Source organism: Bubalus bubalis, chromosome 23, assembly GCF_019923935.1.
Source record: "Bubalus bubalis isolate 160015118507 breed Murrah chromosome 23, NDDB_SH_1, whole genome shotgun sequence".
In the NCBI taxonomy this organism is placed as follows: Eukaryota; Metazoa; Chordata; class Mammalia; order Artiodactyla; family Bovidae; genus Bubalus; species Bubalus bubalis.
In genome coordinates this window covers 39,304,316-39,582,030 of record NC_059179.1, presented here as the reverse complement: position 1 = coordinate 39,582,030, position 277,715 = coordinate 39,304,316, and the positions used below count along the sequence as shown (strand labels likewise).

At 50.2% G+C, this 277,715-nt stretch overlaps 1 protein-coding gene across 3 annotated transcripts; it reads right to left on the bottom strand.

The window, feature by feature from the left end:
- Window positions 1-43,919: 43,919 nt before the first annotated feature.
- On the bottom strand, window positions 43,920-268,434 carry GRK5 (G protein-coupled receptor kinase 5). Of its 3 annotated transcripts, XM_006048446.4 has the most exons (16): window positions 268,139-268,434; window positions 164,391-164,486; window positions 110,474-110,586; window positions 94,734-94,811; window positions 70,752-70,852; window positions 69,001-69,093; window positions 62,475-62,538; window positions 61,384-61,524; window positions 59,642-59,832; window positions 57,113-57,150; window positions 55,109-55,198; window positions 52,835-53,043; window positions 48,393-48,530; window positions 47,468-47,605; window positions 46,631-46,762; window positions 43,920-44,369 (listed from the first exon to the last, which is right to left on the bottom strand). In XM_006048446.4, the coding sequence occupies exons 1-16, from the start codon at window positions 268,188-268,190 to the stop codon at window positions 44,271-44,273; spliced, it is 1,773 nt and encodes a 590-aa protein (XP_006048508.1). In that variant the 5' UTR covers window positions 268,191-268,434; the 3' UTR covers window positions 43,920-44,270. The 3 variants fall into 3 exon arrangements, with proteins under 3 accessions (XP_006048508.1, XP_025129778.1, XP_044791145.1); XM_025273993.3 differs by lacking the exon at window positions 69,001-69,093; XM_044935210.2 differs by lacking the exons at window positions 110,474-110,586; window positions 164,391-164,486; window positions 268,139-268,434 and adding an exon at window positions 96,547-97,223.
- Between the last annotated feature and the right edge of the window lie 9,281 nt (window positions 268,435-277,715).

Here is a 277,715-nt window from a genome sequence, read left to right as displayed (position 1 = left end):
AGGAATAAAAGAAAAAAGAAATAGGTTCTCTAGCTCAACTTACAGTTTACTAGCCAAAAACGTGCAGAGATACAGACCGCTCCCCCCAACCCCGGCCCTGCACTGTCACAGACAGGATAATTTCAAGGCCCCGTGGAGCTGAGTGAGTGGCTTGTGTGTTATTGCCTCAGTTGCATCCGACTCTTTGTGACGCCATGGACTGTAGCCCATGGCTTCTCTATCCATGGACTGTAGCCCATGGCTTCTCTATCCATGGACTGTAGCCCATGGCTTCTCTATCCATGGACTGTAGCCCATGGCTTCTCTATCCATGGACTTTCCCTGGCAAGAATACTGGAGTGAGTTGCCATTTCCTCCTCCAGGGGATCTTCTCGGCCCAGGGATCAAACCCATGTCTCCTGCATTGCAGGCAAATTCTTTACCCACTGAGCCACCTGGGAAACCCTGATCCTCCTATTTGAGAACCTGTTCCGGGCAGGTCCCAGAGACTGCAGATGGCTGGGAACCCTCTTTCCGGCTTTCACATTTTTACCCCTGGGTTCAGAGACCCTTTGAGGTGGTAATCTCTTCAGAAACACATAAAGGAAACAGCTAGAGTTAGCCGGAAGGCTGTCTGCCAAGAGAAGAGCCTCTTGCCTAAGAGCTGCCTGAAAAGCTCCCCAGTGGGAGGGGGAGCTGCTTACGTTTAACCACAGCTTACTCCCACCAGCATGTACTCACACCACCTCCCCCAGCTTGCTGCTGCCTGGCTGCCTACATCCCTTCCAAGTGCAGAACCAGGCGGGTACAGAATGCAGCTTCCTAGAGCTGTTGCAACAGTGAGATGGAAGTGTAGGGCATCTGCGTCCCCTTCCACACTCAGCTTTTCACTTTTCCCTTATCCATTTATTGATTAGTACCTTAATTGCATCTGGGGCCTCCCTGGTGGCTCAATGGTAAAAAAAAAAAAAATCCTCCTACTGAGGCAGGAGACATAGGTTCGATCTCTGATCTAGGAAGATCGCACATGCTGTGGAGCAACTAAGCCCGCGAGCCACAACTATTGAGTTTGTGCTCCAGAGCCCGAGAGCCTCAGCTACTGAAGCCTATGCACCCTAGACCCCATGCTCCCCAACAGGAGAAGCCACTGCAATGAGAAATCTGTGCACCACAGCTAGAGAGTAGCCCCCACTTGTCACAACTGGAGAAAAGCCAGCTCAGCAACAAAGACCCAGCACAGCCAAAAATAAATAAGTAAATACAATTATTTTGAAAGAATAAATAGTGTCTTCTATGGGGTAGAGATTGTGTCTGGTTGTTGTTGTTGAGTCGCTAAGCCGTGTCTGACTCATTGTGACACCATGGACTGCAGCACGCCAGGCTTCCCTGTCTTTCACTATCTCTTGGAGTTTGCTCAGACTCACGTCCAACTCATGTCCACTGTGTTGGGTGCCCAGATTCAATGGGGGCCGCGTAGCTGCCATGATGATTCAAGCTCCAGTGGGGTTCACAGGTGTGTTAAAATGTAGGTGTTATTATTATTCAGGTATGGTTAGCCCAGGATATCAGGAGATGCCTATCATTGATAGGAGAGTTTGTTACCGTTTTTAAGAGAAGGGAGCAGGTCCCGCCATGCAGGGCTGATGGGAAATCACCAGGGTGGGTCAGGAGGTGGATAGAATGAGGGGGAAATGTTGGCAAAATCCTTTATTGTGGTTTTCTTGGAAAGGGCGGGGCAAAGAGTAGGACTGGCTAGCTTGGATCGTTTCCGTGGGCTCTGGGGCTTAGGGGGTGTCCCTAATGGTCTGGTGTCTGGGCTGAATGAGTAGGGCAGGTGGCCCAGAGTGCAAGCACCCCATCAAGAAGGGTCTAGGGTGCAAGCTCTGGGTTGCTCAGTTGTTTTCTATCTCTAGGAATTGGCTGGTGCTGTGACGAGCAGTGGTTCCAGGGCCAGCCAGGATCCGAGGTCAAAGTTCAGTCACTCAGTTGGTTCCAACTCTTTGCAGCCCCATGGACTGCAGCACGCCAGGCCTCCCTGTCCATCAGTAACTCCCAGAGTTTACTCATACTCATGTCTATTGAGTTGGTGATGCCATCCAACCACCTCATCCTCTGTCGTCCCCTTCTCCCACCTTTAATCTTTCCCAGCATCGGAGTCTTTTCCAGTAAGTTCTTCGTATCACGTGGCCAAAGGATTGGAGTTTTAGCTTCAGCATCAGTCCTTCGAATGAATATTCAGGACTGATTTCCTTTAGGATATATTGGTTGGATCTCCTTGCTGTCCAAGGGATTCTCAAAGAGGTCAAAGCATCAGAATAAAACATACATTTAAATCAACAGGCTGCAGGGTCTCAAAACATAGATGCTGTGTTTGACCGGGCCTGTGTTTTAAAGCTGTCCAAGCAATTGCCTTGGGCAGAGCACCAGTGGGATCTCCGATTGGCCGCAGGCCCCATCATGTCCTATTGCCTTAAGGCCGGTCATGTTCTATGTTATCTGCTGGCTCCAGAGTCTGTGCCCTGATTGCCATCTCCTGCGTGCAGATCAGCACAGCCTTGGTGACATTTTCCTCTGTGACTTTGCGGTCATTACGATACCTCTGGACCCACCCTGCTGACCTGCCCAGAGTCTGCCGTGGTCCACACTCCTGCAGCATCTTGCCTTCACATGCACAGAACCCCCCTCCAAAGCAAGGCAGGGGTCACCTCACACTCGAAGAACACCTTTCCAAGTGTTTCTTTCCCACTGCCTCATCTGAAAAACCTTAAAAAGTAGAATAGCAATTTCTCCCATTTTAGAGACGAGAAAACGAAAACAAAGGACACGACTGACACAGGCTGGTGAGTGCTAGGGTCTGCGCTGGAACCAAACCTTCCATCTCCTGATCCTAACCCCCTTTTTGGGTCCATCCTCTGCCTGGACAGGACCCTAGGGGAGCCCAGGGCTGGGGTGAATACTGGTAATTAGTAAAGATGGTCACTTATACAGCAGATACTTAAAGAGCAACTACTACCTTCTCCTAGGCTTCCCTGATAGCTCAGTTTGGTAAACAATGTGCCTGCAATGCAGGAAACCCCGGTTTGACTCCTGGGTCAGGAAGATCTGCTGGAGAAGGGATAGGCTACCCACTCCAGTATTCTTGGGTTCCCCTTGTGGCTCAGCTGGTAAAGAATCTGCCTGCAATGTGGGAGACCTGGGTTCGATCCCTGGGTTGGGAAGATCTCCTGAAGAAGGGAAAGGCTACCCTCTCTAGTATTCTGGCCTGGAGAATTCCATGGCTGTATAGTCCGTGGGGTCACAAAGAGTCGGACACGACTGAGAGACTTTCACTCACTACCTTCTCCTAGCTATAGGAATGGAGGAGGATTAAAGGATAAGGCATCAACTCTGCCTCTAAGGGAGCAACTTATCAGGAGATGATAAGGGGTCACTACCAAACACTCTGCTATAAGAAAATATGTGACCAGCTCCTGGGAGAGAGACTGATGGGTCAAGACTGGCTGGTTGTGTTCATCTTTTACGTTTACATGCACTTTGTTTTGTTTTCCCCTCCCTAAATATCGGAGTGTTAATTAAGCTTCATGTCAACATTGGTGGTGAAGTGATTTCATTTGAGAAACATGAGAATGAGTACTCTGGTTTTTATCAGGATAAGCTTTTTATTTTTTTAAGATTTTTAAAATATGGGCCATTTAAAAAAAGTCTTTGTGGAACTAGCCACAACATTGCCCCTGCACCATGCTTTGGGCTTTTGGCTTCAAGGCATATGGGATCCCACACCAGGGATCGAACCCACACCCCCCACATTGGAAGGCAAAGTCCCAGTCACTAGACTGCCAGGGAAGTCCTGGGGATAAGAGTTTTTAAAATGAATATGTATTTAAAAAATTTTTTTATTTTTAATTGAAGGATAATTACAGTATTGTATTGGTTTCTGCCATACATTTACATGAATCAGCCATAGGTATACATATGTCCCCTCCCTCTTGAGTCTCCCTCCCACCCCACCCCATCCTACCACTCTAGGTTGTCACAGAGCCAGGGATAAGCTTTTTAAATTCCAGTCTCGGGTGAACTCCAAAGAATGAAGGCTTAGTTAACTAAGTTTTCCATCGTATGTTTGTGCACGCTCAGTTGCTCAGTCGTGTCCGACTCTTTGCGACCCCTTGGACTATGATTTTATTAATATGTCCTTGCATGTGCTAGAGTTGGGAGTTGATGAATTGGTACCCAACTCCTAGGTCCTCGCTCTGAATCTGTGAGCACACTTTGTTTATATGCTCTGCAAATACTCGGCAAGCGCGGTCATGACTCACATTCTGTCATTATTTACTTTCATTTTGGCTGTGGATGTTCTAGAACTCGCATCTATTTAAGTGCTAAATGGTCATGCTGCACCGTTAGCTTCCGAGGTTTTAAAGCTGTGCTTCTTCTCTGGGTTAGCAGCCTACACTGTGGCAGGGCTGATGCCCCGGGCCTGGGAGGGGAGAAACCTCACACCCAGAGGAAGAAGGGGTAGACTGCTGAAATGGCCCCCTAATGGCTTTCCTGGCATTCCCGCAGGAAGTGCAAGCTTTGTGAGTCCAAAGTTGCTCAAGCAGAAACCTGACGGTCCCTCTGCTTGGGGCTCTGAGTGGGGGTCTTGCAGGTCGTACCTTCTTTGGGTGCTTTCAGGGTACTCCCAGGGCTGTATCCATTGCAGAAAGTGGGGACCTTTTCTGAACTCCCACAAAGCCACTAGGCTGGGGCACCTGGATGTGGCCTGATGGTCTCCCCTTTTCTGTACTTTTATGTCTGATCCATCAGCAACCCTCTAGTGCCTTCTCCCGAATCTAGCTTGAATGCGTCCACCCATCCTGTCTCCACGACCCCAGGTCCTGACCAAGCTGCCTCCCTCATCTCTTGCCTGATGGAGTCTCCTCGCTGGTCAGTCCTTCTCACTCCACACCCGCTTCCCACCTTCTTCCAGCATCCACCTTTTAAAAGCACAACCCTGACCCCATTGCTCATAAACCCCTTCTGGGCCTTTCTTTGCTCTCCAATGTTCAGATCATGACCATGGCCTCCTGACTGCAAAGGCAGGAGAGCTGAGCCCAGCCCCCCTCCCCTGCCAGCGTACCTCTCCGGCTCATTTGAATAGAGCTCAGATGTGAGCAGGGCACGGATGCTGCTTTCTGCAGCCTCTGTTCAGGCTGCCCCCTCCTGACCATGGCTCCTTCCTGTCTCAGGCCAGATGTCAGCTCCTGGGAGAGGTCTTTCCTGAGGACCCCACCAAGCAGCCCCCTGTCCTTATGCCCCCTTTCCAGTGCCCCCAGAGCCCAGGCACAAGGCTATTCCTCTGTTACCTGTTTATGATCCCTCTCCCCAAGGACCGGGATGGGATGTGTTTCACTGAGTTCCCGGAGGTGAGCCTACTGCCTGGCCCCAAGCAGCCACATGGCAGGCCCTCCATCAGTGTTCCTTGAGTGAGCAAATGAATGTCAAGTGGACCAGGGTCTCAGATTTTGGTTGATCTCATTCACAGCCTGGCACCTCAGTCTCTTCCCTTGGTAATTAATGGTCAACCCTTGTGACTGCAGTTGGTAATGGTCAACCCTTGGGATTGCAGAATGGGGAGGCCCACCACTTCCTGAGCACCTCCCATGAGCCTGGCATTGTGCAAGGTGCACTGTGGATGGCATCAAACTTGGGCAGTGGGCGTGGCTTCCACTGTATCAAAGCAGGCTGACCTTCGGAGGCATCGAATCTGCACCAGGTCACCGTGGCTCACGGTTGGTGTTGCCAGGATTGGAAGTCAGGTCTTTTAGACTCCTCTCTCCACCCTACCATCTTTTCTCCACACCAGGCTGGCCCAGATTTCAGTTCAGACAAGTCTTTGGCCATTACAGCTAAAAAAAACCCAGCCAGTCTCGACCCATTCTTCCTTTTCTTTCACAGGACGTGGAGAGGGCAACTCACCCCAGCCAGGGAGTTACAGTCAAATGCTCCTTTAAAAAGTCTGGCCTGGCAGCAACCAACCCATCACAACCAAAAATAAGCAAGTAATTAAAAAGGCAAAAATAAGTCTGGTTTGGTGTTTACAGCCAGTTTGGGGTTTTTATTCCCCTTTAGTGATATATCATGACCATCTTTCCATGCCAGTAAACATAATTATACACCATCCAAAAAAAAAAAAAAAAGTCCAGCTTCAAGATTATCTAGGAAAGATAAATGTTCCCCTTGCACTAATTCCAGCACAGTTTATATGCTATTTTGCAACACGGGCAAACTGTTTTCTTCTTATTTAAGCATTTAAACTCTGTTTTTTAAACTGTTATGGCATACAGATCGCCAAAGAGTAACAGATGTCTATTTGATAGAGATGTTCCCAGGAAAGGAATCTGCTGTTTCTTGGTCTCCAGAGGAAGGATGTCTTTGCAAGTATGTGACTTTTGGTCCACATGTCGCCTCTCTTACCCTTGTTAAGAAGAATCAAGGAGAATTATAGTGCCGCTGGCTGCCTTGTAAATATCTGTATTGAGACCCTGGTCACCCAGGAGGGCTGTCCTTTCCCCTTCTGGAGGGAGTTTTATCTCAATTTTGTTAGGTGGTTACCTTAACCATGGCCCATCTGGAGATGTGAAAACGTGGGTCCACTTTTACCAAATTGGCAGCTTTCCCCTGAATCTTAGCAGTGGAAGAATCTCAATTATCTTTTTAAATAATTTTTTTTTACTTATTTATTTTTGGCTGTGCTAAGTCTTCGCTGCTGCACCAGCTTTTCTCTAGTTGCGAATCCGACATGACTGAAGTGACTTAGCAGCAGCAGCAGCGAGTGGGGGGCTACTCTCTGGTTGCGGTGTGCGTGCGTCTTCTCATTGGGGCGGCCTTTCTTGTTACAGAGCTTGGGCTCTGGGGTGTGTGTGCTTCAGTAGTTGTGGCACGAGGGCTCGGTAGCAGCCATGTGTGGGCTCTAGGGCAAGGCTTAACCGCTGTGGTGCACAGGCTTTGTTGCTCCGTGGCATATGGGATCTTCCAGGATCAGGGATCAAACCTGTGTCTCCTGCTCTGGCAGGCAGATTCTTTACCACTGAGCCACCAGGAAGCCCATAAATTATTTTTATTATTACTATTTTTTTTTAAACTATTGACTAGCATGAGAATTTCAACTGAGATTGTGTCATGGCGTTCAACTGCCTAAATTCTAATCCAGCTTCATCATTGATTAGCTCTGTGATCTTGGGGAAGTCACATATCTTTCCAAGTCTAAATTCCCTCATGTGTTAGATGGGGATAACATTGACTCAATGAGATTCAGTGAGATAATACATGTGATGTGCATAGCACAGCTCTTGGTCAATAAATCTTACTGATCCCCAGTCATGTGGTCTGTTCAAGCTCACACAGGGAAGGTGTGGCAGGTTCCTGTGCTGTGCTTAGTCGCTCAGTCGTGTCGAACTCTTTGAGACCCCATGCACTGTAGCCCTCCAAGCTCCTCTGTCCATGGGGATTCTCCAGGCAAGAATGCTGGAGTGGGTTGCCATGCCCTCCTGCAGGGGACCTTCCTGACCCAAGAATCAAACTGGGGTCTCCTGAATTGCAGGCGGATTCTTTACCAGCTGAGCCACCAGGGAAGCCCATGGCAGGTTGCTAGCCTGGGTTAATTCCTGTCTCCTTGGCTGTGGCTGCTTCTCCACATTGTTTGAGTGGCCACAGAAGAGCCCCAGGACCAGGGAGCTGGATCTGAATATTGCTCAAATAACAGACATTGAAAATGTGGGTCTCTGAGCAGGAGAGGGTCAGCACTGGAGGATGTGAGGGGCAGCCTGGGAGGGGAAGACCAAGGAGGGCCTGGAATTGAGTATCAAGGCTGGGAGGTGGCTGAACTGTCAACCCAACTGGGAGCTAGCTTCCTAGTTCAGCCAAGTGGCCGAGTTAAAGGCAAGAAGTCTTAGAGAGGGTCTCTGAGAGAAAAAGTTAGTGTGGGACAAAGGCTGTTGCTCTTCAGTCACTCAGTCATGTCCGACTCTTTGTGACCCCAAGGACTGCAGCACGCCAGACTTCCCTGTCCTTCACCATCTCCCAGAGTTTGCTCAAATTTATGTTCATTGAGTCAGTGATGCCATCCAATCATTTCACTCTGTCACCCTCTTCTCCTGCCCTCAATCTTTTCCAGCATCAAGATCTTTTCCAGTGAGTCGCTTCTTTGCAGCAGGTGGCCAAAGTATTGGAGCTTCAGCATCAGTCCTTCCAATGAATGTTCAGAGTTGATTTCCTTTAGGATTGACTGGTTTAATTTTCTTGCAGTCTAAGGGACTCTCAAGAGTCTTCTCCAGCACCACTGTTTGAAAGCATCAGTTCTTCAGGGTCAGCCTTTTTTAAAGCAGTGAAAACAGGGAGCTCGGGTCTCTTCTGGAGGCATTTTGCATCTGAAGCAAGGGGAAGGGAATCCAGTAGATGTCCTTCGAGGGGCTTCTTGTATCCTTGAGGACTTTCCCTTGGCGTGGTTTCCCTGGGAGAAGCTGCCTCCTGCTTTCCAGGATGTCCTCGACCCTCAGGGAGGAGGGAACCTGGCTTCCTGAAGTTCCCGGCTGGGGCTCACGGGGGAGCTGCTGAGCCATGGAGGGAGTGAGAAGCTGGGCTCCCTGCAGGGAGGGTCTTGCAACGGCGCCCTCCCTAGGCCCTGGGCATCACTCCCACCCGCCCTGGGATACGTCCCCCTCTCCCCCTACCCCAGAGGCGTCCCGTGGAGACCCCTCCCCCGGTCTGGTTGTAAAAGGATGTTTCTGCTAATCATCTTCCGGGTACCTGGGATCTGGGGGTGGGGCAGCTGACCAGGGCCACAACCCTGGCTTCTAGGGTGAATGGCAGAAAGGTAGGTACCGCAGTCCCATAGCTGTTTAGGCAGGAGGGCGAGGAACTTCCTGGGTTTACACTGAGGTTTTCTTTAGCCTCTTCCCCCCAACCCGCCCCACCCCACACCCCACCCCTTGGCCTCTACTGGCCCCAAAGACTCCTCAGTGGAGGACTGTTTCCTTCATTTCATTCATTTCTAAAGTTGCTGCTAATTTTTTGAAAGCACCTGGAAACAATGTTTTGATGTGAGTTTATTAAAGAACTGCACAACTTCGTACAGTAAACCACCCGGTACTAAAGCTACATTAACAAAGAGATCAAGAAATGACTAGCTTTGTGCACAGAGGCTTAAAGGTTTAAAATGGTTGAGATATTAAATTTCTCTCTTTCTCATCGGTGGATTTTAAAAGTCTGTCTCCAAATCCTCCTCTTTTATCTCGGTGTTTGTTCTGAAATGTAGTCATTACTTCTGAAGCTTCCAAGAGAAAAGGCTACAATTTCACTCTTTTCTCCCCAGATCTCTGGGCTGCATTCTTATTTCAGAGGTAAGGGGAGGGCTTTTTTTTCCTTTAACTGAGGAATAATTAATTTTTAGTAAATATACAGATCTTGAGTGGGCAGCTCAGTGGATGTTCACGTTTGCTTGGCGGTGATGGTTTAGTAGTTAAATTGTGTCTGACTCTTTGCGACTCCGTGGGCTGTAGCCCATCAGGCTCCTCTGTCCAAGGGTTTTCCCAGGCAAGAATACTGGAATGGGTTGCCATTTCCTTTTCCAGGGGATCCTCCCAACCCAGGGATCAAACCCTCTTCTCCTGCTTGGCAGGCAGAGTCTTTACCACTGAGCCACCTGGGAAGCCTCCCTTGTTTGTTTACACACATGGAATCCGCACCAGGTCCAGCTACAGAACACTGCCAGCATCTGGGGGACAGTTTTTAAGGGGCATCCCCTCAAGAAGTCCACCCTAGAGAACATTTGACAGGAGCCCTGGGACCAGGGGGCTGCGGTGATGCTGGGGATGGGATGTCGAGGAACCCAGGACCCCTACATTCCTTGTTATCCCTGCCTTCCGTATTTCCTGTCTCAGTTCTCATGAATGCAGATATCAGCACCCTGTCCCCAGCTCCTTGTTCAACTGTGTGGAGTGAAAATAAAGTGGTCTCTCCATGTACAGAACTCTTTGAGACTTTCCTCTGATTTTTTTCATTAGGGAAATGAGTTACTTTACTTTGCAAAATAGTTAACAGCTAAGGTGCCATTCTCAGTTAGTACAATTTTTAAAATATTTACTTTATCTTGGCTGCAGCAGGCCTTAGTTGCAGCACGTGGGGTTTTCGGCGCATCGCGTGGGATCTTCCGTTGCGGCACATGGACTCTTTAGCTATGGCACACAGGCTTTGCGGCTCCACAGCACATGGGACTTTAGTTCCCACCCCACCCCCCACCGGCATTGCAAGGTGGATTCTTAGCCATTGGACCACCAGGGAAGGCCCAGCTTGTACAGTTTTGTGGCAAAGTTGGGAGGGATTTCAGTGGATTTGTCCAAATCTTTACAATCCTGCTTCTTCAGTGCTGACCAGTTGTATTGCTCAGTTCACCACTAACCTGTTACTTTATGAAGACTATTTATAGGAAGAGTCTCAAAACATTCAGAAAAGAAAGACACAATTACAATAAAGCATTATCTATATTTATTAATAATTGCTGATAATTATCACTAATTGTTAATAATCATTAGCCATGTTTCTGCCATAGTTTATATTTTTTGCCAAACTATTTTTTTAATTAGATGTAATAGTTCACCTAAAATAATAACACTTATTCTACTTAAAATGAACAATTATTTAATATTATCTAATACCTACTCCATATTCAAACTTCTCAAACTAGAAGGACATTTTCAAATGTCCTTTATTTCAAAGCCAGGGTTCAATCAAGGAACTAGCATTGTAAAGTCTTTCAATTTAGAACAGTCTCCCAATCTTTTTTATTTTTTGTTTAATGGCATTGCCTTTATCAAGGAAACCAGGTGTAGTATAAAATGTGGCCCATTCTTGACTTGTTTTATTGTTTCTTCCTGGTGTCACTTAGCCTGTCTCCCCTTTACTTCTGGGGCAAAAATTACATTTGCTGACTTTCTCCTTAGTCCAGTGGCTCCTGAATTTTCTCAGTTCATGATGCCCCGGAGTCTCAGATTTTTTCAGTGTCCTTAGGTTGAACAAACGAACCCCAAACTAACAGCTCCATTGATTAAACAGGTCCCAGCAACTTAATAAGCATTTGCGTCCTAACAGTTTCATAGTTGACATTTAAGATAATATACACAAATCAAAATTTAAACAGTATTTCTATTTCATTCAAAAATAACCAAAAGTATTTATTAATGGAACGTATACAACTGTAGGCTCCTCCCAGCTCCTCAAACCTTGGAATCAAACTGATGCCCCTTAGATCCTGGCCCACAGTGATTTTGTATGCTGTTTCCTTTTTCTCACAGCAGCGATCAGAAGCCCAGCTTTGGAAAGAGATGGCTCCATCAGAAGGAATGTAGATATGTTGAAACTATGAACCATCTTGAGCTAAGTCAGTGTCAGCTATCCCTGTGTCTTTCCTTGAAAGAATAAGGCACTCCTGAGTCTGGCACTCCTGGTCTGCTGTGGCCTGTGTGTGCCTTGTGGGCAGTTTGGGACTCATAGCATGAGTCCAGCATCTGCTTAACTTCAGCTGCAAGGATTAAAAGTGGCAAGAAGACAAGTCTCCTTGGACTGCAAGGTGATCAAACCAGTCAATTCTAAAGGAAATCAACCCTGAATATTCATTGGAAGGACTGATGCTGAAGCTCCAATAGTTTGGCCACCTGATGCGAAGAGTCAACTAATTGGAAAACACTGTGATGCTGGGAAAGATCGAAGGCAGGAAGAGAAGGGGGCGACAGAGGACAAGATGTTTGGATGGCATCACCAACTCAACGGACATAAGTTTGATCAAGCTCCAGGAGAGGGTGAAGGACAGGGAAGCCTGGTGTGCTGCAGTCCACTGGGTCTCAAAGAGTCGGACACAACAGACTGAACAAATGGAACCGAAGTCAACCAATACAGGTTTGTCACCATTAAGTTAAAAGAGACCACCACCTCCTTAACCAGAGTAGTGCTTCCTAACTCTATGTGTCAGAAACATCTGGGAATCTTATTACAAAGAACACTCCTAGCCCCAAGGTAGGGAAACCGATCTGGGGGTTTCAGATGCCTGTTTAAAAAGGGAGCATCCCGGGACTTCCCTGGTCACCTTACAAATGCAGGGGGTGCAGGTACAATCCCTGATCGGGGAGTGAAGATCCCATATGCCTTGTGGCCAAAACACCAAAACAAAGCAGAAGGAATATTGTAACAAATTTAGTAAAGCCTTTAACAATTTGGTCCACAAAAGAATAAATAAATAAATGTGTTCTGAGGTCAACTCTGACAGAGTTCATTCTCAGAGAAGAACATGGAAGAAGACAAAATAAAATTTCAGTGAAAAAGGTCTGAGTCTTAGTCCAACCAGTAGAGTGATATCAGTGGCCTTGTGAATGCCCCTCTCTAGAAAACCTGCTCTCTTGAGCTGGTTGGGTACATCTCTACATGACAGTCCCTGAGCAGCGTGGGACCCAGAGGGGAGCAAGACCAGCACTGCCCTTGAGTTTCTCCAGCTGCTGAGAGGAAAGGGACATAAACGACATATCTCCCAGGTATGACTTAGCATCAGGGTAGATTTAAACCCTGTGACGGCCGTTTTCCATAGATATTGACCCTCCCTCTTCCATCCCACAGCAAATGAGGCCATTTTCCCCTGGATCTCAGTAGGCAAGGGGAGCTAAGGGTTCTTTTTTTCCATGAAAAATATCAACCTCCTTGGTGAATTATTTAAACTTCTCAACTGAAATGTTGAGAGATGGCCTCCATCAGCAGGCCTGGCTGTGGCCCATGCTCCCGACTTCAGTGCTTTTCCAATTCCTTTTTCTGAGACAACTTCAACTGTGAATCTGAGAGGAAGCCTTTGAAATTCTAGTTGATCATACCCTCCCAGGTGGCGCAGTGAGAGATGTGGATTCGGTCCCTGGGTCAGGAATCTCCTGGAGGAGGAAATGGCTACCCACTTCAGTATTCTTGCCTGGAAAATCCTGTGGACAGAGGAGCCTGGTGGGCTACAGTCCATGGGGTTGCAAAAGGCTGGACATGACTGAGCATGCCAAGATGATGAATGAAAGTTAAATCATTCTTCAAAACTCGCATCTGCTTGAACATTTGGGGCACCTTCTGTAAACGGGGCTCTTATGGCTCATGTCCTTCATTCAGCCTTCCCTGGGATTGGACGTGTAGGGCGGGGAGGTGCAGAGCCTAGACATGGAGGCTGGAGTGTCCCTTGGGGATGGCTCACTTGGGAGGAAGTCAGACATCATCTGCTGGGCCTCGGAAAGGAGGAGAATATCCCCGTCCTGGAGGTCTCCACACAGAGGCTGGGCTATGGGATGCAGCCTTTAAACATCACCTGAGATCGCGCTAGGTGAACCCTGAAGCCTCTTTCAACTCGGAGAGGCCGTGGGTTTATGTTCTGAAAGACGCCTCTCAAGAAACACAGGAACTCAAATCTTCATTTTCACCCAGAGGGAAAGCAGGAAATGAGCTAAAAGGGAGATTTGGGAGGAAAAAAAAAATCCTAAAAGGCATAATTTGTTTTCGATACTTACATAAGCTCTTAAGTTTGGGCCACGGAGAGCTTTGAGGACACCATCAAAAGAAACAATCGCCTTGGCATAAAAAATAATTATTAACCCCGGAGCCTTCCTCTGCAACCAGCTGTCCTCGAGAATTCCATCTGGACCATCTGGATCATCACCCATGCGTAAAAAGGGTTCTTTTGAGGCAGAGAGGCTACATGGAGCTCCATCAAACAGGAAAGGTAGAGAAAAGGGCTGAGAGATGCACAGAGGGGTGCCAGGGCAACTGCTGGGGGTGAGGGAAGAGGGAGGGAGAGAAACGGGGTTTTAACAAGTTCCCAGAACTTGGTATTTGGATCTCCTGCAGGGTTTGGGGGAAATAAAAGGAAAACACATTGGACTGGCCTCTTCACCTGTGCGGCCGCTCTGAGATGGACCACGTAGGTTCTGGTTTATGTATGTTACCTTATTAACCCTTGTACTTCATGAAGGGGGGCCAGCAGATTCCTACCTGGAAGAAGCTAATGCTCAGTGTTGTAGCGTGTGATCTGCCTTTCTGGCTCCCCAAGCCACAACCCCATCTTATAGATCCCAAAGCACTCACTCTTCCAAGTACTCTCCTTGAAGCCTCACCAGAAGTCTAGAGATAAAACACTGGTATCAATACGCCCATTAAGCAGATGGGAAAAGTAAGACTGAGGCATGTGACAGCTGCATGAAGAACACCTGGGTATTTAAGCTTAACTCTTCTGACGGTGAATCTGGCGCTTTTCCCTCTGTCTGTCCTGTGAACCCCAGGTTCTCTGGCCATCTGAACTCTGGCCTGAAGAGTCATCCGGTTGGTTTGGCTTCCCTGTCCCCAGAGCAACTCTCAAGTAACTTTGGAACACCGGCTGAGTTGTCCTTCTATTTTTTTCTGTCTGCCTTTGTTCCCTTGTGGCAGGCACTTTTTCAAAAACCCATTGAATTGGGTTTGTGAAAATGAGTGACAGAGACATTTGCCAACGCATCACGTGGGTGGCAGCACCCTGCTGCCTCGTCATTGCACACAAAGGAATGACGCCTCTAATTACATCTGTCCAGTCTGGATGTGCCCATCTGCCCCTCCGCACGGCTGCTGTTTATGGTGTTCTCGGCTCAGATTCGAGAGGGAGGAGAGCGAGGGAGCCAGGGCTTTCTTCTCGCCATGCTGTTTACACAGAGCCAAGCAAGGGCGCTGTTGTTGAAGTTCAGATTTCCATTTTGTTGTCTGGTTGGGAGGTGGGGCAGGGAAGGAGGAGCGGGGTGTTTCTTGGAAGCAAATGAGGTGGGGGGGGAGGCAACCTACACTGCAGCTGAGAAATGAAACCTTCTATGGTTTAACTTGCAGCGAGTTCAAAGGATGTGTTAGGGAAAATTGCAGGTGCTGGTTCCGAGGTATTTGGAGTTCAGATGAAAAAAGAAAAGCAAACAAACTGCTTGGCAGCACATCTCAGAGTGAGACGGGCTTGCCAGTCACCCTTTCCAGCAGGAGCCCTCCTGCTGTGGGTCCCAGACGGAGCAAGGGCGGTGGGCAGGGGCAGAGGGAGCAGGAGGAGGGACAATAAAATGTATTTCTTGAGACGACCTCAGTCACCCAGACCCAGCTCTCTTTATGGGAACAGGGTGGAGGACTAGATCAGGCATCACACTGGAAGATTTTAAGAGATGCCACAGAAGGAAAGAATTTTCTGATGTTCCAGTGTTGCTCAAGTTCAGGCTGTAGAAACCGCAGAGTTTCATCAGAGGTGGAACCAGTTCACTGGACTTTTTTTGTTTTTTCTTTAATGTAGAAAAAAAACAGGTTCCAAGATGCTACTAACCGTGCAAAACTGTATCACAGAGGTCTGGAGAGGAAAGGGACTGGTTGATCTCTTTATTCCTTCGTTTCAGATGCTGAGAAGCAGAAATCATCTGACCTCCTCTTGGGTTTCCACCAAACCCCACCCCTGGTCCTCCTTCCGTTCCCTTTTCCCGGCCACCCCATATCCCCCTGTCCCCGCTACACCAGAGAGGCCAGCAGAAAACATGGGGCCCTGATGCCCACATTCCTATATCCTTTCCACTGCTTCCTTTAGGTCTTTGTAGGTTTCAACTTCACGCATACCCTGTTTAAGGCTTCCCCTAACAGATTTGTCTCTGAAGTATTTTCCTAAAAAAATGAGCCCCCTTGGCTCAGGCTACCAAGCCCCTTCCTGCTGCCAAACTGGGGGTTCTGCACTGAGCAGTTTCTCATCTGCGCTCTGCACCAGCCTCCCTTTCTGCCACTTATTTTGTGGCTGCCAGGGGTTAAGGATTTGATGGGGCAGTGAAGGATCCTTGTGCTGATGGACGTGTCCTATAGGTTGACAGCATCCATGTCACCATCCTGGTTGTGGTGGCGTACTAGAGTTTTATAAGATGTCACTGCTGGGGGAAGCTGGGGAAAGGGTGTGTATGTGTGTGTGCTAAGTCGATTCAGTCGTGTCCGACTCTTTGCAACCCTATGGACTGTAGCCCGCCAGCCTCCTCTGTCCATGGCATTCTCCAGGCAAGCATACTGGAGTGGGTATGCATGCCTTTCTCCAGGGCATCTTCCCCAAACAGGAATTGAACCAGCGTCTCTAACGTCTCCTGCATTTACAGGAGGGTTCTTTTGGTACATGGGGTCTTTATTATTTACCACTGTATATGGCACCCCACTCCAGTACTCCTGCCTGGAAAATCCCATGGATGGAGGAGCCTGGAAGGCTGCAGTCCATGGGGTCGCTGAGAGTCAGACATGACTGAGCGACTTCACTTTCACTCTTCGCTTTCATGCATTGGAGAAGGAAATGCTACCCACTCCAGTGTTCTTGCCTGGAGAATCCCAGGGACAGGGGAGCCTGGTGGGCTGCTGTCTATGGGGTCACACAGAGTCGGACACGACTGAAGTGACTTAGTAGTAGTAGTAGTGGATCTACAATTATCTCAAAATAAAAGAGTATACTTAAAAAGCAAAGCAAAGCACCAAACTCCCCTGCATCTCCATATTGTGGTCAATTATGGGAAAATACTTCTAACAATGTACATTTTCTGAGTGAGGTTGTTTTCATCTAGTATTTAAGAGAGACCATTTGGGCCAGACTGTAGGCTGACCAGGCCATAGGCCATACAGGGAGACAAGTTTGGCTCTGGGTCGGTGGTTCTGATACAAAGAGCATATCAGAATGATGCAGAGCACTTCTTAAAACAGATTCCCAAGTCCTCCTCCTCGAGTCCTGGTTCTGGGCCAAAGGATGTGCATTCTAACACCTGCCCCAGGGGCTCAGATGGAAACTGATCACTCATTCATGGCTCCCTATTTCTGTTCATTACCCAGAGCTGGTGCTTATATGTGCTTGAGTCATAATGGGAAGTGCTTACAGGATGTTGGTTTCTAGATTTTTTCTTTAAAAAACAAACACACACACACACACCTGGAGTTCAGTTGTTTCAGAGGGTGTTCCATGATTCTTTCTATGGTTATGATCAATAGCTAATATCAATCAAGGCCTCGCTGCAGAGCAGGTACTAGGATAAGCACATATGTATATTAATTAGCTTTTCAGATTCTATCACAACCCTGTGGATAAAGACACAGAGGACAAAAAAGTTTAAGGAACATGTCCAGTGTGTTGCAGTCTGGACGTGGTGGCGTCAAGACTGGTAAGACTATACTCTCTGAATGCTTTGTCCCCTAGGCTCCCAAATCCATATGTTGAAATCCTAGTCCCCAAGGGGAATGGTATTAGGAGGTAAGAGACTTCTGGATGTTATTAAGTCATGAAGGTGGGACCCTCATCAATAATTAGTGCCTTTGGGACCTTCTTGGTGGTCCAGTGGCTAAGACTCTGCTCTCCCAGTGCAGGGGGCCCAGGTTCAATCCCTGGTCAGGGGACAAAGATTGCAACTAAGACCCAACTTGGCCAAAATAAAAATAAATATAAAAAAATAATTAGTGCACTTATGCAAGAGACCCAGAGAAAGCCTGAACCCTTTGTGCCGTGTGAGAACAATGTGTGCTAAGTCGCTTCAGTTGTGTCAGACTCTTTGTGAGCCTATGGACTGTAGCCCACCAGGCTCCTCTGTCCATGGGATTCTCCAGGCAAGAATACTGGAGTGGGTTGCCATGCCCTCCTCCAGGGGATCTTCCCGACCCAGGGATCAAACCTGCGTCTTTTATGTCTCCTGCAATGGCAGGCAGGTTCTTTACCACTAGCGCCACCTGGGAAGCCTGTGAGAACAGTGAGAAGTCAGTAATCTGCAGCCTGGAAGAAAGATACTGGCAGTCAGATCTTGGATCTCCAGCCTCTGGGACTGAGAGAAATAAATGTTTGTTGTTTAGAAGCCACGTAGTCTACAGTATCCTGTTATAGCAGCCTAAATGGACTCAGACACTCAAGCACAAATTTCCACCCTCCCTGAGCACCAAATACCCACTGGCATAGCACTGGTTATTTGAAAGGATCTGGACTTGGAGGTAGGGCCCTGGGTTCCAGGCCTTGCTGTAACAGAGCCGGCCTCGGGCATCCATCCAATCCCATTTGCTAAGCCTTTCAGGCGAGATAGCATTTCCTTTCTGTGCCACCTTCATGATGTACCTCATGTTACTGAAGAGTTCACTCGTTTCTTCAATGTACTTACTTTAAAAAGTGACATTAAGTCACTGCCATATATGGCCAGTGTCACATGTCCCAGAAGACAATGTACAATTGATGGAAACACCACACGATTCTCTCTGACTCAGGGTTCTCTTGCCTTCAAGTCTCTTAGTCTGAGGTCTTTCTTTTCTAAAAAGGAGAAAATGTTGAAACCGAGTGATGTCAGCACTAAGCGGGGGTATTATGGGGTATCAGCTTTGTGTCCCCCTGAAATTCTTATGTTGATGTCCCAACCCCTAGTCCTTCAGAATGGGACTGCATTTAGAGGCAGGGTCTTTAAAAAGGTGATTAAGTTAAAATGAGGCCATTAGGAAAGGCTCTAATCCAATCTGACTAAGGTCTTTTTTTTTTTTTTTTTTTTTTTTGGCTGCGCCATGGAGATTTCAGGATCTTAATTCCCTGACCAGGGATCCAACCTGTGCCCCCTGCAGTGGGAGCGCAGAGTCTCAATCACTGGGCCACCAGGCAAGTCCCCTGACTGCTGTCCTTTTAAGAGGAGTTTAGGACACAGGAACACATGAAGGGGAGGCTGTGTGATGACGCGGAGAAGATGAAATGGCCGTCTGCAAGCCAAGGAGACAGGAAGGAAGCAACACTGGAGACACCTTGCTGTTGGCTGTCCAGCCTTCAGAACTGTGAAAGAATGAATTGCTATTGGTTAAGCCCCCTGCTCCATGGTACTCTGTGTGGCAGCTCTAGAATGTGGATACAGACTTCCCTTTATGGGAACCAGAAAGACTAGAAACTAATGGAAAGGATTCCTTGCAGCACTGTCAGACCATGGAAACAATCTGAATGTCCATCGAGAGAGGCTTGGATAAAGAAGATGCAGTACATTTATACAATGGAATACTACTCAGCCATAGAGAAGGATGAAATAATGCCATTTGCAGTGACGTGAATGGACCTAGAGATTGTCATACTGAGTAAAGTAAGTCAGAGAAAGATAAATATCATATGATATTGCTTGTATGTGGAACTTAAAAAAAATGGTGCTAATGAACCTATTTACAAAACAGAAATGGAGTCACAGATACAGAAAACAAACTTATGGTTACCAGGGGATAAGAGGCAGAGGGATAGATTGGAGATTGGCACTGACCCATGCACACTACTATAAGGACCTACTGTATAGCACAGTGAACTCTACTCTGTACTCTAATGACCTGTATATGGAAAAAGAATTTTAAAAAGAGTGGGTGTATGTATAACTGATTCACTTTGCTATATACCTGAAACTAACACATTATAAGTCAACTATACTCCAATTAAAATTAATTTTAAAAATTAATAAAAATTACCTTTTTTAGAATGTTGACTGAACATTGTTTGTGTCTAAGCATCACCCCCAAAGTGTCTCCTATGCTGAGAAACAGTGCCCATGACTCAGGGGTCCCCAACTTTTCTAAGGGGGAGCAGAGCCTTACCCTGCTCATTTCACCATAAAGTGGGGAGGGGTGAAGGTCTCAGTGAAGGTGAGGTGGGGGCTGTTCAGCCCCCTAAAGGTCAAGGTGAGGTCAGTGCAGTGGTGACTTTGGGTCAGCCAAGACTGACTTTACACCATCGTCTCCTAACCTCTCCATCCTTCACTTCCATGAGCTTCATCATCCCCCTCTCTCTGCTCCTTCACATTGGGTGAAAAATGTGCTTTATTCAAATTTCTCTTGGAACGCCCCCCTCCCCACCCCCAGAAAGGCACAGTGTTGAAGATGGACCAGTTTGGTTCCCTCCAGGATGGGACAGACTCCAGGATCTGAGGACAGGTCCCCGCCCAGCTGTTGCCTCTGGAGGGCCCGGCTGGGTGAAAACTCCTCACATCTTCAAACAGCAGAACTACACACAGGGGCAGGATGTCCTCAACAAGTGGGGCAGTGAGACCAGCTGCTGAGACCCACGTGTCCACCTCAGGCTCACTCAGGGAAGACGCTTCCTGTGTGGGATGGTTCTTGGAATTGCCTCAACTATTACAAAGTCACTTTTCTCTTTCTCTCCAGTGGGTGGAGTTGAATCTCTGTATGAAATGAGCATCTGACCTCCCAGTGCCTGGAGGCTCTGAGACAGTGCTTGGAGGTCCTTTCCTCAGCCCGGCCCTGAGTGGCCTTCCTTCCCCTGAGTGGCCGCCCAGGGCTCCACGCTGGCCCGCGGCCACCCCGTCTGCCTGCCCCCACTTTTCCTGAGGCATCGACCACAGAGTCCACGGGCACAGGCCGTGACCTTCCGGGGCTGGGCCAGCTCAGTGGGTCTGTTCCTCAGCGGGCTCCACCGTCTCCTTTCCCTCACTCTCCGCTTTCAGTAACAAGGGAACACTTTCTTTTATATGTTTACATATTTTGGGGGTGGGGAATACATTGATTTGGTTTATAGTTCCTTTTTAAAGAAAAATAAAGGCCTGTTGTCCTGGCTGTGGTTTCCGGTTGCCATTGGATAAGGACTGTTGACCCTGGTCTGTACTTGGCTAGAGGAAGAGGAGGGGTGGAAGGTGGACCAGGAATTGAGGAGAAAGGGTAAGAGCTGGCTGGTGGGAAAGTGTCTTAAACCCCTGGGGCAGCCACGGACAGAGAAGGGATCGGGGGACTTCCGGCCTCAGAGGCGAGCTGGGTCCATCCCATAATGGTCTCCCGTGTGGTGTGCTGGATGCAGCAGACACGACTCGTGAGACCAGCCGTGTGCATCTCTTCCCAGGTCCACTCTTTGTGACATCACACTGGTAATGTGACATCAGCCATGGTGGGAATGCTTTACATCACAGGAATCGGCAAAGGCTACAGTCAGGGCTTCTCACCCTCTTCCCCCAAGAGCCTGCTGTTAAAAATTGTCTAGCACATCCAGAGGGCTTCCCTGGTAGCTCAGTTGGTAAAGAATCTGCCTGCAATGCGGGAGACCTGGGTTTGATCCCTGGGTTGGGAAGATCCCCTGGAGAAGGAAAAGGCTACCTACTCCAGTATTCTGGCCTGGAGAATTCCAGGCAGGGATGGTCTGTAATATAGCTGAAGACCAGCAGGGGTGTCTGGGCAGGTAAGTGACAGAGCCTTGAATTTCCAGCCTCTGCTTCCTTTATTGATCAATCAGTGGATATAGATATAGAGATACAGAGATTGATAGAGATTGATACTGGTATCTCTCTCTCTCCATCTACCTATATCTATCTATCTCTGTTTAATTCATAGGACCAGGGTGTGTGTGTGTGTGTGTGTGTGTGTGTGTGTGGTGGGAGGGTGGTCATTAAAAACAAACCCTAAACACATCCTCAGTTGGGCAATGGGCAAATAGAAAAAATAATGGATCAGTGGTGAACTCAGACCTGGGCAGTGGGTTAGTGAAGGATAGGGGTGGGTGCAGAAGTGAACAGAGGAACACCTAATAAGCTTCTTTAGGAGGGCAGAGATAAAACTCAAATCCATACCTTTTTAGGAAATAAAAAAATTACTTTAAAAATTCATTTCTTCCTTTATTCCTTCACTCCTTTCAGAATTTGCACAAATTACCATGTAAAGAGGTGTGATGCCACTCACCCTCTCCCAGTCCTCTATCACTGTCCCAGCACCCAACTTCAAGACCACAGAGAGGGCCAGGCCTTTTCTGAAAACCGCCCACGGCTGGGGCCCCACGAGGGACTGAGCCCACGATTGCCCACGACTGCCTGTCTCCATCGCCCTTGTTGGCTATATTGTGTTTAAATTGCCTAAGCTTTTCCTATTCACTCGGAGGAATACTGTGTATCATTTACAAGAATATGAACACAATCCCTAAACTACTTTTCAACCTCAAACCCTCTTGTTTTTCTGGAATCTTTGGCAAATCCTGAGCCACTGGGAAGGGGATGCCTTTGTAGCTGGGCCAATAACTCAGCCCAGATGTTCGGTCCTGGTCCTGGCTGCACAAAAGGACCTCTCTGGACCCTCATGACCTGCTGGAAACAACCCCTGAGCCTGTCCCGTTTTTATTGTTCTTTCCCTTCCTGTTGTTGTTGGTTTGGGCTCCTTTTTGTGGGATTGGCATAAAGATGGCTTTAGAATCAAAAGCTAGGCAGTGAGGGAGTTGGCAGGGAGGGCTCGCTGAACTCTGTGCCAGCCAACTTCCAGTTAAAATGGGGCCCGGACAGCCGGAGACCCAGAGATTGCAAAGGGGTGAACTTTCAAAGTCCTGGCCAGCATCCAAGAGGTGCGTGGGGTACCATCCACTGTGCCAAGGGGTGCCAGGTGCCGAAGGCAGTGCGGAGGGAACAAACGAGGCCCAACTCTGCCAACTGAATCCAGGCCAATTGTGCCACCAATCCAGGCCCAAGGGCAGGCAGGACAATCCCCCTGGGGACCACCCCGTGCTTCACGATGGCCAGGGTCTCAAATATGTTTCTGCCAATGAGAAGAGTCTCCTAACGTCCAACACCCCATCCTCACGGCTCTGGCATCTCATCAGCTCGTGTGATGCCATTCCAGCCCAACATGGACCCGACCTGACTGATTCCAAATTGTGCTGGGCTGGAGGAGCGGTGGGAAAAACCCAGAAAGCCCAAAGAGCTGCCCTCAGACACTGCGGCCTGGCACCACACTCCTCCATGCCCTCCCTGTTCTGGAGATGAGAAGCTTGGATGACAAAGTTCCCTGGAAGGAAGGGGCCCTTGGGGAGAGGATGACGGGTTGGTTGTCTCTCCATGTGGGACCCGTTCGAAGTGAGGAAGTTAAATGGCAGAATGAAGGGGGTGCTCACAGCGGTGGCAGTCTCTGGGGCTGTGGCCTCCTGCGGAGCGGGTGATGGCTTCTGAGGTAAGGCCTGGCCTCTGAGTCCCCAAACCCCACCTTCCCCAAACCTCAGGGGGCTGGGGTTCTTTTCAGGTAGAGAAAAATGGGGGTGAAGGGAGGCTAAAGGGGAAGAGGGGCAGGAGGGGACTGGAGGTCAGGGTGCCAGGGGAAGGCAGAGGCAGACAGGGGAAAGAGATTTGGGGCAGAGACCGAGACTGATGCCCACAGTGTCAAAGTGAGGAAGAGAGGCTGCAAGAGAGGGTGAGCATGAGCAAGAGATGGTGGCGTGCTTCAGACACACCTGAGCTGTGCCTCCGGCCAGCCTCCCCTGACACCGGTCCAATGAGGTAGGTGGGGTCCCTGGGGGTGATGGAGGTCCCACCTCCTCCCTGGAGGCCGCTGGAGTGGGGGATGTGCAGGACACTTAGGGGCTCAGGGATGCCCAGTTGCCCACACCCCTCACCACGACTCCCTGCCGCCAGCTCCTAGCGCCTCCCAGAGGGAGGCAGACCTGGCTGCCGCCACAGTGGGGTGGGGTCTTCCACGGACTGCCACCACAGGGCCACTCACAGGGAAAGTGGCATGTGCCCCTCCAGGCCCTGCCCAGCTCTCTGAGCCCCCTCTGTTGCTCTGAGGGCCTCTCGGGACTCAGGGGCCACATCAGCTTCCATAGCAGGACGTGGCTCCCAGGCGCCTGTCACAGCCCAGGCAGCGCTGAGGAAACAGGGGCTTCAGAGACTCACCCGAGGGGGCCAGGATCACAGCCTGCTGGGGGTCAGCTCTGGATCACCTAGGCAGGGGTGGACACTTGACTCCCAGCGCGGGGGGAAAGGGGCAGAGGGAGCTGGAAGAGCAGGGAGCCGGGGTGGCCCCCACTTCTCAGCCTCTTGGGGGCCATCCTGCCAGCCCCTTTCTCCTTGGCAAGCAAATGCCACCTCAGCAAATGTCCCACTGGCTGCATAGGGCAGCTGCTGCTGTTAGATCAGTTTAGGTCAGTTTTCTAACTCCCATTTGACAGCTATTGACACTGAGGTCTTGAGTGGGTAACTCTGGGTCATGTCGTTGGTGTTTGCGTGTGTGAGTGCTCAGTTGCTCAGTTGTGTCTGACTCTTTGCAACCCCATGGACTGTAGCCCACCAGGCTCCTATGTCCATGGGATTCTCCAGACAAGAAGACTGGAGTGGCTCGCTGTCCCCTTCTCCAGGGGATCTTCCCAACTCAGGGATCGAACCTGGGTCTCCAGGCTCATTCAAACCCCGATTTCTCTGCTCCCAGGATGTATGTCCTTTAGCACCATATTGAGAAGGGTGCAGAAGAGTCCTCTTCCCCCTTCCTGCTTCTCTTGAGCTTTGTAGGAATAGAAAAAAAACTGCTGGAGGTGAGGTTCAATTCACGCTTCTTTTGACTTAGTTGGGTCCCTGGAGGCCTTTTGGGTTTGAGGCGATTTCCCAAACTGCCTGTAGCCCCGTTGTCCTGCTGCAGCTCCTGTTAACAGGCCCCCTGGCTGGCTGCCTACCAGGGCCCCCTCCTCATCCATGGGTCATCTGAGGCCACATCTCAGGAGGGGCAGCTCTGACCTTGGAGAGCAAGGTCACCATCTGCTCCACCCTCTGCAGAGGGAACGGGAGGAAAGAAAGTTGGCCTGAGGGGACAAGATGGAAAAAGGGGATTAGAGCCCTTGGGCCAAGTGGGAGGGGCAGGAAATGGTGATGGGGCATGAGGGCCATCTGTGCAAGCCACGTGTTTCTTCCTTTAAGAGAGGAGCACACTGGGTGGGCGGTTCTCCTCTGGGAGGTCTGCACGCGGCTGGGCCTGCAGGAGGCAAATGGACCAGCTGACCCTCCACCAACCCTCTCACCCTGTTGCAGGGCCTCTGACCCCTGTCAGGAGGGACTGAGAACACCTGCTCCGGCCCTTCTCTAGCTGAAGGATCAGAGGCTGTAGTTAGGACTGGAAGGAATCTTAAGTCCAGAGAGGGGTCATGGCCACGTTGACAAGAGGTGGTCAGGCGTGTTGGCCGAGTTTGCATGTTGGCACTGGCAGTGGTTGCGGAGAGAAACCTCTGGAATCCACCTGGGTGACCATTTACAGAAGACTGATGAAAAGAATCAATATGGCCATAGGTACAGAATACTAAGCAGATAAAACGTGACAAGGCCAATCTGTACATACTGATTCAGAACCCTGTTCAAGAAGTTCTGTTGAGTGAAAATCCATGTGGAGAGTGGTGGATATAACTCCCATTATGAGTAAGATTAAAATGGAATGTGGTTTCCCAGGTGGCTCAGTGGTAAAGAATCCACCTGCCAATAAAGGAGATGCAAGAGACATGGGTTTGATCTCCGGGTCGGGAAGATCCCCTGGAGTAGGAAATGTCAACCCACTTCAATATTCTTGCTTGGAAAATTCCATGGACAGAGGAGCCTGGAGGGCTACAGTCTATGGGGTCACAAAAGAGTCAGACACGACTGAGTGCACACACATGCAAAACAGAATATACATGCAGGAAATAGCTCTGGAGAACTACACCAGAAGGAAAACGCTCTTCTACTGGGAAGGGGATGATTGTGTGATACTTTCTACCAAATTAAACAAATAAACAAAAAACTGGAAAGAAAAGGCGAGGCCTATGAAACCAGACAGACCTGAATTTTGGGTTCTTCTCCCTTGTGGCTCAGCTGGTAAAGAATCCGCCTGCAATGCAGGAGACCTGGGTCCAATCCCTGGGTTAGGAAAATCCCCTGGAGAAGGAGAAGGCTACCCACTCCAGTATTCTGGCCTGGAGAATTCCATGGGGTCACAAAGAGTCGGACACGACTGAACGACTTTTACTTCCTTTTCCATCACTCACTGCTATCTGACTGTGAGTAGGTTATTTCACCTCTCTAGACCTCAGTTTTCCCATCTGTAAACTAGGGTTAATAATCATAGTGACACCCAAATAGTTGGGTGGTTGGGAGGACTGAGTGAGAAAGGCATGTTCAGCACTGACCCAATAGACACTGTTAACATCTTTATGGATAAAGACCCCTTCCACAGGCCTAAAGGCAGAGTGGAAAAGTCCCTTCTTTTGAAGGCATTTGGGTGCCGTGAATGTCCCCTGGGTGGCCAATGGCAGACTGAAGGCTGGGACTAGGTGGGTCTCTCTAGCTGGAGACTGGCTGGCTGGAGCACATGTGGGCATTTCACTTCCATGTGTCACTGGACCCTGTGTTGAGGGCTGCAGGGATGAGACCACCCACCCAGGCTTCCACGGGCATAGTGGAGGACTCAGGGAGGAAGTGGTCCCCCTGCTCATCACCCACAGGGCTTGAAGCAAATAACAGAACCCTCGGCTCCCAGGTTCCTTGGCTCCAAGACAGGACCTCATCTAGGCTGCCTACCTTTGGAGCTGAGCCAATAAATTGTGAAGTGCTGGCAAAGAAACCAAAGGGGAGGGTTTCCCACATGGCTCAGTGGTGAAGAATACACCTGCTAATAGAGACACAGGTTCGATCCCTGGTCCAGGAGGGTCCCACATGCCTCGGAGCAACTAAGCCCAGGCTGTTGAACCTATGCTCTCGAGTCCAGGAGCTGACACTGCTGAGCCTGCATGCCGCACCTGTTCAAGCCCTCCCGCCCAAGAGCCTGTACTCTGCTGCAAGAGAGGCTGCTGCAGTGAGGGGCCCAAGCACTGCAGCTGGAGAGTGGTCCCCAATTGTGCAGCTAGAGAAAGTCCAAGCAGCAATAAAGACCCAGCATAGCCAAAAATAAATAATTTTTTTTTTTTAAGGGGAGGAGATCACTTCCCTCAAGATCACGCTGTTGTTTCATACATTCAGGCTGTCGGTTTCATACATTCAGAGGCCTCACAAGGACTTGTTTGGGGAGAGAGAAGTTTCTGCAGCTAACATAAGTTAGGGGAAAACACACCTCCACCCTGCTGCACCGCCTGCCCTCAGAACCCGATTTTCTAAGTAAACAAATTATTAAGAAACAACGTGGGGACAGACTCTAAAACCAGCTCCAAACAGCAAACCAGGAGATGGTCTCAACTTGAAAAGCAGAAAGAGGAGCTCCTACAGACGGTCCCACCAAACATGTGGGCCGTCCGGATTGGCAGGGTACCATCCCTTCTCTGCAACACCAAAAGCTGATGACGTGGGTGTGGTCTTGACCTCAGGGGCCCACAACAGAACTGGCTCCTGCTATGCTTGGAGTCTGTCTGAGATGAGAGGTTGCTGTGTCTTAGTGACAGAATTCAAGGGACCCCACCACCCTCACAGTCCACCCAGCCACAAACCCTTACCACATCCCTCCACTTCTCTGCCTTGTGTTTTTTAAGATTTTTTTTTTTTTTTGACGTGGACCATTTTTTGTTTTTTCTTTATTGAATTTGTTGCAATACTCTTTGTTTTTGTTCTGGTTGTTTTGGCTGGGAGGCATGTGGGATCTTAGGTCCCCAACCAGGGATTGAACCTACACCCTCTGCATTGGAAGGTGAAGTCTTAGTCACTGGACCACCAGGGGACTCCCTTCTGCTTTGTGTTTTATCCTGAAATCCCAGACTGCATACCATGTGATCTGTAAACATTTCAAACATGCTTCTTCAAAAGTTATGGACCTAGAAAAACAATAACCACAGCAATATTATAAAATACAAAAAAGGAGATATGTAAACAGAACCCTAAGCTCCCTAAGAAAAACATTAATAACTGGCATTTAGTGAGTATTTGCAGCATTTCTAGGTTCCAGTCACATCACATTTAAACCACCATCCCATTTATAACTCCAAGGTAGTGATACCTTGTTAAGCCCCATCCAAAATTTCAACACCGCTGGCCACAGAGTGCCTATCCTTCCTCCCTCCTTTAGTTTGTTTTCTTGCATATTTAAAAAATTTTTGAAATGCTAGATTCGCAGCAAATTGGAGAGACAGCACAGAAAGGTCCAATGTACCCTTCATCCAGTTTCCCTCAACGGTGGCATCTTACATCACATCACAGCCAGCAAGCTGACACTGGTCCAACATGTGTGCAGCCTTCAGCCCTTTTAAATACACGTGTAGCTTGGCCTAACGACCGCTGCAACCAAGATACAGCATACTCGTCACCGCGGAGATCTCTCTCTGTAGACAAGCCCACACACCCACCACCCCTAGCCCCAGACAACCTCTAGCCTGTTCCCCATCTCTACAGTGTTGGTGTTCTGAGAATGATGTATAAGTGGAATCACGCAGCACGTGACCTTTGGGAATGGGCTCTCTTTACTCAGCAGAATGCCCTTGAGATCCATACGAGGTGTATCAACAGTTCCTTCCTTTTTATTGCTAAGACGATCCACAGCCCTGGATATACCGTCCTTTATTTAACTGCCCACCTAGGACATCTGTTTCCCCTGAGCACTGTTGACAAACATACTGCACGTTTGTGTCTTGTTTACTTTCTCTCTGGAAGGTATGCCCCGTGAAAGCAGGGACTTGTGCCTCTTGTATTCATCTGTTCATCACAGGCCCAGCACATAAGAGCTCACCTCACATTTGTGCAGTAAGTGTGGCACGAGTTTAACAGCAGAGGAGACTTAGACTTGGGGAGGGTAAGTCAATTGCCCAAGTTCGTGGAGCCAGTGGGTGGCAGAGCTGGTCTTGCACCCAGCTCTCTTGGTTCAAAGCCTCACCCTCAACCCCCTTTCCAGACCCAGTTCTTTTTTTCCTCTGGCCAAGCGTGGGCAAAGCGGTTCTGTTTCTGTGTTTCCCTTGGCTTAAAGGACAGAGGTTTTCAAATGGAACTTTACTGACAACCCACAAAGCCCAAAGGGAAATAAACAAGGGAAACATGAGGATTTACAAAATGTTGAACTTATAAAATAGAGAGATTCTCTTTTCCTTTGCGCCCCGCCCCCCTCCATTTTTAAAGGCGTGTGAAGATTTAATGAGATAAAGCATGTAAAATGCGTATGATAGTGCCTGGGACAGAATGTATGCTGAATAAGCATCACTCCCTTCCTTCCTTCACCAAGTTGCTAGAGCTGTTAGATACTAGACACCACGGTCGGCCTTTGGTATCTGAGGATGTGGAACCCACAGAAGAGAGCTGACAGTTCTGGGGTGCAAGAGAAGCACAAAAGACAGTTCACATGCTTAAGGGATTTATAATCTAGTTAGGGAGACAAGATGTATCATATTTACTATTTGGTAAATAATAAAGCACAATAGGAATGTAAGGAACCATTAATATATATTAATATCAATTATTGGAGAAGGAAATGGCAACCCACTTCAGTATTCTTGCCTGGAGAATTCCCATGGACAGAGGAGCCTGGCAGGCTACAGTCCACGGGGTTGCAAGAGTCGGACATGACTTAGCAACTAAACCACCAACTACCACCAATATCAATTATTACGTTAGCTTTCTATTTCTGCTATAACAAATCACCACAAGCTTAGTGGCTTAAAACAGCACAAATCTGGAATGGACACCTATACACTATTGACAGTGTGTATAAAATAGATAACTAATGAGAACCTACTGTATAGCAGAGGGAAGACTTAATGCTCTGTGGGGACCTGCATGGGAAGAAGCCCAAGAGGGAGGGGATGTGTGTATATACTATGGCTGATTCATTTTGCTGAACAGTAGAAACTAAACTCAACAAAAGAGGAACTTTGTCTGGACCAGGCTTCAAGGCGGCCCCAGGACCCCTGCCCCCACGCCACTGGGGACCTCCCTCTTGGTGACACATTGCGCCGTCCAGGCACTCAGCTTCTCTTCCTGTTCTCACCTGTCCATCTCAGCCTGGACCGGCTTCTCCTCCAATCCTCAGAGCCTCGGCTGGCACCTGGCTGGCATCTCCTGACCCCACGTGCCCTCTCTAGACCGAGTTCTAGGTCACCCACTGCTGCTGCAGCCAACTGCCCAGCTCTCCACTCGACCCACCCCAAATCCCAGAGGGAGAGCGCTCGATGGAGAATGAGGACCTGACGCCAACTGCCCCACGGCCACCGGCTCTGGGTCAGTCCCTGCAGCCCCACAGTGGGAAGAGCGGGCAGGGAAAGTGGGCTGGGGTCACATTATGTCACATGGTTGCCCAGGGCCGTCCCCTGCCCCGTGGTTTTTACTCCTCAACCCCTTCCCCACTTTCCTGCCTGCTGTCTAGAAGGTGAGGGATGGACCTGTTGCAGCCGAAATAAAGGGCTGGAGTCCTGGGGTGGGGAGTGGGGGTGTCTCCTAATAAGCTTATTTTCATTATTTTAAAATATTTTGTCAGTGTATTACAGGCCAATACAATACAGGCCATAGAGTACCAAACATTAGCAGTTTCCAACTCACCTTGCTCCCCCTGCCAGTCCTTCCCTACAGCCCTGCGAACCCGTTTTAGATTTCTGACCTCCAGAATCGATTTGGTTTTTTCAGTTAATTCTTATTGGAGTATAGTTGCTTTATAATGTTGTGTGAAAGTCCCACCAGATTCCTGTCTTCCCCATGGCCACGTGAGCCCTTCAGTCCCCGGCATGAGTGAAGCCACCAGAGGCAGCATCCTGGCCGAGTCCACCAGGGCAGTGAGGGTGGGCAGGCCTGCTCTGGTCAGCTGCATCCAGGTATGTGTCAGATCTAGTGAAGCTGCGGAGGAAACACAGCTCACAGGTAGGAGGTGACAGATGCACAACTCTGGTTATGCTGGAAAGAGAACGGGCTCTATGACAGGACAGCACAGGGTTCGCATCCAGCCCTGCCCCTTCCAATCTGTGTGACCTTGGGTGAGTGACTTAAGCAACCAAGCCCCAGTTTGCTCATCTCTCTAATGGGGTAACAGCCCCGCCTTGCTGGGGTAGTTGAACTGAACACTTGAGGGAAGAGTAACAAAATCCAGGCTTTTCTGGGCTCCTAACTCTCTTTGTAAGAGGGAAAGTACACACTATCTGTTGTCATCTTCCCAGTGTTCTTCCATTGCCAAAGCATCAACTTCAAAAAAATAAATGACTTCATGCAAATATAGAGACAACTTAAATCAGAAAGAAAGGAAACTAGCTCAAAGAGCAAAGTGAGAGTCGTTCAGTTGAATCCCACTCTTTGCGACCCCATGGACTATATAGTCCATGGAATTCTCCAGGCCAGAATACTGGAGTGGGTAGCCTTTCCCTTCTTCAGGAGATCTTCCCAACCCAGGGATTGAACCCAGGTCTCCCACATTGCAGGCAGATTCTTTACCAGCTGAGCCACCAGGGAAGCCCAAGAATACTGGAGTGGGTAGCCTATCCCTTCTCCAGCGATTCTTCCCAACTCAGGAATCAAAGAGTAAAATGGGTGTTAATAGTCATTTAAAAAAGAATGTCATAGGGGCGGTGGGAGGAAGAAGGGATGAACAGGTGGAGAAGAGGGGGACCCAGGGGCAGTGAAACCCTCCTGTATGTTTCTCAAATGGTGGAAGCGTGACATTATGTATTTGTCCAAACCCATAGATCTGTACAACACAGAGCCCTTGCATAAATTATGGACTTTATAATAAGGCCTCAATATTGGTTCAGCCATTGTAACAAAAAGCCCCACACTGATGCAAGACATTGGTAACAGAGGAAATTGTGTTCCAGAGCTGGGGAGTGGGGATCAGGGGTGGCAGAAGCGACATACAGTCATTCTCTGTACTTTCTTCCCAATTCTTCTGTAAACCCAAAACTGCTCTAAAAATATAAAGCCTAGTAAAGGATACAGTCTATTAATAATAATTTTAAAAAGAGGGGTGGAGGGTGGTACCGACAGGGGCACACCATGTGCAAAGGCCTGGGAGTGAGAGGGGAGAGGTGGCGGGCGACGGGGAGGCCGCAGAGGGTGTGAGACGCAGGGAACCGCGTGATCAGTTTGTTTTCTGGAGCTAGTGTTCTGGCTGCATCCCTTCTCGCCCCTTAAGGCTCATTTCAGTAGATTAGAAAAAGGTCTGGGGCATTGGGGGGTGCCGCCCACTAAGCAGATTCTTCACGCTAAGGGCCCCTCCCAGGCTCAGTCGACTTTGTCCCGAGCCTCCAACCCCTCTGCTTGTTGACTCCAGCCTCATCTCTTGGACCACTTGAATGCTGCCTCTTCTACCAGGCAGCCTCAGAGGGGCCTTGTGAGAAAGACCCCAAATCCCTGTCTCCTCTCCACCCAGCACAGGGCCCTACATCTGGAAGAGAATTTCCTGAACGCAGGACACAGACATCAGAGAGTCAGAGGACACGGCTTTTAAGTGGACCTAAAAGACGTCCCCATCAGGGAATTCCCTGGTGGTCCAGTTGTCAGGACTTCACAAAGGTCCAGGGATTCAATCCCTGGTTGGGGAACCTCACAGCACAGTCAGAAACAAAACAAAACAAATGTCCCCATAGCCCAAAGACTCACACAGATCTCCCCAGAGGGCTCCCCAGGGGACGTCCCCCAGCTCAAGCCTTGGCTCAAGGTTGACGGTCCCCTGGGCCCCAGAGCCAATCCAGCCCTCCTCCCACTTTGCAAACACTCAGCCTCGACAGGAGATAAGAAGCCTTAGTCACCTTCACCCACAAGGGCAACCCAAGACCCTGGCACCTACAGAAGGATCTGAGTTTCTTAGAACATTCTCTCCCCGTCAGGGGGTTTAGCATGCCTGCTCTCCCTGATGGGTTCTCGCTTTCCCTGGATGGTGCCCACCGAGTCCCCCAAGCAAGCCTCGCACAAATATGCCTCCTTTAGACACTTCTTCCTGCCTCCAGGAGTCTGAACTAGTGTTGGGCTGAGCCCTGAACCCCTTGTAGCTGCCGAGCCTCGAGATGGAAGAGCCCAGAGACAGCAAGGGAGACCTCAGTGGCTAACGGGATGGGGGAATCTTACACAAAGGGTCCCAGAGCAACACCCCAATGTGTGCGGAGAACATAACAGCAGTCTTTGGCACTTAGGGGAGAGAGAGGCTCCGGTTTATGAGGGAATTGACGTCAGGTGGGCCTGGCTACTAGGCTGTGTAGTTAAGAGAATTGGATAGTCATGTGAGTGAGGCAGGGCCTGGGTGAGTAGAGGATTCACAGAGAGCAACAAACAACCATCTTTTAAAACATATATACTTAAAAAAAGAAAATCTTATCTCTTTGGCTGTGCTGAGTCTTTGTTACTGCGTGGGCCCCTCTCTCGATGCAGTAAGTGTGGGTCTCTCATGGCAGGCTCCCCTCCACCTGCCTCGTGGTTCACATGCTTCAGGGCACATGGGCTTCAGCAGTTGTGGCTCCCAGGCCCAGCTGCTCCCCAGCATGTGGTGGGATCCTCCTGGACCAGGGATCGAACCCCTGTCTCCTGCATGGGCAGGCAGATTCTTCACTACTGAGCCACCAGGGTCGCCCCAGAACAGCCATCTTAAATGGCCTGACCATTCTACTAGTGACCTGTTATTTACAGCTGCTCCCCCATCTCCTAGAGACTGATCCTCACAGCTAGGCACCCCGAGTCTATAACCAGGAAGGGGACTCTGTGATACAACGTTGTCTCGCTCTGTCTCACCACCCACTATGCCAGCCCTCTTGCTGTTCACATTGTTTGCTGAACCCAGGGTAGGAAAGGCGCAAGCAGGGAATCTGGAAGAAGATTCAAGGAGCCTTAGGAGCTGCAGACATGCTTATTCTCTAATACAGCTGGTGCGGTGTCGAGAGGGTCTCAGGTGAAGCTTATATAGGCAGACAGCAAACATGGCCTGTGGCCAAGCCAGTGCATCGTGACACGCGTGTGCAGCGCTGTAAGTGATCTCAGCTGTTAGGTCACCAGGCAAAGTCATTGTTTACAGGACTCGGGATGAGAGGGGAAGGCCGTGGGGCGAGAGAACCTGACTGTCGCCCTCTTGGCTGCTTGTTCTTTCCCTACAAACCCAGACTCCTCTGCCCTTGGTTAGGTCCTGACACAATGATGTCCAGCAGCCTCTGCCTCTTTCTCCTGCTCCCAGATGGAGGGCAGGGAGACACAAGCGGAGAGAGCAGGACGGAGGTCCACAGCAGCCCTCACACTGGAGGGTCCTGCCGGATACACAGACTCTGGCAGGAATTTGGAAACGAGAGTTTTTTCTCTACTGGCAGCTGGTTAATTTGTCCATGGCATTCCCTGTCCCTCACCCCATTTCTGTTTGCAGCCTGCGTAAGGATGTGTGAGTCTTCACTTTGGGGCTAAACCCTGGCTGCGGGGGAAGGCTTGCTTATTCCTCAAGTCACAATTGTAAGGGGTAAAGCTGGTGAGAGGAGTAATTTTTAACTAAGCTTAAAGCTCTCTCTGGCTGCTTTTTGAGAATGAATTAGAAGGAAGCAGGTGTGGGGGGAGAAAGACCTTCTTCTTCTCTACCCCGGGGGTCACTAGTGAAAGGGGTCACTCTCCTCCCTGCCCTGGCACACCCAGCACCCCTGTCTGGCCCAGGAATCTTCCAGAGCCCAGAGGCACTTCAGAATTGCCCTCTATGGCCCAGCCCCTCTCTGCTCTTTCTTGGTCAAGGTTTCAGTGGGGTCCGGTGTCACTGTTGGAACCGCTCCTGACTGCAAAGGCTGGGAAAGAAACCCAGCCTGCATTCCTGCGAGGGAGTATGACCCACTGTCTGGATTTGACACACTAGAGCCTTCAGAGTGTTTTCCAGCCTCACTGCAGAGCTGCGGAGAGCAAGACACAGAATAATTCACACCTGTGAAAGGAGAGGAGCTGGGTTAACTGCAAACAGCAACTTTTCTTAAACCCGTCAGAGAACTGAGGCTGCAGGACAAGCAACTAACTTGAAATTTGGGGAGAGAGAGGAGCTAAGCATTTGCTTATGTGGTGGGGTCGGTGGGGGTGGGGGGAAGACACTCCTGACTGTGTATATGCTGGTTGGAAAATGTAGCTAGAAAATTTTCATTCCTGCTCAGGACTGAGAGGCCAAACAACCAAAACATTGGAGTTTAGTACAGAGAATGATTTATTTCAGGGCCAAAGAGAATAGGCAGCTCATGCTCAGGAAACCCCAATTCCCTGGCGGCTTTTGGGGAAAGACTTTTTAAAAGCAAACCTTGGGGTGATGGCTGTAGGGAGTGGGACTTTCTTCTGATTGGTTGGTGGTGAGGTAACCAGGTGACGTCCCTGAATCTCATCCTTCTGGTTCCAGCCAGTGTGGGGTCTACGTGCTCGTGGCCGGGTGTAGACACCATTCTCCACCTGGGGGCCTTAGTTTTTGGAAAACAACTCAAATATATTTTACATTGTTATCTTCATCCCTTCAGGAGAACTAAACTCCTGTGATTCTGTCCTCTTAACTGCCTGAGGCTGCTCTTTGGAACTAGGGGTAGGTCTAGGCGTCTTTTATCTACAAACAGGGGACACAGAGGGGATTTTAGAGCTGGGAGGGCCCCACAGGGCCCTGCTCAATTTCAAAGTCACCTGGGAATGTTCTGTGTGATTGTCCCACCAACTGCATACTCAGGTAGGTTTGTCTTTTGATCTTTCAGTTCAGTCGCTCAGTCGTGTCTGACTCTGCGACCCCATGGACTGCACCACGCCAGGCCTCCCTGTCCATCACCAACTCCCGGAGTTTACTCAAACTCGTGTCCATTGAGTTGGTGATGCCATCCAACCATCTCATCCTCTGTCGTCCCCTTCTCCTCCCACCTTCAATCTTTCCCAGCAGCAGGGTCTTTTTCAAATGAGTCAGTTCTTCCCATCAGGTGGCCAAAGTATTGGAGTTTCAGCATCAGTCCTTCCAATGAATATTCAGAACTGATTTCCTTTAGGATGGACTGGTTGGATCTCCTTGCAGTCCAAGGGACTCTCAAGAGTCTTCTCCAGCACCATGGTTTAAAAGCATCAATTCTTCGCCACTCAGCTTTCTTTGTAGTCCAACTCTCACATCCATATGTGACTCCTGGAAAAACCATAGCCTTGACTAGATGGACATTTGTTGGCAAAGTAATGTGTCTGCTTTTTAATATGCTGTCTAGGTTCGCCATAGCTTTTCTTCCAAGGAACAAGGGTTTTTTAATTTCATGGCTGCAATCACCATCTGCAGAGATTTGGGAGCCCCCCAAAATAAAGTCTGTCACTGTTTCCATTGTTTCTCCACCTATTTGCCATGAAATGATGGGACCAGATGCCATGATCTTAGCTTTATGAATGTTGAGTTTTAAGCCAACTTTTTCATTCTCCTATTTTCATCAAGAGGCTCTTTAGTTCTTCACTTTCTGCCATTAGGGTGGTGTCATCTCCATATCTGAGGCCATTGATATTTCTCCCAGCAATCTTGATTCCAGCTTGTACTTCATTCACCCTGGTATTTCACATGATGTACTCTGCTTAGAAATTAAATAAGCAGGGTGACAATATACAGCCTTGACATACTCCTTTCCTGATTTGGAACCAGTCTGTTGTTACACGTCCATTCTGTTAGTGAATGCTTTTAAAAAAAGTTTTCTTTTACAATCATCTAAAGGCATTTACCGGTGACAGTGTTGAATTTTACCTGAGCCCTGTGCTCTTGAAAAACAGTGACTTTAAAGGAACACCCCCTCACCCTTTTGCATTCTGAAAACAAACAAAAAACCCCAAAATATCTCACTGCAAAGAAACTTCTTTTCCATATGACTTACATATGACCCATGAATGCCCCTACTGTTTGTAAAGGACAAGGCCAGACACAGACCCTCCAAGTTCCCGTCTTTGCCTCCTAAACCATAGCTGAAATGTTGGTCCTTACTGGCCCATCAGAGCAAAATGCTTGTCAGTTCAGCTTTGGTTGTTTCTTTCCTTCCTCCAGATCCTGAACTCTGACCCACCCTCAGCCCGAGCCAGCACACAGCCCCTTGGAGAATACGCTGGACTTTTGGTGAAGCATCCTCTTCTAGAAAGAATGAGGGTGGGAAGTGGAGTGAGAAGAGGCTTGTTTACTCCCCTCCTAAATGAAAACCTCCTTTATACCCAACACCTGAGCCCTTGTAGGCCTCAGAGTCAAAGCAGCCTCTCTTCTGAGATATCGTCCATCCCTCTGTTGCAATGACCCCTTCTTTCTTCCTTTACAAGAACCCTTTTGGACAAAAATCTCCCCTCACTAACTCCAGACTTGTTTTGTATTTGAGCCCTGGCTTTCTAAGTCAAGTCTACAAGACAGGCACTTTCAGAGAGGCCTGGCTTTTATTACCTGTTTCCCCACCCCACCCCCCATACCTCTCCTTTTAGGTAATTATTTTCTTTAAGTTTTTGGCTTATCCTTTCATTTTTTAAAATATAAGGCAAGACGATAACCCAGTGCACCTTGCTCCCATTTTTGGAGAACCAAGGCAGTCAGCCACATGCACCATCTCCATTTTTATACGTGCAAACCTCACCCAGGATGTCTCAGCTTAACAAGCTGTCCACAGGGAGACCCTGGGCTTCAGTGAGATTTCAGGGAGATGAAAGCACTTTGTAAATCAGTGGCCTTCAAACCTAAGTGTGTCCTAAATCACTTGGATGGCCTGTTACCAGGTCTTGCCCAGAGTTTCTGACTCAGCGGGCCTGGGTGGGGGCCGGTGAGAGTTTGCCCGAGCTCCCAGGGACCAGACCTTGAGAAGCACTAGTGTGAGCCCCACTCAGGGCAGGGCAAACATACTCGAGTCTCCCTAAGACATCGATACCTCCAAGTGCGGGGCCTGAGGGGACAGCGGTGGGAACGTAGGCCCTGGCTTGACTACAGACCTTGGCCTGACGCTCCACTTTGAAGTTCTCTTCTCAACGGTCGCCCGTGGACCGAAGCTTCTCCTGGGAGCTTGTTAGGCAGGCAGACCCTGACCCAGACCTGGTAAATCAGAGTCTGTGGTTTACAAAGAGCTCAGGTAAGGCTGTGCTCCCTCAGGTGAGATGCACTGGCCTGAGTCTCCACACCCCCTGGTTTTTATCTATGGAATAGGGGGCTGATGGCCCCTGGAATGAAGCTGAAGAGGACAGAGGCGTTATCTGAGTTTTGACTGAGTAGGGCGAGCACTCACCCTCCAGCCAAACGAACGGGCCTCCTCGTTGTGGTCTCTCTGCCCCTACCCACAGCAGACCCCATCCGGGCAGTGTTTGGCTTGAGGGACAGCTGGGCAAAGTGGTGCCAGGGGGCCTGGCCTGCTGCTGCCTAAGTGCCCGTCCCCGAGGGCTTCTCTTTCCTTCCTCTTCACGGTCTCCAGGGGTGTCAAGTCGGTCCTGTGACCCCACAGACCCTGTTCCAGAGGATAGCAGCCTGAAGCTCCTTAGTGCCTGGGGGTGTCCACTCAGAGTCTGGAAATGAACTAGTTGGAGGACATTTTGGCAAAAGTCACGAGGACACTTAGCAAATCCATGGCTGTCTGGAGTGAGGGAGGGGACTGAAAGATACCGTCTGCCCCCGGCTTGCCCTGTCTACCTGGGAAGCGCTCAAGTCACTGGGCAGAGGGTGTGGGTGGTAGGGGCAGCCGGGGCCTGAGGCTGGAGTTTCCCCCTCGAGCCCTCTGTCTGCCTGCGGGGCAAGCTCAGACAGGAGGGTTTATGGGACGGCGGGAGAAGGTCCCAGAGAAAATGTCGGAGCCACTGAGAGAATAGCCCCTGGCAGGTAAGGCAGGGGCTCCCCACTGCTGTGATGGACCCCTGTTCAGAGGCTCAGCGCTCTTCCTCCTCTACTTTCTCTCCAGGTGAGGTCGCCTCAGCCCACCAGGTTCCCCACCCCTCCCCATCCCTATTGCTCACCAGACCCTGCTCCAGGAGCCGGAGGACAACATGACTCTGATTCCTACCGTCCCTGTGAAGCAGGAGGCTCAAGCGTTGACTCCCAGCTCAGGGCCTCCCTCACCAGGTGCTGGGGCTGAAACCAGCTCCCCTTGGGGCTGTGAGGGGCTGATGTGTGTGGGTCTAGGACCCCCACCCTGTTCTAGGACCAAAGACAGCCAGGGTGGCTGTGTCCTCCAGGACAGAGGCCTCTGTTCTGAGCATCACAGGGTCCTCCTGAATCTTTCAGGAGTCCCCCACTCCACCCTCCACTCCTGGCAGGTGCTATTCCGTTTTACACATGAAGCCACTGAGGCTCAGTAATAAGTGGCCACTCAGGTCCTACTGACGGTCAGTAAAGTGTTGTTAGCACCCAAAGTGAAGGTCACTTGGTCATGTTCGATTCTGCGGTCCCATGGACTATACAGTCCATGGAATTCTCCAGGCCAGAATACTGGAGTGGGTAGCTGTTCCCTTCTCCAGGGGATCTTCCCAACCCAGGGATCGAACCCAGATTTCCCACATTGCAGGTGGATTCTTTACCAGCTGAGTCACTAGGGAAGCCCAAGAATACTGGGGTGGGTATCCTATCCCTTCTCCAGCATATCTTCCTGACCCAGGAATCAAACTGGGGTCTCCTGCATTGCAGGTGGGTTCTTTACTAGCTGAGCTTCCAGGGAAGCCCACTTAGCACCCAAAGTCCTGCTCATTGTCCTACTGGGCCAAGCAGGTGGAGAGGGAGACTGATGGCTCTCGGGGCCTAGACTGGGACTCTGGGTTCAGAGGCACAAAGGCCATCCTGCTGTGTTGGTGACCAGTTCTGACATGCAGCTCTGTGAAGGCTGAAAGGCCAGAAGAGGTCCTGTCTGCAGAGCCCATCTCGGAGTTATGGCCTTTGTCGGGTATTAATAAAACCTGCCGGGGGAGGTGCCCCATCTGACGTTGGGGTGCAGGCACTGACTTGGGCCCGCTCACCCCATCCTGCCCGGCATCATGTGGCAGGAGCACTCTGGAGCCATCTGTTGGGTTTGGGATCAGAAGTCAAACAGCCTAGAAAGGGCTCCTTAGGCCCTGCCCCCCGGAGTGGGGCGAGCTGTGGTCAGGTCGGATGGTCAGTACAGGGCCAGCCTTGGGTGGGGCTGAACCGTCCACCTGATGAAAGTTTAACTCAGAGACCGAAGCGGCAGGTCCTGGCATCTTGGGGGCAGCTGGCTTTGGCAGAAGGAACAGAACAGCTCAGAAGGAAAGAATGCAGCCATATTTTCATTAAGGAATTTATTTCTCTTAAAAAAAATCAAAACAACAGTGGTTCGATCTAGATACAGCAGCACTGTGACATATTCGAGGAAACATACAAAGATTCAGAGCAGCAGGAGAACAAAAGCCGGTCTCTTCAGGAACGACCTCCAAAACGGAACTATTTTTATTCATCAATGTTAAAATTTCCCTGAAAAAAAAAAAGAAACCTTGGAATACTAGAAGGATTATTATTTTCGTACTACCAACAGCCACGAAGCTCTTCTAATTGAGAACACTTGCTTCTGATCTATTACAAAAATGACTTAGTGATGCACTGGAGCAAGACGTCTAGATTCTTCTTTTGGGGTGTGTCTTTTCCTCCGAAGGAGAGCTAGCGTTTCAAAAGTTTTAGCCACTGTCCACAGCACAAGCCTTTAAAGTTAGACCTGATGAGCACCCACACCTGCTGGAGCTGGAAAAGCTGGGCTGGTTGGTTGTAGGTACAGAAGGGGTCTCGGGGGACAAGGTGTCACCGTTTCGGTCTGTTGTGATCAGAAAGACGTGAGCTCTCTGCCATTCGTGACTCACAGCCCTGCGCTTGGAGATGCACAAAGATTTCACATGCTTTCTGTACAAAGGCTAAAATGTTAGGAGGTCCTACTTCAGAGTGTGGAGCTAGAGAACAGGAGACGACCAGAGGGGTCGCCCCCAGGTACACAAACACACAGCAAACCGAGAGGCGAGCCCAGTGTCACCCCGACTGGCGTTCCTTCTTCATCTCTGGGAACTGCTGACGGTCGGCAAGGCCGCTGTTCCCCTTGCTGAGGCCTAGGGTGCCAAGTTCAGGGGGCTGCGGGGCTCCCTCTTTATTGAGGTCTGGGTCAGCAGTTTGCGTGAGAAAGGTGGTGGGAAAACTTTGAGGGACGGGGGGAGGACAGGGTGTGAAAGGATGAGGAGCCTCCATGGTGAGCTGGGCACCTTGGAATAGCACGGACACCCCCTGCCTCTCAGAGGGCAGGCCCTCAACATCATCCGGGCTCGCTAGGTTCAAGGGCAGGCAGCCACATCTCACTTGTGCCTTTGATGCCAAGGCTGCATCCCCACATGTGATCTCAGAACTCACTGCCATTTGCCCCCATGGGCTGCCTGAGAAGCGTGCACACACCAGACCCCACTGCGAGCTTCCGGGGAGCATGGCCTCCGAGTCGGAGGCTCCCTTTTGCTGAGAGGAGTGCCTTTCAGGACAGAAGCCCTCCTGGGGCTGCTCAAGACAGAGCAACACTTGGCTACTGTGCCAGCCAGCTGCCCTTGCAAGAAGCCTCGTGGTTTTCAAAGTGATGATCCGGCCTAGAAAGATCAGAGAATGAGTTGTTGTGGATGTTGTGCCATCCTCCAGGAAGGTGGGGTTGGGTCTTTGTGATCTTAAGAGTGATATTATGGGAGAACCGCCCCTCCAGGGGCTCGAGAAACACTCCTGGGTCATGGTGATCATGGCAGAGAGACCGCCCCCATCCCACCGGGTACAGCGGCTTGTCTCCTGAAAAGTGGAAGCAGAGACCGCTTTTGCAAGACCCTGCGTCTCACGTCCAAGGCACAAAGTCAGCGAAGGTCCGGTGAGAAGAACATCACGACTTGGAGGAAGAAAGGCTCTTCCATGAAGAGCTCCAGTGCAGTAAAAAGATTTAAATCCACTCACTGTCCAAATATGCCTCATCCTGGACAGGTGGGTGGTAGGAAGTTTTCTTCTTAATTAAAAAAAAATCTTTAAAAAAATGCAGCTATAGAAAACAAGCCAGAGTAGAAGCTTGTGGGGGGGGTTGGTGCAGGGTCGGGGCATCCAGGGGCAGGACCTGTGGGGACCCCGAGGGGAGGGGGCTGACTTTCAGGCACTATTCTAAATGAAGATACCCCTTCTCTGTACAGAGCAATGCGCCTAAAGGAAGAGCAGGATTGCAAAGGCCAGCGAGTCTGACTCTGTGTCCTCTGGGCACTCGGGGGCAGGTAGTGACTGTGAAGGAAGACGCCTGTGATTCTAAGAGCCACGCAAAGCTCTGTGCTTTTAGCATCTCTGCTCTCACAACGTAGAAACACACTGATTCATGTTTCCTTTCTTGCTCCTTGAGGATGCTTAATGCAAACCGACAGTGCGTTGGCTTTGAGGTGCAAAGAGACTGACTTCTGCACACCAGTCGATTTGGAAAAGCTTGGGTCGCTGTGAATACAGCAAAATGAATGAAACTTCCGGACAGGAGGGTGGTGGCGTGGGCTGGTGACTATCCCAGCAGGATGACTGTCCCTCTTTTCATTAAGAAAGGAAGGTCAGTCAGAGCTTGAGGATCTTAAAATACTGGTCAAAGAGCTCCACTTCCTCAGCAAAAATTCAGTATGGCTGTTTGTATTCATCTTGTACTCAGCCCAGGAAAGTGAAGGGAAGCAGCCTTGGAGACATGAGCTGGTCTTGAAGAAAATAATACTGTATTAAAAGGATCTGAGGGAAGCCCAACGGTTTCCTGGCTCCTCTTTGCTTGTAAAATGGCCTCAAAATGGTCAGTTGCAAAGGTCAGGCGCCTGTCTAGCGCCCAGACCCAGTGGCAAGGGTTGGGGAAGAGCATGGGAACTACACACAAGGCTGACACACTGGCTTCTCTCTCTTCCTGAAACCTCAGGCTCCAAAGCTGCCTGGTCACCTACAGAAGTAAGTTTGGGAGAATCGGAAGCCCCACGGGTGGCCTGAGGCAGTGGCTCTCACACTCCGGGGTGCAGCAAAGTGACCTGGCAAGCTTTCTGAAGAAGCGGGTTCCTGGACCGACTCCCAGAGAACCCCGTTCTGTGGGTTTGGGGTGGAGCCCGGAATCTGTATTTTGATGGGAGATGTCACTGCAGGAAGTACAGGGCCCACACCGGGAGAAACCCGGGTAGCTGCCTGGTGGCTGAGACCAGGTCTGACCGAGGCCAACTGGGCAGGCAGGGGAGCATGGGATGTTGACCTTTCACCCCATCCGGGAGGGGAGGCAAAGGCAGATTTGCTCCTTGTCATCTTGTGAAGGCACCCGGGGAAGGCCGGAGGCAACCTGGGGCTGGACGGCCATGCTCAAAGGGCCCTCTAGAGTTCCTGGGCTGGCAAAGCCACCAAGTCCCCTGGGGCTGCTTGTGCCTGGAGACTTGAGATGCCCAGTTAATACGTGCCTCTGCCCTCCCTCGCCCAGAAGGGATGGTGAGTCCTGAGCTCCTTTGGTGGCCCAGCCTCTCCCATTTGCTTGGAGAACCAACCACATCCATCCATCCATCCATGTCACCTGGGCCCCTCGAAGCTCTCAAGACCCTCTGATCCGTATATACTCAAGGGATATACCTGGAGGCCCTGGGCAAACCACTCTCTCCTCTACAAACTCAAGACCTCTGCCCCCTGATGCTTCCATGGGCTGGAAGGGCTTGGGACTCTTGGGGTTCCATGACTACTTATCCTTGCTATGTGTCTCTTTAAAATAGAATAAAGTAATCCCCAAATGCAAGACCCTTGAAAACATACTGGCTCCAGCAGTCAGAACCTGCTCAGAAAGAAAGAGGCCTAGACACCATTGTGCTGAAGACTCTCAGCTCCAAGTACTGGCCACCTTTCAGAAGGAAGAGGAGGCCGAGCCTGAAGCAACGGTGGCATCACGTGCCCCCAAAGGGAAAGTGCATGTTTTGATGGGGCAGAGATCAGGTGACTCCACGCACCCAATGGAAGGTATTCTGGCTGGGGGTGATGTCCCAGTGTGCCTTTGGGCATTTAATTCAGATGGTTACAAGCCAACAGAACGAAGATGCCAAATGAGGAAAAGCTTATAGAGATGGATACAACCAATCCTTTAAAGGTGAAGTGTGGATCATTTTCTACATTTAATAAAAACATTTTCTCATTTGAGGCTCTGGAAGTCTTGAGTCACATTTTTCATTGCTGTTGTAAATCCCCCCCTCCCACCAACCCCCCTCTAAAATGTCTTAAAACACATGGTTTAACAGTGGCTGCACAGAAAATATACACCCTCAAAGTCTGACTTTCTTTTAAATACAAATATACAAAATGTAAACTGAGACAATAGAGAAATTTACAAAACTTTTCTTTAAAAATAATAAAGACAAAATTCAGTTCTAGTTATTAGGATGCTATTAAAATACGTGCAAGTTGTATCCGACTGGATTTCTATTGCAATGTTCGCCAGAGACACGTCCAATCCATCTCGGCTCGAGGGCCGCCTCCAAACACAGACCTGAGTGGAAATCTCTTTGAGGAACTGGGAGGCTCCCCATCTCAGGGGGGGGCCGCCTCCTTCCCCGGCTCCTGGAGGGCTTCCCCGCCCGTCCGCCAGGGTGGGAGCTCCTCCGGTTGCAATTCTGCTTCTAAGAAGAAGGGTCCAGGCTGGTCCCACCGTGGACTTCAGGCCAGAGCTGCAACTAGCTGCTTCCGGTGGAGTTTGAACTCACGTGGTTTGAATTGATGTGGTGGTTAAAACTGGTCTTGGAATTGGGTGAACTCTTGGAATTGTTTTGATGCTGGGAGAGGGCGGTGAGCAGAGAGGACAGAGGGAGAAAGAGCAAGTCAGTCATTGCAGAGTCAGGCCCTGGGGCCCTCGCCTCACAGGGGCCTCGGAATCTGAGCCGGAAGAGGCTCAGGTGACCAGCCCTCCCTCTTGCTTTCTGCTGTCTTCTGTTTTCCCCCCACAGGCCTAGGTCCACAGACCACCCTGTGGGCGGAGGGCTTCTCCTGGTGCCCGGGAGAAGCTATGGAATTCACAGAAGCCCAAGCCAGGAAGGAGGCGGTCCCTCTATATTAATATCTACATGGTTAGACCTGCTGGCCTGGAGTTAGGCTGCCAGTTCAAACCCTAAATGTGCCACTTCTTAGCTGAGTGACCTTGAGCAAGCGTCTGACTCCGTTGGCTGCCTAGCCTTTGTAAGGTGGGGTAGGAGCCACTTGTGCCCAGGGCTGCTGGAAAAAGGAAACAAGGCTGTGTATACAAAGGGCTCTCTTGGGTGCCCAGCTCTGGAACCATGAGCTGCTCACCCTTAGCACCCCCGGCAGTCTCTCAGCATCCCATCCCAGGAGAGGAAAGTTCCGGGCGTCTGCTCCCCCTGTTGGTGGTGTTGTTGGGCACGTGCTGAAGCCACTGTTCTCCACCCCACTAAGTCCTCTTTCCACCCCGGGCAGCAAGCATCTCCATCCTGCATTTTCCAGTGGGCAAACAGAGGCTGGGAGAGGGTCATTGAGCTGCCACCCAACCGGGAAGGGGTCAGGGCTGGATTTGAACCCGGACTGTGAGCTTCCATAGCAAACACCTGTCCCAGAATCTGGGGCTGTCCTGTCAGAGATGGAGGTCATTTCTGTCTGGAATTTCAATTTTACTTGATGGAGGCATTTGAAAATTATATTTTTATAGTAGGCGGAGGTGCGTATGTTTGTGGAATAGGGGGTGAAACTCTCATGAAATTTCTAGATAAAACTGCAAACTTGGGCCCTCAGTCTGCATTTTCTCTCTGGATTCTGCCAGATCCATGCTCCCCACCCTGTTATTCCAGATCCTCTGCGTGGGCTCACGGGCTGTGTGACCTTGAGCAAGTTCCCTAACCCCTCTCAGCCTCAGTTTCCTCATCTGTGAAATGGGGTGATAGGAGCACTTCCGGGGCTCACCCTCCGCTAAGGTCCCCAAGGGAGGGATGCGGTTTTGCCTGCTGCTGCATCCTAAGTCCTCAGGTAACAGTCTGGCATGAGTAGGTTCTCAATACATACTGGTGGAATGAATAGCTGAACGGAGGCCTGGGGTTTTATGAAGATTAAATAAGAGACGCCTTCAAAAAGCACTCAGCGCAGGGCCTGGCCCACGGTGGAGCGCCACGGCCACCTCGTCCCTGTTGTTTAAGGGGGAGGGAGGTGGGATGCCAAGGGTCTGGGGACAGAGCTGCACCTGCCTTCACCTCTTCATCCCCCTGGGGAGAGGGGCTGCTCCTGTGGGCTGGGAGAGAGGAGAGTAAGGAACCAGGGGCTTCGCAGGCCTGGGGATGGGACCACGCCTTCTTAAAGGGCCAGGCCAGGAGGGGGCGCTATAGTGATTAACCCCTTCTTGGTGGCAGGGATGAGGGTAGGGGTTTCTCTCCAAGGCCTGCCTGGTCCTGCCTGGGACATTTCTCCCATTTAGCCCCACCAACCCTTGATCCAACACCAGGCTCTGAGAGAATACCTTTTCCTGAGGGACAAAGTCTCCTCTGGCTGCCGGCTGGAAGGCCCAGCATCAAACTACAGGGCCCCTCTTCAGGAGCCCCGAGGTTCTGTGGGGATCGCCTCTGCAACACCAGGTACACCTGTTCTTTGTCAAATCTTTGCGTGCATAACTGGCGTCGTCTTTACAACGACTCTCAACCAGGGACGTTTTTTGTCCCCAGGCCCTGGGGACATATTTGACCGACACACGGGAGTGGATGCTACTGCCATCTACTGGCTGGAGGCCAGGGCTGCTGCTAAACCCCTAAAGGCACAGGACAGCCCCCACAACAAAGAATAAACCCAACGCATGGACAGCGCTGAGGCTGAGGAACCCTGACAAAGGGTGCACTTTGGGTTTGCCCCTCCGCTCTAGGGACCTCATTAACCAGTGGGTTTCAAGGCACTTTGCACAGGTTGCCTGTCCTTCCAGGCTGCAGCTGCAACCCCCCGTCTCCCCAGCCAGCAAGTTGGTCTCAGTCCTATGGAAGGGTCAGGCCTGGGGTTCCCGGAGCTGAGACCAGGGCATCCAGGTTGGGGTGGGAGGCGAGGGTCTCACCTGACGCTTGAAGAGCCTCTGGAGCAGCCCTTTCTTTGGCGGTTCCGGAGGGTGGCTTCGGTTCAGGTCCGGTGAGAGGGTACCGTGGGGTCCGAACACGTTCAGCTCCTTAAAGCACTCTGTTTCTATCATCTGGAGAAGCGGTCAAAACACAGGCGGGGTGAGGGGCTGTCCAGGTCATCCGGGGGGGACAGGCAGCCCAGCAGCCCGGCCGTGGGTGACACTGTCCCAAGCCTGGTCCTGCCAGGCCCTCCACTCGCCCGGGGTGAGACCCCAGCAGCTCCCCGCCTGCCCATGCCTCTCCCAGACCTGGTAAGCCGTCCTCACTCAGAAGACAGAAGCCGGCCACGGAGGTTGGGATGGAGGCGCTCATCTTCCAGCCACCCTCAGCTCCTCCTTCACCCCAGGGCTCTGCACCGTCCCACTCCAGGGCTGCAGGCTGACCTCCCCATCATGTCTATCTCACATGAACCAGCTCGGACTGGGCTCCATCCCCGTGTGCAGTGCGGTAATGGGAGCACTTTGCTGGCTCACCCTCCACTAAGATCCCCAAAGGAGGGATGCAGTTTTGCCTGCTGGTGCATCTTCAGTCCTCAGGTAACCACCCCGACTCCATCACCCACCTCGGGCCTCCAGCTGCTGCCCGTTTCCCAGCCACGCTTCTCCGGAGTCATCCAGATAGGCCTCTTCTCCCCGCCCCGCCAGCTCCTGAACCCGCCCCAGGCCACCGCCCCAGTCCGCCCACCATAACGACCCCCCTGCCTCGCCGTCCCTTTCTGTCCTCGGAGCAGCCCCGCCCCCGCTTTGGGGTGAAGCCGAGGACCCCACCGTGCTCACCTCGCTTTGCCACGGGATGGGCACAGAGCCCGTGGAGAACTTGGAGTAGAAGTCGTCGTCCGTGTGGTCCAGGTTGACACCCTTCACCGTGGAGAACTGCTCGATGTCCAAGACGTCCTTGCAGTACACGGCCCGGGGCTGGGGAGGGAGGGATTTGAATGGGGAGCGGGGTGGGGGGCGGGGCGCAGGGGTGGTCTCTCAGGGCCTCCCCCCAGCCCTGGGAACCTGGGCTGCCCTGGCTCAGTGGGACCAAGGGGCCCCCAGTTGGGGTGATGAGAACTCAAGGCGCCTTCCTGCCATCACTGACCCACACAGGCTGTGATGGGGCATGTCCCCAGGAGGACCACTCTGGCCCTTCCCACATCAGAGGCCAGTCAGAAGTGGTAGGTCACCATGCAGGCTCGTCTGCCACACACAGCCCTGGGCTGGGGTCCCAGCTGTGGTGCTTAGGTACTTTGGGAAAGTCACATAACCCCTGAAGGCCTTAGTTTCCTCGCCTGCAAAATGGGGACAATCGAGGCACTAGGACAGGAGGCTGTTGTCAGTGCTGCTATGGACCTGGTGCTGTAACCCTGGTGATCTCTTTCATCTCTCTTGTCCACCAAACATGCTCTGGGGCTGCAGTTCAGGGACTCACAGAGACAAACCCGGGCCCTGCCCTCTGGGAGTTCAAGATCGGTGGGGGAGGGCTCCCAGGGGCTCTAGGAGCCCGGGAATCTGGAAATGAAAACTTCATAGAGGTGATGAAGCTAGGGTGGGTGCAGAGAGACCTCCTCAGACCAGGTGATGCTCTGCTACTGGCAGATGGGAGCCACCCCCTGCCCACGGGTCTCAGCCCCTGGTCCAGGGCCCCTCACAGACATTTAGCAAAGTCGAAGGTCATAAACCAGTGCACAGGCTCAGTCCAGGCTGGGGAGCTACTCACATCTGGAACAAAGGGGGGATCCAACATCCCGGCCTCTAAGCGCTTGAAATTCATGTTCCTGAAGAAGGGGTGTCTCTTGACCTCCGCGGCCCCTTCCTCCTGGCAGCCCAGCCTCTGCTTTGCATCTTTGGTGAGCAGCTGCAAAAGGAAAGCCCCATGAGGACATGCCGGGTGGGGGGCCTTTCCTCCTGGCCAGAGGCCTGAGGGGCGAGGGGCTTTGGAGAGCCTGTGATCACCTCCCTTCCACACAAGAATCCCCGAGCCATCCCCTGCCAAGACATCCCTTCGCTCGCATCCACCAGCCCTGGGCCACCCCAGGTTCCCATCAGACACCGCTCGACCCTGATTCGGGAGGCTCCCCTGAACCGCGGTGCGCTTTGTGGTCCCAGGATCCCAGCGTGCTCAGATGCCTGGAACCCTCAGGAGAGCAGGAGTCCTGTCTAATTCTGCCCACGACTGCATGTCCAGAGCCTGGTGCATACCTGGCACCCACTAGTGTGTGCTGAACTGGCATTCCCTCTTCTGCTCCAGGTAAGCTACCAAGGGCAAAGACTGGTCTGTGGGTTCTCTCATTCGTTTACGCGATTCGCAAGTACATTGCAGACTTGCACCCAGGAGGTGCCGAGAGACGGGATGCTGAGGGTCTGGCCTCAGCAAAGTCATGTTAAGAGGACCCATCAGGGCAAGGCAGATGTGACACCACGGTGGCAAAGGAAATGAGAACTGGCTGTTAGCTGAGGGATCAGGAGGTGGTCTGGGGAGGGGGCTTCTGAGACAGGCTTTCTAAGCCGGGAGAAGGCATTGGAGGGACCTGTGACAGCGTAAGCAGGGCAAGCTTGGAGAACACTCATCTTTGAGTCTGAGGGAAGGATGGGAGTGAGAGAGATGGGTCAGAGTGAAAGGGACCAGCTGGGGAGAGTGATGGAGGGTCCTGAAGGCCAGGTCTGGAGGTAGGATTTTAATACAGAGGTAGTGGGGAGCCAAGGATGGTTGGGGGTGGAGGAAGGTCATCATCACAAACAAAAGGCAGGATGGAGGGTTATTAGGAGAGGAAGGGGCTGCAGGAACAGACATGCCACCAGACCAAACTGCAGGAAGGTATGAATGAAAGATGGGGAGGGCGGAGGAGGAAGGGGAAGGGAGGGGGAGGGGCGGGCCACAGCTGAAGATGAGGCGGGGCCCCCACATGACTGCAGGGCATCAGCCCCCTCCCCAGTCCCAGGGGAAGCCTGTGCTTATTTCTCCTCCCCGCCACACTGAGCACTCCACCATGTACACAGTTGGAATCTACTAAGTGTCTGCTTTGAGACAGAAATCTAAGTGGGCAGCTCGCACCTTGGAGGGAGTCCAGCCCTTTCTTCTATCAGTGTCCTGGTGGCCTCTGCATATGCTCATTCTGAGAGGCAGGGGGCCTCCTGGGGTCCACAGTCTGGAGAGGAGACTTGCTGGGACTGCCCTCACCCCAAACTAAGGAGTGAAAGGCGACAGTGGGGCGAGCAACGGATCACGGCCTCGAAGGGATGAAGCTGTGACAGCCGCTCACAGCGTCGCCCCACTCGGTCTACCGACCCCCAGGCAGGCTTGGCCCCATGGACTGGTGGCTCGGGGCCACTCCTGCTCTTCTCCTGGGGCTTTGCTTGTCTCCAAGAAATCGCAGAGGCTGCAAGGCCCAAAGGCTGCAGGGCTGGCCAGACAGATGACACAGTGAGGGAAAAAGGTGAAGGGTGGGCTGCATGGGCCATGCCAGGCTGTCCCTCAGCTCCTGCCAGGCAGGAATGTTGGCAGGTATCCGGGGCTTCTGCTTTTTTCAAAAGAAGCCAGAAAATCCAGGTTTTTATGTGCTTCTGCCCCATTTAAAAATCTTGGCAATTAACCCACTCTTCACTTTTTTTCTAAAACACTGTTCAGCTAAAATAAACACCCACCTATATGTTGCCTGTTTGCAACCTGGGCATCAGGTCAAGAGTTCATAAATATTATATCAGGTGTAAACCAGGAGAAGCAAGAGGGAGAGATGGTGTGAGTTTAGGTGGATGGGGCAGGCAGAGAGGGCTTCCTGGAGGAGGATGACTAGAGATGGGCTGGAAGGATGGGTGAGACTGAGACGGATACAGGGCTAGTGGGGAAGGAACAGTGCTGGATTCAGCAGGGGCCTAATAAAGGTGGGAGCTGAGGTCTGGGCTTAGGGACCGGACCCAGGAGACAGGACAATGAGATGCATGCACTTCTGGACCACAGGGGCAGTGGAGGGGGTCTTGTGGCTGCCAAGATGGAATGAGGGCTGGGGACTAACTTTATTGCTATTTGTAGAAAAGTCTTCCTCAGCAGGTGGGGGCTGGAGCTTCCCTGGGCCTCCGAGGTCTCCTTATGATCAGGCCCTGCTATGTCCTGAGCCTGGTGTCCCTTGGTGGTGACAGGGCGAGCCTGGCTGCCAGACCAGATGGGTTGAGGTTACGGGCATGGAGGAAGTCCAAGATCAGACTTACAAGGCCTCAGGGTCATTTGCAAGGAGGCAGAGCAAGACCAGAGGGCTCTAGAGGTTCTTCTAGCTGAGAAAGACGAGGGGACCTTGGTTTTGATATTTGCACCTGTAAGCCCAGGTTTGCCTGGAGCCCCAGGCTCAGCTGCCTCCTTCCCTGTAGTGGCCACCAGGGGGCAGCAGAGGAATAGCAGTGCCCCCGAGCCGATGACTGTGGGCAGGGGGCCCTCTGTGCCTCTCTGTCCTCTCAGCGGGTCCCCTGTTGCTCTTAGGGTGTCCCAAGAACTGCTTCTCTGAATTCCTGACCCTGACCTAGGGCACTTGATGATGCACTGACCTTCCATCCCTCACCCAGTTAGGTCCCAGCAGATAGGTACCTAGTTGCAACATAAACCAAGTATTGTTGGGTCCCCTTTCGACCCCCCTGTTTTCAACCATCCCCGAGGGTACCCCACATTTCCATGTACCTGCCTCTTGCTGCCTTGCTCCTCTTGTCCCTCTATCCCAGCTCTGGCTGCCGTGACTACCTGTTTCCTTGGAGGCCGCCCAGCTGCAGGCTGGCCCAGGCATGTGGTCCGGGCATGTGTTTGCCTGTGTACACGCCATGCCTCCCTCATGGTCTCTCACACACACAAATGACAGACCTACGGTTCCTCTTTGGAAGGGGTCAGATGGCAGCTTTAGGCCAGATCCTTCTCCCCGTGCCTCTGTGACGTCAGACCGAGGCTGGTGAGAGGAAGTGGTCAGGCAGCGGGTGGCCGGCTCCAGGAGGGCAGGCTTCTGGGGGCGGGAGCTAGGCCAAATGGCTCTGGGGCCCCTAGCAGTGCAGCCTCGAATTTTCTAGAAGCAGAAACTTTGCTACTTTTCATCAGTTTCCCAGGCCTGCCTTTCTCTGGACTCTGGCCTGGTTGTTGATGTTCACATTTCAGACCCTGAGGGTCAGATCCTGGTCTTGCTGTTCTAGTTGCAGAGCAGAGGAAGGGACCTGGGGGTTTGCAGGTGCCAAGTGTTGGGCGCTCAGGCCCTTCCTGTCCCCGCATGGCTGGTGTTAGAGGGCGGCTGGCATTAGTGGGCAGCTCCCAGCACAGCAGTACTGAAGCCAGAGGGAAGAGGGCCCTGGGGGGCACAAGTGGGACTCGGGAGCCAGAGAGCCAGGCAGGGAAGGAAGCAGGCCCGCTGGAACCCAGAAGGGCCTCAGTCCAAGGGTGGACTCTCTCCAGCTTCACTTTTGAGGTCCTGCCACCCCATCCTCTATCCGGCTTCCAGCCCCCAAGTCTGGCCCCTGCCCACCAGCCTGACTAAAGGTCCCACCCTGAGTGAGCCCTGCCTGGGGCCGGGTCAAATTCTCTATCTATGGATGCTGTCACTCAGGACCTCAGCAAGTGTGACCAACACTCCATGTAGTGGGTGGAAAACGTGATTAAATGATGTTCGAAGGCCGAAACTATCACCACCCACTGCCTGCAGCCCCTGGCCTCAGAGCAGCACCAGGGACCCAGAGCTGGACAGAACAGGAGGCCCAAGGTCAAGGGTAGGGGCTGTCCTGATGCCTTTGTATCTTGGGGGCCAGCTGGGAGCATCCCCTTTCTCCCCCATGCTGACCTCCCCCCAGAGCTGCACATAAGGGAGCCTCTCCTTGCTCACTGCAGCCCCTCTCCCTTGTCACAGAGCCACCCTGCCCCACCCCAGGCTCCCTCCTGGAAGTGTCTGTCAAACACCCCAGTCCACAGACCCTATGGCTTCATGGCCCTTGTCACAGAGCCACCCTGCCCCACCCCAGGCTCCCTCCTGGAAGTGTCTGTCAAACACCCCAGTCCACAGACCCTATGGCTTCATCGCCCACACCCTAGCATGCCCTGCCCCTGCTCCCATCTGCCTGTTTGCTGTTCTCGGCTAGGGGCTGGGAGGGGAGCTGGCACTGGACACCAGCCCTAGGATGATGTCTGGCTCACTGGGAGCTCACCATTTTGCAGATGGACTTGGCCTCCTCGGAGAACTTGTACGAGTATACCTCCTCTGTCTCCAACACCCGGCGGTCCACCTCCTCCCGCTTCACCTTCTCCTTGCGGCCGCGGAAGGGCGACTGGCCCTCAATCATCTCGTAGATGAGGCAGCCCAGACCCCAGTAGTCGGGGCTCAGGCCGTACCTCTGGTTGTTCAGGACCTCTGGAGCTGGGGGCAGAGCAGGAGATCCAGGGGACGTGAGAGACAGCTGGTGGTGGGTCAGAGCCAGGCACATGAGGCCAGGACTGAGATGCTAATGGGGCCTCAGGACGTCCTGCAACTAGGAGTGATGGTACTGCTCGCAGGAGGCCTGGGGCTCCAGGGCTGGGATCCCTTCCCGCTGCTGACTCCTGCCCACCAACTACTAGAAATACCTCCTCTTCCTGGGAGCCTGCCTTGGTTGCTCTTCTCTGCACTCCCAAAGGACTCTGACTGTGGCTTCAGAAGCCTGACCATGGTGGATGGAAATATCCTGTTCCCTTGACGTCTCCCCTACTAGACTGCGAGCCGCCTCATTTCCTGCTGTGCCTGATAACAGGTAGGATGCCTGGCATACGGTAGGTGTTGCACACACATCGTCTCAATGAATGAAAGTGTGTCCACCCAAAGTAAAGATGATTTTAAATGTATCTGGAATTCCAGCAGCGTCTCACTGTGACTTCCCTAACACTTTGATTAAATGGATTATAGATTCACCAGAGAAGTGCAAGAGAAGATAGGCAGGTCGCATACATCCAGGAAGGCAAATGTATCCACATGGGTGTGGACACTGTGCACTAGAAGATGACACAGATGCCCAAGCAGGCACACAGAGTGCACACATGGATTTATCCATCCATCACTCACCCATCCATCCACCCATCATCCATCTACCCATCATCCATCCACCCATCATCCATCCATCCATCCATCATCCATCCATCCATCATCCATCCATCCCCCATCCATCATCTATCTACCCATCATCCATCCATTCATCAATCATCTATCCATCCATTATCCATCTATCACCCATCCATACCATCCATCCCTCATCTATCCATCCATCATCCATCCATCCACCCATCATCCATCCATCCATCCATCATCCATCCATCCATTACCCATCCATCTATCCATCATCCATCCATCCATCATCCACCCATCATTTATCCACCCATCATCCATCCATCCATCAATCATCTATCCATCCATTATCCATCGATCACCCATCCATACCATCCATCCATCATCTGTCCACCCATCATCCATCCATCCATCATCCATCTATCACCCATCCATCATCTATCCACCCATCATCCATCCATCCATCATCTATCCATCCATTATCCATCGATCACCCATCCATACCATCCATCCATCATCCATCCATCTATCATCTATCCACCCATCACCCATCCATCCATCATCTATCCATCCATCTATCATCTATCCATCCATTTATTAACCCGGTCATCCATCATCCATCAATTATCTATTACCTATTAATCATCTATTCATCTGCCCATCCATCAGCATTCACATAGGTATACATACCTCCGACATACACATAGACACATACCCCATGGGTCCCCCAATATCATGCAATCTGAAAAGGACCCTCTGACACCAGAGTCCAGAACCCTGAGCGTGTGCTGCTGGCATGAGCCCAGAGGAGGACAACAGTGTCCCCATCCCTTGGAGCTTTCTCGAGTCCCCTGCCTCCTGGGGTGAGCGGGTGGATGTGTTTGAGGTGTATGGGAAGATGCCCAGGGAATATCCCTATTTGGAAGGCAGACCCCGGGGGACCAGTGTAGCTCCAGGGCAGCGGTGTCTGAGAAGGCTCAGGGGACACAGGGCAGGAGCCACGGCTGGCCCCTCCTTGGGACGGGGCTCTGTGACACAGTAGGTAGCGTGCTCCTCTCCTTTCTGGGCCCTTCCTAGTGACCTCCCCGCTCTCGAGGTCACTCTGAAAGGCTGTCTGCCAATTCACCAGACCCCTACTACACCCACACCCCAGGCAACTCTGTGTGTCAGCTCTGAAACTGCCCAGGGAGGGGTGTGGCTTTGAGACACAGGTGGGGCTGGGGGTGGGGGCTGGAGAACTCAGTGTAGTCAAGACACCCTGGGGCCCCAACACTTCCCTGACCCTGGCTACAACTTCCCGCCTCCCACGTGACTACTTCTGCAAGTTGCACAAAGAGGCCAGTGGCTTCGAGGGCCCAGCTCAGGGAGGAGCCATGCCTACACTCACCCATGTAGCCAACGGTGCCCACCCGGCCGCGGATCAGGTCTCCCTCGGGGATCTTCACGGCCAGGCCCAGGTCCGAAATCCTAATGTGGCCTGATGGGGGACAGCAGAGTCAGCGGGTCCCTGGGTGGTCTTGCGGACATCTGATCCACCCTGGGCAGGGCCCTAGACTTGCCATGGGGCCCTCGCCTTTCATTTGTACCAAGAAGAGTGGTACCCAGTGGGCCATGCAGGGTGATTGTGAACCATCGCGAGAGTCAGGTGTCAGAGGTCAGGGGTAAATTATTACTTTTAGGGAGAAAAACATAAAGATGCAATAGGACCCCTGGATTCAGCTGGATGATGGCAGACCAGCCTCATAAAATGCCCTAAGGGGCTTCTTGTAAGGCTAACATCACAAAGTTTAAGATGCCTTGGCTCGATTCTGGGATTGATTCATGGGAAAATGTGAGATTCTCCTGACATTTTGCAACAATTTGCTTAAGGGGAAAAATCACAAAGCAACTTGGGAAGCAACTCCCTGTTCTGCCTTGTTGGTCTTTGGGGTTGTTTGTTTGTTTCCCTTTGGAGAACCTGCCGCCCAGACCAGCAGAGACTGGGAGGTGGCACTGGGGCTCCCGGGCCAGAACTGACCCCCAAAAGGCAGAGACAACCCCGTGCTAAGAGCGCACCTTGGCACTGTCTCTTCCAGCGGCCAACCCGGCAGGGTCATGGCCTCATCTGACCCTGCAGGAAGGAACACTGAGCCACTCCCCAGCCTGGATTTCAACAAGGCCTAAAGCAGGGAGCCCCCCCAAGAGGCTGGAGCTGAGTGGAGCCTGCTGGCTCAGTGGCCCCCAACGAAGGCAGGAATGGTGCGAGGGGAGACAGCATGCAGATTCCAGCTGTTGGGTGACAGATTGGTCGTAGGCACGGTTCTGAGACCAGCAGGGAACAAGAACCCTTGGGGGCTCTGGGTGCATACACAGAGGGGCAGTGGGCCCTGAGCTCTCGGCCTGACAGCATCACACTCAAACCTCTTCTCCAGGTCTTCTCCCTCCCCTTCCCTCCCCTTGGCCTGGGATTTGCTGGCAGGGAGACCTAGTTTCGGGTCTCCACTCCCCACTGATATTTGGGGGGGCCTTGGAGAGTAGGCTCCTGTGAGCCTCAATCTTATCATCTGTAAAATGGGCACAGGGTCAACTGGCCCTGCTCCCTCTGTAAAGATAGGGCAATTTAGTTAGACAGAAGATGTGACGACCCTTTCCCAGGTGTGATAGTCTAAATAGTCGCGAGGGGCTCCTGTGGTGGCTCTTTGTTATCCATGTGAGTGTGCACAAACACACACGAAAATAACAATGATGACAGATAAGTAATAACACCTAACATAGAGCTGGCTTCCCTGGTGGCTCAGATGGTAAAGAGTCCAGCTGCAATGCAGGAGACCGGAGTTCAATCCCTGGGTCAGGAAGATCCCTTGGAGGAGGAAATGGCAGCCCACTCCAGTATTCTTGCATGGAGAATCCCACGGACAGAGGTGGTTGGTGGGCTACAGTCCGTGGGGTCGCAAAGTCGACAGGACTGAGCGACTAAGCATGCACGCACGCACAGTTGGTAAAACAACTTATCAAGGTATCTTGTCAGAACCTCAGCACCACCCTCCACCATCTGAAGAAGGCAGGGCAAGGCCCACTGTTTCCATTTCACAGACTAGAAAGATGGGGTGAGGGAAGTTGCGTGAGAGTTAGATGTTTGCCCAGAGTCTCTGGAACCCTCCACTCCTCACTCAGTGCTGGTTCTCTCTTTCTCTTCCTGTCCCCCACCCTCCACTGCAACAATTTGCTTAAGGGGAAAAATCACAAGCCACATCCTTCTTTGCCAATTAGGAGCTTTGTCCACGCCCTCTGCCCTCCCCTGGACCCTGGGTCAGCATCTTTGAGTCTCTGTTGGAAGCCTCCTGCTCCCTTTGGGATGTGACGCTCAGCTACAGAGCAGGAAAAGGATCCCCGGGGCTGCTGCCTGACTTACCGTAATCGTCTAACAGGATATTTTCAGGTTTCAAATCTCTGAAAGGGAAAGATCACCAGCATGTGAATGTGAGTGTTCTGGGTGGCAAGGGCACACCAGCGTCTGTTGTGGACCCCCTTGAGCTACTCAAGCCTGAGTATTCCCTCCCCAACTCTGGGCTCAGGAGGTCTGGTCTCTCTCTGGGTCAAGACCATCTTGGGCTCACTTCTCTCCCTCCGGTATTAACTTAAAACAAGTGCTGCTGTCTGCCATAGGTATCCTCTTGACTCTGGAGAGTGACTGAAAAGGAGTTAGGCAAAGGTTAGTCTGTGCACCGAGGACCCCTGGGGCTGGGAGGTGACAGACCTCCTCCAGGGATGGGAAGACCTCGAGGTCTCCAGATGCCCTGAAGGCAAGAGCCAGGCCTGGGAATGAAGGGAGAGAAGTTATTGAGGACAAAACCCCAGCTGTAGAATTGGGTCAGAGAATAGTAAGGGAGAGAATGGTAACCTCCAGGACAAAGACCCACTTTGGGATGGGGCCCCCGGGAAGCCTGGCACTTTCCCCAGCTCCAGCTGAGCCGCAGCCTGGGAGGAAGCATAGCCACCAGGCGCAGCTGTAGACGCGGCCACCTCCTCCAGTCTCCAAGGTCTCTCTTCTCTTTACAAGACATGGTCATGCTCATGAGAAAGAGAACCTTTCCACTGTAAGGGGGAGAGGCAGCAGAAGTGTCTGGTTTTATTAATAAAAGCTCTTCTCTGTGAATTGAAGAATAACCAACAGGACAGGGTGTGTAATGCGGGTAAGCCATTGTGCAGATGCCACACATGGCATCTGGACTGAGGATTTGGTTCTCAACCAACTGGCTTTGTTCATTAAACTGAGGGCAGCTGTCCTCATGGGGAGAGGTTCATGTGTCCAATCCAGTGATGCAAGCTCACAAAGTGATAATTGGGGTCTGTATGTGGTTACTTATTACAACATACTTTTGTTGCCATTGTTATTAATTTCCATGCTTTTGATGTGCTAACCCTTCCAAATAAGGGCAGGAGACCTCATTTCAATTAATCGGCCACCACCGACCACCAGGTTGGAAAGACAGCTGGCTAGTGGGCACAGAACCCACACCCACAGAGAGGCTATAGCAAGGGGTCGGGCCAGGGAGGCACCGTGGTTCTCTTCCTCCCTAGTATTATAGAAAGGCTAGAACTTGGAGGGATGCCTTTTTTTCTTTTTCTTTTTAAGAGAAAAACAATCAAGTAGAGGATTCTTTTTTCAACCCTTAGGGAAATTTTTCTGACTCTCTTCTCACTTGAATGAAAACAAAACAAAAGCATAAATTGGGAGGTGTGGGGGGTGGGGGGAGGGCATGTCATCAAGACCATTCCTCCTTATTTTCAAAACCTTGGGCTCCCAAGATATTCTTAGCCAATAGCCCTGTGACAAAAGTCTTCAAACTGGGGTGTGTGTGCCCAGTGGGGGTGGGGGATGAGAGAGTCACCCATGTGCTGGGACTTCAAGAATATGCATTTCTAGATCCTTAGCATCATAGTGCCTTGTCCTGGCATCTTACAGGATCTCCCCTCCCACCTGTCCTTTCTCAATAGCTCTTCTCCCAACTGACAGAAGAAAAGCAAGTTCCTCCCTACTCCTGCATATTGCTATGGTGCCCAGCTCCATAGGGTGAAACCTCCAGGGTCCCAATTAGAAGTGGGACCTACTCATCATAATTATCAGGGCAATTCAACAGAAGAAATTACTTTAACACTTAGAGCCTTACTGTCAGTGAGAATTTTTTAAAAATCTTATCTACATCCATATATTTCAGAGTGGAATGCTGATCATGGACTTTTATGCAAAAAGTATATTACAGTAAAATAACAGTCTCTGGAGGCTGAAGGAAGTAGAGAATGATAGAAAATTCCTTACCATTAAAGAGTTTTCATGCATTTTTTTCTAGTTACATGATGGTGGAGGTCAATTTGCTACAGCAATTAGATTCCACTGGATACCTTTAGATATGTGATGTCACTTGAGTTCAGTTTAAAAACATCAGTAATACTAGCCACTATTTTAACATATGATGGAGTATTTTAGGTGTCTACTTAGAACATATGAGGGCACAGAGATTTTCAAAATTCTTGGAGGAGGCCTGCGAGAAGAGTCTGAAGGCCACTGGTCACAGAATCTGGACACCTGGTCCTGGGGTGGGAGAGACCGGGGTCCATTCTGATGCCTGCTTCAGTGGGGATCCTACAGAAGTCCTGCAAGGGTTGGTTCTGGATTAGACCACCAGGCTCCACTCACTGAGCTTCCTGGGTACTGGGTGGGAAGGGACCAGTGGCCCAACCTCATCGACTCGGAGGGAACACCTGGCCCCCCGCCAAGCGATCCCCCTCCCTTTCTCGGTTCCAGGGTGGGAGTCTGTCTGACTCAAGGGTGATGACCCGGCCTCAACTCGAGGGCAAGGCTGAGTGACCAATTCAGAGCATGGAAGGGTTGGCCTCACTCACTCAGGTTCAGATGGGGGACCTGGGGTTGCCTGCTCACCTGTAGACAATGTTCTCATGGTGGAGGTCCTCCAGGCCGCACAGGATCTCTGCCGCGTAGAACAGGGCGCGCTCCTCCTCGAAGCCGGGGTTCCCCATGTTGTAAATGTGGAACTTCAGGTCCCCGCCGTTCATGATGGTCAGGACCAAACACAGGGCATCCTTGGTCTCGTAGGCATAGGCCAGGTTGACCTGGGAGCACAAGACGGCCATGCACTGGGGTTCCAGGGACTCCCACATCTGCTCCTCTTCCTCAGGGGTCCTTGAAGCTGGGTGGGAGGACTAGCGTGGGGAGCTGCAGCCACTTCACACCACCCCCTGAGCCCCATTGCTGCCCCTCCATCCAATTCGGCAGTTCCAGGCAAGGAAGCAGAGTCAGAAGGGGCAGCTGGCACCTTTCATGGGTCCCGACAGGACAGTGTCTGTTGCTTTTAAGTCACAAAAGCATGTGCGTGCATCAGGTGGTTAGAACTTCTGTCCCCTTTGGGCATCCCCTTACAAAACCCGCCAGTTCTGGGGAATGCAGGCAGCCTGGGTGGATGGTGCTGCTTGCCATCAGGCACAACTGGTGGGGGTGTAACTGGGGGAAATGCACATGTTCTCTGACAGAGTGATTCCTCCGCCAGGAATCCATCTCCTGGACATCCCCACAGAAATACGCCAAAGGGATGATGAAGGATGGATGGACCCGGGGCAGCCTTGTCTGTTGTGGTGCCTTCAAAACCAGAAGTGATTTCTACCTGTGGCTGCACAGGTCACGGCCTCTCTCCTCCCTGTACACAGGAATGGTGCACAGCTTTAAAAAAGAGGTGCAGCTATCTGTCAGGTTATAGAAGATTTACAATTTAAGGGAAGCAATGCTTCAGGCTAAGATTTGTTGCAAGATCCCATTGGCTAAAAATAATAAAGCCTGTATATGTATCAAGTGAAGTGAAAAGTCTCTGTCATGTCTGACTGTTTGCAACCCCGTGGACTATATAGCCCGCCAGGCTCCTCTGTCCATGGGATTCTCCAGGCAAGAATAGTGGAATGGACTGCCGTTTCCTTCTCCGGGGGAATCTTCTGAACCCAGGAATTGAACCCACATCTCCTGCATTGCAGGCAGACTTTTTACTGTCTGAGCCACCAGGGAAGCCCAACATGTCTGCAGTGGTTACTCAAAGAGGGAGGCTTCTATGTTTACTTGGCATCCTTCTGTGAGGTTTGACTTTTTTACCCATATATATATGGTGTTTTATAATAACAAGTGGGAGAGACGCTGAGAGCTGGCCAAACACAGGTCCCCTTCCAGGTCCCCACTACCCCAGTGGGTGTGGAGGGGCATCCGTCTGCAGGAAGGTGGAGAAGGATGCCTCATCTGACAGGACTTCAGATGAGAGCCCTTTGCCGCTTCCAGCTACTCTGAGTTGGGGGTTGGTTTGTTACTGCAGGAGAGCCTTGCCTGGACGGAGTAACAGGCGGGTATAAACGAGATGGGCCTGACGCTTCGGGCTCCTATGATGAAACCAGCCTAAGGGGTTTGTGGAAACAAAGCTCCTTGGCTGGGCCCCTTTCTTCCACGGAGGTATTAACAGAAGCTCACACCTAGAGGGGAGCCAGCCTAGCTCCAGGGACAGGACACAGTCAGTCCCAACTGCCTTTAGAAGGATGGAGCATTGGACACTTCCGGTCACCTGGAGGGGGGGCTCTGCTACACTTCCAGTCACCTGAAGGCGGGGCTGTCCCCCAGGCCCTGACACTTACCACAAACCGACTGTTGACCTTCTCCAGAATCTGCTTCTCATTCAGGGCCATGGACTCCCCTTTCCTCTTTTTGATCCTCTTCTTCTCCAAGCGTTTGCAGGCGTACATTTTACCTGTGGCCCGAACCTGGCAGGCACAGACCTGTGGGGGCAAAAGAGAAGACAAGCGCAAACGGCACATGAGACCAAGCCGTTCTGAGGCTCCTCCAGGCCAGGATGTGGTGTCTCCAGGGCTGGGAACCACAGCGGCCAGAGCCGGCCGTGCCCTGGCCTGTGGGTATACCAGCCTCAGGAGTGAGCAAGACCTGGCCATGGACCCACTGCTCCCAGGACCCTGCCGTCAAGATGACTTTGGTGCCATCTCAGGTGAACCCAAGCCCTTGGAGGTGGAGAAGCAGCCATCTATACCAGTTTACATGGCTGGCCGAGGCTGAAAGAACCGTTCCTGTCTCAGGGGCAACTAGATTTTCTCTGTCCCAAGCTTCCAACCAGATGCAGCTGCTAATAACTGGGGACTTTGAAGGACCAGCTGCTGGTAGGAGAGGCTTATTTGGGGAGGGGGGCAGCCATGGGAGACCCCTGGGAACTCTGACTGTATGATTTGGAGGAATGAGACCCAGGGCATTTGGATCTGGTCTTAGTTCTGCCCTTATTCGGCTGTGTGACCTTGCCTGGGTTACCTAACCATTCTGAACGTCAGTTTTCCTCATCTCTAAAACGGGAATGACAAGGTTGGGGAAGATCAGGTTAAGCATAACAGTGCATATTAACAGCATGGCCGGGCCATACTTAGGCCCCTCATGTCCTCACTTTACCCTCCAAACACAATCAAGGACACACATTTCCTTCTGTAGACTTGAACCCTGCCTGAGGCTGGCTCCAGCATCTCCATCCAGCCACCCTCCTTCCCTTCCTCAGACACCGGTGACCTTCCCAAGGCCCCAGCCTCACCCGCCTTCTCCACCAGGGGGCGCGTGACCCAGCCATTTGCTCAGAAGCCCTGCTTTGGACACTTTTCAGGCCAATCCGGAAGGGACAGTAAAGGTGACAAGAGTCCAGAAACTTTTCATGAATATGTGGATGTTCACTCACCTCCCCAAAGCCCCCTTTTCCTAGTACTCGGTACTGCCTGAAAGTGTTTTTGGTTACCGGTTGCCTGGAAGAAAAGCAAAAATCCAGCATGGGTCTCATAGCATTAAGATGCAGAATTAAGAAACAGACAAGGGCAGCATTGAGAGGAGCTGAGCGGGGCAAGGCACACACCTCCAAACCCCGCCCTGGGGACCCTCAGGAACCACCGCTGCAGATGCGACCCTCAACCACTGGCTCAGGGGCTGGGTGCCCTCCGCCCTGGACTGGAAGGAAAGAGCAGGAGGCTTGAAAAACGTGAGCAGAGGCTGCTTCACTGCACTTTCCCTGTGGTTCCCCTCTCTCTCCCAAATGCAAATTCTGCGGCTGCACTCAGAAGGAAGCTGTGTCCTCAATGCAGGGAGAAGAGAGAGGGCCAGGAGTCAGGCTCGGTGTCCCATGGAGGCCAGGAAGGAAACCGCAGCCCCGCGTCCACACCTGCCTGGCGGAACAGCTTGCGCCTCCTGTCCCCAGGCGCCCGAGCTGTTCCTTCCTGCAGACGTGCCCTGGGAAGATGGGCCTCCTGGGAACACAGAGGCTGCTGATCCCTACGACCAGTCTGGTTACTCTCTAAGGACCGAGGGCGTTGGACTCCCCTGAACCCCAGGACAGGGGAAGATCCTGTCTGCCAAAAGGTGTGTGTGTGTGTGTGTGTGTGTGTGTGTGTGTGTGTGCGTGCTCTGTCGCTTCAGTTGTGTTCGACTCTTTGCGACCCTATGGACTGCACCCTGGGTAGGCTCCCCTGTCCATGGGATTTCCCAGGCAAGAACACTGAAATGGGTTGTCATTCCCTTCTCCAGGGGATCTTCCCGACCCTGGGGTTGAACCTGTATCTCTTAGTCTCCTTCTTTGGCAGGTGGGTTCTTTACCACTGCTGCTACTGCTACTGCTAAGTCACTTCAGCCGTGTCCGACTCTGTGTGACCCCATAGACGGCAGCCCACCAGGCTCCCCCATCCCTGGGATTCTCCAGGCAAGAACACTGGAGTGGGTTGCCATTGCCTTCTCCAGGGCATGAAAGTGAAAAGTGAAAGTGAAGTCGCTCAGTCGTGTCCGACTCTTAGCGACCCCATGGGCTGCAGCCCACCAGGCTCCTCCCTCCATGGGATTTTCCAGGCAAGAGTCTGGAGTGGGTGCCGTTGCCTTCTCCATCTTTACCACTAGCACCACTGATATTTATGACTAATCACCTTATGTCTCTCGATTCCCCATTTTAACTAGCCAAAACCATTTATAATGTCTAATGAGACGAGCCTCTGATCATGGGGCAAAGGTGGGGCTCATGGAGTAAAGAAAGAAATGGCCACTTAGTTGCAGCAAAGGACTCCACCTTGTAGATAGCGTGTGTTTTTTCATTGCTGGCCTATTTGGCTAAGAAAAGTCAGGTTTTTTCCCCCTCTCTTTTTTTGGCTTTAATGAGGTGTAATTGAGAAAGAGTGTACAACTTGATGTTTGGATATATGTATACATTGTGATTCATTGGAAAAGACTCTGATGCTGGGAGGGATTGGGGGCAGGAGGAGAAGGGGACGACAGAGGATGAGATGGCTGGATGGCATCACTGACTCGACGGATGTGAGTCTGAGTGAACTCCGGGAGTTGGTGAGGGACAGGGAGGCCTGGCGTGCTGCGATTCATGGGGTCACAAAGGGTCGGACACGACTGAGCGACTGATCTGATCTGATACATTGTGAAATGATCATCCAGTCAAGCTAATTAACATCCTATCACCTCCCCAAATTAACATTCCCCCCTCCCTCCCTTCTTTCCTTCCTTTCTTCCAAGGACACTTAAGATCTACCCTCTTAGCAAATTTTCAGTAAATGATACAGTACTGTTAACTCTTGTCCCCTTGTTGTATGTGAGATCCTTAGAACTGACTCATCTTGCGTAACTTCAACCTTGTACCCTGGGCCAACATCTCCCATTTCTCCCATCCCCTCCCTGCCCCTGGCGACCACCACTCTACTCTCTGCTTCTATGAGTCTATGTGGATTCCACATATAAGTGAGATCACGCAGTACTTGTTTTTCTGTGTCTGGTTTATTTCACTTAGCATAATGTCCTCCAGGTCCGTCCATGTTGTCATAAATGGCAGGACTCCCTTCTTTTTTTTTTGTTTTTTAAGGCTGAGTAATACTCCATTGTAGAAACACGATCCTATTTTACTCTCATGGTCATTGCAGCATTACCCACAATACTCAAGAGATGGAAACAACCTAAAAAGCCATCGATCGATTAATGGGTAAGAAGAAGCAGCTTTTACGATGTTAAAATCGGCTCTTGACTCTCAAGGACTATCTTTGAGCATCCCCAAATTCCACCCCAGGTTTCTTCCCCAGCATAGGGATTGGCATGGGATTGGAATGGGCCAAAGAACTGGGTCAGCTCGAGAAAGACCAATCAATCTCCAGTCACCCAGTGTCTCCTGAATGAAACTCCCATGGAAACTCTTCTCGCTGCTGGGTCCTGAAGAGGATTTGGGTTTCAGTGGGAATCACAGCTTCGGCATCATGCTGTTCTCTTAGGCGCTGTTCTCCTGGATGCTGCCTGGCCTGTCTAGAATTCATGTGTGTGATTCACTGCCTCTTCCTAGTTTTCTTTAGGAAGCGGGGTCCAGGCTGCCCCTCTGCTGGACTCCCCCTTGCTCTGCATCTTGCACACGAGCGGCCTGGCCTGGAGCAAGCCCGCCATGCGCCTGCATCCAACATGCGGCCCTGGGAAGCGTTTCCTCCAGCTGCCCTCGAAACCACATGAAGGCGTCCGGGCCAACAGTTTACGATACATGGAGAACAAACAGTCGGCCGACATTACCACAGAGCTCCTCTGCTGGGGGAAATGAGTGTAATACAATTTCCGAGGAATTTCTTGGTTAACCTTGGGAGGGAAAAAAATCCCTTTAATATTTCAACAGCACAGCACCAACAGGCCATGATCTTGTTAGCAAGAAAAAAGGCGGGGGGGAAGCGGGGCTGCTGTCAGTCATTCAGGGCATTTCTAGGCCAGGGTCCTGCTTTGCTGGCTTCAACAGCTTCATGGCCTCAAAAGGGCATAACTCTTTTGAGGTCAACACACCAATTTTAAAAGTTCATTTCTCTATTTCATGTGTTTGGTCCTGACAAGTAAAGTGAAAGCCAGGGGCCACAGCTAAAGGCTTCCTTTGGAACAGGATGCTGGATAAACTAAGGGTGAAGGACTTGAGCCAGGGACCTGGCCTTCAGATTCCAGCCTTGCCAGGCCATTGCTGTGTGACCCAGGGCTAACCCATCAACCTCTCTGAGCCTTGCATCTTCAGTAAAATGGAGATATTGAAAAGGTATCTATATCTATATCTATATATATCTCCAAAGGTTCTCTGTAAGCCTCTTAGTGTCAGATGTCATCATGAGCACTCTAAGGATAAAGGATGTGGTGCCTTCTGAGGGTCTCTATGGTAACAGTCCCCATTGCTCGAAGCAGCTTGTTCACGGACACAGGTAATCCTGATAATCTGCAGTCATTTGGCAGATGGGCATGCTTAGGCTTTGAGAGGTAAAATGAGATGCCCACGGTCTCAGTTGGTAAGCGGTACAGTTGGAACTGGGGTCCAAACAGTCTGTTTCGGAGACCAGGTTTGGTGTCCTGAGCCCACGCCACCACCCCAGGAAGGTGGGCACAGTTCGGGGTTGTGTGATACAGCCCAGGGCTCCAAACTGTGGAGCAAGGTGGGGCAAGATGAATACCTCCCCACCAGACTGCGCCCCGCAAGGGTCAGCTGCTGCCTCCAAAACGTTAGACAGGCGTGGTGATGGCCGAGCCAAAGCGCTCAGTGATGATGCATGACAACGATGACATTCAGCCGTTCACCTCCCAAGGAGGCCGGCTTTGTTGAGCTGTGTGCTGTGCTCTCATCGCGTTCTCACCACGCCCACAAGGCAGGCACTGCTATCATCCCCACGTCACAGGTGAGGATGCCGAGGGGTGGAAAGGGGAGCGGGCCCCAAGGAGGAGGCTGAGCTGGGACTCAGATCAGGCTGTGGGCTCTTGGTGGCCCACGCGTGGGTCCTGGAGCCATGACGTGCACGGGCAAGGTGGCCAGAAGCAGGCCACGTGCCAACAGAGATGCCCGTCCACTGCTCCTCTGTCACCCCATTGGTCAGGGTGGAGACAAACGTCCCCCAGGATGTAGGGCGGGGTGTATCCTCAGATCTCCCTGAAGAGGGCAGGGAGGGCAGCGAGTACAGCTTTTCGGGGGTTCGTGTCCCCCAGGTGTGTGTCCTAGGCATCTGCAGGGGACTCAGCACGGATCCAAAACCCGTGCAGGAGTTCCTGGCTTTCTGACCACAGTGTATACGTACAGCAACGAGCGCCAGACCTCCTGCACAGGAACCCTGGTGGTGGGAGGGGGAGCTCTCATCCTTGCCTACCAGCTCACCCCGTATGGCTTTATTTTTTATTTGCTTCCCTGATGGCTCAGACGGTAGAGAATTGGCCTGCAATGCAGGAGACCCGAGTTCGATCCATGGGTGGGGAAGATCCCCTGGAGAAGGGAATGGCAGCCCACTCCAGTGTTCTTGCCTGGAGAATCCCATGGACAGAGGGGCCTGGCGCACTACAGTCATGGGGTTGCAAAGAGCCGGACATGACTGAGCAAACTAACGGTTGATTTACAATGTTGGGTTTATTTAATTGTTTTTTATTTTTGGCCACACCCTGTGGCATGTGGGATCTCAGTTCTCTGATCAGGTTTCAAACCCACATCCCCTGTGTTGGAAGGCAGAGTCTTAACCACTGGACCACCAGGGAAGTCCCCACAGTATGTCTTTAATGCAAACATTGCCCTGACCTGCAAATCCTGGGATGCTGTAGTGGGCAGAGCACCACTTGGGGGTCCTGGGCCGGGGTCCCCCCTTGACTGCACTACATCCTCTTGGGTGACCCAGCAAGCCACATACTCATGGCCTCTCCTTTCTCATCAGTCACACAGAGGCCACCTCTGCCTGACCAAGTCACTGCTGTGTGTGCAGGAGCTCTTTGAAGAGAATCAATTCAGTTCAGTTGCTCAGTTGTGTCCAACTATTTGTGACCCCATGGACTGCAGCATGCCAGGCTCCCCTGTCCATCACCAACACCCGGAGCTTGCTCAAACTCATGTCCATCGAGTCAGTGATGCTATCCAACCATCTCATCCTCTGTTGTTCCCTTCTCCTCCCACCCTCAATCTTTCCCAGCATCAGTGTCTTTCCCAATGAGTCAGTTCTTCACATCAGGTGGCCAAAGTATTGGAGTTTTGGCTTCAGCACCAGTCCTTCCAATAAATATTCAGGACTGATTTCCTTTAGGATGGACTGGTTGGATCTCCTTGCTGTCCAAGGGACTCTCAAGAGTCTTCTCCAACACCACAGTTCAAAAGCGTAAGGTGGCAAATAAAAGACGTGAAAAGATGCTCGGTCTCACCCACAATTAGAGATGAAAGGTAAACAAGAAGGAAACCGGCTCTCACAGGCCAAGAACAGTGTGGCTGAAGCTGAGGCCAAGCAGATACCCGGGGCACGGGCAGGACTAGGAAGTGGGTAGCTGCTGGGGAGGGAGATCTAGCCGCCCCTCACAGCTGAAAACCCTGCCCTTGGAGTTCCTCTGCTAGGAATATCTATGATGTATTTCTGAAAGTACATAAAGATGGATGGCCAGGGCCTTCCCTGGTGGTACAGTGGCCAAGACGCTGAGCTCCAATGCAGGGGCCCAGGTTTGCTCCCTGCTCAGTGAACTAGGTCCCGCAAGCTGCAGCTGAAGGTCCTGAGGGCTGCAATTAAAACCCAGCACAGCCAAATAAATACATTAATTAAAAAAAAAGTTTTATATACAAAGTTATTCACTATTTAGGGAAGGTTGCACACAAAATCGAGACCAATCTCCAACATCCATCAATAGGGGGTGGGTTACATGAGAAATGTGCACATCTATGTAAGACTATGTGGACGCATGCTAAGTCACCTCTGACTCCATGTGACCGCATGGACTGTAGCCCCCCAGGCTCCTGTGTCCATGGGATTCTCCAGGCAAGAATACTGGAGGAGGTTGCCGTGCCCTCCTCCAGGGGATCTTCCCAACCCAGGGATCGAACCTGAGTCTCTTATGTCTTCTGCATTGGCAGGAGGGTTCTTACCGCTAGTGCCACCTGGGAAGTCCCAGTGTAAGAATATGGCAGCCCTTTAGGTTGGCAGAGCAAGACTTCCCAAAGACAGTGAACCAAAAAAATAAGCACAGAATGCTGAGTATATGTGTGAATGAGTGTGTGTGTGTGTTGCGTGCACAATAATAAGCATAGAGCATTTCTAGAATACTCAGGAAATGAATAGGAAGAGAACGGTTCATTTTATTTGAGCCATGGACCCAAGGGAAGTAACTGATTTCTATATAACTTGTCACGGGAAAAACTCATATCCCCGCCCCACTGACACACACACTTGTACACACTCGTGTGTGAGGTGTGCCACCCCAGAAGCACTCACCTTTCCAACCACTTCCACTGGAGAAAGCGATCAAAATACATGCTGTCCAGGTACTCGTGGAAGGGTTCTCCCCTCAGGTAGTCGTGGACAGACCTAGCTCGGAGGGGACAAATGGATGAACGCTTCACCATCCTGACTCTGCTGCAGGTGGGCAGGGCCATAGCAGCAGGTCACCGCCCAGCCTCCTCCACCTCCAGAGTTTGGAAATGCAGACACACAGGGGCCTCCAACAGACACAGTGGGAGGGGAGCCAGGCCCCGGCCATTCTACAAAGCTTGTCTGAGACTGACTGACTGACCCGCAGGTGTGTAGTCAGTACTTGCCTTGGGCACTGCTTGGGCTCCGGGACACAATGCCTTGGCATTGTGAGGGGGACAGACCATGAATAAATAAATGACCCCAGGGCATGTTATCATGAGTTAGCAGGAAGTGAGGCCCCTGAGGGGTCCAGGAGATCTCTCTGAAGAAGGAACAGGAGCTGAGATGAGAACCCAGCACTGTTTAACTATGCACAAGGGAGGGTTTGGGACTTTGAGGCAGAGGGTGTCTTGGCAAGAGGCCGAGGGGCATGGGCTCTGGATTTGGTCAGGACCAGTGAAGCCCCATGCAGTAGAATTTACTGGGCACCTGCTGTGGGCCAGGTCCCAGGCCAGGCCCTGGAGGGTTCTGAGCTTGGCTGCAGGCAGGGCTGAGCTTGGTTCCCTTTAAAAAGTGGCCACACTGACCAGTCAAACCCAGGCGCTTGGGACCTGGGGAAGTGGGGGACACTCAGTGAGAGAACCTTGGAGATTGTGTCCTGCCAGACTGAGAACAGGGGCCAGTGTGGGGGGGCAGGATGGCCACTCCCTCAAGGGCAGGGGGCAGCCCAGGGACCCCCCACCCGCTGTCAGGGCCGACCCTCGGCCACCTGCAAGCCCGGATTCTGCCCACAGTGGTCTCTCCCCAGCACCTGCCACAGGGCTGGGCCTCAAGCTGACCCTCCCCGGAACACCCCAGTTCTTCCCACAGTGCATGGAGCGCCGGCACTAAGCCGTTAAAGCAGGTCTGCACTCTTGCTCTCAAGGTGTCCCTTGAGTGACACGCACACAGCAGGTGCCCAATTAATGTCTGGGCTGCGAGCTCTGAACGAGGGTGCACCCACACCTGCTGTGATCTTGGTGGGTAAGTCTGTGCCCCTGTCTGTCAGCTCATGGGGAGGGCGTGTGTGGGCACAGGAACAGGTGTGAGCCCAGTGCCTACATGTAGCTTCGCGGCACATCCGTGCAAGATGATGGAGCCTAACGGATGCTCGGTTGGCACCACACCCACTGACGTGCCTCACGTCGCACTGCAGCCTGTGATGAGCTGGTGGGGTGTGGCTGGGGGCAGCCTGTAGCCCCACTCCATCGGCAGTACGGGTGGGTGGCAGTGGTGGGGGAGTGGGGTGGGCAGGAAGGGTTTCCAAACCAGCCAGACCGGGGCAGAGCTTTACATGCCTCTGTCTCAGCGGCCTGGGAACCAGTTGGTTTCAACATCATCTGAAGCACATGTTTTCTCTGTACTTGGCACCCTAGGCTCTTTTCCCTTCATACACAGGCTGCTGGGGGGCCCTCGGGCACTGAAGACCTGCCCCCGGGTGCCCAGTGCTCCGGGGGAGGGACACGAGAGGCAGCCCCCTTTCCAGGTGACCGGGTGGAAACCCACAAGGAGGCTGAGGGTCCTGACCCCCGGACAGGGAAAGAGGAGGGGAGGCCAGGGCCCAGGGCACTTACTGCACGCAGGCCGAGAAGAGTTCTTTGCAGGGTTTCTGAAGGAGCTTCTCCTCCGTCTGGGAGACCAGGTCCCGTCCAACTTGGGTGATGAAAACTGGGGACTGAAGGCAGGAAGAGAAAAGGAGGCATCAGTGGGGCAGCGGGCAGGGGGCCCGGCTGCCACGGGGCTCCACCCGCCCGCACCTGGTCCCGGCTGCCTCCCCGCATGGTGGTGGGTGGTGCGGGGAGGTGGCGGCGATGGAAAGTGTGACCCAACTGGCCTGGACTTCAGGTCAGATTTCTGGTTCTGCTGCTGACAGTGTGGCGACCTCGTAAGGCCACCCTGCTCCTCGGAGCCCCACTGTCCTCCTCCGAGAACACAGATCATGACATCCTGTGTCGGGGCTGTGGCCGGAGCCGAGGGCAGGGTGTGAGCACTCACATTGAAGGGACCCCCCGAGAGCTGCCCCCACCCCTTAGCCACAGGGGGGCAGTGTCCTTGGATGGTGGGCGTCAGGGCGTCTAGAGCAGGCGACAGGGCGTGGAGGGGCGGCCCTGCGCCGGGGGGAGCAGCAGAAGGTGGCGGCGCAGGCCTGGCTCTGGCTTGCCAGGGCTACGTCCCATGCCCACATGGCTGCTGGAGCTGCGAGCCTTGCTCCAGACACGGCCTCGCTGTCACCAGGAGGATGGTCAGAAATAACCGTTTCTCCTGGAACCAGTCAATGAAGCCGTGTGAGTTGGATGCTACAATGATGCTCATTTCACAGATGAGGAAACCACAGGCTCAGAAAGGTTAAGACCTTTGCCCAAGGTCACCAGCAAGTGGCAGAGATGGGATTTATACCAGGCTAGGTGGGTCTAGAGTGAAGCTGGTTGGAAGTGGTGGGGTGTCTGAACCACCTGTGTGGGCTCCCCTCTTTCACCGCCATCTCCCAGGAGGCCCCTGAGATGTGACCTTAGCTGTGGGCTGACCTGGAACTTATACAGAAGATGCTACCGCTCAGGGTGGTGACCGCTGGTCTCGGTGGTGGTGGGGTGTTATTGCAGAGGGTTGGGGGTCATCTGGGAAAGCTTCTGAGGAGAGGGTCACAGGCAAAGCAGAATGTGGCCTCAGACCTCCCACCCCTCCTGGGCCCTCCCGCCTGGGCCCTCCCCACTCCTGAGCAGACAGGAGGGGCTTCCGGGGGTCTGGGGGCGGCTCAGCTGTGCGTGAAGTCTCGGCACTGTTATTCCTTGGAACCGGCTGGCAGGAGACTTCTGGGAGCGCTGCCTATACTCAAAGCCCCGAGGGGAGTTAGTAACTGGTGATGACGCGTTTGGTTTAATGACCAGGGGTTTAAATCCAGTCTGTGGCTCGATGACATGAAGAGACGAAGCGATTCCAACCAAACCCCCTCTCGAGTGACTCTAGGGGACGACACCTTCTGCCAATAAGAAGGGAATAAGAAGCTGTTGGCAGCTTTAAGCTAGGAACGTAAAAACCCAAACCTGCTGGGAGAGTGGGCCGTGCCACTGCTCAAAGAGGCATTTGCTGTTCTAGTCACATCAGGGGGAATCCGAGGTGTTGGTCCTTCCCCCCAAACTGAGAAGGCTCTCCCCACAGGTGAGGTCTGACGCATCACGTAAGAAAAAGGGCCCTGGGGTCCCGGTGACCACAGTCTGTCCTCTGTGGCTTGAAGGCGGGAGAATTCCACACGGTTTTAGATCTCTTTCCAGGAAGCTAATCCCTGCTGGTCCCAGGAGGCCTGTGAGGTGGGCTGGAGAAGGGAGGGGTGTTTCCTCCAGGCCAGGTGGGCTCTGGAGAATAATGTCCCCTTCACTGCCCTGAGGGCTCAGGAATGCCACGAGAGCTCTGGCAGGCAGGGCTGTGTCTCTCTCCAGCAGGACTGCCCCTCTGGGATGGAGCTGAGGGTCAGGACAGAGTGGAAGGATTGGGGTCATTCTCCTCCATGTCACAGATGTTCCCTTAATTTCTAACCAAACAGAAAAGACCGCGAGGCCCTTGGATATTTGTGGGGCTGAAAGCAGCATGGAGAAAGGGTGTTGGTGGAGATCGCTGGCGCCTGGGACCCCCTCGGGCCAGCAGTGTTGGAAGTGACACTTTTATTTCTTTGGTCACTGGGTGGTCTCCTCAAGGGGTCCCAGCCTGCAGGTTCCGACTTTACACAAGAGTGTGCGTGTAGGCACCAAGTGAAGTGTGAAATTCACTCAGTCGTGTCCGACTCTTTGCAACCCCATGGACTATATGGTCCATGGAATTCTCCAGGCCAGAATACTGGAGTGGGTAGCCTTTCCCTTCTCCAGGGGATCTTCCCAACCCAGGAATTGAACCCAGGTCTCCCACATTGCAGGTGGATTCTTTACGAGCTGAGCCACCAGGGAAGCCCAGGAATACTGGAGTGGGTAGCCTATCCCTTCTCTAGGGGATCTTCCCAACCCAGGGGTCGGATCCAGGCACCAGGGGTCCTTTGAAATGTGTGCTGGTGTGGCTTGGGGGGGCTAGGGGTGTCTGGGAACTGGTGGCCCCACCGTGAACACTGGGCCTCCTGATGGTCTAGGGCAGTTGCAGCCCACGGCTGGCCAACCCTGACGTGATTGGTCTGCAGACCTGCCAGAAGTCCACCGTGCTGGCCATCAGGATGAGCCCCAGGCGCCCCTCAGGAGGGCATCTCCATGGCCAACTCCAGACAACTTAAAATACAGTTCGCCCCTCAGAGACACAGCTGTGCACACTCGGGCTTGTGGACCACTGAGCTCTCCCCTCCAGCCTGGTGACAAAGGACTTGGTTCCTAGAGGAGCCTCAGGCTGCAGAGCCACCTGTCCTGCCCCCCGAGTCACATGTGGAGCAAGAGAACACCCTCCCCCACCTCTTTGCCCAAGACGCTTCCCAGGCTCTTCTCCCTTGAGGCGGGGAACAGATGGGGCATTTGAGCTCAGGTGTGCCTTATCCACTCTCTGTGGGTAGAAGCCCCCATCACCAGAGGAAAATAACCTGCTCCACCCCTCCCCGTGGAATGTAAAATTGACCTTGAATTCAGAACCACTTGGGGCTGCAGTCGGACGGGGCCAGTGGCCGGCAGGCCCAGCGGGTCAGGCAGACTCCGCATACTCGCCCCTTTGTACCTCCAGCCCCACGACGGCCCAGACGCACTCCGGCCTGTTCTCGATGCCTAGGCCACAGGTCCTGGGCTTCCTGCTGTGTATGTTACCAAAACACACTTTTGAGGTAACAAGAGGGGAGGGCTGTCCAAGGGTTTTTCTGAATACCACAGCACATTGAGAAGAGCCCTTTGCGTCGTTCCGAACATGAACGGTGCAGGTCGGTCAATGGTACAGGGGCCCCGTGGGCTCTGCACCTTCACATCTCCCTAGGCCCCCTCCTCCCTTTTGGCCCCACTTCCCTGTTCTCATATGCACCCTTCAATAGCTCAGCTAGTAGAGCGGAGGACTGCAGACTTGATAAATGTGGACATCCTTAGGTCGCTGGTTCGATTCCAGCTCGAAGGAAGTTGCCTTAGTTGCTTTGGGCTTCCCTGGGGGCTCAGATGGTAAAGTATTTGCCTGCAATACGGGAGACCCGGGTTTGATCCCTGGGTCAGAAGATCCCCTGGAGAAGGAAATGGCAACCCACTCCAGTACTCTTGCCTGGAAAATTCCATGGATGGAGGAGCCTGGTGGGCTGCTATCCAGGGGGTCGCACAGAGTTGGACACGACTGAAGCAACTTGCATGCGTGCATTGGAGAAGGAAATGGCAACCCACTCCAGTATTCTTGCCTGGAGAATCCCAGGGACAGAGGAGCCTGGTGGGCTGCCATCTATGGGGTCGCACAGAGTTGGACAGGACAGAAGCGACTTAGCAGCAGCAGCAGTGGACTAACAGGGATTACCTGGGAGTGTTTCAGGGACCGAGGTTGGAAAGGAAGGGATGGTGGTCGGGGGGGGGGGGGTAGGGGGGGGGTCGGGAAGGCATGGGTCTGGTCTGGTCAGGAAGCCTCTGTGGTTGCTTAACTCAGCCCTTGACCCAGGAAGCCTGTGAGGATCATCCGCCACGCCCAAGCCTCTGCCTCCCTCAGCAACCTCCAGTGACAGGGATGGAGCCCCCGGGGCAGACCGACAGCCCCCCAGCCCCCTACCCCCCACCCACCACCCCCCATCCCCAACCCTACTCGGCCTCCACAGGTCATCCACAGCCGGTCCACCAGGTGGCGCAATTGAGCCCCTTGATGCTGAGCTGCGCTTGCAGATACCCCAGGGCTGACCAGCCCCCCGCCCCCCACCATCACTCTCCCTCCATCCTCCAACCCCCATCAGAGGAGGGAGGCCAGCTGGCACACCTGAAATAATTACCGAGTGATTCATCTCAGACCAGAGGAGGGTGGCCTTTGCAGTAAGAATTTAGGGGAAAAGTGAGAGAGCCCCTTGGAGAGGGCTGGACCTTGAGGGAGACGTGGGGTTTACACGGGGGTTGGGGGGAGCCCAAAGGTCAGGAGGCTGAGCAAGCGGGGAGCTGTAGGGGTGCTGCTCACGGGGAGGAGGGCTCATCCAGATAGAGCTAAATAAGGGCGACGGCTGCTGGCGCGGTCATGTCTTGCCAGGCTGGTTCTCACTGACGGTTGAGTCATCAGGCCAAGGGTGGAACGTAAGTGCGGGGGAGGGTGTGTGTGTGTGTGTGTGTGGTGTGTGGTGTGTGTGTGTGTGTGGTGTGTGTGTGTGTGGTGGGGGGCTGCTACCCCTGCTCTGCACCGCTGCTGCCCTCTGCACTGAGGTGACCAGCGGGAGGAAGGGACCTCATTTTCTGCATCAGAGAGAAACTGCGATGTCTGAGGACCTTGTTGCCGAAGCATCCAAGTTCCTCATGTCAAGAGGTCAGAGTGGAGATGGCATCCATCATATGTGGCCGGTGTCCCTGGGGGTGCCGAGGGATGGAAGCATGGCTGGGCCCCGAAACCACCCTTCAACGCCTCCTCCACAGCCGCCAAGAATCCCGAAGCAAGCACCTCTCCTGCCATCCTTGGAGTCTCCAGGAAACACATGCCTGACACTTGTTTAGAGATCTAGGAGCCCAGAGGATACAGGAGGAGGGGGAGAACAGAGGGCTCTCCTGGGAAGAGCCTCGGGGCCTCACTGATGTAACCCCATTTGTGGCACAGATGGAAAAACGGAGATAAGAGACCCCTCTGAGTTATGGCGCTGGCCAAGGGGAGCAGACCAACAGTGGAGGGAGGGGCTCCACAGCGGGCAGAGTTCGTGCTGGTGGGTCTGAGCTGGATGGGCTCTAACTAGGTGTCCTGAGCCACTCGAGGGAAAGAACACAGCCTCTGCCTCGCTGTCCCCACTCAAAACCAGCTTGTCCCCACTTCACAGACAGGGACAGACACACACAGCAATCTCAGCCCTGGTATGTTTCAAGAATTCTCTTCTCTTGCCTGGACTAACTAGTAGGCCCTCATAAGCCTCTGCAATCACCTGCTCGAATGTGGATACAACAGCCCTCAAGAGTTTTTCCACCTCACACAGCAGAGATGAGCCCACTGCCAACAGACCAAGTTCAGAGCATTCTTGATCCAGCCCCAACGGCCTTCCTCAACCTGCCTCTCCATCATGCCCTCTCCTCCCACTGCACACTCATTTCCTGGGTAAACTCTGGCTTTCCAGCCACCAGGCCTTTGCTATTCTCATGAAGGAGCCCTTGCCACCCGTCATGGCTCATTGTCCAAATCCTGTCCAAAACCTTTTTCCAATGCAACCTCATCCAAAATGATTCTCTGAGCCTGCAGGGCCTTCCACACAATCCCACTTCCCACTGACAACATTCATCATCATTGTGATTTCTTGAGCACCTATTATATGTTAAGTCCTAGGAACTTTCCATGGGATATCTTTTTTAATCTCTCAAAGTAGGTTTTATGCTTATTTAACCTGTATGAGGAATACATCATGTGAAATGCTGGCCTGAATGAAGCACAAACTGGAATCAAGATTGCAAGGAGAAATATCAATAACCTCAGATATGCAGGTCAGGAAGCAACAGTTAGAACTGGACATGGAACAACAGACTGGTTCCAAATAGGAAAAGGAGTACGTCAAGGCTGTATATTGTCACCCTGTTTATTTAACTTATATGCAGAGTACATCATGAGAAACGCTGGGCTGGAAGAAGCACAAGCTGGAATCAAGATTGCTGGGAGAAATATCAATAACCTCAGATATGCAGATGACACCACCCTTATGGCAGAAAGTGAAGAGGAACTAAAAAGCCTCTTGATGAAAGTGAAAGAGGAGAGTGACAAAGTTGGCTTAAAACTCAACATTTAGAAAATGAAGATCATGGCATCTGGTCCCATCACTTCATGGGAAATAGATGGGGAAACAGTGGAAACAGTGTCAGACTTTATTTTTGGGGGCTCCAAAATCACTGCAGATGGTGCCTGCAGTCATGAAATTAAAAGACGCTTACTCCTTGGAAGGAAAGTTATGACCAACCTAGATAGCATATTGAAAAGCAGAGACATTACTTTGCCAACAAAGGTCCGTCTAGTCAAGGCTATGGTTTTTCCAGTGGTCATGTATGGATGTGAGAGTTGGACTGTGAAGACAGCTGAGTGCCGAAGAATTGATGCTTTTGAACTGTGGTGTTGGAGAAGACTCTTGAGAGTCCCGTGGACTGCAAGGAGATCCAACCAGTCCATCCTAAAGGAGATCAGCCCTGGGTGTTCTTTGGAAGGAATGACGCTAAAGCTGAAACTCCAGTACTTTGGCCACCTCATGCGAAGAGTTGACTCATTGGAAAAGACTCTGATGCTGGGAGGGATTGGGGGCAGGAGGAGAAGGGGACGACAGAGGATGAGATGGCTGGATGGCATCACCGACTCGATGGACGTGAGTTTGAGTGAACTCCGGGAGTTGGTGATGGACAGGGAGGCCTGGTGTGCTGCAATTCATGGGGTTGCAAAGAGTTGGACACAACTGAATGACTGAACTGAACTGAAAATCACTGCAGATGATGACTGCAGCCATGAAATTAAAAGATGCTTGCTCCTTAGAAGAAAAGTTATGACCAACCTAGACAGCATATTGAAAAGCAGAGACATTACTTTACCAACAAAGGTCCATGTAGTCAAAGCTACGGTTTTTCCAGTAGTCATGTATGGATGTGAGAGTTGGACTATAAAGAAAGCTGATTGCCAAAGAATTGATGCTTTTGAACTGTGGTGTTAGAGAAGACTCTTGAGAGTCCCTTGGACTGCAAGGAGATCCAACCAGTCCATCCTAAAGGAAATCAGCCCTGAATATTGCTTGGAAGGACTGATGTTGAAGCTGAAACTCCAATACTTTGGCCACCTTATGTGAAGAACTGACTTATTTGAAAAGACCCTGATGCTGGGAAAGATTGAAGGTGGGAGGAGAAGCGGACGACAGACGATGAGATGGTTGGATGGTATCACCAACGTGATGAACATGAGTTTGAGTAGGCACCAGGAGTTGGTGATGGACAGGGAGTCCTGGCATGCCGCAGTCCATGGGGTTGCAAAGAGTCGGACATGACTGAATGGCTGAATAACAACAGCAAAAGTTTTATCAGGTCCATCTGATAGATGCAGAAATAGGCCCCGAGAAGTTAAGTAACTTGCCCAAGATCACACAGCTAGCATGGGAGCAGAGACAAGATTCAAAACCAGGCAGTCTGGTCAGAGAGCCTTATCCCTGAGCACTACAGGTCCTCCAAGGATGCCATAGTCTTTCTCGAATAGTGAGTAGGGATGTAACTCCGCCTTGGAGAGCAAGCCTTCTTTGGAGGCTGGTGGGGCTGGATAATGAGGTGCAGTGGACGTTGTGTGTTTTGGCAAGCACTGTTTGTATTGCATTGTTGTGTACACACACACACACACACACTCAGGCTAATGGCCAGCGTATGCTTTGCTTCACTATATGAAAACATCCCTCCAAGGAGCTCCCTGCTCATTAGCAGCAGTTCCATCAGTGAGCAAAAGGTCAGCCCAGGAGACTGTCCGCTCTATCTCCAGACGCAAGCACTTAGGGCTTAATGATGTGTATATTTTCATATGTGGGCAGTTGACATTCCCCATGTAAACTGTTTGCAATTTCTCAATGTGGACAGACCTGATTTTCAGGAAAAGCTGAGCAAGAGAGGCAAGACACTCTGGAAGACAGGGGAACCAGGGGGTCTGCTCCCTTCCAAACAGGTGGCTTCCTGCAGCGGGGGGGTGTTGCCTGTCCCACCCATATCAGGTTGGAGGCAACTGTTTGTTGGGGGGCCAACTCACTTCTCCTCCAGGACAGGAACCAGGGAGGGGCACTCCCACAGTCATACCCTGGCCGCCCCTTGACCCTTGACGGAGAGATCTGCGTCAATGGTGGGAAGCTCTGCACATGGGGCTGCCTGGGCCCAGCCGTGGGCGGGGGCAGGGGTGGGAATCAGCCTCTAGCAGAGCCAGGGTTAGAGGCATCATGGGCGCCTGGGAGAGGGGCTGGCTGATAGCCATTGGCCCCTCCAGGTGACTTTTCCCGCGAATTCATATTTTCCATCGTTCCCCAGAAAGATGCCCTAGGTGGGGCTCGTGGATGCTGAGCCTTAGGGAGCTCTTCAAGGGGCAGAAATGTTGTTTATTCCTGTCTCATCTGAACTTGAGTAAAGCCCTTGGCAAGCAGCTAGGACTCTACATGCCCATAGACAGAACAGTTCATAAACAGATGACCTGAGGTTCAAATCCAGGCCTGTGCAGCTCCAAAGCCTGCCATCTCTCCACTCTGCTTTGCTGGAATGAACTTACAATGTGCTCTGAACACAGTCAGTGCTCGATACATTGGTTCACCAAATGTGTATGCATATGTTCATTCAAAGCAGAAATACCTTCATGAGGTCATCTGGTCTACCTCCTGCCTTTGAGCCAACTGGGCCAATCAGTTCTTTGGGATTTTCTTAGTTACAACCAGTTGGAGTGTTTGTTTGGGGTGGAAACTGTGGACTGGAAGCTTGAGGGTGGCTGGGGGAAACTGGAACTGCCTTGGGAGAAGCAACCTGGGGTTATGGGTTCCTGAGCCCATGGAGAGTCATGTCTCTCTGATGGTTTCATTTAACCGTATCCCCCCACGCTTCCAATAAATTCCTCCTTTGAGCAACTGGGAGTTAAGTATCTGCCACTTGCCACCAAGACTCCAGACAAATTCACCATCTGTAAAATCAGGAGTTGGGCCTGGTGGTGAGGAGGACCCTCCAAAGTCTCCCCCTCCCCTCCCTCTTCTCTCCCCCCACTCAAGTTGGCTGGTTCCAAGTTCCATAAAAACTACCTCAGCCCAGCCTGCCTGACACTAGGAACAGGAATTGGGTGAAGAAAGCAGACCGGGAAGGAGGTGGGCAAAGCAGGGCTCATTCCAACCCCCAAATCCCAGCTGGAAATGAAACCTGCTTGTACGATCACAACTGGCAGACAACGGAGTGCATTTGCCGATCAGCAGCCTTGGACAACGTTTCACTCCAGGGTTGATTTAAGGTCTGGCTGACAGGAAGAGAAAGCGCCGTTCTTCCACCTTTTAATCAAAACCTTCAGTGCCGTGTGGAGAAGCCAGGGGCCGCGGAGCCTGGGTCCATCTGGAGTAGTTCGTCTTCCGCACCTGCCAGGCAGCAGGCATGAACCAACGAGCCCCAGACAAGAACAGAACCAAAGGGAAAGGCAGGGTTTGGTTATCTTGGTCGTTGGGAAAGTGAACCAGCCCAGCCAAGCGCTCTCAAGCAAAGGGGCTGTGAGACTATGGCTCCTGGGCCTGACTAGGCCAGATGACTGCATCCTGTGGCTCTCGGCCCAGACATGAGCTACTTCCTGGGTGTCCACGTGGGCAACGAAGCTGCTGGACCATGTGGCCTGAGCACCATGCCAGATGCAGCCCCCGAGGGCAGAGACACATGCTGGATAGGCAGCTGGTGGCTGGAGGTCCTTGGGGTAGACACTGGGAAAATGACAAGTCTCACAGCTCCTCTCACACTCTAAGGAGAGGTGAGGCTTGCTGCTGACCATCAGGGGGGTGTGGTCTCCATTCAGAAGTAATTCACCCCGAAGCAGAGGGAGCTGAAGCTCTGGGGCCCCTTACTTGCAGTCCGGGGAGCAACCGAGTGTTCTCCGTAGGAGAAGAAGCAAGTCTGCACAAGCACTTTTAGGAAATGGAGATCTCAGGTGACAAGCACCGAATCTCCAAGGCTACAGGCGTCCATTGTGATTTCTTTTCTCATTCTCAGGAAATACTCACTTTGGTACCTAATGTTCTGTTCTTTCTTCTTAAAGAAGACTCTCCCCCAATGTTATTTAAGCTTCAGCTGCCACAAAACCTGGATCTTCCCTTGTCTCTGACAGACGGCACTCAGTCTTGAAGGAAACTTTCTCCAGAGGGGCACCCAGGCATCCACCTCCTGCCTGACGGCCACTCTGCACCTTTATCTTTCTATGATAAACAGCCAAAGACCCAGAGTCTGAGAGGCTCACAGGGCTCTCTGGGGCTTCTCGTGGCTGGAGAAGGTGAGGAAGGCCATTGCTCTGACACTGGGGTAGGAAGCAGCCCAGTGTCCTTTGTAAGGCCCATGGTTCCATTATGACGCAGACAGAATATGCGGCCACCCTGGCAATCTCCTTAAGTCTTTGGGCAATGATCTCTCATACCAATTCGGGGCTGACCCTGGGTTTAGCTGGTTAGTCTGCCAGGAAGATACTGGAGGGGACAGGAGCTGCCTTTGTGAGCAGACTTAAGAGGTTCTCTGTGCTGTGGCAGATACAAGTCGGGAAGCAAGGAGCCCGGTGTTTCTCCTGCAAGGGTCTGAGCTGACACCATCCATCAGCTACAACAGGTTCCCTGAGTGTCTGTTCTGTGCCCAGGTCATGAGCCGCACCCCAAAGACCTCATAAACTGACTCACTTGGCCAATGGTAGGAGTTCAAGGCTGGTGGGGAGTGAGGGTGGCCAAGTGTGCTGTGGGCTCTCAGCCCCTTGAAGGATGAGCTCAGAGAGGTGACCTCATGGCCAAAGTGAGGTCTTATCAAGGCTCAGAGGATGAAAGGAATGTGGCCAGACAATGAGAAGACCAGCACTCTGAAAGAATCCTAACCCTAACTCTAACATTTCCCAGGTAGAGCTAGTGGTAAAGAACCTGCCTGATCCCTGGGTCAGGAAGATCCCCTGGAGAAGGGCATGGCAATCCACTCCAGTATTCTTGCCTGGCAGGCTACAGTCCATAGGGTTGCAGAGTTGGACACAACTGAAGTGACTTAGCACGCACACAACCCTAACCCTATGGCAAAACTGACACTTTTCTAGACAAATTTAAGATGGTAGAGAGCAGGCTCACAGAGACCGTCCACTGGTGGAGGGCTACTGGGTCAGGAAGTCCTCTGAACAAGTAGGCCCTGCATGGGGTCCCAGCCCTTTCGGAGGGTGCCCCGAGAGGGTGGCTGACCTGGCCACCCCAGGTCACAAAGGGTCACATTCTCTGTGTCAGCGAAGTGGTGCAACACAGCCCTCACCCTCCACAGAGGGAAGAGCAGCCTGGGATGTAAAGCATGTTGTCCCTTACATCCTTTGCTGTTTTTAAGTGGCTTCGTAGAAATCAGGATGAAGGATTTTTTAGAGGTCAGGAAGTGAGAGCACTTTTAAACACTAGTAGAATTTAGCCAGAGGCCCTGAGAGCTGGGCAACTTTAATGAGAAAGAAAGGAAAACACACAAGTGGCCCTGACCCAGACCTTGACTTTTTTACGTCAAAAGCAAAAGCGGATAATTAACAAAACGAAATGTGCCTGGACGTTGGAGCGAGAGGCCAGCCGGGCTCTGTCAACTTGATAATCCCCGGTCAAGAACTGCGGGCCCAGAGCTCGCGTTGGGAGATGACTCGGTGTTTACACAGGCTGAGGGCTGGCGCTCAGGATCCAGAGAAGCAGGCTTTTTCCTGGCGAGGGGCTTGGATCTGGCCAACTCCGCTCCGGGTCAGGATGGTCACGAGCAGGTAATTCACAAGTAAGGCCCAGGTCCGATGGGGCCGGGGTGCAGAACGCTCACACCCCGGGGTATCTCTCATTCCTTGCTCATGAGCGGCAAGGGCACAGCGAGCCAGTGTTCCATCTTCCAGGTCACCCTCCAGTCCACAGACTCCAGACCGGCTTCAGTGTGAAGCTGTGTTGCAAATACCTTGGCCCAGGAAAACATTTCTCCCATGAAGATTACATTCCAGGCGGCTCGGGAGTGAAGGAAGGCAGGCATCTTTCAAGATCCTGGGCAACTCGACTGAAACCCCCAGGATGTCATTTCTCTGCCCAAGACCCATGGTCAGAGACCAGTGTCTGCCCATCCAGGGCAGTGCTGAAGGCGGGAAGGTTGTCCTCAGGAAGCCTGAGGCTGGCTTCACTGTATCCAGCCACTCTCTAAAGAGGAATTCTGGGAAGGAAATAGCACACACACACACACACACACACACAGGAATGGGGATCAGAGGCGGAGCTGGCTCCACCAGCATCAAAGGAGACTCCCATTTTCTGCCCTGGAAGGTCACAAGAAAGGAAGAGGAACTTGGATAGGCATGTCCTGGCCTGCTGTGAGGAGCCCCGAGACATCAGGCTAAAGACAGAGAGGGTGTGTTTTCCAGGGAAGTTGGCGGGGAGAAATAAATTTGTCTATCTGAGGGATCCAACCAGTCCATCCTAAAGGAGATTAGTCCTGGGTGTTCATTGGAAAGACTGATGTTGAAGCTGAAACTCTAATACTTTGGCCACCTGATGTGAACAGCTGATTCATTTGAAAAGACCTTGATGCTGGGAAAGATTGGGGGCAGGAGGAGAAGGGGATGACAGAGGATGAGATGGTTGGATGGCATCACCGACTCAATGGACATGAATTTGGGTAGACTCCAGGAGTTGGTGATGGGAGGCCTGGCGTGCTGCAGTTCATAGGGTCTCAAAGAGTTGGACACGACTGAGCAACTTTCACTTCTTCATTTCACTTCTTCTTTCACTTAGCCTAATGTTTTCAAGATTCATTCATGCTCTAGCAGGTATCAGGACTTCATGCCTCTTTATGGCTGAATAATATTCCATTGTATGACAGACCTCATTTTGCTTATCCATTCATCCGCTGATGGACACGGCTTGTTTTTACTTTTCAACAATTGTGAATAATGCTGGTATGGATACTTGCATACAGGTATCTGTGTTGGTCCCTGTTTTCAATTCTCCCAGCTTTTACTCTTAATGAAGCCCTTTTTCCAAGGTAAAACAGGGACAATTGTGTCTACTACACAGGACTGTCATGAAGACAGCATGAGATAGAGGTTTAAAACACACAGCATACAGTAAGTGCTCAAACAATGTTACTTAGGGCTTCTCTGGTGGTCCAGCGGTTAAGACATTGCCTACCAATGTAGAAGGTGGGGGTTCGATCCCTGGTTGGACATGCCCCACGGTCAAAAAACCAAAGCATAAAACAGAAGTAATATTGTAACAAATTCAGTGAAGATTTTAAAAATAGTCTACATTAAAAAAAAATCTGGAAAAAAAGGTTTTCAAAAAAATAAAATAATGTTACTTTGCCCCGCCTCCCTCATTTATATCCACCCTTAGTAAAGGAGCGTGAGAGGGTTAGATTCAGTGATACCCTCAAGGGCTGTGCTGTGCTAAATCGCTTCAGTCGTGTGACCCTAAGGACTGTAGCCGACCAGGTTCCTCTGTCCATGGGATACTCCAGGCAAGAATACTGGAGTGGGTTGCTGTGCCCTCCTCTAGGAGATCGTCCTGAACCAGGGATCGAACCCACAACTCTTTCATCTCCTGCACTTGGCGGGCAGGCTGTTTACCACTAGCACTACCTGGGAAGCCACCTATACTTAAACGGTGGCCTTCTCAGTTTTGCACAGCATTTAGACAAGTACTGATCCAAAGAATGAGAGTCTCATGGGAATTCAGGCTCCGCTGCAGGCCAGCTGGGGTGGGAGGTGGGAAACGAGGCCAGGAAGCTTTCCTATTCGTGTCTCTGTGCCACCCTTCTAGCACAGGCGAGTGGGAAGCCCGGTGAGGGATGTTCCAGTCTCCTCTTCCAGCTGTATGACCCTCAGGGACCCGGCTCCTCTTGGGCCTCAGTTCCCTCATCTAGGGCATGAGGAGTCTGGCTTAGCCCAGCAGTTTTCAAAATCTGAGTTCCAAAGAGTCCTAAGTGTTCTTCTAAAAGCCAGGGCCTAGGATGGAGAAGAGAGCCAAAGGCCTGCTCAACCACAGCAGATCCACGCATCTTAGCATCAGGAAGTCTACAGCTGAAACTGTGGCCAGGCCCTGGACTGGGGGGCCTCTGAGATCCCCAGGAGCTGGATCATGCTCTAGGCGGTGTCGTCTCCTTCCCTTTGGGGTGAACCGACAGAATGGTCCCTGAGAGTGGGCTATAAGGGTCATCTCCCAGCACACCAGGACTCCTGCAGGCCCAGACCGTCATTCTGAGCATGGCTCAGCAGCAGGGACCCTCCGTAGGGAACACTATAGTGCTGGGGGCTGCAGAAACTTGAAATGACCCAGGAGCCCTGCTGCTCTTCAAAACAGCGCCCTAGCTCCCTGCTCACTAATAGCTCTTCAATCAAGAGGAAGTGTGACCACAAGGCAGGGAGCCAGGTTAGATTCTTAGGAGAGCAGGAATAGGGAAGGGTCAAGAGCACAGACTCTGAAGTCTCGGCTTCCTTCATGCCAGCTGTGTGACCTTGAGCAAGTTACTTAATCTCTCTGTGTCTTCATCTCCTCATCTTTAAAATGGAGGATTAAGTGCGTTATTTAAAGCTCTAAGAACAGTGTTTGGCTCACAGTAAGAGCCGTTCCCAGGAAGTTCCTTTCTTAAGTGTTCTTCTCAATCTTCTTCCACCCTTGAGGCTTTCTGCAGTGCTGAGATAGGAAGTGGGAAAACCCAGGGTGAAGCTGGCCACCTAGTCAGGCCCTGCTCAGGAGGGGTTCAAGCAGAGGTGAATCCTGAGTTGACCAGATTTCACTGACAACAGGATGGAGATGCTGGGTGCTTGAGAGGCAGACAAGAGTCAAGTGATCTTAGCAGAGACGAAAAGCTGGCTCCAAGGCCCTGGCTCGGAGCTCAAACCCCATGGAAGACATGGCAGGCACTAGGAAGGGAGGCTTTAGCCAAACCTGCCCATATTCCATGGCCTTGGTTGCCCCGGAGACCAAGCTTTGGTTAGATGGTTAGGCCAATTCTGAGCCAGCTCCTCGAGGCCCCAGACCCCAGGAAGGGAGATTCAAGAGTGACCCCACTCCTAGTCCAGTGCCCTTTGCTTTAGGTCATGCTATCTCTTCCAACAACAAGCCAGCATTTATCAAATGCATCACAGTTAGGAGGCAGACAGCCCAGCATTTTCCAAAGGTGATGAAGTGATCTTAGCCTGGAGGTGCAAGGACACAATTAAATAACATTGAATCACTCGGTGAAAAAAGTATTCCCTTTTCAGTTTTCCTTCAAGTCTTCCATCATCAAGAAGAAAGTCTCAGTGTGATGCTACTTGCCATCTTGCTAACTTGTCTCTAATACTCGCTACTTTCCCTTCAAAACAAAGAGAAAGGAGGCTCAGAGCCTTAGATGACCAAAACAGCATCCATCTAGGATGTAATGTCAAATTTTCCTGTTATCTTTATGTACAACAAATCAATACTGGCTTTCCAGGCAATTCCAGATACCAAGTTTCCTTTTGAAATATTTATTTTAAGTTAAAAGATGAGTTGATTTTAAGACAAAGGAGCCCACTTGAGCACCACTGCGATCATCCCCACACTCAGATGGGGAAACTGAGGCTCCAAGGATGCCCAGCTGGAAAGTGGCAGAACAGGGTTCCATGTGCCCCGAGGACAAAGGTTGAAGCCTCTGACTGCCCCAGAGGCCGAGGAGCTGTCCCCTACCAGGAAGGTAGCCTGACTGCACTAGCTGGGATCCCATGCCGCTGCCTGGATGGGGTAGGAGGAGGCGCCAGTGAAGTGAGGCTGTGAGCAGGGGGGCCAGAGAAAGAGGAACTTGGAGTAATTATTATTTCCTTTCATTCAAGCTCCTTACTTTATAAAAGGTGGATGTTTTCCAGAGAGCCAAACAAGCACTAGGAATAGATTTCTTTTGTGCAGCAACTCAGGCTGATGGGTAATTTCCCCCTTAACAAGAACAAACTGCCCTGCTTAGCCTATCATTGTTCACAGAGACAAAGAGGCCTGCATCTGTGGGCCTTGCCAGCGGACCTCCCGCAAGAAACGCCCTCTAAGCGCCGCCTGCTCCGGGGCTTTCCAAGCATCCCATAGAGGATGCCAAGCTGGTTCACGTCAGAAGCCTGTCCCGGCCCACCTGCCCACTTCATTTGTTGGAAGAAGCCCATGCAGGGTCCTTTCCACAGGACCCTCTGCCAGGTCTGAGTTTCCCTTGGAATCCACGGATACTTTCTAGCAAAACCACATTGAAACTGGGTGCCACCTGCCTGGCCTTAGTGACCGGGGTGGAGCCCTGGCACAGTTGCTCATGGGCCTAATTAAAATGAACTAGAGTAAAATGTTCTACAAGCAGCATTGTGAAGTAGGATCCTAAGGAGTTCTTTCCAAGCCCTGCCTCTGCTATTCTAAACCAACGTCCCTTCCCTTCTCAAACCTCAGGTGCCTGGTCTGTAAAGTGGTTACACTAATACTCATCTTGGGGAGCTGCTAGAAAAACCCAAGAGCAGGTAATTGCAGTGCTGTACCCAGAGGGCCTAAAGAACAGCGTCATGTCGACCAGGAGCAGGGCTGGAGTGCAGGTGAAGGGCCAGACCTGGCCCTATTCTTCATAGCAGGCAATGGGCTCTGAGAGATTTATGGACCTCATGTTTCTCCATATACACCGTAATCCTCGAAAAACTGAAGCCTGGGCTTCCCTGGTAGCTCGGTGGTCAAGAATCCACCGGCCATTGTAGGAGACACGGGTTCAGTCCCTGATCTGGGAAGATACCACATACTGCAGAGCAACTAAGCCTGTGCACCATAACTTTTGTGCTCTAGAGCCTAGGGGCTGCAACTATTGAACTGCAACTTCTGAAGCATCTGAACTACTGAAGCCTGCACTCCCTAAAGCCCGCGCTCCACAAGAGAAGTCACCGCAATGAGAAGCCCGCTCACCGCAACTAGAGAAAAAGTCTGCACAGCAACAAAAACAGCACAGCCAAAAATGAATAAAATTATTCAAAGAAAACAGGCCTTTTTTACAAGGACAGATATGACAACATGAAAAAAGTCATTTAAAAACAAGTAACAAAAATGAATCTGAATGTCATCAAATGAAAAATCTTCATGTTTCAAAGGCCACCAGCAAGAAAGTAAAAAGACAACCCTCAGAATGGGAGAAAATACTTGCAAATCATCTGATAAAGGACTTGTACCTAGAACATAAAAAGAACTCTTAGGATTCAACATTAATAAGATGAACAACCCAATTTAAAAATGGGCAAAGGATTTGAATAGAGTTTTCTCCAAAGATGATATAGGAACAGCTGATAAGCACATGAAAAGGTGCTCATTAGTCATGTTGCTGCTGCTGCTGCTGCTAAGTCACTTCAGTCGTGTCCGACTCTGTGCGACCCCATAGACGGCAGCCCACCAGGCTCCTCTGTCCCTGGGATTCTCCAGGCAAGAACACTGGAGTGGGTTGCCATCACCGTCTCCATCATTAGTCATGAGGAAAATGCAAATCTAACCACAATGAGATACCACTTCACATCCACTAGAATTATTACAAAAACAAAGCAAAACAGAAAATACCAAGTGCTGGAGAGGATGTGGAGAGATTGGCACCTTCATAACCTGCTGGTGGGAATGTCAGCTGGTGCAGTCACTTTGAAAACAGCCTAGTCATTCCTCAACTGATGAAATATCAAGTTACCATGTGACCCAGCAATTCCACTCCTAAGTACATACCTAAGAGAAACGACAATACACGTTCATGCAAAAACTTGTGCATGGATGGTCATAGCAGCATGATTCATCATAGCCCCAAAGTAGAAATGTCCCAAGTGTCTGTCAATTGATGAGGAGATAAATAAAATGGGGCTTATCCATAATGGAATATTATCTATCCAGCCATAAAAAGAAATGAGAAATACTGATACCCACTACAACATGGATGAAACCTTGAAAGAAGTCAGACACGAAAGTCCATATATACATGAATTTAATTATATGAAATGTCCAGAATAGGCACATCCACAGAGACAGGAAGGAGATTAGCAGTTGCCTGGAGTGGGAGGAAAGGGAAATAGGGAGTGATGCTAATGGGAATGGGGTTTTTGTTGGGAGAGATAAATGTCCTGAAATCAGATAGCAGTGATAGTTGCACAATTCTGCAACAATTTTAAAAACCATTGGCCTGTGTGTTTAAAAGGGTGAATTTTGTGATGTGTGAATTATATCTCCATAAGCTAGTATTTTATTTTCTGTTTTTATTTTATTTATTTTTAATTTTTGGTCATGCCACACAGCATGTGGAATCTAATTCCCCAACAAGGGATCGAACCCTCAACCCCTGCATTGGAAGCACAGAGTCCTAACTGCTGGACTGGCAGGGAAGTTTCCATAAACTAGTATGTTTTAAACGCTGTCTGTAGTGATGAATGGTGTGTAATACTCTTTTTAGGATCATTTACTATTACTTATTATTATAATTAAGAGTATTTCCCGGTCCACCCCCCAGCTCAGAGCAACCCTGTCCCCTTAACATCCGCTGCAGGTTTCACCTCTGATCTGTAGGTGCCTGGAAGGCAGAGCCCAACGCATGTCTGATTCGACCAGCTCTGGGCAGCTCCTCTGAGCTGACAAGCCTAAGCATATTTATGGACCACGCCATGCTCATGACTGCCTCACCAGCTCTAGAAATAAGCCTGACAATCGACGTTTTCAGCTTAGGGGCTGGGGAGAGACAGTAACGTGTCACATGCGGACCAAGGCATTTAAAGCTCATGTACTTCCCTCATTTGCCCCTTCCCTTTTGGTGATGGACACACAAAAGCAGCCAGGCCCCCTAGTCTTTACGCAGAAGAGACCCGGTCAGAGTGTGCATGAAATAGAAATTTTGGTGTGTGAAGCCCCTGAGATTTGGGGTTTGTTTGTTGTGGCAACTAGCATTAATCATCCTGACTAAGGCATTGCATTTGAAGGAGTCCAGCCTCTCTGGCCAGCCCTCTGAGGCTGGGGGCCCTCCGGACCCCTTCTTGGCCTCTCACAGCTCCACAGCTGGAGTTCATGTCTAAATGATTTCATCATTCAGTGGCCTGATTTTGAAAAACACAGACCAGGACGGGGAAAGTCAGAGGAGAGCCACCACCGACGGAGGGTCTTGTGCGTACCAGCTCCTGGGCTCTGTCCTGGCTGGTATTTATGACCCTCAGGGTACCCGGTCCACTTGACAGAGGAGTAGCCTGAGGTTCCAGGAGGTTAAGGAACCTTCCCAAGGCCGCTCAGTTAAAAGAGACCACGCCTAGCTTCCAACGCAGGTCTACCTGGTTCTAAAACTCGCCTCCACATAAGCACTCTGCTGCCTTTGAGTCAGATCTCAATAGCGTTTGGCCCATCCCAAAACCCACCCCAGGCTGGTGTCCTCTAACTGCCCCCAGAGCAAAGCTGGCCATGTGTGGGCAACTGACGCAGGATTCTAGGCAGCATCCAACGAGTGGACTTAGTCCCTGGGATGGACGCCTTCAAGTTGGGGTTTGGAGAGAGAGAGAGATTTCAGCTCTGGGAGTGAGTTTTGACTTTGAGCAGGGATGTGCCAGCCAGACTCCCAGCAAACACCCCCTGTCAGACTCTGGGGGACACGAGCCAGCTCAGTGTCAGCTTCCCAGAAAGAGATCTGAGTGGGCAGAGGGGAGAGGCTCATGGGGGGAAGCTTCCTGGGCCCCCTCCTGTCTCATTCAAACCAACTTACAATGAATGACAGCCACGTGTCCAGTGCTGTAGGGGGTGGGGGTGGGGTAGAGGGGGCACACAGAACAGATGCCACCATCTCTGCCCAGAGAGCTATAGCCCGGCCACCGTCCTGAGCACCCTGCCCTTCCTGGGGGAACCCACACCCACTCAGTGACTCAAGGTGGAAAGCACAGACTCCCCTTGCCCCCTCTGCTGACTTCCCACACCTGTCATCCCCTGAGAGCTCCTTCTGCCTGACATTTCCCAAGGGCCTGGTGTCTATTTCCACAGGTATGGCAGCAGTTCCCAGGATGGCCTCCTGCCTTAAGTCCTCTTCTTCCCCTTCCTCTGCTACACGAGGGCCAGAGAGACCAACCTGGGCTGCGCATGGCCTTCAGAGACTTCGGGGCTCCCCACTGCCCTTGGGATGGTGCAAACGCCCCACCATGGTTTTTCAAGCCCTGCCTCCCAGAAGGTCCCTGTCCCCCTACTAGAAATAAGCCTGCCAATAGACGTTTTCAGCTTAGGGGTTGGGGATAGACCTCCCTGCCAACACACGTCCATTCCCCTCTACGCACGAAGGCCTCTCACCCTCAACGCTACTGACATTTCGGGCCCAGATAATTCTTAGGTGGGGGGCCATCCTGTGCATTGGAGGACGTTCAGCTGCATCTCTGAACCGTGTATATTAGACGCTAGGAGCACATTCCCCATTCGTGTCAATCAAAAAGATCTCCAGACTCTGCCAAACACCCCCTGCTCGGGACCTTTGCACAGGAAAGGCCCCACTCCTTTCTTTCCCTTTGTACCTGGCTTCCTCATCACCACGTGAAACTTTGGTTCAGCTGCATCAACTTTCAGAAGCCTTCCCGGCTCGCCCAGGCTGGCCCAGGACAGCGTCCCCCCGGCCCTCCTCACTTCCCTGTGCGCTACCACGTGAAACTTTGGTTCAGTTGCATCAACTTTCAGAAGCCTTCCTCGCACGCCCAGGCTGGCCCAGGACAGCGCCCCCCCGGCCCTCCTCACTTCCCTGTGCGCTGTCCACCACTGCTCTTGTCAGACCGCGTTCGGCCCATCTGGTGATGCGCTGTTGCCCCCTCTGTAAGGGGGGCTCCTCAGAACCCAGCCCCTGGGGCTGTGGAAGCACCAACCCCAGGGCCCTGCAGAAGCACAACAGAGCAGCAGGTAGGAGCGACGGCTTCTGACCAGAGGCAGAGGAGGCTCTGTGCGATGGAGCAGACACAGAAGGAGAAAGAGTTGGCGGAGCGCCTTCCAGGTCAGAGGCCTTGCCGGGAACAGCTCGGACAAAGGTGACCACCAGGTGGGCATGTCAAGATGAGACTGGGAGGTGGCGGCTGGAGATCCCAGCCTGGGGGCTCTGGGAGCAAAAGCTGGAGGCCAGGTCGTGAAGACCCCTGGAGGCGTTCTGCAGCCCCAGATGTATTCAGCAGGATGTGAAATTATGAGGGGGGGAGGGGAAGTCTGGGAAATGCTTTGTTATCAGTTGAGCTGGTTTCTTTACCTCTCAAGAGCCTTTAATGTGCTCACACACTGGGTAAATCTTTACAAGGGAGAGATGCGGGGAAAAGTCATGTCCACAAGTAACTCTCCACAGACGTGTTTTTTTCACAGTTCATTTCAGTCGCTCCATCGTTTCTGACTCTTTGCAACCCCATGGACTGCAGCACGCCAGGCCTCCCTACTCAAACTCATGTCCATGAGTCGGTGATAGTCAGTTTTTTTCACAGATCCTCTCAAATGATAAGTGTCCATTGTTGTTTAGTAGCTGAGTCATGTCCAACTCTGCGACCCCATGGATTGTAGCCGGTCAGGCTCCTCAGCCCATGGGATTCTCCAGACGAGAATCCTGCAGTGGGTTGCCATGCCGTCCTCCAGGGCATCTTCCCAACCCAGGAATCAGTCATGTGTCTCCTGCATTGGCAGGAGGATTCTTTACCACTGAGCCACCAGGAAAGCCCCGTCTACCCTTTGGAAAATGCTGCTTGGAGCCGAGACATGAGTTGCACCTTGAGGAGGACTGTGAGGTAAAGATTATCTGGGTTTGGGGACAAGGGTCCTGGGGGTCATTCGGAGGCCTCAGAGCTGGGGCTTCAGCCACATGGCTCCTCTCCCAGCTGCTGGGGCATCTGCAGCCCCGAGAAGGAACACAGGCTCCTGCGAGAGTGACTACAGGAAGGACCTGGCCGGCAGCGCAAAATTTATTATAGGAAAACAGTCAACCCCCAGACCACTTGGACCACCTCCCCCAGGCCCCTGGGCCATACCATATGGTGTGGTTTAAATTTCTAAAATTGAGGAGTACTTAAGGAAAAAATGTTGGCAAGCTCTGAGCACTTGTAAAACCTTCTGAGCTGAGGGGGAGGTTGGGCCCCATCCCTCCAGGAGACATAGGCAGTGCGCAGCAGGGGCAGCGAGGTCTGGGGGCCCAGACCAGGGTCCAAGAGCAGAGGCTTCTGGTCAAGGCTGGCCAGTGGGGAGAGAGGGAAGTGACTCCCTGCAGCAGCCCTAGGATGAGCTGAAGGAGCCAGAAGGCCGGCCAAGGAACCACCTCATCTTCAGCAAAGATCCCAGCCAGACCAGCAGATGTGGGGGTAGGGTCGGGGGGTCACTGGGGGTGGGGTAGGGGTCACTGGTGAGATGGGGTGCAGACACTCTCTGTACTGCCGTCTAAGCATCTGGGTGCAGTTTGTGTAGTGAGCTGGGTCCCCAGGTCTGTCCCTGCAGATGGAGCAGGCAGTTGGGTGTGCCCAGAGCCACGCCTTGTGCAGAGAGCCAGCCCTGTCCAGCGTCTGAAAGAGCTGATGAACATGAATCCTCTTGCTTCTGAAAAGTGCAAAGGCCCTGGGGTGGCCTGCCATTCCATTAAGGGGCATGTAGGATTACAATGGAAGCAGAAGCAGAGAAACAGCGGAGGGAAGTAACTGGGGTGCTGGCTCAGCAGAAGCAGGAGGAAGTGCCACAGGGGACAACCTTGGGGTGGGGCTGGGCCCGTGGCCCGCAGGCCAGCACAGCTGCTCCAGGCGAGGGCTCAGTGCAGCCCGAGGGGCCCGCATCACTGCATGGGCCTCTGGGACCTCCCTAACATCACCGGGGGCAGCGAGGCTTGAGGTGGGACCAGAACTGCCAAGGACCCCTGGGACCCCTGGGACCCCTGCTGAGAACAATGAGGTGGGGCTTACCCTCCTCCTCAAGGGACTTCCAAGCCGTGTGGATAAAATGTATAAAACTGTGCAAAAGCATCCATAAGTGCAGGGAGGGGAGGAGGCCTGGTTGTCAACTCGGAAGGAGCTACTGTGGGTTTAACCCCCTTGTGAATGCCTTCACCAGTAGATGCAGGGGAGGGCAGGTGTTCAGTGGCCCACTTGTCATAGGAGGAGCTGCTGTGTGAACTGGATTCCTTCTGTTCATAGTCCTACCTCTGTCTCCTGACCGGAAGTCAAGACCTGAGTGGCTAAGGCAGCCCTGATTCGCTGCCTCCAGCGTCAGGGCCACCATGAATGCGCACAGGCCATGGGTGTGGCCCCACGCCCCAGGGGAGGTCAGGGTGGCCCCTCGCCCTCCAGCTTACCCCAGAGCACTTCGGAATACTCAGCACTCTGCTGTGTTCAGCCAGTGTTACCTCTGCCCACTCAGCTTCAGCCAGGCCCTCCTCCTAAGCACTCCTGGGCCCTTCCTGGTTGCACCAACCTCTCAGACCTACACCTGCCACGCCCTTTCTTTTGGGTACTCTGACCCCTGCCTCGGTTGAGCCTTCACCTGTCCCGCCACAAACGCCTGGGCATGAGCAGAGGGCAGCAAGAGTGCCCCTGGAGGGGACTGGGCCCCCAAAAAGCAGGCCTCTCCACTGCAGGCCTACTCTGGCCTGGACCACCTGCGTTGGCCCTGCCAGGCTTGGGTACCTCTGAAGAGGATAAAAATTCTGAATCTGGAGACCAATGGCATCCCTGGCTGGGTGCTCCCCACTGGCCTGGCACAGACCTGGGGGCCCATATTCCTGGATAAGGCCTCCCACTCCTCCTGCTGTGGGGTTTGGGCAGCCTCTTACCTTTGGGGTGAGGTACTTGGTCATAATTTCCTTCCCTTTTTCTCCCAGTTTTTCATCTGGAGTAACTTCATATTCTGCCTAAAAGAGAAGAAGGAAAAGAACAATAATAGATTTGCTCATGAGCTTCTTAAAACTGTAGAACCTTAGAGGCCCCTGGAGAAGACACCCTGGAGGTCACGTGACGGAACTCCTTCTTTGGCAGGACAGGGAGTGAGGCCCAGAGAAGGGAGGGGCCCTGGTGTCCAGTCCAGCTGGCTCTGCTCCACTGTGGACACGTGCTCAGAACAGCGGCAGCACACTAGAGTCACTGGGGAGCCAACGCTGGTGCTTGGACCCCGCTCCACACCCACAGAGTCAGACCCTTTGGTGATGGGGTCGGGCATCCAGGCAGCTGGTGGGGAGAACCACAAGCTTAGGAAAATCAAAGGAAGCTGTTGGAAATTAACTAGAGCCAGCAAACTGGAAGGCCCTCAAGAGGCTGGCTGCCTGAGGTCACGCAGACCTTATATGCTACATGACCTTGGACAGTTTCTTCAACCGCCATACAGTGCAGCTGGGAAAAACACCTACGTGTAGGGCAATTGTGCAGAGAAAACAAGACAAATCTGGGCACATACTAAATACTCAATTAACGGCTGCTCTATTTACCACCATTGCAATTACCGCACCTTGTAAGAGAACACAATAATATGCATGCTATAACTTTGACAGCTTTTCAGTTTACAAAGGGAACACACAGAGATTTTTCAGATATTCTTATATGAACTGTATTTAAGCCCAGGTAGTGATACGATGGTAAAGAACCTGCCTGCTAATGCAGGAGACATGGGTTTGATCCCTGGGTCAGGAAGATCCCCTGGAGAAGGGAATGGCAATCCACTCCAGTATTCTTGCCTGGAGAATTCCATGGACAGAGGAGCCTGGTGGGCTACAGTCCATAGGGTCACAAAGAGTCGAACACGACTAAGTGACTGAGCTCACAGTGACACAGAAGGCAGGCTGCAGTCACACGCCTTCATCCACATACAAAGAGCAGGGTGTTTAGCAGAGCTGCCCAGGGTCAGTGGTGGGGAAGCAGCAGGGCTGGGACATGGACCTCCAAGCCCGAACCCCTTTCACAACAACGCCAAGGAATTTAGGACCCGGATCGCTGACCATGCCAGTGGGATCCAGGCTCTGTAGAAGCGAGGCTTCAAAAGACGGGCCATTTTATTCTCCCTGACCCCACGTGAGGCTCCTTCACAGGCACTTGACCCACTTGCCAAGAGGATAAAAGGCTGCCTCGACTTAATGAAAAGCCTGGTGAGCTTGCCTTTCTCATTCCAACAAGGGAACTAATTGCAAATTGTTTATAACTGGTTCAAAATCTGCCACCCAAGGATTTGTCAGCCTCCATGCAAAAGTGCAGCTATTTCCAAAGAGACAGGAAGTGACATCAGCACAGAGGGTCTGAAACTCCTTTCCCGGCCACCTCACTGTAGAGTTAGACCCCAATACTCACCCCCCCCCCCACCCCCACCCCCGGGCTAGTTCAAAGCAGACTCTCAGCATCTAGAGTCTGGTTTCTCACCAGTCCAGCCAGGAAGACCCTCCTGGGCTGGAGCTGCACCTCTCCGGGGCAGAGGGTTCTAGAACACAACTGCCCACCTATCTTCCATGGGGGGCAGAGAGACGCTCCCAGTATCCAGCTGCCCTGGGAACCCCGCCTGGTGGTCTGGCTCTGTGGGAAGGAACCCTGCCTGGTGGTCTGGCTCTGTGGGAATTTACCCAGACTGCTTTGCAGGGCCCAGGCCACAGGCAAATGGCCGCCTACCTTTTGGGGGGTAACTCAATCCCATGCAGAGCCCTGGATTTGCACCGTCCCAAAATACCTCTGCGAAGGCGGCTCTATTTAACCAAACGGAGGTCTGAGGCTCACTAATCAGCCTCAATAGCCAGCTGAAAATATTATTGCTCTGGGTACTAAAACCCACGTTAAAAAAAATAACAACACTTTCAGGTCAGCTGCCTCCCAGCAGAGGCCCGGCCGGGCAGCTGGGCGCCAGGGTTCCACAGGGAGGCAGCCGGGAGCACGCCGGGACAGGCCTCCCCAGCCTGGGATCAAAAGGCCTTTCTTTGAGAGTCCATGTCAGGTCACCACCACCTGAAGAGCATTTGTGTTGGGAGGCAGAAAACCAACAGAAGGCTTCCAGCTGGGCTTTCCGCACCGATTAAGTCACCTGGAGTGACAGGCCATGTCTCCACTGTGACCCCCGAGAGGGGCTCCTGGGGGACCGTCCTGAGAGGCCACCTATGGAGAAAAACACCCCGGCCGGGCAGCGCTCAGGGTGATCACACGGGCCGGAGGCGGGGACCACCGGGAATCCGCTCCTGCGGGAGCACCCTTGCCCAGGTGGTGGGCAAAAGCTGCCGGAATCAGCTGTAGCCAGAAAACAGAAGCAGCAAGTAAGAAGTTCGGTTGGCCAGTGCTCTGTGACGACCTCAGAGAGGCGGGATGGGGTGGGAGGCGGGAGGGCGGTTCCAGAGGGAGATGACACATGTATGCCTTGGCTGATGCGTGCCGAGCTACGACAGAAATCAACACAACATTGTAAGGCAATACCCTCCAATTAAAAATAAATAAATTAAAAGAAGTTGGGTTGGGCCAACAGCCTAGAATTTTACAATTGGAAATGGCAGACAGTGACTTCAGTGAACAGAGAGGTAAACGACATGCCAAGAGGACCTGTGACGTCCATCCATAAGAGTTCCCTCCAACAAGAGGGGGGGGCTTGTCCCCACCCCCCGCCCCCAACAGAGGGGACACACACGGTCCTCCCTGCTGTGTTGCCCACTTGAAACTTTCTCCTGCCCTGGGCTCAGCCCTAATGGCCAGAGCGCCAAAGAGCTCCTTGCCAATCCACTTGGAGAACACTTCTCTTCCCCAGATACATCCATGGTGCCAGCTGAGGGAGGCATTTAATGAGCCTTTTCTCCGCACGGTGATTTATGCCAAACACAGGAATGGGCTTTGGGGAGGAGATGCTGTAACACAAAGCGCAAAATACAACATTGAGTTCAAGGCGAAAAGAATTATTTATATATCTGTGCCTGCCAAGAGGGTATAAACATCTGTGTACATCCTAGTTTATAAAGCCAATATTTCATTCTCTTGGCGGGCTCTAATTGCATCATCCATCTCAGAAAATGCTAATGAAAATATGTCCTCTATTAAACACATTTCTCTCAGATGAGTTTTTAAAAAAACATGAAGATTGCAAACCGGTACAAGGAGCCCTGCCACGTTCTCACAGAAGCCGGCGCTGATTTTTACAGAGAGGAGTCTGAGCAGAATTCCTCTCCGCAAGATGTCATCCCCCTCCTCTCGGGAGCCCTTCTCCTGCCCTGGCAGGAAGATGAAGTCAGAGAGGCTTTGAGGTCTCGCCACCTCCGGCTTCTGTAATTACCGATGTGGTCAGCTTTTCCAGAGTCTTCGCGGCAGGGACAAGTGACGCGCCCAGCTGGCAAGGCTGCTCCCCGTGGCCCTCTCTGGAGAAACACCCGGCTCCTCCCACACCGGCCTTGGCATCTTGCCGGTGCCAGCCCTGGGGGCCAGGGGTTTCCATCTGCCCCTCTGGAGTCATCTGCCCACCCCGCTTCGGGACAGAGGAGAGTGAGGATGGGGAGCTCCCTGCCAGTTCTCTCCCTGCCGGGCGCCCAGGCTCCTCAGCTGCCTTCTCCCACTCCTTCCCGTATGGGCCCCTGTCCCTGCAGAGCTGGAGGCAGCGAAGGCTCGGATGTATCTGCGTACATAGGCCAGGACTCCGACAACCGCCCTTCATTAAACCCTACTTCATTCACATGTGAGCGAGCCATCCATCTCTGGCCAAGTCCCTCAATGATGCTTGAAAAATCCTTCAGAAGGCTGGCATCACCTGCCACTTTTCATCAGCCCAGCTAGAATGAAGAAGCTCTACAAACAGGGGTGTCCCCGCACCAGGGTCCCAGGGTCAGATGGGCCTGGTCAGCCTCACAGCCTGTGTCCACCTGGGCAGGCAGAGCCTTCTCAGATCTCTGGCTATCATGTGAGGAGCCCTGTCAGGCCTGGGTCAGGAAGGGGTTCCCTGGCCCAGGGTCAATGGGGCGGGCTCAGAGAAAGAAGGGAAGGAGGAGAGGACCCCTGGCCACGTGAGGCACAGAGGGTGATAGGAGGGATCCCAAGGAGGGGCGGCACCATAGCCACCAAGCTTGAGCGACACATCTTGACAGAGGTGAACTCAGAAAAGTTAGAGGAAAGGGTTCTGACCCTCTCTTGGGGTGGGGTGGGATGGGGCGGGGGGTGGTTGGCTGACGTGTCTGAGCCCCACAGCGGAGAGCCTGTGCTCTCGCCTCCTGCCCACCAGTCATTCTCCCGGGAGCTCAGCCCTCAGCGGCTCTCTGCCACCCCTTCACCGCTCCTCCTCTGCCCCCAGCCCCCAGCATTCTTCCCCTGTTCTCACTCCCCACAGGGCTCTCAAGGCCATCATGCAAAGGGCTCTCCCTGTTACTCTTTCAATTCTAAGTGAAAATAACCTCAACCTAGTCTGATTCAGGCACAACTAGAATCTCTGGGTTCCTGAGCTCCGAGGATGGGGTGAACAACCAACTTGTGGGGAAAATGGAAATGCAGCCTGGCCCAGAGCAACAGAACCAGGTATGTGAGCACCTCTGGAACCTACGCTCACAGTGTGTGTGTCTGTGTGTATATTTGTGGCTGTTTGTGTGTGTGTGTCTGTGTCTGTGTGTCTGTGTGTGTATGTGTCTGTGTGTATGTGTCTATATGTGTGTGTGTGTCTGTGTCTGTGTGTGTATATATGTCTGTGTGTGTGTATGTGTCTGTGTCTTTGTGTGTCTGTGTGTGTGCGTGTGTGTCTCTGTGTATGTCTCTGTGTCTGTGTGTGTGTGTCTGTGTGTGTATGTCTGTGTCTGCATGTGTGTATGTGTGTCTGCGTGTGTGTCTGTGTCTATGTGTGTGTGTGTCTGTGTGTGTGTGTGTGTCTGTGTGTGTGTGTCTCTGTGTGTGTTGGCCTCATTCTCCCTCGGTGCTGCCTGACTTGCTCCAGTGGCAGGAAACATGGTGCCCAGGTTTTTTATTCTAAGCCTCCTCTACCAGAGAAGGAATTCCCCTCAAGTCAATCAGTTCAGTTCAGTCGCTCAGTCGTGTCCAACTCTTTGTGACCCCATGAATCACAGCACGCCAGGCCTCCCTGTCCATCACCAACTCCCGGAGTTCACTCAGACTCAGGTCCATCGAGTCAGTGATGCCATCCAGCCATCTCATCCTCTGTCGTCCCCTTCTCCTCCTGCCCCCAATCCCTCCCAGCATCAGACTCTTTTCCAATGAGTCAACTCTTCGCATGAGGTGGCCAAAGTACTGGAGATTCAGCTTTAGCATCATTCCTTCCAATGAACACCCAGGGCTGATCTTTAGGATGGACTGGTTGGATTTCCTTGCAGTCCAAGGGACCCTCAAGAGTCTTCTCCAACACCACAGTTCAAAAGCATCAATTTTTCAGTGCTCAGCTGTCTTCACAGTCCAACTCTCACATCCATACATGACCACTGGAAAAACCATAGCCTTGACTAGACGGACCTTTGTTGGCAAAGTAATGTCTCTGCTGTTGAATATGCTATCTAGGTTGGTCATAACTTTCCTTCCAAGGAGTAAGCATCCTTTAATTTCATGGCTGCAGTCACCATCTGCAGTGATTTTGGAGCCCCAAAAAATAAAATCTGACACTGTTTCCCCTGTTTTCCCATCTATTTCCCATGAAGTGATGGGACCAGATGCCATGATCTTCGTTTTCTGAATGTTGAGTTTTAAGCCAACTTTTTCATTCTCATCTTTCACCTTCATCAAGAGGCTTTTTAGTTCCTCTTCACTTTCTGCCATAAGGGTGGTATCATCTGCATATCTGAGGTTATTGATATTTCTCCCAGCAATCTTGATTCCAGCTTGTGCTTCTTCTAGCCCAGCGTGTCTCATGATGTACTCTGCATATAAGTTAAATAAGCAGGGTGACAATATACAGCCTTGACGTACTCCTTTTCCTATTTGGTACCAGTCTGTTGTTCCATGTCCAGTTCTAACTGTTGCTTCCTGACCTGCATACAAATTTCTCAAGAGGCAGATCAGGTGGTCTGGTATTCCCATCTCTTGAAGAATTTTCCACAGTTTATTGTGGTCCACCCAGTCAAAGGCTTTGGCATAGTCAATAAAGCAGAAGTAGATGCTTTTCTGGAACTCTCTTGCTTTTTCCATGATCCCGTGGATGTTGGCAATTTGGTCTCTGGTTCCTCTGCCTTTTCTAAAACCAGCTTGAACATCTGGAAGTTCACAGTTCATGTATTGCTGAAGCCTGGCTTGGAGAATTTTGAGCACTACTTTACTAGCATGTGAGATGAGTGCAACTGTGCAGTAGTTTGAGCATTCTTTGGCATTGCCTTTCTTTGGGATTGGAATGAAAACTGACCTTTTCCAGTCCTGTGGCCACTGCTGAGTTTTCCAAATTTGCTGGCATATTGAATGCAGCACTTTCACAGCATCATCTTTCAGGATTTGAAATAGTTCAACTGGAATTCCATCACCTCCACTAGCTTTGCTTGTAGTGATGCTTTCTAAGGCCCACTTGACTTCACATTCCAGGATGTCTGGCTCTAGGTGAGTGATCACACCATCGTGATTGTCTGGGTCGTGAAGATCTTTTCTGTACAGTTCTTCTGTGTATTCTTGCCATCTCTTCTTAATATCTTCTGCTTCTGTTAGGTCCATACCATTTCTGTCCTTTATCGAGCCCATCTTTGCATGAAATGTTCCCTTGGTATCTCTAATTTTCTTGAAGAGATCTCTAGTCTTTCCCATTCTGTTGTTTTCCTCTATTTCAAGTCAATAAACCCCAGGAAAAGGACTCACTGACCTGCATTGGCTCACAGGCTGTTCCCATCAACTGTGGTCTTCAGGTGACATCACTAAGAACAGGGCAGCTTCTGGAACAGCCGTGTTGTTTGGGAGTATGAGTGGGGCACCAAGGAGAGAGGACAATCCCACAGATGTCCAATAGATGAACCCAGTTTGTTGTTATTCAGTTGCTAAGTCGCATGGACAGAAGCACGCCAGGCTTTCCTGTGCTTCACCACCTCCCCGAGTTGGCTCAAACTCACATCCATTGAGTTGGTGATGCCATCCAACCAACTCATCCTCTGTCATTCCCTTCTCCTGCCTTCAATCTTTCCCAGCATCAGGGTCTTTTCCAATGAGTAGTCTCTTTGCGTCAGGTGGCCAAAGTATTGGAGCTTCAGCTTCAGCATTAGTCCCTCCAATGAATATTCAGTATTGATTTCCTTTAGAATTGACTGGCTTGATCTCCTTGCAGTCCAAGGGCTCCCATGAGTCTTCTCTAGCACCACAGTTCGAAAGCATCAATTCTTCAATGCTCAGCCTTCTTTATGGTCCAGCTCTCACATCCATACATGACTACTGGAAAAACCATAGATTTGACTACGGTTTTTTCTTTTAAGTGGTACATTTTCAAGATGACCCTGCTCCCAGGATCTAGCTTCACCAAATGCTCTGCAGGTCTCTACATCTATCTGAAGGATAACTACCACCATCCCCCTCACTCTTTTGGGAGATCACAGCAGTGATAGAAGGACAAAAACAAATACTGGATATGATTCAAAAATAAGAGAAGCAGAATACTTAGTTTCCCTGGTGAGGAATTTAAGTCATTTTACAACAAAATTTCAGGATAAGATGGCCTATTAATGTCAAGTGATTTTCCATAGTTTTGAGCTAATGAATATTTTGGAATGACTTCCAGCATTTCCTGATGTGAGATTCCATCTGTTGTAACCTCATATTTGTAGTTGCCAGCCTCTAAGATGGAGACTTTAATCATCTTTGCCTCTTGCTATTTGTGTTCTTGAGAAGGCTCTTTCCAAACTGAATAGAGCCAACCTGTATAACCACTGAGATACCAGACATATGACAACATGGAAGCTCTGAGACCAGTTTACAAAAGACATTACAGAACTCCTGCTTGCAGTGTATAGGGGACATGGGTTTGATCCCTGGTCCAGGAAGATCCCACATACTGCAGAACAACTATGCCCGTGGGCCTTAACTACTGGGCCTGCACTCTAGAGCATGTGAGCCGCACCTACTGAGCCTATGCGCTGCAACTGCCGAAGCCTGCATGCCTAGAGCCTGAGCTCCCATACAAGAGACGCCTCCACAATGAGAAGCCTGTGTACTGCAATGAAGAGTAACCCCCTCTTGCCACAGCTGGAGAAGGCCCTTGTGCAGGAACGAAGACCCAGCACAGACGAAAAAGAGAAGACACTGCAGCTTCTACCATGCTCGCTCCAGGGAAAGCCAGTCCTCTTATGAGGACACTCGAGCAGTCCCTGGAGAGGCTCACATGGAAGACAACTGAGGCCTCCAGCCAACAGCCAGCACCAACATGCCACCCATGTGCACAAGCCTGGAAGCAGATCGAGCCTTCAGACAACTTGCAGCCCCAGCCAACACCCTGATGTAACCTTTAAAGAGACCTTGAGCCAGTAGCACCTTGGTCAACCATTCCCACATCCTTGACCCAGAGAAACCATGAGATAATAAATGCTTGTTGTTATTTCAAGCTGTTAAGTTTTAGATAATTTCTTCCCAGCAACAGATAATGAATACTTGATAGGTATTTGAACTTGTAGTTCATTAAAAAATGCCCTTTGTTGCTTTTTCAATCTTCTGTTTAATTGGAAAGCTAGCTCCATAAGGGCAGGAACTTCCTTCTCCTGCTCACTCCATAGTCTCCAGCTGCTAGAACAGAGTGTGATATAGCGAAGACATCTCATAAATGTGTGTTGAGTATGGTTGTGGATGCATGCTTAGCTGCTTCAGTTGTGTCCGACTCTTTGTGACCCCATGGACTGTAGCCCTCCAGGCTCCTCTGTGCATGGAATTCTCCTGGAAAGAATACTGGAGTGGATTGCCATGCCTTCCTCCAGGGGATTTTCCCTACCCAGGGACTGAACCTGCGTTTCTTATGTCTCCTGCATTGGCAGGCAGGTTGTTTACCATTAGTACCACCCGGGAAGCCCAAATATGGTTGAGTATCTGCCAAACCTCCCCTAACTCCAAAGAGCAGAGACCTGAAAACTTTGAGTCCCACCCAAGCTTGGGGACTAGAAGGTTTCAAATGAGATGGGATGCCATCAAGCCTCTGAGAAAACAATTTAGAGAAGTATGTCAGTCTCTAAGGGGTCCATGGCAAGACCCTACTGGTCTTGAAGCCAAATCTACTCAAAGCCTTGACTTGGGTACTTGGGTCACTGAACCCATTTCTCTGCGGGAGGGCAATGGGGGAGTCCTTCTCAGGCTCCCAGAAGCCGCTCAATAACCAAGACTAAGGGCCAAATCATTCTTGTGTCTGATGAATGACGCACAAACAGTCCCACTGACCTGGATCACCCAGGCCCCATGTTAAAACAGCCCATGTCTTCTGCTCAACCTGAGAATCTCAGACGTTAGGACTGTGGAGCAAGCAGTCTTTCCTGGGGGGCGACGTCAGAGCCGACAAGGACGGGTTATTTTTCATCGAACTCCACTCGGTAGAAATTCAGCTTAGAGGTGGGGAATGGTGTGGATGTCCCTGGCTGAGCCAGGAGCACTGGAGGGGCGTGCTCCCCTAATGACACCACCACCTTCTCCCTCCTCGGAGTTCCAGTCAGGATGGAAGGGAAAAAAAAGGTATTTCAGATGAGCATTGCGCCAGCCCTGGAAAACTCAATAAAGTCTTCATGCGTAAAAGAGGTGTGCCAAAGGCTGGTCATTTGACGTCAGGATGGGCGATGAAAGGTTCTGCTAATTCCCAGAGATGCAGACACAAATTCGAGGGGATGGAGGAGCCTCTCGTGAGTGGTGGTGTCATTAAGGCGTATGTAAAGAGCATGTGTTGCATCCACACAGGGAGCCAGACTCGCATTTCCTTTCCAAAAGAGAGCTCTTGGTACAGGCCCAGCAACACAGAACGTCTGCACGACCAGAATGAAAATAGGCATCCATTGGATTTTTTCCCCCTTCTTCTCAAGCTGACTGTAAGAGTCTAACAAGACACGTGGCTGGAAAATTCCACTGGCTCCTGGGTTTAGCCTTGCCCTGCTCTGCCTCATCAACTCTCCAGACAGATCCCAAAGCTGCTGATGCCTCATCTTTTCCAAACGGGGAGGAACCTTGGTCCCAGGCTCACACTTTGGTCCTCGGCTCCTCCATCCACGTTCATCTCCTTGGTGAGCACATCTAGTCTGTGGCTGTAAGTGCCAGCTATAGGCTGGTACTCCCAGTTTGCTATTTCCAGCCCAGGCCTTTCTCACAAACTCGACTTTAACACCCACCACCCCTCCCACATCTCTGCTGGGCTGTCTGGTAGACATCAGAAGCTGTGTCCCAGATGAAGCTCCTGACCTTCCCCCAAACAAGCCTCCCACAGCCTTACCCTCACTCCATCTTTCCACTGGTTCAGGTCAACACTTGGAAGTCATCCCCAACTCTTGTCTCTCACCCTCAGGCATTAGAAAATACTGTTAACTCTGGTTCAGAACATGCTCCAATCCTACTGGGTGTCAACCACCAGCTCTCACCCATCAGCGCTCCCCACTCTGACCCTGGCCCACTGTAGCCTCTTCCTAACACAGAAGCCAGAGGGAAACTTTCAAAACCCAAATCAGGGAATTCCCCGGCAGTCCAGCAGTTAGGATTCTATGCTCTCACTTCCAAGGGCCTGGGTTCAATCCCTGGCCAGGGAACTAAGAGCCCATAAGCTGCGTGGTGTGGCCAAAAAATTAAAAAATAAAGTAAAAACCTAAATCAGACCATGACACTGTTCTGCTCAAAAACGTTCCAGTGCCCACCCCCCACATCAAAGTCAAAGTTCTCTAATGGTACAAGGGCTTGCACGATTGTCACGTCCCCTAGACCCTTCTGCCCCTGCTCCCTCTACTCCAGCCACGGACATCAGATCCCAGTGGGTCTTGTGCATCAATTACTTGTCAGTTGCAGTGCTATGAGCATCCAGAGATGAGAGCTATCCAGTTAGTAGAGGAGGCAGGCAGACAGATAAAGCCTGACTCGCTACATACATGGCACCTGTGACATGCCAGACACTGCCCTGAGCAGTACAAACACATTTGGTCCCTCCTCAGCGCATCTGCCACCGTCAGGTACAACTATGTCCCCTTACAGATAAAAAGATGAGGCACAAAAGGGTCAGACACCTGCCCGCAGTCTCCCTGGCAGCTGAGGGGGTGCCAGCACGGCACCATGGTCTGTCTCAGGAGCCAGCTCGCTCATGATGCACTATTCTGCCAGCATCGAGCTCTAATGAGGCTCAGATGTGTGTCAAAGCAACACCTCCAGCAGAGGGCACTCGGGGGTGGACAGGGGAGGTTTCTGAGAGCAGAGGACAGAGGGACGAGCTGGCATTCACCAGGCAGAGGTCCTGGGAGGCCTTTCAGGTAGCAAGAGGGAGGGAGGCAGGGCTGAGAGGCTTCAACCAGCTTGGCAAGTCAGAGCCACCAGGGAAGCAGGTTGGGGGCCAGAATGCAGGTCTCAAGAAAGACCCAGGGAAAGCCATGCATGAAAGGCAGGGGCCTGTTAGTGGAAGGTCTAGTAAGTCAGCCTCAAAATGTGTAATTTGTCCTAGATGTCAACGTTTCCCGACCCTGAACGTTTACAGAGTACTGTGCTGTGCTGTGCTGTGCTGTGCTAAGTCGCTTCAGTTGTGTTCGACTCTTTGAGACTCTATGGACTGTAACCCGCCAGGCTCCTCTGTTCATGGGAGTCTCCAGGCAAGAATACTGGAGTGGGTTGCCACACCAATTAGGTACTTTGAAAACACACGAATATAAGAAAAGAATCAAGCACTCCCTATATGAACTTTACCATGAGGTAACCAAACAGCAGAGAGAGGAATACCAGACCACCTGACCTGTTTCCTGAGAAATCTGTATGCAGGTCAAGAAGCAACAGTTAGAACTGGATATGGGACAACAGACTGGTTCCAAATTGGGAAAGGAGTGTGTCAAGGTTGTATATTGTCACCCTGCTTCTTTAATGTATATGCAGAGTACATCACGTGAAATGCCAGGCTGGATGAATCACAAACTGGAATCAAGATTTCCGGGAGAAATATAATAACCTCAGATACGCGGATGACACCACCCTTATGGCAGAAAGTAAAGAAGAACTAAAGAGCCTCTTGATGAAAGTAAAAGAGGAGAGTGAAAAAATTGGCTTAAAACTCAACATTCAGAAAACTAAGATCATGGCACCCAGTCCCATCATTTCATGGCAAACAAATGGGAAAACAGAGGAAACAGTGAGAGACTTTATTTTTCTGGGCTCCAAAATCATAGCAGACGGTGATTGCAGCCATGAAATTAAAAGACGCTTGCTCCTTGGAAGAAAAGCTATGACCAACCTAGACAGCATATTAAAAAGCAGACATTACTTTGCCAACAAAGGTCCATCTAGTCAAAGCTATGGTTTTTCCAGTAGTCATGTATGGATGTGAGAGTTGAACTATAAAGAAAGCTGAGCACTGAAGGATTGATGCTTTTGAACTGTGGTGTTATAGAAGACTTCTGAGAGTCCCTTGGACAGCAAGGAGATCCAACCAGTCTATCCTAAAGGAGATCAGTCCCAAATATTCAATGGAAGGACTGATGCGGACGCTGAAGCTCCAATACCTTGGCCACCTGAAGAACCAACTCATTGGAAAAGATCCTGATGCTGGGAAAGACTGAAGGCAGGAGGAGAAGGGGACGACAGAGGATGAGATGGTTGGATGACATCACCAACTCGATGGAATGAGTTTGAGTAAGCTCCGGGAGTTGGTGATGGACAGGGAAGCCTGGTGTGCTGCAGTCCATGGGGTTGCCAAGAGTCAGACACAACTGAGGGACTAAACTGAACTGACTGAACCAAACAGTAATGAAAAGGAAGTATTTTTCAGTGAGCAAAGGAAGAAGGAATGATAGAATGTTGCTATGTCACAACCCTTAATTAATCAATAGATTTGGATATTGAATATCAATGGCTACTGCCATCTCAAAAAGACACCAGATATCATAAGCTCCCTAGCAGAAGAGCATGAAACCACTTATGAAGTCAGCTCCCAACCACTGCCAGATTGAAATTGAATCTGACAAATTTCTGAAGTCAATGAGCAACTTACAAGAAATACAGAGGAACCTATCAAATGACACATGGGGGTGAGAACACAACACTCAGACCATGGGACGCCCTTGGATGTGGTTATAAACTGTGAAGAGATGCATTTGCAAAAAGCATGAGAAAATCAGAAATTTGAACACTGAGGAGTATTTGATGATAGTAAGGAATTATTACTTTTTAGCTGTGCTAATGGTACTGTGGTTTTTTTGGCTAAAGAGCCCTCATCATTTAGTGACACATACTGACATGTTCATGGATGAAATGACAGAAATGAGATCAGCTGCAAAATGCTACAGGGTGGGGGATGTGGGGAGGATGTGGGTGAAACAAGATTGGCCTTGAGTCTGTAACTATTGAAGCAGGTGAAGAGTGCATGGGGGTTCATTATACCATTCTGTAGACTTCTACTTTTTATAGCTTGAAATTTTCCATAATAAAAAGTTATGAAAATACTTGGCCCCATCCCCAGAGATTCAAATTAATGAGTCTGGGCTTCAGCTCAGGCACTGATTATTTTTTTAAGGCTCCCCAGGTGTTTCTACTGCTCAGTTGAGGTTGGGAACTATTGCAATCACTGGCATGGAGACCAGGACAGGCTGTGGAGGGAAGGGAGCTGGGCCGGGAGAGGTCAAGGGACCAGGCACATGGTCCTTGATCTGGTTGGTAAAGAATGATGAGAGGGAGGGGTCCAGGACAATGCAAAGATTTCACATGCGGGTGATGGTGGGGTCACTGGAACAGGGAACGTGTCAGGGCTAGTAGTATGGGGGACCTGGGGGAAGGTGCTGAGTTAGTTTTAGGTGTTGACTTTGAGGGGCCCATGTGACTGTCAGTGAGATGTTCAGTGGACAGTTTGGCCAGTGGGTCTAGAGATCCACACTGAAACCCTAAAGCAGATACACAAACTTGGGCCCCATTGTGCTGTCCCCCAAACCAAGCCAGAGGTCAGGATGGCTGCAGCCAACGACGGCATTAGGGCCTCTAGGTAACAACAGCATCTCCACACCCTGCCTTGGAAAGGGGGGCCCAGATGACCCCATTCCTTTCACAACTGACCATGATTCATCCTTCATCTCCCTACTCCTTGTCCACTTTCCTTGGATAGACTCCCTAGGCCCAGGGTGAGGTGCCCTAACCTCCTGACCATGTGCCAAGGAACTCCTGCATGTTCATATGTCCTGTTCTAAAAGCTCACACAGATCAATCAACATGTTTTTAGTTTTGTTTTGTTTTTTTAATTGAAGTATAGGTGATTTACAATGTTTCGGTGAAGAGAAATGATTTCGTTATATATACACTCACATACATTTTTTTTTAAGATTCTTTTCAATTATAGGTTATATGTGCTACACAGTAGGTCTTTGTTGTTTATCTGTTTTATATAGGGTACTATGTATCTGATAATCCCAAATTCCCAGTTAATCCCTGGTCACTGGAACAGGGATCTCGTCAGGGCTGGTAGTCCAGGGGACCTGGGGAAAGATGCTGGTGGTGATTTAGTCACTAAATTGTGTCTGACCCTTTTGTGACCCCATAGACTGTAGTCCTCCAGGCTCCTCTGTCCATGGGATTTTTCAGGCAAGAATGCTGGAGTGGGTCAACATTTCCTTCTTCAGAGGATCTTCCCGACCCAAGGATCGAGCCCCCATCTCCTGCATTGCAGGTGGATTCTTTACAGACTGAACCACCAGGGAAGAAACTATATACAGTAGTATGTATCTATTAATCCCAAATCCCCAATTTATCCCTTCCCCGCCTTTCCCCTTTGATAACCACCAAGTTTGTTTTCTATGTCCATGAGTATACTTCTGTTTTGTAAATAAGTTCATTCATATCTTTTTTTTTAGATTCTACATATAATTGGTATTATATGGTATTCGTCTTTCTCTGACTTTCTTCACTTAGCATGATAATCTCTAAGTCCATCCCTGTTGCTGCAAATGGCATTATTGCATTCTTTTTAATGGCTAATATAGCATTTTTCTGTAACTATTGAACTGTAGTCTGTAACTACTGTCTGTAATTGTCTGTAACTACTGTCTGTAACTATGTAACTGTTGAACAAATGAGTGACCAGTACATCTGAAGGAAGACCCCATGGCGTTAGTCGTGTCTGGGTATGCCAGCAGACAGAGCAGCCAGCAGCTGACAGATCACTTCGAAATAGTCAACACATGTTCCTCCCACAAATACTGAGTGCTGTATGGGCCAGGCATAATGCCAGGCAGGAGTGAACTGCAAGCCCAGGGTCCTGGCCCCAGGGAGCTTGCATTCTAGTGAAGAAGCAGATGGTAAACAAGTGTAGAAACAAACACAGCAGGTGGTGACCTGGAGACAAGTCTGCATTCTCAAAGTCTGCACTGGCAGCTTCTTAAGCGACAAGGTTATTCTTCATCCATCTAAGTCACAAGGTCTTTATCTTTTCCCTTGGACGAAAACCATTGCTGATCACAGAGGACCAAAAGCTCCCAACTCAGGAGCAGGGACTTACCACTGAGTCCAGGAACTGAATGTAAGACTCCAGCCCAGGTCTGGTTTCGCAGAACTGCCGGAAAAGCAGCCTCCCGATTGGCTGTTTGTCACATAAACTGCAGTAATCTCGGTCTGGAGAAAAGAAAAGAAGAATACAGTGAGACCAGAGAGGGCCAGGCAGAGCCATCAACCCGCGTCTGGATCCTCATCCCAGATGGATGCAGCAAGGTGACTGGCAAACTCTCAGGACCCCTTACTCATCTCCAGGCTCTGCAGACTCAGAGGGTCAAGGTCAGGGTAGAAAAGGGGGCCAGTTAATACCTCGCCCCTACTCTCCAGTCCACTCCCTGTTTAATGCCCTGGATTCTGTGTGGAGATGCTAGCAGTTCCTGGCACTATGACTGCGTCCCTAGCTGGCTGATTAGCATGTCACATTCCTTGGTTACAGTCACTGGATAAGGGTGCCGAGCATGCAACCCAAGCCACGAAAACCCACATGAGCCACAGATGTTGCCTGGGCACGCTAAGCCTCTTTTCCTCTGGTGCTGGGGTACATGGGTGTGAGGCCAGGGTCTGCTGCAGAGATCTTGATACTGCACAACAAGCTGCTGTGAGGACGACATTCACATGCAGAGGAGGTCAGAGCTGGGAAAATTATGAGTAGGTGCTCTGGTGAAGTCATGAATCTGGATCACACTATGCCTGCAACCTGCAGTCCAAACCACATCTGAAAAGCTTATTTATGAGCATTGTTTAGGACAATTTGAAAAACTTTTAAAATAACTTATAATTCAAAACATTCTAATGAACGCAGTTAAAAAAAAAACAAAAACTCATATTTGCCCAACTGAAGCAAAGCCCAGTCTTAGAGTCCTTCACATTGTGAAAACCCTGCATTTTCCAGCTAAGGAGCTAGAGGCACAGAGGCAGGAAGTAACCAGTCTTCAGCTATTGAGTAGCCAAGAGAATTCTGAAGAAGAAAGACAGTGTAAGGCTCAAAGCCAGAGGCCTGGAGACCAGGGTTCTAGCCAGAGACTTGCTATGTGACTGCAAGCAACACATCTACCACCTCTGGGCTTTAGTCTTCCTCTGTAAAATGAAGATGCACGTTGGAGGGAAGATGGGAGGGTCCCTTCTGGCTCTTTCTGCAACAACTCCGCAAGAGGCTTTCTCTGGCCAGAAAGATGCTCCAAGGTTTTGCTGAGACACCTTGCCTTGGATCCCCTAGAGCACTGAAAATGAGCCCCTTGATTCTGCAGCTGCACCAGGAAAAGTCAGGTGACTCTGTAGGGAAACCAGGAAGAGGGTGAAGTAGACCTCATCAGGAGAGCTATGCAGAAGAAAGGAAAGCTAGATCCTTGCCAAGTGCAGAGGAGGAACCGGGACAACCATTCCTTTAGAGGGGGTTTCCCTGGTGATATGAAACACAAGAAGATGGGAAGAAAACCATCACGCCCACTCACTTTCATACCCAAAGAGTTTATCCACAGGAGGTACAGCCATTACTTGTAAGGAGATTGGTGGCTGTGAGCAAGGGCTCTGAAGCTAAACCCAGGTTCAAATCCCTGCCTCACTATTCACTGCCTGTGTGCCCTGGGGCAGATGATCTGACACTTTATTCCTCAGTTTCCTCATCTGTAAACTGGGAACGATAATCACACCTACTTCCTAGGACCAGCATGCTGCTGCTGCTGCTGCTAAGTTGTGTCCAACTCTGTGTGACCCCATAGGCAGCAGCCCACTAGGCTCCTCTGTCCCCGGGATTCTCCCTTCCTTTGTGGAACCTCCTCTCCCGAGTCCGTAAAATTCCAGCCCATGGTTCTAAGGGAATGATTTCAGGGAGTTTCAGGGAGGAGCACATGACTCTGTCCCAGCCAATCTGAGTCCTGTATCACTCATACAGGCCACACTGATAGGTTCAGGGGACATGACCCAGGGGGCCTTGGAAGTCCTTCCAGGGATTTTGCTAGAACTTCCAAAAAAGAAACACATACCCCTCCGGGATGACAAGGTCTTATGAATAGTCAGTCAGGAGGCAACACAACTGTCTCTCCCACTAGGCAGTGAGAGCCCACGGAGAGTGACGCCAACACAGGAGAAAGAGTTGAGTCAGAAAGAGAAGCCTGGAGCTGCAAATATCATGGGAGACCCCAAAGGCAACTGACTGAGGCCTGCTCTCCACCTGCACCCTTATCCACCTATTGCTTAAGCCAGTAGTGTTGGGGTTTTGTTTCCTGGATCAGGAAGATCCCTTGGAGAAGGAAATGGCAACCTATTCCAGTATTCTTGCTTGAACAAAGGAGCCTGGAGAGCTACCCGGTACATGGGGTCACAAAAGAGTTGAACACGACTTAGCGACTAAACAACAGTAAACCAAAAGAGTAAGTAACTCGGGCTGGCGAGTTTTATCGCCCACTTCTCCTTTCCTGGGTAAACTGCCTGAGGGTAAGAACTGTTTCTGAAGGAATCCACTGGCTCTTGGGGCTTCCCTGGTGGCTCAGACAGTAAAGAATCTGCCTGCAATGCGGGAGACCCAAGTTCCATCCCTGGGTCAGGAAGATCCCCTGGAGAAAGAAATGGCGACCCACTCCAATACCCTTGCCTGCAGAATTACACGGAGAGAGGAGCCTGGTGGGCTACAGTCCACGGGGTTGCAAAGAGTCGGACACGACTGACACTTTCACTTCACCAGTTCTCAGTATACCATGTTCAGAAGGCACTCACGACCTTCCCATTCTCTCTTGAGTAGATATGTTGATGAACATAGATGAGACACCCTGCAAGTCTCCCCCTGGGCCCCTCCTCAAGTGGTTTGGGGGCTGAAACTAGCCTTGAATTGTTGCCTCACTCAGCCTACCTTCCCATGCACAGATGGTTTGGGAATAGCCACCCCAATAACATTTAACCTACCTCAGTGTGTGGCAGGATCGGTGAGCGTAAAGGGTGGGGGGAATGGGACACAATCCCAGACCTCAGGGATCTTGGATTCCATTGGAAAGGTGGAGTGTGTTTGGGTGAGCAGACAAGATCCCAAGTGACAATAATAAAATGTCAGGTCATCATCAGCAACAGGAGGGAGTCTGGGTTGGAGTCTGGTCACCCCGTGGATGACCGGTCTGGGGCCTGCACCTGTTAACACGGCGCCCTGTGGACATAGCCTGCATTCTCACTGCCTCCCTCTCAGCCTGATCCCCCGAGGGGAGAAAACAAACTTTCCCGTCCTTGCCCTATCAGCTGAGCTTCCCCAGCACCAATATAGAACAAAGCAAATTACCTCATGTCAAACTCCATTTTATTCAATTATGGCAGGGAGCGCCCCCATCGCTGATGCGATTCGAGCGAGAGGCCCTCCCCATCTCTGAAAGCAATTATGAGATTTCATGCACCACACTGCGATTCCTCAAGGGTTCATCTGACAGGGTTTTCTCTCTCCATATGGCGTGTGCTGTCAGTATGGAAACAAGCATGCTGTAAACTCACAGCATAGTAAACACCATGTGATTCCAACACAAGCTGTCAGCACCTTAGCTCTGACTGTGCCTCTCCCAGCTGTACAGAGGATCCCAGGCAAGAAAGCCATGTGCCGGGAGCCCAGGAAGAAAGAAGAGGATTAGCAAGCATCTACTGGGATGTTTCCTTAACTTGAAATAAAGATAAACGGACCTGTCCTCTGAGGAAGTGCAATCACCACGAAGATCGAAGGGCCAAGTCTGCAGTTCCTTTAGAGACAGAGAAGGAGGCCACAGAACAAAGAATAGGAATCTGAGGGTTGATCGAGGCAACAGGAAGAGGTGCGGATCAAAGTTCTTAATGCGTCAAGAGCAAGTCCAAGGGGCAGGTCACTTCCGGAAAGTCAGAGGCGACTGCGGTTTAAAGCACAAGTTGCTCTGTGATATCGATAGATCTTCAGAGTGGATCCTTCCTGGTCAGTTTCTGTGGAAGCTGGGCATGTTGTAGAAATGCCCACAGCCCTTCTCCCAAGGGTGTCCTAGGGGGGTTTGCTGGGGAGGAGTTCCCAGCATAGAAGGGCAGGAATCTCTCTGGCCTCTGAATCTCTCTCTTAGACTGGGAGGTCCTGGGATGCTGGGCACACAGGCAGGCACACACACAAACACACCAGCTCTTCTGAACATGAAAATTCTGCTTTGGCTACATGGCTCATTGATCTTTCCCTCCAAGACAGAAAGAGCCTGTTGTTATGTAAGGTGTGAGGAGCATCGGGCTCCCTGCCCCCAAAGTATTCACCAATCATCTAGTCATTCTAGCCTATTCTTTAGGTCCTTCCTTCATTCAACAAACTCTCTTCCAAGTTTTCCTGCTTTATGATACCAGAAGGTTCCTTCAATTTTCATACACTGTTATTGAACTGAACACCCAGTGGGGGTGGATGGTGTGGATGAGTGGATGGGAGGAGACATACCTCATACCCCTGGTGGGTCAATGATCCAGAAGCAGGCTTGGGGTTAACAGCTGGCCATCAGCTAAGACCAAGATTAGGGGTGTGGTCTTCGTGATGTGACATTTGACCTTGGCCGTTGTAGCACTGGTCTGGTGGACATAGAAAACTGAAGCATATCTAGAGGAAGGTAATGGACAGAGGGTCCAGAAAGCCCATTCTAAGCTCTGAACTTATAGTGCCCTAGGTCAAGGGGCAGACTGCACCAGGGAGGGCTGGGGCCCACCAGCACACAGGAGGGTGGGGGGTGGGGGAAGTGCTGGAAAGGCAGGCTGGGTTCAGACAGATAAGAGCTGGACGCCAAGGCCAAGGAGACTGGATGGATTCCCCATCCCACTAGAGCCTCAGTGATTCTAATAAGCACAAATGAATTCAAGTGCAGTTCATGGGAAGGTGGACAAAAATGGGGAGGGAGCAGTGAGTCCGAGACATTTACAGAAGAGGTTGCTGGTTTGGGAGCCATTCCCACCTGTGGTTCAAGCCCCGGCCTTTGGGCAGGGAGGGCGCAGCCTGTGTGGTTGCGAGATCCTACTTTGGTGAGAAGCTGAACTGAACTGGCTTTAAGGAAACCACATGTGTCGTTTGTTTCTTCAAGGGCTTGACACCTCCCAAGCATGCCCACGGCTGGCCAGGGAAGACAGCGGTGCCGCTCCATCCTGCAGCACGCCGAATTCCTGCCAAAAGGGCCTCAGACAGAACCGCTGTCCTCTTAGCAAGTTCACAGACACTGGCTGAGCCCCTTCTGGGCAATGCATACCCGGGCCTGTCAGGGCACCCCTTAAAGGAGGCTCCCCCTCCCCCAGGCTTTGTGTTTGTCTGAGCATTTTGCTTACCTGCCCCACTGAGGCAGGATGGAGGAAAGATCACAGGTAGGGCTGGTTACTGCTCAGCTGTGAACAAAGCTGCAGAGCAGGGCTATGGGAAATGCCCCAGCTGAGGGGCACACACACAGCTCTCCTGACTTGGGTGAGTTTTCAGGGGTGGTGCCGATGGGAGGCTCACTGGAGCATGGGAACAAGAGGGACGGGGTTGCCAAAGGCAATGCCAATTGTCAAGCACAGGAGAGAGGCTGAGTGCTGGGGAAGGAGAAGGTCAAAGCCAGAGAAATAGGGCCAGAGGCTAGGAGGAGGCACAGGGAGAAGCCACAGTGCATGGCTAAGTGTGTTATGGCAAAAATGCAGGGCTAGGTCTGCAACCACTGCAGGGAACCTTCAAGAATGGCTTAGAGTATATGGAGGTTCCTCAAAAAATGAATACGATCCAGCAATTCCACTGCTGGGTATTTATCCAAAAGAATTAAAATCAGTATTTCAAAGAGGAATTTGAATTTCCATGTTCATTTCGACAGTATTCATAAGAGCCAAGATGTGGAAATTAAAGAGGTTAACTTGTTTGAAGGTTCCTGAGTCCCAGGAGGTATGGTCAAAAGATGTCTAAATTTTGGGGGCAGGATTCACGGTGGTGGTGGTGGTGGTTTAGTTGCTAAGTCATATCCAACACTTTGTGACCACATGGACTATGGCCCATCAGGCTCCTCTATCCATGGGATTTACCAGGCTAGAATACTGGAGTGGGTCACCATTTCCTCCTCCAGGGGGTAGTCCTGACCCTGGGATTGATACTGCATCTCCTGTGTCTCCTGTACCACAGACTCTGCACCACTGAGCCACCAGGGAAGCCTGTTGTTCTTGCTGTTGTGGTTTGTGTCTGACTCTTCGTGACCCATGGACTGCGGCACGCCAGGCTCCCCTGTCCTTCACCCTCTCCTGGAGCTTGCTCAAACTCATGTTCATTGAGTTGGTGATGCCATCAAACCATCTCATCCTCTGTTGTCCCCTTCTCCTCCTGCCTTCAATCTTTCCCAGCATCAGGGTCTTTTCCAATGAGTCAGCTCTTCACATCAGGTGGCCAAAGTATTGGAGCTTCAGTGTCAGCATCAGTCCTTCCAAAGAATATTCAAGATTGATTTCTTTTAGGACTTTCCTTGATCTCCTTGAAGTTCAAGGGATTCTCGAGTCTTCTCCAACACCACAGTTCAAAAGCATCAGTTCTTTGGTGCTCAGCTTTCTTTATAGTCCAACTCCGACATCCATACATGACTACGGAAAAAAACATAGCTTTGGCTATATGGACGTTTGTCAGCAAAGTAATGTCTCTGCTTTTGAATATGCTATCTAGGTTGGTCATAGCTTTTCTTCCAAGGAGCAAGCATCTTTTAATTTCATGGTTGCAGTCACCATGTGCAGTGATTCTGGAGTCCAAGAAAATGAAGTCTCTCACTGTTTCCATTGTTTCCCCATCTATTTGCCATGAAGTGATGGGACTGGATGCCATGATCTTAGTTTTTTGAATGTTGAGTTTTAAGCCAGCTTTCTCACTCTCTTCTTTTACCTTTAAGAGGCTCTTTAGTCCCTCTTTACTTTCTGCCATAAGGATGGTGTCATCTGTATATCTGAAGTTACTGATCTTTCTCCCTGCAATCTTGATTCCAGCTTGTGCTTCATCCAGCCCAACATTTTGCATGATGTACTCTGCATACAAGTTAAATAAGCAGGGTGACAGTGTACAGCCTTGACGTACTCCTTTCCCCATTTTGAAACAGTCTATTGTTCAATGTCCGGTTCTAACTATTACTTCTTGACCTGCATACAGGTTTCCCAGGAGGGAGGTAAGGTGGTCTGGTATTTCCATCTCTTCAACAATTTTCCACAGTTTGTTGTGATTCACACAGTCAAAGGCTTTAGCGTAGTCAGTGAAGCCGAAGTAGATGTTTTTCTGGAATTCTCTTGCTTTTTCTATGATCCAACGGATTTTGGGAATTTGATCTCTGGTTTCTTTGCCTTTTCTAAATCTAGCTTGAACATCTGGAAGTTCTCGGTTCGTGTACTTTTGAAGCCTCACTTGGAGAATTTTGAGCATTACTTTGCTAGCATGTGAGTTGAGTGCAATTGTGCAGTAGTTTGAACACTCTTTGGCATTGCCTTTCTTTGGGATTGGAATGAAAACTGATCTTTTCCAGCCCCGTGGCCACTGCTGAGTTTTCCAGATTTGCTGGCATATTGAGTGCAGCACTTTCACAGCATCATCTTCCAGGATTTGAAATAGCTCAACTGGAATTTCATCTACTCTACTAGCTTTGTTTGTAGTGATGCTTCCTAAGGCCCACTTGACTTCACACTCCAGGATGTCTGGCTCTAGGTGACTGATCACACCATTGTGGTTATCTGGGTCATGAAGATCTTTTTTGTATAGTTCTTCGGAGAAAGCAATGGCACTCCACTCCAGTGCTCTTGCCTGGAAAATCCCATGGGCGGAGGAGCCTGGTAGGCTGCAGTCCATGGGGTCGCTAAGAGTCGGACATGACTGAGCGTCTTCACTTTCGCTTTTTCTCTTTCATGCATTGGAGAAGGAAATGGCAACCCACTCCAGTGTTCTTGCCTGGAGAATCCCAGGGGCAGGAGAGCCTGGTGGGCTGATGTCTATGGGGTCACACAGAGTCAGACATGACTGATGACTTAGCAGCAGTAGCAGTCTGTGAATTCTTGCCACCTCTTCCTAACGTCTTCTGCTTCTGTTAGGTCCATACTGTTTCTGTCCTTTATTGTGCCCATCTTTGCACCCTTGATATCTCTAATTTTCTTGAAGAGCTCTCTAGTCTTTTTCATTCCATTGTTTTCCCCTATTTTTTTGCATTGATCACTTAGGAAGGCTTTCTCATCTCTCCTTGCTATTCTTTGGAACTCTGCATTCAGATGGGTATATCTTTCCTTTTCTCCTTTGCCTTCAGCTTCTCTTCTTTTCTCAGCTATTTGTAAGGCCTCCTCAGACAACAATTTTCCCTTTTTGCATTTTTGTTGGGGATGGTTTTGATCACTGCCTCCTGTACAATGTTATGAACCTCCATCCACAGTTCTTCAGGCACTCTATCAGATCTAATCCCTTGAATCTATTTGTCACTTCCACTGTATAATCATAAGGGATTTGATTTAGGTCATATCTGAATGGCCTAGTGGTTTTCCCTACTTTCTTCAATTCAAGTCTGAATTCGGCAATAAGGAGTTCATGATCTGAGCCACAGTCAGCTCCTGGTCTTCTTTTTGCTGACTGTATAGAGCTTCTCCATCTTCAGCTGCAAAGAATATAATCAATCTGATTTTGGTATTGACCATCTGGTGATGTCCATGTATAGAGTCTTCTCTTGTGTTGTTGGAAGAAGGCGTCTGCTATGACCAGTGCATTCTCTTGGCAAAACCCTGCTGGCCTTTGTCCTGCTTCATATTGTACTCCAAGGCCAAATTTGCCTGTTACTCCAGGAATCTCTTGACTTCCTACTTTTGCATTCCAGTCCCCTATGATGAAAGGGGAAGGCAATGGCACCCCACTCCAGTACTCTTGCCCGGAAAATCCCATGGGCAGAAGAGCCTGGTAGGCTGCAGTCCATGGGGTCACAAGGAGTCGGACACGACTGAGCTACTTCACTTTCACTTTTCACTTTCATGCATTGGAGAAGGAAATGGCAACCCACTCCAGTGTTCTTGCCTGGAGAATCCCAGGGACAGAGGAGCCTAGTGGGCTGCCATCTATGGGGTCACAACAGAGTCAGACACGACTGAAGTGACTTAGCAGCAGCAGCAGCAGCATGATGAAAAGGACATCTTTTTTTGGTGTTAGTTCTAAAAGGTCTTGTAGTTCTTCATTGAACTGTTGAATGAAAACCACAGTCACAGAAAACTAACCAAACAGATCACATGGATCACAGCCTTGTCTAACTCAATGAAACTAGGAGCCATGCCACATAGGGCCACCCAAGACAGATGGGTCATGGTGGAGAGTTGTGACAAAATGTGGTCCACTAGAGAAGGGAATGGCAAACCACTTCAGTATTCTTGCTTTGACAATGCCATGAACAGTATGACAAGGCAAAAAGATATGACACTAAAAGATGAACTCCCCAGGTCAGTAGGTGCCCAATATGCTACTGGAGAAGAATGAAGAAACAGCTCCAGAAGGAATGAAGAGGCTGAGTCAAAGTGGAAACAATGCCCGGCTATGGATCTGTCTGGTGGTGAAAATAAAGTCTGATGCTGTAAAGAACAATATTGCATAGCAATCTGGAATGTTAGGTCCACGAATCAAGGTAAATTGGAAGTGGTCAAACAGGAGTGGTAAGAGTGAACATCAACATTTTGGGAATCAGTGAACTAAAATGGGCAGAAATGGGTGAATTTAGTTAGGATGACCATTATATCTACTACTGTGGGCAAGAATCCCTTAGAAGAAATGGAGTAGCCCTCACAGTCAACAAGAGAGTCCGAAAAGCAGTACTTGGGTACAATCTCAAAAACGACAGAATGATCTCTGTTCATTACCAAGGGAAGCCCATGGAATATAATATAATCTGAAAATATATATATAACTGAATCACTTTGTTGTATACCTGAAACTAACACAATATTATAAATCAATTATGCTTCCAATTAAAAAAAAGAGAGAGCGAATGGCTTAAAGAAAATGGATAGGTTCTTCCCTGGCAGTCTGGTGTGGTAAAAACCCCAAACTTCCAATGCAAGGGGCACAGGTTCAATCCCTGGTTGGGGAAATAAGTTTCCACATGCCAGGCAGCACAGCCCTACCCTCCACTAAAAAAAAAAAAAAAAGAAGAAAGAAAGGAAAAAGAAAATGGACAGGAAGTAATAGGTTGCTTGGGGATAGAGGTGAGACACAAAGAGACACAAGTCAGCATAGTGTTAACTGAGGGGTTCAGCAGGTAAATCTATTTGGTGATGAAGGTCACTGTCTGAGAACACATGTGCAGGCATGCCAACACATGCATACAGATTTGTAACACGCATGTCCTGAAGGTTTTAGGCAGAGCCAAGCCTACCTCAAAAGTCAGGCATGACCCTTACCAAGTTATCACCCAACAGAGGGCACACCCAGACAAGAGGCCCCATCCGCACCACCACTTTGGGATGTGTGGTGTTTGCTCAGAGGCCCTTGTGTCTCGCAGCCTGTTCTCACAGTAAGCCACTGATGGTACCCACACCTCAGGCCCACTGTGAAGGACACCGGCTAAAGACAACATGTGGTGGTGGTGGGGTTTTAGTTGCTCAGTCATGTCTGACTCTTTGAGACCCCATGGACTGTAGCCCACCAGGCTCCTCTTGTCCATGGAATTCTCCAGGCAAGACTACTGGAGTGGGTAGCCATTTCCTTCTCCAGGGACTAAATGTGTCCCTTCCCCCATTAATACGAAGAAACCTAATGCCCAGTGTGATAGTATTAGGAGGTGAGACCTGGGAGGTGACTAGGTCGTGAGGGTGGAGCCCTCATGAATGGGATTCGTGCCCTTTTAGAGGAGGCCCCGGACAGCTCCCTCACCATGTCTTCCCTGTGAGGACACAGCAAGAAGATGTCATTTATGAACTTGCACCTGGACTTCCAACCTCCAGAACTGTGAGAAATAAACTTCTGTTGTTTATGGGAATTCCCTGGTGATCCAGGGGTTAGGACTCCATGCTTTTACTGCCAAGGGCCCAGGTTCAGTCCCTGGTCTGGGAATTAAGATCCTTCAAGCCTCATGGCCTCCCCACAAAAAACCCAGAATAAACAAACAAAACCCTGTTGTTTATAATCCACCCAGGCTGTGGCCTTCTGCTGTAGCAACCCAAATGGACTAAGGTGCTATCCTGTCTTGGGCACGTCCCCGAACCTGAGACCCAGCACCTCTTGCATCACACGGGCAGTCAGAGCACCACAGGGCAGTCAGAGGATCAACAACACACATGAGCGTCCAGGCCACTCTCAGTATATCGCAGGTCCTACACAAACAGTAGGCCTTCCCAAGGGGCTCAGCGGTAAAGAATCTGCACGCTAATGCAGGAGACATGGGTTCGATCCCTGGGTCAGGAAGATCCCCCGGAGAAGGAAACGACAACCCACTCCAGTATTCTTGCCTGGGAATCCCATGGAGAGAGGAGCCTGGAGGCCTATAGTCCATAGGGTCACAAGAGTTGGACATGACATAGCGACTAAACAACAACAATGCAAATGGTAGCCATTCGGATATCACCTCTCCTCTAGAAGACTCGGGAGATTCAGAAAGGAAGTGGGATGTAGCCAGTGAAAGCGGGGCTGACTCTACATTAGCACCAGAGATGGCAAACCCAGCCACTCCTCTTGACGTTGCTGAGCCCCGGGAAAGGCAGGGGCCAGGGCTTTGCGGCCCTTCTCCCCCTCCTCCAAGCCTCTCTCTCAGAGAGAAGCCACACGTGTCCTCTCAGCACTTGGATGGCGTTAAAAATCTCACAACCCACAATCAATTCGTGCAAGACTCATGACCCCCAGTGGATTTAGAAACAGGAATGATATTGATAGTGAAGATAAATAAATGCTGTCACTGTTTTCATTCTTTTCGAGTGACATGAGATGGGAACATACTTTCTTAATTAAGAGCCTGTGGTATGTGGATGCTTGGAGGGTCACCAGATTTTCCCAACTGAAAGCCAGAACTCAGGCTGTGGGACTGCATGGCTCCCCTCGTGGCTACAGACCCAAGCAAGGGAGGCCGCCACCCCTCCCTCCCGACGTAGCCTCAGTCCCCAGCGGATGGGGAGCAAGGAGAAGCTGGGGTGGGAGGGGGCGTCAACCACGAAACCAGCTTGGGATTGTGTTCATTGTCGCCCCAGGCACTCCTTGAACTTGGGCCAAAGAAAATGCACGTTCCATTTCAGAAGTAAGAGCAAGAGAGCTTCCTGAGGAAATGGAAATGCTAACACCGGAGCCCTTGGAAATGAAACCACATGTTTATTGTACATGGAGGGGAGTCGGGGTGGGGGGGCGTCCAAAAGTAATTCCTGGAGCCATCTCTCTATCAACTGGAGGTTTTGTTCCTTTCTTTTTGTTTCCTTTCATTTTATTAAACACCATTTTACTGAAATACCAGGTTTTATTGTTCTGTTTTTTTTCTTGTTGGGGGCAAGGGTCCGAGTAGGTCCCGAGGCAATTGAGGAAAACAGACTGGAGGAGACTGAATCAGACGGAGGCCTCGAGCCCCTCCCTCCAGGTCCAAGATGATAAACAGCTTTCTTTCAAAAATTCCTGCCAACGCTGGGAAAACAATCGGGCGTTTGCTCTGAGGAAAAGGCTGTCTGACGTTTGAAAGGCAAGATAGCATCACGGATAACGGCAGTTCTTCACAGCCCGCCTCTTGGAAGAAGCAGGAGAGGAAAAAGGAAACATTTGGTATTTGGTTAGCAACAGCCGAGTGGGTTCCTATTGCTTCAAGAAAGATGTTTTTATGTGAATAAAAAAATGACATATGGCACATTACACAAACACACCCAAACCCAGCCCCGTCTTCCTGCACTTTCTGTCACCCTCGTTTTGGTTTCGAGTTCTACTGAATGTCTTGTACTTGTCACATGTCTCTGGAGGACCAAAACTATTAAGCCTGAGCCTTACAAAGGTTAGCAACACCCAGAAAAGTCACACATGAAACCCACCACTGAGTGGGGTGTTTGGGGTCTGGGCTGCCAGGTGGGGGAAGGGAGGGAATATGGGGTGGGGGAAGGGGGAGGAAAGGAGGGTCTGCTCTGAGGATTTGTGAAAAAAAGAGGAGTGGGAGGGGGCTGAAGTGTGTTTTTGCGGGGCCCCGGTGCGGCAGCCCAACCAGCCCCACCTCTGCTCTGAATCCACTGGCTGCTGTCAAAGCCCAGGAGGAACCTAGAGCCTGGGAAAGGGCTGAGGGCGGAGCTGGACAGGACGCCAAGCCGACGCTGTCGCTGCAGGGCCCTCTGGGTAACGGTGGGGCCCTAGAGTCCCGCAGTGACCGCTCCCTTATCCTCGCAGCCAAGAAAAGCAGAGAGTTCAGACACTTCCTTGCAATGAGAATGCGAGGAAGAACTGGGTGGGTAAGTGGAGCAGTAGGAGAAGGCAATGGCACCCCACTCCAATACTCTCACCTGGAAAATCCCATGGACGGAGGAGCCTGGTGGGCTGCAGTCCACGGGGTCACTGAGAGTCTGACACGACTGAGCGACTTCACTTTCACTTTTCACTTTCATGCATTGGAGGAGGAAATGGCAACCCACTCCAGTGTTCTTGCCTGGAGAACCCCAGGGACGGGGGAGCCTGGTGGACTGCCGTCTCTGGGGTCGCACAGAGTCGGACACGACTGAAGCGACTTAGCAGCAGCAGCGGCAGTGGAGCAGTAGAGTGGCGGAGGTGGGCCTGGGGAATGGCCAGGGAGGCACACACACTGTGTGGCTGTGACTGGGATGCCCGGCATGGGGGAAGAGCTGGGGACAGACTTGGAACCTGGGGTCCACGCTTGGCTTTCTTCCTGAAAAGCTGAAAGTGTTAGTTGTTCACTTGTGTCCAGCTCTTGCAACGCCATGGACTGTAGCCAGCCAGGCTCCTCTGTCCATGGAATTCTGCAGGCAAGAATACTGGAGTGAGTAGCCTTTCCCTTCTCCAGGGGATCTTCCTGACCTAGATATCAAACCCAGGTCTCCCGCACTGCAGGCAGATTCTTTACCATCTGGTGGCTCAGACAGTAAAGACTCTGCCTGTAGTGTGGGAGACCTGGGTTCAATCCCTGGGTTGGGAAGATCTCCTGGAGGAAAGCATGGCAACCCACTCTGGTATTCTTGCCTGGAAAATCCCCATGGACAGAGAAGCCTGGCAGGCTACAGTCCATGGGGTCACAAAGAGTTGGACATAACTGAGCAACTAAGCACACACAGGGATTCTTTAACAGCTGAGCCACCAGGAAAAACCTGGCCATCTCTAAATCAGTAGCCTGAAACACTGGACCCTGAGCCCTATCCCAGGCTGAAAGCCCCCCACTCTGTGACTGTAAGACTGCCTCGAGGGAAAAGCATGCCAACCACCCGGCATCAGCAGAAAGGGCATTTGGTTCGTCAGCAGTGGAGGCTCCTAAAAGCACCCTGCACAAAGGAGACAACTGATGTATGTGACCTGTGGCTGTTTCTATTTCTTTAGATTTTAAATGTTTACAAATGAGGATAAAACAAGTTTTCAAAAAACATGGCTGCATGGCCTGAGATTAGGAAGTCCCTGGCAAGCAAAGGAGATGTGACCCCCAGATGTCCGCTTTAGGGTGCAGGGTCTGAGCTCCATGTGGGTGCTCAGAACCGTGCCGGGCCAGCAGCAGAGCCTCCCGGGAGCCAGGCCATGCCCGCTGGGGTGCAGCACCTGGGAAAGCCCGGGGGAGCGTGGATGCTGCTCTGTGCCTGCTGACCGGGGCCTGCCTTCACTCGTGTTCTGCTCACAACCATCCTCTTAGAGCCACATCCCTTCTACAAGCTTTTCTCCTCCTAGAAGAGAAATTTCCATGTGGATACAGGCGACTTTAGAAATTGAAGTACACAGGCCACACCCAGGTCAACTGGAGCAAATCTCTGGAGATGGCGTCAGTAGTTTTTAAAGCTCCCCAGGAGTTTCCAAGGACTAGTTCATCATTTGATCCCCAGCAACTGGAACAGTGCCTGGCCAAGCAAGAGCACAGGTGTATACATAAGACAAATGACTGTAAAATGAAACAGATGAACAAACTATGTGTAGTGGAGGCCATAAGCCTCCTCCAGGCTAGGGAGTAAAAATCCCTGGGCCCACACTCCCTTGACCCCCTCCCACCACGAGTGGTTAATCTGCCAGAAATGCAGGTCTCCCTGAAAAGACTACATGATGAAGAGCTCTTCCTAGCAGGACTTCCATCTAAGATTAACAGAAGAACCCGTGAGGTGTGGAGGGCTCTGAGTGCCCTGGCTGGGCCAGGCCATCTGCCACAGCTGTGGTGGGCCCATGGCACCCCCAGGAGTAAGGTGGGCCCAATGCCTTCCAGAGAGCTCAGTCAGACCCATGGGGCTGGGGCCAGGGGACCAGGGGACCAGCTTCTGCCTCTGGCTTCTCCTCTGATGCCTGTATGATTCCAGACCCATCAATCTGCTCTCTGGACCTCAGTTTCCCCTTTTACAAAATCAAGCTGATAAACTAGGAGAGCGTAAATGTCCCCGCCTTCCAGCTTGGTGGTCCACAAGCAGGTGGCTGGGGGGGCGGGAGTGGCGATGATGCAGACATCAAAGAGGACTTTTTCCTGCATCAGAGTCCCACGCAGAGTTCATGGCAGTTGAGGTCTTTGAGCCCACCTGGCCGCTGCCTTTGCACTGTGCCCAGAGCAGGCAGGAGTTAAATGGCAGCATTTCCCGAAGGCCAGGGAACAGTGATGCTCTGGGGGCCAGGGTCCCCAGCTGCCATTTCAGCCCTGCCAGTTTGCTTCAGGGTCCCAAAGCTATGACACCCCCTACCCCTGTGCCTCAGTCTTATCCTGAGAGCTTTTCCTGTTTGAGCCTGAATGACCATGCCTGACTCACCTTTACTGTGGGCTACTCTAGCCTGCCCAGGAGGACAGCAGGGAGGCATGGGGGCTCTGAAGCCTCAGAGGCTGTGCCCATTGTGCCATCCAGGGCCCCAGGGTCTGGCTTTACCTGGAGCAATGAGCTAATGAAGCAAAAGCCGCAGGAGGGCAGGGCCAGGAAGCGGCTGGGCAGGCAGGAGCCAAGGCAAACAGCAGCCTCCAGGCAGAGGCGGCCCTGCTTCTTCCTGGGCCCGTGGCCAAGGCCCAACGAGGCGCACAGCTGTGCCAGCTGAAAGTGGCCTGAGAAGCAAATGCCTGGGAAGGTAGAGGCAACTGATGGTCTCTCCAAAGTCCTGATGTCTCAGGGTCCAAAGACACCCCACATCCTCTCCATACGATCCCCAGCAGGGGCTTAGCCAACATCAGCTTCTGGTACTTCTGTGTACTTCTGGTTACAGGAAGCACTTCACCTACAAGGTGTCCCGTAATCTTTATCAGTACTGTGTTAAGGGTCATTCTTATTTGGAGACCAAACCTGTCTTTCTCTAATATCTGCCTGTTTGTCCTTATTCCTGGGATTGTTGTGTTCAGTCGCTAAGTCATGTCGGACTCTTTGCGACACCATGGACCATAGCATGCCAGTCTCTTCTGTTTTCCACTATCTCCTGGAATTTGTTCAAATTCATGTCCATTGAGTCGGTGATGCTATCTAACCATCTCATCCTCTGTTGTCCTCTTCTCTTCCCGCCCTCAATCTTTCCCAGCATCAGGGTCTTTTCCAATGAGTCAGTTCTTCACATCAGGTGGCCAAAGTATTGAAGCTTCAGCTTCAGCAACAGTTCTTCCAATGAATATTCAGGGTTGATTTCCTTTAGGATTGACTGGTTTGATCCCTTGCTGTCCAAGGGATTCTCAAGAGTCTTCTCCAGTATCACAGTTCGAAGGCATCAATTCCTTGGTGCTTAGCCTTCTTTATGGTCCAACTCTCACATCTGTACATGACTACTGGTAAAACCATAGCTTTGACTGTAAGGACCTTTGTAGGCAAAGTGATATCTCTGCTTTTTAATACACTATCCAGGTTTGTCATTTCTGGGACAGGGAGGGCAAATGTTTGCTAGTAGTTTATTCTGTGCTCCTGGGGGCCTCTCTCAGATAAAAGTCCAGTTCCACCAACTGCCTCATCACAGCTTCTACAAGACCAGCCGTGCGACACACCCAAACTCTGTTTCCCCAAGAAACAGCCTGTGGAGGGCTCAGCCCACTGGTACCCAATCCAGGTCTTTAATCATTAAATGTGCAGCCATGTCAACTCTTCCCCTCAAGTCACCTTTGCTTAGCTCAGCCCCAGACCCCAGAGGGGCTAGGTTGGGAAGAGATGCACATATTTGCAGGCACATAGAGTTCACCTGGTACCCACATTATAGAAGAGAAACAGGAGAGAGGTGTACTGCTTCAGCAGAAAGCAACACAGAAAGGCAGAGTCTCAATTCAGATGTCTCTTAGCTGAGTTACAGCCCAGGGTGGAGTCGGGATTTTAGACATGAATTTTCATAGAGTGCAGCTAAGCTGGTTTTCAGAAAGAGATGACTTTTGGGTTAGAAAGTGACCTCCCCACTTCGCCACCGGATGCGTCATAATAATAACTGAAGGGTAGCAATTAACAAGAATGGGGCACCTGCTGTATACCAAGCACCAAGAGACTCACTGCAGGTGCTTTTCTCTTGCAAGCCTCCTAACAGCCCTAGGAAATAGATGCTACTATCAGCCTTTGTTTCAGATGTCAAAAATGAGGCATTGAGAAGGAGTTAGCATAAGGTCCCAGAGCTAGCAAGAGGTGGGGATAAGATCTAAACTCAACTCTCCCTGAAAACAGAACAACTTTTCTCCATCTCTTAGCTTCTAGGGATCCATGGCATCAGCTGGCAAAGGACTGGAACCTCAAGAGGTGGATGGCCCACACCGGTGCCCCACACCAAGGGCACTATTTGGCAGACTCTGGGAGCTCACAAGGGAAAGGGGGCACCCCCTAAGCTGAATGCACCGTGATCTATTGGTCATTTCCACTCCCACGGGCCCAGGACTGCTCTGCATACTCAATCCGGGGCTCCAGCCTCTAGAGACCAAGGCCTGGGGAAACCAGGGCAGGTCAGAGGCTGGCTGTCAGTTGGACAGCTATGCATCACTGGCTGGTCCAGCACAGGAGAACAATCTGGAACACCCTTCTCTCCCCTCACCCTCCAGAATGCCCCCTTCCTGGAGCTCCTTCAGTCTCATGCTGGCCCCACACCTGTGATCAAGCGACATGCATGCTGTCTCGTTCCTTGGGCTGTGGTCCTCAGAGTTGACCTCCTCACCGCCCCCACCATCCCCAGCTGAGCTGTAAATTCTCTGCATCTCCAGCAGAGCCAGGGACAGTCTAGACACTTATGAGGTCACCAATAAATGTACAATTGATTAAAGCAGGCGCAGCCATGAGAAATATTATTCACTAGGATCCTGTTTACACTTCCTTTGTCAAAACAAATCCCTCGCTCCTTGAAGGTAGAAACCTTAGAGTCCTGGGTGTTCAGAAGTAAATGCTTGGCTTTTAATAGGCTGCTGGCATTGCACTTCACAGCACATTCCTGTGCTCGGACCTACATAGAGGCAAATCCTTAAGCCAAGAGGTGGTGATAGTTTAGTCACTAAGTCATGTTCAACTCTGGCGGACTATAGCCCGCCAGGCTTCTTTGTCCATGGGATTTTCCAGGCAAGAATACTGGAGTGGGTTGCCATTTGCTCCTCCAGGAGATCTTCCTAACCCAGGGATCAAACCCATGTCTCCTGCATTGCAGGCAGATTCTTTACCAACTGAGCCACCAGGGAAGCCCTAAGCCAAGAGGACAGGAGTTCAAACAGGGCTGGACCACAGCTGGAGTGGGCAGGGCTCAGGTTGCCTTGTTCCCTGGACGCCCAGCTCCCCACTCAGAGCCTGGCATGCAGTAACATTTGACGAGTGATTGAATGAATGACCTATTTCATCAGTTTGCTAGCCTTTGGCTACATTCTAATTTCTCTCCGGCTGGGTCAAGTTAATGAATGGATCTGCCACTAGGGAAAGCAAGCCTCTTCCCAACACTGGCATAGTCCTTCTTCAGGACACAATCATGTCAGAGCAGAGAAAGGGTGTGCTGGAGGGAGCAGGGACATGGGCCCTGTGGCAAACCTGAAGGAAAGCCAGTGTGACACTCTCACTGCTTAGATGGGGACACTGAGGACCAGGTAGGAGAAGGTCTGATCGTATTCATCACCGCAGGGCTTGCTGAGCCACTCAGCCGCTCTAAGGCTCTTGCTCAGTATGAACAAAGAGTGGAAGTTCTTGATTAAATTCAAAGACCCTCACCCTAGGGTCCCACCCAGGTCTGGCACAGAGGCTCCCTCCCGGTCGAGCCTTTTCAACAGTCCCTCCCAGGACCTGGGGTCTTAAACACGGTGCAAGGTAGTTGCTTCTGCAAGCCTGCAGGCTGGTGATGGACGCCAGGCAGGTGTCTCCTATAAATCTTCAAGGGCCATCTCTGCATGGAGCCAAGTAGACACTTTTAATCATCAAGAGGGGGGAAAAAAAAGCAAAATGCCTCCTGCATTTTCATTTTTATCTCAGTAAAACAGCACAATCAATTTGTCAGCAGGCAGTAACACTTCTTGCCAAATACCACTTATTTTAAACTAAAGCTTTCTCAGCTATACAAATACAGACGAGAAGCACGCAGAACCCAAAACACATGTTTTGCTTTCTTCCCTTCTTTCTTGAGTCCCGCGTATCTCATAACTGTCTAGACCTCGTAAGCTCTGTCTCAGCCTGGAGAAGCCCCCTCTGGGAACACCTTTCCTCTTCTCTCTGACTGCCAGGCTCCAAACAGACATTTCAACAGATACTTAATTGATGCTGAGCCTAATAGGTATCCTCCTCTGTTACTCAGCACGCGAGAGATAACTGGGAAAAAGACCAAGAAACCATCGGGATGATCAAAGAATATCATTGTGGTGAAGCCTCTGTTTCTAACTGGTCTAAAAACGTAACCCATAATGGCTGTTTGTTTTCAATCATTCCTTGCCAAGAACAATGTTCAGATGATTGAAAAATTCCACCCTGGAACCTCAGATTCTCACTGATTTTTCCCTTCTGAGGACCTGCATGGAGAAAAGCTCTGCTCAGAAGATGGAACTGATAACGGGGACTGGTAAGCTCCCAGCTCCTCACACTCAGCGAGCCGCCTTGGGAGGCCCTCTGAGGACTTCGGAACCGGGCCTGGGTTCTGAGAGGTTGTTCTAGGTGCATCAGGGCCAGTTTGAGTAGGCAGCTAAGGCACAGAGAAGGGGAGGCAGAGACCCTCCCAGTGCATGGCACGTGGTAGGCCCTCATTAATACTCTCTACCCATCACTATTGCTAGAAGCAGCCACTGGAGATTTCTAGAATTCCCCAAAGCCACCCACTTCACTGCCCAGCCAGGGGAGAGCTGAGCACAAACTATCCATAAAGGATGGACTGTGAAGCCAAGGCCCACCCACCTGAGCCTCATCTACTAAATCAGACAGAGTTCCAGATGCCCCTTCGCCACCAAGAGAGAGGCCAAGGTGTGGCTTCACACATGATGTACCCACCCGACCTCACTCAGCATGGCCCACAGGGCTGTAGTAAGGCTCCCAAGGCCCCATGGGCCTCCAGCAGGCCTAGAACTTAACCAAATAGAGGACAGTTTCCCTGGTGGAATTAAGGTACCCAAATCTCAAAAAGCAAGTGTTCAGTTCTAAAAATGGTGACTTGAAATGGAGAGCACTTTCTCTCCCTGCCCAACACAATTTAGCTTTCCATCTCTGCGATACAGGAGCTTCCCAGGTGGCTCAGTGGTAAAGAATCTGCCTGCCAATGCAGCAGACACAGGTTTGATTGTTGGGTCACAAAGGTCCCCCAGAAAAGGAAATGGCAACCCACTCCAGTATTCTTGCCTGGGGAATCCTATGGACAGAGGAGCCTGGTGGGATGAGATGGTTGAAGAGCATCACCAACTCAATGGACATGAGTTTGAGCAAACTCCGGGAGATAGTGGAGGACAGAGGAGCCTGGCATGCTGCAGCCCATGAAGCCACAAAGAGTCAAACATGACTGAGCGACTAAACAACAACTCTGTGACATCCCGGGTAATCCATTCTTGATCCATCAGATAAAAGTTCCAGTATCTTCCAAAGTGATAGTTTGGAGGCTGAAAGGTTCTGAAGTCAGTAGAGCTTTTTTGCTGTGAATCACATCAAGTAAACACTCTGGTTCCAGGAACTGGAGGCAGCGTGCTGGAAACCACATGTGTTTTCCCAACATGAAGGAGCTGTGCACACCGCCTCATCTCAGCCACATCGGGCTCAGGTATCCCTGGGGTTACTGAAGGGCACGGGCAAGAAGCAGTCCCCAGGTGGCCATGCCAGTGCCTGGGGTGATACTGCCTCTCATACAAGGGCCAGGAAGGTGAGTGAGGTGCCTGCACTCAAGGGGCACACATCCAGGTGGCCTCTGATCCCGAGCCGTGGTTAAGTGACTAAACACAAGATTGTATACAGGGCTACTAAGGGCTTCCTAAGAAATGATGTTCCTTTTTTAAACATTGACTTCAACCTTGCAGTATGATTGCCTCTGATGGTCACAGAGCCCAAAATGCGGACATTCTGCAGCTGGCGCCCACACTTCCTGAAGGCAAGGGCTGCCTTTCGGTTCTGAACCCCTTCAAGCCTCACCCAGAGCTGGGCCTCTCTGTCACCTCTCCTCTCAGGAGCTCAACACAGGAGATCTTGAAACTTTGCTTGGGTGATTGCTCAGTTAAGGTCCCTCCCCAGCTTCAAGCTGGAAGTGAAGGGTCAGCCCTGCTCTGTTCTATTCCTGGCTGTGCTCCCTAGAGCCCAGAGCAAGGCCTGGGACAGGGCTACTGCTGCTGCTAAGTCGCTTCAGTCGTGTCCGACTCTGTGCGACCCCATGGACTGCAGAATACCAGGCTCCTCCGTCCATGGGAGTTTCCAGGCAAGAGTACTGGAGTGGGTTGCCACTGCCTTCTCCGTGGGACAGGGCAGGTTCTCAGAAATGGGAGAATGAATGAATGAATAAGTGAGGCTTACTGAATAAGTGCATAAGTGTGCCTGCTCAGTTCTCAGTCGTGTCTAACTCTTTGCAACTCCATGAACTGTAGCCTGCCAGGCTCCTCTGTTCATGGGGATTCTCCAGGCAAGAATACTGGAGTGGGTTGCCATTTCCTCCTTCAAGAGATCTTCCCAACCCAGGGATCAAACTCTAATCTCTTGAGTCTCCTGCATTGGCAGGTGGATTCTTTACCACTGAGCCACTTGGGAAACCCTTGCTGAATAAGGGAATGGTTTTAATCATGATGCAGCTAAGGCCTCTCCACTGAGGCAGTCAGAGAGCAGCCAAGGCCAGAGTGAAAAGCCAGTGGGGGGTGGGGGAGGCGTCTGCTCACAACCCCCATCTGTAAGGGACCCCTTACACGGTGGCTTGCACACGAGTGTTCAGAAACCCCAGAGCCGTAGGCTTGAAGACTCCATTCTCGCTCTTAATGCCACCCTGGATGATGGAGAGTTCTCCACCAGTGCTGAACAGAAAACCATACACTGCAGGTCTAAGGGACTCGCTGAGGTTAAACAGCGGCAGTAAGGGAACCGGGGCCTGAGTCCATACCTTTTTGGTTCTTAAGCCTCTGGAGCTCCCAGCGAACGCTGGGAAGGAGGGAAGCTCCCCGGGAGGCCCCTCACTGACCTGGAGAAACTCGCCCTTGGGAAGCAGAGGAAGGGAGGACAGCAACTTGCTCCTCCCCCAAGAGGAAGCCACCACTTCCCACCAGAGAAGTGATGAGGCGGCAGTCTCGGAAACACTCAGGGCCCTCCCTCAGGAGGAAAGGAGCCACGGGGCCTGGGAGGAGAGTGAGACCTGCGCAAAGGGCCCTGGGCCAGGAAGAGGAGAAGGCATGGGACGGGAGAGGGCAGATACCCCAGCTTCTTAATTAGGGGAGGTTGCAAGAGCTTCGAGCACTTTCACATGAGCTGCAAGACACCCTCTTCCCTCTCATATGGGCTGTGGCTTCAACTCCAAGGAGCAACTTATTAACACAGAGCCCAGCAGGGGCTGAGTGTGTTAAGCAGAAGCCAAAGATACCGCAAGCGGACAGACAGACTCAGACTCGGACAGACAGACTCAGACTCTGCTTTGGGGCAGTGAGGTCTTCACAGAAGAAACGTGAGAAACAGGAAGTTCCACTGAGAGTCCCTTGAGCCTCCCTCAGCTTCCTCTGCCTCCTCTAGCCTCCTCAGCCTCCCCCTCTCCTCAGCCTCCCCCAGCCTCCTCAGCCTCCCCCAGCCTCCTCAGCCTCCCCCTCTCTCCTCAGCCTCCCCTAGCCTCCTCAACCTCCCCCAGCCTCCTCAGCCTCCCCCTCTCTCCTCAGCCTCCCCCAGCCTCCTTAGCCTCCTCAGCCTCCCCTAGTCTCCCCAGCCTCCCCCAGCCTCCTCAGCCTCCCCTAGCCTCCTCAACCTCCCCCAGCCTCCTCAGCCTCCCCTTCTCTGCTCAGTTTCCCCCAGTCTCCTCAGCCTCCCCCTCTCTCCTCAGCCTCCCCCAGCCTCCTTAGCCTCCTCAGCCTCCCCCAGGCTCCCGTTCTCTCCTCAGCCTCCCCCAGCCTCCTTAGCCTCCTCAGTATCCCCTTCTCTCCTCAGCCTCCCCCAGCCTCCTTAGCCTCCTCTGCCTCCTCAGCCTCCTCAGCCTCCTCAGCCTCCCCTAGCCTCCTCAATCTCCCCTAGTCTTCTCAGCCTCCCCCAGCCTCTTTAGCCTCCTCAGCCTCCCCCAGCCTCCCCAGCCTCCTCAGCACTTTCTCTAGCCTTCTGACTGAATACCTACCACCACCCCACACAGAACACATGTCTGCTATGGCCTCCACACAGGACCTGGTGCATGAACCCAAGCCTCTGCCTTGGGAGCCCCACCCTCATTTCAGAAACACAGACACGGCAGGAAGTTAACATTTCTAAACCTGGCAATACGGGATTACCTTCACCAGCCACATCTGGCCTGAGTCTGAAAAGTGGGGACAGACACTGGGTGAGGAAGGTGAGAGAATTTATAGCAGGGACTCCCTGTAGGGGCCACAGCAGCCGGGGCCATGGCAGCCCTGGGGTGCTGGCTGCCACATGAGGAGGCCGCTCTGCAGATGTCTCTTGCTGTTGAAGGAGGGCTCCCTGTTTCTCAGTTCCACTTCTGCCCTCCTTTGCCCATTTGGCCCAGCTGGAATTCCATCCCCTTCCACATTAAAGACTTGGAAATGCTACCTGACAGACTGTATCAAGGTACAGCTGCCTCCCTGGGGCCAGGCAAGGACCAAATGGTCCCCTCTCACCACATTCTTGGCTCCTGGAAAATAGCCACCCTCATCATATCACTGGACTACATGTGGGATTGCCCTGAAATAAGCCAGACTCCCAAGTGGGTAAGCTTCACAAGCCCAGTGTATGCACACACAAATACACACCCAGAGACACACACACAACTCCTCCAGGAAGCCTTCTCAGATTGCCCCAGTCCTATCTCTAGGCTCCTGCACAATCACTCCAAATAACTCCTTTGATGAGCAGCAGCAGACATTTCCTGGTGTCATCTAGGGGCCCCCAAAGAGTAGAAGGGGCTCAGGGTACATTATAGACTGAACTGTGAACACCCCCTAAATTCCTCCATGGAAGCCCAAATCTTCAATGTGACCGAATGGAGATAGGGCATTCAGGAGGATAATCAAGGCTAAATGCAGTCGCCAGGGTGAGGCCCTAACCCAAGGACTGGCATCCTCAGAAGATGAAGAGACACAGAGGTTGTTCTGTGTGTGTGTGCACAGAGGAATGGCCAGGTGAGGACAGAGTGAGAAGGCAGCCTTCCACAAGCCAGGAAGAGAGCCCGCACCAGAAATCAACTCAGTCAGTACACTGCCCTCAGACTGCCAGCCTCCAGAAAGGTGAGGAAATATGTTTCCGTTGTTTCAGCCACTCTGCCTCATTCTATCATGGCACTCAGTGGTATTTTGTTACGATAGCCTGAGCAGACTAGGACAGGGTGTACGAACAAAAGAGCGAGGTTTGAAGTTCAATTCTGCCCATTCCCAGTTCAATGATCTCTGATGAATTACTTGGCCTCAGTCTCCTGGCCTGTAAAGTGGGGTACTAGCTCTCTCTGCCCTGCGTGCCTCACTAAGAGGCCAGAAGAAGACCTTGGGTTCAAATCGGGAGAAGGGTAGGAAAAGCCGGGCTGGCATGGGAGATGCACACAAGTTCAATCCCGGCCCCACCGTTCATCACCCGGGTGGCCCCAGGCAAGTCACATGATCAGAGCTGCTACTGTCAGCAGAGTATCTACTTGCAGCTACGTCAGTGCCATTAACCAGCTGTCTCAGCAGAGCAATGGGGACGCGGATCCTGCTGCTCATGGGAGTGACAGCCAGATGCTAACGTGGGCGCGGCATCCGGGCCAGGGCCAGCCATGCCCACTGGGCAGCCACCCCAGAAGGCTGCCTCCCAGCCCTCGCCACACCCCTGGCCCAGGGACACTCACTGGTGCTCCAGGATCTGGGACAAGCTGGCCCTTTGCTCCCTCGCCTCCACACGATAGGGAAATCAGCTGGAGCCTTGGAAAGAAGAGGCCAAGCCATCCCAGGCTGTGCATGGCATCGTCCAAGACTCACATACTTTCCACACTGAAGCCTCACCCTGAGGGGTGTGACTGATGCAGCCACCCCAAGAGGACTGGAATCTGCTCAGCAGACTCTGCCCAGGCGTTCGGGGGGCTGCCTCCACACCTTGTGCAAAATCCAGTTCCCGTGGGACCCACGCTGCCAGGTTAAGAAGTGTGCCCCACCCCACCTACCCATCTGCCTGCTGATGGTGTGGTTCCTGACCACGGAGATGGCCTGTTACATAATGGAGGAGCAGGGGTTACCTCAGGGCCAAGAGGGCTGCAGGGGGGTAAGAGGTGGGGAGAACGTGGGAAAAAATGCCTGCAGAGCAGTAAATGAAGGGGGCCAGCAGGGTGGGGGCAGGCTGTGTTTGCACTGGGATTGCTACCCTTGAATGAGCCTCAGAACTTCCATGGCACATGGGGACGCAGGTCTCTGGAGGGCAGCCAAGCCAACATCAATCCAGACTCTAATCCTTCCCCCCCCAACAAGGGGCAGGAGTCCAGGAGGCAGCGGTCAAGGTGTGCACCAGAATGGAACATTCCCCACCATTCCCCGCCTGCAGTCATGGCCTTTCCAAACATCTCTCTGATCTCAAACACCAGCTGGCACAGTGGGACGTTCCCACGAGTCGCCCAGCCTCTATCTCCCAGGGGACCAATCGGCAGCCTGCACACAGGTCTCTCTGCAGGCGCCTCGTTGTTGTGCTGAGATGGTCTCCAGCTGGGCTCCTGGGAAGGCGCCCAGAGCGAGCAAAGGCCACAGCCCACCCATTTGTCGCTGTATCTTTGGAGCATAAACAAGCTTCACCTGCATTTATGGACAAAATGGTGAAATCAGGGGCCTCCCTGGTGGCCCAGTGGTTAAGAAGCCACCTTGCAATGCAGAGGACACAGGTTTGACCCCTGGTCCAAGAACATCCAGTAGTCATGTATGGATGTAAGAGTTGGCCCATAAAGAAGGCTGAGAGCTGAAGAATTGATGTTTTCCAATTGTGGTACTGGAGAAGATGCTTGAGAGTCACTTGGACAGCAAGGAGATAAAACCAGTCCATCCTAAAGGAAATCAACCCTTTATATTCATTGGAAAGACTGATGCTGAAGCTGAAGCTTCAATACTTTGGCTAACTGATGTGAAGAGCCAACTCACTAGAAAAGACCCTGATGCTGGGGAAGATTGAAGGCAAAAGGAGAAGGGGGTGACAGAGGATGAGATGGTTGGATGGCATCACCAACTCAGTGGACATTAGCCTGAGCAAATTCTGGGAGACCGTGACGGACAGGGAAGCCTTATGTGCTGCAGTCCATGGGGTCGCAGAGTCGGACACGACTTAGTGACTGAAAAACAACCACCGGGAACTAAGATCCCACATGCTGCAGAGCAACTAAACCTGAGCCCTGCAATCAAAGATCCCGCGTGAGCCAACGAGGATCCCATATGCCGCTGCTAGCACCCAAAGCAGCCAAATTAAATCAATCAATTTATTTTTTAATAGTGAAATCACTATTCCTTACCCAGCCCTACTCTGTCATTTAAAATCACTCATAGATCACTTTCGTTGCCTTAGACAGGGCAAGGCATTGCACATCGCTCACTCCTGCTGGGCTCCAGGCTCTGTTCTGCCCCTCTCACACCTCACTAGTTGCACAGAATGTCTCCTCCCCTGGCCTAGCCTCACCCACAAGCTGTTCCTCAGCAGGCAAGGATGCTCCCTCCCCTGGGCTGGGTCTTCTTGGATGGGGCCATAGAGGTACCATGAGAGAGCCCAGGGCTGGTACACTGCAAAGAGGAGAACTGGCAGAACAAGTTTCGGTCAAGCAAAGCCTTTCTCTTTTTGTCAATTGTGAGAAGACAAATCCTCCCATAGACAGTGTTGAAACTTGTGAGAAAGGGGACCAGTTGTGGCTGGGCTGGGTCTGCTGGATGCTAAAGCATACATGGGGTGTGGTTTTGCTTTGTTTTATTTACATATTTTCTTTTGGCTGTGCTGGGTCTTTGCAGTATGCGGGCTTAGTTTCGTGATTTGGGATCTTAACTCCCTGACCAGAGATGGAACCTGGGCTCCCGGCATTGGGAACACGGAGTCTTAGCCACTGGACCACCAGGGAAGTCACTGTTGTTTTTTAACTTTTGATATTTTTCTCTGTTCTTGGTTCTTCTCTCTGGATGGTCCTGAGACACAAATGGAAATAAGCCTGGGGTCAAAGAAGAAAGGCGGAGCCAGAAAAGCCCACAGGCTGCCTGAAGCTGAATTCAGGCAATGCCAGGAGAAGAAATCCATGCACGGATAAGGGGCTGATCTGCAGGGCATCAGGAAGGTAGATACACAGGGCTCTGGCTAGTTCAACCTCGGAAATCAGACAGGACCCTAGAAATTAAGAAGACGTGAGAGCCATGAACATGGTCTAACATTCAGGGCTCAGCGTCTGAAACCTGAGCACTGACAGCAGTGGAGAGAATAGAGCGGCGAGCAGTGCAAGAGCTGGGGGCAGGCACTGGCATAGCTGAGACTCAGAGCTCAGCCTTGCAGCCCTAACACGGTCTCTATGGGGCAGAAGTCATCCTCAGCAGGACCATTTTGGACTAGATATTGTCTAACATGACTTGTGTGCCCTGGAGAACTTTTTAAAAAATACAAAATTCTGGGATCAGAGACGGATTCTGCAAAGCTTTGGAACTATTTATTTCCTAAACCTCCAAGGCGATTCTGATTTTAGCCTCTGCTCTAGGCTCCCTGATGGACCACTGACTTTCCATCTAACTGAGGAACAGGGTGCGTGGGCAAAGAAATGGTCATTCTGTCCTTTCTGAGTTGCCCTCTGAAATCTGAGGGGGCTTCCCAGGTGGTAAAGAATCCGCCTGCCAATGCAGGAGACATGAGCTCGATCCCTGGGTGGGGAAGATCCCCTGGAGAAGGGGATGGCAACCCACTTCGGTATTCTCGCCTGGAGAATCCCACAGACAAAGGAGCCTGGCGGGCTACAGCCATAGGGTCGAGAAGAGTCAGACACGACTGAAGCGACTTAGCACATCCGCACACACACCCGCATCATGCTGCATGCTGAGAATTTCTGTTTTGTCTAAGCTGATTCTAACACCATACCCTGCCTGATAGAATTTACTATTTTTCTAAAATAAATTTGTTAGATGATTTAGCGCAACTATAGATTTTTAAAAAATTTTGTTTATTTTTGGGTGCACTGGGTTTTCGTTGCTTCACTCAGTCTTCTCTAGTTGTAGCGAGTGGGGGCATCTTCACTGCGGTGCACAGGCTTCTCAGTGCAGTGGTTGCTCGTGTCGCAGAGCACAGGCTCTAGGCCCTCAGGCTCCAGTAGTTGCAGCATGTGGGCTCAGCAGTTGTGCTGTGCAGGCTCTGGAGCACGGGTTCAGTGGTTACGGTGCCCGGGCTTTGCGCTCTGCGGCACGTGGCATCCTCTTGGGTCAGGGAATGAACCCATGTCCCCTGCATGGGCAGGTGAACTGTTATCCATGGCGCCACCAGGGAAGTCCCCAGAATTTACTGTTTTTGAGGTCCTTTTCAGTCTGAACACAGCATCTACTCTTGCTGGTTCTTTGTCCCATAGAGCTGGGACCACCGTGTGGTGAGAAAATCCAGGCCACATGGTAAAGACACATGGAGAGGAACAGAGGACCCACCGATAGCCAGCATCAACTGCCAGACATGGAAGTGGATCAGTCATCCAAGCTCCAAGCCCTACACTGAGGCCTCGAACAACATGGGGAAGAAATAAGCCTGCTTTACCCCTCTTTGAATTCCAGACCCACAGAATCTGAGAGCAGAGTAAATGGTTGTTCTATGTCACTACAAGACTCAGCCGTGCTAACCGGAACATTCCCCAAGGTATTTAGATCTAGTACAGTAGGTGCTTAAATATTTGTTAGGTTTATAACTGAAGAATTGATGCTTTTGAACTGTGGTGTTGGAGAAGACTCTTGGGAGTCCCTTGGACTGCAAGGAGATCCAACCAGTCCATCCTAAAGGAGATCAGTCCTGGGTGTTCATTGGAAGGACTGATGCTGAAGCTGAAACTCCAATACTTTGGCCACCTGATGCAAAGAACTGACTCATTTGAAAAGACCTTGATGCTGGGAAAGACTGAAGGCAGGAGGAGAAGGGGACAACAGAGGATGAGATGGTTGGATGGCATCATTGACTCAATGGACATGAGTTTGAGCAAGCTCCAGGAGCTGATGAAGGACAGGGAAGCCAGGTGTGCTAAGCCAAACTGATAACACATTATTAACATATTGTTACTCTACTAGAACCTACAGCTACTCTTCAGAAAAGTCCTGTGCCCTTCATCGGGGTACCTTTGATCCTTCATTGGAACCAAGTCTCACTCTCCCATTTGCCACTGAATGAAAGCACCCAGTTCAGAGAGGGCTCCTGCCCCATCCAGTTCCTCAGAAAGCTAAGGGGTGTGGATTCCCTGAGATCCACCCTCAAAGCAAATAAGGGACTCAGCCCCCACTGTTTCCTAAACAAACATTTATATTGCCCTGGGCTTGAGTGGCTGCCATTTTGTTTTCCTTGTAAACCAGGTACTTCCAGGACAAAAGTGACGTGGGGAGAAAAAGACATTCCCAAACGGTACCTGCATCATCCAATCTAAAAATAAAGACACTAGAACTGGTTTAAGACTGAGCAATGCCACGGCTAAAAACGCCTGGATGTATGATGACATTGGCGGGTAACTGGCCTAGGACCCATGGACTTCAGCATCCATCGACGTGACATCTCCCAGGAGTTGCCCGTTTTCCAAACTGCGTCAATTCCTGCTCACCCAACCCCACCCAGCCTGCATTTCGGGAAGCCAGGGCTGGATCTACTAAATCCAAGAAAAAAGGGCTGGCTGAGCATAGGGAAAGCCTGGATTTAGAGCTTTCATTAAAAAGTAATATGGACTTTCTATTTCAAGAACAGAATGTCTGACAGGGTTGCCAAGGAGAAGCACTCCAGGACTTGCCTAAATGGTAAATAGCAAGCCATTGTAATTAGCATATTAATAGCAGTTTGATTTCTAACGCCATATGAAAGCAGCTCTCCAGCTTCTCTATAATACTCTTTGCTTGGAGGTAATTACAGAACAAAGACTCAGCATTCGAGCGCAGAACCTTGCTCTCCCCAGCTCTGCCTCACATTGGCTGCATCAGTCTCCTGATCAAATGGAGACATGGGGGCCAACCCCACTTCTTGCACTCATCTTAGCTCTAACATTCTAACCATGATCTGACAAAAGTGAAAATTCCCCCCAAAGTATAAGGGGAGCATTTCAGACCCCCCAAAGAACCCAAATCTCAGCAGAGGGGACTTCAGCCAAACAAGGAATGATCTTCTGTGAGTGGGGCCCAGGACAACTTCTGCATCACTGATATTAAAGAACTCTCCAAACTTGACATTCCTGGCAACTAGCCGGCATGCACCTCCAAGAGCTGAGAGGTGAGAAGTTCAAAGCAAACTCCACACTCGTGCTCACCTGCAGGTGCCAGAGGACAAGAGAGAGGATGGTGACCAGGGAGTGTGCAGTTTCCGGCGAGCTGTGCAGAACCCCACATCCACCTGAGGGCTCTGCACCCCACGCAGGGCTCTAAATGAGAGACCAGCTAAACCGGAGATCAGCTCCCGGATGCAGTGAAGAGCTAGCTCTGCAGCGCCTGCTCTCACTGCACTGAGGGTGGAAGGTTGGAAGTCTGGTTTGTTTTGTACTCGAGTGACTCTTGTCTTCTCAGAAGGGCGGATGGGATGGTGAGCAGGGAGCTGCCTGGGGTAGCCTAATTGCTGCGAGTCTATACTCCAATTACACACCAAACAAATATGTGGAACAGTGCAAAGCAGACCAAGCTTACTGAGGTCACTCCAGAAGCAGGTCCCAGCTCAGAGGAGGCTTTTTCCTCTCCACTTAATTGCTGTCTCCTGCACAGCTTCAACTGGAAGCAGCTCCCTCTACCAGAAGCACCCTGAGGACAGGACTTTTGCTTTCCAGGCACATACACCTAGCGCACAGTAGGCAGCCTCTCCTGTAACGAGGGCTGGCCAACAAGATGAAGAAAGGCTGGGTTAGATTCACCTTCTGGAAAAGCTCCTTCAAGGTGGATGACTCATTGAGAAAACATTGACTACGCTAAAGCCTTTGTGTATATCACAACAAACTGTGGAAAATTCATAAAGAGATGGGAATACCGACCACCTTCTCTGTCTTCTGAGAAACCTGCCATGCAGGTCAAGAAACAACAGTTAGAACTGGATATGCAACAATTGACTAGTTCAATATTGGGAAAGGATTATGTCAAGGATGTATATTGTCACCCTGCTTATTTAACTTATATGCAAGGTGCATCATGTGAAATGCCGGGCTGGATGAATCACAAGCTGGAATCAAGATTGCCGGGAGAAGCATCAACAACCTGAGATATGCAGATGATACCACTCTAAAGGCAGAAAGAGAAGAGGAACTAAAGAGCCTCTTGATGAGAATGAAAGAGGAGACTGGAGAAAAAAAAAAAAAAAACTGGCTTAAAACACAACATTCAAAAAACTAAGATCTTGGCATCTGGTCCCACCACTTCATGGCAAATAGAAGGGGAAAAAGTGGAAACAGTGACAGATTTTATTTTCTTGGGCTCCAAAATCACTGAAAACGGCAAGTGCAGCCATAAAATTAAAAGACACTTGCTCCTTGAAAGGAAATCTACGGCAAACCTAGACAGCATATTAAAAAGCAGAGACATTACTTTGCTGACAAAGGTCCATATGGTCAAAGCTGTGGGTTTTTTTTTCCAGGAGTCATGTACAGATGTGAGAGTTGGACCAGAAAGAAGGCTGATCACCAAATAATTGATGCTTTCCAATTGTGGTGCTGTAGAAGACTCTTGAGAGTCTTGTGGAGTGCAAGGAGATCAAACCAGTCAATCCTAAAGGAAATCAACCCTGAATGTTCATTGGAAGGACTGATGCTGAAGCTGAAGTTCCAATACTTTGGCTACCTGATGCAAAAAAAGAAGTGAAGTCGCTCAGTCGTGTCCAACTCTGTGACCCCAAGGACTGTAGCCTACAAAGCTCCTGCATCCATGGAATTTTCCAGGCAAGAGCACTGAAGTGGGTTGCCATTTCCTTCTCTAGATGAAAAGAGCCAACTTATTGGAAAAGACATTGATGCTGGGAAAGATGGAGGGCAGGAGGAAAAGAGAGCATCAGAGGATGAGATGGTTGGATGGCATCACCTACCCAATGTACATGAGTTTGAGCAAACTCCAGGAGACAGTGAAGGACAGGGAAGCCTGGCTGCAGTCCATGGGGGTCACAAACAGTCAGACATGACTTAGCAACTGAACAACAACAACACATTTACCCGTTTCCTTCTTTTCTTTTTTCTACCACCTGGAATAAGAATGTGATGGCTGGAGCTGCATCAGCCACCTTGGACCATGAGACACTGGTAGAGCAGAGAGATAGAAGGAGCCTGTGTCCCTAAGAGCCAATCCATAGCCTAAACCTTAAGACATTATTTATACAAGGAAAAAATATGTTGTTCAAATCCAGCCAATAATCATAAGTATCTGATCCATGGGATACTCTGCGTTACCACTCGAACTTCCTTTGCTATTACAACCCCTCAGTCAAGGCCTCCTACTCTAGGAAATTTTCTTGGATTATACTCTAGGAGGAAATAATCACTTCTTTATTTGACCAACTGCAGTACTTTGTCATAGCATAGTGGTGAAGAGTTCATGATCCAGAGTCAGACAGACCAGGGTTCAAATTCAGGTTCTTCCACTTACTAGTCATGTGACCTTGGGCAAGTCATCTCCCCTCTCTGAGCCTCAGTTTCATCAGCTCTCAGTTGGGATGGTAACACTACCATCTCCCACAGCTTCCTGAAGCTTGCATGATGGTTCAAGTAAAGCCCTTGGCATCCCATCAGCATGCAATGAACCTGCACTGAACTTTTCTAGACATCAGTTTGTGAGCCACTGTCAAGAGTTTTTAATGATAATCTTTACCATCATCTACCTCCTATAATAGTTACCACTAGTATAATATTTACTGGATATTTTTCTTTAACTTGGGTTTGTTGTTGTTTTGGCCATGCTATGAGGCATGTGGGATCTTAGTTCCCTAACCAGGGATTGGACCCATGCTCCCTGCATTGGGAGCGTGGAGTCTTAACCACTGGACCACCAAGGAAATCCCTTTAACTTGTGTTTTAATTGACTCTCCCTCCTACCTTTCTTCAACTTTTTATTCCTAAGCAATAACATATGGGAAATTACTGTTGGAGTTACTTTTTTTGGGAATGACATACATTAAATTAAATGCATAACCCAGTTCACTTGTGTGTCACCTGAAGTCACCTCACACCTAAAACAATGTGCCTGCCGCCCTTCCTAACACGGTTCCGAAGTACTTAGGAATGGAACACACCTGTGTCTTCTATTCCCCATCAACCAGGCTCCTTGAGGATGGGGCCCGAGTAGCACTTATCTCTGATTAGCCCAGAATCTGGGACATAGAGGGAACTCTATGAATATTGAATATTTGCTTAATGAGCAAGTGAACATTCTCTCACAGCCATATCAGAGACCTGGACAGACAGCACAGCCAAATTCCATTCCAGCACATTCCGAGGGCCAGCCAAATTCTTCTGCTGTGCTGGGTGCATGTTCTATCAAAAATTACACAAAAGGAGCAAGCTGTCAGCAGAGGAGTCTGCAATTGTTTCCACAAACATTTCCATGAACCTTAAACAGCTTTGGCTGTAATGGGACATGATCCACTTCAAGGCGCCCTGGCAAGACCCATCCTGGCCAGTGAAACGTGGCAGGAATTCTACAGGAAAAGGATTCTTCTCTGAGCCAGACAAAGAAAACCTTCTGCAGGAGTTTTGTGCCACCTTGACGGTGAAAAACATTCTTGCAAAATATTTCCATCGGGGAGTTCGGCCCTTACGTGAAGCAAGAGGTGGTGACATTCTGAAAAACGCTGGATCCCAAGTGAAGTGTGAGCTGTCAGAAGGATGCAGCAGGAATCAGCTTCTGTGTCAGACACACTTTTTGGACGATGGAAATGTTTTGATGGAAAATCGTGCACTTGGCCTGTTACGAAGTAACCAAGTAAAATGATTTTTGGCATACGGAAATGTTTTAGTTGGCCAGTTCATGCCAACTCAGACTGGAAGGTAACACTCCTCCCACCACCTCACCTTCCCGAGGCCAAATGGCTTACCGAAAAAATGAGACAGGTGTAGGCAGCAGGCAGGTTGGGATCCCAGAGCCCAAGACCTAAATGCAGAAGGCGCTAGAGTTGGAGTTACGTGTAAGTCACTCAGTTGTGTCCAACTCTTTGCAATCCCATGGACCGCAGCCCACCAGACTCCTCTGTCCATGGAATTCTCCAGGCAAGACTACTGGAATGGATAGCCATTCCCTTCTCCAGGAGACCGTCCCAACCCAGGGACTGAACCTGAGTCTCCCGCATTGCAGGCAGATTCTTTAGCAGAGTTGGAGGGTTCTCATTAAAGAGGTGGCTGCCACTGGTGGAAAGCTTAACCAGCAGGAATGGGCTTGACCATCTAAGCCCATCTACACAGTGTCCTCACCCCACCCTGGGGCAAGCTGCATGGCACAGCCACAATTAAGCCCCAAGAAGCAGCCATGAGCCACCATGGGTCAGGCCTTGCTGGGCAATGGAGGTAACTTCTAGGAGCCGAGTCTGTCAGAAGAGACTGGAAATACCACTCACCCGTAGGATCGCTAGAAGATTACATGAATTTGGGGAGTGTGAAAAGAGCTTTGCACGCTGAGCAGTAGCCCACGACCTCCCTGGGGAGTGAAGACAGGCGCGTTCAGAGATACAGTCAAAGGCATGTGACAGTTTGGAGGGTCAGAAGAATCCCTGGACCTCGGAGGACTAGGTGGTGTCTGCAGCTGAATCAGTGCCGGACAGAAGAGCTGACTTTCACCATCAGGCCCAACTGGAAAAAGAAGTTGGCTGCTGGCCAATGACTCCAGGAAGCCTGTCACCAGGGCTGCAGACAGACAGACCCGACTCCTATCCCCAAGGACCATCTTGGCCCCGGAGAGAACTGTTCCACACCAGCAGGTGCTGCGCCCAGTACAGGGTCTCCCTACTCATGTCTTATGATGCTCTGCAGTGTGGCCTCCCAGGTGGTGCTGGTGGTCAGGAATCGACGTGCCAATGTAAGAGACGCCAAGAGACTGGGATTTGATCCCTGGCTCGGGAAGATCCCCTGGGGTAGGAAATGGCAACCCACTCCAGTATTCTTGCCTGGGAAATTCCACAGGCAGAGGAGCCTGGCGGGCTACAGTCTATGGGGCCACAGAGAGTCGGACACGACCGAGCAACTGAGCAGACCCCAGGAGGTGTCCCGCATTTACCCCACGGTCCGAGTAAGGAACTCCTTCCTGAAGGTGAGAGGCTTGCCTGAGACCATGCAGTGAGTAAACAGAAGAGCAAAGAACAGAGTCCTGTATGGCATTAAAGATACTGCTTTCCTTCTGGAACTACTGGAAATAGAGTCATAGCATCACCTCGGTCCACCTCCCAAAGCCACACCACTACCTTGAGCTGCTGTCCTGCCTTCTGCCTGCACCTTTGTAACACTGAAGCCCACCAAGGACCAGGCTTGGCCAGCTGCTGGTCCAGCCTCATCGGCTCCACCCCCACCACGCCCCCACCTCTAAGTCCTTCCAGCACTGTCCACCAGCACCATCCAGCCTGCCCTCCTCCTCTGGTCTCAAGCCACAGGCTCTTTCCTGAAGAACGCAGCAGACAGGCCAGGTTTAACTGCTCCACTTAGAGCTCGTTCTCCCCAACTCTCTCTAAGGATGGCTGGGGTGCGGCGAGGGGAAGAGAGTGCAGGATGATAAGAGATTATTCAACTCTCATCTTGCCAACATCTCAAAAAGTCTGTCTCCAGTTGGCTGCCGGGACCTCAAAAGCAGTCCTCCTGTGGCGCTGTGAGCAAGGAAACCCTGTCATCTGGCCACCCACCCCCAACCCCGCTGCCCAAGCTCCTATTTATACCTCTCAGCCGAGCTCTCTCCTTTTTTGGACAATGTCACCGTCTTGTGGATGCCCGGTCCTTGCACCTTTTTACCAGGGAGGGAGAGCAACGCAGAGTAACACAAGAAGCTGGCCCGCATCCAGTGCTATAACTTAGGATGTCTCCTTCCCCTTGGGGCAAATTTCTGATGGCCCGATTGGCCAACCTCTCAGCCAGCTTCTTCGAAATAGGAAGCTGGCCAGCTGTGCCCAGTTGGGCAAGCCCTGGCCCCCTCCAGGCTGGTTGTTCCACAGCCAATTCTACAGAGGCACGTGGCATCTTCCGGCCTGAGCGGCCATATCTTCTAAAGCCCCAGGGCAGGCACTGGCCTGGCACTGCCTAGCACCTTGGCCCGTCCAAATACATTCCGCCCATACGTTCCTCGAAGTTTGCAGGGCAGGTGCCCATCGGCCCAGTCTCCAGGGAGGAGCGGCAGAGCTCAGACACACCTGGTTCCCAGGTGGAGAGGGGGCCTTTCTCCTTCCTATTTCTAATGGACTGATATGTATATGGCTTGCTCACTTCCCAAAAGGGTCCACAGCATTTTCCCATAAAAGCATATGTTCAATTGTTCAGTGAAAGAAAAAGAACAGGAAACAACCAGCAAAGAGGGAGGAGAGAAGAAAACAAGCTCCCCCAGGATGTCTGACAAAGGAGAGCTATGCTTTCAGCACAGCACTTGGCTCTGGGCTTCCCAGCAATTTGAACAAAGACAGATGCAGGTGGGTGGGTAGTGACGGAGCATAAATGAAAACCAGGCCTCAGGACTTCTGGCTAATCAGACGCACAACAAGCACCTCCCGGGTGCAGGCGCTGTGACCCACGCTGGGACACAGGGAACAGAGATACGGCCCCTGTCCGGGGGCAGCCCAATGAGTAGGGTAGGTGAAAGACAAGCTCACTTGTGGGGTACTGCTCTGCACCCCTCTCAGGCAGATGGAAAGGGTGGACGCTGGACAGAATGGGAGAGAGACAGTGCCACCTGGCATGGCCTGGCTGCACCCGTGGGTGCTGTGAGGCTGCCCTCTCTGCTTGCCAAGCTGTCCCTGTGCCCTAGGGAAGGGTCAGAATCCTAGAAGAAAGCCGTTCCCTAATTTGGAGGCTGCCCTTGAGTGTGGCAGCCACCCAACCGGCCCGGCGAGCGATTACTCACCTCTCTGGCAGGATGTGACAAGGCCAGGAACCAAGAACGGGTCCCTTGTTGCCACAGGTCCAGAATTGACCTCCCAGCTCCTACAGTCCCCCACACCCACACACAAGATGCCATGGCTGGGGCCTTTCAGGCTTCCTCGACTGAGCCACGTCCTGGGCCCACGGTGTCTGTCACCGAGCCAGCAGACCCAGGCCCCTCCTCGCTTCCTGCCTCCAGCTTGCCGGTCATCCCTGGAGTAGCAGGGAGTGGGGTAGCTGTTTCCCTACCTGCAGAGGAGGGGTGCAGCTAGCAGGGGACTGAGGTCTGCCAGCCTTGACATTCCAGGAGGAACCTTGTTAGGGTGAAAATTGGACTCGAACTCAGGTCTCCAGCTCCCGGCACTGGCACCACACCTAGTCAGCACTCAAGGACTCACTGAAAAGAGCCCGGCGGTCCAGGGCTTAAGAACCCGACTTGCAATGCAGGAGACACAGGTTTGATCCCTGTTCGGGGAATTAAGATCCCATATGTTGCAGAGCAACTAAGCCCGCTCGTCACAACTAGAGAAGCCCCTGCAAATACCCCTGCAAAAAAAACATCACTGAATCAATAAATGAATGAAGGGTCCCCCAGGGATGCGTGAGCTGAGCAGCCGCTGGGAGGCACTCTTCCCTTCCTGCTGCAAACAAGGTGGCAGAGATCAGAGCTGCTCCAGGGGAGACTCTTCACCCTCCAGGAGGTCTTATGAGGGTCCCACTCAGCTCATCCCTCCCATGCCCACGTGCTACCTGCCTGGACTTCCACACCCCCAGGCTAGGAGTTAGGCTCTCACACTCCCCAGCCAGTGACCCTGAACTAGCCCCTTGTCTCTCAGCCTCAGTCTTGTCATCCATAAAATGGGGGCGAGGGGATGGTAAGAACAGTAAGCACAGTAAGAACAAGGTGAGGGTCCATCCCCATCTGACAGATGAGAAAACTGAGGCTTGTACAGAGGCTCTGTGGGAACTCTCTGTACTTCCTGCTCAATATTTCCACCAGACTAAAATGGTTTTAAAAAATAGAGTCTGTTCATGAAAACAAAACAAAAACCCAGGCCTGAAGAGGTGGGTGATCAATTGGCTTAAGGCACAGCGCTGGTAAGTTGGCACCTGGCAGAATGTGGACCTTCTAACCCCAGGCCCAGAAACTGCCCTCCCCTGCCCATGTTGTCTCCAGGGCAGAGTCACTCTACCTGGTACCTGTGCAGCTGAGAGGGATACGAGACAGCCAGTAGCTTACCTTGGGGGCACAGGGTATGGTGATATAGACACACGTGCCAGGCTGATTCCCTCAACAACACGGAAGCCCCGTGGACTCTTCCGGAAAGCTGGAGGGCAACAGATAGCACAAGCCTGGGCTCCCTTCAGTCGGGGCAAAGAGATGGAGAAAATGGGGCAGATCTCAGAAGCTCAGATTTCTACCTAGCGCAGCCATTGCAAGGAACAGGAATGTGGGAGGGATGCAGGCTGGGGTGAGTGGCAAGCACTCCAAGAACGACTCCTTTCACGTTAAAGCCCAACAAGGTCAGAGGGTGGCAGAAGCCCCAGGAGAACGGGTATCACGGCTGACTGGCCAGAGGAGGAGGCCAGAGGGCTGTGGGGCTGGAGAGTTCCCTCTGCAGCCCACACCCCCACCTTCTGAGCCCCCAAGTCGGCTCAGGTCTGCAAGCCCCACCCAGAACGTGCCTGAAGCAATCGCTCATGCAGGCACACCCAGGGCAGAGAGACGGCCAGTGTGACATTCACGCCCATCTCCCACCTTCTACAAGGCCCAGCGGGGGAGGAACGAGAGAGGACAGACAGCAGGGGAGCCAGAAGTCACCCCCAAAAAGGAGAAGGAGAGACAGGTGGGCAGTGGGAACAGCTGCTGGCTCGGAGACCTCACAGGTGATGTAAAAGGCATTCCGTGACTCAGTGTCGAAAAGAAACCTGTGCCCAGCCTGCAGCGGCAGGTGAGGAAGCTCCAGCCACTCCTGACTCTGCAGGGTCACCTGAGCCAAGGCGTCCTGGCCTCAGAAGAGGAGGCCGTTTCTGGGACATTCCAGGTCCTGGGCTGGGTGCCTGAGAAACACTGTCTCGTTTCTCCCTGGCACAAAGTAGGTAAAGAATAAATATTTGGGGAAGTGAATCAATGTCGTATCACCCAGGAAGGCCAGGCTGCTCCATCCACAGCCTCTCTCTGCTCTCTGCTCCCACTGAGAATGGCGGCAGGGGCTGTCAGGCTACGGCTCCCTACTACGTTCAGGACGAAGACCTAACATTCCAGCTTGGAGGCACGGGTGGTGTCTCTCTTAGACTTCATCCCTCATGACTTCCCTGCACAAAGCTCACCAAAGCAGTGCACCATCACTTCTTGAATGTGCCCCCAGCTGTTCCACTCCCACGGGGACACCACGGCCAGCATGGTGGAAGTCACAGTCAGCATGGCCCTGACTCCGGCCCAGGTTGCAATCTGAGTTCTGCCTCTTCCAGAGCTCTGTAACTTTGAGCAATTTACTAATCTCTCTGCATCTCTGCATCTTCATCCATGAAAACAGGGGTGGGGAAAAGTGACACCTGTTCCATAGGGTTTGTAATGCTTCAATGAGTGTGTGTCTGTAAGGGAGGCAGCCTGATGCCTGGCCACGGTGAGCGCCCAGGAAATGCTGGATGGATGATGCTGATGATGCTGAACCTGCTGACCCCAGAAGTTTTCCCTTTCTCCCAGTGACTCCAGCTGGAAACTTCCTGTCCCACAGAGATGTCTCTGTCCCCCCTTCTCCCCCCAACCTCTAGGCATTTGGTACTGAGGACTGACTTGTGACAGCTGCCCACATTCTCATGGCCATTACCCGGCATCTTGTGTGTGCTTCCTGCCCTGTCTCCCTGACTAGGCTCAGCTCCTTAAGGGATGGAGCTGGCCTCACATGCCCCCCTGGGAGCCCTTGGCTGCGCCTTGCCCAGAGTGAAAGCTGATCGGGGATTTGTGGGTTAACAGGTTTTCACTCATGCATCTGTGTTGGTTGAGGCCCATCCTGCCTGGAGGCAGAGGGATAGATGAAGTGGCCTTTAAGGAGGGGGATTTCAGGTGGTAACCATGAGAACCTCTAAGTCTGCTAAGAGTAAGTAAATAGAGACTTTGAGGGCCGAGAGAAAAGGGTTATATCCAGGTTACATAAAGGAAATACACAGCCCAGTCCATGCTGCCAGGAGCCACTCCGGAAAGCAGCTCCCCACCACCTGGCAGCTCCCTGGGTCCCTGGCATAGAGTAAGGACTTAGCAGATGAATGAACGAATGAATGAACAGATAAACCTAAAGCCAGCAGGACTTGGCAACCACCACCCTGGGAACCAAGAAACAAAGCTCTGACCTGAACAGGACTGTTGACAACAGTGATAATGAAGAGGAAGGGGATGAAGCAGCTGCCCTTGGGCACTCGCTGTGAGCCAGGCCCTGGGCACGGCCCTCCCACTGTGCGTCTCCAGTCAATCCTTGCAACTTCTAGTCCCCTTTTTGCAGACAGACTAGGGGTTAGGGAAGTTACATCACTTTGCCCAAAGTCATAGTCAGTAAGGAACAGAGCCTGGCTCCAACCCTGGTGCCTCATGCTCTTCACTGGTGTCTCTGTACCAAATAGATGGAAATGGGTCAGTCCCTCAATAGCTTTGTCCCAGCTGACCTGCCTGAGACATAACCACAGTGCCTACAGCTGCCAGACACTCCCAGAGTTGCTGACGCCCAATCCTGATGATGGCATCTTTTGGCAAAGCCATTCTCAGCATCTCACTCTGTCTCAAGCTGGGCTCAGCCAAAGGCCTGGAGCAATATCACCTCCGTGTCCATCTCTGCCCACCAGGCAGAGGGGGCTGGCGTGACAGCGATGCTGGTAGCATCCTCAGTCGCTCAGTTGTGTCTGACTCTTTGTGACCCCATGGACAGTAGCCCTCCAGGCCCCTCCGCATATGGGATTCTCCAGGCAAGAATACTAGAGTGGATAGCCGTTCCCTTCTCCAGGGGATCTTCCCAACCTAGAGATCCAACCCACCTCTCCTGCATTTCAGGCAGATTCTTTACCATCTAAGCCACCAGGGAAGCCCAGGGTCACATGACCATGTTGAAAATGACCAGCAACAATCTGCAGAGCCCATGACAAAGCACTTTCTACTAGTAACTCCACTGGACACTTGATCATCCAGTAAGGTAGGAAGGATGACCAGATCCCCATTTTAAAGATGGGCAAATTGGGACTTGCCTAGAAGTCCAGTGGTAAGACTTCACCTTCCTATGAAGGGGGTGCGGGTTCCATCCCCAGTTGGGGTGCTAAGATCCCACATGCCTTTCAGCCAAAACATAAAACAGAAGAAATATTGTAACAAATTCAATAAAGACTTTACAAATGGTCCACATTAAAAAAAAAAAAAAAAAAAGACGAGCAAATTGAAGTTAAGTGACTTTCAAAAGGCCACAGAACCAAGACAGTAGCACAGGAACCTGGTCTCCTACCTCCCAGGCCACAAGAGACACTACAACCATTTACTTCCATTTAAAATGGTACCTGACTTCTGGGCAGGGAAACAAAAGACAGCTAGTTCAATTCTCTCTCTCTAAGCAGAGCAAACTGTGAAAGGGCCACACACGGAAACGTTAACTGTGATTATCACATCAGCAAGTTTTATTCTACTCTTTCTAGATTCCATTTTAGAAATTTCATCAACGGGTTTATTTCTGTAGAGAAAAAGAACTAAAAGATAACTAAAAAAATAAGTTTTAAAGACGATGCAAGGACAGTACAATTGTGAAACAGAAAAAAAAGAAGAAGAAGAAGAACGAACAAAAGGCCGGGCTGAGTTTGCAGGTTTCTCGATTTTGCATCTTACTTCCTGGTACTGGCTGGAGGGGGCCGCAGGGAGAAGTCAACAGGAGCTCAGGCTCCCATGAGCTCTTCAGGGGATACATTTTTTTGATGTTGTTCCTTTTTTTTTTTTAATTTGAAAGTTTATACTGGCCCCACATATCCCTCCACCCACATTTTTTTCTTCTCACTGTCCCTTGGGTGCTAGCTCTGGGGTACTCGGAACAAGGGGTGTTTAACGCACTGAGGCAGACGCTGGGGTTGATGCTGCCAAGGGGCTGCTGAAGACAGAGCTCGGGAAATAAATTCTGTAAATCGAGTCTGGGCAGAGACCATCAGCAGTGTTGTCCTAGAGCCTCTGTATGGGGCAGAACTCTGTCGTGCTCAGGCTGCTGCGGGTCGGCTGGCCTCTTGGGCTGCTTTGAGGTCCCTGTTGCTGCATAAACCAGCTTGTTTTTCCTCTGTTTTCAGCAACAGGCCTTAAAACAGACAGAAAACCCTTCTCCTGCCTGCGACTGCAGGGAATTGGGGCTGGCAAGCGGGGCGGAGGTGTTCATCAAACCTCACTGGCTTTGTCCATCAGCGGCACATTTCACGTTAATGGCATCTGTGGATGCAAGCGCGAGCTGGAAATGGAACATTCCTGAGGAAGCGAGGGAGGCAGAGGGCAGAGCACAGTCTACTCGGGTTTAGCTAAACGTGTCTGCATTCAGAAAGACGGCGTGGGTTTTCTCACCTCTGAGCCAGAGACTGCGATGTCACAATGAAGTCTAAAGAGGGTCATCTGAACACTAATTGTGATGGCAAAAAATGAGAGAGAAAAAAACCCAGGGGCTTCTCTGGAACCAATGGCTAAGACTGTGCTTCCACATATGTCACATATTAACACACACACACATATATGCAATATAGAAAAATGGTACTGATGAACCTATTTACAGGGCAGAAATAGAGATTCAGACATAGAGAACAGACTTATGGACACAGTGGGGAAAGGAGAGGGTGAGATGAATTGAGAGAGTAGCATTGAAACATATACATTACCACGTGTAAAAGAGACAGCTAATGGGAAGCTGCCAGATAGTGCAGGGAGCTCAGCCTGGTGCTCTGTGACAGCCTAGAGGGCTGGGATGGGGCGGGAGGTGGGAGGGAGGTTCAGGAGGGAGGGGACATGTGTATACCTAGATGGCTGGGATGGGGAGGGAGGTGGGAGGGAGGTTCAGGAGGGAGGGGACATGTGTATACCTATGGCTGATTCATGTTGATGTACGGCAGAAACCAACATAATATTGCAAAGCAATTATCCTCCAATGAAAAATAAATAAAGTAAAAAATAAAAAAAGACTCTGTGCTTCCAATGCTGGGGAAAGGGGTTTGATCCCTGATTGGGGAACTAAGATCCCAAATGCTGCCTGGTGGCTAAAAAAAAACCACCCTAAATTACAATACATATATGGGATATATGTGTGTGTGTGTGTGTGTGTGTGTGTGTGTGTGTGTGCTTAGTCGTGTCCGACTCTTTGCAATCCACGGGATTTCCCAGGCAAGAATACTGGAGTGGGTTGCCATTTCCTCCTCCAGGGGATCTTCCCAACTCAGGGATCGAACTTGCGTCTCCTGCATTGGCAGGCAGATTCTTTACCACTGAGCCACCTGGGAAGACCATGGGATAGATAGGAGGCCTTTAAAAAATCAGATTCATTTGAGGCCACTGAAAGAGGGCTTATTTTCAAGATAACTTAAAGGAAATAATAATAAGGAAATAAATAAACCACACAGGTGGGGACGGACCAGGCAGTAGGCTTGTTCCCCACAGTCCCCTGGTGTAGACAATCACCCCTCCAGACAGCCCCTGAGAATGGAATTTTGTGTTTGGTTCACTGATATATCCTCAATGCCTGACGCTCAAAAAATATGCGTCAAATAGAAAAGCACAAATCACATTTATGGAGGTTTTTAATGAGATGGGAAAATATTTTTTAAATTATATTAAGAAAAAGATTAATAAACAAAACCATGGTGTGTACACAGGGGGAAAAGCAAGAAGGAATTACATGCAAGTGTTAAGCCCAGTGGCAAAATTATGTGTGGTCCTTCATGTGCATTTTCTTATGTTTTTTAGCAAAGTAATTTACCAATTACAATGACTTGAACAAATAACAACAAAAATAAAAAAAGGGAACATAAAAGCACCAGGCTGCATGGTTTGGAAAGCAGTTAATCGTCCTACTGACATCCCTGTGGCCTGTGGGGAAGCAGAGAGCCTCAGCCTACAGGGGTTAACCCCGAGCCAGGTCGGGAAGGAGGGATGGGTCTACTTTCAGACTTGGCAGGATTCTGGGTCCTCTGATCCCTCGAACTTGAACTCCAGAAACCATGTGAGAAGGTGGGTAGTTAGGGATTGGATTGTGATCCCTAAAGAAGACATGGTGGTGCTGGAGAAGACTCCTGAGAGTCCCTTGAGAGTGCCAGGAGGTCAAACCAGTCAATCTTAAAGGGAAAAAAACCCTCAATATTCATTGGAAGGTCTGATGCTGAAGCTGAAGCTCCAATACTTTAGCCACCTGATGCGAAGAGCGGACTCATTGGAAAAGACTCTGATGCTGACAAAGACTGCAGACAGGAGGAGAAGGGGAAGACAGAGGATTGAGATAGTTGGATGGCATCACCAACTCAATGGACATGAGTTTGAGCAAACTCCAGGAGATACTGAAGGACAAGGAATCCTGGCATGTTGCACTCCACGGGGTCTCGAAGAGTCGGACACAACTTAGCAGCTGAATGACAAAGAAGATATGTTGGAGTCCTCACCCCTAGTCCTTTATAGTGTGATCTTATTTGAAAATAATCTTCACAGAGGTGATCAAGTTACAATGAGGTCATTAGGATAAACCCTAATCCAATATGACACCAATATAACTAATGTCCTTAAAAAGGGAAATTTGAATATACACAGACACACACACACACACACACACACACACACACAAAAATGCCATGCGAAGATGAAGACAAGGTTAGGGTGATGTTTCTGCAAGCCAAGGAATTCTTGAAATCGCCAACAAACATAAGAAGCTAGGAGGAAAGCCTGGAGCAGATGGGCTCAGAAGGAAGCAATACCAGATGGATTCAGGGTCCTTGATCTTGGACCTCCAGCTTCCAGAATTGTGAGACAATGAATTTCTGTTGTTTAAGGCCCCTGATCTGTGGCATTTTGCTCTGGCAGCCTGAGCCCACTAAGACAATGAGTCACAGAGAGACCTCATCAAGTCACTTGTCTTTCTGGGACTCAGTTTACTTACCTGCAAAATGGAGACTTGGCTTAGAACCATGGGTTTGAAACTTGGTTTTAACTCTGGAATAAAACCTTACACAGAAACCCAAATATAAAAGGCAAAAAGAAAGCCTGATCAGACAGAAGTCTAATTTAGATCTTTCATGCTTCCTGCAGGGCAGCCTTTAGACACCACAACCTCGGATCATCTATAAAATCCCTATCAAAGCTCTGTTCTAAGAATCTCCCAACATGAAACCCATCACCTAGGACCTTTAGGTGCTTGCATTGTGCTTGCACCCAAGGCCAGGCTGGGCACTGAGGATCCAGCCCTTGCCTTCCAGTGGTATTGGTATTGGTACTCCAGTGGTGAGCAGTACTGCTTCCTTCTGAACCCATCTGCTCCAAGCTTTCCTCCCAGCTTCTTACGGTTGTTGGCAATTTTGAGAAATCCTTGGCTTGATCTTGGTGGAGAGGTGAGACTAATGCCCAGCAAACTGTGGGACTAGCCAGGCAACCCTCTCCCTCCTAAGAGCTACAGCTGCAAACAGGTCACCTGATTCTCTAAATCCGCCACATCTAAATTTATCTTGCCCTCCAAGGACAAGCAGATGCTGAGCCTTATCAGAGCATGGCAAGTGGCAGAATGACAGACGGGACGCGCCTTTATCACCCCAAGGACAGGAATGACGTCTGCAGAGAGACTTGGTATCCCTGACAATGAAATCAAGTGCTTGCATGCCAGCCTGGCAGGCCTGAAGGGGCCTGGGTCACACAGACCCTGGGTGGGGTGAGACCTGTCTCAGGAGCCCAGACTCCTCTCCAGACCCTGCTGTGTGCCTGGCAATGCCAAGGGACCAGTTGCCTGTGAGCAGGGATGAGCAGAAAGAGAGGCTGTTTGCAGCAGAGACCAGCCCTGTCTCATCTCTGGGAAAGGACCCTGCCCACCCATTCCACTCAGGGGATGCCGACAATGTGCAGGCAGGAGTCCATTGTGGGTGGGATGAGGGGGACCCTGCTGGTCAGAGTGTAGCGCTGAGCACCCCAGGAGAAGGCTGGAGACTCCAAGGATGGGGGTCCCAGGTCAGGCTGGGCTGATTCATGCCTGGGCTTCCTCCAAATCTTTGTAGGACTGAAGGTCCCGAGACTCCCACCAGTCAAAGGCTTTTGGCTATCAGGTGGTTCCCACCTGCCAGCATCCCAGAAGAACCGAGCAGGAGCCCCTCGCCCAGTCCTGCAGGACCTGCAAAGACGGCAAGACTCTTATCATCCTCTCAGAGGCCACAGACTCATTAGTGGACCCAAAATCTACCAAGAAAGAGGGAAATGGCATCACTGTCCCCAGTGCCCTTCTGTGGAAGCAGGCAGCAGATCTCATCTTTAAGCATTCAACTTTAACCACACAAATAACTTGCCGATTCTTTCTCCTTTATAAAAAAATCACCTTATAGGGCTTCCCTGGTGGCTCAGTGGTAAAGAATCCACCTCGCAGTGCAGGAGACACAAGTTCAATCCCTGAGCCAGGAAGATCCCACACGCAACTAAGCCCATGCCCCACAACTACCGAAGCCCGGCACCCCACAGCCCACGCTCCACAAGAGAAGCTGCTGCAATGAGCAGCTCATCCACTGAAACTGGAGAGCAGTCCCCGCGTGCCCCAGCCAGAGAGAAAGGCCCGAGTGGCAGCGAATATCCAGCACAGCCAAAAATTTCAAAATAGACCTCTTTTTTAAAAAGTGCAAAATCTCAAGGCACAAAATACAAAATATTATTTAAAAAAAACATCTTACAGATAAAGCTAATGTCCCCTCTGACCTCTATGCCTTCTCCAGTGCTAAGTCGCTTCAGTCGTGTCTGACTCCTTTGCTACCCCGTAGACCTCAGCCCATGGGGTTCTCCAGGCAAGGATATTGAATTAGGTTGCCATTTCCTCCTCCAACGGATCGTCCCAACCCGGGGATCAAACCCGCATCTCCTGTGCCTCCTGCATTGCAGGCGGATTCTTTACCTGCTGAGCCACCGGGAAATGGCTTTCCCAGGGGTAACCCTTGTTAGGGCTCCAGGGTGCAACCTTCCAGAGCATCTTTGTGTCCTAGGAAAGAAACCTACCAGGCCATGGATCTGGGCACAGTGTGACACCATCTGCTTCCACAGGGGAGGAAGAAGGGCCAAGGGCTGCAGGGACCAGGGTGGACCAGGAAGCAGAGGCTGGAGGCAAGGGTTCAAGGAAGGGAAGGATTCAAATGACCCCCAGGCAGGGGTCCCTGGGGCACTGGATCCACATGATGTCTGCACAGAAGCGGCTAGCCCCACTCCTCATTTGTAGCCAATTTGGCTTCTTTGGGAAATTATAAAGCCTCCCCACCAGGGCCTTCAAACTTTACCCTACACCACCAACACCATGATGATAATGGTGATAAGGATGGTGTGTAGTAGACACCCTACTGGCCCTCCCAACAATTCTGCCAGGTTGATTCTAGACAAAGAAACTTGCAAGCCAGAGAAACTAAGCAACTCGCCCCATGTCACACAACTGGGAGCCACCATTTGACTTTAATGCCAACGGCCTTCCACAAGACGACACAGCTTCTGTGGCCAATGGTACAGATCCTGGGTCTGCAGTGATGCCCAGCATGTAGTAGGGGCTTAACACGTGTCTGTGGGCTGATTTTTTGTTGAAAGACCATGGGCAACACTGAGTGAATAATCAAGACTAGGCTAGTTCAAGGCAGACTGCACATTATTTTCATTTTCTTCTTTTATTTTTAAATGTTTTTTGGCTGCACACCGAGGCATATGGGACCTTAGTCCCTCATTGCAGGGATTGAACCAGCACCCCCTGCATTGAAAAGCGGAAGCTTAACCACGGGATCACCTGGGAAGCCCTGTGGTTTTTCTTCTTTAAAGTTAAAAGTCTACAGTTTCTTCTAGAAATCCCCCACAGCCTAGAGTTGCTGCTCCTAGAAAGAGTTAAGGCTTGGCAAGTAGTTCTCTCCCACATGGCAAATGAAATCTCTCCTGTCCCGTCCATCCGTGAGGGTGCAGGGCACAGCGGCATCTACTTTCTGTGAAAAGTCTCCTCGTAAACGTCACCCCGCCAGGAGGTGGGGAGGGGGCTTGATTTATTATATAGCTTTTGGACAGTTCCTGCAGAAATATTGCCAAATAGCGGAATAATCAACTCTTTCACTCAAGCCCCCTCATACTCTTTTTTTTTCTTTTTTAATGAAAGAATAAAGTATGCAATGAGCCTGAGCTAAATAAATAAAAATGCCACACTTTATGCCCAAAAGAACTTTCTGCGTCACTGAGAAATATTTGCAGACCTCAGCAATCTTTTATCTTCACAATGATGTTCCTGCCTTCCAAGTTCTGGATATTCTGAGAACTACTTTGATTTGGGCTCTCTCTAATTATCTTACAATTAGCTTACTAACGAATGCCATTATTCGATGTTTCACCAAGCAGATATTAGAGAACACTTCCTCTTCTCATGATCTGTCTGCTCTCTGCCAGGACTGTCTAAAATTGGTTACTGATGTCTGGAGCTCAATTGGAAGTAGATACATGTGGCAAGGAATCTCTGTCTTAATACTCATTGCTGCCATTCACAGTGAGTTAGTTTCCAGGCTGGGAAGGACGGCAGCACTCATTTAATCACTTTATCCATCTACCCATTCACCTACTCCCAGTGCCAGCAATGGGGACCCAAGATGGAGAATGTGGTCCATGTCCCTCAGGAGCTCACACAAAGAGATGCCCTGAGAGGCTCAGAGTGATGTCATTTCCTCCAGAGAAGTTCTTGATGGGTTGGAAGACCTGCGGTATGGTTCTGCTCGGCATCCTGTCCCTACAACATGAAACTTTCTCAATTTGCTCTCACCTATTTCCGCCAGCCTCCTGGTTTCAGCCATGAATGAGCTTGGGGGTGGCGGCAGGGGTGGGGGGGGTGGTCAGGAATCAGGTCTGTTTCCCAAGTGCATAGCATACCATGAGGGCTCAATAAACTTAGTAATCAGATGAACATGCAACCCACACTTAGAAGATGAAAGTAAAAAAGAGACAGAAATGTCTTTTTCTGAGTGCCTAAACAGTCTCTCTGCTTTGGGTACTGGCTGGGGGCTGATGCCAAAAAATGTTTGTGAGTCAATATAACGCTGGTGAATGGAGAGTTGCAGGCCACTTCTCCTATTGGAGGTTAACAGACTCTGAAATTCAGACTCAGGTCTAAAAAGCGTGGTTGGACAAGATGCTCTCCAGTTGCTTGAGAATTCTGTAAAAGCCTAACATCACTGTAAGAATTATTCTAATTGCAGCCTCAGGGGAAACTGGCCTGGACCAGGAGTCATCAGGTCACCTGCCCCTCTGACTTGTTTATCTATCTGGTAGGGAGTGGGGGAAGGGAGTGTTAAAGCAGATGCTTTCTAAGGTACCTTATAAGCCTGAACTTTCATGACTTAGTTTTAAACCATGGGCTACATTAAATTTGGGAGTGCCACGTTCATGTCACAGATTTTCTAAACAGAGCCCTAATTTTCAATATTTCACTTCACTGACTCTCCCAGGATTTAATGAGCCCCTGCAGTGCGCCAGGCACGGTCCTAGTGGTGACCCCCACGGTCACTGTGGTCATGGGACATCCAGTCCAGTGAGGGAGAGAGAAAACACACAGGCCCACAACTAAACACAAGATGACTACGGCTGGGGTCGCGGGCCAAGAGCATTAATAGACAGCACCGTGTGAGAGACAGCAGTTAAAGGGAGAATACAGTTCCTTTCTAAAGGTTTGTTGGAAAAGCTTTTCTTTTCTTTTTTAAAAAAATATTTATTTATTTGGCGTACCGGGTCTCAGTTGTGGCAAGCAGGATCTTCCATCTTCACCGTGGCATACAGGATCCTTGGATGCAGCATGTGGGATCTAGTTCCCTGACCAGGGATGGAACCTGCGCCCCCTACAATGGGAGCACGGTCTTAGCTACTGGACCACGAGGTCCAACTCTTTGCGACCCCATGGACTATAACCTACCAGGCTCCTCTGTCCATAGGATTCTCCAGGCAAGAATACTGGAGTGGGTTTCCATTTCTTTCTCCAGGGGATCTTCCCAACCCAGGGATCAAACCAGGGTCTCCCGCATTGCAGGCAGACGCTTTACTGTCTGAGCCACCAGGGAAAGATTTAAGTTTACTTTTAGGGAAGTCCCAGGAAGGCTTTTCTATGGAGGTGCTACCTGAACTGAGACCTAAAGGTCCCCTGAATGTGGGGGAAGAGCATTCCAGGCAGAGGGACCAGCAGAGGCTCTAGGCTAGAGACAAGCTTGGGGTAGTCAAGGAAAAAGCAACCAGCACAGCAAAGGTGAAGGCAGGCTCATACAGGGCAGCATAGGAAGGGCATCGCCAAGAGGTCCATGGATAGGATTTAAGAGGTCCTTGAACTTTGACTTCCCTGGTGACTCAGACAGTAAAGCATCTGCCTACAATGTGGGAGACCCGGGTTCAATCCCTGCGTCAGGAAGATCTCCTGGAGAAGGAAATGGCAACCCACTCCAGTATTCTTGCCTGGAAAAATCCCATGGATGGAGGAGCCTGGTAAGCTACAGTCCATGGGGTCACAAAGAGTCGGACACAACTGAGTGACTTCATTCACTCATTGAACTTGGATGGAGAAAAACATCATCTCTCTTTTCATCAGCCTCTAAGTGGAAATGAGCTCTTCCTTGAGTCACGAATGTCAACCACAACCCACAGTAACGTTAGAGTGCCTGGGATGATCAACAACAGAAATCTCACACCCATTCATATCACCATCATTGCAGGTATCTGGAAATATTACTTATGCTCCTCACTAATTCAGAATTACAGTAGCTATTAGAACAGTTGCTGAGCCTTGGTTAGACCAGTTGCTGAGCATTATTAAAGCTTCCCAGGTGGTTCAGTGGTAAAAGAATCCACCTGCCAATGCAGGAGACACAAGAGATGCAGGTTTGATGCATGGCTTGGGATGATCCCCTGGAGTGGGCAATGGCAACCTGCTCCAGTAGTCTTGCCAGGAAAATTCCATGGACAGAGGAGCCTGGCAGACTACAGGCCACGGGACTTCAAAGAGTCAGACATGACTGAAGAACAAAAAAGCTCATATACTTCAAGATCATAATATTTTAAAGTATCTAATTATCTGAAAAGAACTGGTTTCCTTTGCAACACCATGTACTTTATTTTCTGTATATGTAAAAGCATTATTCTGAGAAGGGATCCCTAAGCTTCATACAATGGCCAAAGTGCTCATAAAGCACGGTGAGAAGCTTGTGTTTCATTCCAGGTGGGAGGACAGGCTGCTGTGGTTTCAGCAGGGGGTCCACTGGGTGCCGTTTTCATTTCTTAAAATCACCCTGGGGTCTCTGCTGGGGGAGATGGCCTGCAGTTGTCAGGGCCGTGCTGAGTGCAAGAGAGAGGGTATGGCTTTAACAGACCACTGTTCTGCCCAGTCCAGGGGATCCCAGAGGGCTCCGTCCTCTCCTCTAATGAAGATCCTTCCCATGCGGCCTTCCAGGCCCACAAGGGCCACGTCACCCTGGCCCAAAGCCTGTCCCAGGATATCCTCTCCAAAGCTTCAGAAAATGAGCTCATGTGTGAGCAAGAAAAATAAATGCAGCATTTGCCACTGTTTGGTTTGTGTATTGGTCTAGAAAAGAAATGAGATTTTTATTTAGGAAAGCCTTCCAGCAGGACCCCAGCAGAGGCTGGGCAAACACCAGGGCGACGGACTGTAAACATGCAGGAGGGCCCAAGCCCTGGGGCCCTTCCCCGCGAGCAGCAGTCCCTCGGCCAGTTTATGGCGGCCTTCCTGTTTTCCCGGCCTCTCTTCACACTGCCCTCACACACAGAGCCTTTTCAATGCCCTCGAGGAGAACAGAAGAATTCATTTTCACACGCCAGCGCACACGTTTCTCACACCCTCCCAGGGGAGTGGATGGTGCCAAGAGGCTGGTTTATGGACCTAGACAGACATATGGGGTTGGGGCCCATGGGGTGGGGTCCACGGGCGGAGCAAATCTCAGAGGTAAATCCTAGGCTCCCGGGTCCCCTAAACCGGAAGTGAAGAAGGTGGGGCCAGGCCAACTGGAAGGTGAGGGGCCTTGGTGGCACTGGGGCAATGGCCTGAGGTCTCCTGGGGAGCAGGGTTAGACTTGGCAGGACTGAGAGTCAGGGGGCAGGGAATGAACCTCAGTAGAGCTTGCTCACCTCCAAGTGTCAGGATCAGAGAGGAGAGACATGGAGAGTGCGGGAGCACTAGGTCCCTGAATCTGGCTCAAGGGTAAGTGAGAAGGAAGGTAGAAAGTGAGGTGTCCACATTGTTGGGGTGAACAGTGGCTGAAGTGTGACCGTTCTGGAGGGGCCAGCTCAGCTCAGCTGTCCCTGTCCCTGGCCATTGCCCAAAGAGAACACAATTTTTTTTTTTTTTATTTATTTATTTTTGGATGGGAGGCGTCTTCTTTGTTTGCACCCATTGGCATTTCTGGGTGGTGAGTGTCTCCAGGACCTGGTCCCTGGGATATAAGTGAGGCAAAAAGGAAAGCCAGGAGCTCACTGGCACATCATCACTCCCCACAGCCCGAGGTCCCAGCCAGTCTTCCTCTTCCTCATCTTTAGGAGGACAAAGGAGCCTGGCAGGCTACAGTCCATAGGCTTGCAAAGAGTCGGACATGACCAAAGCGACTTAGCACTCACACATGCACACACACGAAGTAAGGGAGGCAAATTAACAGCCTCAAAGGGTAATTGAGGGTTGATCCCACCCAGCACGCATCAAATGCTTCATGAATGTTGGATGAATGTTGGCTGTATCTTTATGCCAACTGGCAAAGGCATTAGCTTGGAGCTCCTACCTGGCACCACTTTACAGCATTGTCCATTTTGACTCACTGGACAGATGACTCCGCAGTGACTGGGCTCCTCACTCCCCTCCCAGCTCCTCCCCACGCCCCCTGGAGCAGGATGGCTTACCTATGGCCCTTCGGAGGTCTTCACACTGGTTAATGTGAGGGAACTTAAGGATTTCCTTCCACTTCTTGCTTTTCCCTTTGCGCTTTCCTCCGCCTCCTGCAGAGATGGGAGAGAAAGACGGGGAGCTGATGCTGGTGTTGCCTGAGGTGCCAGAGCCCACGTCCCATTCCAGTGAGCCTGGGTGCAGCTTCCTAGCCGGGAGACTGGGACAAGCCCCTCCCCAGCCAGTATCAAGTCTATGCATCCTTCCTTCAGGCTCACACAGGTCTGGGCTCCCCCACCCGGCACAGCCTCTCCCATCACCCACTTCTGCACCCACATTGGGTGCCCGTTCTTCGCTGATATATTAACCATAACTATGCAACCCCATGGGGACCTGGCATCAGCCCCAGACTAGACCTCAACCTTTCTATGGCAGAACCTGGCCGACTGGCTCAGGAAAGCCTGGTGAAATGGACTCACAAATGGGTGAGATGGATTCACAAATGCACCCCCCCACCACCACCACCTCTTTTTGTCCTCTTGTTTCCTGTGGACAGTCCCCACCCCCAGCTGGAGGCCAGGTGCTGGGGACAAGGAAGTCAACTCTCCCTTGCCTTGAGTATCCCCTTCTTCTCCCGCCTCATGAACCCCAGGGTCCAAGGCTGGAAGGACTCCTGGTGGACCACATCAGCTGCCCCCCCCGCCCTGTATCCTGCCCAGCGTGCACTATAATGAACACATGCTAGGGACACACATGTGATGAATATGCACACGTGATAAACATACAAACACAGTGAACACACATGTAACAAGCACACAGAATGAATACATGGAGCTGAGGAGGGTGCACCCACGGGTGTTCCTGTTGTCCCCACCGCTTCTTATCCCTGGACAGTGGACAGACGTCAGAACACTCAGGTGTGTCAACAAGGGGCTGCTGACTCTGGCCTGCATGTCCCTGAGCCCACCACCACTTGGAAATGGGGCCTGGAGGCACCTCTGTGTCATCACATGCTCAGGACCCCACAAGAACCTGAGATGCATTCGTCTGACCCCCGTCGCCAGAGTAGTCCTTAAATTCCACTGGTCAGTGACTCATCAAAGGTCACATAGCCCTTTAGGCCCCTCAGCATCTCAAGATTTTAAGGTCCTTTTATCCTCCTTCATGGGATCAACACCCCAAGTACCTGTGGGGTTTGGGGCCTGGTTACAGAGACTTGGGATCTTGGGCAGGCCCTCGGTACCCTGGGCTGCACTCTAAGCTGGGTGGGTGTGATGTCCCCCCAGTCTCTGACCCTCAGAGAGGGTCCAGGCAGGGCAAGGGCCCTTTCTGCAGCCAGCCAACCCAGGGTATCCCAAAGGAGCTGGGCTCTGGGCCCACCCCCAGCAAAGTATGTGTTCTGGGGCTGGCATGGAGCTGATCTCAATAAATGTAGCCACTTCCCTGGTGGCTCAAATGGTAAAGAAGTCACCTGCAATGCAAGAGATGCAGGTTCGATCCCTGGGTCGGGAAGATCCACTGGAGGAGGAAATGGCAACCCACTCCAGTATTCTTGCCTAGAAAATTCCATGGACAGAGGAGCCTGGTAGGCTACAGTCCATGTGATCTCAAAAGAGTAAATATCAATAAATGGAGATTCCCAAGTTATCCAATTGCCCTGAAAGCTGAGGGCACCTTCTGGAACAGCCAGTGTGTGGGCTTCTGAGGCTAGAACCAGGACCATCCTCAGAGCTGGGAACGAGGAGAGGGAGCCCATGACAGAGGGGCAGGACACAGTCCATTTCCTGGCTCTCTGCTCGTTCTGTCTCCAGCCCTGGCCAAGCAGCCCTGGCTCCCTCTGCTCAAGTCTTCACAAAGATCAAAAGCATTGGACTCCAAGGAAAAAAATGAATGTGTATGGGGCACATGCTGTGGCCAGGCACGTTTTGGACATTATCTTATTTAATCCCCAGAATGACTCTTGGAGGAGCAAATCACCAGGTTCATCACAGATGCAGAAACAGATGTCCAGGTTGTGTAATTTCCCAGCTGATGGCCTGCACTGCTTCCCGCATGCTTGGTGCTCCCACCGGAGCTGACACACTTCACCGCCCACATACACGTTGGAGCCCCTCAGCTGGCCTTCCCTGAGTCCCCACTCTAACTCTCCCAGGCAGAGCTATTACTATCCCACTTGAAAGACAAGGAAACTGAAGCAACAGGGAAGAAAGAGGCAAGTCTCCTACACTCCACAGCTCACAAATGGCAGAGACCAGACCCCAGCCTGAGCAGAATCTAGACCCCAGGCACTCATATGCACCCTTCTGTCTATAAAGCTCCCTTTCAGGAGCCCTGTGAGCCAGGGAAACTCCCAGGGATCACAGAGAAAGCTGGCCCCAGACCTCAGAAGTGACAGGACACCCAGTAAGAGCAAGCAGAACTTGGAGCTCTTTAGTAGAGACCCAAGCCTCCGAGAAAACAGGCCACCCCACACCTGTTCACTGAACCAGGTGTCAAGATTTAAACACTGAGGTTTTGCATATAAACCCAGGTTCGGGACTTCTGTCCCGTAACCAGACACATGGCAAGGCTCAGATAGAGCTGGGCGCAGCTGACCCCATGGACACGACACGTGGCCTCCATCCGGTGGCCGGCCTGGCCCCTTAGTGCTTATGTGTATCCCCCAGGGGAGGGCTGCCCCCTGGAGAAATTAGCCAAGTCTGCTCCCATCCTCACCAGCTCTGGCTCCAAGGCCTAAAGCAATGGTTAGAACTCATTTAGTACGCACCACCACCACCCCACCCCCCGCCATTCATTCCATACTCTTTATTCCCAGATCTGGCTGGGATGAAGCACTTTTTGTGTGTATGGTAAAATATAAGTAACAGAAAATATACCATGTTAACCCTCTGTAGGTATACAATTCCACAGCACTAAGTACATTCATGTGTCATGTAACCATCGCCACCATCCAGCTCCAGAAATCCTTCGTCCTCCCCAGCAGAAACTCGGTGCCCATCCAACACCAGCTTCCAGCCCCCTCCACCCTGGTAACCTCCGTTCTACTTTGTCTCTCTGGTTTGACTGCTCCGGGGACTCACGAGTGATAGCACGCAACACGTGGTCTTCCAGGACTGGCCGATTCCACTTGGCAGGATGTCTTCGAGGATTATCCATGTCGCAGTGTGTGTCAGATTTCACTCCACTGTACGGTGGAATAATCCTCTGTTGTGTGTGTACACACCACCTTTTGTGTATCCATTTGTCTTTTGGTGGACGCTTGGATGGTGTCCACCTTCTGGCTACCGTGAATACGGTGGCTCGGAATACCTGAGTCCCTGCTTTCAATTCCTTCAGGTATATGCCTAGGAGCAGAACCGCTGGATCATATGGTCATTCTATGTTTGCCTTTTTGAGGAATTGGTGAAGAACTCTTGGCCATCCAGACTCACAGGCTGTACCTCATCAGCCTGAACCCCAACTCTGTGAGTGGAACCAGGAATGGGGCTACTTAAAGAATCACCCCCAAGTGATACAGCCAGTTTATGGAAACAGAAGTCTATTTTACACACACACACACACACACACACACACACAAACATATTTTTATAGACTAACTTCTCCATTAAGAAAGTTAACACAAAATAAAGAAAATTAACACAAACTCATTAATTCATTCAACCAATATGTTGAGCATCAACTAAATGCCAAGCAGTATGCAGATGCTGGGGACACAGGAATGGGGAAGACTGAAGGGGTGTCACCCTCTTGGGGCTTCCTTCTTGTGGTGCCCAATCTAGTAAGGAAGACATCAAAGCCTTGACATCAGTGGTTCTCAACCCCTGGGCAATTTGTCCTCCAGGGGACATCCGGCAGTGTCTAGAGATATTTGGGGTTGTCACACCGGTAAGAGTGCTGCCAGCATCTGGCAGGTAGAGGCCACAGAGTTAAACATCATACAAGGTGCAGGACAGCCCCCTTACAACAGAGAACAAGGTACTCAAAGTGTCAATAATGCCAAAATGGAGGGATGCTGCTTTATTTATGACCCTTATGACCAACACTCAGGAAAAGTGCAGAGTTTGGGACAGACTCCCTAGTAATGGGGCAGTGGTGGAGGCGGGGAGAGGGGAAGAGTCATCCAGGCCACCTGGAGGATGTAACACGGAGGCTGGAGTGATGAAGAGCGGGTGGGTACCACACAGCCTCCTGGGGGCTTCCTTCATCCTCCTCATCGCCTCAGCCCCCAGAATGGGGCAGGGACTACGTAGGCAAAATCATACTCCCCCAAAGTAACCCTTAATTGCTGGCACCTGTGAATATTTTAGGTTACGTGGTAAAGGGAATTACGGTTACAGAAGGAATTAAGGATAGTGACAGGGATGTTATTTTGGATGATCCGGGTGGTCCTGATGTAACCAGAGGCAGAAGAGTCAGCTCGGAGTGATGTGATGTCAGAAAGACTAGATCAGCTACTGCTGCCTTTGAAGAAGGAAGGGGCCACAAGCCAAAGGATGCAGGCGGCTTCTAGAAACTGGACAAGGCAAGAACAGATGCTCTCTTAGAGGCCCCAGAAACATAAGAGCCCTGCCAACTCCCTTGTTTTTATCCAGTGAGACCCAGGTTAGACTTCTGACTTCTAGAACTAATGCCTCTGCCTACTGAAGCCCTGCTCCTTCTTCAAGACCCCCTTCTAATCCCCTCTCCAGGGCTACTCTTAAAAGGCAGATCCCTTGTCTGGCCCACAACCCTCTCCCAGCTCAGCCCAGATTCTTGCTTCATATCCTTCCAGGGGGTTGGACAGCTAACACAACTGTCCTGGACAACTGCAAGCTTTTGTTGCGTTATGCTGACAGTAAATGAGTAGTTGCAGGGATCGCCCTCTGGGCTTAGCACTGAGCTAGGTGCTACATGTTGTGGTCCTCATTTAGTACTAGCCCCATTTCACAGGTGAGAAACCTCAGGCTCAGGGAGAGGGATGGGGCCAATAAACAAACCACATGTGCAAACAGAAGCACGTATCTTCTCCAACCCACGCTGATTCACAGCCGCTTCCTGTCTCGAGCATCCCTGGGTTTTCTTTTCTTCACCCAGCAGCCCACTGCTGCTCATGGTTTACCTTCCATGTGCTGATAGTGAGGTGGGCAGGAGGACAGAGTGCCCCACTTCGTGGAACTCCAGCTCATCCCAGGCTTCAAAGAGCAGAGCTGGGTGAGGCTGCTGGGGGTGTGGTCAGGCAGGTGGGGGCGCCTCAGGGAGGAAGGGGGCTCCCTCCAAGGAGGGGATGCCAGCAACACAGGCTGGTAGTCAGCCCGGAGGTCTCCCACCAGAAGTGAGAAGAGACCAAGACATCGGGCTTGGGGACGTGGGCTGAACTCCACCCGCTCACAGTTCCGGGGAAGACACCAAGGGACCAGGGTGGTGGGTCTCTCTCCCGAGTGGACATGAGTCCAAGCGCAACCTGGAGAAAGGTGGGTGGCAGGAAGATGCAGTGTTCCCCAGGAGCAGTCTCCAGGAAGGAAGTGGCTTAGCACATCACTCTGCTCTCTCCAGCCTCCAGGGTCCCCCCTTGGCTGCCAGCAGTGGCCTTATGAAGGTGCAGCCCAGATGGGCTGAGAGAAGCGTGATAAGCAGGTGGCAGGGCAGGGGAAACGGGGAGAGTGGCCAGCAGGTGGGCAAGCCCCAGCGGGGATGGAACGCAGGACTTGGGAAGAAAGCAGAGGAATCAAGAGCTATCACGTCTTAAGCGCTCAGAACAGGCTGAGCTACTGAGAAACTAATTGGCATTCCTTTCGCTCCCGTGGACACCCCCAGGGAAGAATGAAAGGATCACGCCAAAAAGCTGCCATGAGAAAACTGTCACTGTGGGGGGAGAAATTGGCTGTTATTCTTGTGGCATCTACTGTTTTCCAGGGAGGTGTTTGCACTTTGAAGGCTGAGGACTGAAATGAGAATGAGGGGGAGAGTGTCCGGGAGGGGCAGCGGGGGGGAGGCTGCGCTCCAGGAAGGCACGGTCCCCACAGGATCCCAGGGATGAGGGACTCTGAGCAGTGAGGGACCCAGGGCCAGCCTGACACTGGGGAGCTGACGCCGAGACCCCTCCCCCGAAGGACACTGACAAAACAGGCAACAGCAGTGACCCCGATGGTCTGTCTTACTTTTGGGACTCCTTGGAGGCTTAGGGGTTTCCCTGGCGTCTCAGATGGTAAAGCGTCTGCCTGCAATGTGGGAGACCTGGGTTCTATCCCTGGGTCAGAAAGAATCCCCTGGAGAAGGAAATGGCAACCCACTCCAGTACACTTGCCTGGAAAATTCCATGGACAATGGAGCCTGGTAGGCTACATACAGTCCATGGGGTTGCAAAGTGTCAGACACGACTGAGCGACTCACTTCACTTCACTTTGTGGCTCAGAGGGTAAAGAATCTGCCTGCAATGTGGGAGGCCTGAGTTTGATCCCTGGGTTAGGAAGATCCCTGGAGAATGGAATGGCAAGCCACTCCAGTATTCTTGCCTGGAGAATTCCATGGACAGAGAAGCCTGGAGGGCTACAGTCCATGGGTTCGCCAAGAGTGGGACACGACTGAGTGACTGATACACGCTTCGGAGCCCTAGGACTTTTTGTGCTATCTTTGGAAGGGAAGGGGGGACAGACCTTTGCAAAACAATTGACCTCGAACTTCTCATTAATCTTACAGTATATCTGATTTGGAAGTTAAAGAAATGTGGCATTTCCTGTACTCCCAGGGTCAGAAAGCTGTTTGCTTAGACATCTTCTCATTTAATCCCCTCATCAACCACACAGGTAGGTCCTCTTAATGGCCCCATTTGATAAGTGAGGAAAGAGACTCAGAACGGCAAGAACTTTGCTTCAAATCACTCAGTTTGTGTTACATTTGAACCAGGACCCAGGGACTTCCCCAGTGGTCCAGTGGTAAAGAATCTATCCACCTGTAATACAGGGGACATAGGTTCAATCCCTGGTTGGAGAACTAAAATTCCATGTGCCGAGGAACAACTTGGCCCTCAAGGCACAACCAGAGAGTCTGAATGCTGCAAGGAAAGATCCTGCATGATGTGATGGAGATCCCGTGTTCTGCAACTAAGACCCGACACAGTCATATTAAACAATAGGTAAACCAAGACCCAGGCATCCTGACTCCTGGTCTACTGGTCTATGGAGTCTGTAGAGCAATAAAGGTCCAAGGGCCATCAGAATGGGACAAGGCACCCAGGAAATACATGGCGTGTGCGCCGATGATTTGGGTGGGGTTTGAAGGGAGTCCTTCCCACTCCTTAGGGAGCCAGACTGGGGCCTGGAGTCATGGGTCCCTGAGGCCATCTCAGTAGCCTGTACCCACCAAGGCTTTTTATCTTTCTCCCTAGTAACAAATGAGCAATCGGTCAGAGAAAGGTTGCTTGGGTAGAAGCTGAGCAAGACCCTCTGCATGTGTTGCAAAGGATTTGCCTTCACACCCTCGATCAGTGGTTCCCAGTGCGGTCCTTGGGCCAGTTGCACCAGCATCACTGGGGAATTGGTTAGAAATGCAAAACCTTGGGCTCCACCTTAGATCTACAGAGTCAGAAATTCTTTGCCGTGGAGGGGTGAGGGGGTGGGGACAGCAGTCCGTTTTAATGAGCCTTCCAGGTGATTCTGATGCAGAGTCAAGTTGGAGCAAGTCCTTGAGCATCACGTGGGAAATAGTATGATGGGACCAAGCTTTCTGGAAATTTCTCTGATTATTATTTCTGCTCTGTCTACTTCTAAAAAGGATCTGAAGAGAAACACAGGGGTTTGGACAAATTCAGTGATGTTGGGGTCTGACTCTGTTAAGAACCCAGGTCCCTGTCCCCTGCCTTACTCAGGCATTCTTCTCACATGATGCCCACAAAGCCACTTATGTGGCCACTCGCTGGATATGGACCCAACTGTTTCCAGAAAACTAGAGGGAGACACTGGAGAGAAGGTCACTACTGGCCTTGGTGGGTACAGGCTACTGAGATGGCCTCAGGGACCCATGACTCCAGGCCCCAGTCTGGCTCCCTAAGGAGCGGGAAGGACTCCCTTCAAACCCCACCCAAATCATCGGCGCACACGCCATATACTTCCTGGGTGCCTTGTCCCATTCTGATGGCCCTTGGACCTTTATTGTTCTACAGACTCCATAGAGAAGAACATCACCCCTGGAGATGGCACACCAGGATCTGTAGAGGACCTGATGCATTTTGTGGGCCCTGAGGAAGTGGAGGCTGGTTTTCCCATGGACTACATTCCTCCAAGACAGACTTGTCCACTCAGATTGGAAAACTGTGTTGGTGAGTGCGGTTCAAGCCAAGGTGAGCAGGATGAGAGATTCAATTTGACCCCCAAAGATGAGGATTAATACCAGGGTCATAAAGAGATTCTAGGAATCCAAAGTGAGGCAGTCAAGAGCAGCAGGGTTTGTAGGAACAGGAATGCCATGGAGACATGGAGAATTTGGGGCTGGGGTGTCTCTGCCCCTCTGCAGACCATGCCAGGCTCACTTACCTCTTTGCATCGAACCCAACTGGCCATAATGAAAACACTGGCTTGGTCCTTGACTCCTGGGAGGTGACCTCCCAGTCCTGGGAATTTTCCCAGTGTTGGGGATGTGGGTTTTATTCATGGTGGATCCCCAGAACTGTACCTGAGCTTACGCTAATGAGATGACTCAGGCTGAGGCTGGCCATGCCAGAATGGACCAACCATGGGGTTAGAAGGTTGGGCCTTTGAGTCAAATGACAGTGTCCAAACTTTGGGGTGGGGAAGGAGGCTGGAGACTGAGTTCAGCCACGTGACTAACGATTCAATCAATCATGCCTAAGTAATGAAAGCCCAATAAAAACTCTGGGACCCAGTTTGGGTGAACTTCCTGGTTGGTGCTCACACACCGGCGCTGGCAGGGTGACGTGCCCATCACAGGCCTTGCCTTGTGCATCTCCTCATTTTGCTGGTTCAGATTTGTATCCTTTCACCCTAATAAAATTGTAAATCTAGAGCTCTCCTGAGCTCTCTGAGTCATCCTAGCGAATAATCAAGTCTGAGAGGGATTGGGGGAGATTTCCAAATTTGTAGTCAATTAGTCAGAAGTACGTGTGGCCTGGGGACACCCAAACTTGAGTCTGGGGTCTGAAGTGAGGGTGGTGGTCTTGTGGGGACTGTGCTCCCTCTGTGGAGTTTTTGCTCATTCAGGGTAGTCAGTATCAGAATTGTGCTGCAACCGGCAGGCCCCAAAGCCCCCTCCCTACCCATCGGCCAGAATCCTGAGTCCAAACTCCCAAGGGGGGCTTCCCTGGTGACTCAGATGGTAAAGAATCTGCCTGCAATGCAGGAGACCCGGGTTCGATCCCTGGGTGGGGAAGATCCGCTGGAGAAGGGAGTGGCTACCCACTCCAGTATTCCTGCCTAGAGAATTTCCAAAGAACAGATCCGACTAGTCAACGCATCTTCCCTCCAGGCAGGCCACACGTGGACATGAGTTTGAGCAAATTCTGGGAGATGGTGAAGGACAGGGAAGCCTGGCCGCCTGCAGTCCATGGGGTCACAAAGAGCCGGACCCGACTGAGCCACTGAACCACAGTAATAAGGCCCATGTCGCGGGCAGCCTTGACTCTGAAACAATCCGATCAGTTCTGGCCCCTGCGGATGGGGTGAGACAGAAGGGCTGAGTGAGACTTGCAGCAACTCAGTGGTGTTTCCCAAGGTAGGCAGTGCCAGGCGTGACCAGAGGCAGCACAATCAAAACCACAGAAATGGCCAGCCTCCTGGCCAAGACGGTTTAGAGTACTGCTGGCTAAAGGCACCAGAACGCGGGTGTTAGGCAAGGGCCTGGCCACAAAGGGCTCCAGGATGCTCCACAGGGTCTCTTCCTCCTTCCGTCTCGGAGCCCCTCCCACAGGGCCTGTGAGTCACCAAGGGATTAGGAGGTTGGAAAGGTCATGCTAAGGCACCAAATTTGTTAGAAACTCAAATTGTGTTACAAAGCAGGTCTTTAGGATACACATCTCAGTGCAGGGGTGGAGGGTGGGTGTGGGATGGGGTGGCGGGGGGTGAGAGCCATGAAAACCAGAGGCGTGGCTCTCAGCACACTTGGATCAAGGTCTGGGAGGGTCTCGAGCATCCCTGGGACCACGTGGGAAGGCTCGCTCTCTGTGTTCCCAGCCACAATGGCTGATGACTCAGCAGCTCCAGCCGGTCAAGTGGAAGGCTCTGTGACAACATTGCGTGTGACGTCGGTGGAGTTACAGAGTCTGTTCCGTTCCTTTCTACCCAGGTGAGCTTGCAGGACTCAGTTTCTGCAGCGTGGCCCGCAGGGCTGGTTTCCAGAAAGTCTCACCATGGGGAGGCTCTGGGTGTTCTCAGAGGCTGGTTTTCCTGATGGGGGGCGGGGGGTGGGCAGGCGATCGCTGGGTCTGCTCTTTCCTCCGCTCACCCTCTTTGCCACCGGCCTTTCTGTCCCACCCCGGGGCTCCGCAACCTTCGCCACTGCCACAGAGGTACCCACAGCCCTGGTTGGTGGGGGGCTGTGAGGGAGCCCACTGGTTCAGTCTTTCCGTACAGCCCCAAACAAGGCAAGAGCTCAATTACAGGGCCTTTTGGGACTGCGTCACTGAGTGACTCAAGCCTTTTCTAAAGGGACTCCAGACAAAGGTACTTGAGGTGATCTCAGCCTGCAAGTGACTTTCTCCAACCCAATGCCCTTGGCAACCACTGTGGAAGGAAGACAGGGCCCCGCCCCACCTGAGTTTCCTCACCTGGGAGGGGAAGGGGGAGTAGGGGGCGGGGGAGGGTGGAACCAGGTCAGGGCCCCAGAATCTTTATCAGAAGCGTTTCTTTACAATCCCATAGGTACAGGTAAGAAGGGAGCTGATTGGGTGCGTAGGGCAAAGGGATGGAGCTTGCAAATACAAGGGCCAGGGGCCTCGTTCTGTTTTTTGTAGGTCTCACTTTCTAGAAATAGCCAGTAGTCACAGGGTCTCTGCCTCAGGGTACCTTCCTCTGTGAAGTTCCCTGGACGCACCCTGAGTCTAGGACACTCCTCCTCTATCCTCCCCCTCCCCACCGCCCCCCACTCCTCTGTTACCCCCTGTCCCAAAGTGCTGGGGTTGAGATGTCAGGATTCAGGGGCACTGAGTGGACACGCCCCCAGACCTACCCATTGATGGGAACACTTGAAAGAAAACACATCTCGAGGGGCACCTCTAGCCCAGCATCTCCAGTGATGGGAACTGTGTCGTTCATGCTGGGCAGCCGCGTCCAAGGTTTCCCAGGACTGGAAGACACTTGGTGTCTTCAAGTGTGTCCAGCGCCTTCCCGGTTTGACATAAGACCCCAGGGGTGGGCAAGAGAGGCAGGAGGGCAGAATCAGGGGACACAGAGCCTCCCCGTGCAGAGGTGCTGGCCATGGCCTGACCCTGCCCCACCTTTACTGCTTGGGAGCACTGACCCTTCCCCCTGGTGCAGAGCCCTAAGGGAGGGGCTCGGGATGCAGGATGAAGCCCGGGCTCGGTTTAAAAGGCAAACACTGGTGCAGACACAGCCAGTTCAGGGAGCACCCAGGCCAGACTCAGAGAGGCGAGGAGGGGTGGGGCGGGGGACTGGAAGCCTTTCTAGGGCCTGTTAACACACCTGGGAGCTGAACTCGGTGGCTTAGTTGGGGCTTCCGTTGTTCACGGGGACCCCACCAGATGGGTGGGTAAAAGCCATGGTGGGCAAACGGGGAGCAAGTACATTCCCACAGCCCGGGCCTCAGGGCCGGCTCCACCCTCCGTGGGACCGGACATGGCGCGGCAAAGACATACAGTGATCCTGACCACAGAACGTTTTGCGGTGCCCCAGCTGTCAGCTGCAAGCACCTAAAACCTCCAGTATGTTCTTCAAAGGAAATACAGTGTTGAAGTGGTGGGAGGCATCGGGGGCAGCACGGGGCATGTGCAGCCTGTGGCCTGCGGGCAGGTTCCAGCACCTCCCGGCCCCACCTCATGGCCACACCGCCGTCGGACTTCCAGGGCAGAAAAACCTCAGCCACAACCAGAAGGATCCCACAACCTCAATTAGGAAAACCCACACCGACACAAGGCCTGGTAACTGGTTGCCACGGGGATGGCGGAACGTGGCCCCTCCCCACCACACTGAGCCTGAGAGAGGCGAGCCCTCTGCAGTGGCTTGCAGGGGTGGGGGAGTACAGGAGGGCAGGGCAGCCGGGGGACGATCCCTCCCAGGAAGCCCTTGTTCCCAAGGACAGCGCGAAGAGTGGGCCACCTTGACCAGAGGCTGTAGCCCTTGAGTGCCAGCTGCACTGTTACCAGCTTCCCTGGTGGCTCAGATGGTAAAGAATTCGCCTGCAATGCAGGACACCCAAGTTTGATCCCTGGGTCTGGAAGATCCCCTGGAGATAGGAATGGCAATCCATTCCAGTATTCTTGCCTGGAGAATTCCGTGGACAGAGGAGCCTAGTGGGTTACAGTCTATGAGGTCGCAAAGAGTTGGACATGACTGAGCGGCTAACACAAACTGCCTCCAGGTCTCTTCACCAGAACATAAGTGGCTGTCACAGGGTGTTATCTGAGCCCTGCCATGCAATGGCCTTCCTTAAGTCACTCAGCGTTTTCTCTCACAAAGGAAGATGCTGCTACCCAACCCGCCCTGCTGTGGGGTTAGAGCCAAGTGTGCAAGTATCTAGCACAGAGTAGGGGCTCACTAATGTAGCCACCATCAACACCACCACCATTATCACCACTGCCATCATATCATCACCATTAATTACCATCCCCACCATCCCCATCCCCTCCACCAGCCCCATCATCACATCATCAACATCACCATCATCCCCACTCACACCGCCATCCCACCACCGCCAACTTCACCACCAACATCCGCATTATCCCCACCACCACATCATCATCACTGCCACCCCCATCATGACTCTTGTAAATGAGATAACTGAGGACACAGAACTAGTAAGGGACAGACAGGAGGTCTAAAATCCAGGTCTTAGGACTCGCAAGTTTGGCCATCTCTCTTACCATACCACAACCCTCCTCAACAACACACACACAACTCCATCAACACGATGTCAGCATCTGTCCAGACACTGGCCAGAGGTGCTGTGGGAAAGTCATACAGGAGGGCTACAGGACCTCTCTGACCTCACTGGCTTTGACTCCCTCCTCCACCCCAGCCATCCTCTCTTCCTCATGCTCATCGCACACCCAGGCACCATCCCAGTTGAGGACCTTTGCTCTAGCTCGAGAACTTTTTCTGTAAAGACCCAGCTGAAGTCCCTGGGTCACAGACAATATGATATGTAAACAAATGAACATGGCTATCATCCAATAAAACCTTATTACAAAAAACAGACAGCAGGCTGGTGACCCCAGGGGTCATGGTTCACCTAAGTTCATTTGCTATTACTGTTCCATCTGCCCGGAGCCCTCCTCTTTCCTTGGGAGAAAACATCTCCATGTTAACGCCCTCCCCTTCTTTAGGCTTTTACACAAATATCACTTTCTCCATGAAGCTCACTCTGACCACATTTTTCTCCTAATAAATAATTTTTCCCTAATAAGTAAAACTAATGACTTTAAAGTGAACAATTCAGGGACATCTAGAACACTCATGATGCTGTGCTATAACCACTTGGGCCTAGTTCCAGGGCATTTCCCTCCCTCCAAAGCAATGCCCACTGCTTACTGTTCTAACCCTGCCTCTACCCACCCTGCTGCCTGCCTCTCCAGATCCCTCTATCTTTTCATATATAATTTACATTTTTTTGATGTGGATCATTTTAAAAATCTTTATTGAATTTGCTACAACATTGCTTCTGTTTTATGTTTTTTGGCCCCAAGGCATGTGATATCTTAGCTCCCCGACCAGGGATTGAACCCTCACCCTCTGTACTGGAAGGTGAAATCATAACCACTGGACCAGCAGAGAAGTACCCCTCTACCTCTCTTTAACTTTGAAGTTTTAATTTCTACTGCATGCATCACCCTGTAACATTCTATACGGCTTATTGCCCGTCTCCAACCCTCCTTCCCCTGGAATGAAGGCTTCACCAAACAAGGGATCTTTATTTTGTTCCCTACTGTCTCCCAAACACCCAGAGCAGTGCTTTGGCACATAGTAAATACTCAATAACTTGTTGATGAAGAGACTGATAAACAGATGGAGGGGCAGGACCACAAGGGAAGAGAGGGCTTCCAAATGGACTTTAAAACAATAAAACCACATCATACACTGTCATCTTTCCTGAGCCTGCACTTTTCCTGGAAATGGAAAGGGCAGGGTGCACACCACCTCCACAGCCCTGGCCCTTGGGTATGTCTCCTCCTATCTTACTGGGTCAGTTATCCTGTCCGGGGACCAAGTGCCCCCTTTCCTGGGGCAGTGAACAAAGAGTAGGGGCTCTCATCAGATAGGCATGGCTGGACTTCTGGGTCCTCTATCCACCAGGTAGCCACAGGACACCACCCCCCAATCTCTCTGAACCACAATTTCCTAAAGTGAAAATGAAAGTCGCTCAGTCGTGTCCGACTCCTTGCGACTCTATGGACTGTAGCCTACCAGGCTCCTCTGTCCATGGGATTCTCCAGGCAAGAAGACTGGAGTGGGTTGCCATGCCCTCCTCCAGGGATCCAACCCAGGGATCGAACCCAGGTCTCCCATATTGCAGGCATATTCTTTACCATCTGAGCCACCAGGGAAGCCATGTTTCCTAATTGGTGTAATAAAATAAACAAATGCCCTTTGTAAGGCTCGGATTGAGAGTATGATTAGCACAGTGGCACGCACTGGATGGGCAAACACTATTTTCAGCCTTCCTGCTCTCTATCTTGGCTCCCCAAACATCCCCCATCCCCTCCCAGTGGCTTCACCCCTTTCCCTCTCCTTCTCTGTCTCTTCAGTTTAGTGAACATTTCCTTCAAGAGAAGACAGATCTCCCTGTCCTCTTGCAAACACTAATGACCTCCTCCTTAAAAATGTCCTTTCCAAGGAAAATCATTTTCCAAATGTACTTTCGGGCTTACTATGCTTTTGCCCACACTGGTTTTCACAGTTAAGAAACTTTGGCCACAAAAATTAACTTTTCACTGCAAAAGTAATCCCCATCTCTCAGCAAAGCCCAAATTTGGTCACTTTTGTCTTCACTATGTTTTCCCTGGGTTAAAGAAGAAAAGAAAGTGTGGGGAGATTGAGGAGCAGGAGGGAGGTGAGCTGACCCCTGAGAAAAGCCACTGGCATGGACAGTTGGCCCCTGAAGCACAGCTGTGGCTATTTTGTTAGAGAAATAAACAGGACTGTTTGCTCATGAAAAAAATGCCCCAATTTTCATAAGATATTCATAAAAATATTTGCATTTCCCTGTGAGTAATAACTACTTCTGCTGTCCCCAGAATTTTTGCATCATCTACTTAAAAGAAGCTGAACAGACTATTTAGAAAGCCTTCCCAATCAAATCCACCCAGCGACCTAGGCATGTTATGATGTAGCTATGACTGTGCACACGGAAGGGCTGGGAGTCTGAGGTGTAAAGAGATCAGGGAGAGCCAGGCCCCAGCCTGAACCCGACAGCAACATAATCGCCGATTCAATAAATCCACCACAGCAAAGTGGATTTATTTTGCAGATGCAGGAACAAGCCCAGAGAGGCCAAGTATCCAGCCCAGGGTCACACAGCCACTAAGTGGCTAAGCTGGAATTTGAACTCAAGAATACCTAGTTCTTAATTCCCGATCCTCGAGACTGACATGAAGATAATTCGAGGGACAGAGGAGAACTAGGCCATGAGAAAGCTCCCATGTCTGAGGCCATGGAAGCCCCAAACCAACACAGCACAGCGGCACCTGTAGAGAGGTTTCCAGGGCAGAGGTGAAATCTCCTAAGCTGGGGTCCAGAAAAGAGTTCTGATTCCCACCAGTCTTCCCCCAAACATGTACTTCCCCTTCTCAGCAGACAGCACCACCGTTCGCCCAGCCACTTAGGCCGAAAGCCTCAGTGTCATTCCCCCATCCCATCCTCTTCATGGCCTCTGCAGTATAATCAGCCTCCATGATGGTCCAGTGATTCTCTTTTTTTTTTTGGTCATGCTGCCTGGCATGTGGGATCTTGGTTTCCAGACCAGGGATCGAACCTGCGCCTTCTGCAGTGGAAGCACAGAGTCTTAACCACTGGACCGCCAGGGAAGTCCCAGCCCAGGGATTCCCGCCTCCTGGGACTCATAGCCTGTGCAGTCCCCTCCTGCACTGAACCTGTGTAACCAAGGGGATGTGGTGGACACGACAGGACTGTGCCCTCTGCCCTGGGACACTCACTCTGAGGATGCCTATGGAGGGGCCCATATGGCCAGGAGCTGAGACTGCCAGGAAACAGGCAGTGTTAATCTGCCAGTCATGTGTGTGAGCACCTTTGGAAGTGGGTCTTTCAGCCCCAGTCAAGCGTTCAGGTGAGGCAGCTTCAGCTAATATCTTGACTGTGACCTGAGACCCAAAGCAGCACCACCCAGCTGAGTCACTCCCCAATTCCTGACTCACAAAAAGGAAGGCACTCAATCATGTCCAACTCTTTGTGACCCCACGGACTATAGCCTTCCAGGCTCCTCTGTCCGTGGGACTTTTCAGGCAAGAGTACTGGAGTGGGTTGCCATTTCCTTCTCCAGGGGATCTTCCAGACCCAGGGATCGAACCCAGGTCTACTGCATTGCAGGCAGATGCTTTACCGTCTGAGCCACCAGGAAAGCGTAAAAAGTGTGAGTTAACAAATGTTGACAGTTGTTCTAAGCTGCTAAGTAACCCTTTACACGGCAACAGCTAACTAATAGTCTTCCACCTGCAACTATCCACCAAGTCCTATAGATTCTCTTTCCCAATGACATTTTGACTCTGCCACCTCCCTGCCCTTCCACAGTGCGCCGCTGCCCTGGTCCAGGCCACCACCACATCTCACAGAATGAGTGCAGCAGCCTCCGATGGCCTCCCAGCCTCCACCCGGTTCCCATCCAACCCACTGCCCATGTTGCAGCCTAGGTCAGTCTACAAAAGCAAACCACTTCCAGTCTCTCCAATGGCTCCCCGTGGTCCTTGGGATAAAACCTGAACTCTTCACCATGACCCACAAGGCCTGCAGGCTAAAGCCCACCTGTCTGTCTCCCCAGCCTCATCTCCTGGTTCACTCGTGCCAGCCGCAACGGGCTGTCTTTGGTTCCAGTTCCTCCCTCCTCTCCCCCATGACTCTGAGCCTGTGTTCCAGCTGTTTCTTCTGCGTGAAACACTCTTCCTATGACTCTTTCTTTGGTTTCCAGCTAAGAGGTCACCTCCTTCGAGAGGCGACAAAGATTACTTTGTCTAACAGATACTCCCTATTACATCTTGTTTACTCACTCCCCTTATAAACTATGCATGCAAGCATGCTAAGTTGTTTTAGTCCTGTCTGACTCTTTGCAACCCTATGGATTGTAGCCCACCAGGCTCCTGTGTCCGTGGGAGGACTTCCCAGGCAAGAATACTGGAGTGGGTTACCATGCCCTCCTCCAAGGGATCTTCCCAACCCAGGGATCAAACCCATGTTTCCTATGTCTCCTGCATAGCAGGTGGTTTCTTTACCACTAATACCACCTGGGAAGTCCCTTATAAACTATAATGACCTTAAATTATTTTATTCATTTAGCTTTTAAGCTTGCTTATTGTCACCCACCCCTCTCACCCTTTAGAAGGTTACTCCTCAAAAGCTAGCACCATGACTATACCTAGTGCCTGGCTGAGTAGGTACACAATAAAATGTCTTAAATGGATGAGTGAATGAACCCCATGTTTTAATGTGACCCCAGGAAAAAATCCCTATAATTTCAGAGCTTGAAACTCCCCTCAAGAAAACCATTAACTCACTTCCTGTGTGGTCCTAGGGAGTCCCTTCCTCTCTCTGGGCCTTAGTTTCTTCAGATGAGGAACTGGGTCCATGAGTTCTCAGGTCCCATGTGTCTTTGTCATTGACACATGAGCAGTTAAGCCACACTCTGGGGAAGGTAAAAGAACCCCACTTTTTGTGCTGCTGGACAGGACCAGAGGGCCTCACCTTGGGTTTTACGGAGCCAGCACATTGTCCTTAAAGATCAACTCAAGATAGCTTCTCTACAGAAAGAACTGCTTTCTTTAAGGACTGTTTAAATTCCTGACCTCGGGACTTCCCCAGTGGTCTAGGGGCTAAGAATCTGCCTTGCAATGCAGTGGAGACAGGTTTGATGCCTGGCCTGGGAACTAAGATCCCACATACCATGGAGCAACTAAGTCCACACACTATAACTACTGACCCCGAGCACCACAGCAAGAGTCTGGGAGCCGCAACAAAAGATCCTGCACAGGACATGGAAGCAACCTAGAGGTCCATCAGCAGATGAATGGATAAGAAAGCTGTGGTACATATACACAATGGAATATTACTCAGCTATTAAAAATAATGCATTTGAATCAGTTCTAATGAGGTGGATGAAACTGGAGCCTATTATACAGAGTGAAGTAAGTCAGAAAGAAAAACACCAATACAGTATATTAACACATATATATGGAATTTAGAAAGATGGTAACAATGACTCTTAACACATGAGCAGTTAAGGATCTTTAAGGACAATGAAGATCATGGCATCTGGTCCCATCACTTCATGGCAAATAGATGGGGAACAGTGGAAACAGTGTCAGACTTTATTTTTCTGGGCTCCAAAATCACTGCAGATGGTGCCTGCAGCCACAAAATTAAAAGACGCTAACTCCTTGGAAGGAAAGTTATGACCAACCTAGATAGCATATTCAAAAGCAGAGACATTACTTTGCCAACAAAGGTCCGTCTAGTCAAGGCTATGGTTTTTCCAGTGGTCATGTATGGATGTGAGAGTTGGACTGTGAAGAAAGCAGAGTGCCGAAGAATTGATGCTTTTGAACTGTGGCGTTGGAGAAGACTCTTGAGAGTCCCTTGGACTGCAAGGAGATCCAACCAGTCCATTCTAAAGGAGATCAGCCCTGGGTATTCTTTGGAAGGAATGATGCTAAAGCTGAAACTCCAGTACTTTGGCCACCTCATGTGAAGAATTGACTCATTGGAAAAGACTCTGATGCTGGGAGGGATTGGGGGCAGGAGGAGAAGGGGACGACAGAGGATGAGATGGCTGGATGGCATCACTGACTCGATGGACGTTGAGTCTGAGTGAACTCCGGGAGTTGGTGATGGACAGGGAGAGCTGACGTGCTGCAATTCACGGGGTCGCAAAGAGTCGGACACGACTGAGTGACTGAACTGAACTGAACAATGACCCTATATGCGAGACAGCAAAGAGACACAGTTGTATAGAAGAGACTTTTGGACTCTGTGGGAGAAGGCAAGGGTGGGATGATTTGAGAGAATAGCATTGAAATATATATATTATCATATGTGAAATAGATTATCAGTCCAGGTTCAATGCATGAGACAGGGTGCTCAGGGCTGGTGCACTGGGATGACCCAGAGGGATGGGATGGGGAGGGAGGTGGGAGTGGGGTTCAGGATGGGTAACACATGTACACCTGTGGCTGATTCATGTCAATGTATGGCAAAAACCACCACAATATTGTAAAGTAATTAGCCTCCAAAAAAAAAAAAAAAAGGATCCTGCACAATGCAACGAAGACCTTATTCAGCCAAATAAATAATGTATTTTTTAAAATTCCTGACCAAGTAAAGTCCAGGGCTACTTCTACCACAAGCACAGGTACCCGAAGATGAACCAGAGCACCTGTGTTCTCTGCAAGGACCTGGCCGTGTTTGTTCAGCCCACAAGGATGTGCTGGGCATCTGATCAAAACCCCACTGTAGGTGATCACTCACAGAAGACCAAAGATGGTGCCTGGGAGATGGAGCATCCCCCTGGGGCTTTTCAGAGGCAGAGTCTTTGTGGGTCCCATAACTCTTTCCCTCCTTCCCTTCCCTTCCTAATTCCCATTACACAGCAGAGAAAATGGGGACAAGGTGGTTGGCCTTACAAAGTCTTTCTCTAACATGCTTCTTTAATTGTAAAATGGCCAAGGAGAGCTGTATTTGGCAGATTAAATTTATACCCCTAGGATTTCAGACTCTAACTTGAATACAGAAAGGAGAGCCTGCTGCAAGGAGATGTGTGAGTAGGACATGATAATTTTAATTTCTTAATGATGCTATAAGAAATCACTACACATTTAGCGGCTTAAAAATAACGTGAATTTATTATGTGAAAGTTCTGGAAGTCAGAAAGCTGAAATCAGATTCACTGGGCTAAAACCAAAGTGTTGGCAAGGCTGATTCCTTCCAGAGGTTCTAGGGAAGACTCTGATGCCTTTTCCGACTCCTAGAGGCTGCCTGCATTCCTCGGCTTGCGGTCCATTTCCGCATCTTAAAAGCCAGCAGTCACTGGTTGAGTGTTTCTCAAGCTGCATCACTCTGGCCTCCTTTTCTGTAGTCAAATCTCCCTCTGCCTCCTTCCTATAAAGATCTTTGTGATTACATTGGGCCCATCAGGATAATCCAGGCAAACCTCCCCATCTCGAGATTCTTTAATTAATTTAATTAACTGAAAAGTCCCTTTACCACCGAGGTAACATATTCACAAGTGGCAGGGATTTCAGATGTTGACATCTTTGGGAGCCCTTGTTCAGCCTGCCATAAGCAGTGATTTAAGATCGCACGTTCCCAGATCAGACTGCCTGGGTTTACATCCCAGCTGTGTCCTTTCCTAGCTGTGTGATTCTGGGAAAGTCACTCAACCTCTCTGTGCTTCCACTGACTTGTGACCTCACAGACCCAGGAGCCATGAGCGTGTAAAGCATTTCAGCACAGTGAAGAAAGCTCAATGAGAAAGGGCTGTAATTATTCCCTCCTCTCCAACAGACTCAGCACTAATGGATGCCAGGGCTGGGAGGGGCCTTGGTGATCACACAGCCTGCCCCTCAACGAACAGCTAGGGACTCAGAGGCCCAGAGAGAAGTGAGTCATGTGGGGCACACAGCACTTTCTCAGGCAAAGCCTGGATGCCCTCTAATAACCAACCTGGCACCGACTTGCTGGAAGGAGGGTCCAGCAGGGCAGAGGCCACAACCTGCTGCACCCAGCACCCTGCCCTGCACCCAGTAGATGCTGGAGGATGCTGCAGCCAGAAAGTCACAGGGAGGGGGTGGGAAGCTCTCTCCTGCAGAACGACAGCAGGAAGCACCTGCAGGTGCGGCGCCCTGGCCTGAATCTCACACCCGCAGCTCCCACCCCACCCAGCGGGGTCGCAGGGCCAGAATCAGACTCAACACATCTCCCCCCAGGAGAGGTCAGAGGACTAATCTCGGCCAGGGACATCGAGACCCAAGTTCAGGGCCAAGAGAAAGCTCTGGACTAATCAGTCCAGACTGATCAAACATCATTTGGGCCCCTCGCTTCCTTCCTTCTCCACATGACCTCAGATGGGACGCCTCCCCTCTTTGGGTCTCTGTTTCCGCATCAGAAAAGAGAAGACCAGATCAGTGATCCTCAATCTGCAATCCCCGCTTCCACAGATTTCAGAGGGTTCTGGAAGAGCCGTTCCTGGACACACAGCCGAAGCACATGCCCAGCTTGCTTGTCTAGATGTCGAAGTTCACCAGCGTGTGCAATTCGGGCTGAACAGATGTGTTGGAAGGTGTCTGCGATCAACAAAATGGGGAAAACAGTGACTCACCCCACACAATGGCTGGGTGAGCAGGCAAACTCCTCCACAAAAGGAGAGAAGGATCAGCATGGGCCCTTGGCAGAAACTCAACTAGGCTCCACTGCATCTAACCAAAGAGGACTGACTCACCCCAGGGGTTCCCCTCCCACAAGGCTAGCTTAGGCAGGCAATGCCGCAGATGGTCCAGTTTCTGCGACCATCTCACTATCCTCCAGCTGACACCCAGGATTCCCACAAGGCCTTCCCAAGGGCCTTTCCCATGATCTCAGGGGCAGCTAAAAGCAGATATTCAAACAGAGAGGTCATGGGGTAGCCTGCAGGGCAAAAGCCAGACCTTCACTTTCTTCCTCACTGGGAAAATTTCCTGCCTCAGGGCCTTTGCACATGTCATTCCCTTGGTCAGATATACACTCCAGTATCTTTTTTTTTTAATGAACTATTTCAAGTTTGTAGAGAGTTAAAAAAGTTTTTTTTGATGTATAAACCCACAGGTTTTGTGAAAATAATTCATTCACCCACCCTCTGTTGACAGTGGCTTATTTCCAAATTTTTACCGTCACAAATAATGCCGCTCTGAGCACTCTGACACACATCACCCCCACCTCCTCCAACAAGTATTCAGATCTCGTTCCTCATACCTGCTCCCCATCAATCCAAAAGTTGTCTCCATGTTTCTCCCCAATGGCTCCCCAGTCTCTCCATCAAAGCACTTATCATGATTTATGTCTTTATTAGGTCCCCATCTAAAGGGACAGAGGCCACGTCCCCTTTGCTCTCGAGCGCTCAGTGAGAGGTCACTGGGCAGACCTCAGTTAGTGTCTGCACTGCAAATGAGTGAGAGAACGAATGATGCGTGAGCGAGGTGTCACCCCAGAAGCAGGCTGTGCTGGGCTCCCTCCCACCCAGGACTCTGAGAGATGACCTGGCACATCTTCTGCCGGCTTCTTGCTCTGCCCTCAAGTGGATGGGAAGAGGGGCCAAGAATCCCTGGAGATCTTGGGTTCCTGAAGCTTGAGAGAACCCTGAGCCCTGAAGCAGGGAGCCCTGGGAGCTGGAGGGTCTGAGGCCCTCAGTGCCAAGCCCAAGGTGAGGTTCAGGAGAACTTCACCTGGGCTTTCCCAGGGCTCCTTGCGGCCAGGCACCTGGTCCTGCCCCACCTCAGCAGGTTTGGGAAACACGCTTCTTCTGGCCATGCCCAGTCGTGAGAAGCCGCTGCTCTGGGACCCTGCTACCTGGGCCAGTGGCTTCCCCCTCCTTCCTGGCATCCCCGTGCTGCTGAAACAGACCAGCCCCCACATGCCGGGCATACCTGACCTTGGGTCGGGCCATGGGGCAGGGCTGGGCAAGGCATCTTCACTTGCTATCGATCACTTAGGGTCTCTATTCCCAAAACAAAAGAAAGTGCTGGAAATAGAAAACTGGGTGGCATCCAAAAACAACAGTTACAGTAATAGATGTAGCTGGTGTTCCTGAGTAGCCTCTCTGCAGGCTGGCCCCTCTCAACAAGGAGGAGCCGCTGTGACAGAGGAGGACGCTGGGGGCAGGGGGCCATCCTCCCCTTGCTCTGGGGGATGCCAGGGCCTTAAGGCTTCGGGATCAGCCCCTGAAGCAGACTGGACACAGAGGGACAGACAGGCCACGATGCTAAGAATGGTGATATTTTATTTAATTTTATGATATTTTATTTGCCTGTGCTGTTGCAATGCACAGGCTTTCTCTAGTTGTGGCATGCGGGCCTCGCTACCCGACTGCAGGTGGGATCTCAGTCCCCCAACCAGGAATCAAACCCGCATTCCTTGTATTGGAAGGCAAGTTCCTAACTATTGAACCACCAGGGAAGTCCTGAATGATGATATTCTTAAAAAAGACAAGCAGCACGAGCCTCCTGCCAGTCCATCCAGGCCCCCCAGCTGCAGATTTCTGGGCGCTCTGTCAGAAGTCCACCCTCCAAGCACGCAGCACAGACCCCTATTCAATTCCTGGCCGCCCACCTCTTTCTAAGCGTGTGGCCTTTGACTAGCTGAGTCCCTTCCAGCCTCCATTTCCTCCTCTGTGAAATGGGCAAATGCTCGCTGGATTGGGGGGGTCAGCTGAGGAAACGCCCAGGAGGCATTCAGTGCTGAATGGATCCTGGCAGCTACCCAGGTGGCCAAGGGGTGGGGGCGGGGGAAACCATTCTGGTCCTGAACCTGCTTTGCCCCCTTCAAGGACCAGGGCACTGAACCCTGGGGATGGGAGTGACAGGAGTAACCACTACACACACACACACACACACACTCACACTCACACACACACACACTCACACTCTCACACACACACACGCACTCACACACACACACACTCACACTCTCACACACACACTCACACACACACACACACACTTACACACACACTCACACAGGACCGGCTTTGTTCTGAACACAGACGCTGCTGAAGGGCACCTGTGCGTCTGCCCCAGCACCACGGAGGGTGCAGGCGATGACCGCCTGGGGTGGAGAGCACCCTAGGGCCCCAGGGGGTGGGTGACAATCACGGGCTGCCCCCTGCTCCCTGAGTTCCCCACTCTGAGGCTCTGGGATCCTGATGAGAAGCTTGCCTGCGCTCCTCACTCCATCCTTCTGACACACCTGCTTATTCAGGACACAGTGATTTTCTTTTCATTTTACTCTTCAACTCAGCATTACAGCCTGAATTCTGAGTCTCAAGAGCAGGGCTCAGTCGTGGCCTGGCCAAAAACCCCCAAATCAGAGACTACCTCCTCGAGAGCTGGAGAAAGCTGAAATGCCGTGGGTCCCCCACACAAGGCACTGCTGTCTCCTCCCGCTAATGCTGACTGTGAGGTGTCAGCCTCCCCATTTCAGAGGTGAGAAGACTGAGGCTCAGAGCCCTGCTGTGTGGTACACAGGCAGGAATGGGAGACGTGGGATTGCAGCCCAGGCCTCTTGGCCTTTCAAAGACAAATGCCTCAGCTGAGGCCAGCATAGTCCGAGAGGAATAGAACTTGAGCCACACTTAAACTGCCTGAATGAGGAAAAAGAAATAAGCGAAATAAATTTTGGTAACATTTCACATTTAACTCGGTGTATCAAATATCATTCAACACATAATCAGTATAAAAAAAAATTAAAGAGACACTTGACTTTTTTTGGTCATACTTCATCTCTGAAATGGTATACACTCAGCGCACATCCCAGTTCAGACTGGCCACATTTCAGGAGTTCCGTGGCCATAAATGGTGAGTGGCTATCAGCTTGGACTGTGCAGGTCCAGAGGAACAGAGAAGCAGCAAAGACCAGGGGTGGCCCGTCCATTCATACACGCATTCATTCACTCACTCAATCTACCATCCAGTATTTACTGGGTACTTGGAAGGGGCCAGGAGGGGCCGTACAATGTGAATGAGGAGGAGGCAAGCTCCACCCCCACGGGTTTCCACTGCGGAGCTGGGGGACATGGAGAGGGTGGCAGTCAGGAAAGTCACACTCCACTGGCTCAGTCCACGGTCCTGACCCCAGGATGACACGCTTGGACGGTCACCTGCCAGGCCAGGGCCCCTGAACTGAAGGTTTGGGACATGTGGGCACATAACACCTCCTTTTCAGGACATCAGAATAACAAGCCCTCCCCACTCCCAGCTACAGCATAATTGGCCCAATAACCACCGGCATGACTTTCATCCTCAGACCCTGAGGGAGCCCTTCGGATTCGTCCAAACCTGATGGAGGAGCTTTGCTCTCCACCCACCAGCAAGAACAGGCAGCGGCAGATCAAGTGGAAATCGGTCAGGCATAACCCCTGTGGGTGCCAGAGTGGCAGCAGGCAGGGCTGGGGCAGCTGCAGTGATCACCCCCAAAAGACAGAGCTGACACTGCTCCTGCCGGGAACAAAGGTCTCCTGGACCTGCAACTCCCACCGGGCCTGGACCCCGCAGCAAGCCCTCTAAGGAAGGAAGGGAAGGAAGAAGAAAGGGAGGGAAGGTAGCAGGGAGGGACTGCCCTTTCTGCAAACTCCCCGCGGTCCTCCTCCATGGAGGAGCAGGGGTTCTCTGGCATGCCCACCCTAGACAGGGACACAGAGCCGGCCCTCAGCACGCAACGGGTGAGGGGACAGCATGGTACACCAGCGACAGGGTTGGATGTTGGTAACAGACTGAATACCAGGAGTCAAGGGCCTATCAGTGAGCTTGGCCTCTAACTGCCTAGCTGACCTTGGACCAAACCCTCTGAACCATGGTCTCTGCATCTACAAAATGGAAATAAGATGGTCTATTCTGCTGCTTGGGGTTGCAAGGAATAACTGAGAAAATGCACGTATGGCTTTTGGCACAGGGCAGGGTGAGCATTCAATCAATAATAGCTCTCACTGTTGTCCCGAAGTTGTCACCAGGGCTGTCGACCGCAGTCCCCAGCCACATCCTGCTCACTGGCCCATCAGCCACATTGCCCTGGGCTGCCTCTCGGGCATTAAATCCTTTACCAGCTTCCCCAGACTCCAGGTAACATGACGCTATCCAGCCTTCCGGATCCAGAAAAGCAGGTAGAGTCAACCTCTCCAGGTATGCTAATGGGTGCCCACGAGAGCCAGGTACCACGTGGCACTTGAGGGTAAGTAAGGACTCTTGTTGGGGAGGGGACACCACAGACCATTCAACCGAGGAGGTGAATGAATCAGAGGAGCCCTACCGAGTCCAAAACCCAGGAGACACCCCACTCTTCACTCTTCCCGCCCCCCGCGCTTATATTCCACTCTGTGTCCATGCTCATATCTGTGGTTTCTACAGCAAAACACACATCTGTCCCCTCTCTGTCTCCACAACTGCCACTTTGGGCCGGGCCAGCATCCGCTCTGTCCCCGGACAGGAGGGACCAGCCTCCCTCCTGCTCTTCCACCTCTGTTCTCACCGCTCCAAACCATCTCTGCCCAGCAGCCTGAGCATCCAAACCCAAACCGAAACATGGCATTCTCTCATGCAGTCCTCTAGCGACTTACAACGAGCTTGGAATACTATCCAAAGCCCCGCACATGACTAGCCCCCGCCTGCCTCTCACTGCGGCCCCCATGGTCTGCACTCCCCTCCAGGCATCCTGACCTCATCCAGTTCCCATGTAGGCTTTACAGTTGGTGCCCACCTCCGGGTCTTTGCTCCAGTTGTGCCGGCTTCCTGACACCCCATGCGGGCCCCTTTCTGACACCCCTGAGTCACATGACCCCTGTGGAGGCTGCCTGGGTCCCCACCTACAGTAACACCTCTACCCATGGAGTTGGCCTCCTTCTCTCTTCTGGTCCTGCTTTATCTCACTGACTCCATAGTTTTCATCACTATCGGGAATTACCTGTGTTTACGCGTTTATAGATGATTTCTATCTGAGATGATCGCGTTTGCTTCCTGGTTTACTCCCGGTCACCACCCTGACCCAAAGGCAGGGATGGCGTCTGCCTTGGTCACGGCCGACCCTTGGAGTCCAGAACAATGGCGGACACACAGCCCTCTGTGAATGCCTGTGACTGTCTTCCAAGTCACTGAACAGCCATGGGCCAGAGGCCCCCTCCGGGAAACGCCGCTGACTCTGAGGGGGAGGGGGACCAGGTAGGAGGAAAGGAGCAGATGTCGGTCCACCAGAGCAACCTTTGCCCCAGTGACCGAGTCCTCAAGCAGCAATGGGGCAGGTGGGGCGTTGTCACCCTGGCGACAGTTGGCTCCTGCAGAGGCCTTGGCGGGGGCCCCAGGGAACCCCTGGCTTCCGTGTGGAAGGAGCCCCGAAGGCCCCGCCCCCTCCTCAGGCTCCTAGTTCCCAGTCTCTGCTCAGACACCTGGACCAACATGCTTTCTGGCCCTAAGAAGTATTTACATTTTGATTAAGTCTGGTTTTAAACCACCAGGTAGGCTGGCCTGAGGCCTCGGCACCCCAGCCAGCCCTGCTGTAGTAAGAGCGTGATGGGGGGACAGGTAGAAAGGATGGGACCGAGAGGTGGCTCACCCATGCCCCCAGGAGTCCCTTAACCCCACTCTCTGCCCTAAACTCCCTGCCAGACAGAGGGAACCGCTGACTTTGTGAACAGTATCGGTAAGCAGTGTGGGGAGCCCCTGGGAAATAAACACTCAGGGCGAAGAACAGGGGTGCCCCACCCAAGCCAGGCCCCCAGGACAGTGGCCCTCAGACTGCCCTGCCCCTGACCAGGGCCTCCCTCCTGCCAGGTGGTATCTCACCCAGGAAGCAGGAAGTGAGTCTATTCCAAACTGGGGACTTGAGCAGGGCACATTTTTATCCTGTTGGATGTACTCTGAGGACTCCAGGAACAAACAACCATTGTGAGACCTCAGGAGGCTGGGAGAGAGTCCAGATACTTATTTACAACCTTCAAGTCTCCTTGAAACTGTGATGTTGGGAGCAGCAAGTGACGCCCTAAAGGAATGTGGACTCCTGGATTCAACATATCCATTGGGCAAGACATGGACCCCACAGCCACTCCCCTCCACCCCACCTGCAAAGGGAAAAGGTCCAGATAACTAAGAAATGCTTCCAAAAGGTGATTTCCTTCATTTCGGGCCCCTTTCAAAGGAAATCAAGCTTCCTTACCAGAAAGCAGGATTCTGTTTGTTCCACCCAGAGCTGCAATGGCAAAAAGATTTTAAGCCTGTGAGCTCCAAACAGATGGCAATGACTACCCGGAGTTCCAGGACTCGAGACAGGATTCAGGCTCAGTGGACAGGAGTGGGGCAATTGATTAGCCATGTCTGCCACTGGCAGGAAGAGGGGAATAATGCTATGCATGCTCTGTGCGTGTTTGCAGTTTAGGGCTTAGGTTTTAGCAAAATCAGCAGTGGGAATTCAGAAAACCAGGGATTCAATTGGTAAGAAAGCATGGTCAAAGTAACAACAACAAAAAAAGCAGAAGCTTTTGGAGAACCAAAGAGCAAGCCCGTGGCAATTTCTTGGGCAAAGGGACAAATCACTTCCAGAAAAATCAGGCCACTTCCGAGGCAGCTGTCAGATGGGACATGTCCCAGAGCCACCCCATCCAAGCTGTCAACCACGGTCCACTCTCAGTTCCTCAGATAGACTCAATTCCAGACTTCTCACGAGACAGCGCATGTTTGACCTTTAAGGGCGCAGAAATAAATACCCAGAGTTATATACAGGGTCTGCTACCGCTGTGGGGAGGTGATGGTGTGTACGTTGTCAGGGGGAGGTCTCCTTGATGACAGGCATCCATTTAAAATCAGGGGGAATAAACTGTAATGGAAATTCTGGTTTATTTATCCAGCTATATGTAACCATATCACTTCGCTGTACACTGCAAACTAATACAACCCTGCAAATCAACTCTACTTCAGTTAAAAAAAATACTTATTGAATGCTTTCTCTATCCTTATTGGGTTGTTATATTAAAATGGCCAAGTTAACTAAAAAAAAAAAAAGGGTTCGGGAAAGGAGGAGCTGGAGCACAGAATGTTCCATCAGTTAGGCTTCCCCTGGGCAGGGCCATGCGAGACTGGGGTTTACAGCAGGAGAATGTGACAAGCCGCCTAGCAGAGCATCATGGGTATGTTTTCAGGACAAAGGAGGCACCTCTGCCTGTACCTTCTATCTCAACAGAGGACAGAGGAAAAGCCTCCCTTGCCTGAGGCATCTTACCAGGGGGCCAAAACCTGCTGGGGTTGCTAGCTGGGTCCCCAGTGTGAGAACTAACGGTTTGAGAACCACGGCTAAGGAAAGCCTTATACAAGAGCAAGCAGGATAATTATAGGGTTGGGAGGAGGGTGAGTTCAAAGTGGCCACATCCCTCAGCCGGCCGTCCCAGGGTGACTTCCAGGGAATGCAAGTTATTTCCCAGAGGAGCCGAGGAGACAGTGTCCCTTTCTACAGAACAAAAGGAGACCTGGAAAGGAACTTCTGTTGCACGTGAAACTGGAGGGGAAGGTTCCAGAACATGCTCCACTAACTAGGAGGAGAACGCTCAGTGATGTGGGGTCTAGGGTGTGGAGATCCAGGGGACAGCCCCCAACCTGCGTACCTCACAGGGCTATCAAATGCATGGGAGACTGCGGAAGACCGTGAGAAGACGCCAACTGCCAGTGCCTGCAACCATGTGACTGAACCTCGAGTGCAGTGAGTCCAGGAGGCCAGACCCAAACGAGAGGTAGCATGTGATTCTGTGCATCCAGAGTTCAAAGGTGGGCAAAATCAACCCCAGGTGTTAGCAGCACCTTGGAGCAAGCAGACACTGGAGGGGGCTCCAGGGGGCTTCTAGGGTGTTGGCTCTGTGATGTGCACGCTTTGCAAAATCCCATCCAGCAGTGCACTGATTGTTTCTGCCTTTTCTACACGAATAGTGAAGTTAGTGAGAGTTGCTCAGTCGTGTCCAACTCTGCAACCCCATGGACAGTCCATGGAATTCTCTAGGCCAGAATACTGGAGTGGGTAGCCTTTCCCTTCTCCAGGGGATCTTCCCAACCCAGGGATCGAACCCAGGTCTTCCACATTGCAGGTGGATTCTTTACCAGCTGAGCCACAAGCAAAGTCCAAGAATACTGAAGTGGGTAGCCTATCCCTCTCCAGAGGATCTTCCTGACCCAGGATTCAAACCGGGGTCTCCTGCTTTGCAGGCAGATTCTTTACCAACTGAGTTATCACCTCAATAAAAAGTTTACCACCACCCCCCCCCGCCCGCAACAAAAAAACGGTCCGAAAGTCTTTTGCAAACTTCTAGGTCACAATATTAATATAAGGGAGAGTGTTCTAAAACACAAGTGCTATCAATCTCCTAGAAATGAAAGCCAGGTGAGACAATTTCCCGAAGTCCCAGTTCACCCAATGAGACAATGATAGTGTTGGAGAGATATCAGATTGGAGGAGGCCAGTGATGTGGTCAGGACGGGACAAGAAACAGGGTGATCAGAGCACAAGCCTGGAGGTGGCTCCTCCACTCACCAGGACTGTGAGCCGAGTAAGAAATCTCAGCTCTCTGCTTTGATGACTCTCACTAGGGTGGTGGTGTTCAGTCGCTCAGTTGTGTCCAACTCTTTGCGACCCCATGGACTGCAGCACCCTAGGCTTCCTTGTCCTTCATTATCTCCTGAGTTTGCTCAAACTCATGTCCATCAAGTCGGTGATGCCACCCAACCATCTCATCCCTCGTTGTCCCCTGTTCCTCCTGCCCTCAATCTTTCCCACCATCAGAGTCTTTTCCAGTGAGTCGGCTCTTTGCATTAGGTGGCCAAAGTATTGGAGCTTCAGCTTCAGCATCAGTCCTTCCAATGAATATTCAGGGTTGATTTCCTTTAGGATTGACTTACACTAGGGTGTAAGCTCCCAGACATGGGACTTTGCCTTATTTGGCACCTTGAATCGTATCTGGTACACAGGGCGAGCTCAATAATCTTGATGAATGAGTCAGGGAACAAAGGAGCAAACAGTACTGACCCCAGACCTGCACTGTGAGGACCCAACAAGACATCACAGGTACGGTGCTAAGCAGAGCAAGTGCAAGCACTAAATGCTGGACAAACGTCAGCTGGCATCCGGACTTGGGTCTGTGCAATGTTCTCCCACCACCATAGAGGCATCTCTCCCAGACCTAGGTGCCCTTCTTTCCCTACTAAGGAAGGGTCAGGAGCAAGTGCAAATGCATCTTCTCAAACTATAAGGCCTGAGTCCCAGTCCTCTCCCCACCCCCATTCTGCTGCTCCCCAGCCCTGTAAAGTGAAAGGAGGGTGTGAAAATACTGCTGCTTCCAGACCCCAGGGGATTAGCAGGTGACTGTCAAGCATCTGAAAAGACAGAGTGCTCTCGTTATTACTAAACCAAAATAAAAATAGATGCATCTCGCTCCCTCCAACCAAAGGTGTCTATTTCAAGTTTAACATAACAATAGTCTTGTTCCCACTCCCTGACTTGGTACCACCCTGCAGAGACATTTAGAGTGAGCGATGGGGCTGCACCTGCATCAGAGTTTCTAGGTACCATCCGCTCCCATCTACTGCACCACCAGGGGCAGCAAGGCACCGGCATGGCAGTAAGAAGCCTGCCTTGTGCCTGGAACTGGGCAGGTCGACATAAACTGATTGCCACCCATCGTCAAGAGTCACCAGAGTGACAGCTACATGGGCAGTGCTCCAGGGGGGCAAGGGGTGGACAGGAACGTGCTCTGATTCTTTGTGACCCTATGGACTGTAGCCCACCAGGCTCCTCTGTCCATGGGATCATCCAGGCAAGAATACTGGAGTGGGTTGCCATTCCCATCTCTAGGAGATCTTTCCGACCCAGGGATTGAAGCCCCATCTCCAGCATCTGGACAGGAAAATAAGCCCCTTAATGCCCAGAGCATTTTCTGTGTACCCTGCTATTATTCCATTGAAGGCAAACCCTGCCTTGGAGCTTTACAACTACCCCATGGGACAGCAGCATCTGTCAGTTATTAATAAATAATACAGCAACATGGCCAGAAGAAAGCAGACCGGATCACACATCAGGAGCCCAGGTTCAGGCTGAATGTGCCTCTGTATGACTCTCCAGACCTCTATTGTCTCATCTGTTAAATGAGAGAGAAAAATACTTCCCCCGCCTCATTCACAAGAGTCAAAGAACAGTGTAAGCGAGTCCCACACTCGGGCTCTTGACCTTAAACTACAAGTGATACATACTTTGTTTAGGCTTTAGTTTCTTTATCTATAAAATGAGACAGTTCTTGTCCAAAAGGCTGCCAGAAAGATGACACGAGCTGATGCCCCTTGGCACTTGGTGCAGGGCTGACCCGGAGCTAGAGCTCAGTGTCACTGGGATTAAGTTATTAAAGGCACTTTGTCAACCAGCAAGTCAATATGACTGGAGAGCCCCACACTGTCTCGGCTGGCAAAAGGCATCCCTGAGCTTGTGTACCATTTCAAATGTACGTCCTCTGAGGGCAAAAACTAAGTTTGGGGCTTATTTATTTTTTTTAGAATTCTCTGAAAGACCCCCAAAATAGCCACCCGCCTGAGGCAGGGACCCAGAAACAATGAGCGGATGAGCACCAAGCGAAGGCACCAGGAGATTGTGAAGGCCGAGGAGGAGGACTGAGAAGGCAGTTCCTTCCTGGCTCCAGGAAGCAGCTCTGCACCCACCAGGGCCCACGGCAGCTGTGGCCACGCCCTCCAGCGCCGCTCCTGCCGGCGGGATCCACCCACCCACCCACAACTGAAGAAATGACCCCAGGAGGAGCCTGGGCGCACCTGCCTGCTTCCCCAAGGATGCCACACTGAACCACTACCTTGGCGTGTCGCTAAAAGGGCAACACAGATTTCACCGAGTTTCCTGCTGAGTTGTGTCACTTTGGAAACCCAAGGATCCCTCCTTTGTTTTGAGGATGCCAGCTTGCAGAAAGTGGAACAGAGTAAGCTACAAAAAACTTGAAGGTCATGGAGAGAAAGACTCCCCCCAACCCCCCAAATGATTCCCCACCCTGTCATTGCCCACTTGCCACCACCTGCCCACAGCCGGTTCTGGGGGCCTCTACTGTGTGTTTCCACTGCCTAAGACTCCTCTCACCCCCAGCCTAATGTCTACTCACCCCTCCAGGGCCAACAAAGGCTCATTTTTGTGTCAAGTTTCTCCTATTACTTGCCAAACGGACCACCCCTCCCATCCCCTTGCTTCCCAGTCTATCCTGGGCTCATTTACTGAATAAACAGGCTTCCATCTGTGACTGCACTGGGCTTGCTACTGGAAATACAGGGACGAAAGCACCTCGGCCCTGCTTTCGGGAGCCCGGTCCAGAAGACAAGAAAGGCCAGGAAACAGATGATTATGGCCAACCTGGGGGACTATAGAACCCAAATGAACAGAAGGCTGTAGGACCACAGAAGTGGAAAACCGAACCCAGGGAATCTAGTTAGTTAGTTAGCATTAGTCATTAAGTCATGTCCGACTCTTTGCAACCCCAAGGATTGTAGCCTGCCAGGTTCCTCTGTCCATGGGTTTCTCCAGACTAGGATACTGGAATAGGTTGCCATTCCCTTCTCCAGGGGATCTTCCTGACCTAGGAATTGAAGCCGGGTCTCCTGCATTGCAGGCAGATTCTTTACCACTGAGTCACCAGGGAAGCCCCAATCTAGAATCTAGAAGTTTCTCCAAAGGAGAGATGCTTCATCATGACCTGAAAGGACAAGAAAATGTCCTCCAAACAAAGGTGGGTGAGAGGGCATTCCAGGCAGAGGCTTCAGAGGGTCGGGGGTCGTAGGGAATGGCTGGATCGTAAGTGTCTGGGAAGGGACAGGAGTCTGAGGGGAGAAGATGGAGCCAGTTTGTGGGAGGAAAACCATGACTGGATGGAAGTTTTAGAGTTACCATGCTGTTAGCAAGACCAGGAGGTATTGGGTTGACCAAAACATTCGTTCAGGTTTTTCCATAAGATGCTACAGAAAAATCCACATGAACTTTTTGGCCAACTCAGTATTTTGGGGGCCACTGCAAGAGTCCAGGCAAGAGAAGGAATGAGACTCTGAACCAGGATAGCGGCAGCAGAGGTGAGAGCCAAGGACGGAGGTGATGAGAGGGAGCCAGATGTGGAGAGACTGGGACAGAAGCATCTTCCAGAAGCAGCTCAGCACTTGGGAGTGCCTGTGCTTCAACCACCCCTGCTAAGCAAGTGCTCCTTTCCAGCAGCGGCCAGTTTTTCTACTTCTCTTGAGCACAGAGCAGCCTCCCAAGTGATAAGTACTGGGCTTCCCAGGTGGTGGAGTAATAAAGAATCCACCTACCAATGCAGGAGATGCGAGAGATGAAGGTTTGATCCCGGAGTCAGGAAGATCCCCTGGAGTAGGAAATAGCAACCCATGTCAGGATTCTTGCCTGGACAGAGGAACCTGGCAGGCTACAGACCATGTGGTCTCAAAGAGTCGGACATGACTGAGCACATACACAGACACACACACGCATGTTGAACTAAAAGTTTTAAATCCTAGAAGGATCCCTGAAATGTAGGTATTTGACATGCCAGACCCTAATTGGAGAGGAACAAAGAACACAGTTGCACAAACTGATAGAAACAAGAGAACCATACCCCAATCAGGCCAAAGACGGCTCCACTGAGCGTAATGAAACTGCTTCCAGGAAGTCAATAGATAGGTCCTGGATCATGGGGAGACTCAGGCATAGAGGACATTTGGCACAAAGACCAAGACACAGGGAAATTACTCTCTTCCAGGCCTCTGCTCATCACCGTCTGGGAGGCTGTGTGACTACGGTCAAGTCACCAACCCTCTCTGGGCTTCAGAGCCTACATACGGGATCTTCCCAACCCAGGAATAGAGCCCCATTTTCTTACAATGCAGGCAGATTCTTTACCGTCTGAGCCACTATGGAAGCCCAAGAACACTGGAGTGGGTAGCCTATCCTTTCTCCAGGGGAATCTTCCCGACCCAGGAGTCAAACCGGGGTCTCCTGCATTGCAGGCAGATTCTTTACCAGCTGAGCTACCAGGGGAAGCCCAGATGAGAATTCAGAGGCTACAAATATGCCCACAGGCTGCTGCCATCCTTGACTCCCACAGTGGGAGGGAGAGCAGGCCAGGCCCCACCTCCCACTCTGTCCCACACTCTGCCCAGAATACCCGCTCCTCAAAGCAAAGACATTAAGCACTTCCTGCTGTCTAGGGAGATGCCTATTTACAGCTCTCAGTGAGTGGGTCCAGTCTTAGGTCTTCAGAAGCAGAGGAAAAGGTGCTCAGAAATCCTTGATCACAACAAGGTCGAAAATAGCTACAGGCTCAATTTTCAGGAACCTCTCAGAATCTTTGAGTAAGGGCCATATATACACGTGGTTCTGGGCAGAAAATAGCTCCAAGGAGCCCTCACAGCACCAAAAAACAAAAACAGAGAAACAAAACAACCTTACTCTCCCCATCCCTCAAACCTTTTTGTTTTTTTAAATGAAAAAATTCTTTTAAAATGACAGTTCTGCAAAGAAAATATGCTCCCCTACCATATTTTCTCATGCAGTTAAAAATACAAGTGTTGCAGAGAAAAAAGTTTTGTTTGAGGTCAGAAGGGGGGAAAAGGCATGTTTTTTTGAAATCTTGGAAAATAAACAGACTCAGCCCTCATCTGTCGGCTCTCTGGGAATGTGACCCGAAGTGCTGCTGGGGGGTCGGAGAGCTGTTTAAAGGAAAGTTCAAGGGCACGTCAGAGGCTGGGGATTAGTAGCTCGGACATCGTGTCTCCCTCTCCAGAGGAGAAGCTGCGTGAAGGGGTGAGACGGCGGGGAAACAAGGGCCCCATGGGGCAGGTCCGAATCTGACCAGGCCAGACTGTGGGGACACACCACAAGCAGGCAGGAGCAGTGACACCAGTTAGGGGTGGTGGAGATGCTGTCCACTTGGGGGCCAGGGTCACACTGGGTGGTCCCTTGGTCTGACCCGTCCACTCTCAGCAGTGGCTCAAGAACCCACAATAAAGCTGGCTCTGGGGAGTCAGGAAGCAGGGCTCGGCAGTGACTCATGCACTGGATGCGTATTTAGTAAGCACCTACTGTGTGCTTAGACGGAGCAACTGGACACTGCAGCTACAACCAACAAGACAAGGCCCTGGCCTGCATGGAGCTTACATCCGGGTGCAGAGCCCCTCCACCCTCTCCTCCCCACTCCCCACTCTGTGAGCCTCCTGACAAACCTGGTGGGCCCTGATGTGTACCAAGCCCCCACCAACAAGGACTGGAGTGGGCCACGCCCCTGGGCTCAAGGCTCATAAACTCCTGGTGGTGGGGATAATCCTGCAGGTAGTCAGGGTGGGAGGAGAACGACCCGGCACCTGGGGTGGTGTGTGGGCAGCCAGAGATGTGCCCGTGTAGGAGCTAAACATCTGCCCCCCGCAGCTCTGAGCTAACCCAGGGACCAAGAAACGGAGGCATGGGCTCCATTCCTAAATGTGAGAACCGCCCAGCCCAGAGAGGGGGAACAGAAAGCCAAGGATTCGGACGCACTGGGGAGCGGCAGTGCTCCAAGCAGGACTTTGGAACCGGCCAAGGCCCAGTTTGGACCTGAGGCTCGTCGTTCACGAGCTGTGTCTACCTGGAGAGCCACTTCGCCTCTCTGAGCCTGACTCCTCTACGGTTGGCAGAGCCAACCTCCCAGGGACCAGCTTGCCACTGGCACCTGACAACGCAGAGAACGACCTCCCTCCTGCCTGGACTTTACAGAGGTGTGAACAGCGGTGTAAGAGGCAGGGCAGGTGGCCATGGATTTTGCCAGAGAAAGTCCAACACGTTTTAAAAGACACAGTGTCACCTGAGCTAAGTCTGAGATAGGAATACAATTTCTACAAGAAGAAAAAGAGAAGGTATTCGAAGCCCAGAGGAAACAGGCATTTCCCCCTCACTGGGGGCCTTCTAATGACATTTCTAAGTCATGAAATGAAAGATTTGCGATGACGAGAAAAAGTAAAAATGGCAATAATAATACACAACATTTTAAAAAGAAGCTTAAAAAAAAGATCTGCAATGAATTATGACTAGATGGATGGATGTAGCTTTTCGTTCCTTCCTTCCCCTCCTTCCTGCTCTTCAACATAAATCTATTGAACACTTACTATGTGCTGCAGAAGGAACAGACTGGTGAGTGAGACAGACACGGATGTCTCTGGGAGTTGACATGTGACCCTCACAACCACCCAGAGTTGATTTGGTCAAGTTAAGAAGCTTGAATTACACACAGCAGAAACAGATCAAAGGAAACTCCATCAGCCTTCACCACCCCGCCCCCCAACTCCCCATCTCCCCACTTTTCCCACCGAAACCACCACACCCAGACAAGGGAATCAGTGACCATCTATGTGGAGGGCTAAAATAATCAGAGACAACCGACTTTCCGGCTCCCCTGAAACTCCCCACCTCCTCCTGTAAATAATCATTTGGACTGCAGAACAACCTTTTCCCTTCAAATTATAGCAAGTGGAAAAACAGAGTCCACAGAGGCCCGCAAACTCCTGGGAGGGTTGATCTTCCCCTTGTGGCTTAAGGAAGGGTGAGGGGGCCACGGAGGCCCCAGGTGGGAGTCCCCACCGAACCATCAGACCTGGCTGAAATGCCAGTCACAGGCCGTGGCAAGCGCATAAAAGCAAAACACCTAATATACAAACACACTCTTTTTTCCCAAGAGGGCAGATTTTACTTCAAAAGATTTAAAGCACGCGGGGAACTTGATTAATCAAAGAAATGTATTCACCCAGATTAACTCAGCCTGAAGACATCAAAATCGCCCTGATGCAATATTAAGGATGGTTGAACTGGCTGAAGGGTACCGGGGCTTCATCATATCATCCTCTCTGTGTCTGAGTACACGGGAAATTTTTCAAAATGAAAAGTTTTAAAAAGACGGCCGAAAGAACAACACTATACCTTAAGGCTATAGGATAAATAAAAATAAAATATTCACAGTACGGTTAATAAATATAATACCCCCCCCCCAAATGGAAATTTCCTGGTGGCCTGGGGTTAGGACTCATCGCTTTCACTGTTAGGGCTTCAGATTCAGTCCCTGAATGGGGAAGTAAGATCCCACAAGCCATGGAGTAAAAATAAAACAAAAAATACACACACAAAAGACAACTGGATTTCTGGGGTGTTTTGCTCTATAAGCTACTTTTACCTGCATAGCATCTAATTTGAACTATAAAATAGGTATCATTAGTCCCATTTTGCAGACAGGACAGTCTTGCCCGAGGGCTTTCTGCCAAGAAGCCTAGGTAAGAACTTGAAGGCGGGAGGAGAAGGGGACAGCAGAGGATGAGGTGGTTGGATGGCATCACCCACTCAAAGGACACGAGTTTGAGTAAACTCTGGGAATTGGTGATGGGCAGGGAGGCCTGGAGTGCTGCAGTCCATGGGGTTGCAAAGAGTCAGACATGACTGAGTGACTGAACTGAACTGAAGAACTTGAACCAGGCCCCAGGGCCTGTTATGATGGCCTTCATCCCTGGCTCTGGCCCAGCCCTAGCAGCTCCTCTATTTCTGCCTCAGGGCATGTGGCCTTATCAGTCAGTTGCTATTTTTTTAATGCTAAAATATTTTGCCCACCCTTATTCCTTTTCCCAGGCCACCTCATCCTATTCTTGCATCACAGGGCAGGATTTTAAGAACTGAGCCATGCCCCCACCCCAAGCCACAGGGGACTATCTATTCAGTCTCCCACCAGGGCTTCTCAGTCCAGCGTCCATCTTCCCAGCTGGACCTTGGGGTCAAACTCTTACTGGGCTAGTGAATGGTCCTCAGTATAAAGTGCTTCCAGTGGCCAGGAGATGGTGAAGGACAGGGAAGCCTGGTGTGCTGCAGTCCACGGGATCGCAAAGATTCGGACACGACTGAGCAACTGAACAACAACAAAAGCAGCTTAAGTCAAGTCATCCTAACAGAGCGCTTCCCAAGGCCAGCCTGAAACATTCCAGCCCCGACCATCTTTTCAGAAACTTTGTCTGGGTGGGAGATTGGCCACAGATTGATCTCTGCCCGGAGCCAGAAACTAAGACCCGGGATGTGTGTGGGGTGGGGGGGTGCGGTGCAGTGGGAGGGGTGGGGGTGCAGTGGCTGGGTGGGTGGAGAGGCTGGCTCAGGAAGACCTTTTCTCCCCACCCACCTTCCTCTCACTGCATCCTCAGACCATCCAGGAAACAGTTTAAGGGACAGTCTTAACCCCTTTCATTCAAGGCCCATTTGAGAAAACACTAGTGCATTACTGTCCCTGCTCCTGCTCACCCACCCTCCCCCTCGCCGGGCCTGTAATTTCTAGTCTTCCAGCCTACAGGTCACCTCCAAGCCCGAGGGGCCCTAAGTGCGTCAGCCAGCGCTGACCCCATGATGTATGCGTTTGATGACTTCACTCCTGACACCAGCCCATAGACATCCTCTATTTGTATACTCAGAACTTCTGTTATGTCTGAAACCTCGTAACCTTTCCCGAAGAACACATCGTACCTGTTCTGAGCTCCGGGGAATTTTGCAACGGCCTTCGGCCAAAAGCAACACGGCTCAGAGCCAGATCCCCACGCAGACAAGCAAAGCCTCCCCGCAGCGCGGGGCTAGGAGCTCAGGGTGTCTGCCCTCCGCACAGCCCTGCCCAGGCCCCGTCCCAGACAGCAGGAGAGATGCTCCATCTTCAGGGACAGCCCCGAGGGGGACATCCCTTTTCGAGGCCGCGGCTTTTGCCTGGCACGCACAACTGGGGAGATCCAGCAGGCACCTTCTAGAACCCAGCTCACATGCTCAGGCCTGCCATGCCCTCTCTGTTATTCCCTTTGACCACTTCCTCATGCTTCCTCAGCTCCAGATGACAACAACTCCCAATATTCATTCATTGACCAGCAGAGCAATCCAAAGCTACAACGCCCAACACAGAAACCTCCAGAGGCGGGCAGCTCCTGAGCACCCAAGATGCGGCCGCTCCAAACTCAGACCTTAAAGTACATATTGGATTTTGAACACTCGGCATGAATCAAAACTGCCAGATATCTTACTAGGAATATTTATACAGATGACATGTTAACACTAATCTTGTGCATATAGTGGACTGAATAAAATATTAAAGTAATTTCAGATGTTTCTCTCTTACTTTTTTTTAATGGGACTAGACATTTTCAGTTTCACAGGAGGCTCACATGAATTTCCTACTGGCCGGCGCCGGTCTAGACAGTGACTGTGAGCCACTATCTGGGTCCAAACCTCAGCTCCATTTATTAGCTGTTTGCTGTTGGGCAGGTTTCTTTTCCCCATCTGCACTTCAGCTTTCCCACCTGCACACAGGGGGTAAAAGTACCTAACTGCCCAGAGTTGGGGGAGGCTTCAGTGAAATCACATAGACTTGTAGTGACCATAGTTGCTGGCATTCAATAAATGTTGGCTGCTATTCTTCATTCAACAAAGATTTACTGACCTCCTGGCATGCCAGACTCCATACTAAGACCTGGGAGCACAAAGATGAACCTTAAAACATTCTCCTGCTGAAGGCGTTCACCATCCCACCCACCGTCAGAGCCAAACCAGGTCTTAAAGAACCAGTTTCACCTCTACTGTGTGACCCTGAGTGACTCAGGCTGCGAGGCAGGGGACTCAAGGTCCCATCGGCAGAGTGAGGGGTGGGACGTCCAGCTGAGACGGACGCCTGATGACTGAGCCCACGTAAGCCATCGGCACAGTCAGGTCATGCACAGCAGGCCTGGCCCCAGAGGGCGGGCACAGAGCTCCGATCTGCCCAGGAACAAGCCTCCCTGGGTAACAGCATTTGTGCCCCAGGCCCCACTCACTCTTGGCCAGGGAGTCCAGGGAGGGGGCATTCCAGAAACGGGCAACTCCCAGCCCCAGGAATGCGTGTGAGTTGCTCCCTCCCCCAGGCCCCACCCCAAGTTCCTCATTTTCCAGCCAGAGAAGGACTTGCAGGGCCTGGGGGTGGGAGTGGGGAGGTGAGGAGGTGGGCATGGGAGGAGGGACTTGGCTTCACTTTCATAACATAGACATCTCAAGATCAACTATTTTATATCATCTTCAAATGAGAAACTACGCTCACCCCTGGGGAGAGGGGACACTTCTATTTGATCCCAGCTTCACCCGCTGTGCAGCGCACTATGAATCAGTATTTCTCCTACATCCTGTCATTGCCTCGTTCCTAGAGTGGCTATGCAGTGTCTGTTTAAAAAGCGCCATCTTGAGAAAGGTAAATCATTTTAAATGCCATAATGTTTGTAACCTTCTTGTGGAATTTTAAATGTTGTTAATGAACACGTAGATGCAGAACAAAACAATCGAGAGCAGGCCAGACCTCTTGCCACCTCTGAGAGGCCATGAGATACGCCCACCTTTGCAGAAGGGCCAGTGTCCATGGGCACTTGTGACTGTCCAGGCTTAGAGGAAGGACCAGCAGCAACCTGCTCATGCTCATCAGACCCCCAACTAGAGTATTTGCTGGCTCTCCCTGGCCCCACAGACCTGCCTTCTTACAAGAACTTGATTTTACGATTAGACACTCAACCTTGTTTGCTCAGGAGATAGTAGCTCAAATGCTTCCAAGAGAGCGTCCTCAAAGCCTCCAGGCTGGTGGAGGCCCTGGAACCTACTGACAACCCCCAGGGTGCTCGTCTCTACTCTGCTTAGCTCTGTGCCTGGCTGCTAGACATGAGAACAGGAAGCTGGACGTGAGACCAGACCCCAGGGCCAGCCTTTCCCACTCCCGGTGAGAAATCTGGAGCCCCCAGAGGCCTCAGTCCAGCCATCCTGGAAGTCTGTCCTAAACCCCCAAGGTCCACATTTCTCTAGCAGCCGCCTGGCCCACGCTCTGGTCTAAGGAGCTGGGGACACAGTGGCATGAAAAGGGCACTTTTCATGTGCAGGACGGGCAAGGAGAACAGAGCATGATAAAGTGGTTGCACAAGCCATGGGAACGACAGAACTGGGGCCAGAGAAGTGTCTCCCGGGGAGCAATGTCAGGACTGAAGCCTGAAGCACAAGTGGCACCTGGCCTGGGAGACAGCTGGGAGAATGTTCCAGGCCCAAGAAACAAGACAGTAAGAAGGGAGGGTCCACGCCCTCCCATACCCAGGGAACTAAAGTAGCACAGGGACCTGAAACCTATGCTGGGAGGCGCTGTTGGTGACTCACCAGGGTGGAAGGTGCAGCTAGGATCTGAATTCTCGAAAGCAGAATACAGAGGCAGACTGGAGTGGGGGACAAATCAGAAGTGGGGAAACCACGTAGGAAGCCACAGCGATCATCTAAGCTAGAGACATGGATAAATAGTTCAAAGAGAGAGTCACCAGCGTTAATGAGAAGTAGGACGGGCTGGAGAGAGGACATTGGGTTTCTGGCTTGGGTGACAGGCCACTCTGGCTGTTTTCTGTGCAACGAGAATCAGAGGCTCGGAATCCACCAAACCCACCCTGTAAGCTCAGTAAGTGGCTGCCTGCTTCTCCAACACTAGGTCACAATCATTGTGTTCAGCCAGGCTTCCCGGCCCCTGTGGGGGATCGGACGGCCTGCTGGTAGGTTCAGGGATGGCAGTGCTCGAGGGCACGCTTCCAAACGGGCAGGGGCCCAAGAGGGGAGGCAGCCAGGCAGCACCCCGGGAACCCGAGGCAGCCTGCCAGCATGGGAAGGCTCCGCACGCTCATGCCAGGGGCCAGGCAGCATCCCTCCCTGTGAAGATGGTGCCACGTGGAGGCTGGCTGCAGAGTGGCAGCTCGCCCACAGGCTGGGAGTCACTGGCTGGACAGGGAAGCGTGGGCCGCGCCACAGTGAACAGTCCGCGGTCGCCTTCAGTGTCATCTCACGGCAGAGGTTACCAACCCGATTAGTCTGTAAATCAGGATCTGGGTCACTGAGTCAGACCCACAACTGCCTTGAGAGCTGCAGAAAGGGATGAATTTTCTCCAAAGGAGGTGGGGAAGGCAGCATGTGCACTAAATCTGAGAGGGAGGTAAAGGGGTATCCTACGGGAAAGGAATGATCCAGCCGAAGGCGTGGAGACAGGACGTGACGACAGATTCAGTCTGGTTGGAGAAGATCCTTGTATGGAGGCAGAAAGAGCAAAGTTCTGAATGCAAGAGGCCCGCCTTGGGCTTTAAACTGCAGGCAATGGGAAACCCCTACCTCCAAAGCATTCTGCAAGGAAAACAGCTTAGTAGCTCCTCAAAACATTACACATGGAATTTCGTTACCATCTAGAAATTCCACTACATTTCGGGCTTCTCCCACTCTGGGCCCAGAGCAACTCAAACATGGGATTTGTGGGGCCAGGACAGCAGGAATCCAAGTGAAAAAGAGGCCACCGGATCCAAACAGCCTGCACAGGCAGGTGGCGGGATCCGCGCCCTCCAACACCACCCGCATGAGATGTGCGCACACCGACCCACTCCACTCCAGGAACAGAACCAAGACTTCACACTCTCCCGAGGTGGCTCTGTTTCTCACGCGCTTCCCTTCTGCTTCACTGCCCCCAGGAAAGGGTGTGAGTGCCCCCAGCGAGAGCATGCGCTGTCCACCAAGCAGCTCTGACGTGCGTGCGCCTGGGCGTTGGCCCGCAGCCCGGAACACCTCGCCTCCTCCTCACCCCGCAGGGCTCGAGGCGGCCAGAGTCACAGGACGCCAGGCAGCCACAGGCCATCACCACTCCCTCCCCAGTTCAGTTCAGTTCAGTTGCTCAGTCGCGTCCGACTCTTTGTGACCCCATGAATCGCAGCACGCCAGGCCTCCCTGTCGATCACCAACTCCCGGAGTTCACGCAAACTCATTCCATTGAGTCCGTGATGCCATCCAGCCATCTCATCCTCTGTCGTCCCCTTCTCTTGCTGCCCTCAATCCCTCCCAGCATCAGAGTCTTTTCCAATGAGTCAACTCTTCGCATGAGGTGGCCAAAGTACTGGAGTTTCAGCTTCAGTATCAGTCCTTCCAATGAACACCCAGGACTCATCTCCTTTAGGATGGACTGGTTGGATCTCCCTGCAGTCCAAGGGACTCTCAAGAGTCTTCTCCAACACCACAGTTCAAAAGCATCAATTCTTCAACACTCAGCTTTCCTCACAGTCCAACTCTCACATCCATACATGACCACTGGAAAAACCATAGCCTTGACTAGACGGACCTTTGTTGGCAAAGTAATGTCTCTGCTTTTCAATATGCTATCTAGGTTGGTCATACATAACTTTCCTTCCAAGGAGTAAGCATCTTTTAATTTCATGGCTGCAATCACCATCTGCAGTAATTTTGGAGCCCCAAAAAATAAAGTCTGACACTGTTTCCACTGTTTCCCCATCTATTTGCCATGAAGTGATGGGACCAGATGCCATGATCTTAGTTTTCTGAATGTTGAGCTTTAAGCCAACTTTGTCACTCTCCTCTTTCACTTTCATCAAGAGGCTTTTTAGTTCCTCTTCACTTTCTGCCATAAGGGTGGTGTTATCTGCATATCTAAGGTTATTGATATTTCTGCCGGCAATCTTAATTCCAGCTTGTGCTGCTTCCAGTCCAGCGTTTCTCATGATGTACTCTGCATAGAAGTTAAATAAGCAGGGTGACAATATACAGCCTTGACGTACTCCTTTTCCTATTTGGAACCAGTCTGTTGTTCCATGTCCAGTTCTAACTGTTACTTCCTGGCCTGCATATAGGTTTCTCAAGAGGCAGGTCAGGTGGTCTGGTATTCCCATCTCTTTCAGAATTTTCCACAGTTTATGCTGTTGCCACCTGAGTCAAGTCTGGCTTAACCATGACTCCCCTCCCTGGCCCATCCCAGGAGTGCCCAGCCTGCCCCACCCAGGCCTGCTTTCATCAGAAAATCTGCCTCTCCTGCCCTTTCTTCATACACTGAGCTCCCTCGGGATAGGACTATCCTGTCCATTTTTCTGCGATGAGCACCTTAGCTCAGGGCTCGGCACCTAAGGGGGCAAGTTAAGTGCTGGCTGCTGGGTAGAAGGGCTGGGAAGAGGCAGCAATGAGCTCTGATTCCCAGTTCAGGCAGGTCAGACTCCAGACTGTCTCTGCAGTGGGCTCATGTCAAGCCAAGGGTCAGCTGAGAAGTGAGCCCAAGGCGTCCAAGCCTTTCACGAGGAAGTCACGGGTGTGTCCACCTCTCTGAGGTCTCCAGTGGGACACTATGGCAGTGGACAAGGCAGTTCTTGCCACATAGCTTGTTGAGCCCAGAGCAGGTCAATGTACCTGCGAGGCTTGGGTGGGTGGGAGACAGGTATGCAAGGAAAGAGTCTTCTACTCCTCAGGGGCAGCTTGCAGAGAGAGGCCAAGGCCAAACTGGCCCTGAGAGAACAAGTGGAGATGACTGGCTTATGCAGCCTGTCACCCAGGGCCAACCGCAGGCTGTTAGGTGACTGCAGGAAGGAAAAGGAAAAGGCTACAGGAGAATTGCTGGGGAACTTATTTAAAAAATACAGATTCCGGGGACTTCTTCCCTGGTGGTCCAGTGGCAAAGACTCTGCACTCCCAATGCAGGGAGCCTGGGTTTGATCCCTGGTCAGGCAACTGGATCCCACATGCTGCAACCAAGAGTCTGCATGAAGCAACTAAAGATCTCACACCCAGCAACAGAGATTGGAGACCCTGTGTGCTACACCTAAGACTCAGTACAGCCAAAAAAAAAAATACAGATTCCTAGTACAGCGATGTAATCACACAGAAACTGACAGTTTGCCAATTTCCAGAGACGTTAAACCTATATCCACCGTAGGACCCAGTCATTCCATGCCAGCTATTTACCCAGGAGAAAAGGAAAAATATATGTTCATAGAAAGACCTGCACACAGTGTTCCCAGTTGCTTTATTTGTAATAGCAAAAAAAACAAAAAAAAAACAAAAACTGGAAACAATCCAAATGTCCCAACAGGGGAGGAGATAAGGAAAGAACTACAGATACATGTAACAGCATGAATGAATCTCAAAATACTTACACTGTGAAAGAAACCAGATGAAAAAGAGTGCTAATTATGTGGTTCCATTTATAGAAATCTCTAAAAAAAAACGTCAACTCATCCATAGTGACAGAAAGCAGGATGAGGGGTGGCTGGGGGTTGGGGGTGGGAGGGGAGGTAGGGGATGTGGAGGGAGGGATTACAGGAGCATCTGGAAATTTCCAGGGCTGACAGACAGGCTCACTAACTTGTGGTGCAGGTTTCACAGGTAGGTGGATAAGCCCAAACTTTTCACATAGTATACATGTTATAAATATGCATAGCTTACTGTCTGCCAATTATATCTCAATGAAGTGGCTTCAAAAGAATATAGGGGACTTCCCTGGGGGTCCAGTGGTGAAGAATGAGCCGTGCAATGCAGAAGACACAGGTTCAATCCCTGGTTTGGGAAGATTTCACATACCAGGCAGCAACTACGCCCATAGGTCACAACTCCTGAACCCCATGCGCCCTAGAGCCCATGATCTGCAACAGGAGAAGCCACTGCAAAGAGAAGCCCACTTGCTGCAGAGAAAGCCCGCACACAGCAACAGAGACCCAGTACAGCCGTAAATAAATAAATAAAATTAAATTTTAAAGACTATGGATTCCTGGGTGCCAGTCTGGAGAGTGGAGGCCTGTCATGCCGTGGTGGGGGTATTGCAGAGAAAAGGGGGTGGGGTGCAGGCCTTCCCCAATACCCCAAGCAGAGTGACAAGGACCAGCCACAGGGACCCCAGGCTGCCATCTTCCCCTTGCCATGTCTGTCCGTTCACAGGATATACACAGGGACTGTGTCTGAACAGCATCAGTTATCCCTCCAGGGAAAGTGTGCGGACATCTTTATCTCTATGTTAATATCTGGAAGCCCCGCCAGGTCCCCCAGAACTAGTCTGGAGCAGCACTGGGAAGAGCAAAGTGCACAGTCCCCCAGTTGTATGGCGTCTATGCCCCAGTGCGGTGGTCTGTGAGCTCGCTCATGGGTCTGGCTGAACCAAAGCAGGTATCAGTTACTCATGCTCCGTGTCTAGCAAGTGGATGCCAAACAAGCTACCCTCTAGACTGTCACCACCTAATTTTTCACTTGAGAACATTTAGGCTAAAAATGTATTCATCCAGGTGAGGCTAAATCCTGGTCATGTAATCCAGAGATTTGGCCCAGGAATTATACATTTTTCCAAGTCGCGAGGACAAGGGTTGGAAATATGGCTATCAAGGGATTCTAACCCAATTTCTAATACACTTCAAGGTCAGGCTGAATAAGTCTGACATTATTACAATTATTTCTGCCTGTATATTTACTCTGTGGGTCTTTTTCTTTCTTGCTTCACTCACATGCTCGGGCACAAATGAAGACAGGAAAGAAAAATGGCAAAACATGAATGACGGGCAGAGTTCACTCCTTGGAGAAATTTTTCTATGATATGATTACATCACTGTTTTAAAAAAGAAAATATTGTAAAATAAAAACTTCATCTGCCAAACTTAATTGGTACAGAAGTGACAAAGAGCATGATCACAATTGATCACTGTATAAGACCTGTGAACTACAGCATGCATAGGCCAACCATAGACGAGCCCCAGATTAGAAGTTAAGATCGGGGTTCAGGTCTCAACTTGGCCCTAACTAGCTGTGTGCTGTTCAGTCTTCTGCTCACCCTCTCTGGGCTTTTTCTTGTCCATAAAGGAAGACTTCATCCTCCCCAAAGCCCCTCCTCTCTTTGACATCCTAGGCCTCATTTCACATCCTATGGGATCTCAGATTTGTTGGAGTCTTCCATCCTGATCTGCTAGCTGTGTTGCTAAAATGTCAAAGGTGACTTCAAGAAAACCAAAAACACCCTCTGACTTCTCTAAACCTCGTACTTCACAGCAAGCTCTGAGCCGCAAGCCTTTCCAACAAAAGCCCCGAGTATCCCACCTCTGGCCTAACTGTTTGTGTGAAATGTTAATCTGGCAAACAAAGGAGGAAAGACACAAGACTTTTCATCAAACCCCAACCAGGGGATTCTCAAAACCCACTGAGGTGCTGTGATAGCCGTGGACAATTGCATCCTTGTCCGCATCTTCAGCAAGGATGAAGATCATCCAGCAAGACGGTCCCCAAGTCCTGCAGCCCTTCTTTTCCTGTCAGATGTTGACCCTAAGCACGTAAGACCTGTTTTCATAATGCTCAGTCCTCTCCCCGAACAAATGTTGCATTTTTACTCCAGTGAGTAATATCTGAATGCCTTCCAAAGGCACCCATTTCATTTATTAGCATCTCAATCGGATCATAAGCCAGAAAGACCAGCAGCCAAAAGCACAACATGTCGTGACTTTAAAACCACAGCAGCAAAACAAAAAAAAAAGAAAAAACTCTGCCTTGAAGAATTTGGACTTGACCCCAGTTCCAAAGGTCATCATTTATCACAGGAAATAAAGGGTTCGCGTATGTTTTTCTCCCTCTGTATCGAGTCTCCATCAGAGGAAAGTTTACATAAATGAAACACAAAATTGAAAGGGCTGCCTGTCTCCAGGAAGTGGTAACACGATCCGTGGTCAGAGATCCAGTCCTGCCCAGTGTAAAGGAAGCTCTCTCAGGTTGCCCTCATCTGTTTCTAAAAGGTCAAGTGCAGGTCACAGTCACACAACCGGTCCAGGTCACTGCTCAGAGAACAGAAACCAAAGATGCTGATCAACCATATGCTCTCCTCACTTCACTCCGGGTGTTTATCTGGGCTGTATCCCCAGCAACAGTCAGGAAACTTGCTCTCCACCCTGGGCAATGGTCACACCCATGATGACGGTGATATGAAGCACTAGCTGCCACTTATGGAGTCTTACCAATGTGCCAGTGACTATACTCTGTCTGTCTCATTTCATCTTCCCCAAATGCAGCATCATTAGCCCATTTTACAGATGAGGAAACTGAAAGCCCTAGGAAGCTAGCATGTGGCCAAGCCATAATATAAATCCCAGGTCCTGAACCACTTTTCAATATTGCACTCTGAGAAATTTCAAATTAGGAGGGTCTTTGCATCTTCACAGCAACTCCATAACAGTAGGAACCTGCTGCCCACAAAGGCCAGGAGATTCACCAAAGGCCACCTGGTGAGAGCTGGAACTGACACATGAATCGTTAGGTGCTGACTCTCCTGGGAGTGTCCCTGGGGCTGCAACCTGGTCCTCAGAGCTCGCCCAGGGGAGACTAGCTCTGTTAAAGGACACGAGGGAGCATCACCCAAGGAGATGGAAAAACCTACACCGAAGCTTTCCTTCAACTGGCAAAGAAGCACCCCATCCCCTCCTCCATCTTCTGGCCACTCACCTCCCACCCGAGCTGCAGACAGCAGTCTGGAAAGGAACACACCCAGCCTTGCTTCAGGGGACCCAACACTGTCCTTTGGCTGTTTCCCAACCAAAAGAAACAACCACCTAGACCAGCCACGTAAAGACACCTGCCAAGTTTCCTAGCAATCGGATACCACTTACAGTACCAGGATGACACTCGGAAAGGATGGGCTGATCGCCTTCTGAAGGCAGCCCCGTGGGTAAGTGCGGAAGGAAGCCGCACAATGAATGTGAGCCCTGGGATGAACGTCACCCCTGGGATCTCTCCACAAGTCTCCCCCTCGCCTGCTTTCCCTCCCACATCGTGCGCAATGGGAACTCTCATCCACCGCTGGTGGGAATGCAAAATGGTCCAACCACTTTGGAAGACAGTTTGGCAGTTTCTTATAAAAACTCAACATTCTCCTACCATGTGATCTAGCAATTGCATTCCTTGGTATTAAGCCAGAGTTGAAAACTTCCATCCACACAAAAACCTGCACAAGGATATTTACAGCAGCTTTATTCATAATTGCCAAAACGTGGATGCAACCACAATGTCCTTCAGTAGCGTAAATTGTTTCAGTCATGTCTGACTCTGAGACCCCAGGACTAACCTGCCAAGCTCCTCTGTCCACGGACTTCCCCAGGCAAGAATACTGGAGTGGGTTGCCAAGCCCTGCTCCAGAGTATTTTCCTGACTTAGGGATCAAACCCGCCATCTCTTAGGTCTTCTGCATTGGCAGGCAGGTTCTTTACCACTGCTGCTGCTGCTGCTAAGTCACTTCAGTCGTGTCCGACTCTGTGTGACCCATAGACGGCAGCCCACCAGGCTCCGCCATCCCTGGGATTCTCCAGGCAAGAACACTGGAGTGCGTTGCCATTTCCTTCTCCAATGCATGAAAGTGAAGTCGCTCAGTAAGTATCCAACTTTTCGTGACCCCATGGACTGCAGCCTACCAGGCTCCTCCATCCATGGGATTTTCCAGGAAGAGTACTGGAGTGGGGTGCCATTGCCTTCTCTGTCTTTACCACTAGGAATGGATAAATAAACTGTGGTGCATTCAGACAATGGAATATTAATCAGCTAAAAGGATATGTGCTATCAAGGCATGAAAAGACATGGAGGAAACGTAAATGTATGTTACTAAGTAAAAAAAAAAAACCAATCTGAGAAGGTTACAGACTGTATGATTCCAACTGTATAACATTCTAGAAAAAGCAAAACTATGGAGACAGTAAAAAAGATGAGTGGTTGCCAGGGGTTTGGGGTAGGGAGAGTTGAATAAGCAGAGTACATAGGGTTTTGGGGGCCGTGAAACTATTCTGTATGATACACAGAAAGGTGGATACATTTGTCCAAAGCCACAAATGTACACCACCAAAAGTGAACCCTAATGTAAACTATGGACTTTGTATAACTATGATGTGTCACAAAGGTTCATCAGTTGTAACAAAGCTGCCACTCCGGTGGGGGATGTTAATAACAGAGGAGCTTTCCACATCTCGGGGCAGGGGGTATATGAGAACGCCCTCTAGTTTACTTTTAATTTTGTTGTGAAGCTAAAACTGTTCTAAAATATTAAAAAAAAAAAGTTAAGTATACAGCTCAGCCACTTTCCCATCATCAAACAAACCCCAAAACCACAGTCAAAGATTTCAGTGGCCATTGGGAGCAAAGCCTGAGGAAATAAGTCCCGCCCTGTGGGTTGGAGCAGTGGTCTGCCCGCACCTGTGGTCTGAGGCACCAATGCCTAGGGCGCCCTGGACGGGCTTGAGAAAGCCTGGGGCTGGAGTGTTGAGGCTGGCACCTGGCCCCCGACATCCAGTAACGACCACCATGGATTGCTCATGGATAAATTTACTTTAAAATTTACTTAAAATGTGTTTTAGGCAGTCATGTGGAATCAGCACACTCTTGAAGTACTCCTGAACTTTACCACCTGCTGTACCAAGGCCGATGGCAGGACCCCACCATGCAGCTGCATTCGGAAGAGATCACAGCAAAGTCCCCTTTGTGCCTCTGGGGTCCATCGTGGCCTCCAACACTCCCGGCCTCCGGGCTGGTGCCAGTGGGTACATCTCAGAGTCATTTCCTATGAGCTCAGGGTGGAGCTGCCGAGGCCCCCTTCCGGAAGTCCACAGTCTCCCCCTGACCTAGTGTAATCCCCTCTCTGACCGGGCCTTTTCTTTTTTCACATGAATATCTATTTGTTTGGCTGCACAGGGTCTTAGTTGCAGCATGTGGGATCTACTTCCCCCACCAGGGATCGAACCTGGGCCTCCTGCACCGGGAGCTTGAAGTCTTAGCCACTGGACCACTGGGGAAGTCCCCTGACTGGGCCTTTAAAAGTGGTTAAAGGTGCCCCATTAACCCATTAGTTGTCCTCATATTCCGAGGCAGGGGGACTAGAATATGCCTGGTGTTGAAGGGGAGGACCATCTCTGGATCTGTGCAAGAATCCTAGAAGGTCCAAGGTGGAAGGACTTTGAAGACTGTCAACATAGACCTCTGCATCCTTGTCCCTCCCCAGGGGCCATCCAGCTTCTGCCTGAAGCCCTCTGGGAACAGGAATCGAATCTCTCCAGGGCAGCTCGGGTCCCAAGGCAGCAAGGCAATGCTCTTGCCTCCTGTCACTCCAGGTCTATGAGCTGGACCACAGATGACCTAGACGATCTGATGGGGTCAGGCTTTGAGAAGTTCAAAGGCCGTGACCACTCCGTCTGCTCCTCACTCCCCACCGCTCCACTTTCTTTGAGATTCTCTTGTACCCCCAGTGCCCTTTTCTAAGGACACCGCACACTGGCCTTTTGGGATGAAGCTCATCACTCAGGGCAAACCCCTGACCCACCACGTGCTGGCTCTGTGCCGGGTCCCACCTAAGCACCTTACAAACTCAGGCGCAGTTCATGCTCGCGGTCACCCTGGCAAGAGGATGACAGAGGCTCAGAGAAGATAAGCGGCACCTCCAAGGTCACACGGCTGGTAGGAGCAGGAGTGGGTGTGCAAACCCAGGTCTGTTTCCATTCATTATCTGTGCCTCCTGTACAAGGGTGAAGTCCAGAAAATTCTGAACTGTTTCTGATGAACAGACCATCATCAATACATCTGGGAGGATCACATCAACCTACAGTGACAAAAGCCTTGATTTCACTTCTAAAGTGAAGTGGGTCTACTGGCAAGCCTTTCCCAGCAGGATCTCTGAGGACAGTCCACAAAACAGGGCCCAACAGACAAATAACAAGAGCAGCTAGCGTGTATCAACCATCAGAAGGTCTCCAAATATTAACTCCTTTAAGCCTCCCACCAAGGTCGGTATGGTTTGTGTTTTTTTTTTTCAAGGGAGAATTTTTTTTTTTTTTTTGGTAATTTTATTCATTTACTTTTGGCTGTGCTGGGTCTTCGTTGCTGCATGGGCTTTTCTCTGGTTGTGATGCTTGGGCTTCTCATTGCAGTGCCTTATTATTGCAGAGCACAGCTCCAGGATGTGCAGGCTTCATCAGCTGTGGCTCTCAGGTTCTGGAGCACAGACAGGCTCAGTGGTCACGGCGCACGAGCTTAGTTTCTCCATGCGTGGCACATAGGATCTTCCCCGACCAGGGATCGAATCCGTGTGTCCTGCGTCGGCAGGCAGATTCTTTACCACTGAGCCACCAAACACACAGATGAGGAAACACACAGATCAGGTAAGCAACTTCCCCAAAGTCACACAGCTGCTGGAACTGGGGCTCAGCCCTGACTAACCTCGCTCTCAACACGGTTTTTTCTCATTAGAGGCCCGATGTTGTGTGCTGGTCCTCCATCACCACCGCCGGCGACTGAACCACCAAACGCCAGCCAGCCCTGACCATGTGAGTCATTTACGAGCTCTGGACCAGCCAAGGTCTTCAGACTCAGTGACTCAGTGCAGCCGCCCGGGTCCAGGGCTCCAGCTCTCTCTTTGTCAAGTGCAAAGATCTGTATATGCTAAATGTCTGTTTACCGGAGCAAAACAAAGAAGTCAATGCAGGCAAACAAAATCTGTAGGAAACACATGGTTTCAGCAAGTCACTGGGGCAGCAAACAATAGAAGGGAAAAGGCCACGCAGAATCTCTGCAAAGAGAAACTGCCTCGCGGGTCCCAGACCTGCACACCCCTGACTTGTGCCAGCAGCTGGGGGTGGAGGGTGGGAGGTGGAAGAGGCTCTAAAGAGGTTGAGGCCAGCGTCTGAGAGGCCCCGGGCCTCCACGGCGCCTCTCTGAATGACCAGAGCCCCAAAGGGCGTGGAGGATGTAGCAGAACACGTGTGACCAGGGTGGAGCTTCCGGCTGAGCACGCAGTCCCTCCCAGCCGTGTCTACGGAGCCGGCGCCTCCCCAGGGTCCACAGTGCTGTCGGACGGTGAGCTTAGGAAAGCGCCCGTCTGCTATTATTCAGCAACTTCTAGGCGGGTCCTGTTATTATTATTAACAAAGATAAGATTGCAACTAATAATAACGCATGACATTTAAATGCATTTCGTACTATCGTTTCAGCCTTGTTCTCTGAGGCAGGGTAGGGTTCAAATTCCACGTGTGTATTGCTCCAGTGGCCTCGAGTGCCAACTGGCAGATGAAATTTCCAGAGCCTTCTTAAGAATGGATTTTTTTTTTTTTGCCTTTGAACGAGTATGCCAGGTACCCTGCACTTGGAGCTGCTGGAAGGAAAAAGCCTGTTGTCTTACTTACAAAAATCGTACCTAACTCTCTACTTCACACCTCTCAAAAGAAACCTCTGGACATCTCCTAGAGGCTCCCCAGGACACACACACATACACTAATCCGTGCCTTCACCTTTGAAGGTCTCTGAGAAGGTCGGCTTATGTTGCAAACTCAGCCATGGGCAGCATGAACCAGACCCGCACCAACCAGCACACGTTCCCAGTTAGAGAGCAGACAACACACAAGTAAACCCACCAACGCACGATCACAAACGTTGGCGAGCACTGGGAAAGGAAGAAATGAACAGCAGGGTTATAACTGAGAATAACGGGGCTGGTGGGGTATCCTCAACGGAGCCCAACTACTTAGGACAGCAAATGAAGGCCTTTCCGAGAAGGTGAGGTTTATTAGGCCAGACCCTGAAGGTCAAGCGAGGAATCAAAAGGGTGAAGGGCAGGGAGAGGATGCCAGGGATCCAGGCAGCGGGACCAGCACACAAGAAGGTCTGCTGAAGGAACTAACCCGCCCCTCGTTGGCAGAGGGGCAGGGCAGACCCAGCAATTCCCGTTAGTTCTGATGGCCACCTCTGGACCAGCGCATTCAAGTGTGAGGTCTTGGAAGAGGGCCTGCCCACGGGGACCCTCAGCAATATCAGTCCTGACTGCTCTTGTCCCAGGGCCACTATATTAGGGACTACAGGATGCTTTCAGGAAATCCCTTCCTTGGGGACACCTCCGGCCTCCCACCTGGACCCACGCTTCCCTCCTCACAGGAAGCGGCCACGACTATTGTTTATTGTTCTCGAGCAAGTCACGCCAATTGTCAGCAAAGAGGCCACGCGCCACAGTAAGCGAGAAGGTGTCAGGTCTACAAACTTCCTGTGAAAAGTCCCTCTTTGCTTAGAAACGATGCTGGCTCGTTTCTACCATTTCCATTAAAGAACAAACAAAACCTTTGCCCAGAAGAGTGTGCACTGAGGTACAGTTACGATCTGCCCGAGACCCAGGCCCCAGCTCTACCCTGATGATGGGCCAGAACACCCATGCCCTCTGGAGGGGGCTTCCAGGCCCACCGGGTCTCAGCTGCCAGGGGAGGGCTCCCCCGGGGCCATCCAGTCCCAAGTCGCTCAGGAAGCCTCTGCAGACAATTGAATAACCTGATCTTCAGGTTCAGGTCTCGAGATGGGTCCAGCAAGCATTCTCTAGGGACTAAACAGACCATACACTCCACCCACCCCCTCTCCCTCATATCCTGGGATGACAAAGACGACGATGGCCAAGATGACAAGGGCAACAGTTAGTGAGCTTATCATGTGCCGTGTGTCAAGGATTTAAATCTCAGAAATTCTATCATTATCCCGATTTTACAGATGACAATACAGAGGCTCAGGGAAATTAAATGAATTAGGTCACATCCTAATGGGTAAAAGAGCTAGGATTCAAGCCCTGGCCACTTGACTTATTCCAACCTCAAAATCATGCCCCCTCTATGCAATGCAGGTCCCCAAGGAGGTCTGGCTCATTGATGGGGCTGCATACATTGAGGAAGGGTCCTCAGACATCAGGACCAACTGCTGACCCCACACGGGAGTCTGCCCAGAGGCAGAAGGAAATGAAGCTGGGACTTCGTCTACGGTAAAATCACTTCTTTTCACAGAAAAACAGTCCATCCAAAAACCAGAAATACACTGCATTGGATTTTTGTTGTTGTTGATCTTTAATACTTATTTTATTTTTTGGCTGTGGTGGGTCTTTGTTGCTCCATGTGGGCTTTCTCTAGTTGTGGCAAGCGGGGTCTACTCTTGTTGCGTGGGCTTCAGTAGATGCAGCACGGGGGCTCCGTAGCTGAAGGCTCTAGAGCACAGGCTCAGGAGTGGTGGCGCACAGGCTTAGTTGCTCGGAGGCACGTGGGATCTTCCCGGACCAGGGATCGAACCTGTGTTGCTTGTGTTGCAAGGCGGATTCTTAACCACTGGACCACCAGGGAAGCCCCCTGAATTTTGTTTTGTCTTAAATTATTTCTTTCTACCTAATGAACACAAAGGTTGTTTGAAAGCTGACTATGCTAATTCAGTTTTCCCATCAGCTGCTTCAGAAGCAGGTGACAGATGCATGACACATACAAAGAATGTCTCCATCTGGGAGCACACAGGGCTGTGGGTGAGGCCAGGGCACAGAACAGGAATGGGGTTGGTACTCGTTGTCCATACCTTGTCCTTGGCCACCTGGTGACATACCCTGTGTGTGGACAGTGTCCCTTCGGCAGGGACACTCATCTGGGATGGGCACAAGTACGGGCACCCTGTCTTCTTCCTCGTGTCTACAGAAATTGCATTGGCTTGTATGCCCATCCTCGGGAACTCCATTTCCTGTGAGGCAGCACCTAGGGTTTTGGACGAGGCTGGACAGACGACACGGAGGATGCATACTCTTGACACCCACGCAGCCTCCCTAGTCCCATATCACCATTCGTGTGGCTGAGCTGGGACAGTGCTCCATCAAACCCACAGCTTTGAAAACACTCCCAGAAACCTCTGATTGGACCCCCTCATTTCATGGAAGACAAAACCCAGGTCCACAGCAGTCACTGGACCTACTTGCTGCAGAATCCAAGACTGGTCAAGTGGTTTTTTCCCTGTACTGCCACGAGAGCCTTCTAAGAGTGGTAGGATGAGGTCAGCTTGGTTCTGACAACAGTTGAATGACCATGAGCAGCATCTCCTGGGCAGTGAAAGAAAGTGAAAGTAGCTCAGTTGTGTCTGAATCTTTGCGGCCCCATGGACCATGCCATCCAAGGAATTCTCCAGGCCAGAATACTGGAGTGGGTAGCCATCCCCTTCTCCAGGGGATCTTCCCAACCCAGGGACTGAACCCAGGTCTCCCGCATTGCAGGCAGATTCTTTACCAGCTGAGCGACAAGGGAAGGGGGAGGACCTAAGCCATCCTCCCTCACCTTCCCCTCTCCTCCTGCCCAATCTTGATCTATCAGTTATAAGTGCCAATCATGTGCCTGCTTGGACAAGATTGGACACCTGACCTTGGGCTTCGTGTAGAATCTGCCTTCCCTGCTTCCTATCCTGGCCACAAGGATTGGATAGCATGTTCCCTTGGCTTGACCCTACAGCCTTACCAATTAAACTTCCTCACCTTTAAAAACACACAAGTCATGAAAGGGAAGGAAAAGCTCATTGGATGGTGGCTGAGCATCTGGGAAGGGCTCTCCTTGGGAAAAACAACCAGCATTGTTTCTAAAAGAAGGTTAAGAATTCAGACCGCTAGGGCCCACGGCAACCTCAGATTAACCTCCCAAAGACAATGGACACAACTGTTCCACTTCGGGACATCCTCCGAGGAGAAGCCAGGGGTGTCCTCTGTCTCCAGGTGGCCCCAGGCTCAGCTAAGGACACAAATTTTCAGCATGAGGTCCCACTCTCAGGACCTCATTTAAATCTGATCACCTCCCAAAGGCTCACCTCCTAAATCTTATCACAATGGAAGTTAGAGCTTCAATGTGTGAATTCCGGAGGATACAAATATTCAGTCCACAACCCTAACTTTGAAATTAAACTCCTTGCTGTTCCACTCATCTACTCAGGAGCCTCAGCAAAGGCCTGCTCTATCCTGAGCCTCAGTTTCCTCATCTGTAAAACAAGACTGGTGATGTCTGGCTCACAGAGGAATTAAGAAGATTAAGGAGGGATTTCCCTGGTGGTCCAGTGGCTAAGAGTGCACGCTCCCAATGCAGGGGGCCTGGGTTCAGTCCCTGGTCAGGGAACTAGATCCCACACGCTGCAACTAAGAGTTTGAGTGCCACAAGTAAGATCCGGTGCAGACAAATACAAAAATATTTAAAAGGAAAAAAACTTAAGGAAACTAAGGAACAGAAAGCAGTGAAGACAGAGCCCAACACATGAGCAAGACAGTGTGACTGTGTGTGTTAGTCGCTTAGTCGTGTCCAACTATTTACAACCCCATGGACTGTGTCCACCAGGCTCCTCTGTCCATGGGATTCTCCAGGCAAGAATACTGGAGTGGGTTGCCAGGCCTTTCTCCAGGGGATCTTCTCAACCCAGGGATCCAACCTGGGTCTCCCACACTGCAGGCAGATTCTTTACCGTCTGAGCCTCCAGGAGAGGAATACAAAAATTATGGGCGGGAGGGGAATACTTTGAGACCAGACACATGTGCTTGATTCTCAGAGGGAAGGCCTCTGGGATCCTGGCAGCGAGGGTGAAATAAGCAAAGGCTGCTGGGTGTCCAAAGAGGCTGCCGTGAGTCCCCTCCCCTGAGTTCAGCATGGAGAGGCACAAAAGGATGGAAGCAGTCTTGAAGTCTGCCCCCCCCCCCCCAACTAGACGCTGCACACCCTAGGATAGGTCTGCACCTTCCTCTTTGGACCCTAAGATGCTATACAAATTACTGGGTTTGGTCAGTAATAGCAACAATTAACATTTAAGTGCTTGGTTGAGGCTAGGCCTTGGGCTAAACCCAGTCTATGCATTATCTCAATCAATGGGGCCTCAATCTTCTTTCCATTTTGCAGATGAGGAAACTGAGTACAGGGTAGTTGGGGAATTATTAAGATCAGACAGCTCCTAAATGGTGGGTAAAAATTCAAACTCAGGTCATTTGCCTCCAAAGAGGACCCCAGTCTACACTCTTGACCTCCACTCAATCAGATGCTGATAGGGTGGCTGAAGATGCTGTGGAAAAGACTCTGGCAACAGCCCCTTGGCCAGTGACTAATGGGAGATGGTTTAGAGAACCCAGCTACCTGGCCCCTCGTGTGGAAGAGACCTCAGGTGTGTGCTCTGTACTGCTTCTCAGAGTTCCCCCGGGGGATAGAGTGTGGGCTGCCCCAAAAGGTAAAAGGTTTGATGGAACACAATTTTTTGGCTTCCTTTGTTTTCTTCACTTCTCCACTGCCCCACTGGTGTTTCCTGGGACCATCCCCCAAATAAACCACATACACTCCAATCACTGGCTCAGAGGCTAGTTCTGGGACAATCTGAACTAAAACAGGTAAGGTAAACAGAGTAGCTTCATGCACTTTGCAATGAAAAAAGCCAAGCTTATCATGGCTCTGAGCAGTTTGGAGACTAGACTATAGCCTCATCACTGGTGAGAATGCAAAATGCTACAGCTCTTTGGGAAACAGCTTGGAAGTTTCTTATAAAGTTAAACATACACTTACCATATGACCCAGCAATCCCACTCCTAGATGTTTACCCAAGGGAAACGAAAACTTACGTTCACACAAAAAGCTGTTCATGAATGTTTATAGTGGCTTTATTCATAGTCGCCAAAAATTGGAAACAATCCAAATGGCTTTCAACTGGGGAACAAATAAACAAACAATGGAATACTACTCAAAAATAAAAGGGAGCTTATACACATGGCAACACGGTGAATCCAAATGCACTATGCGAAGTGAAAGAAGACAGACTCAGAAGGCTACGACTTGTGTGATTCCATTTATATAACATGCTTATATTGACACGACATAGGGACAGAAAATAAATCCAGGGTTGCCAGGAGCTGGGGGTGGGAAAATAGGTAACTATAACGGAATCTGGGGGAACTTCAGGGCTGATGAAAACGTTCTTGATTGTGGTAGGAGTTATATGACTGTATATATTTGTTAAAATGTACAGATCCATGAACTCACTCTAAAAAGGTCAATTTTATACCTTAATGGAATAAACAGGGAAAATAAAAGATAATAAAGGCAACAGTCTAAGCAAAGGCCCCAAACATGCTCCCAGACTAGTTGTCCAAGATGCTCTTAGACTATCTCAACGGTGGCCCAGGTGAGACGTAAATAAAGATTGGCACCCAAACTGATCAGACAGCCCAGCCCATCCACAGCATCCCTTCATCCGTAGGCTAAGCCCCCACTTGGCTCCAACATTCTCAAGATATGATGTACTCCCACCCATAACAGTGCCCCAAGGGGAGTCATAGCAGACTTAGGGAGCTGGGGGAAAGGACATTTTCCTTCCCAATTCAGAATCGCTGCTTTAGCTTCTCCTTAGGCAGTGTAGCCAGTCTACCAGGGAGAGAATGTTGACCTAAGTTTCCATCAGACAAATTAGAAACAACTTCCAAACACCCATCAGAGAGCTCAACGAGGCTAATGGGGGCTGTGATTACAGTTCAAATGAATGGGGCATCTGGACTTCCCTGGTGGCTTAGTGGTCAAGACTCCACGCTGCCAACGTAGGGGGCACAGGTTCAATCCCTGGTTGGGAAACTATGATCCCACATGCCAAACAGTGTGGCCAAAGAGTATAATTAGTTAATTATCAAGTAATTTTTTAAAGGAATTTAATTAAAGAAAGTCGAGCACTGAAGAACTGATGCTTTTGAACTGTGGTGTTGGAGAAGACTCTTGAGAGTCCCTGGAACTGCAAGGAGATCAAACCAGTCTATCCTAAAGGAAATCAGTCCTTAATATTCATTGGAAGGACTGATGCTGAAGCTAAAACTCCAATACATAGGCCACCTGATGCCAAGAACTGACACACTGGAAAAGACCCTGACACTGGGAAAGACTGAAGGCAGGAGGAGAAGGGAACAACAGAGGATGAGACGGTTGGATGGCATCACCGACTTGATGGACGTGAGTTTGAGCAAGCTCTGGGAATTGGTGATGGACAGGCAAGCCTGGTGTGCTACAATCCATGGGGTCGCAAAGAGTCGGACATGACTAAGAGACTGAACTGAATTAAAAAAATGAAAGCGGCATCAACAGATTGCTAAACAAAATGTGATATATCCACCCAATGGAATATTACTCGGTCACCAAAAGGAATGCAGTACTGACACCTGCCACCACATAGATGAACCTTGAACATGTTCTACTAAGAGAAAGAGAAAGAAGTCCAACGCAGAAGGCCGCATAGTGTATGATCGATCTATGTGAAATGTCCCGCAAGAAAGGACACAGACTAGAGGTGGCCTGGAGCCGCAGCTGGGGCAAATGGTGCGTGGCTGCTCACGGGGGGCACGGCTTCTTTGGAAGTGTTTTGGACACTTTCCTGGAAAGTGTTTTGGAATCAGTGTTGATGGTTGCAGAACATAATGAATATATTAAAATTCCCTGAAATGCATACTTTAAATGGTGCTTTTTATGATATGTGAATTATATCTCAACTTTTTGAAAAAAGGAAAGAAAAGAAAGGGGCTTAAAGGCCAAACACTCATTACCAGAGACCCAGCCACTACCCCCAGAGTCCAAGGAAAGTGGCTCAAAAGCCAAGGGGATGCGTCAGGGTGGGAGTGGGGAGGAGCAATGGGGTGCCTGCCCTGGGGCCATTTCCCCAGACCCACAGGCCTCGACCCAGCCATTCCAACCTCAGACGAGTTCCCTAAATTCTCTGAACCTAAAAGCCTTTCTGCAAAGAGCAGAGAGGGCCCGGAGGAGGGAGGGAGGGGGCTGGGAGTGACCGGGGACCCCTGGAGCTGGGGCTCTGCCTCTGTTCATAACCTACACGAAGCTTCCTGTTCACAGCTGTTTTCCCCATTAGACCATGAGCCCCCTGAGCACAAGGACGGGCTCTGCTTTGCTCACCGCTGTGTCCTCAGTCCCTGAAGCCTTATGTGACACAGAGGGACTGAACGAATGAGACCAGAGAGGAAATTAAAATCCAATCCAAAACATCACAATATAGTGTCTGAAGACTCTGGTTGCACAGAATAGATAAAATCTTTTTCTGAGCTCGGAGGGACAGGATTCATGTTCTGGTTGTGCAACCCTGGGTGGGTCATGGGTCTTCTCTGACCTTCAGTTTCCTCTTCCTTTTAAAAAGGGCTGTGGCCAAGATGACCTTTCAGCACTTCCCCCAAACTCAAGCACTGTGTGCTTCTGAAAGCATTCTGTATTTTCTGAAAGCTCAGAATTAAGACAGTGTCACTGCAGAGGGACAGTCACCAGCCAGAAGACCCCGCCCCTGCGCACCTCCCCACCTCGACCCTGTCTGCCTCATTCTTTCTGGTTAAGGTTTAGTTTAGTCTAAAGGCAAGAGTCAGAAGAGATGCATCAGCCGCATTGGCTAAGGCATAATACTTTCCATCAGGTGTCACAGCATTCTGTACTTTCTCCTTTTCCTGGGGGGACTCAGAAAAACTATCTACACAAGCATCTGAAAATAAATGTGTTCAGTGAAAAATCACGCGCGCGTGCGCACACACACACACACACACACATCCCCCTGGGGCAAAGAATAGCCAAGAGCTCAAACACGAAAACCCTCCAGGCGCCCCTCCCCCAGGCCAAGCTCCAGAAGCTGCATCCGGAAGATGTTGCATTTTTCTGGAATTGTGTCATTATTCACAGAGAAGTTCACTCTCAGGCCTCGCATCCACCCTAACGCTGGGCTGGGCAGCCCAGAGCCACAGTGAAGAAAGAGCTGGCCACTCGCACCATTTTTATGGTGAGCTATGACCTCCAAACCAGCAGGGTGTGTGCCGAGGACAGAGAGGGGGTGCTGGTCCAGCTGTGGAGAGGCTGAGCATCACACATCAGGGACCAGGCGCACGCAGAACTTGGACTCAGTCAACAGGGCACATAAAACAGAGCAGCTGCACCACGGACTCTAAGCTTCCAGTTAAAGGGGGAACACGGGGTCAGGGGGCAGGTTTGTCCCTCTCCTCCACAGGCTTCCCACAGCCAGCAGGGCCCAGGGGGCTGTGGAGACCACCACACGGGAGAAACTGACATCAGCAACCTGCCGTGATATGTTTTCTGATGCAACCCAGAAGCCAGGATAGTCCATGGCTGCCCTAACCCCCGATGCTCGTCCTTGGAATTTGAAAATTCCGCCAAGGGCCAATATGATCTACTCTACTGCTGAGCTCAGAGGGGCATGGGGTGGTGCATTGTCCCTGGACTCACTGCTGAGCTGTCTCCAAGTGGAGGAAGCCATAGCAAGGGGCTTGCCTGGTGGTCCAGTAATTGAGAATCTGCCTGCCAATGCAGGGGACATGGGTTCGATCCCTGGTCTGGGAAGATCCAATATGCCTCGGAGCAACTAAGCTGGTGTGCCAAAATTACTGAGCCCTCATGCCCTAGAGCCCATGCTCTGCAACAAGAGAATCTATCACAATGAGAAGCCTGCACACTGCAATGAAGAGAAGCCCCCACTTGCCACAACTAGGGGAGGTTAGGACAGCAGGTTAGGACAGCCAGGCAGAGTGAGGAGAGGTCAAGGAAAGCCAGGCCAGCTTGCCCACCAGGCGTAGGACAGGTCAGGCCACACTGACCATGACCCTTACCCTCCAGCATCCATCACTTTCTCTAAAAACTCCTGGCCTTTGGCACACTTGATTTACTGGCTCCAGGGAAAGAGGATGATTTACTTGATAAATAAATCTGGGCAAGTTCCAAAGTTCAAAACTTCAACTGTGGCCTCATTTCTTGGTTTCTTTAAGAAAAAGAAATGCTATTTATTGGGGTCTCCTCTAAGACCCAATACACATGAGGCAAAAAATCAACGAATGACCCCTAAGCCCCTCGCTGAATCTCACTAGTCAGGAACTCAGAACTAAAAGCAAATTCAGGGAGCTCACAATTCCGCCTGTTAACAGTCCCACCTTTGCCTGAAAGTCAGGAGAAAAAGAGAAGTGGGAAATGTTCTACAGGAATATGGAAAGGTGGCTTGGTGGGAAATGTCAGGACAGAAGGAAGATGCTATTTGCCTAAGGCCATGCTGCTACCCGGGGTAGAGTGGAAACCAACTCAGGCTTCATGATGCCTGGACCAGTGCTCTTCTCCCAGCGCCCCATTGTAGCCATTGCACCCAGGTGTCAGTCTTCTGGGGGCCAGCGGAGCCTCCGTCCCAGGGACAGGCGTTCATGGACCCTCCCACCCTTCGGCCCTGGGAAAGGGCTGTGCTCCTACTTGCTGAGATCCAGCTGAGCCTCTCCTGGGAGCCTCATCATCTCTGCCCTCAGATTCCAAAAGTGTAAAGAGCAGGGCAGCTTTCTAGTCTATCACAGGCCTGGGCTGCCAGTAATCACAGCATGGTGGCCAGCTGCTCCCACCATCAGGACCAGAGGCTGGGGCCACCAGTCTCCATCCACACTGACCGCACGGTTTCCCTTTCACACACCTGTCTCCAAGATGGTCTAGTTACTCAACACCTGCCCATCAGCACATGTGGCAGGACCAGCATCCACAAGGACCTGCCAGGGGGAGTGCTGGCTTATTCCACGTCCCTGGGCCTGGGCTGAGGATGGCACACCTCCAGAGGTAGCGACATCTCAAGGAAGTGAGGGTAGGATGAAGAAAAGAAAACAAGCCTCCCGTTCACAGGAGAGCTGCAAGGGATAGATGCACAAGTCAAAGGAGCAGAGTGCAAGTTCAAGACCACCGAGATCAAGGCCAATGGCTCTCAGTGGTGTCTGGAGTCAGTTTTGGTTGTCATAACTACAGGAATGCTACTAGCATCTAGGGATGCTGTTAAACACCCTCCAGGGCACAGGACAACCTCCACAACCCCAGAGGATTATCTAGCCCCAAATATCAATAGTGTTGAGACTGACAAACCCTGCTTTAGGCACATATCCTCTGGAAGAAGTGGGTTTGAGGTTTTTTGCTGTTTTTTTTTTTAATATTTATTCATTTGACTGGCCTGGGTCTTAGCTGTGGCACACAAGATCTTTGATCTTCACTGTGGCAGTCGCAGCACGTGGGATCTTTAGCTGTAGCATACAAACTCTTAGTTGTAGCAAGTGGGATCTAATTCCCTGACCAGGGATCAAACCCGGGACCCCTACATTGGGAGCCTGGAGTATTAGCCACTGGACCACTAGGGAAGTCCCTGGAAGACGTTTTTTTTCCCTTTACTTTCTTTCCCCCAGGCCCCTTTCAACACCACTGTATAAGATAGCAAGAAAAGAACACGAAAGCCTGACAGTTATAACGTCAGATAAACGCTCATAGCCTATCAGAATGGAAGTTTGGGCTTTTCATCCATTACAGTGACTATCAGTCACTGGGCTGCAGGAAGGCAGGCCAGCCTTGGGGAAAATAATTCAGAGTAGAGACAGCTTTAAGAGGAAGTTGTCAATATGTTCTCAAAAAGTTTGAGCATCACAGAGAGGCCATGGTGATGCCATCAACATCCAACTTGCGCAGCCTTTTTGCTTTGGTTAAATAAGCAGCCCTCTTCCAGAGCCTTTTGGGTATGGTCTGCTTTTGGTTTTAACGTGGTTTTAATCAGGGGATCATGGCTCTTGGTTCTTTCAGGAAATTCTGTCAAATATTTCACATTCCTCATAGAGAACAACTGTCTGTGCAGGTTAAGATCCCAAGTTTTAAATTGTGGGGTGAGTGGCGTTTTGTTGTTTTTTAATGTCAGTATGAGGGAAAAAAAAGAAGTGGAGAAGGAAAGAATGCGAGTGTTCGTCATTGAAAACACACACCAAACCAGAAACATTCTTCCCTTCATGCACAAGGTCAAGAATATCTGGGTAAATTTGCTTCATGTTCTGCAGACGCGCTAATGGAACATGAGAAATGCTACTGCAAAGGCCCTTGACAGGAGCCCCAGGAGATGCCTAAAAATAGCCATTTCACCCAAAGGAGGGTTATCTGTTAGAACTACATCATTCCCAGCGTGACTGAGCAGCACAGACTGTGACACTGGGGCATGAAAAATATAGTAACGGACGTTCTGACAAATTCGCTTTACTTAGAACAAGAGATGAACTTGGCCGTGACTAAGCCACTCCTTTTGAAGCTCACTTCCAATTTCCCTCGTACCCAGTTATCAAGATGCTGATCTGGGAAAGCGAGGGGACAGGATGGAGTATCTGACACCTCCTTATCCCTTCCTGGAAGTAAGAGAGTGGCATCAAAATGTTTGTCGACAGTTAAGATTCTTTTTTAAGATGCTTACTTACATTTGTGCATGCTAAGTCACTTCAATCATGTCCAACTCTTTGTGACCCCGTGGACTGTAGCCCGCCAGGCTCCTCTGTCCGTGGGATTCTCCAGGCAAGAATATTGGAGTGGATTGCCATGCCCTTCTCTGGGAGATCTTCCCTATCCAAGGATCGAACCTGCATCTCTTATGTCTCCTGCATTGGCAGGCGGGTTCTTTGCCACTAGCGCTACCTTTTATCTATTTTTTTTGGCCACACCGCAGGACATGTAGGCTCTTATTTTCCCAACCAGGTATAGAAGCCATGTCCCCTGCAATGGAAGCATGGATTCTTAACCACTAGGTCAATGGGGAAGTCCCCTGAACAAGTTTTTAATTCCTCTGAGCCTCTCAGTTTTCATCTGTAAAATAGAGGTGGCGCTGAAAGGTCAGGAAGCAACAGTTAGAACTGGACATGGAACAACAGACTGGTTCCAAATAGGAAAAGGAGTATGTCAAGGCTGTATATTGTCACCCTGCTTATTTAACTTCTATGCAGAGTACATCATGAGAAACGCTGGGCTGGAGGAAGCACAAGCTGGAATCAAGATTGCCAGGAGAAATATCAATAACCTCAGATATGCAGATAACACCACCCTTATGGCAGAAAGTGAAGAACTAAAAAGCCTCTTGATGAAAGTGAAAGAGGAGAGTGAAAAAGTTGGCTGGAAGCTCAACATTCAGAAAACTAAGATCATGGCATCCGGTCACATCACTTCATGGGAAATAGATGGGGAAACAGTGGAAACAGTGTCAGACTTTATTTTTGGGGGCTCCAAAATCACTGCAGATGGTGATTGCAGCCATGAAATTAAAAGACGTTTGCTCCTTGGAAGGAAAGTTATGACCAACCTTGACAGCATATTAAAAAACAGAGACAGTACTTTGCCAACAAAGGTCCATCTAGTCAAGGCTATGGTTTTTCCAGTAGTCATGTATGGATGTGAAGTTGGACTGTCAAGAAAGCTGAGTGTTGAAGAATTGATGCTTTTGAACTGTGGTGTTGGAGAAGACTCTTGAGAGTCCCTTGGACTGCAAGGAGATCCAACCAGTCCATCCTAAAGATCAGTCCTGGGTGTTCATTGGAGGGACTGATGTTGAAGCTGGAACTCCAATACTTTGGCCCTCTAATGTGGAGAGCTGACTCATTTGAAAAGACCCTAATGCTGGGAAAGATTGAGGGCAGGAGGAGACAGAGGATGAGATGGTTGGATGGCATCACGGACACAGTGGACATGGGTTTAGGTGGACTCCGGGCATTGGTGATGGACAGGGAGGCCTGGCGTGCTGCAGTTCATGGGGTTGCAAAGAGTAGGACATGACTAAGCAACTGAACTGAACTGAAAACTAAAAATGAGAATGTCTGGGCCCAGGGCTCAGTACATAGGAGGCCCTCCCTCAACAACTGTGAGCATCTGCTGATTGGAAGAGACAGCCTTCCAGGGAGGGTTGACCCAGAGGTCTAGGCACAGCGCTCAGAGGGGAAATTCTGCTTCTCAAGACCCTGTTTGCAGCCCTAAAGAACCTAACTCTTCCCAAACTCAGTTTTTTTACATCTACTCTGTTAGTCCCTATCCAGCATGGTCACAAATGTGGGTCAGCAGGGACTCTGGAGAGCAAAAATTGGGGAAGTTGCTCTGGAAAGCAATTTGGTAGCACTTATCAACATCCCTCCACCATCAAGTCCACTTCCGGTGTCTGGGATGTCCACTTCAGCATCTGCAGGGTCCCTACCCATGTGCATGGAATTATGATAAAGTTAGTAACAATGATGCTATAATAGTAGCCAACGTTTATGGAGCATTTAAAAAGTTCTAAATATCTTACATGTAATTTATTCACATACATTTGACATGTTATAATCTGGTATATTCGACATGTAATATTTATTTGATATAGTTAAGTAAGTTCACCCTACAAAGTAGGTCTTGTTTTTTTGTTTGTTTTTTTAACTATAGTTGAATGATAAAAGAAGGTTTTATCATTATCTTCATTTTACCAAAAAGAAAGTAGAGACATGGAGAGCTGAGTAACTTGCCCTAGGTCACGGGCCAGCAAAGGTTTTCAGTAAGAGGCCAGATGGTAAATATTTTAGGTGGCCCAGATGGTTGCTGTCACAAACTATTCAACTCTGCTGTTAGAGCATGAGAGTGGTCCCAAACAACAGGTAAACAAACGAGCATGGCTGTATTCCAACAAAACTTCACTGCTGGACACTGAATTTTGAATCTCATATAATTTTCATGTATCAGGAACTATTTCTCTTTTGATCTTTTTTTGCCAACCATTTAAAAATAAGAAAATCATTCTTGCCTCACAGGCCAAACAAAAACATGAAGAGGGTGGATTTGGCTGGAGGGCTGCAGCTTGCCACCCCCTCCCTGGGTCCTACAGCCTCCTTCCCCCACATCTCACTGCAGGACCGTTTCAGAGGCAGGCAGTAGAGGTCGAGAAGGCAGTCATGTCTGCACACTTTCGTTACATCATTTAACACCAAAAAGAAGGACAGTGAAAAGGTTCAATAAATCACATGCATAGTATGAGACATGTTGCAGCATTAAAAGGTCACACACACACACACAGGCTGACCAGCAGCAGCTCTGGGTATGTTAAGTGAAAAAAGCAAGCTATACTTCAACATATACATCATGAACCTGTATGTGGATTAAAAATAAAAGTAACTGTGTATGTTGTGGTTTAGTCGCTAAATCATGTCCAACTCTTGCGACCCCATGAGCTGTAGCCCACAAGGCTCCTCTGTCCATGAAATTTCCCAGGCAAGAATATTGGAGTGGGTTGCCATTTCCTTCTCCAGGGGATCTTCCTGACCCAGGAATCGAACCTGTGTCTCCTGCACTGCAGACAAATTCTTTAACAACTGAGCCACCAGGGAAGCCAATTGTGTACACTGCGTGTACCTAAATACACACGTGTTTGTGGACATATAAACAGTGAACATAAAGAAATAGGTCTAGAAAGAACAGGGACCTTTCACACCAGGGAGGGTGGTGGGTTGGTAGCAGCTAGCAGACTTTTGAGCTCTCCTGTGTATGTATGCTGCTCTATAATTTGAACCTTTTACATCCCAAGTGTATTCATTTGTTGTATAATAAAAGGAAAAAAAGTTGAGGTCCTTGTTACAAGGTACTACTACCAACATACTTTGAGCTCTCTGAGCAGTTTCCATGTACTTGGATCTAAACAAAAGCTGGTTATAATTAATTACCAAAGACCAAAGACATTCTTTCCAGAAGGGAAAACAAACACGCCAACAAAGGTGGCATAAACTATATAGTAAGTAAACACAGCTATGTCTCTATCAATAGTGACTTTTTTAATTGCACATATGTGCAACCTAACCTCCTCGAGACATCATTAACCTTCAAACCAAAGATGTCAGTTGTAAACAAAGCTGTCAAGGTTTTCATCTGGTGTGTGACAGTCCAGGCGTAGCTTCCTTGCCTGTGTAAACTTTAATTTATGAAATTATTTTGGTTTGCTCCATTGGCATGAGCACAGCTAAAGGGGGAGTTATCGACTGGGGAAATGAGATTTCCCTCGTTGCCAATTTTTAAATCTAGCCTCCAGGTCATCTTATTTTTTGGATACTTCCCACAGTCACATTTTTTGTTTGTTTTACACGAAAGAGCACATTCCCTTTCCCCAAGCCAGGTTTACCATTTTCCATTGCTCTTATTAAATGCATCTTATCCAAATGGAATGTTCTCAGAGTTTCTGCCTTTCACAGGCCTGGGTAGGGGGCCCGGGACAGACACACAGACCCCGCACTCCAGGCTGCCTCCACGCGCCATGTAATTGCATCTGCAGAATGAAAGAAGGTTCAAGATCCCACTGTGACCCCAGGATCCCAGACTCTTCTCATCACGAACAGACCCTGCGGGACCCTCAAGCCTGTCCCTCTGTGCCCATTAAAACAGCAGCTGCTGCAGCAGAGCCTGATGGTGCTAAAATGCAAGCCTAGGAGGAGCCCGGTCCTTCTCAGGTGACATTCCCATCAGGGCTGCGAGGGCTGTCCGTTGACCAAGCAATGAATGTTTTTAATCCTGAGCAATACCTGCCTTGGGGGGTACAGGAGGGGCTTTAAACCTCAAGTCAACATGACATGCCAGTCCCAAATCCAAGACACAGCTGTATGAATTGCTAAAACTGGCAAGACAAAGCTATCCTAGCCAGGATTTGAACCCGGCCAGCCATCTCACAGGCTATCTCTTCACTGTGGTCGCGAATGATCTCCTCAATTGACTGATCTGTGATGGAACGTTACTTGCCCCTTTGAACATGGCAATTCTAATTCCTTGCTTTTATGATGGGATCAAGTTTACATTTTCCAAATACTCTCCTGCCATACTAGGGGCAAAAAATAAACTGTTATATAATCTACTTTAGATACATAGTTTTAAAAAGTGACATCTACCCTCTTAACACACTTTTAAGTGCATAATAAATGTTGTTGTTGTTGCTGTTCAGTCATCAAGTCACGTCTGACTCTTTTCGACCCCATAGACTGCAGCACACCAGGCCTCCCTGTCCATCACCAACTCCCAGAGTTTACTCAAACTCATGTTCATTGAGTTGGTGATGCCATCCAACCATCTCATCCTCTGTCACCCTCTTCTCCCTCTGCCTTCAATCTTTCCCAGCATCAGGGTCTTTTCCAAGCATAATACAATACTGTTTACTATAGGCACTGTGTGTACAATAGACCTCTATAATTATTCTTCTTGCATAACTGAAAATCCTATACCTGTTAAACAGCAACTCAGCATTGCCCTCCTCCCTCCAGCCCCTTGTGACTTTCTGTTCCTATCAACTTGACTATTTCAGATTCCTCATATAAGTGGAATTATACAACATCTGTCCTTCTGTGAAGGGCTTATTTTACTTAGCATAACAGTCTCCAGATTCATCCACGTTGTCGCAGGTGGCAGGATTTCCTTCTTTTTTAAGACTGAATAATACTCTGGTGTGTGTGTGTGTCACATTTTCTAAATCCATTCATCTGTCAAAGGACATTTAGGTTGTCTCTGTCTCTTGGCTACTGTGAATAATCCTGCAATGAACATGGATGTGCAAACATCTATTTGAGATCCTGATTTCAATGCTTTCTGATAATTACCCAGAAGTAGAATTACTGGATCATATGGTAATTCTATTTTTAATTTTTTGAGGACCCTCCATACCGTTTTTCACAGCAGCTGCACCATTTTACATTCCCATCAGCAGTGCACAAGTGTTCAATTTCTCCGCATACTTGCCAATACTTGTTATTTTTTGCTTTTTCGATAACGGCCATCCTAATGGGTATGAAGTGTTGTCTCACTTTGGTTTTGATTTGCATTCCTCTGATTAGTGATGTTAAGCATCGTTTCATATACCTATCAGCCATTTATTTGTATGTCTTCTTTGGAGAATTGTCTATTCAAGTCCTTTGCCTTATTTTTTTTTTTAATTTGACTACTCCAAGTCTTAGTTGCAGCACATGGGATCTTCTTCAGTTGTGGCATGTGGGATCCAGTTCCCTAAACAGGGATCGAACCCAGGCCCCCCGCAGTGCACTGAGTCTCAGCCACTGGACCACCAGGGAAGTTCCAGCTTTTTTTTTTTATTTGGGTTATTTGGCTTTTTGCTATTGAGTTGTAACAGTTCCTTATTTTGGGGGGATATTTATCCCTTACTAGACATGTAGTTTGCAAATATACAGTTTACTTTAGAGCAGAGTCTTATGAAGGACAAGGAAGCCTGGCATGCTGCCGTCCATGGGGTGCCAAAGAAGTAGACACAACTGAATGACTGAACAACAAGTGTCTTATGGCCCATTCGAATAGAAGATTTTCAGACTATCTATACCAAGGGCTGGCAAGATAATGTCTGTGGGCCAAACCTGGCCCAACACTTGTTAAAAATAAAGTTTTATTGACACACTGCCACGTACATGTGTTTAGGTATAGGCTATGGCTGCTTTCAAGCTACCACGGTCAAGTTCAGCGGTTTCACAGAGACCACATAGCCCACAGCAGAAATACTTACTATCTGTCCTTTTCAGAGAAGGTTTGCTAAACCCTAATATACAGGATCAAGGCTTAAAAACATGTCTATTCCGGCCTCTATCATAACGTGACAAGAAGGACAATTCTGAGTCAGACAACTCTGTTTAAACACTGTGATTTCTGTGACTGGAAACAACTTTAAAATCCAAGCTCCTATCACCCAGGGATACAAGTTACTGATGAGTCTCTGGTGCTACCAGGAGGTGTCTAGTCTTACACAGTTGGGGTGGACAGTCTCTGTTTTCACCCTGTGGCTCTCCTTCCTCCCCTTCTCGACCCTTCTCCAACTCGACCCCTACCCTCCACTCCAGCCATTGGGCTGGCAACTGATACCGTGCTACCCAAAAGTGTATTTTCTAGGACTTTCCAACTGGTTCTCAGAAAAGATGCTCTCTTTGCACTGGGGTTGCTAAGAGAGCTGATATGGGACCCCCTGAGCAGTCAAGTTAAGTGGAGGAGAGACCAGTAGAGCTAAAAGGGACAGAAAGAACCCCAGGGACACTGTTTGAATGCTGGATCCAGAAACCCCCAGCACTATTCTAGATCCCCAGACACAAGGCCATAAATTCTCATTTTTGTTTAAGCTAGACTGGTATTTCTGTCACTAGCTAACCAAGGATTTCTGAGTACTGCAGTTGTAATCTTGTTTTAATATTTATTTTTATTTATTTGACTGTGCCAGGTCTTAGTTGTGGCATGTGGGATCTTTGATCTTTGTTGCATCTAGTTTGATCTTCGCGGGATCTAGTTTCCTGACCAGGGATCGAACCCAGGCCCCCTACACTGGGAGCGTGGAGCCTTAGCCACTTGAGCACCAAGGAAGTCCCCCGATCTTTTCATGTTCTACTCCTTGCAGTTATGAATTCATATATCATTTTCAATGTTTCTACCTTATCTTAATAATTTTCACCTTTACTGGGTATATAACCCATTAGAAGGGACAAACCTGACCTGACTACCCAGCCTGCCGATACAACGCAGACCCCACTGGGTGTCATAATCCTAACTCAGAAAATCCTGCTCTCAGCAGACCCAACCAGCAGGGCACCATGATGTCGTGGGCCGCCCTTGTCACACAGGAGACCACCTCCAGCCAGCCAAATGCCCATTTAACCGACAAGCCCAGGCATTGCCAGCCTGGCACCAATGCTAATGAGACAGTATTTCCAGTGTCACTGAGCTACAGTTTGTGGGTGTCCAGCTGTGAAAGTCCTACACCAACCCTTCCCCCGCCTAGACCGTGTCCCTCACAGCCAAGACTCCACGCTGTTGGGAATCCCCAAGTAGCAGTAAAACTTTCCCATTTAATGCTCAGTCTTTGGTCTCTTGAGCTTCCCTGGTGGCTGGATGGTAAAGAATCCACCTGCCAATGCAGGAGACCTGGGTTCGATCCCTGGGTCAGGAAGATCCCTTGGAGAAGGCAATGGCACCCCATTCCAGTACTCTTGCCTGGAAAATCCCATGGATGGAGGAGCCTGGTGGGCTGCAGTCCATGGGGTCGCTAAGAGTCAGACATGACTGACCGACTTCACTTTCACTTTTCACTTTCATGCACTGGAGAAGGAAATGGCAACCCACTCCAGTGTTCTTGCCTGGAGAATCCCAGGGACGGGGAAGCCTGATGGGCTGCTGTCTATGGGGTCGCACAGAGTCAGACACGACTGAAGCGACTTAGCAGCAGCAGCAGCCAGTATTTTTGCCTGGGAAATCCCATGGACAAAGGAGGCTGGTGGGCTACAGACCATAGGGTTGCAAAAGAGTTACACGTGACTTAGCAACTAACCAACAACTTTGGTCTCTTAGTCTTTATTTTTTCTTTAACAGAGTGTAAGTTACTCATGTCATTTGCAAGCTTTCCCCTCAAGAAGCCAAGTGCCAGGTCAAGGCAAAGACCACGTCTGCCTGGCCACCCCAATCGCCCCTGTGCTTGGGACCAGAGTGGGTGCTTACTGCCTGTTTGTTGAGTGGGTAAATCAAATGAATGAAAGAATACACCCTAAGTGTCAGCCACGACACCATTTTTCACAATCATACTGGGTTGGCCTGCAAGGTCGTTCAGGTTTTTCTGTTAACATTTTATGAAAAAGCCGAAGGAAGTTTTTGGGTAACCTGGTATATAACACTGCCTCTTTCTACAGCTATGCCAGCTTCGTTTTGGCAAAAGACATTCCCAGAGAAGTTTGTGGTCAGCAGTGTGGGACAGGATTTGAAGAAAGACCTGTGTTAGGAAAAGCTACATTTTGGCAAAGCCTCATTGGAACTGTCAGCTGCTGACAGGGCTGGGAAGAGGGTGCACTGGAGGCCACCTGTCACGTGTCCCTGACATGAAGTTGCTCGAAGGTTACAACTCCCCCTTGCCCCAGGAAACAACCCTCCTCGTGACAACACAGGGATGGCAGGCCAACCCCTTGCATCGGCACAGCTCATCCAGGTTTGTCCACCACCATCTGTTCTCATAGAAGCCCTAGAATAAGTGGTGGTACCATCCCCAGTTCACAGATGAGAAAACCAAGGCTGAAAGAGAAGGATTTGTTAAAAGTCACCCTGCCTAGGAAATGTTATGTTAATTAAAGAAAGAGGTAGTTAGGCTGAGGCTGCCTATATCAGCAAACCAAAATTGAAGCCCGTAAGTGCCTCGAGGTTATGAAATTAAAAGGCTAAGGACAACCAGTCTAGGCTTCAGTCAATCAAATCATTTCCTTTCTTCACTTCTGCACTTTCTCCACATAGGTCTTTCCCCAACTCCTATCGGCGGAACACTCCTAACCACTTCTGGTTTAGCACTGCCTAATGGGAAGTGATTTTTGCTCCAGTAAACTCTTATTAAAAGTTTTAATATCCCCCAGTTCATCTTTTAACAGAAGTGACTAGAGCCCAGATTTTTTTGACCCCTAATCCCCACTCTTGCAATCAACCGTGGTCGAGGACAGACCAGTGTCCCCAGGAAAGGACTGAAGGTCTGGCGTGAGCCTGCTCCCTCTGACTTCAGGGTCCGTTGGCCTGGGCATCCGCATCCTGTGTGTCCTAGCTGGGCAGTCATGTACTTCTCTGCATCTTCTTTCCTTTCAAAACCCTGCTTCTGAAGGCCTGCCCGCATGGACAGAAGCCCTCTTTCAGCCCCCACAACCCCTGTATGGTTTGAGCCTCTTACTAAGAAGCTCTAGGTTCTTTTACTTCATTCTACTTGTCTCTTTTTAATGTGCTTTCTCAATAACAAAACTTCCACCCTGTCTTTTCAGCAAGAAATTGGGCCCTGAAGGTTGTACATGTCACTTAGCTTACAAAAAGAAATATATATATATATTTATATTTATATATATTTAATCATGTTTTTCAAATGCCTTGGTTTCAGCACCGCCTCCCCCAAACAAGTTTTCTGCTGAGCATCTTCTGCTTTTTAACAGTAGAGTGACTATGTAACTTATCATCCAAATAGGGACCCTTTTAAGAATGAAAGGTGATGTGCTTAGTTGTTCAGTTGCGTCCAACTCTTTGCGACCCCATGGACTATAGCCCGTCAGGTTCCTCTGTCCATGGGGTTTCTCCAGATCAAAATACTGGAGTGGGTTGCCATGCCCTCCTCTAGGATATCTTCCCAACCCAGAAATTGAACTGGGGCCTTCCTGCATTGCAGGCGGATCCTTCACCAGCTGAGCTGGTAAGGAAGCAGGGACACTGAATCCTGACACTGGCCATATGATCGCCCTTCTTCGTGGGGGTCACCACTTCTCGACAGGGCCCAGGAGAATGTATCAAATCACTTCCAGATACCAGTTGCATTTGGTTATTTAATGTCGGGCCCTGAAAGAGACAGCAGCCATGCAATCCACTTTTAAATAAAGAAGAAGATTCTCTTTGCTCTGCTCTCTGACACTGAAGCTTCAGTATCTAATAGAAGGGAGGTGTTCTCCAGTTTGCTGCCCAAGCAGCCAAAGTATCCAGCTTTAAGGATACTGTGTTCTCTAGCACGGATTCTAATGTGCTGAGACTAAACCTTTCAGGAGGAGACAGGTGGGGTAGAGTCTGGTCCCTAAACAAAGAGGGCTGGAGAGATGGCTGGGACCATCTTAGCCGCCAAGGCATGGCCACACCCATCAGTACAGATGGAGTAGAATCTCTGCCCTTTATTTTAAAACCTCAGAGGAAATCATGACACCTCCCTGGGGTGAGCCAGTCCAAAGTTTAACTGAGCTCTTCAGGGCTAGGCACCCCTCCTTCCAGTCCACCCTCCACCCAGGAAACCAGTAACATCTGATCCTCTGGCCTGTCATCTGGGCAGCCTCCACCCACTGTAAGGGGCATCCTCTCCTCCGCAGGCCAGAAAGCCCTCTCTGGGCCCAGAAAACACTCAGGACACGAAACAGAAACACACACACACAGAGCCCCTTCCTCTCCAGCTCAGCAGGCTCCCCTCCTGGCCTTTTAATCCCCAGGCCCCCTGGAAATGGAAAGACAGGAAATGCAAGATGCAGTGCCTGAGCCATTTTCATCTAACTCCTGCCCTCCCCCACCCCGGCCTCTCTTCCCTTGACAGACAGACAACCCATTAAGAGCTCGCTCATAATAGTCTTTCCTGTAAGAACTTGTAAACAGCATCCTTGGAGCTTCGACTTGGGTATTTCCCAGCTCACTTACTTCCATTTCCTTTGCCTTGGAATGTTCTCATGGGGAGTCGGGGAGGCTGATGGGAGGGCCTCTCCCCCTCCACCCCCTTTACCTGTGCTGCCCAGCTGCCTCCTTCCTTCAGCATTATAGAAGTTTAAGTCCCTTCCCCTTGAACACCACTTCTACCACTTAGATTGGTGTGTTCCTTTTTGTTTCTTTGAAGGAAGCCCTTCCACTCAGTAAGCTGAGACTCCTGCCACAGCCTTCATTCCAGCACATTCCTACCGCTAAGGAAACATACAGGGTTTTTTCTCCAGTTCTCAGCATTAAATGAACAAAATCTGTGCCTGCAGAAATTACATATTAAGTAAACACTGTACCTGCAAAACTGCTTTTTTTTTTTTTTCTTTCTACAGGAGCACTTGTTTTGATATAACTTAAAGTTTGCAAGGTAAATACATTATAGTAAAGGACAGAGGCCCCAAACCCAGGGCTTGGTCAGGTGACCCAATTGAGTGAAGGAGACTTGGTATGTGGCAATAGGGAATAGTGGGGTCTGTGGTGAAATGTGGAGCCTGGACTCCGGCCCCAGAATATGCAACTGTAGACAGATGTTGTTATGTAAAAGTCCTTACTTCATATTGCCAGAACTTCCAACGTTCTAAGAGAAGTCTTAAGTCAGGAATGCTACATGAAATTTTCTGACTTTTAAAATAGTGTATGAGGGACTTCCCTGGTAATCCAGTGGCTAAGACTCTGAGCTCCCAATGCAAGGGGCCTAGGTTTGATCCCTGGTCAGGGAACTAGATCTCACAAGCAGCAACTAAGAGTTCTCATGGCTCAACTAAAGATCCTGCATGCCACCACTAAGAGACCCAGCACAGCCAAATAAAGAAATAAAATAAATATATATATTTTTAATAGTGTGTGGGCTGAACAGTCTGCAACCCCTTGCTGCTGCTGCTGCTGCTGCTAAATCGCTTCAGTCGTGTCCGACTCTGTGTGACCCCATAGACGGCAGCCCACCAGGCTGCCCCGTCCCTGGGATTCTCCAGGCAAGAACACTGGAGTGGGTTGCCATTTCCTTCTCCAATGCATGAAAGTGAAAAGTGAAAGTGAAGTCACTCAGTCATGTCCGACTCTTAGCGACCCCATGGACTGCAGCCTACCAGGCTCTTCCGTCCATGGGATTTTCCAGGCAAGAGTACTGGAGTGGGGTGCCATGGACTAAATGATAAATAGCCCCTGCTACAGCCTGCGCCCCAACACCACTAGGCACTGCCAGAATCTGCACCAAAGAACACAACACAGACAGCAGTACCCACGGAGAGATGGCACGGGGCATGGGGCACCCAGGCAGGGGAGATGGTAGGGGCAAAGGCAGACCCCAAACCCCCACTCCTCAAAGCCTGGCTTCCCTGGAGGCTCTGGCCTCCTGCGACACTTTCTGGGAACGATCTTATTTTTTAGGAAGGAAACAATCAGGAGCTAGGGTTCACTCTAGAGTCATTGATTCTAATCCCATTCACTTTACAGAAATTCACTCTATAGCCGGTTTCACTAAAACAGATCTGTAAGAGATATGATGGGCAGCAGCCTTTTCCCAGCAAAAATATACAAGATACACTGAACACAAAGCCCTGAACTAGTCTGCAGGCCCCTGTGAAGGAGCAGAAACCAGTAACTCAAATAAATAATCCTATAAAACAAAGGGCTATACCTTCCTTCCCAAACTCAAAGCAGCGGGGTGGGCCCGAGACCCCACAGAGAAGCGCCTTCTAGAATCATCTTCACTTGCCTGGTTTAAACCACTGAGAAGTTACTGACGAGTTACTTATTCTCTTTCAGCTGCAATTGCCTCATCTGTGAAACGCAGGTAACAACAGCACAGTTCTAATAGAATCCCTGGAAGCACAGAAACCGTCCACCAGCCTTTGGCCAAGGGCCAGCTTCAGGAGTTTCCTGGGTGCTCCGGGTTCATAATACATCCCCAAAGTATCTATTGAGCACCTTCTGTATACAGATGCACAACAAAGAGCAATACATAGGCACAGGCCTTGGCCTCCCCAAATCCACTTTTATTTCTAACAGTAAATCCTAAAAACAATACATTTTCAAAAAGGAAAAAAAAAAAGCTTCAGAAATTACTCAAGCAGATGTCCTTGCACCTTCTTATTAAAATGATTCATGCTTTTTGTTATGGAACCAATTCACGAGTTTGGGGGGGTTTAAGCAGCCTGGGTGTGTCTTATAAATGGGTGCTCAATGAAAAAAAGAAAAAACTGTCACATACTCCCACTCCACAGCATTTGTAACACGTCCAGTCAGCCCACAAACAGTAGTACATTGGGTTTTTCCTGCATGGAGGATCTAATTTACATAGACTTAACGGTGTGATTTTGTCTTTAAACCTTACTCTTTTGCTTTAACATTTTCCAATTAGTTACACGTTAGTGAATCTCAGGATATGGTTTCCCAACCATAACAGACAAACCAAGTCACTATTATTCTCTGTCCACAATGTTCGTTCTCCTGATTTATTTCTTTAATATAAATCTACACATGAAGAACATCACAGTCGATGAAAGCCAGATTTAGAAAACAGTTCTCACCCAACCTGGGTTTCTACATCAAATTCAACACATAGTAGCATTTCAAATACATCCGGAAAAAAAAAAAACAAAACCTCAAAATATATTTCTGCCTCCCACTGACTGTGGGACTTGACTAGGATTCCTAAATCCTCTGTGCCTCAGTTTCCTCATTTATAAAATGGGGAGATCAACTCTGAATATTCATTGGAAGGACTGATGCTAAAGCTGAAGGTCCAATACTTTGGCCACCTGATGCAAAGAGCCAACTCATTGGAAAAGACCCTAATGCTGGGAAAGATTGAGGGCAGGAGGAGAAGGGAGTGACAGAGGATGAGATGGTTGGATGGCATCACCAACTCAATGGACATGAGTTTGAGCAAACCCCGGGAGATGGTGAAGGACAAGGAAGCCTGGCGTGCTGCAGTCCACGGCATCTCAAAAAGTCAGACACAACTGAGCAGCTAAACAATAACCAGCTACCTACCTCATGGGTTTGCGATAGGGACTCAAGGAAATAAAACATACTTTTATCAATTTTCTTTTCAACACCAACATGAGACAGTGGAACACAGGGATTGAAAGGGAACAGACCCTGGGGCCTGGGTTCAAATCCCAGCTTTTCCATTAATAACTGTGACCTTGGACAAGTTAAGGAAATTCTCTGAGCCTCAGCTGTGGAACTGCAATTAAAAACAGTATCGACCTCAAAAGGCAGTTGTGAGGAGGGCCCTGGCAGACATAACACTATTCAGTTTATAGCTATTTTAATGATGATAAAATAAAGGCTTATCAGAGGTATTACCCTCTCCGGGGCGAGTGCTATATAATGAGTTTATGGACATACCCAGGTTCCCACAAGGAAACAGATTTTGGGATCAAACTAATGTCGGCATAGACAAATCCACTTCTGGGCTCACAGACGGCTATTGTTCCTGAACACCTTGGGTTTACATTTCCATGGTGACCAGCATGTTTGTTTACTTGTTTCCTGATTTTTTTTCCCTACAACTGAAGTTCCACAAGGGCAGCCAGGTTGGAGACTGTATTGTTTGTAGCAAATATCAAATGCACCTGCCCCTGTGTTCAGGCAAAGCCTGAGACAAACGTTTAGCCAGCCTTCCTGGACTCAGAGGATCCTCCTGATCGATGCCCTCTGGGCCTGCTTTCTAGGGCTACATATCCCCTAAAGACATGACTTCTAACCCTGAGGGAGTCAGGACCCTTTGACTGTTAGTGTCAAGTCACGAGTCTCCCCAGCAGGAAGCCCATGGGGATACAACTGGCTCCCAGAATGGCTGGGGAACAACATCATATAAATGACATAAGGAATTAATCTCTCTCTCTCTCTCGCCCTCTTTCTCGCCCCCCTCCCCCTGTCTCTCTTTCCTGCCCTCTCTTTCTCTCCAACTCTCTCTGTCTCTCATGCTGCCTTTATTCTCAAGCAGGATGCGACAACAGCCACCAGCAGCTTCAAGCTTCCCTTCCGCTGGCTTAGCAACCCCAGCTACAGAAGAGCAGCCCTTTCTGGACCATGAATCACATCCTCATCTCTGGTCCCTGAGGGTAAAGAGAGAAGCAGTGCTCTGACTGGCAAGGGTTGGGTCACATGATCACCGCCAGAGCCAATGAGAATCACTACCACCCAACATCATGAACTGAATGAGGAAGGAGTGGTCCCCCAAGAAAAATGGATGTGCTGTTACCAGTAGAGGGAATGGGTGCCGGGCAGGGAAAAACAACACAGCCATCTGCTCCCATGTTTCTTCAAAGCTGCGGCTTGCTGCCACCTCACCCAAACTCCCCTCTGGCCTGGGGGGCCCCTACAACCTTCTAGGCTGGCCATTCCTCCACTCAGTGAGGCGCAAACCATACCTGCATCTCTTCCTAGAACCAGGAACATTTTCCCAGCTGCTCTGCAATGCTGTCTGGGTTCAAACTCAATAGTGTTGTTCACACACGTCCATATCCCATTAGGGGCCGAGTTCTATAGATTCAGCCTCCAAGGCCACGCCTACCCACTCCATCCCTTCTTTTGCGAAGATCTTTGTCAACTCCCACACGCTTCTCAGAACCACTGGGCATTTGACATCACAGCCTCTGCTGCCAGATCCAGCCTCTTCCAGCTCGGCCAGTACCAGCCTCCTCTGTTCAAGAACTCAGTGACACCATTTTGCCTAAAAATTTAACTCTCGACTTCTCAGCCTGGCATTCAGAGACCTCCCCACTCCCCATATGACTGTCCATTCTTCCAGCCTTTCTGCCCACTGCTGCCCTGCAACTGCTCCAGACACCAGGCAAACCACCACGCCATGCCACTCCCTGCTCCCCGCCCCATCACCACCATTTGGCTCGAGCGTCCCCACTGCCAGGAACCTCCGTCTCCACCACACTCCACCCTGTAACCTCATTAGGTGGAATTCTTCCCACAACACTGGCTTTGGGGTCAGATCCAAGTTCCAACACTTACCAGCTGCACGACTCTAGACAAGTACAGTAGCCTTTGTGTCAATTTGTCATGTGCAAATGACCATGACACCTAACTCACTGGATTGAAAACTACATCTCTATGAAGCCCCCCACCAGGGACTTCCCTGGTGGTCTAGCAGTTAAGACTCCATGCTTCCACCTCAGGGGGCACAGGTTCAATCCTTGGTCACTATACAGCCAAAAAATAAAAATAAATAAATAAAATGTTAAAGTCATTAAAAAAACAATTTTTTAAAGCCCCCTTCAGAGAGCCTTGCTTCCATTACCAGTCACATCCACAACTGGGTATTGTTTTTGCTTGGCTCCATCTCTTCATTCTTTCTGGAGTTATTTCTCCACTGATCTCCAGTAGCATATTGGGCACCTACAGACCTGGGGAGTTCATCTTTCAGTGTCCTATTTTTTTGTCTTTTCAAACTGTTCATGGGGTTCCCAAAGCAAGAATACTGAAATGGTTTGCAGTTCCCTTCTCCAATGGATCACATTTTGTCAGAACTCTCCACCATGGCCTGTCCATCTTGGGTGGCCCTACACGCCATGGCTCACAGTTTCATTGAGTTAGACAAGGCTGTGGTCCATGAAGATCCAACCAGTCCATCCTAAAGGAAATCAGTCCTGAATATTCATTGGAAGGACTGATGTTGAAGCTGAAACTCCAATACATTGGCTACCTGATGCGAAGAACTGACTCATTGGAAAAGACCCTGATGCTGGGAAAGACTGAAGGCAGGAGAAGGGAACAACAGAAGATGAGATGGTTGGATGTCATCACCAACTCAGTGGACACGAGTTTGAGTAAACTCTGGGAGTTAGTGATAGACAGGAAGGCCTGGCGTGCTGCAGTCCATGGGGTTGCAAAGAGTCAGACACGACTGAGCCACTGAACTGAACTGAACTCACAGAGTCAGGCTAAATGTCTGACTCTTTGCAACCCCATGGACTGCAACCCACCAGGCTCCTCTGTCCATGAGATTCTCCAGGTAAGAATATTGGAGTGGTTCACCATTTCCTTCTCCAGGGGATCCTCTTGATCCAGGGATGGAACCCATGTCTCCTGCATGGCAGGTGGATTATTTACCGCTGAGCAACTAGAGAAGCCCACTTCCTTTATAGCGCCTGGCATCCGGAAGGGGGCCTGTAAATGATGGCTTCACACTGTCAACCACCAACCTCTGTGTTCTAGCCCAAACACCAACTCTAGGTGAAGCCTTTACTGAATGTCCCCATCAAGACCAACTTTGTACTTATGTTCTACCTTGTAATGTAGTTGGTTGCATACCTGTCCTTCCCCAACTATCCTAGAGCTTCTTAAGTGGAAAGCTGTCTCTTTCATCTTTACATTCCTAAAGCACCTCACCTGGCCTTACACACCTAGAATGTGCTGGAATCGTACCAGTGAAACTGACTCCAACTGTGTGCATCCCTAAGTATTCCTGCTCATTAGCTGTACATTGGTTCACTAGATAAAGCTGACAGGACCCAGTCCTGGGCACACATCCCTGGTTACAAGATTCCAGAGAATCACAGTGTCTCTTTATCAATTTCCCAACTTGTCACACAAGAATCCAAGGACTCACACCCCACCTGACACCCCCCGCACACTGCCACATGAGGATAAATTAACCTAATGGTGGTGGTTGCTGTTGAAGGAAACATACAGCACCCACACGTCCCATAGAACACAGCCAAACAAAGCCAGTGCCCCAGAAGGAAAAGGAAATAACCCCGAATACTCATTGGAAGGACTGACGCTGAAGCTAAAGCTCCAATACTTGGGCCACCTGATGCGAAGAGCTGACTCACTGGAAAAGACCCTGATGCTGGGAAAGATTGAAGGCAGGAGGAGAAGGGGACGACAGAGGATGAGATGGTTGGATGGCATCACAGACTCAAAGGACACAAGTTTGAGCAAACTCCGGGAGATAGTGGAGGACAGGGAACCCTGGCGTGCTGCAATCCTTGGGGTTGCAAAGAGTCAGACATGACTTGAGACTAAACAATAGCAACAACAACCCTGCCCAGGGTACTGAGAAGAGTTCCCGTTCTCCACTCTTGCCTCCTACGCCCCCCCTCCAAAATTCCTACCCAGAGGGGCTGTTTGCCTTACACACCAAACCTAACAATAAAATGTAAGCTTTTCCCAAAAGATCAAATTCACATTTGAAAGAAAAAGATGTTTCTCCACCCAGCAGAGTCAAAAAAAGGGTACTAGAAGCACTAAGGCATTTATTCAAAGATTCTATCAAGCTAGTCAGTCAGCCAACAGATGGGTCCAAAAGGGGAAATTTCTAGAATCATTTGGGCAAGATGGCTAGAATAATCTTATGACTACCATGGTGAAATGCTAAGAAGGACAACCCATGGTGAGAGCCAGAGGGCCTGGCATGTTTATTTTTTTATGGATTTTATTTATGTTCCCAACAAATGGCCTCACAAGGCACAAATTGTCATTCCCCACCCCCGAATGGAAATGCCTTTATTTTTCTAAATATAATGAATGCTCACTATACAAAATCCAGGTTTTCCTAACTTCCATTAACTGTGTTATGATCATCTCACTGTGTCAGTAAGAATAAATCTCCATAATTTCTTCAGGGTTGCATATGAGTCCATTTTTTGAATACACCAAAATTCATTTCATCAAGCCTCTACTGAAGGTCACTGAAATCATTTCCAATTTCTATTATAAACACCCTCTACTGAATGACCACCTGCATAGCACTTGTACATTGATTTTTCCTTCTTCCGAAGAAAATAACTTTTTATGCCACATGGCATGTGGAATCTTAGTTCCCCAACCAGGGATTGAATCTGCACCCCCTCCATTGGAAGCACAGAGTCCTAACCACTGGATCATCAGGGGAAGTCCCAACCACTGGATGGCCAGGGAAGTCCCTAAGAAAATAATTTAGAAATAGAATTTCAAGGCCAAGGGTTATACAATTTATATATGTATGTATCCCAAGCTGTCCTTAAGAAAGACTTATTAATTTACACTCCTATCAGTGGAAGTATCATGTTTGAAAGAACTTATTTACCCACATTTCCTTAAAGAGGCATTATCAATGCTTAAAAATTTGCCAAACTAAGATTCAGTTCAGTTCAGTCACTCAGGCATGTCCGACTCTTTGCAACCCCATGAATTGCAGCACGCCAGGCTTCCCTGTCCATCACCAACTCCCGGAGTTCACCCAAACTCTTGTCCATCAAGTCTGTGATGCCATCCAGCCATCTCATCCTCTGTCGTCCCCTTCTCCTCCTGCCCCCAATCCCTCCCAGCATCAGAGTCTTTTCCAACAAGTCAACTCTTCGCATGAGGTGGCCAAAGTATTGGAGTTTCAGCTTTAGCATCAGTCCGTCCAAAGAACACCCAGGACTGATCTCCTTAAGAATGGATTGGTTGGATCCTCTTGCAGTCCAAGGGACTCTCAAGAGTCTTCTCCAACACCACATTTCAAAAGCATCAACTGTTCGGCGCTCAGCTTTCTTCACAGTCCAACTTTCACATCCATACATGACCACCGGAAAAACCATAGCCTTGACTAGATGGACATTTGTTGGCAAAGTAATGTCTCTGCTTTTGAATATTTGCATATATATAAGATTCTGCTTACTAGTGGGATTGAGACTATTTTCTTGTAGAGTGAGTCCCTACATACCACCTATCTGACCAGTACCCTTTTTATTCCCCCTAGAAGTGACCTCGCACTAATAACCTCCATCCTCTTTGGAGCCACCATGTTCTTAGGACTTTACTTCAGTGGCCAGCAACCTAAGAGTCTAAGAACTGATGCTTGTGATTAATGTTAATTGTTCCAGAGCGATCCACTGACAGAAAGCAGGCCAATGGAGTCATTCCTTAGGATTATTTTTAAATCAGAATTGGGGAGGGAAATACCAGTCTTGCTGGCATCTAATACGCCTTCCCCAATGACTGGTTAGCTAGTTATCTCAACGTTTCCTGAGTAAGCTATTCTTTTCCCATTGATTTGAATGTATCCTTTATTATATAGTAAATGTTTGCATATACTTGGGTCTGTATCTAAACTTTGTATTCTATTTATATTCTTTCTTTGGTCTCTGTAATCTTTAGGGCATTATCCCCACATGATGATCAAGACACAGAAAGGCTACGTTATGAGCTTTGTGACCTCAGATGAACTATCAACAAAGCAAGGACAGAAACCAAATTACCAGTCTCCACCTTGTACTGATTGCAGATGTAGGAACCTTACACAGAAGGGGACCACCAGCCCTCTCAACATCACGCTAGTCTATGAAATCTGTGTCATCAGCCAAGCTAAGGCAGATGTCTAGACAGGATGTTGCAGGGGAATAAAGAAGCGGGTCAGGATTTGCCAGGAAACCAACAAGAGTGCCTGGCAGCTCCCGTTCCCATCTCTAACCCGTTTCCCTGTGCGTGACAACAGTGTCCCCAGCTCGAGTCCTCAAAAGCGGGCAAGGCCAATAAACCTGTCTCTGACTCCCTGAGGGATGTCACCAAGGCCACATGAAAATGTTCACATCACTCATGCCTAGATGGAAAACTTACATTTTCTCAACACTATTTCCTTATTGGGTTTTTTTTTTTTGACCAGACAGAGCACTGTCTCTTTTTCAATTTTCCAGGAAGGCTGTTACAGGAAGATAATCTTCCAGGAAGATAATACAGTGTAGAACAATCAAACTGTTTATTTTTTACTTTTGATTTAATTTTCCTTTCTATAATCCACTAAAGAAAATACTAGAACCATGCATTTGCCTTTCTTAGATTGCAGGCTTCAGTTAAATTAGCAGCGACAGATTTGGGGGTTTTGGTGTGTGTTTTTTTTTTTTTTTTTTCCCGTTTGTTTCTATTACACACATAACCCCTCTCAGCTCCAATTCTTTCCTTAGGGTAATTTTCATTTTAATATGTAATGCCTGCTCTTCAAATTAACATCAAATTTTATTATGAAGTAACCACAGATGAATTGTTATCAGTGGACTATGCACCAGCAAATTCTCAACATTTGAATGGTCAGAAGAGCTCCAGAATTCATGTGGGCTAAGGTGAGCATTTAAACAGCTGAGGAAAGTTTGGCTCAGAGAGGTCAAGCAGTGAGTCTAAGCTCATACAGCCAGTGGGTCGGTGGCACATTCTCCCTTCTCTTCAACCTCTTCACTGCGTGCTAAGTCACTTTGATTATGTCCAACTCATTGCAACCCCACAGACCGGAACCCACCAGGCTCCTCTATCCATGGAATTCTCCAAACAAGAATACTGGAGTGGGTTGGAAGATCCTTCTCCAGGGGATCTTCCCAACCCAAGGATCAAACCCACGACTCTTTCGTCTCCTGCACTGGTGGGCAGGTTCTTTACCATTAGCACTACTTGGGAAGCCTTTTCACTAGAAGCCTTAATTGTGCTTTCAATAGAAATGGCACACCTTGACGTGGTGCACTTAACAGAAAGAGGAGATACCACATTACCTTGAAAAGCAAAAAAGTGGACGTCTCAATGCCGCCTCTAGGAATTTATGAAACGGCTTTTCCCTGAGCTGTGCCAGGTACGAGCAACACGGCAGCCCCATGTGCTAGAAGATTCTGACCCCTGGCTGAAAGTGTTGGTTACCTGAATGTGACTCACAAGGAAAGCAGAGACCTGGGACTCTAGAGACTGAAGTTCTGATGCCAGTTCTACAGCGGGCATCCCAGCTGTGTTTCAGCATCAGAAGGGCCCGCTCAGCAGGGCAACCCACTGATTCTATTAACTGATGCTGCCAAGCAGAACCAGGAAACTTGGTGAGTCCGCACTGCACCGGGCATTTCTAGGCTTGAACAGCAGACTTCAGTTTACCATTAACATTTGGTGAGGCCAGAGAGATACAAGGAGAGAAAAATCCCTTGTCCCTGCTCTCAAGGAGTTTGCTGTTCAGTGGGTGAAGCAAAAAGCCTACCTACCTAATATATATATTTTTAAAATCCAGCTTGACAGAGGGTATGAGTTCCCCAACACTAAAAGATGTGAGCAGAGGGGAGAAATCTACTGCATGGGAAGCAGCAGAGGGTCCTATCTAGGGAGCCAGATTGTAGCTGAGTCTCCAAGATCGTTTCCGAAGAGAGTGAGAAAACTTTTACTTTATTATTATTTTTTATTGAAGTATAATTGCTTACATTGTTATGTTAGTTTCTGCTGTACAACTAAGTGAATCAGCCATGTGTATACATATATGCCCTCCCTCCTGAAGTTCCTTCCATCCCACCCCTCTAGGTCATCACAGAACACTGAGCTGAGCTTCCTGCACTTTACTGCTCTAAATTTTACGCATGATGCTGTGTATACGTCAATCCCAGTCTCCCAATTCATCCCACCCTCCCCTCCCCTGCCTATGTCTGCACCTCTGTTCTCTGTGTTTGGTCTCCATTCCTGCCCTGGAACTAGGTTCATCTGTACCCTTTCTCTGGATTCCATATAAGTGCATTAATATACGATATTTGTTTTATCTTCCTGACTTACTTCACTTTGTATTACAGGCTCTAAGGCCCATCAGGGTGGTGGTCCTCACACCTGGCCGATCCTCGGGAGTTTCTAAAATACAGCTTCTCAGGTGCTTCCCATGAGCTTCTGATTCCGAATATCGTGGGCAGACCTTGATGTTATAGGTTGCCCTGTGTCTGCTCCCCCACCCTTCCCAAAAAGATATGTGGAAGCCATAACCCTCAGAATGTGACCCTTTTGGAAACAGGGTCTTTATAGAGGTAATTAAGTTAAAATGAGATCACTAGGGTGGCCCTCAATCTAGTAAGACTGATGTCAATAAAAATTAACTAAAAAAATATATAATCAGCGTGTTAAAAAAAAAAAGTAAGGCTGGTGTCCTTATAGAAGGGAGAAGTTTGGACCCAGAGACAGACAAATACAGAGTGAAAACCGCCTGAAGAGACACAGTCAAAGGAAGACCATCATCTACAGGCTTAGGAACGCTGAAGGCTACCAGAAGTGAGGTCTGGAAAATATCTTTCCCCAGCACCTTCCGAGGGCGCGTGGCCTGCCCACAACTTGATTTTGGCCTCCAGAACTGTGAGACAATAAACTTCTGTGGTTCTAAGCTGCCCACATTGTGGTCCTTCACAGCCCTGAGTGGCCCTGGGGAGTTCATGCCGCCTGGGAATCAGTATTAAGAGTCCAACTGCCGTGGAGGAGCACCCTCGGGTCCTACTCTGAAGGCTGCTTCCACACTGGCCCTGCCCTGGGTGCCCACGGGGCTTCCTTTGGTCCTGAGGCCCTTCCTCTGGGGAAGGGAGGAGCGGGCTCTGGTGGTGGAGCTCCTTCCTGCAGATGACAGGGAGCCCACAGCCCTGTGAAGATATCATGCAACTAAGGGACAGCCTTTCTCCTTCCCCTGAGGCTTCCAGGCGTGGTGAGCCCCGAGGCAGATGAGCCAATACATCGGCAAATGCTTCCTGGAAGAAAATGCCACTCTCCTCCAACCGCTACAAAAACACTGAGGACCCAGGACCTTGGACTTTGCTCTGGAGCCAAGCTTATCTCAGGAGATACACTAGGGTGGGCAGGGCCAGGACTTGTTCTCTTTTGTACTGTTTTTATTTGCGCCCTGGAGTCTCAAGGTGGGACCCACAGAACCCTCACCCAGGTAAATCATATGCAAACCTGCAGTCAAAGCAGTTACCAATGAAAGAACCTGCAGGAGTCCACAGAGGAGAAAGCCCTACCGCCTAAGCGATAGGAGGCAAAGGACAATACGTGGAACCAACAACAGCACCTTTGAAAGAATTAGGAAATGGTGCCCCCCCTTCCCCAAAATACAGTTATAAATCTACTTCCTCTGAACAACGAACTCTGAACCTCAAGTTCAGTTGCCTCCCTAGAGTTACTCAACATACAACAAACATGCTGCTGCTGTTGAGTCACTTCAGTCGTGTCTGACTCTGTGCGACCCCATAGACGGCAGCCCACCAGGCTCCCCATCCCTGGGATTCTCCAGGCAAGAACACTGGAGTGGGTTGCCATTTCCTTCTCCAATGCATGAAAGTGAAAAGTGAAAGTGAAGTCGCTCAGTGTCTGACCCTCAGCGACCCCATGGACTGCAGCCTTCCAGGCTCCTCCATCCATGGGATTTTCCAGGCAAGAGTACTGGAGTGGGGTGCCATTGCCTTCTCCGACAACAAACACGGAAGTCCTTAAAGATGGGGAAAGATGCAGTGAGCTAGCACCAGAGGAGGAATGGGGAGAAGTGGGTCCTTGCTGTGTGACATCACCTCTCTGAGCTTGCTTTTTCTCAACCTGAGATAACAATAATAACAGCTGCCAAATCTGGTGGTGATGAGCCAAGGAGAGAAATACATGGGAATTCCCTGGCAGACCAGTGGTTAGGACTCCTTAATTCCACTGCCAGGGGCCCGGCTTTGATCTCTGGTTGGAGTACCAAGATCCCACAAGCCTCGCAGTGAGGCCAAGAAAAAAAGAGCAAAAGAAATATGGGCCCTTATCTGAGCCTGTGTTCCCTGCTGATTCACACATGCAAAACCCAGGAGCAAATATGAAGTTGTTGCCAAGTCAGTCTTTGCCCGAACTTATTTCCCTAACTGAGGCTTTGAATACCATAGAAAACATGACTGAACACTCACACGGGGGTGTTAAATCCTAAAGGTTTCAAAAATGTCGCATCACGTGTCCTCATGTGCATCATGTTTCTTCCTCATAAGAAAATGTGCTCTGTACATCCCTAGGGTCACTTAACTCCATTTCAGAAATTACCAGTATTTTTCCCAAAGTGGGGGGTGAAGAATGGGGTGGTGGGAGACCCTATAAGACAGAGACCACCACGTGCTAGGCAACCAAGCGTCTAAGTGTATAATGCTATCCAGGGAGGAGAACAGTCCCACACTGTTTACAATATATTGAAAAATTGGAAAACCTAAATTGTTGAAAATTTAGGGAAACCTAAATTGTTTGTTGCTCAGCCGCTAAGTCGTGTCCAACTCTTTGACTCCATGGGCTGCAGCATGCCAGGCTTCCCTGGCCTTCACTATTTCCTGGAGCTTGCTCAAACTCATGTCCATCGAGTCAGTGATGCCATCCAACCATCTCATCCTCTGTCATCCCCTTCTCCTCCTGCCCTCAATCTTTCCCAGCATCAGGGTCTTCTCCAATGCCTTCTTTATGGTAAATGTCTTGGTTAAACACATTTAAACTACTTCAAAACAATCAAAGGCACAGACCCGTTTACAACCAGATAAACCCTAAGGGTCTGTTAGAAAACACCCAGCATTCCATTGAAACGACACTCCGTTTCCAGAGTCTTTCACAATTTTTCCTTACACCCTTCTGTCTCATGGGAAACTATAAACACAGATACGGGGAGGCACTACAACTTCCTGTTGACTGAAAACAGCTGCAGGAGCACGTGTATACCAAGATCCCATTGGTGTCAAATGTATCTACACGTTCATACGTGCATACACATAGAGAGCGGGGAAAACATCCACCTTAATGCTGACAGTAACTATCTCTGAGGGGTGGGACAGGGAGCAGGGGCACATGGGAGGAGAGAGATTTTTCCTTCCTTCTTGATGCTTTGTGTTGTTCTTTGCATTTTCTTTAGGAAGCAAGTACTGTCTGCACAGGAGCTTCCCAGGCAGCTCGTTGGTAAAGAACCCACCTGCAAGGCAGGAGACACGGGTTCCATCCCTGAGTAGGGAAGATCCCCTGGAGTAGGAAATGGCAACCTGCTCCAGTATCCTTGCCTGGAAAATTCCATGGACAGAGGAGCCTGACTGAGTACAGTCCATGGGGTCATAAAGAGTCAGAAACAACAGCGCAACTAAGTGCGCGCGCACACACACACACACAGCACACACTGTCTGTGCAAATGTTTGAAAGCCTTCAAATTAGGTAGAATGATTCATACTGAACTATGAGTCACAGTGCCACACTGATTATTTTACATACATGTTAGTACTGCTGCTCCTATTAGCTGGTAAGATTATTGAGGGCAGCAGCTGTGATGGAGCAGAAAGACGATCAGAGTGAAGACTGGGTTTTGCACTAGATCTGGGCTGTGGAACTAGCAGATTGCACCAGGAAAAGGCATTTATGCTTCATCTATAATACAGGGAAGAATAAAACACACCTCACAGGACTGTAAAGAGTAAATGAAATCATGGGTACAAAGGATTGTATAATTCCTAAATGATTCCATTAGAAAGAACGGGGGAGTTCCCTGGCAGTGCAGTGGTTAGGACTCCATGCTTTCACTGCTGAGGGCACTGGTTTGATCCCTGGTCGGGAAACTAGTCCCAGAGTCGTGCAGTGTGGCCAAAAAGATAAATAAAACAAAACTACCTTTATTTAAAAAGAAAGAAATGGAAACTCCATTGTTTCCTGTCCTCCGTTCAGAGCCTAGCCTGGGGCCCCACACACAGTGGGACTTAACTAAATATTGGATTTATGACACTGGGGAAGATGCAGGAACCAACCTAGGGTTACTCCGCTGGGAATTCTGCGTGCAGGGATTTCCCTCAAGCTCTCTGCTTAGGGCAGACAATTAGAACACAAAGGCCCACCATGGGAGAATGAAATTATAAGCAGACGTAAGTCCACGTCTCTGATTAGGCCTCTCGAATGCTTGACCCCCTCACAGGCATTCCTGAAACGCTTGTAAGCCGCCCAAAAAGACTAGTGACAGGACCAGGCACTAGGGTATAAAACAGTTAGCCACCTGATAGCAAACTGAAGGCAACCAGAGACCAGCCCTCACCTTAGTCACCGTGGAAACGTCGAGGAAATCAGGTTTGTCCTTCTTTAATTTGCATCCTGCTCTATAAGAAATTAAGCTTTAACTTTAAAAAACCCTCTAATTGGATACTACTGATGGGAAGACATCTGGGGCAAATATCTAGGCCTGATGCATTCCACCCCAAGCAATGGTTAGTGGTTTGGGGAACGAGTGTGTGGCAGAATAAGCAATGGTTACTAATTATTATATAGCACAGGGGTTGGCATCATCCATAAAGCCCCGTCCTGAAGGCCCCTTCCTCTCCAGAGAGGATTACAGGATTGACTGGACATTTTTTTCTCTGAGCGAGCATACATTTTCCTTGTCTTAATTGGATCCAGCCTCTTTGCCCCTGAGCAAAGAGGCCATTTTTCTGTAACAATTCTATCCTTCAAATGCCAGTTCAGTCATCAGCCATTCCGGGGTCTGGAAGGAGCAATGTTTGGCTTCCTATTTTCTTTCCATTTGCTCAGCGTTGTTCTAGCAGTGATGCGAAAAGCATGTGAGGATCGTGTCCTAAGCCACCTCCGATTTAGCCAAAAAAGGTATGAGTGCTATCAGTGTGAAACATCTTCAAACCACACAGAGCCTTCAGATTGGGGCGAACTGTTTGCCCCGAATGTTTGGACTAATGCAAATATTTATTTCTTCCAAAACAAGTAAAACACACCACTTCCAAATTGGGGGTGGGGGCGGGGAAGTCTGCCAGACGTTTTTCACAGTTAAGACAAACATTTGGAAAACATTTTCCAATTTGCCCTATACCTTTAGTTGATCTTTCTTAACCATGTTGAGTCATCTCCTCATTTGCCATCTACTGCGACATGAAGGCCACTTCTTTCTTTAATATTTATTTATTTGGCTGATCAGGTCTTAGCGGCAGCACTCAGGTTCTTCCTTCTTTGTTGCAGCATGCAAGATCTTATTTTAGTTGCGACAAGCAGGATCTTTAGCTGCAGCATGGGAGCTGGGATGGAACCTGAGCCCCCTGCACTGAGAACTCAGAGTCTTAGCCACTGGACCACCAGGGAAGTCCCCCAAGGCCACTTCTTGAGGATCTTATTTCTTGGCTCTTCCCCTCCTCCACATACCAAACATAGCATCAGTCAGTCATTCCCAGATCAAGGTTAGTTGGACATTTATGTTGCAGGTACACACTCGTCTGACTGGCAGCCTCCTTAATCCATGACTGTAGGCTTGGTGGCATCAACCCACAACAGCACTCAGCTTGAGAAAAATGGGATCTTGAGACATCTTTGCTTTCAAGCCTGTAGCCCAATTCTCTGTCCGCACCCAACTCCCTATTTTGGGCTTCCCTGGTGGCTCAGTGGTAAAGAATCTACCTGCAATGCAGGAGACACAAGTTCGATCCCTGGGTCAGGAAGATCCCCTGGAGGAGAAAATGGCAACCCACTCCAGTATTCTTGCCTGGGAAATCCTATGGACAGAAGGGCTTGGCGGGCTACATACAGTCCATGGGGTCTCAAGAGTCAGACATGACTTAGCAACTAAACAACAAAAACCCCCTACTTTTCTAGAGCCTGGGGTTCCTTCTCAGGGGATGTTATTTAAGCATCCCAAGGAGCTCTTCCTGAGTGTCTGATGGACCAGAGCGCATTCCTGCACAAGCCATGGGAGAGCTGTTTTCCATGGCCCGTTTGTTGACCTTCTCCAGCTTGTTTCCATTTCACAAGTGGTGCTAAGACCCATGCCAAGATGGAATTCCATTTCAAATGAGGTTTCATAAGGTCTTTTATCAGATATGCAGACCAGTTACACTGGCTGGGTTTTCTCTACCCTGTAGCTGAGTCACTCTATCCTTCACCCCCCACTTCCTTTCCTGCAGTGGTTAAGTTCAGAGCTTCACCTTCTCTGCAGGAGCAGATCAAAGGCTTGACTTCCTGTCCCCTCATTAGGGAGCTGGTGACATCCCGCTGTGTCCTCTCCACCAAGACAGCAACCCCCAAGAGACTCTCAGCTCCCAAAGAGCCTCAAAAAGTTGCTAAATTAATGCAAAACGCGTGTGCACACACATGTTCTGGTTTCTAAACGCAAATACCCATATGGTTACCTCTGAAATATCTAAAAGGTTAACCCTGAGAGAGCCTTTCTGGGGAAAAAGGCTGCTTCACACATTCTCTTTGGGAGGAAGAAGGGGCATGGCCCGCGATGTGGCAGGGAAGTCACTCCAGTAGGTCTCCCCCTCCCCCTTCCCAGCCCCCTGCTTTTTCTCTTTTTAACATTTATTTATTTGGCTGCACAGAGTTTTTAGTTGTGGCACCTGGCCTCTTTAGTTGAGACGCCTGTGCTCTAGTTCCCTGACCAGGGATCAAACCTGCGCCCCCTGCACTGGGAGTGCAGCATTCTAGCCACTGGACCACCAGGGAAGTCCCCCTACTTTTTCATTAGTAAAGAGGGTTGCAGAGACCTGAGCATATACCTGGAAAAGGAAATGGCAACCCACTCCAGCATTCTTGCCTGGAGAATCCCAGGGACAGAGGATGGGGTCGCAGAATCAGACACGACTGAAGCGACTTAGCAACAGCAGCAGCAAAGCATATACCTAAGGTGCCACCATGAGACAGAGGTGCTTGGGGACAAGGATCTCCCGAGGGGCAGCAGGCACCGAAGGCAGCGGGGCTCCGGGCAGACGTGACCTGCACGCGCTGGGTGCTCACACCCAGCCCTCCCAAGGAGAGGGCTGCCACCACTGAGGTGTGGCTACTACCATCCATCTCCTTTAAGCTCCTGTCCCTGGGGGGCAATTCTTTGGCTACTCAAGATTCTCCCCAACAACTGCCAGGAGGACCAAGAATGCCAAGAAGCTGACTGGCCTTGCTCTTCAGGTGTGCAGGTATGCATGAGGGTGTGGGGAAGGCGGGTAGGAGAACACAGGCGATGCGGCTTCAGAATCACGGCCACTTGTGCACACACGCACGGGCATGTATGTTATTTGTCCCCTCCCCGCCCCCACCCCCGCCAATCACAGATTCATTTGTGTTGATAAAGAGTTCTATTTTTTGCTTCTTTAAATCATCACTTTTATTTATTTGGCTGTGCCAGGTCTCAGTTGTGGCAGGTGGGATTTTCATTGCCACGAGCAGCATCTTTTCAGTTGCAGCACACCGGCTCAGAAGTTGTGGCACGCGGACTTAGTTGCCCTGAAGCATCTGGAATCTTCCTGGACCAGGGATCAAACTCAGGCTCCCTGCCTTGGGCGCATGGAGTCTTAACTGCTGGACCACTGGGTAAGTCCCAACAGTTCTACTTTTAAAATGGAAATGCTGACTGTGAGGACTCACCTTATGGTAGTCATTCAGAGCCTAGTAGGAATTACATCTTCCAACTGCTCTCAGTTTAGCTGAAATCAAGGTCTGGCAGGGCAGTTAGATTCCCATTTCTTTTTTTGCCCCTTTCCCCAGGAAATCTGTTAGAGACTCTTTCTTGCCCACAATGGCAACCTCAGAGCATTTACATTTAGAAACCATACCGCCCTGAGAAGTGGGTTTGGTTTGGGGATTTTTGGTTTCTGTGGGAGTTTGGGGCTTATATTAATATGATTATAAGGGAAGGGAAAGATTTCTTTGGGAATGTTAAAGGATTTTGGGGGGCTTCTTCAGAAGAGTCCACATTTCAAGTAACGTTGGACAAGCGGGTCCTTTTCTTCCGTCTCACTTTCCCCATCTGATAAGCAGGGCTGATTTCTATTCTGGAAAGTGGAGAACAGATGAGGAAACCCCCTGAGAAGCCTTGGGGCAGCCCAGGCCCTGGCCACCCCGTGGGCCTCTGCGGCCGCTTCCCAACCCAGGAATGTTCGTATCTCTTTATCTGTTTCTTTTACTTTCTGCACAGGTCCCAGAAGTTGGCCTTTGAGGTTTAGTTCATCACTGCCTTAAAAAAAAAAAAAAAAACTGATACTCCACAGGCTACAGATTCTTAGAGACAAAACAGGCCCTGTGGAAATTAGCCTAATTTATTACTGACTTCTGTCAGGAGGAGGTTACCAGTTGACTCTTTGGCACAACTTCAGATAGCTATTCTTTGCTTCTGACCCCAAGAACAGCAGCGAGCTGTTTTATTGTTTCAAATAATCATGCTGCTTTCTAAGTGTGTTCTAACAGCGTTGTTAAAATGTTTCAAATCTCACAGGAAAAGTTTTTAAAGAGAAATCATTTTAAAGTGGATACAAGAACAGTGTGTTTTTGACATCTTTCTCCATGATCTTCTTGCAATCTGTTCTGTTCAAAAGAAATGGAAACTCTTAAAATTGTTTTTATCAATTGTCCTGTTCATTTTAGACCACCTTTTCTGAAGTAAACAGAAAGCGGGTTTTTTTTTTTTCCTTCTTTCTGTGGATTTACTGTATACACAACTTTTTTTTAAATTAATAATGTATATCTGCATGCATGCTAAGTTGCTTCAGTCATGTCCAACTCTGTGTGACCCTATGGACTAGCCTGCCAGGCTCCTCTGTCCATGGGATTCTCCAGGCAAGCATACTGGAGTGGGTTCAGAATGGGGAACACGTGTATGCCCCTGGCGGATTCATGTTGATGTGTGGCAGAACCAATACAATATGGTAAAGTAATTAGCCTCCAATTAAAATAAATAAATTTAAATTAAAAAAAAAAAGAATACTGGAGTGGGTTGCCATGCTGTCCTCCAAGGGATCTTCCCAACCCAGGGATCGAACCCGCGACTCTTATATAAGTCTCCTGAATTGGCAGGCAGGTTCTTTACCACTAGCACCACCTGGGAAGCCTGTAATACACCCTTAATTTGAATCAGGACAGTCAGTTGCTCAATCGAGGCCAATTTCCCAAAAAGATACAAAAAAAAGGTGGGGAAGGTGAGAAATATGAGTGGCTTATTACTACCACCAATGTTTATGATTGTCCTTGAACTGCGTTTTTCTCTGATTAGGACTCAGTCCTAATCTCCAATCCCCCAGCCCCTCCTGTTTCTCGCCTCCTTCCCCCTGCCCCCTCCCTTATGTTCTCCCAATTTTCATGTCAGAAGTTATGAGGTTCTCACCCTTATTTAACTCAATGTGTGTAGAAGCCTAGAAGTGACGTCCCAGGAACTTTCTGCAGAGCCGGGGATACTCCACTTCCACACCATCCAGTAGCCACCAGCCCCTTGGGACTTCTGAGCACTTGAAATGTGGCTGGCACGCTTATGGAACGGAATAGTTCACTTTAATTAATTGAAAAAAATTTTTTTTTGGCTGTGCCAGGTCTTAGTTGCAGCACTCGGGCCCTTTTGGCACATAGGATCGAGTTCCCGGACCAAGAATCGAACCGGGGGCCCCTTGCATTGGGAGCTCCAAGTCTTACCCACTGGGCCACCAGGGAAGTCCCTCACTTTAATTAATTTAAATATAAACAGCCACATGCATATTCAGAGGACTAGACAGACACTTGAACATTTTCAGGTTATTCCAGGTGACAGGCTCTACCAGAGGACGTGCTCAAGCCCAAGAAATCCCAAGAAAAATCCAAAGGAAGGCGGCCCCCACCATCTTTCCTCCAGAATGGTGGCCCACTGGTTCCGCCCAGCTGCTGCCCCAGGAAGACCACCGAGGTCTTGCCCGGAAGATACCTCTGCACACCAGTTTCTTCTTGGATCTTCTCACCCACAACCAAAGGGACCTCTTGCGATTGTCTTAAGTGGTTTCCATTTGCAGGAACTGCAAAAAACACCTTCATAAAAACACCCGTCTTGGAAAATTAGCAGTTGTCTTCCAGATTCCAGCCTATCCCTCAAAAATGACCTCTGAGTTATCCTTAAGTCATGTTTTGGTCCCACAGGCTAGTGTCCAAGCTCTAGGCACAGCAGAGTCAACAGTTTCCAGCTAAGCAGGTTATACCACAATCAGCTTCAGCTCCTTGTAGGAAAAATCAGGTTCTACTCAAATCTGATTTATCAGGTTAAAAGCCTAAGAAGTTAAAGATGATGTCCAATTCCATCTCTTTACCCACCTCCAGCCACACCTCTCCAAGGCTAACACCCAAAATGTCACCTCCCACAGGGTCCTTCAACAATTAAAGGCTGAATGAATGAATGAATGATTTGAGCCTTGTAAGAATTTCAAAAGACAATTAAAAAATGGTTTTCACAAAACAAGAAACTGTCTTGTTTTGTGTAGTCTAGACAGGACAGAAGTCTAGACAGGACAGAACTGCTTTCTCTTTAAAAGGTACCATGAATAACTTCGAATATTTGATGATAATAAAGAATTTTTGCTTAAAAAAAAAAAAGTAAGCGTGATTTATACCAAATGGGGTGTTTCCCCCACTGTCTGGATGGTATTAAATACAACAATATTGTCTTTATCCCCCAAAGATAAAATTTTAAGAAGCTTTATGGATTAAAATCTTCTCAATATTTAGGATATTTTAAAATAAAATCTTCCACTGAAATGTAACAGCATGTGTTTCAAAGTAAAAATCATTCCTATTATTTAAGCCCACATAATCTATTTTTAATCATTTAAAAATCACATCTTAAAACCCTTTATCTTCACTATTCTATTTTGAAGTGAGGTGTGGGGGCTAGCGGTTGTAAGACTGAAGAAATTCCCTTTCCTTTTCTGTGTGTCACCTGTTTTTAGTCACTTTCTATCATCTTCTCACGTTTCACCTAGAATTGTATGATCTGTTGTAGTAAGATTTTTTTTGTAACCGTAAGACTTATTTCAAAAATGTCAAGATATTATAATGCTTTACCATAAGCCACAAATATACCGGCATCAAATTATTAACTTTAAATATTGACCGAAGTCCTGAAACCATTTCATTAGAAGACTCTGAGTTCCCAGGTCTGGGTTGAATGGCCCTTGGTAAAGGTCAATTTGGTCCTGCACTGAGCTCTTTCCTGAAATTCACTCCGATGTTTTTGAAGTCTTCGGCCCACACCCAAAGGGTATCATTTAGCAAGCCACTACAAGAGTTATGGCTGCTGAAGACATAATTTAAACAAGGATTAGTCTGGGGAGTGGAAGAATCAAGCTTTCTGGAGTTTAGAATCTGACAAGCAGCAACTAAGCTATTGAAAGATGAGAGTCTTGAGGGCATTTATCTGATGGTTTTAAAAACCGGCACCTAGATTAATTAAAAGCATCATTTGAAACCTTTCTGTAAGAAGGCAAGGCCTCTGAAACCATTTGCTTTTGGTTTCTCCACATCCAAGTTGTCAGTACTGAAAAGAAACTCAGAAAAAGTAAAAGGCAGTTTTGTTTAATGATGGCATTGTACTTAATAGGCCCAGCAGCTTTAACACATGATGAGCTGCCGGAGCTCAGGATGCAAAAACTGCTGCTCTTCTGTGCGGAGAAGCTTTAGGGCAGAAGCAGCCACGGGGGTGGATTAAGTACGCCTGCCGATAACAGTTAAAACGGCTGCAGGCTTCAGAGACATTCCAGTGTTCTAATAACGATATTTCAGTTTTGTCATCATGAACTAGGGGTGCAAGGAAAAGAGGGAAGGGCTTTCAGCCTTGCCATGGAATGCTGAGTCTGTCCCAGCAGGCTGGCTGCATGCAAATCCCCTCCCCTCCCCTGCCCTTCCCAGCCTCTGCGGTCACCTGTTTCCAGGTCCCCAATCTTAATCATTGGGAAGATCCAGGCCAACAAATTTACAGAGATATGTGAGTGAAAGGTTCTTGCACGTTCTGATTTTCGACATCCTGACCAAGGGCAAAAATCATGACGTTTCTGACTTCTCAGTTCCTGTAGTCGTGCCTGCTAGTACCATGCTCAGGAAAATGTGATCGATACTCCCCCTCTGTCCTCTTTATTGATCAAATATGGCTACTACTGCCCTGGGAAGAAAGGAAGGGTGGGACCTTACAAAATTTCTTCTCACCACCGTTCAAAGAAGTGAGGCAAAACACTAGAATATGACAAAAACCTTTACTGCAACAATAAAATCAAAAGGAAACACACAAAGGGTCTGCAAAGTCTTTCTCACTACTATGATTTCAGCACTAGTGTGCTTGCCAATTTTCTGAGATTCTGAAATGTAAATAGATAGATAGAATTAGTCTTGGGTTTCTTTTCATTAAATGCTTAATCACTTAGCTCATTTCCATAAATTGGCATGAATTCAGTCTCAACTTCTTTTCTTTTTTCACCCTTAAGCACCCATTTTTAGCAGAGTAATCTAAAGTTCCTAAGAATGATCAAGTTGATGCTCTCTTGAGTCCAGAACAAAATACATTTGGGTGGTTTAAAATTTTGAACCCAGATCTCCATCTTATTTCAAAAAACAGTCACAAAGGTGCAAACTGATTCCAATGTTTTCAAATTATTAATGATGAACCACTTTAATTTACTTACAGATTTTCTATCTTATTGCTGTAGTCATTTTTCCACTTTATAAAAGTATTATTATGGTAAGAATTTTAACTTACAATGAATTTAGAAGACATCTGCCTTTGAGAATGCATAATAATAACAAAAGATAGGTCCCCAAATAACCCACCAACATAGACAACTCCAAATTTATAGCATTTGCAAAGTGTGTCTGTCTTTCTTCAAGGCCTGGTTCTCTATTGTTTGGGACAAATGTGACTTTTACTTGAAAGCCACATTTTAAATTGTTTACAATGTATTTTGTTAACTGAACTCAATTAAATTTCGCCTTCACAAACCATATTTCTCATTTATAACCACTCACAATAATCTTCAAGGAAGAAGTGGTTTTAAACATTGTAAACAATTCAGATTTTTAAAGATACAACAAATTTTATGTTAGAGCTTTCATTATACTGACTAGAACTTTCATTTCTGAATATGCGGGTAATGTGGTTACTAGGAGAATTATTTAACTGAAAAGAATGACTTCAACTATGTAAGAACTGAGAAGAGAAAAATAAATTGCTTTTATTTCTAAAAGCGTCTACAGTAATTAGAATATATGCGCTCAAATCTTTAATAGACCCAGTGAGAAGAAAGTGGAAGCACTTAAAATCATGGATTCTCTTTAGACATAAAAGAGAAACAGGGGGAGAAATGCAGATTTCAAAATGAAATTTCCACGTAAGTAATTAGTTTTTCTCATTCAGGTGTCAGTTTCTCCGTATTCTTACGGGGAAGGCCCCCTCCATTTCAAAGGAATTTCAGGAGCTATTTTCTCACCCTGAGATGACTACCAAACTCTCAAAGAGAAATTGAAAAGACTTTAAAAGGAAAAGGAAGTAAAAGGCACATTCTTGAGAACTTTTTAATCACTGTAATTCGGTCATTCCATATAAGCCTCCAGACTGTAGCTCTCTTTTCCAAGGCTCTAAAAAAACCAATTTGTTAACCTGACAGACAAAATTACTAAGCCGTGCATTCATTTCAGTGAAAAAATCTGGGGAGACCAAACTGGGGGAGAAAATTAATAATACTCTGCCCACTCCAAGCAAAACATTTTAAAAGAAGCAATCAAATGCTAAGGAGAAAAAAAAAAAAAGCAAGCTCTAGGCAAATAAGTGTGTAGAGCAGCAAATGTAGGCAGCAGAATTCCCCGGGCAACAGGAGAAACCAGTGAAACTTGCAAAGCCTCCAGTATCGTCACATCCAATGATTTCCCAGGAAAAAATTTCAGAATGGAGAGGGAAAACTTTCCCAGCCCCCGAGCCCACGGGTGTACAACCATATTCCACCACTAGGTGGCGGCTGCAAAGGCTGTGAGCCGGGGGCTGTTTTCTCCGCTTTTTCCCCCTCCAGGACTCACTGCTCTGTTCAGGAGACAGCCCACGAGCCTCTTGGCCCAATTTGCTAAAAATTTTGGGTTAGGAAAAAAGAAAATACTCGGGCTTTATAAACTGAAGTCACCAGGAACAGCCTCTGTTAAAAATCTGTTCACACCAAAGCTGGGCAATGGGAAGAACAGACCTGCACATTTCAAACTCGGCTGGAGTTTCCGAAGCAAACGTTCCAGGCTGGTGCTTTGGAGACAAACGAAGCTGAAATTACATGAGTTGTTGAGTTGTGCATCACCTACTCACACACCGTGTACAGTGCCACAAGGTGATGGAATCGGCTGGATAAACATGAACCGTTTTACTGCTGGCCAGCAAAGTCTTCCTTCATTCATCAAAGTGTGTGAATGAAAAATATTAAGAAGTAAATAGGGCGTTTTCGTGGACTGCTCGCCTTGTACTCTTCTGAAGTCAAGACCTTACCGAGACTGCATTCGACCTTGGGTGTCAAATAAAGCCTCCTCCCATGAAAGGGAAAACCACTTCCCTTTTCATAAAAAGGCTGCACCCAGAGCTCAAATCTTGGCAAAAGAAATGTTACATAAATTCCAGGTGTTCCTAAATATGTATGCTTACCCGCACGGAATCATTTTAGGAAGCATCTTAAGTTTCTGGGCCACTTTCTCTCTCACCCTCTCCCTCTCTCCATCTCAAGAAGAGTCAAAAAGTGCGTTTATAGTCTCGACTTAGCTTCTTACCCACTCCATTTAGACGGTATTTCCTGCCAACCTAATGCAGAAAATCTAATGATTTGCATCCAAAACACATCTAAGCACTGGCACACTTACCTTTCTTTTTTAAATTAAGCCAACCCCCCCCCCCCCAAAATCCACTTATCTCTCTCCCTCCTCAATGGGGGAAAAAACCACCCCTGAAATCATGAATTCTTTTCTACATGATTTGCACAGCCATCCTCTCGTTATGTGAACAGGCTTATTTCTCAACATCTTACTTTGCCTTTAAAAGGCTTCCTTCCACACGACGGGATTTCCCTAAGAAACATTCCCAGCGGATGGTTTCCAGCAATAACCTACATCAACTCAGCCGGCGCCCCTCCACCCCCAACACACACACACACATACACACACACACGAATTCACTCACAGAACCATCCCGGGCCAACTCGGAAAAGCTGTTTGATTTTGCATGTTTGCCCATCTCTTCCTGAATGAACGCCTTTCCAACTGACCTTTCAACAGCTGCCGAGAAGGCACGGCACGGTAAGGTTAGAGCTGGAAACTAGGGGATCTGTTTTAGCATCCTAATCCTTGCAACCTCGACGTGACGTTTCCCCTTCTATGCCCAAGTCCAGGTTCCCCGAGCACAAGGGCAGGAACCGTGAAGCGTTTGCCGAGCACTCTCCGAGGTGCCCTGCTCCCGACCAAACTCACTGCGGGCATCCCGCACCCGCCCGATACCCCGGCTCGTGGCGAAGGCGCCAGGCACGCACCCGCCCTGTCTCTTACCTTCCCTGGCTTTCAGCAAGACCGTGTTGGCCACGATGTTTTCCAGCTCCATTGACAGTCGGCGGTCAGCGAGGGAGCCGGCCGGCGGGGCTGTCAGCGCCTGACGGTGCTGCCGCTGCTGCTGCTGCCGCTGCTCGGGCTGCTGCCGCTGCTTGCCGGAGCCGGGAGCGAGCAGCCCGCCTAGCCTACCGCATTATTCTTTGCTCTTATCCCTCGGAGTTTCCACCTCTGCAAAGAGGAGCCGCCGCCGCCGCTTCTTCCTCCCTCTGTGTCCCCCCTCCCCCCCTCCCTCAACAGTTTCCCCCCCACCCCCCACCCTGCGCGCTGCTCTGTCACTCCATTCTCCTCCCCTCGGGCTCCCGCGGATGCTTTAATGCTTCGGATGCTTCTGCCTCCCCTCTGTCCGTCCCGGGGGTGTGGTACTCGCAGGCTCGGGGCGGCCGCACTGCGCAGGCTCTGGGCCGAACCACGCCTCCCGCTCCGGCCCTCGCGGCGCGGGGCCTGCTGGGACTTGTAGTTCGGCCCCGCGCGCTGGGCTAGGGCCGGGACTGGCGCGCGGCTGCGGGAATCCGAGAACCGCCCCGGGACGTGCCTTCGGAGGGAAGGCGTTGGGGGCGTGCAGCGAGGGAGTCAAAGGCGGCTCGGCGGAGCTGAAGCCCCCCGCCCACACCCACTCCAGTCCTGGGGCCCGTTCTCGCACATCCGTGCCCGGGGAGGAGGGGTCGTCCCGCTCGCCCGCTTCCCGCCCTGCCGAATGCCCGGAAAGCGAAGTGCACTGGCCACGGCGAGGGCGGGGCGAGGCGCTGCGTCCGGGCAGGAGCCGGTGCCGGTTCTGGCCCCCCGCGTGGCGTGCTCGGGGTGGAAGGGCGGTCAGGCTGGCCGGACCTGCAGCCCGGGCCTGCAGCCCGGCTTCCTCCGGGGCACGCCAAGCCCACGCGGGCAGGGGGCTGCAGCCCAAAGGCGGCCAGGCGCGCCCGCGGGCCCCGCACGCGGCGGCCGGCCGAGGTGCTGCCGTCGCACACGCGTTCGGTGGATGACAAAGGTGTACTTTGTTTCTCGTCCGAGGGCGCGAAGGGGGATCCGCGAGTCGGCGGCGACTCGGCGCTGGCGGCAGCATCGGTACCCGCGCAGCCTGAGCGCCCCTCGGCGGCCGCGGGGTGGAAGCGCCGCGGCGGGGCCACGCGGACAACGGGTCCACCCCCGGCCCTCTCTGCGCCCCGGGACACCCGTCTGCGACTCCGGGGATCCCGGCGTGGGATGCGGACCGGTTCTGCTAATAACCTGCCTTCCACCACGCGGGGCCGCGAATCAAGAATCTTCATTCCAACCCAAACTGATTCATATTAATAAAAATGCAGACGGAATCGCCGGGGTCAGAAACATGAGTAAGTTAACAGCACCAAGTCTGTGTTGGACATTCGTTTTCCAAGTCCAGGCTTATTCATCTTGGGGCTCTTAGTGCCTTTCCACTGTATGCTCAGAACGTCGGGCCCCAGATCTGCGCTCGGCGTCGCCTCCTTGCTGCCTCCGAAGGCCTCGCCCCGGGGAAACGGGCGGTGGGACACCCCGGATCTGCGACAAGTGTCCTCCTATCTGGGAGAGGGGCGGGCTGACCCCCAAAAAACAGTGAGATCTTTGCCTTTTGCGCACCCTGCGGGCCGGATATCCGTCCGGAAGCCGGCTCTGGGCCTTCTCTGTCCAAAAAGAGGAAACCTTCCACCCCCAAGGGCTGCCAGGAAGTGGCAGGGAGGTGCAGACAGAAACGAACAATTACTATGCATTGGAGAATATAAAGAAATTAATAGACTTTTCAGGCCTTGGAAACTAGGGTGGTCGCTGATCTAACAGCTCTGGACTGTTTTGTTTCCTGATGGAGTGTATCCATCATCACCACTCCCTAGTGTCTGGATTTGGGTCAGTGGGTCTTCCTGGACCTCACTTGTCTGCGAAGTGGGGGGAATATCAGTTTGCCTTTCAAAAGGCAGGGAGCTGAGCAGATGATTTCTTAGGCATCTCTCACTCTAGGCATTACTATTCTAAGCACCCCAGGCTTGGTCTTGGCTACATAGCCACCTATTTAACAATGAAAGCCCTGACTTACAATCGAAGAGACTCTCAGAGAGACAGAGAATCAGAGCTGGCAGCATCTCGTGCATGTGAGTACTAAGTCGCTTCACTAATATCCGAAAGTTTGCGACTCTATGAACCCTAACGTAGCCCGCCAGGCTCCACTGTCCGTGGGAGTCTCCAGGCAAGGATACTGGAGTGAGTTGCCCTGCCCTTCTCCAGGGGATCTTCGCCATCCAGGTATGGAACCCTAGTCTCCTGTCTTCTGAACTGGCAGCCGGGTTGTTTACCACTAGCGCCACCTAGAGTTCACCAACTGCAGTAGGCATTTTGCCCCTTGCGGGTAGCCTAAGGCCTGATCCAGTCCAAACTTGACTTATTTGACTGACAAAAGCAACTAAAGGGCTCCCTGCTTCCAGTTCAAGGCAGAGTAGAAGGACGTGCGCTCATGTCCTGCGAGAGCACCAAAATCGCAATTAGCTATTGAACAACCATCACAGGAAGATGCTCAGATCAGATCAGATCAGATCAGTCGCTCAGTCGTGTCCGACTCTTTGCGACCCCATGAATCGCAGCACGCCAGGCCTCCCTGTCCATCACCAACTCCTGGAGTTCACTCAGACTTACGTCCATCGAGTCAGTGATACCATCCAGCCATCTCATCCTCTGTCGTCCCCTTCTCCTCCTGCCCCCAATCCCTCCCAGCATCAGAGTCTTTTCCAATGAGTCAACTCTTCGTATGAGGTGGCCAAAGTACTGGAGTTTCAGCTTTAGCATCATTCCTTCCAAAGAAATCCCAGGGCTGATCTCCTTTAGGATGGACTGGTTGGATCTCCTTGCAGTCCAAGGGACTCTCAAGAGTCTTCTCCAACACCACAGTTCAAAAGCATCAATTCTTCGGCGCTCAGCCTTCTTCACAGTCCAACTCTCACATCCATACATGACCACAGGAAAAACCATAGCCTTGACTAGATGGACCTTTGTTGGCAAAGTAATCTCTCTGCTTTTTAATATGCTATCTAGGTTGGTCATAACTTTCCTTCCAAGGAGTGGGGGTCTTTTAATTTCATGGCTGTAGTCACCATCTGTAGTGATTTTGGAGCCCAGAAAAATAAAGTCTGACACTGTTTCCACTGTTTCCCCATCTATTTCCCATGAAGTGGTGGGACCGGATGCCATGATCTTTGTTTTCTGAATGTTGAGCTTTCAGCCAACTTTTTCACTCTCCACTTTTACTTTCATCAAGAGGCTTTTGAATTCCTCTTCACTTTCTGCCATAAGGGTAGTATCATCTGCATATCTGACGTTATTGATATTTCTCCCGGCAATCTTGATTCCAGCTTGTGTTTCTTCCAGTCCAGCGTTTCTCATGATGTACTCTGCATATAAGTGAAATAAACAGGGTGACAATATACAGCCTTGACGTACTCCTTTTCCTATTTGGAACCAGTCTGTTGTTCCATGTCCAGTTCTAACTGTTGCTTCCTGACCTGCATACAAATTTCTCAAGAGGTAGATCAAGTGGTCTGGTATTCCCATCTCTTGAAGAATTTTCCACAGTTTATTGTGATCCACACAGTCAAAGGCTTTGGCATAGTCAATAAAGCAGAAATAGATGTTTTTCTGGAACTCTCTTGCTTTTTCTATGATCCAGCAGATGTTGGCAATTTGATCTCTGGTTCCTCTGCCTTTTCTAAAACCAGCTTGAACCTCAGGAAGTTCACAGTTCGCATATTGCTGAAGCCTGCCTTGGAGAATTTTGAGCATTACTTTACTAGCGTGTGAGATGAGTGCAATTGTGCGGTAGTTTGAGCATTCTTTGGCATTGCCTTTCTTTGGGATTGGAATGAAAACTGACCTTTTCCAATCCTGTGGCCACTGCTGAGTCTTACAAATTTGCTGGCATATTGAGTGCAGCACTTTCACAGCATCATCTTTCAGGATTTGGAATAGCTCCACTGGAATTCCATCACCTCTACTAGCTTTGTACCCACAAAAAAAGATACCGCCCCCCCCCCCAGCAAAAGACTTTACATGGTTAATTTCACTGAATACAACATCCAAATGAGGTAGAACACAAAGCTGCATTTATAGATAAAGTCACCAGGTTAGGAGACATTTTATAACTTGCCCAAAGTCATACAACTAATAAGAAGAAAACCTACAGAAGACCTACCGATTTGAACCTAGCAATCAGACTCAGAGTCTATGCACTTAATTTCTGGCTAGCAACGTACTGAACTGGGTTGCAGTTGTTTTGTTTGGCTCCCAGAGTAAACTTAAACTGTATTGTAAGAAAGCAAAGTAGGCAGTTGGCTAAGTGATTAAGGGGAGGGGGGAGGTTTCCATTCCAGATCATAACGCCAACATTATAACTTCATTCCTTCCCATTAAATGCATTAATGACTCATAGTCCTCTTGAAAAATGGGTTTGATTCAGGAAGATTAGTCTATTAAATATCAACAGGTAAGTTGGGAATCTCGTTGGCAGAGAGCAAGAATGGAAATCCAAATGGAGAGCAGGCAATTTGGGGAGGGATGGGAATACACCAAAGACAAATACTGACTTCCCAATCCACTCAGGGTCAGCTGGGCCAGAAATGCGGAATAAACCGGGAATCTTCCCATTCTTCAGTCAGCACCTGTATTGTGTGAATAAAGCTGCTTGGTTAGAGCTCTTATAAATTGAAATGAACTATTCTGAAAGTTACAAACCTATCTTTGTCCTAAAACATGGATTGCTTTTGCTTGAATAATCAAATTGGCTTTCTGAGCAGTGCTGGAGCTGGAGTTTCCTTCCCTCTCCTCGTGTCACTGCTTTCTAAACATCAGGAAACAGCTGGAGAGACAGGGCTTTCATTCTCCCATTTTTTTTCTCTTTCTTCAAAGTTTACCTTTATGTGCCAAGCACAGCAGGGAATACCAAAGTGATTTCCCAGGAGAGTCTACCGCTAGGAAGACTAGCAAACTGGGAGGAAAACCACTGAGATAAAACGGAATAAGAGTCACTGTGGACACAGACACAAAGGACTTTGGAAGCAGAGAGGAAGTGATTTCAGGGACTTAGGAAGAATCCGAGAGGAGAAATGAGAGCTGACAGTGGGCCTGGAGGCATGAAGGAGGTTTCCTGTTACGTTCCCACCTCTCTGAGAACTCCCTTCATCGATGGACCCAGTGGTGACCAACTCTGACATTAAAAACTTTGTGGACTTCCCTGGTGGTACAGTGGATAAGAATCCACCTGCCGCTGCAGGGGACACAGACTCAATCCCTGCTCCGGGAAGATTCCACAGGCCTTGGGGCAACTAAGCCCCTGCACCACAACTACTGAGCCCACACTCCTAGAGCCTGTGCCCTGAAACAAGAGAGTCCATGGCGGTAAGAAGCCCTTGCACCACAGTGAAGAGTAGCCCTCACTCACCGCAACTAGAGAAAGCTGCTGAAAAGCAAGGAAAACCCAACGCAGCCAAAAATAAGTCAATAAATTTTTTTTAATGTTTTATTTTTTGATTTTTGGCTGTGCTGAGTCTTCTTTGCTTTCTCTGTTTGCAGAGAGTGGGGGCCACTCTCTACTTGTGGTGTGTGGGTCTCTCCTTTCATTGGTTTCTCTTGTTGCAGAGCATGGGCCCTAGGTGTTTGGGCTTCAGTAGCTGTGGCTCATGGGCTTAGTTGCCCTGTGGCATGTGGGACCTTCCTGGACCAGGGATCGAACTGGTGTTCTCTGCATTGCAAGACAGATTCTTAACCACCAGACAACTTAGGAAGCTCTAAATAAATTAATTAAGAAAAAAAACACTTTGCAATATTGTAGACCACAACTCTTCTTCCCTTTACTTAGTATTTTTCTTTAAAGTCAAGTTGCTTGAAAAGAAAAAAAAACTTCTATTATCCTAACCAAAACATTTTTAAAATGTGAGTAGTAGTAGAAATACCACACTTTCGAAAAACCTGACCTCCAAGCAACACATGGGACAGTAACAGCCTTCAGTTTCAAGATAAACTGGCTGATCGTATAAATCTGTCTGAAGGCTTCACCTCAGTGCTGCCAGATAATCATGGCCTGTAGACATCCAAATGCTCAGCTTTGTAACAAGACTTTACCGGGTCATCTGTCGGGGTCTCGACTGCAAGTTCAGAAATAAGATTCCAGCCACAAGTGATCTCCACGTTCCTCAAACTGAAGCAGTTTAGCATGACCTTTAGTGAGAAAGAAAGGTCCCCCTCCTGATGCTGTGTTCTGTTGGGAGGGTTCCCATAGTAGACTTAGGCCCTGAATTGTTACAAACTTGTTGTCTCCATTGTAAAGGAAACTGAAAATGTTAGTCACTCAGTCATGTCTGACTCTGCAACCCCATGGACTATAGCCCACCAGGCTCCTCTGTCCATGGGATTTTCCAGGCAAGAGTACTGGAGTGAGTTGCCATTCCCTTCTCCAGGGGATCTTCCTGACCCAGGCATTGAACCCTAGTCTCCCATATTGCAGGCAAATTCTTTACTGTCTGAGCCACCAGGGAAGCCCAAAGGAAACTGAGCCTGGGAGAATTAGGTCAACTGATGAGCCATAGCAAGGCTAGTTTTTTAGGTGAGTGCCTGCCTTCCCTGAGGGCTTCCCCAATAGTTCAGCGGTCAAGAATCTGCCTGCCAAGCAGGAGACCTGAATTCGATCCCTGGGTCAGGAAGATCCCCTGGAGAAGGAAATGGCAACCCACTCCAGTATTTTTACCTGGGAAATCCCATGGACAGAGGAGCCTGGAGGGTTACAGTCCATTGGGATTGCAACGAGTTGGACACTACTTAGCAATTAAACAACAACAATCAACTGCCTTCCCTACTCAAAGGCCTGAAATGTGTCTTTTTCATCTTTTGATTCCATTCTCTGTAGAACCTAGTAAGTACCTTATACATAGTATTGGGCAGTATTTGCTGACTCAGAGCACATGCCAAGACACAGCCCAACCTAGGCCTCTGGGGTGCTAGTTATTCTGCGCTAGTTAACTCTCAAAATGTCTTCATCACTGCCCGATCAGAGATTAAAAAGGAAACGTAGGGGAGTCTGGCCTCCTGGTCAGAGAGGTCAGTTTAAAAAGCCAGTCAGTCCCTGGGATGATTTCACCTTCTGCCTGTACCTCCATCCTCAAATCCAGCTGTCTCCAGCAATCCGCCTAGGAGTTAAGGCAATCACACAATTTTAAGGAAGACTAAGCAGACCAATTTCAATTCACTTTACAGACTTGAATAAAATACAAGCTATTTACCCTCTCCCCCAAAATGGGCATTTTTTGTTTGATTCCATGCCAAGCAATCAGATAGATTTACATGACGGAAAAATGCTCAAATTGGTAAGGAAATTACACAGTGAAAGCATAAAAATTAATTCTGAGAGGAAGGAGGAAAAACAGACTCTTTCCTAGTAATCTGTTTAAAAGCCTATGATTTTCTGTTAGTATGGATGAGGAAAGAATCCAAGCCATCACTGATGGTCTTTTTATGATTAGCATCTATCAGGCAGGTCATTTGTTTGAGCGTGGTAGCCTACCCTGGAAATGGGGATAAAATCTTGACAACAAAGGTAGAATTGCTTTTTAAAGAGAAAAAGGTGAGTTGAATTAAATTCAGTGTTAGGAGCCTTTAAAGCCGGATGACTCATGGATGAGAGGGCTCCGGCAATTTCGACCTTAATGCTGCAATAACATAAACTTTCTCTGACTCCAAAGACTCTGAGCCTAATTATCTCTGAGACTTTGATATACGCTTTGACTGTCCTCAGGCCACTGTGGGTAGGTGAAAATTTAATTGACCCAATAAAAAGGAGGGCATTCTTGCTCCCTTACTAAAAGTCTTAGCTAGTCGGTTATATGCTAAAGAGAATCTAACAAATCAGATCAGATCAGATCAGTGGAGTTTAAAATATATAATGCTTTGCACAGTTTGTTTTTTTGACAAATATGTAAAATAGAGTATAGTCTATAATTTGGACCAGCTCAGTTTCCTCCGGTAGGAGAAAAGGCGTGGGTTCCCTGCCATTGACATGAGCTTGCACAGGAACCCGGCAGGTTGGAGCACTCCTTCCACTTCTCTGTCGTTCCTCTCCTCTATGGAGAGAGGATGCCATCTAGCACGAACTCTGGAGAGCTGCAGCTAGCCCCCAGATGGCAAAAGGAAGCCTCAGGTTCCACGTTTGTGAGCTAAAATGAGCCCATGAGTGTGGTAGGTGACTCAGTACAACACAAACCATCCTCACCTGCTACAAAGGGAATTCTGCTCTTGACATGGTCGTCGGGTTAGAGAATGTTTCAGTGACTTATATCTCAAGCTCCACAACCCTCCTGTGTTCCGGGATCCAGCTGGGATTCCAGAGAATCCCCACCTCTCCAGGATGAATCTGGCCTCTCTGTGTTTCAGGGAAGTGGAGGAAAGATTGTTGTTGTTCAGTCACTAACTTGTGTCTAACTCTTTGTGACCCCATGGACTCAGCATGCCAGGCTTCCCTGTCCTTCACCATCTCCCAGAGCTTGCTCAAACTCATGTCCTTGAGTTGGTGATGCCATCCAACTATCTCATCCTCTGTTGTCCCCTTCTCCTTCTGCCTTCAATCTTTCCCAGCATCAGGGTCTTTTCCAATGAGTCGGCTCTTTGCATCACGTGGTCAGAGTATTTGAGCTTCAGCGTCAGCATCAACCCTTTCAATGAGTACTCAGGATTGATTTCCTTTAGGATTGACCCAGTTTGATCTCCTTGCAGTCCAAGCGACTCTCAAGAATCTTCTCCAACACCACAGTTCAAAAGCATCAAGTCTTTGGTGCTCAGCTTTCTTTATGGTCCAACTCTTACATCCATATATGACTACTGGAAAAACCATAATTTTGCCTATATAGACCTCTGTCAGCAAAGTAATGTCTCTGCTTTTTAATACACTGTCTAGGTTGGTCATTGCAGCCATGAAATTAAAAGACGCTTACTCCTTGTAAGGAAGGTTATGACCAACCTAGATAGTATATTGAAAAGCAGAGATATTACTTTGCCAACAAAAGTCCGTCAAGTCAAGGCTATGGTTTTTCCAGTGGTCATGTATTGATGTGAGAGTTGGACTGTGAAGAAAGCTGAGCGCCAAAGAATTGATGCTTTTGAACTGTGGTGTTGGAAAAGACTCTTGAGAGTCCCTTGGACTGCAAGGAGATCCAACCAGTCCATCCTAAAGGAGATCAGTCCTGGGTGTTCATTGGAAGGACTGATGCTAAAGCTGAAACTCAAATACTTTGGCCACCTCATGCAATGAGTTGACTTATTGGAAAAGACCCTGTTGCTGGGAGGGATTGGGGGCAGGAGGAGAAAGAGACGACAGAGGATGAGATGGCTGGATGGCATCACTGACTCGATGGACATGAGTTTGAGTGAACTCTGGGTGTTGGTGATGGACAGGGAGGCCTGGCGTACTGTGACTCATGGGGTTGCAAAGAGTCAGACACAACTGAGTGACTGAACTGAACTGAACTGAGGTTGGTAATAGCTT

Bases quoted from the DNA above. Each gene is read 5' to 3' on its own strand.
- GRK5 (XM_006048446.4), bottom strand. From the start codon at position 268,190: ATGGAGCTGGAAAACATCGTGGCCAACACGGTCTTGCTGAAAGCCAGG. The intron at 164,487-268,138 runs GTAAGAGACAGG...CCATCTCTGCAG, and splicing joins CTTGCTGAAAGCCAGGGAAG to GAGGCGGAGGAAAGCGCAAA. The intron at 53,044-55,108 runs GTGAGTGTAGGC...CTCTGCCCCCAG, and splicing joins GGGCACCGTTGGCTACATGG to CTCCAGAGGTCCTGAACAAC.